At 40.8% G+C, this 256,657-nt stretch overlaps 2 protein-coding genes and 1 non-coding gene across 6 annotated transcripts; 1 reads left to right on the top strand and 2 right to left on the bottom strand.

Annotated features, from left to right (window-relative positions):
• Positions 1 to 17,291: 17,291 nt before the first annotated feature.
• Ncoa7 (nuclear receptor coactivator 7) lies at positions 17,292 to 158,205 on the bottom strand. 3 transcript variants are annotated; one of them, XM_075946459.1, is made up of 16 exons: positions 157,874 to 158,205; positions 132,754 to 132,873; positions 91,403 to 91,623; positions 72,544 to 72,623; positions 70,798 to 70,905; positions 67,776 to 67,889; positions 66,920 to 67,045; positions 65,116 to 65,300; positions 61,665 to 62,704; positions 60,337 to 60,505; positions 33,889 to 34,036; positions 27,358 to 27,489; positions 25,716 to 25,868; positions 20,355 to 20,450; positions 19,640 to 19,713; positions 17,292 to 19,329 (listed from the first exon to the last, which is right to left on the bottom strand). In XM_075946459.1, exons 2-16 carry the CDS (start codon positions 132,810 to 132,812, stop codon positions 19,194 to 19,196), a joined length of 2,841 nt encoding a protein of 946 aa, XP_075802574.1. In that variant the 5' UTR covers positions 132,813 to 132,873; positions 157,874 to 158,205; the 3' UTR covers positions 17,292 to 19,193. The 3 variants fall into 3 exon arrangements, with proteins under 3 accessions (XP_075802574.1, XP_075802585.1, XP_075802595.1); XM_075946470.1 differs by having other exon boundaries at positions 61,665 to 62,671; XM_075946480.1 differs by lacking the exons at positions 33,889 to 34,036; positions 60,337 to 60,505; positions 61,665 to 62,704; ... (6 more) ...; positions 132,754 to 132,873; positions 157,874 to 158,205 and adding an exon at positions 28,742 to 29,056.
• Positions 158,206 to 168,578: 10,373 nt separating this feature from the next.
• Positions 168,579 to 168,650, top strand: Trnae-cuc (transfer RNA glutamic acid (anticodon CUC)). The gene has a single exon. It is a non-coding gene; the product is annotated as a tRNA-Glu (tRNA).
• Positions 168,651 to 192,857: 24,207 nt separating this feature from the next.
• On the bottom strand, positions 192,858 to 203,101 carry Hey2 (hes related family bHLH transcription factor with YRPW motif 2). Of its 2 annotated transcripts, XM_075946495.1 has the most exons (6): positions 202,927 to 203,101; positions 200,880 to 200,958; positions 200,669 to 200,752; positions 198,070 to 198,151; positions 194,307 to 194,954; positions 192,858 to 194,214 (listed from the first exon to the last, which is right to left on the bottom strand). In XM_075946495.1, exons 1-6 carry the CDS (start codon positions 203,007 to 203,009, stop codon positions 194,126 to 194,128), a joined length of 1,065 nt encoding a protein of 354 aa, XP_075802610.1. In that variant the 5' UTR covers positions 203,010 to 203,101; the 3' UTR covers positions 192,858 to 194,125. The 2 variants fall into 2 exon arrangements, with proteins under 2 accessions (XP_075802610.1, XP_075802618.1); XM_075946503.1 differs by having other exon boundaries at positions 192,858 to 194,954; positions 202,927 to 203,100.
• Between the last annotated feature and the right edge of the window lie 53,556 nt (positions 203,102 to 256,657).

The following is a 256,657-nucleotide window of genomic DNA, read 5'->3' as shown; positions in this document are numbered from 1 at the left end:
CGTTCATATATATATATATATATATATATATATATATATATATATATATATATATACCTGCAGGAGACTGCTACACTACAGTGCAGTAGCACTACAGTAGAGTATTCAAAACTATAAGGAGGTTTGACCTCATAACTTGAAGGCTGAGGCTGTAATTCACCAAGATGGGTACTCTGTGTGACTAAGAGATGTTGGGCAGACAGAGAAGATCAGGCATTCTGTTCTGGGCATGTCACATTGATATGCTCTATCATCTGAACTTCTGTGTATAGGCTGTTTATTACAGTAAACAGTTCTAAAGCTTATAACAATGGTTTAGTGGCACACACATTTAATCCCAACACTTGGGAGACAGGGACTGGTTGGTCTCTGTGAGTTCAAGGCCAGCCTGGTCTACATAGTGAGTTCCAGGGCAACCACAGAGACCCTGAAATCCATCAATCAAACAAACAAAATGTCTTGCCACATTTATGTTCATAGCAGGCCAATTGTTTCTGATATTTATATAAAGCAATGATACTTGTTCTGGCTACTTTTATGTCACCTTGACAGAAGCAAAAGTCATCGGAGAGTAGGGAACCTCAACAGAGAAAATGACTCCATAAGATCTGGCTGTGGGAAGTCCTGAAAAACATTTTTTTAATTAGTGATTGATGGGGATAGCGCAGCTCACGGTGGGTGGTAGTCTGGCTTTTTGTTTGTTTTGTTTTTTGTTTTTTTTTTTAAGAAACCAGGTTTTAGCAAGCCATGTGGAACAAGCCAGTAAGCGGCACTTCTGACCTCATCCTGGGTATTGGGAATCTAGGCATACACCAACACACACCCAGCTCTTGTGCTTACAGATTTTTGAACTAAGCAATATCTCTGTTTATGAGAAACTCAGCCTTGATCTTATTGCAACCGAAAACGGACTAAGACATGTCTCAGAAATTCATCATGCCAGTTGCATCCACAAGTTGTGGACCAAAATAAATTGCATAACTGTCCCTGACTTCATCAAAATAGAATAAATATAATCACATCACTGGAAAGGCAACTGTAGATGGAGACCGGTCATTCGTTCCCGCCTGCCCAGACCCGAAATAATCACACAGAAACTGTATTAATTACAACACTGCTTGGCCAATTACTTAGGCATATTTCTACCTAGCTCTTACATATTAAATTAACTCATTTCTATTATTTTATATTTCACCATGAGATTGTGGCCTAGCAGCAAGATTCCAGCAGGCTCCCATAGGTGTCTTTCTCCTTGGTGGCTACATGGATTCTCTCCGACTCTGCCTACTTTCTCTCAGCAGTTTAGTTTTCCCACCTAACTCTATTCTGTGCTGCAATAGGCCCAAAGCAGCTTCTTTAATAACCAATGATATTCACAGCATACCGAGGGGAATTCCACATCAGGCAACCTTAAAATAGCAATACTAAAGCCTATCATGTCAATCTGACATTTAAGTGATACATCACTGGGTATCTGAGTTTCCAGATGGTAGTCTGTAGTGGCATTTCCTGTGTATGTGTGTCTGGTGTGTGTGTGTGTGTGTGTGTTTTGTTTTTTACAGTTTTTCCAGACAGGGTTTCTCTGTAATTTTGGAGCCTGTCCTATATCTGGCTCTTGTAGACAAGTTTGCCTGAATATCAAAAAGTAAAACAGCCCCACTGGTCAGCCTTACAGACCAAGCAGTGGTAACACACCTTTAATCCCAGTAGCCACGCTAGTTGCCATAGAAACTGGACGGTATATGCCTTTAATCCCAGCCCTAGAGAGCATTATAAAATGGGAGGAGACAGTTCTCAGTTATAGTCTCATTCTGAGATTCTTGGAGGCAGGGTTGTCATTTCAGATTCAGGCAGAGGTAAGAGCCAGTGGCTGGCTGATTTGTTTTTCAGATCTTCAGGTTGAACCCCAATTTCTCTCTCCGAGCTTTTATTAGTCGTGCATCAGTAGTCCAGGCTGGAGATATAAGGTTCAGAATCTTCAGTGTACAGGAAATTAGAAGAGATCCCCAAGAGAAAATGTATAGAACAAAACATTCCCAGGGACTAAGCTGGAGCCATTAAAGCCTCTTAAAGTCATAGAAATGAGAAATGGTTAAATGCAAAAGTAAATGAACAAAATGTATAAATATTGAGACACAGAAAGAGAATCAATAGTGCCATGGAGTCAAGACAGAGGGTTTCAAGTAGGAGGGTTTGATGGACGTTAAAGGCTGCGAAGAAGACAAGTTGAGGGCTGGGAATGGAGCAAAGGTCACTGGAAAAGATAATAGAAAGCAAGTTTAGAGTTGAGCTTTCTCAAAGCCAGATTCCAGTTGCATTGAGAAAGAATGGTAAAGAAATTGAAAGCAGCAAGTATGAATGGATCAAAAAAATTTAGGGAAAAAAAAAAGACGGTACACAAAGGATCTCAGAGACTGAGCTACAGCAATAAAGACAAGATGAGATGCGGATACCAGAGTGGTTGAGGAAAGTGACTATTGCCAAGAATACATGTTATCCATGCCTGTCTACCAGGTGCCTCCACTCCTCACAGCTAACAGGTTTTTTCCCCCTCCTGTTTCCTTATTCCAGCTTTGCCACATTTAAGTTCTGGCGTACTTGCTATAGTTATCAGTCCCTGTTTCAACGCTGTCGTCCATCTGCTCACACACTGTTCAATTATCCCATGATCCTATGCAGTTTGCATCCCTTGTCCGACAGATGCTTTCTGGGTGCTCCCTAAGATCCCTGCCATTAAAATGCAAACCCCCTGCATGTGGCATGCGGCCTTCTTTACTGTAACCCAGCCTAGCATCTGGCACACCGTAGGCAACAGCAAAACACTAACTGCTTGGATGAATTGATGGTTAGGTTTTAGAAAATGGACATTGTCTTGATATCATTCCTGGTTTTATAATTTTAAACTAAACTTGTCTTTCTGTAGGTTTGCCTCCCACAGGACTTCAAACGAATAATTCTTTTTTCTCTAATTATAACTTCAGATATCAGTTAATAATAGTCTTCTAAGTAGAGCTGCTCCCTGGCAAACTGCCAAGGATGCGGGGCTCACACAAACTGACATTCAAATCTTTTCTCAAGGGTGTCCTAGGGTATCTCATCTCAAAGAGAAGCTAAGTGTTTTCTAAGTGCATGAAATAGATTCTATAAATAAATTACCTACTGATTTGAAGTAATTTTTTTAAAGTATCTACAAATATCAAAAAAACGTCATTGAAAGATAAATGGCTCTTTGGGTAAATATATTTGCAACATACATGAGAAACAAAATTAATTGTAGCGTAGAAAGATGTTTTAAAAAAACAACTAGAACAAATTGAAATCTGCAGTAAAAAAAAAATTAAAGCAGCTAGGTGTGGTGTGAATGTGGATTTTCCTACTTTCTGGAGGCTAAACAAGGAGGGTTTGAAATTGGAGATTAGCCTAAACTAAAAATGAAGGAGGGGGTGGGGAGGAGATGGAGTTGGTAGAAGAGGCAGGCTAATTTGTGAATTTAAGACCAGCCTGGGATACATGATGACTTAAAGGCTAGCCTGTGTTAAACTAAATGATTTTGTCTCAAAATACCAAAAATAAATAAAATGTAAAATATACAAACAAAAAACTAAGCAACTAACATGAAAGTAATTAATAAAAAGTATATTCAACTAATCTATGAGAAATATATTCAGCCTTAGTAGAAATCAAGTCATTCATTTTTATAGCTGCATTCAGAATTGTGAGGGTATAGGTAAGTGTCTTATACAGAGATGCAGTGTACATTACATTCCCAATGACATCATGGAAGAATTCAGGAGTGAGGATGGGAGGTCAAAAGTTCTGGGGAGTATGGAACTTTATGAGGAGAAAGCTTAGGACTCTGACACTTCCTGTGTAACTGACAGGAACAAAGACACAGAGAACTGAAGCCATCCGAAGGGAACAAACTCCCGCCAAAACGATGACGCATGCACTTGGCTTCCTGACTGTTTCCAAACAGAGTCTGCCTTCACATCAAAGCTCATTTCCCATTTACATGCTAGATCTTGTCCTTTCCTGCCCACTCAAGATTGCCACTTCAGAAATTCCCCCATTGTGTTCTGCATCTTCAGTTTCTTCCCTCGACTGGGTCATTACCACTTGTAAACATACTATTACTTCTCTCAAAAAAAAAAACTTTCAAAAAATAAAAATAAAGAACATTTTTTTCTGAGTTTACTTTCACCACCAACCCTTATCCCAAGCACGTTCTGCATTTGCAGGAAATTTTTCTTTTCTTTTGTTTTTAAATAGGTATGTGGTGAGGTATGAGACAAGGTCTTCTCAGTTTATCTTTCCAGTGAACTTCTTGTATTCTCTTGTCAGTACCCACCACCGCTGAGTTATAGGTACCTAACACTGTGCACAGAATTTACGTAGGGTCTGGGAATCCAAACTCAAACAGCAAGTGTCTTACCAACTGAGTGTGTTGCCATCGCTCACAACAGGAAATCTGTAACCTGAGGTTTCTCTCCTGCCTGCCAGTTCCCAAATAAACACTCTGAGGCTTAATATTAATTGAAAATTGTTTGACCTGTTAGCTCAGGCATATTATTAACTGGCTTTTATAACTTAAATTAACCCATTTTTATTGTTCTATATTTTACCATGAGGCTTATGGCTTGTTACATCTTGCTTCCCCAGTGGCTGCTGGCCTCTCCCTGTTAATGTCTGTCCTTTTTCTCCCTGTATCTCTGGATTTTCTTTCTAGCTCCATCCTGCTTGGCTATTGGCCATTTCAGCTTCTTTATTAACCAAAGAGAATAAAACAAATTCATAGTAGACAGAGAGACATCCCAAGTTAGAAAACTTCTTGACAAAAGTAACCCCTACTACCACTCTCTAATTTCTCACTCCCCCTCCATCCCATTCTTTTTCCAAACTATTACATCATCTATATTTCTTGCAGCCAAATTCAATTATTAATTATTGGTTCTTTTCAGAGAAATGAGGAGAGCCTGAGACCTATTGGCAGCATTCATAATTTGTGGGTTTTTTTTTAAATTATTCCCTCTGTCCTTAATATGTCTACTAATCTCCTAATATGTTTTCATATTAACCTCATTTCATTTAATAATTCTCTACTTTAAAGAATAATCTCCAGTCCTGGGGCAGTTTGTATTGGGTGATGAGGAAAAAATTTCTCACCCCACAGCAGTCTTGAGGTGCCAGGCAGTCAGGCACTTTTGTGGTAAGCAAATGTATGGAGTGGAGAGAGAAAGAGAGAGAAAGAGTGCTTCTTGTCCTGTGGACAGAGGCATATCTGAAGAGGTGAAAGCAGTAAGGGTCAGACTGAGGTGGCTTGACTGACATTCGTGGCAATGGTGATGTCTGGACCTGACCTGCTGCCATGGTTCTGTTGCTGCCATGGTCCGTGTTGATGGCCCTCCATGACTTCTGTTGCCACTGAAGGCTGAGAGGATAGGGCTGTGCAGAGCGGACCCACGTTTCACTGGCTGCAATACTAGGGAGGACTGGTCCTGCCCATCACTGGCTGAAACACTCAGGAGAGCAGGCCCTGCACCTCACCTGGGCAGCATAGTAGTGCTGACTCTGTTAAGAGGTGGGGTGAACCACCTATGTGATCATGGGAGAGCACTGACCCCATCACTCATCTGACATGAAGCAGCATGGGCAAGGGAGCAATGTTCCCCACTTGCCCCTCACCCCTCACCATCTTCGGCAGACCCTCCCCCTTACCAGCTGCAATACCAAGGAGAGTGGGCCCTACTCCTCATCTGGGCAGTACAGTGGAGCTGCCCCTGGTGTAGGGGCATGAGTAAGCAGGCCCTGAAAGCTGACAGTGGGATAACTGATACCCCCACTCATCTACCATATGGTAATATGGGCAAGGGAGAGACGCCGTCCTCCCCCTCACCACCTGAAGCAGGTGGGAAAGAGGTCCTGAGGGAGTAAGAGTAGGAGAGCTGTAGCTGCCCCGCATCTTCTATAGCACCTGGGAGAGTGGCCCTTGAACTTCATCTGGGAACACAATTGAGCCGACCCTGATGGTACAGGCGAGGGTGAGCAGACCCTGAGAGCCTGAAAGCAGGAGAATCAGCCCTGCCCCTCGCTCATTGCTGTGTAGGGTGAACAAGCCAAAGCAATGTCGATGAGTTCACTCTTGTGGTGAGGACAGGGAGAGCTGGTAGACTGACCAATCCTACAACTATCCAGGCTCAGAACCAGGGTTATAGGTTGGCCCACCCCAACATCTGCTCCATCTATGACCTGCTGGACCATGTAAAGGGACCATTCCTGTAGACCCAAAGCTGTAGGATCTCTATGACACAGGACAACAATAGGATATCCAAGAGGAGCCCTAGTGAGAGCCCAGTATTGATGGTGTAACAGAAACCAGGGGCTCTAACCCAGACCAATGACTCTTGAAAGTAAAGATGTATGTACAAAAGTGCTCCCTGAGTGACTCACTGTGTCACACTGCAGAGTCCATGATGAGATTTTTCTTCTACTTTTCTCCCCCCCCCCCTTTTCTTTTCTTTTAAATTTTATTTTACCTTATTTTTTTCAGGTGGAGATTGCAAGGACAGAGGGCAGATACAAAGGAATGGGGAGATGAATGGGATCAAGATGATTGATGTGAAAGACACAAAGAGTAAATAGAAAGTTAAAAAAAAGTGTCACATACAGCATATAATGGAAATTAAAAAAAAATCTCATTTCATAAGTGTGGATGATGGTCTATCCTGATGTAGGAAGGTTTAAGCATTTTCAGGCCAATCTCTTGGCATTTGTGGTGGAGGTGAACTGTTGAGTTGCTACGACAGTTTTCTGTTTCCAGTTTCCAGTAGTATGTAGAAAGAGTTGGTGGATTTGTCTTAATCCTGAAACCTTTTACTTGCAAGTAGACATGGCTAGGTAGCTAGTTAGAAATTAGCCAGCTTGAAAATCACTGAAGATAGTCCCTTCTTCATAATCATGACTCTTCTATGTCCCCAAAACAATCTCTTAAGAAAGAGAGAAATATCAGAATTGTACCCCTATTATCCTTGCATATCTACAAACCCTAGGGGATTTCTAGATTGTTATGTCTTGAAACAAGAATTAGGCAGAGACGTAGATAGCAGAAGAAGCAGTAACAATTTGTTAAGGAGAAGGAACACATTTCTAAGAGAGGAAGCAGGCCAGAGCCAGGAGGAAGGCTAGAAGATCAATGGCTTCCTGCCCTAAGGGTTGCAGCCCGCTTTGGCATTTGCATATTGCCCGCATTTCCATGCATACTCTATCTTTGACGGGGCAGGTTTAATTGGGGAGTTCTTAGTCTTCCTCTTTGTCACTGGTTCCTTTCATGTGCTAATTTCACAGCCTAAACTTCCATGTAAGGTTTTTTCTGCCTCTCCTTCTCAGAATTTGAACTATGTCAAACTGGGGGAGAAAGCATCCCAATTTCTCTCCTTCGCATTTAAAATATATGAAAGAATAGCTGCCCATAGAGAGGAGGAAGGTGGAGGCAGTCTAAGGGTCAAGTTAACCTGTGAGCCTCACTTGCCCGGGGACAGATAACTTCCTAGAATGCTAGGAGCTGTGGTTCTTGTAGGATGACAAGTCATGGGCTTTCACTTCAATAAGCAAGGTTGGTTACCCTAATTGCACAGATGTGCTTGATCACAGGTAGGCTGGAGATACACAGGGAAGAAGTACATGGAAGTACATCAGAATGTATACTTGCCCCTGATTGGACGAAGGTGGACAGTACACAGATAGCTCTTTAGATTTGGCCTCATAGGCACCTGACTGACCTTATTCAGCATTGTTCCTTGGGAATCCCCGGTATGGACGTTGTCAGTGTCCATCTTCCTGGATAGTCTATAATACAGCTTGCTTCAATTGGACAATTGCGAGTGACAGAAAGGAAGTGTAGAATGCTTATATGTAAGAAAAGAGAAATTTCCAGCTTCTGGTTATTAGACCATTTATAATGCTCTTGAAGAAATACTGGCATGTGGCCCCAAATCCCAAGTTGTAGGTGTTTGGGCTGTGCGAAAAGGTTCAGGTGAGTCTTGGTCTGTTATTCTTAAGTAGAAGCTCTGTAAATCATTTTTGATAGAACAAGGAAAAACCTTCCTTCTAAGTTTCCCCATTCCTGCTACTTTACTGATAAGCTGTTTTTGTTTACTTCACTCTGGAATACAATGTAGAGAATTCTGGTTTTTTTTTTTCTTCATACAATAAAAAGAAAGAAAAAGGAAAGAAAAAAGAGGTAAATCATCAAACAACTACAACAAAAACCATTGAAATCAATTCCTTTTTTAAAAACCAGGAACAGAGTTGTACTTGTCCTCTGCTTCTTGAATACAGAACTCAGCATTATCTATGTGTAAGGTGACCTGCCTAACAAGTCACTTTGTGATTTTGTAGGCATGTTTGTATCAGAAGCTAATTTGATTTTGATAACCATTTGAGAAGAACAAATAAAATAAAGAAGGAGGAGGAGGAGAAGAGGAAGAGAAGGAGGAGAAGAAGGAGAAGGAGGAGGAGGAGGAGGAGGAGGAGGAGGAGGAGGAGGAGGAGGAGGAGGAGAAGGAGAAGGAGAAGGAGAAGGAGAAGGAGAAGGAGAAGGAGAAGAAGAAGAAGAAGAAGAAGAAGAAGAAGAAGAAGAAGAAGAAGAAGAAGAAGAAGAAGAAGAAGAAGAAATTGTTAGCTTTATTTTTTTATTTAGTAACAGAGCAAATGGGATGCAGGAAGATTAACCAGTCTGGCCAGGATGATTTATGTGATGGAAGATAGAGGGATCTGTCTGCAAGTCCATTCCATCACCCAGAGGCACTATCCACTATCCTCATCCCCAAAGTAAACAGATATTCATCAGTCAGTACTTCAACATGCTGGCTAAGGTCAGTCTTCTTGGCAATTTCATATTTGTAGATATTTCCTCTTAATCATAAGGCCAAAACAACTCCACTAAACCAGTCATCATGGTTTTGTCTGATTATTGTCAAAATAAACATGTAGCTGGATGCCTTAGATTTGTATCTTTTTTCTTTCTTTCTCGCTCTCTTTCTCTTTCTTTCTTTCTTTCTTTCTTTCTTTCTTTCTTTCTTTCTTTCTTTTTGAGACAGGGTCTCTCTGTATAGTCCTGATTTCCTGACTGTGTTGGAACTTAATATGTAGACCAGGCTGGCCTTGGACTCAGAAATCCAGCCGCCTCTATCTTCTCAGTGCTGGGATTAAAGTCATGCACCAACATGTCCCTAGAGTTTTTAATCTTTTGTTTGTTTCTTTTTGTTTTTTGAGACGTGGTTTCTCTGTGTAGCAGCCCTAGTTGTCCTGTAACTAGCTCTTGTAGATCAGGTTGGTCTTGAACTCATAGAGATACACCTACCTCTGCCTCGCGAGTGCTGGGATCAAAGGCGTGTGCCACCAGCACTTAAATCTTAATGAATCCAAATCCAAAACCAAGTATGGACAAGAAATAAAAGAATGAGGCAAGTTCATTGCCTGCAAGAGGTAAGGCAAGCATGAAAGGTATTTTCTTTGGTTATTTCAAGCTATTTATTTTTATGTATAAGAGTGTTGCCTGAATGCTTGTCTGTGGGCCACATGCATACTTGGTGTTCATGGAGAGTCTGAAAGTGGAGTTACAGAAGGTTGTGAACTGCCATTGTGAGTGATGGGAAATGACTTGGGCAAGAGCAACAACTCCTCTTAACTGCTGAGCCATCTCTCCACATCTGAGATGCACTTTTGGGGCAGTGACCTTCTTGAATAAAGGAAACTATGTCCAGGGAGCATAAAGGAAAGCCCTTTAAACAGGTGAAGCTCTCTGAGCATGCTCAGCTTAAGATCATAATTGAAGACAAAATGATGGTGGACACATGGAACATGTTCAACAGGTTAAAATCGTGGACCGAACTATCTCTGGGCTTGCTTAGCTCCCATCACAAAATTTTATCTGAGAACAAAAGAGAGGTCAGGTTAAGATGGATGGATAGAGAAGTCCGTGGGCCTGCCTTGCATAGTGACTGACTAGGTCTCACTGGCGATCACACTTTACTTCTCATTTCCAACCCTTTTTTTTAAAATCTAGGTTTCATTGCAAGTATTCTCACCAGAATCCTCAGCTTCCCCATAGAGGCTAACCATCTTCTTGCCTTGCCTGAAATCTCCCTTTCATTCAAGCCTTTGGTAACTCTTGAGGCTTGATAAGCAAAACCTGCTTATTTTCAATACTTCCCAGTGTGCACAGAGAATTTTAGAAGCAAGATTGGCATTCTCCTATCTTCTGTCAATCTGCTTTTGACTCTGTGCTGCACTCTGAAGCATGGCCACCACTTCTGCTGGCTTCTATGACATTCCCCTACTTTTATAAAACCAGTTCCTGATTTACAAATGCAACCAAATTCAGGCCATTTTCTTGGAAAACTTCCAACCCCCTGAGTCACAGCTTCTCTACCACGTGGGGCCCTGTGCCCTTTGACTGCATTCCTGGGTGGTACAACTCGCCCCTGGGCAAACTCCTCAGACTGTGTCCACTCAGACTTCATGAAATGTGAACTTTGTACCTTCAGAAGGGCCTTTCCCATTCTTTTAACTTCTTAGTGATTTCTGATCTTATTTTTTCTCTCAATTCTTTCAGTTGCTTTCCAGAGTTCTTCCTCCATAGCATATTCTAAAGGTCCATCAGTGCTTCCAGTTGTTCCTGGAACTTACCTGCGTTTCTTCTGTCTTGCTGTTTTATTTCTAAATGAGGCGCTACTTCCTGTGACTATGATGTGGGTTGACAATGTGGCAGGAGAGTTAGGCCCCCTCATTTTGACATCTGTTTCTGCCATTGTGTGTGATCCCAATTTCAACAAGTTGTTTCAGTTTTTTAGGGCTCTCATTTCCTCATTTAGAAAATGCAATAATATTGTATCGATCTCTCCCATTTATGTCAATTTCAAGACTGTGGTAGTATTTTCAAATTGCTTAGAATGACGCTCAGCACATCAGTGCTCAATAGGTGATTTTCCTGTTTGAAGCAAACTGGGTGATGCTTCTAAAAACAAACAAAATCAAACAAAGACCCCTAAATCCCTAAGCCAAACCAGTGCAATACATTTGCACAATGCAAAGCAAAGCAAGCCACACAGGGACAAAAATGCGCCTTTTAAATTCCTCTTCATGGTTATTGCTTGTTCAAGGAAGACTTAAGGAAATACCTTTGTAGGGTCCAAGACATTCTAATTCTGAGTTACCTATTGTTCTCCTCATCAGGCGCAGCTATGAGTCACAGAGTGACTAATGTCTTTTATTGTGTCAGGGACAGCAAGGATGTCATGTGACTTTTCCAAGGTTTTTTTTTTTGGGGGGGGGGTGTTGGTGACCTGAAGAGGTGACATAGAAAATCAAAAATAAGAATGGCTAAGAAGTCAGGGTGGGGTGGTGGTGGCACACACCTTTAATCCCAGCACTTGGGAGGCGGAGACAGGAGGATCTCTATGAATTTGAGGCCAGCCTGGTCTACAGAGCTAGTTCCAGAATTGGCTCCATAGCTACTGAGAAACCCTGTCTCGAAAAACAAAAAAACAAAAAACAAAAAAACAAAAACAAAAGAAGAAGAAGATGTTCTCTTTAATTGTAATTAGGGAAATTCATATTACACGAGATAATTTTACACCCTTGAGACTGAAGACTACCCATGTCAGAGGAAGAATGAGAGACTCTGATGGGTATGGAAATGATGCAGTCATTTTGCAAAAACACTTCACCTATTCATGGAGCCAAACACTCACAAATTCCAAAACGCACAAAACTGTCAGCAACTTGGTACACAGAGAGGAGCAAGAACAGCATGTCCATCCGGAGGAATGTTAAATCGACATATGGATATAAAGATGAAATATATCTACACTAACATGAATGAATATAAGAAACAATGTTGAAGGGCAAGGGAAAGAATATGACTCTAAGAAGTAAAATATATTGCACAGTTACGGGTCCTTTAAGACAAGCATGTGCTCTAAGACACATGTCGTTGTGGGAACACCACCACCACAGCATGTATGTATCCAAACTAGGATGGCCACAGTGTTACTGGACAACATAATCATCTGGAACCACAGTTGCATATGTAGTCTATTGCTCTTCAAAATAAGACATTTCATTTTAAGTTTTGCAGCAGCATTGTGCTATGCTGCATTGACTGATTTCAACTTCTTGAGCTTGCAGAATCTTTCTGCTTTCTTTCCCAGAGCAGTGGGGATTCCAGACGCAGAGACCCTCAACTGCACCTGGCTCTAGCCCACGTCCTTTCAGAATGCTTGCTTGTGGTTGGTACTATTAGTCTCATTTTATAGATGAAGGAACTAAAGCAGGAAGAGTGTAAGTGACTTTTACTAGTATTTGGAAATCTTAAGATCCAACATTCATCACTCACTTACCAGACAGCCTACGTCATCTGTGTCATGATAAAGTATCATTTGTAACGTACTTTTTAAATTGTTTTTGTCCGAAATTTTCCTTACTAAGTAATAGCAAGATAGAACAAGATAATCCCAAACTTTTCGTTTCCTCCCAATCGCAGCATGAAAATGCAAAATTAGACAGTCTGATCTTCACTTGAATGGCCCTCTTCTGACCCGTTCCCAGGTAGCACTTTTGGAAGTGTAGAATCGCTGCCACAATCCTGACTCTCTGAGGCCTTAGAACTGTCTTTTATGCATTTTACCTAACATGTATGCAAAATCATGCTGTACATATGTACACAGATATAAATTTATAACTTTAGCTTTTTTGCAATTTTTTGAGGATTTTACACAATGCCTTCTGATCATATTCACCCCTCCAAACTCTCCAGATCCAGTCCCCATTCACGTCCATCCAACTTGGTGCCTTTTTTTTTTAAACTCCTAAGAACATTTTTGCTGTCCAAATATTCTTGGATGCGTGCTCTTCCACTGGACCATGGCCAAGTTACCAGAAACTACGCCCTTAGAGAAAACAGACTCAGTTTCCCAGCAGCTAACAACAGCCAATAACTTCACACCTGGGAGTGGTACCTGTGCCCAGCTCCCCTGGGATTTGGTCTGGCATGGGCTTGTACAGGGTCTTGTGCATGCTGTCACAACTGCTCAGCTCATACGTAAAGTGACCCAGCTGTGTCTGGAAGACACTATTTCCTTGCAGTCACCCACTACCCCTGGCTCTTAGGCCTTTTCTGCCTCCACTCCCACAATGATCCTGAGCCTTGGAAGGTATGCGGTGTGTGCTTATTTAGTTCTGAACATTTGGCGGTCCCTTTTTTCTGTACCTTGTCCAGCTGTGGGTTTCTGAGTTAAAAAAACCATCTACTTCAAATAGAAGCTTCTCTGATGAGGGTTGAGAAATGCACAAATCTATGGACATAACAGTAAGTTATTAGACATTGGTTTAATACTGGTGTCCATTTAGAAGAGTAATAGCCATAGACTATGCACTTCATGGCCTCTCCTATAGTGCTTTATCGCCCTTCATTCTAATTCACGTAAGAGTTGATACTGAAAGCTATACATGTGACTGAGTATACAGTCTGCTAATTTTTAAGAATGACTGGACATTCAATAGCGCTATGTAAAGCCTTCTGCGTGCTTCATTATTCTTGATAGTTCTGAAACTGAACCTTTAATTCTGTGTAAGAACTAAGTTTTTTTTTTGTTCTGTTTTGTGTCCCCTCCAACTCTATCAGAAATTGTGGATATATGCTGGTCAAGATTACAGAATCCTACAAAGCTGGCATGAGCAGTGGCGTAAACAGAGACTGCTTACTTGTTCCTGGCAGCCCACACCCGAATAATCACACAGGAACTATATTAATTACAACAATGCTTGGCCTATTAGCTCAGGCTTCTTATTAACTAATTCTTACATCGTAAATTAACCCATTATATTAATTTGTGTCTTGCCATGAGGCTGTTGCCTACTGGTAAGGTTCCAGCATGTCCTTCTTTTCTCGGCAGCTACATGGCCTCTTCCTGACTCAGCCTTCTTTTTTCCTCTGTCTTCACTTGGAATTCCTGCCTTGCTCTATTCTGCCCTGTCATAGGCTCAAGAAGCTTCTTTTTTCATTAACCAATAAACGCAACACATATACAGAAGTACCTCCCACATCACAGTGGTGTGTCCAGTATACAATCAAAAGCGTGTGATGGTTAGACAAGGAAAACCGAGACAAGGGGCATGGAGGGAGGGGGTAATTGCCTTTGGCTTGAAATAGGGATCAATACTTCTACAAAGACCTATTTTTTTTCAGTACATAAAGACTCCCTGGAACTTGCTGTCTAGTTTTTAAATGAACTGAATATCTAGGTGGTGGGAGATAAACCTTGGAACTACAAGGATCCATAATGATAGAAACACATCAAAGTGTGAGGAACTAATCCATCACTTCTCATGGTGGATTCAAACATCATTAAATCTTAATGTTAACATCCTAGTCTAGAGCTGTGCAATTAACTATGGTGGCCACAGGTCACATGTGGCTACTCAACTTAAAATAAATTAAAATTATATAAATTATGAAAGTTAGCCCATCTGTCATTCAAGGCACATTTTAAGTGTTCCATGAAAGTATGTATTTGGGTCTTCTCATAGAGAACAAAGATCATATTTATATCTCATATATTATTTAAAAGAAATTTTAAAACTTTAAAGTCATGGGCTTTATTTGTCAGGAGACTTAGGACTGCTTCAGTGGTACTGTCCACTGTAGGTTTGCTTGTTTGTCTCATCTTCATTCATTTTTGGTAAATCATATGCTTCAAGAACAAACTTATACTCATTTTCTATATATCCTCTATTTCTTGAAATATGAATTGTCAAAAATATTCTCTAAAGATCCTCTGGATTTCCTTAGCAACTATGGTGACATGCATCTTTTTATGTTCATCAACTTGATACTTCTGTCTCTCTTGGTTAAGTTAGGCTAGGGATTTGTCAACCTTGTTTATCTTTTCAAAGAACCAAGTCCTTTGTTATATTGATTGTTTATTCATTATCTTTTCTTCTGTAATAAATGGATTTAAAAAAGTGGTCCATATACAGCATGTTATTTAGTCATAAAGAGGAACTGAGTTCTTGCAGGAAAAGATGAAAGTAGATAGCATTATGTTAGCAAAATAAGCAAGAAAAATAATGCATATTTTCCCCCATATGTGCTATCTAGATAAGCAAGTGTGTACACACACACACATGCATGTGTGCACACACGCAACATGAAAGAAGAAGGAGAACTATTTGGGAAATGAAGGGTACCAGTGGGAGGAAAAAGAGTGAGTGAGAGAAAATGGAAGGCACATATGAGCAAAATACATGTGTTTGTAAAGTGTCATAAGGAAACTCATCATTTTGTATAAATATAAACACATGAGTAAATAAACAAATGGTAAAGAAATTTGTGGTACATCCCCATCACTGTAGAATGGTCCACTGAACAGTGCTGACATAGAAGATGAAAGAACACATCAAGAAGCATGTTGATGTCCTCATTGGCCAAAGCAGTGAGGACCTGCTTGCTTTATTCTCAATCATCAGACACCTTAGAATGGAAGGTAAAAGATGGCCATAGAGTTTGCTGTGAATTGTGAAGGTTACTTTTCTCAGTAAGGAAACTATCTGTTAGGAGGTCATCATGGATCAAGTCACATGCAAGGGGGTAAGAGGATATGGGTAAGAGTTCCCCAAATGAAAGAGTTCTGATTGGCAGGAGATGGTTGGAGGTACTTCTGACAGTTATACAAAAGGTGGGTGTGCTGCCTTATTTTGAATCCTTTGTAAGTACCCTTGGCTTTCTCTTACCGACATTTTGTTGCTGAAGGTCTCACTATGCAGCCCTGGCTGGAACCTGCATTGTAGATCAGGCTTGTAAAAGGAGCTGCGGGCTGCATTCCCGACTGGCTCCTGCATGCCTGGCTAGCTTATGCCCCGAAATAACAACACACAAATTGTATTCTTTTAAACACTGCTTGGCCCATTATCTGTAGCCTCTTATTGGCTATTTCTCACATCTTGATTAACCCATTTCTAATAATCTGTATAACACCACGAGGTGGTAGCTTACTAGGAAGATTCTTAACCTGCCTCCATCTCGGAGAGGAGAGTTATGGCGTCTGTCTGAGGTGTCTGCCTCACTTCCCTTCTTCCCAGCATTCTGTTCTGTCTACTCCACCCACCTATATTCTGACCTATCAGGCCAAGCAGTTTCTTCATTAATTAACCAATGAAAGCAACACATAGAAAGAAGACCCACCTACATCACAGGCTGGCCTGTTTCTGTTTCCTGTGTACTTGGACTAAAGGCATGAACCATCACATCCAGTCCTCACCTAAGATTTTGCAAATACACCTATGACTTGAGAAATTATGAGGAAATAAAGACTGTTTGGAGTCTTCATCTGTAGAGCTATATGGCAGAATGTGGTAAAGGACCCCTAATAGATATCGGTAAGCAGGATGGAACAGGTATGAAAATAAAGAGGTGCCTACATATGGGGTGCTAGAGTATGAAAAATCACTAAATGCATTATTAGAAAGCCAAAAGAGCTGTCCCCACTAACTGTAAATAGAGTAGTTTCCACGAACTGATGAGAGAACTGGAGGGAGAGACAGGAAATGAAATACAGGTATTTTCCAGTGAAAATGTGCGTTGAGTGCAGTTTACTGATGTTATTTTCTCCCCCTCTGCCCAATATACAAACCCTAAACAGGCATGCGTCATACTTCAATGCACTGTACCTTGGACACACTGCAATTCTTCACAAATGGAAGGTTTGTGGCAAACGTGAGGCAAAAGGGCTACAGACACCATTTTCCCAACAGCCCAGATAATTATTAAAAATGTTAATAATGCAGCAGTTTTTAAGTTATTTTTATCACTATTTTTAAGTGCATGTTTGTGAGGATGAGACTGTGAGTGTACATGTGTACATTCACACATGAGTGCAGCTCCTCGTGGAGGAATACAATTGCCCTGGAACTGGACTTACAGGCAGTTGTGAACTGCCTGACGTGGATGCTGGGAATTGACTCAGGTCTTCAGCAAGAAGCTCTGTCAACCACAGAGCCATCTTTCCAGCTGCAGACCAAAGTATTTTCAAGTAAAGTATGTACACTGTTTTAATGCTTAAGTCATTGCATGCTCAATAGACTATGAGATAGTCTAGACACAATTCTTACAGGGCTGAATATAAAAAAAAAAAATCGGGTGACGTGTTTTGTTGCAATGTCTAGCAATGAATCCTGTCATGTCTCTCAGGTAGGGCTGTACCCAATAAATAATCAATGAATGAATCTTTAGAAAATAAGTTCACACTGAATGCATAAATTCCTTTATTTGAAAATATTGGAATAGCACTGCATTACATGTAGTTGATATCCATAAGGAAGGACCACACATTCCTGCTCAGACAATACTGTTTTAAATAGAGAATACAGCATCTGGATAGGATCTCACGAGTATAGCGTCATGGACTAAACTAGGTAAGAGTGACCTATAGGCAAAATGACCATCTTGTTCATTAACAGCATATGGTTACAAATGGCATAAATGGTGAATGTAATCACCACAAGCTATTCCTGGGATCTCACCAACTCATGTGCATGAGTAGACCACGTTCAAATTATGTGTTTTTAACCGAGAGTCCTCAGTGGGACAACCCGGGTGTAAAGTGTCTCTGGTCTACAGATTTAAAATTTTAGAGCATTCGTTTAAACTAGCATGGAATGGCAGTGAGTATAAGAACTGATGACCTGGCAGAGGCCACTGAACATTCTGTTTTCTTACAGGGAGTCTAAAATGGAAGAAAAATTTAAAGACCATATTTTGAACGTAAACAGATATGTAAACATGGGGAGCTAATTTTCCTTTCAGTGATCACTGGGGAAATAATTTGTGGTAGACTACTTTCCAGCTTTGGCTATCATTAATTTTTCCCATTAGTAGTCTTTGGCTTTCATAAAAGGGTGGCAATCAACAAGGTTAATGACTTTATCTCTTACTGCTTAAAATAAAAGATGGTTTACGATGTGAAAATGAGTTTCTACTTTAAAAAATAGATTTTCTTTTTTTCTTTCAGTTGTGATATAAACACAATTCTTTATTGTTTTTTTCTCCAATAGAATTCTAGAAACCAAAAAAATTGGTCCAACTTGATATTTTCATCCAACATAAAAAATGAAGAAATTAAACACTCCCCTTTAAAACAGAGGGCTCCTCATTCATGTAAACACCTGGGGGAAAAAAACTATATATATAAAAAACAAAGAGAAAACTAAGAAACTAAGTTATGTTATTAGAACACAATTTCGTAAGAAGCAACACATTCTCTTTTCAGGATTTGTTGCATGTCCACATTCATGAAGGTTCCTATTTTGATAGACACCAGCTTACAACTACGAGAGATGCCATACTCTATTTCACACAAATGCTTAGGGTGTCAAAGCGTACTTTAAAAACTAAACGAAAAGCTGGTCTATAATAGTCAGATGAATGAACATTGGTCATGAACTCTGGAAAGTTCATATATAGAGAGATACATAGTCTTAAGACATTAAGACTATCTCACCCTAAATAATCAGGGCAAAAAAAAAATGAGTATCAAACTATACAAATCAAAGGAGACTTGTTTCCCAAATATAAGCACAAAAGGTACATATTCCTTTATTTCAGTATTTGACACATTGAGAAGAAAAAAAAATGCCAACATATTTCAGACAATATACTAGAAATAATAAATAAAATAGTTAAAAAAATCAGATATTCCCTTTAAGTGCTGTGCCCTTTCAATTTTTCTAAATCAGATTCAGCTTTCCATAGCAAACAATAACTATACATTTGGTAAATTATGTTGATAAATACACAAGGCAGGTAAATATTTCCACAGTATCTTTTTTTTTCACAGTTACCAAAAATAAAAATTGCATTCAACTCATACGCCTCTGAACACTCTGATTTCTCATGGTGTGGATCTGAAAGCAGTGGATGTACGAAGTCTTTTCCCATCTGGACTTCAGGTTTCTGTCCTCGGCATCCGCCCTCCGCAGGTACCTGTCAGAATCTTTCTGCATTGTTATCATGCTCTGAGACGGTGGCAGAAAGAAAGCGTTGCTGTGGGATGAGGCAGCCAGGGCTGGGGCTCGTCTTCCAGTAATAGGGCTAATCTAGCCCAGTCTTTTTAATATTATATTTTAAGGCAGCCTACACTTCACTCAAATGTCCATACCTCTAGGTCCTGAACTATGAAGTCTTCTTTTTTGGAGAGAATATCATTATTAAAAGTGCTGCAAGAGTTGCTGCGTCCGTGGTATAAGTCGGCATCTAGCCACAGACCAAAGCGTCCCCTGTAACGAGGTGAAAGAAGAAAGTCACTACACTGACACCCTGTACCCGGCATCTTTCTGTCTTCCTTTGCCAGGTGTCCCTTCCTTTAGGCCATGACAGGCAGAACTCTAAACTTTTCACCAAACAAAAGCAAGCTGAATAGACAGGCCTCTCCAAAAGGACAAATAGTATAAGGCTCCCTGCCACATTAATAAATCATTGATCTTGATCCTCAGGGTCCTGTGTTAGTGCACTGTCCTAATTCATCTAAGCAAATAGACTGGCTGGGTCAAAACAGAGCCTCCCACAGCAAAATAACAAGAATCTTACCCTCCACCACCAAGCTCTAAAGAACTTATGTCTCCATTGATGAAATATGAATTTTCTCCACTCCACTTGAAGACCTAGGGGCAGAAACACAAAACAGCAACAGACATTTCAATATGGAGAATTAGCAGAGATGACATCTTGAATAGTCATACTGCATACAGGGAAACACATCTTCGACTACGGAAGCACTTGGCAGAATAGCCACAGTGAGATCACCAATGATTACGAAATACTAAAGACCAGTCCACAATATGTTTGGCTGTGACCTTCAGTCTCTTCCTGCATCTCAGACTGAGACACTCCAAACGCTGGGTCCCTGAGCAGTCTGCGAGCGACAGTCATGAAGAACAAGACCCAGAGTAAAGAGTGCAGGTGAGTTTGCAGGGCAGCTGCTATCCCAGTGTCTGAGCACTCCATCTGCGCTATCCCAGTGTCTGAGCACTCCACCTGCGCTATCCCAGTGTCTGAGCACTCCACCTGCGCTATCCCAGTGTCTGGGCACCCCACCCGCGCTATCCCAGTGTCTGGGCACCCCACCCGCGCTATCCCAGTGTCTGGGCACCCCACCCAAGCTATCCCAGTGTCTGGGCACTCCACCTGCGCTATCCCAGTGTCTGGGCACCCCACCCAAGCTATCCCAGTGTCTGGGCACCCCATCTGCCTTGACTGCTGACAACAAACACGGGCCATTCATCGATGCCACCCACCCAGCTACCTTGAAATTAGGACTGAAGGTGTAGAGAAACGTCTCGCCTGTGCCGTAATAGTGGTCACTGAACTTGAAGGGATGAGTTGCATATGCCCCAAATATCTATTGAAAGGAAACAGAAGAGTTAGTTATTTTCAAAACTAAATTCCCATAGAGAGACTTTCTGAAATATTTTTGACACACTATTGTTCTGAGATCTTATAACATGTTCAGCAAAGGTTATTACTAAATTAGAACTCTTAAGTGGGGAGGGAAAAGCATCAAACAAAGCAATTAGCACAATATCCCCAGCTCTAACTGGAACCCATGTGGTCAGGCTTCCTGGTACATGGAAAATCCATCAAAGAAGCTCAGAAAAGTTATTCGTTAAAGGCCAACAATTCAGTGGTTAAAAGGCCACAAAAGCCAAATATGAAGAACAACCAAAAGATGTGTGTTTTACGTGGAAATGAGTGCTTGACAGGACACAGTCACATCTCTAGAATGACTTAGCTTTGTATTGCTTTTGTTTCTTGAGACAGGGTCTTAATAGGATAGTAACTTAATTGGAACTCACTGCGGTAGCTCGGTTGGCCATTATCATTTTCTTGCTTTAGCATCTTGGATTTATAGGCATGATTCATCATGTCTGGCTTTCTTATGTGTTTTATGTGTGAGATCAAAACTGGACATTTCCCCAAAGAAAATTAACTTTCCTTCCATTCAGTTTTCAGTGATGAGTGATAAAAGTGCTTAAATATGACAGATTAATATGCTTAGTCTGAAGTGACTTCTAATAAAAAACAAAACGAAAACAAATCTTGACTTTAAATTTGATGTGTTTGCATCAATAATTCTATTTCTTATTTGAAGTCATGTTATAGAATATGGTCAGGCCCTCCCTCAGCTTTCTGTTCATCCGTTTCCATCCTAACCAGTGTATATGGTTGAGAGTTAGGATATATATATGTGTGTGTGTGTGTGTGTGTGTCTTAGTAATTCATGTATCTTCCGCTCCAGAGCCTACTTAAAAAAATATTGCTTTAAATAGAGATTTAAAAACAAACTCACATTTTTTTCAAAAACAATACTTTAATTGGGTCAAAATCACTGTGTGCCCTCTTCTTTGCCAGTTCTATTTAAAATGCTAAACATTAGCAATTTCTAATTCTAAACAACAATTGTCATACTTCCTACTCCTGAATTTTCTCGACTGCTACAAAAGAAAGAAAAATAAAAATGTATTTTGTAATAAAACATAACTATTTACTATTTTTTTACTAAAGGAGTTGGAATGCAACAGAGAAGCGCCCATTTTTTTCAAGCACGATCCTGAAATATGACAAGAAGGTAACAGGTAGGAAGTGGGCTCCTCTCAGTGCATCAATAGCAGATGCTGTCCACACTCTCCGGCCCTCTATAAAATTCTAAATGATATTTCTCAGCAAAAATTTTTTCAGTGATGATGGAAATCTACTTAATAACCAGGGGCCAAGTAATTCCAGGGCTATGCAATGGTTTTTTTCTCAGAAACTATTTAAACAAATATCTATGCTATTTGTTCTATTACTTTATTTAGTAGAAAAAGAACATAAGAATTTGTATATAATTATATTTGTACATAATGAAAATGCAATACATTTAGCAATAACAGAAAAAAGAATCTATACAACTAAAGAATTGGAAATGATAGGGTGAAGGTTAATATAATAAAGACAATAAAGATGTCTCATTGCTCTTTTCTCTTAGCTCTTTTTTTTCTTGTGGTGCTAAGGACTGAACTCAGGGTCTCACCATGCTAGGAAAGGACTCTGCCACGCAACTGCAGTCCCGGTCCCACCACCTGAACCACCTTTATTTTTCCTTTTTATTTTGAGATAGGATTTTTATCTGTCCTAAGAGTAGCTGCGATAGCAAACCTGTAATACAGGTCTGCCTCTCAACTCCATTAGCAGATATAAAATATAAAGCAGTTATCTTGACAGTTTGCTTTGGGTGTGTAATCTACATGGGTACAATACAGGTAACAACAGTATCATAAATAGTGGAACGGTGAAATACTGCAATATAGATGTGTCTTTTTTTTTTTTTTTTTGCCTTGCTAATGCTGTTAGCATAAGCCACACTCTATTAACTGCTGAAGATCTGCTCTTCTAACAATTCCATGTATCACAAATTCTCGGGTAGTTTGGTTTGACTGACGGTGCCCTCAGTGAGTCTGTGAAGTGATCACCAACTCTAAAAAAATTCCTCTTAGCTCTTTTCCAGATTCTTTCTGGTAAGCTAGAGAAACAACGCTGCAGCTTATTGTCTTGTGGAGAACACTCTCAACTGTTTAGAGCCAAATGTAACCACTGCTGGGAATACCCTCGACCTTGAACTTCCTTACTCATCTAAAGATGCAAGCCAGCTCTGTGGGGCGGGTGTAAGGGCTCTGTGTCCTACGGCTGCCCTTTCCTCCTGGAACAAGTCGCTAAGCCACTAAACCGGAGCTTCGGCTATACATCTGCCTGCTTTCCCAGAAAAACAATCTTGCTCTGTTAGCCAAGTGCAGGTCTGGCCTTGGCTCGTCTCAGACAATGTGCATTAAGTGTTGAGCCAAGAACAATGGAGCATCCGGTATTCACAACCTGCCCTCTCTCTGACAAAGCACCTACGCCGAGGAAAGGCTGGGTGGAGGAAAAGGCCTTCTACCTCTACGCCATACTTATCTGCATTTTCATCTCTGGAACACATTGGGAGGGGTGGATGACGCGCTGGGCACCTGCCCCTGGAAGGGACAGACGATTGGCAGCTAAGAGAAGAGGGAACCCCAACTCCTGTGCTACACAGGTCCAGAGTAGAACTTCAGGCTTGAGCTGGGGTTGCTGGAAGGATGGGAAGTGGGTTGTGTCTCAAGTGCCAAAGAATTTCGTTGTTATTACTGAGATTTATTAGATTTTCTTGAATAAACATTTCTTCATTTGCTGCATGCCTTTAGGAGAATTTCCAGAGACTTTAAAGGGTTGTTGTTTTTATGACTCCCACCAGTCAGGGTTCTTTCAAAGATTCTGTCCAGCTCCTCTCTCTCATTCTGCATGTGTAATATTGGCTTCTAATATCTCTGTCATATTTCTACAAACAGCAAAGCCATCTTATTTCCCAGGGTGGAGGAGCTGAAATAGGTGGAGCTAATGTCCAAGTATCCTCAAATGCTCAAGCATCTCCAGAACCCAAGATATGCATGACGCTACTCCAGTGATACTCAGCTTGTGGGTCATGACCCCTACAGGGGTTACATATCAGATACTTATGATTTACAACAGTACCAAAATCACAATTACGAGATAGCAATAAAATAATTTTACTGTTGGGGTCACCACAACATGAGGAACTGTATTAAAGGATCGCAGCATTAGGAAGGTTGGGAACCACTACTCTACTTCCTGACAAAGGCTAAGCTTCAGCCTCGGGCCTCTGGTAGATCACTGCTGGCGGAGAGCTTGGTGAAACTGTGCCTCACTGATACCTTCTCGATGTGACCCTCTTATTCTTCAAGTTTAAAATTACTGCTAAAAGACATGAAACGAATGCATATTTTTGTAGCCGATTTGTGTGTCTAGTCATACTTTATCTGAGACATCGCACCTAATTGTTCGATCATTTCATAACTTTCTATGTGACTTTCACTGTAAACACTTTGTGGTATTATTTCAACTTTCATAGTACTTTTACCCATTATTGAATAAGATGTTACCAACCATGATCTAATAATAGTAAAAATAAATATAGTAACAGTTCCTCTTCTTTCCATAATTCTTATTATTGCGATAAAGCCATAAAGTAACCTCACCAGGACCATAACCTATTGTTTTTTTTGGGGGGGGGCAGTATCTCTCTGTGTTGTCCTGAAATTCACTTTGCAAACCAGGCTGCCCTTGACTTGAACTCACAGTGATTTACTTGCCTCTGCCTCCCAAATTCTAGGATTTGAAGTAGGTCACATGGTTATATATATTTCTCTTAAAAGCATCTCAGTTACAGACCTCATTCAGGGAGGAAAGTTGACAGGATAGAGATGTGCTTTGCAGGTAAGATCCTTCATGAACAATACAGGTTGAGCTACACCAATCTGAAAACTTCCCAAACCCCAAATTTTCTGAGTGCCAACATGATACCATAAATAGAAAAATCTGTACTGAGAATCTGTTTCATGAACAAAATTATGAAAACTCTCTCTGTGTGTCTGTGTGTTATTATGAAGCAATCGTGATCCCATTTCCTTATACATATACAAATATTCTATGACTCCCCCAAATGCAAATTTCCAAACAATTTTATCCCAAGAAGCTTGAATGAAGAATATCCAACTTGAGTTACCCTGTATATAACAGGTGCTGATTAGCCATAACCTGACTAGACGGATTAATTAGTTCATGACTTTGCAATATAACAGCCTGACTGAGCAGTAAATGAAAGCAGTCTGCAATATTCCATGGGCAATGTAAGCTGATTAGAAGAAACAGGCAATGGTGTAGAACGGATGGGACACTACCTAGCTCGAACAGCTTATCAAAGGGTACCCACCACACAGGTGAGAGTACTATCAGGAAAGGATTTCCCACGGCTGCTGAATCACTGGACCCCAGAACTATTACACAGATGAATGACTATCCCCCATTCAGGAGGCAGCATCAATGGGCACTACTTAAGACCCATGGGAAAATCTCCGGTATGTCACTGGAATTGTCTTTGGAACTATATACTCGGCTGTCCCTAACTTCCATCTTTAAATTGCTGTAAGTTTCTGTTTTCTGCTCCATGGACAGTGCAGGGAGAAGATTCCTTAGAATATAATTACTCCATTTTCTTTATATTAGAATTTCAAACTACATCAACAAAGAAAAGCAAGAAGAGACGGACATAAAGCAAGAATGGCAAAACCCATTTAGCCTGAGCATGGGAGCTGCTGTACTAGTTTCTCTACTGTTTCTTTTCATTTTATCTTTCCCGAGACAGGGTTTCTCTATGGTTGTCCTGGAAGACTCTGTAGACCAGGCTAGTTTCAAACCAACAAAGATCCTCCTGCCTCTGCTTCCCGAGTTCTAGGATTAAAGGGATGCACGACCACCCAGCCTTCTGGATATTCTTAAAATTTATCACTGAAACACCTTTCCAAGTTGGGATATAGTTCAGTCAGCAGAGTCTGTCTGGCACAAATGTGGCTTTTCACTTGATCCCTAGCACCATATAGCCAGTTGTGGTAGCACACACTAAAAATCTTAGCACTCAGGAGGTGGAGGGAGAAGAACCACAAGTTCAAAAGCACTGCAGGTTATACAGTTGGAGCTACGTACAACCCCATTTCCAAACAACACCCACGGTCTGTGTGAGAGGAACAAGCTTCACCTGGTTATCCATGTCCTTGATGACCAGTAGAACAGGGCTGTCTAGGGATGCTGATTTCCTGTACAGAGTTTTCAAGCTTGTTCCATGCTCTAATGTGCTGTAGGCCAGTCTCCATGGATAGCCTTGTACCCTGGCTGGAAGGCGTCGGGCCAGCTGCCAATCCAAGGAAGGAAATACAAAGAGACAACCACTAATCAGCCACAAACCAGTGCACTAAATAAGGGCCTGTGGCTCCAACTAAAGAATCATGTATTTACATCTTGACCTATTTTTGCCCTGGCAAACATTTGCTACCACTGGCTAAGAAAGAGAAGGGAAATCTGGACAGTGTTTCTTTTGGCCAGGATGCTGCCCAGGAGATGCTGCACTCTCTGAGAGCCTGATTGTGGGCTTCCAATGTCATCAAGCAGGCCTGTGTTTCTCACTGATAAGATATATACGTGGAGAAACATCTTCTTAGGCAAATCTGTGGTCATTTGAATGTCACAGAAATTTCATACACAAACCAGCCAAGCTACGATGTCACCTGATGATTATGTAGTGGATCACAGAGCAAAGTGTCCCTATCAGTACATGACTAGACATTTGAAGACTCCCACCGATCAAGCTGGCCAGAAGAATATTCACTAGACATATACTTTCCTCTGTAATTCAACCTGGCCTTTATCATTTTCTATTTTTTCAGTTGTCCTAAGTTTGCATAGGTTTAAAGTTGCTACAGCGTCCCAAAGATTAAGGAAAAGCACGTGTTTTCCATGAGAGTTCAGAGGGACTCTGTCCACCTTGCTTCGGTATCTTTCATGTTTATCTTTAGCTTAAACTTTGCTGCCATAAATACTAGTAAAAGGTATCTCTCCAAGAAACGTTATCAAAGCAGTTATGAAACACAATGTATTCGAGCGTTGGAAGTCAGCTCCAGTGGCAGCATGAAGCCCACCTCTAGAGTTGCCTGACCAAGTCTCTGGGTTCCCCTGGTTTGAGTCTTTAAGCTTTCAAACATTCAAATTCCTAGCTAACTGGTGAAAAAAGTCAGAGATCCTCATATTCAGCTTAGTAGCACATAATATTTCACAAAATTCAAGCAGCAGACATTTTAAGCACACAGGTAATTCTAAAGAAAGGAAGATCTTTCCCGGAGGCAGGTGTTCTGTCCATCACAAAGCAAGTACATTCATGTGTTTTATTTTTTTTATTAATCCCAATAAATTAAAGCCACATATAGTAGCTAGGATAAAGTTGGATCCTTTTTAGGTGCATTAGGACTATATGGGAGATCTCTTCCCTTTTTTTTATGTTAAGAAATGGCCTTCTCCTTCTCTTTCCTTCCTTTCTTCCTTCATTCCTTTCTTTCTTTCAAGACATGGTTTCTCTTTATCTTTGGTGCCTATCATTGAGCCTTTGCCTCCTGAGTGCTGGGTTAAAAGCATGCGAGGAAGGGGGAACAGAAATGGCCATCTTTTCAGGTTTGGAAGTCGAGGTCATGTGAGCTCCCCACATTCTCAGGAAGGTCACAGGGGAGGCCACTGGGACTTTTCCTAAGTGGAAATGGGTTGTTACCTATGCTCTGTCCCTCCACTTGCTCACCTGGCTGACACTTTTTGAGACCAGGAAGACATCAGGGCTCAGCCTGTGGGAAACCCACCTGCTCGATGTGCATGTTCTCCAGGAGCGCACTATGGGGCTGCAGGATAGGCAGTCCCTCTTCTTCCTCCTCCTCCTCCTCGTAGTAGCTGCAAGTGCTCTTCCTCCGTTTTGCCTCTTCAACAGTGATGATCTAAGGTGAGGACAAAAAGGACCCAATGGAGAAGATGAGATGTGTTTTCTCCCTTACTAGCCTGGCACACAGTTGACTTAGACGAGATGGCTTTCCCCTAAAGTAGCCCAGCACACAGCTGACTGTAAAGGTGGAGTTTTGGGGAGCAGCAGACAAACAGAAGAGGGCTTTGGGGAAATGACTAATTTTCAAATGCAGAACAAATGCAGAATTTAAACCACGACAGCTGAGCATTTAGTATGCATGACTTAAAGTCACCAGCCCTTCACTTTTTCTCATGCTGTTGCCTGCTCAGATCCGCCTAACTCCACACACAATTTACAGCCTTGAAAACACTTAGGTCAGGCTCTTTTAGTCTGCGTGTTCACATTTCAATTGCAAAGGAAATAATCAGAGATCCCTCACCAAGTCTATAAATAGGGAGTTTGGAGCAATAAAGATAAGTTTTTAATCAGGCTTCCTGGTTGTGTACATAGCAACCAAGTCTAATAGAAATAATGAATGACGGCAGCCACCAGAAGCAAATGGGAGACAGGGAGCAGGGTCAGAAGAGGCTTTACTCTAATTACAACTACCTTACGATTTATTCTACACAATTCACAATGATCCAACATTTCCCTTCTAAATTGAAAGACGCTGTATCACACACATCTCTTATTTAAATACAGTCGGGCTTATGAACTACCAAAGTCCTTACCTTAAAAACACCTGGTCCCTCTTAGCGTCTCAGTACATCACTGCGTGATTCTGAAACATTTAAGAGGTAACTAACTAGTTCTCTAAAATGCCCAGATACACTAACTAGTAGTGACAGCTGTTATTACAGAGAAAAGATATTTAATTTACATTCTAGTCAGTGTTGTCAAGTAATGCATTGTTTGGCTTTCAAAATGAAGAATGGCATGTACAAATTATTCATCTTTTAGCCAAATTTATCTTCTGATGGAGAGGATATAAAAACACTTTCAAAGAATCACACATCTGACATTTTAAACGTATTAGACAAAGCACTTTGTTTTGTTTCTATTTCCAAACTCTCCAAATTATTAACAGCACACAACAAGGCTATAGAATGAAGAGAGTCAAGGACGGATTTTGGATTTCAGAAAGAGGGGGCAAAAACCTCCACAGCAAATCAAACAACGTGCTCCGGGTGAGACGCTAGTGCAAGACTTTCTAACCAGAAGGATTTCGAGACACACGGCTGTGACAGAGCACCTAGCCGCCCGATGCGGGACACAGTCCCACCTACCTTCACAAAAGGCTCTTGGTCAGGTCTGGCACAATAGAAAATCTGAATGTCCAGGGGCAGTCTTCTGCCTCGCATTGTGCTGGGAGAGAAGACTGAAGCCACTCGAGAGAGGAACAGGTCTTTCGCTGGCTGCCCGCACACCAGCCACTGGCTGCCGGGCTGAGCTACACTGTTTTCTGTATCTAACTAGCTTCCTGCACGGCTGAGTTTCTGTTTCCCTCAGGAGGGGGTTCGACGTTTCTACAGGAACACACCCAAATTAGGATTTAGAGCAGGCATACTTCCTGTCAGGCAGAGCCGGGAGTATGTAAAATGACACTTTCACCTTTGAAACCCTTGTCCCAACAGTACAATAAAACCCCATTGTTCCAGGGCTTTTTTATCCCTTCCTCTCTTCCTAAACAAACTCTTCATCCTTACGCCCTCAGGGGAGGTAACTAAACTGTGCTCACCCCGTCTCTTCAGGGTTTTCTTTCAGCTCCTTCCTTAAGGCTAAACCTCCATTTTAAACGTAGTGTAGGTTCCCAGTACCAGTTTGAATCTTAAAAACAAAAGGAGGCTTTAAACGAGGTAGACAGGCTCACTCCAAGGCATTGGGTTTTTTTGTTTGTTTGTTTGTTTTGTTTTTTAAGTTACTTTTAGCTCTTAAAGTTTGTTGGCATGGGAACATGAAAGAGTGGGAAAACATCTGATTTACAGGAGGCTGTGAACGATGCCATCTTATGTACAGTTTGCAAAACAGGTAGCAATGCACAGTTTATCCTTTTACACTGTTGACTGCGTCTTAGTGACTGATAAACCTACAGGGCCCTCCTTTGTTCTTCAGTCAGAAGGCAGGCTTCGAAAGAAATGCGGATTTGCAACAGATCCCCTTTCTGCTATCTCCTCCACACTGTTGGGGACTTTCAGTCCCAGGGTTCTGAGGTAGGTTAGAAATTGCACTCTGGCAGATGAGTGGATGTGACCTATCAGCCGGGACCAACCCTCCATGCAGACACATAACAGCCTAGGGCAGAAGCACTTGGATTCTGTGCCCAGGAGAAGCAACTTTTTCGGTGCCTGGCATTTCATGATAGATCGCATTAATTGAGCGCTTCCTGGATGCGGCAGGAGTGCCAGCATTTATTAGTTGCTTCCTTGTTCTGGGAAGTGACAGGTGCTTTACCAGGCACAGGGACACAAAGCAGCCCATAGTGTCTATGGATGAGTGACAGAAGATGAAACTGTAAACAAACAAATGCCAGCACATGCAATAAAGAAGCTGAAAGCTCTTGAGGCTCAAAGGAGGTTGGGGACACCTGGTTTGTCCTGAGAAGGCTTATTCACAAGGGAGAGGGTGGGTCCATCTGTGAGAAGGGTGGGGTGTGGAGAGATATCCCAGGTGCAGGGTGCAGCAAGAGCACAGACATGGGCTCTAAGTTCATGATGGCTGAAGAACAAACACCAGCTGAAGAAGAGATGAGAGAGGGGGGTAAGATCAGGAAAAGTGAAGAACTGTAATGTCTTGAAGGGATCTTGCCATATAAGAGAGTAGTTCTAAAACCTAGCTGTTTTTCTGATTTATTTTGGTGCTCACATTCTTCCTATAGGCTTACTAAAACAAAGGACCCAGAGGTAAAGGTCTAGGAGTCAACCTTTTAAGAATCTAGAAGGCTGCAGATGTGGCTTTGTGTATAATGTGCTTCCTGTGCAAACACCGACACATGAATCCGGATCCCAACGCTTGGAAAGAAGGCCTGCTACTGCAGCACTCTGGAGGGTGTTAACAGGAGGGCTGCAGTGTTCAGTCAGCTTAACGTTCAGTGAGAGACCCTGTCGCCAAGGAATACAGTAGAGAGTGATAGAACATGGTACATGGTAGCCCCCTCTGACCTCCTCAAACATGCACAAAGACACGCACACAAGTGCATACTTGTGAGCCTATATCATCCATCGCCACCTGCCCCCCCCCCCACACACACACAGAGAGAGAGAGAGAGAGAGATAGTACCCGGTATCCCCAAGTGGTTATTCCAGTGATGGGCAACATGGTTAACAATTACTATAGGCCATGGGGGCGGAAGGATGGGGACATGGTACTGAGAGCTTTAAGCCTGTGAGTGTATGGATGCGTTGTGTATTTGAAATGTTAAGTAAGACAGACAATACATCCAAATACATACCTAAGACCTATTACTATGATGAAGGAAATCTCAGAAATCACTCAATAGTGATGAGAAAAACTATTACTAAAAGTACTACCTATCATATATACTTCCAAAATCAACTACAGGACTACCTCTATATTAAAAGGAAACCTAGGAAAACATAAAAGCCACAAACAAAATTAAAAGACAAATGGAACATGAAGGAATATCTGTGAAACAGAGAAAAAAATCTCTTTCATCACAAGAATTCAATGGTAGAGAGAACTGTTAAGGTCCCACTAGAGCAGTGGTTCTCAGCCTTAAGGGGCTGCATATCAGATATTTACAACTCATAACAGTACCAGAATTATAATTAAGAAGTATCAACAAAGTAATTTTATGGTTGGGGTCACCACAAATGAGGAACTGTATTAAAGGATTGCAGCATTCGGAAGGTTGAGAACCACTGCTCTAGGGAAACAGGATATAAAAATGAGAAAAGGTAAGAGACTCACAAGTAGCTAACTTGTGCATAAGTATGTTCATTTTTGGCTCAGCAATAGTCAATTAAATGAAAATTAAATTATAGGATAATATCACTCACTTTATAATTTAAGAAGCATGTTTAGGAAAAAGAAAAAGGAATAATATTCACAATCCTTTTTCCTGGGAGACACTCTCTGGGAAATCCCTCACACTGCTGGCGAGTTAAATTGGTGACACACGAAACTCAGGAGCATTAGAAATCTACTGTTCTTATAGCTCATAATTTCACATCCAGGAAATTATCTAACTAGTTAAGGTATATTTTCTCATTCTTGTGTAATTCTTGTGAAATGATAGAAACAACATAATGATTCAAGTGGGAAACTTAAATAAACTATAACAGATATCAAAATACTAGGAACAGTTGGAGGATGGTGATGCATGGATTGGATCTGTAATCACAGCACTGGAAAGCCTGAAGCAGAAGATCTTGAGTTTGAGGCCAGGCTGATCAGAGTGAGCTCCAGGCCTGCCGAGACCTATCTAAAACAAACAAACAAACCAACAAAGGCAACCATTAAAACTGAGGGTCTTAAAGACTTAAAACAAATCTTACATTATGCCAGGTAGGAAAAGCCATATACAAACTACATAGAACATAATACTTTTGCTGAATGAAAAGGAGGATCCATCCCCTCAACAGTTACAAAGCCCCCAAACAAAACAGAAAATAAAGTCCAAACAAATTTATGAAGGTAACAAGTACTATTAGTTTTTTTTTTTTTAAAAAACTTTCTGTACTCTACTTTTCAAGGTTTTTGTTTGTTTGTTTTGTTTTACAATAGGCACACATTGCTTTCATAAAATGACAACATAAAGTATGTCTGAAGATCTTGAATAAGGATGAGGAAAGGCAGGAGGTGGGTAGGGACTAGAGTCCAAACGAGTTACAGAAATTTTGACTGGATAAGAAGGAATTGGCTCAGCAGAGTGGTGGATGGCCCTGCAGCATTTAAAACCAGAGTTAACATGATTCCGATTGGAGATGAGCTGTCTAGTCAAGATGATGAAAAAGAAGGATCTAGTATTACTCGTGGGTTTGTGGCTTGGACACCACTAAGATATAAATATGGGAGCAGAAACAAAAATTTTGCAGAATTATGAGTTATTCTGGATATGCTTAAGGTTAAAAAACTTTTATCTTATGGGAGCCCACAGTTCCCCTTCACAACCATGAAGCTGAGGGACAGGGGTGTTTCTCACATACTCACACACACACACACACACACACATACACACATACACACACACACACACAGTGAGATTAAAAGAGATATTTCTTCCTTTATTTTTTTCCTTAAAAAAAAATACAAGGAAACATCTTATCCCGGTAAAAGATAAGGAACCAGGCAGGAAGGAGAAAGTTTTTAAAGACACATAAGAGACAGCTGTGACCGATAAAACAGAAGTCAGCCTTGGAGAGGAAAAGAGCCTGTTCCCCTCGAGTCAGAAACCGAGAATGTAACTGATAACTGAAAATGCAGGAGAGGGAGTATCAGAAAGTAAATTTGTCCAATTCCTTTCTCTTTATAATGTGAAAGGCAGGTCATACTATGGGATGCGTGGATACTAACGTGGGCAGGGAAGTTTAGGGAGAATGGCAAAAGGTCAGAAAAGGGAAAGAGTTCCAGTAATGAGTCGGGGAGGACACAGATGAACTCAGTATCATCCAGCTATCTTGGTACCATTCTCCTTGGTTTGAGGCTTTTTCTCTGTTTTGTCTTTTGAGATGAGCCCTAGATATTCTGCTTATCTAGGTTGAGCTTAAAGTCTTGAACTCAAGTGACCCTTCAGTCTTTGCCTGTGGAGAAGCAGGACACCAGGTATGTGGCACTCGGCCTTCATTTGTTTTTCTGTACCAATGCTTGACCAGCTAGGATTAGAGCAAGTGTGAGGATACACCTTCCAGGAATGGAGGAGTCTAGATGGGTATGACAGATGCAAGAACCACTAAGCAACACATGTGCTCCGATAACTGATAGTGGGAAAGTCATTCACCATCTCCCTAACATAGAAGGAAACGCTTTGAAGGGTCCCAGATGGTACAGAATAGGATGGAGTCAAAGGACCAGACCTCAGAGAGATCCATAACTCAAAAAACAGGCTTAAGGGAGGAAGGAGCGGCAGACATATTTCTCTTTATTCCCTCATCTGCCATCTCAGTTCTGAAAGCTTATTACAAAGAGAGACCTATCTTATCCATCTTTATACTACCATGCCCTGCCCCACAAGATATACTTGATATATGATGGTCTAATTGGATAAACGGAACTCAGGGTTGGGAAACTTATCATCCATTTTTTATGACACAGGAGACAAAGTTTCATAAATGTATTTTAAATGGTTAGAAAAAATAAATAAAGAATAAGAATAGTATCAACTATTCATAGTTTTTGGAATCTGAACACAAGACCATTTTCTCCGTGGTTGGCATTTTAGGGGTCATGACAGCCTATTTCCTACCCAGGTGTTTACCTCCCAGCTCTTGGTGGTCGGCTCACTGAAGAAATTGTCGATCATGTTCAGTTCTTCTTTCTCTACCACCACAAAGCCTTGCTCCTTGGCGTCTTTCCCATAGACATCGGGAGACCATTGAACAAAGAAGGTGTACAAGTGATCCACCCTGGAAAACACGTTCGTGATACATGTTAACACCAAGTCCACCTTCCTGGCAGGCATCAAGAGTGCCTTGAGTACCTGCAACAGCCTTTTTCCTGCTTGGCCAATTGTTTCACTAAGTAGGAAATTCCCCACTGTCAAGGCTATCTTTGTGAGTGGCTTCCAAAATCAGAAAACAAGAACCCACAAACAAAGCAAAAGCCCACAGGCACTAACCACTATTGAAACTGTCTCAATCTGAAAGAAAGATCAAGAGACGGGACAGAAAATGGAAAACCCCAATGCAATGTTACACCACATGTTTCTTCTTCCCCAGCTTTCACTTATGGGCTACACACTCAACGACAGAAAACAAAAACCCTGTTGACCCGAGGCTTTAGCTGGGAAAGAGACAAACTATAGTTCAAGGGGCCTTTCCTTAGTGCAAGGTATATTACATACAATTTTTATAAAACGCTTCTAACAACTAGAACAAGCAGTTATCAGGAACAACACTGGAAGGAGACCTATCATTTGTGGCACATGTCCCTTGCTTCCTCTTTCTATTTAGGACAGAAATTTCTGAAGCTTTTCTCTGGCTATGATCAACAAAGAAATGTCTAGTTGCTTAGCAGAGGATGGCGCGGTGCGGGGGGCGGGGGGCATTGCCAATGCCATAATCTGCAGTATCCACCCTGTATGGACCAGTCACAAGCACTAAGTTCTTTATTGATATTCACGATAGCAGGGCATGGGGCAACAGGGAGGATGACCACATGGTTCTTAAAATCTCTTATAATTATAAAACAATTCCAGTTTGAAGCGACCGGAAGAATGTCAATTAGTCATTACTTCTTAAAGAAGCTTTGATTGTATCAAAATACTTTCACAAGATGGTAAGAGAAAAACAAATAAAATCCCCACCTTTGTTCTGACCAAACTGCTTTAGGTTCCCACCTCCTTATCTGCTCTTGCCCACATGTTTATTTGGGTAACATAAAGTTTCATTTGTAATGGGAGCCAAGACATAACTGTGTTATATATAACATTACATAATAACATGTTTACCACATTGCTACTCTTTGTATACATCTTTAATGACTACACTGAATAAAAATTAATGAGTCACATCTAACCCGCATCTCTACATTGTCAGGATGTTAGCTTAGGGATTTCTTTCATTATATAAGTAATGCTGTGAGGAAAATTGCACAGTCTATATCTTGTACTATCTTTCAAGTTATTTTCTCAAGATTAGAGCCCAGGAAGGGATGACTAAGCCCAAGGGCATGCTTTTACAGCTCCAAATGGATCCTGCCAAACTGATTTCGAAAGGCCGACACTGACATCTTGGTTTCTAAGTTTCCCACCACTTTATCCTTTTTTAAAAATCAGTTTATGTGGGCTACATAGATGGCTCAGTGGGTAAGGAGCCTGCCACCAAACCTGATAAACTGAGTTCAATCCCCAGGACCCACATAATAGAAGGGAACCATTCTTCCTCAGGGCCCCTGCACACTGACCCCCATCTGTTCGCAAGGCGTATGTGCCTCCTGCTAATACACAGCATTAATAAATAACTTTTTAAATTTTAAATGAGATTGAAATATTTAAACTTAATCCTACTCAGTGGGCATTTCTTTGAGGTTGAACATGTTTGAGTGTTTTCTTTCTGGTGGGAGTCATTCTTTTCATGGGTTGGTTATTTGTGATTTGCGATATGAATTTTTTTCTTTTTAGCCTTTGGCAGCCTTTATGTCAGTGGTTCTCAACCTTCCTAATGCTGTGGCCCTTTAATACAGTTCCTCATGTTGTGGTGATCCCCAACCATAAAATTATTTTCATTGCTACTTCATAACTAATTTTGCTACTCTTATGAACCACAATGTAAATATGTATTTTTGCTAGGGATCTTAGGCGAGTCCTGTGAAAGGGTCATTTGACCCCCCCCCAAGTTAAGAACTACTGCTTTATGTAATGTAAGTACCAACCACCATCAACTGTGTTTGTGAGCTGCTATGTCCCTTCTCATAGCAACTGTGTTTTTCTCCTAAAACCAATATTGCCAGTGTATATGTATGTATGCACACATACATATAAAACACATTTACATTAATTTATTCTTATTTATATGTATGGGTATTTTGCCTGTACATTTATATGTCTATGTAGCAGATGTGTGTACAGTCCGTGGAAGCCAGAAAAGAGTGTTGGATCCTCTGATACTGTTGTTACAGACAGTTGTTAGTGGTCATGTAGAAGCTGACAACTAAACCTGGGTTTCCTTCAAGAGCATCCAAGTGCTCTTAATTACTGAGCCATCTCTCCAGCCCCGGTTTTTATATAGTTTAAAAATGTATTTCTTTCAGAATTCTCCTTCAAAAATACAATGTTATCACAAGACAAGGCTATGAAGTATATATGTGTGTGCCTGGGTATTCTGCAATGTTAATACTACAATTAAAAATAAATATGGATATTGATATATTCTCATGTTCAAGGGTGCAGTGGTTATGCTATTGTTTGACTTGGTCACAACATTCAGGTTTGGGTTAAACACTATCCTCCATTTGCTGTGATTTTCTAAAAGATATGGTTATTGTTTAAATCACTCAACTTTACAAAAGACGATCACTCTAGAATGTGAATGGGCCTTGCCCAATCAGTTGAGATTTTTAAGAAGACAAGGGTGAGATCCCCAAGGAAGAAGGAATTATGCTACTAGATTGCCTTAGACTTGTTTGTACATCAATTCTTTCCTGGGTCTATAGCCTTCTGGCCTGCCCCCAGTTTTCAGTCTTGCCAGTCAGAGTAAAACCTATGCCAATCTTTTAAGAAAAAAATTGCTGGGCAGTGGTGGCGTATGCCATTAATCCCAGCACTCTGGGTGGAGAGACAGACAGATCTCTGTGAGTTAGGGGCCAGCCTGGTCTACAGAGTGGGTTCACAGAGAAGCCCTGTCTTGAAAAAACAAACAAAAAATTCATGCATACATGATATAAATTCCATTTATTTTGTTCCTTTTAAAGAAATACAAAAGAGTTCTTTGAAAAACTACAAAGTCACTGCTTGAAATACTTACTGTCAAGGAAGTGAATGGGTAGAACAAAGATACTGCCTATCATATATTTTTATCTTAATTTTGGGATAAGTGATATTTGGTATTTAAATATAAAAATATATACTTAAACCTTGCTATGGTGGCACTGTTCTTAATCCCAGGCTTGAGAAGAAGAGGCAGGTGGCTCTCTGTGAGCTTTAGGCCAGCCTGTTCTACATAGCAAGTTTCAAATCAGTCAGAGTAACATGGTAAGAACTGGTCTAAAAATAAAAATAAAACTAAATAAACAAACAAAAAGAGCCACTTAAAATGATAAGAAATTTCCCAATCATTTGTTTTATTTAACTATTCTGATAAGTGTAAGATGAAATCTCTAAGTATTTTTAATTTGCATTTCCCTGATTACTAAAGTTGTTGAACTCTTTGAGACAGGGTTTCTCTGCATAGTCCTGGCTATCCTGGAAATCACCTTGAAACCACCTGCCTTTACCTCTTGAGTGCTGAAATTAAAGGTAGTGCCACCATACCAAGCTTTAAGTATATATTAAAAGTGTGTGCCGCCACCACCTGGATATTTTTTAAATGTTTCTCAGTCATTTAAGATTCTTCTGCTGAGAATTGCTTAGATCTATTCTCTAAATTGGGTTGTTTTCATGAAACCTAGTGCTTTGAGTTCTTTACATATTTTGAAGATTACTCCTCTATCGGATGTGTAAAAACAAAACACCCTTTTTGCTGCCACATTGCCCAACTGACAGTGTCCTTTGATGTACAGAAGAAGCCTTTTAGTTTCATGAGGTCCTATTTACTAATTGTCGATTAGTGCCTTGACTAACAGTGTTTTGTTCAGAAAGTCTTTTCATTTGTCAATAAGTCCAAGGCTATTCCCCACTTTCTTTTCTATCAGTTTCAGTGTATCTGGCTTTATGTTGAGGTCTTCAATCCATTTGTAGCTGTTTTGTGTGGGGTTATGGAAAAGGCCCTCTTTGCATTCTTGTCCATGCAGCCATCCAATCTGACAAGCAGCATTTACTGAAGGTGCAGTCTTACTTTCTCAAAATCAAGTATCCGTATGCATGTGGATTTATGTCCGGGTCTTCATTTTGATTCTGTTATCCTCTTCAATTTCTTTCTCCAATGCCAGAAAGTTTTTATAACACAGGTCTTTCCCTTGTTTGTTTAGAGTTGCCCCAATACATTTATTTTGTTTGAAGCAATTGTGAAGGGTGTTGTTTTCCAGATTTCTTTCTCAGTCCTTTAGTCATCTGATTACAGGAAGTCCCAGTAGTTGATCTTTGTGAGTTAATTTTGTAACTAGCTACTTTTCTGAAACTGTTTGTGAGCTCTAGGAGTTTGATGGTGGAATCTTTTGGTACACTTATGTATACTATCATATCCTCTACAAATAAAGATATGATGACTTTTTCCCTTCCATCCTCTTCATGTCTTCAGTTGTCTTACTGATCTAGCTAAGACTGCAAGTTCTATATTGAATAGATATGGAGAGAGTAAACAACCTTTTCTTGTTCCTGATTTTAGTGGAAATGTTTTGATATTGGCTATAAGCTTGCTTTTATTATGCTGAGGTACGTCCCTCAATCCCTAATCTCTTCAGGACATATTTTTTATAAGAGGGTGTTGGGTTTTATCAAAGGCTTTTTCTGCATCTAATGAGATGATCATGTGGTTTTTGACTTTTTGTTGGTAGACTACATTTATCCGTTTATGTATGTTGAACCATTGCATCTATGGGATGAAGTCTACTTGATTATGGTGATCTTCTTGAAATGTTCTAGGATTTGGTTTTGTAGTATTTTATTGAGAATTTTTGGTTCTATGTTCATAAGGGAAATTAGTATAAAATTCTCTTTGTTGTGGCTTAGGTATCAGGATAACTGTGGTGTCACAAAACAGAACAGAACAAATGTTTCTTCTGTTTCTATTGTATGGAAAAACTGGGATTGTCTCTTCTTTGAAAGTCTGGTAGAATTTGGCATTAAAACCATCTGGCCCTGAATTTTTTTGGTTGGCAGAATTTTAATGATTGTTTCTATTTCACTAGTGGTTATAAGTCTGTTTAAATTGATTATCTAATCTTGATTAAGTCAACTTTGATAGGTGGCACTGAGATAATTATCCATTTCTTTTCGATTTTCCAATTTGGTGGAGTACATTTTTTAAAAGTATGCTCTTATGATTATTTGGATTTCCTCAGTGTCTGTTGCTATGTTCCTCTTTTTACCTGGAATATTGTTGATTTGGATATTCTCCCTTCCACCTTTTCCTTAATTTGGCTAGAAGTTTTTCAATATTATCGATTTTCTCTAGGAACCAACTCTTTGTTTCATTCTTTGTTTCTTTTGAGTTTGGGTGAAATGTTCTATAAATACATTAGGTCTCTTTGGTTTATTACATCAGCTAGCTCTAGTACTTTTCTGCATAGTTTTGTTTAGATGCCCTGCCTATTGGCAAGACTGGAATATTTAAGTCTTACTGTCAGTGTAAGAGTCAGTACATGTTTTAAGCTATAGTAGTATTTTCTTTTACAAACTTGGGTGTAAAGCTTTGTGCATAGATGTTGTAATGTCCTTTTGTTGGGTTTTTCTTTTGATGAGTATGAGTGTCCTTCCCTAGTTCTTCTGATTAATTTTCATTTGAAGTCTATTTTGTCAGATATTAAAATGTCTACATCGATTTGTTTCTTGGGTCCATTTGTTTGGAAAATCTTTTTCCAAAAACAAACAAACAAAAAAAAAAAAGAAAATATTTTTCCATCCTTTTACCTGGAGGTGATGTCTATCCTTGATGTTAAGGTGTGTTTCTTTGATTTAGTAGAAGGATGGATCTTGTTTTCACATCTATTTTCTTAGCCTGTGCCTTTTTAAAAAATTCTTTTTAACTTTTATTGATTATTTTTATTTTTTTTCTTTTTGATTCTTTGTGGATGTCACAGCATGCATCTCAATCCCACTTACCTCCCATTCTCTCACACTCATCCTCTGGCCTCGCAATTTCCCCCAAAACAAAATTTAAAAGAAAAACCAAAACCAAACCGAATCAAACAAAACAAAGCAAAACAAAAGAGGAAGAATCTCGTTGTGGATGCTGTAGTGTGTCCTGTTGACTCACACGGTTTACCCTTTAGTCCATCCATCTTTGCTTGTAAGTACTCACTGCTATGAGCCATTGGTCTGGCTCGAGGTCTTCAGCTTTTGTTATAGTGGGCTGTCACTGGGGCTCCTTTTGGACATCCTGTTGTCCTGTGTCATGGAGATCCTGCAGTATTGGATCTGTATGTTTGTACCCTTCACATTTCGGGGTGTACTAGCTTAACTCATAGACCTGGCCCTGGACCTAGATGATAGCTAAGGGTCAGTTTACCAGCTTTCCCTCATGGCCACTACCTGGGTGACCTCTCCACCATGGCCTCAGCTAGCTCACCCAAAGCAGCCTATGGCAAGGAACAGGGCCAGTTTTGCTCTCGGGTCCTCAAATTTAGCTCACCCACACTCACACCACCAGGGTCCGCTACTCTTTTGCCCAGGTGAGGTGCAGAACCCCTCTCTCCCAACTACTGCATGGAGTCTATAGCTCTGCTGCTCTCATGCCTTCAGGCCTGGCTCACCTGCCTGCTTCCCCAACAGGCTCTAGTGTGATGCCCAGGACTATACAGTCAGCTCTCCTGTGTGCTGCAGCTGGTGAGGGGAAGGGCTAATTCTCTCACTCTCCTGACCATAGGCGGGAGAAGGGCGTAGTGTGTGGGAGGGCAGCAGCTATCTCAGCTACCACAAGTAGCAAGGTGGGGGGATCGTTCCTTCATCCATGAGCCTTTGACCTTTTTATTGGCAAATTGAAACCATCAATGTTGGGAGACATCAGCGTAGTATTTCTTGATTCCTGGTCTTTTGCTGCTGTGGTGTGTGTGTGTGTGTGTGTGTGTGTGTGTGAGAGAGAGAGAGAGAGAGAGAGAGAGAACGCATTTTCTTCTTTTGACCGTCTGGTCTGGGGTTATTTATTCCTTTTGTTTTCTTGGGTGTGTTTAACCTCTTTGGGTTGGATTTTTCATTGTAGTGCCTTTTGTTGGGCTGGATTTGTATGTGGATATTCCTTAAATTTGGCTTTATCATGGAATATCTTATTTTCTCCATCTATTGTAACTGAAAGTTTTGGTGAGTGTAGTAGCTTGGACTAGCATCTGCAGTCTCTTAGAGTCTGTAGAACATCTATCCAGGCCCTTCTGGTTTTCATTGGGAAGTCAGTCGTTATTCTAATAGGTCTGCCTTTCTATGTTACTTGGTTCTTTTTCCTTGCAGTTTTTAATAGTCTTTTTTTATTCTGTACATTGAATATGTTTTGATTATTATGTGCCAAGGGGAAATTCTTTTCTGGTCCAATCTATTTGGCATTCTGAATGTTTCTTGTATCTTGAGAGGTATCTTGTTCTTTAGGTTAGGGAAATTTTCTTTTATGATTTTGTTGAAATTATTTTCTGTGCTTTTGATCCAGGTTTCTTCTTCTATTACCAGCATTCCTCTATTTGGCCTTTTTGTAGTGTTTCAAGCTTCCTGGATGTTTATACCAGGAATATTTTTATATTTAATATTTTCCTTCTCTGAGGTAACCATGTCTTCTATTCTGTCTTCAACACCTGAGATTCTCTTCCTTTTCTTGTATTCTGTTGAGACTTGACTCTGAGGTTTCTGCTTGAGTTCTTAAATTTTTCATTTCTAGATTTCCCACAGTTTTGGTTTTCCTTATTGATTCTCTTTCCACATTTATGTCTTGAACTGATGCATTCATTTCCTTCCACTATTTGTGTTTTATTTCTATACATTCCTTTAAGGGATTTATTCATTTCCTCTTTGAGGACCTCCATTAAGTACAGGCTATTTTAAGGTCTTTGTCTTGTGCTGCCACTGGGGTAGGGCTGTTGGGCTCTAGTGGAAATAGATTGTCTTGGTCATTTGTGATTTTGTTTTTATGCAGGCATGTAGGCACTTGGGTTTAGGAAGATTGTAATTCTAGATGCCTATATTTGGTCTTGTCTTTGTTAGGGGGACATCCATTCCTTTGTTTCTATTGCCCTGTCTCGTTCCTGGGAGAGTGTGATGTTTGTGTGCTGCCTGGTAGAAAATTCTTCTGGGATGCTGTTAGGTGTGGTCATTGGTGGCTCTTAGTAAAACACATTTCTAGCTATTGGTGGCTAACACTTGAGAATATGGATGGGCTCAGAGAAGGTAGTGGAAAGGTCCATAGGAGGCAGGAAAGTAGGGTGTTCCACCAGGAACCACATAGTCCCTTGGGAATGGGGGCAGAGAGTGAGGACAGGCTCCAACAGGTAGTCTGCTCCAGAGTGGGATGAGACTGGGGAACTAGATGTGAAGAAAAGAAGGAACCGTAAAGATTTCATGCTTGCCTGCTTGCTTTGCAGGTCTGCTTGCTTCTCTGGTAGGTTTGGCTGGTGCTGAAGTTGGAAGTTTGGATAAAGTCCTGAGCTGGAGGAAGGGAGTGTGAAAGGGAAGATCTAGTGTGGCCCGCTAGAGATGGGAGAAGGGAGGAGGAGAGGCTGCAACAGATGACCTAGTACAAGGCTGGAGATGAGACTAGGGGAACAGATTTGAAGGAGAGGAGAAAGAGGGAAAGATCTGCAATTAGCCCAGCTGCTTCTCTGGCTGGAGTGGCCAGCTGGTTCCAAGGGAACATGTGCTAGAGTTGGTGACTGGGATGATGAGATAAGTGGGAGGAAATTTGGAGGGGAATATTTGTGTGATCCAATGGAGACGGGGCCAGAAAACAAAGGGAGGCAGAGTAGGTGATCTGGCAAAGATGTGGAGTAAGAGGAATACTCATCTATTTCTGGTAGGCCTGCATACGTGCAGCCATGATGGAAGTCAGTGTAGTGGTTCCTTAGGAAGATAGGAATTGATCTACCTCAATATCCAACTACATTACTCTTGGGCATATACCCAATGTTTGCTTCATACTACCAGAGGCAATTGCTTAAAGACAATCTTTGCTGTTTATTCACAATAATGAGAAACCAGAAACAACTTAGATGTCTCCCAAGAGATGAATGGAAGGTCGTGACGCACACCTTTAAACCCAGCACTTGGGAGGCAGAGACAGGTGGATCTCTGTGCGCTCAAGGCCAGTCTAGTCTACAGAGTGAGTTCCAGGACAGTCAGGGACATACAGAAAAACCCTGTCTCAAAAAACAAACAAAAGGAGAAGAAGGAGGAGGAGGAGGAGGAGGAGGAGGAGGAGGACGAGCAGGAGAAGAAGAAGAAGAAGAAGAAGAAGAAGAAGAAGAAGAAGAAGAAGAAGAAGAAGAAGAAGAAGAAGAAGAAGAAGAAGAAGAAGAAAAGAAGAAGAAGAAGAAGAAGAAGAAGAAGAAGAAGAAATGAGAAAGGGAGGAAGGAAGGGAAGGAGGGAGAAAATGAAGAAAGAAAGGAAAAATGAAAGAAAAAAGAAAATATGATATTTACACAATTGAATACTACTTGGGCATTAAAAATGACATCATGAAATTTACAGGTAAATGGATGGAACTAGAAAAAAAACATCCCAACTAAGGTAACCCAGATAGATAAAGACAATAAGTGGATATTAACTGCTAAGTTAATAATAACCAAGTTAACAATCTATAGAACCACAGAGGTTAGGTATGGAGTAAGGAATTAGGAAGAGGAGGACAGATAGATTTTTCCTTGGAAAGGGAAATAGAATAGATAGTTACAGATGGATGGTGGGAGACTGGAACAGGATAATCAAATGGAGATGAGGAGAGAGGAATACAATGAGGAAAGAATATAGGGAAAGACAACTAAAATTAAGGGCCATTTAAGGAGTAGTATGGAAACCTAATACAGAAGAAGCCTTATAAAACATATACAAATATGAAGGTGATCTAAATGAAATCATCACATAACACTACATCTCTTGTTACCAAATGAAGATTTGGTTACATCTAATTGGGTTATTGGTCAAAGGGGTCCCATGCAAACTCCCAAACAATCCAAGCTGTTGTCAAGAGTAAAGGACGTTTTCTACAAACTGACAGTAAAGCCCCATTGCTGCAGACACCACCTACACAACTCACTGAACATGGAGAAGTCAAGGTGCTACCTACACGGAGCCTTTACTCCTGTGTGCTAGTATCTTTGGTACAGGAAGGTACCCAAAAGCATGCTACCAAAGAAGAAAGGTGAAACACCATCCCTGCTACAAATCCTTAGATCTACAGTGGTGTCTTGCTTGCAAGATATGCCAGTGCAACGGTGGCAGAAAGCTTATGGGGCAACCAACCAACATCTGAGTGCCTGAAGTCACACTCCTCAAGGAGGAACCCATACCTGAAGTCACACTCCTCAAGGAGGAACCCATACCTGGCACTGCTTCGGTGACCAAGAACATGAGACTACATAGCCAGTGGCCTAGGGTAAAACCAAATACTACTGTTTTAAATAAAATAAAATAACAAAAACAGAATAAAATGACTCCTAATGACATTCTGCTATATTCAAAGATCAGTGCCTTACTTAGCCATCATCAGAGACAATTTCTCCTGCAGCCAAAAGAAAAAAATAGAGAGACATACAGACAGGACATTATCCAGAGAACAAGAGACCTTGGAACATGCAGCCATAAATAGGTTGTCTCCATTAAGTCCCTATCCTTAGGGCTTAGGAAACCCTGTAGAAGTGGAGGAAAAAAAGACAGACAGACAGACACATACATACATACATACATACATACATACATTCTCTTTCTTTACCCTGCAGGTATATATTATGTATATAATATGGCTTCCACTTTTGTGTTTTTATAGGATCCTTGAAATGAGTGGGTTTCTGAGTCTGTTTCCTGTACCTTTTTCTTCTGTTTGTTGTCCTATTCCGATATATTAGCTTTGTTTTTATCTTTTATATTATATTAATTATATTATATTATAATAACCTTTAGAAGCCTGTTTTTTTTTCTCATGAGAGACAGAAAGGGCAGAGAGGAGGTGGGGACGAACAGGGAGGAGTAGAAGGGGAAACTGTAATCAGAATATATTATGTGAGGGACAAAAGCTAATTTCAATAAAAGAAAAAAATTCCCCATCAATCTCACAAATAAAGGTAATTATTATGAGTATATATTTTTCTTTTTCTTTCCCTTATTCTTTGTCTTATCTTTCCTTGTCAGTATACCAACAGCTTCCTCATTCTTTCTTTTATAGCTGCCCGATAATTTACTTAGGTGGACCTCTATCTTTATACATAGTTATACATTATTATACATAGTTGGACATGTGAGGGGGTTTCCCAGCTACGCTGTCACAAATAATGCTATGAGCAATCCACTCTGTATGAGTGGTATTTCACACGTACAAACAAAACTGCTGTTTATATTCCCAGAACTGGGGTTGAATTGTCTGCCATGCGATTACTAAGCAAACTCAACTCTTTTGCCTCCAGGAAAAGACAAGTTCAGATGTGTCCAGGGAAATGTGGTTGCAGAAGTGGATTGCACTATCAAAGAAACAATCTCATGCCATTGTAATTATACAAATATAATTCTAGAAAACTATATTGTTCTGTATAGGGATTATATTACTTTTGCCCCCTACGTCTCTCTACTAGATGTTAATTGAGAAAACATGAAATTAATCACTACTCCAGAGAGGTATGATTAGTATACAATTCTCCAGGCTTTCTTTAAGAATGTAGTTCATCATAAATTTATGTGGAGCAGAGCCATAGTGGAAGACCAAATATACTTCCCTCTAACTTTTATAAAAGAGTCATATGTTATACAGTGCATGTTCATGTTATGGGAAAAAAAGTCTAATATGGGCAGCACAAAAGGCTTCCTGATTGCTCGTGGTTGGCTTCCGTGTAAATAGAGAAAAGCGACTTCAATACTTAGTATCTGGCAAACTTCAGTGTTACTGGCAGCAGCTGGCTTGTCACTCACAGCCAGGCCCTGATGTTTTCCTGTTGGCCACTAAAAAAATTAGAGAACACCAATCAGATGAGGGTACTCTGAACAAAGACCACTCTGCTGCTGTGATATAAGCAAGGTCTAGTCTAAGTGGCCATGCGCGCAGCTATGCTACCCTGAACACATACTGCTTCTCCTAATAACATCACTTGTGTCCAGTCTTTCCTTGCTTCTAGGTGACATTTCCTCAGGTGCCTAATCATGGAAGGGCTTTGTTTCCTGAGGGTGTCTCACCTAGAACAAGGTACAGCTTCATTTCCCCTGCCAGTTACCTCACTTAAAGCTCAACCCTGTAACTATTTGCTAACACTTCCCCAGCCTTCCAGAGACTTCTAGTGCTAGGAATCAAACTCTGGGGTCAGGGAAGCATGTGTAAAATTTCAATATCAAAATACATTGAAGAGAGCAAGTCATGAGGAGTTCCCCGATGCGTCTCACAAATAAAAGTGATGGTTTTATTCATTTCTTCTGCATTTATCGTGGTTTGTAAGCGGGCATGACATAAATGCTCTCTTGGCAGGTGCTCTTCTACAGAGTCACACCACACTCACAGCCCTTGACACTCCCTTATTGAGTTGCCAGTTCCCCCAGAGCATACTCCTCCATTATGAAATGCTGATAAGCTTTAATGTGCTCTAGTGGGTACTGTCTGGAAGGCACTGCATCTGTGACAGAGCTTCCTGAGCGCCCAGCGACTGTAACAGTGACCTCAGTTTTCTGGAGTAAAAGCTCTGGCTGGGATTGGGTACTGAATTCAGCCAGTTACCCTTATGTCAACGGGATGAGGACTCTGAAGTCAGCTATCAGTATCATACCCAGCACTGTGTTTCCGGAGGTGCCACCAGGGTTCTTTCTGTATCACTCAGACTGCAAATGTTCTGCTTAGTCCACCTCATTTCTGAACTACTTTCAAGTCTTTTTCCTGGCTGATGACATAGACATTTTGATTGGATTTTTTTTTTTGAACAACAAAGCACTTCACTCTCATAGGGAAGCCATCGTACAGGGTGAGACCTATCAAAGAAGCATCCATTCTGATGGAAGCTGAGACTGTGCTGGACCATATTCCTTCATGAAACTGCAAGGAAACCAAGATGAGTAACAGCTTCGGACTGAGTTCTGCATTCCTTCTGAGACGTCATAAGACGTGCAAGTTCTGAAAAGTGCAAGTCGGTACAGATTTAGGGAAAGAACCAATCTTACCAACTTCTAGCTACTTCCGTTTCTGATAACAAAGACATCAACACACCCAGGGTAACCATCTCAGTGGTTCTTTTCATGGTAAGTAAGATAAGGCTGACTTAGTGTTTCGCGGTGAGAACATAAACAGAACTTTCTATGCTTGATGGAAACAACATTCCCACAACTCACTGGGAAGTTGAATTTAGGTAGAAGACTAAGGAAAGGGTCAGAACACCTCTTAAGGGAATCCAGCTTCATTTGAAGTTCAGTGTTACTGGAGCTTCTCTGATACGTTCTGATGGTCATAACAGAGGTAAGCTCAAAGAAAATGACAGCATGCCTTTCTCTCCCTCATCTTCCTGAGGGGAGATATCCGCAGAGGCCTGGGGGACTGCTCCAGTCTTAGCCTGGTTATTTAAGAAGACAAATCTGATCACGTCATGATGCTGATGCTGAAATATAGACCATGCTTCCTGCCACTGACCATGCTGGGAAAGAAACCAGATGCATGTGTGCATGCATATCTCTTGGGAGCTGTGACAAATGGAGGTGGGGGAATGAAAATGAGGACATGACCTCTCCAGGACATTGTTGAGGAGAAGGACTTTATTGTCGATATGAAGCAGAGTACAGCCAAAGGCATTTAGAAGACTCCAGACTGAACCAGGCCATGAGAGGAGAGAGATGGGGTGTTAGGGCAAAGAGGCCAAGAATGAGCCAAGAGAGGAGCTGCATAGCTGAAATTTTAGGTTTAGATGGGGCTGAAACGCTGGATGAAGGTGAGCACAGCCACTGGGATGGATGGGTTTGGAGCAGGGGCAAGGTGAGACACGCTAGGAGGAGGCATCTGTACTGAGTGACTCTAGAGGTTAAGTATGTGCTTTGGTGTGCTAATAGACACCACAGTTAGCCTGACAGGTTTGACAGCAGGGTTCTCACTTTTGGAGTATTCTTGTCTACCGCTGCCATTCTTTCTAGAAGTACTCTCAGCCAGGGTAGCAATCTGGGATGCTCAGACAAAGAGGCTTTAAAAACAAAATCTATCTCAAGCCCTTTCTAGGACTGCCAAATTTTCAGTGAATGATCAGTACAAGTTCTGAGTTTGCCGGCGTTCAGAGTGGCATAGTGTGAAGCAGCCGGTGGTAGGTCAAGAGCAGCCAGGCCCAGCCTCATGCCCTGAGTGAGCTCTGGCTGTTAACCGATGCTTAGGAAAGGCAAGTCTTCCTATAAGGAAAAGCCGCACAGTGGCCCTGCAGGTCAAAGATTGACCAATATAAAGATAAGGAAACGGAAGACAGCAGCAATGGAATTATGTGCCCGAACACTCCTTTCCTAGACGTTCCAGCCAGCTCCAGCTTGGGCTGACTGCCTTTATAAGAATTCCGTAGATAGCTCTATTTTTGTTTCCATAGCCAAAGGTCATACATCACAATTACTTCCCTGGTTTGGGGTTTTGAGCAAAGCTTATGTAAATACCAGCAATATCCCTGTTGGCTCTCAGGGCCCCCACTTCCCAGTTTCTAGTTCTGTTTCTAAATTTGCCCCTGGTAGGCACACAGCACAATAATTCAGGACCAAGCCTCACCAATTGGTGTGTGTTCTGAACTCAGGGAAGTGGCATGGCAGGGACACTGTTTCAATAGCTATAAAAGTTGTCCCTTGCCAGGGAAGCCACCGGGAACATAAGATGACAAACAGCGAAGGTGCTTTGTGACAGGAAATGTTCAGGGCTTTTCTTTCAGACATCCAGGCTGTGAGCACACCCTTACTTCTTTCAACATTAGCTTCCCACATAATACTAATACACCCTCATTTTCTCATGTAGTCAGAGACCTCATTCGAGCCAAGTGAGGGAAAGTATAGGAATGAAGATTTTAAACGATCTACTCCACAAGAGAAAAATGTAAAATTGACTTCGAATCAATTTACTTACTTAAGTTCAAAGGTCCTTGCAGACCAAATAGAAGGATTAAGTGTCCTATTCCATGCCTCTTCCCAATCTTTGTGTTTAATTCCTTTCCCTTTGTTTATAGTATGTGACCTGTTTGGGGGCCAGGGAGAGGATATGATTGAATTACAGTTACCTTCAGTTTACTTAGTGGAAGCCTCGGACTGGTTCTTTTTAGCTAATGGGGTTTTCCTAGCTGTTAGCTTCCAGAACTCAACAGACTTAAAGAAATAAAGGTCCCCCAGATCCCCCACCTGTTCCTTTGGATCCTACCTTTTCCATTGCTTCCTTCTGACTAGACTCATCTTCTGCCTTCAGGACCCCTCTCTGCCTCAGTTTCCCCCAGTTATTGGTCTCTCCTGGACTCACACAATCCTAAGCCAATCTGGTCAACTCTTGCCTGTGTTTTGACCCTGTGTGCCTGTCTCAGTCTTCCAGACAGGCCACCTTTGCTGATTTCTCTCCTAGGGAAGCTGCTATTTGGGCTTGCTGCTTACTCGTGCATCCCATGATCACACATAGGTCCTTTCCTGATCCTCGCAGAGCTGTTAGACCTCTCTCCACATCTCAAGCTCTCAGCCTCTCCTACTGACATCCTCTTTAAATGGAAGACGCTCCATTTCAGGAATAAGAGTCTTCCTGCAACTTCCCATAGTGATCTCGCTCTCCACAATTCCTCTCTTACCGATTGTCAGCCTCCTCTCTGCCCCTTACCACTCTCACTGCATGCCACATTTCCCCATTCTGTCCCCTGTTCTCCCACCTTCTCTGTCCTTCTGTGTCCCTCATGCTGATCCTTAAAACTGCATGCATTTCTAGAAGAAGGAGGGCGAGGAGGAGGAGGATGAAGAGGAGGAGGAAGAGGAAGAGGAGGAGGAAGAAGAGGAGGGGGAGGAAGAAGAAGAGGAAGAAGAAGAGTAAAAGAAGAGTTCTAGGTTTTTTCCCCTGAAAGTTTCTTCTCATTCATTTTTTTCCAAGGGTGTATCATTTAGACTAGCACACTCCTCTTCATCCCTGAAATCACCTGTTCTGGCCTTTCTGCTTCTTAGTAGGATATGGTGTTGGTAAAGCAAGTCTGCCTTACACATTTTCTGAAAGGAGGCAGAGGGTTAAAGATGTTGCTCCTTTTCTCACTATTTTCATGAAACCAACGGTGCAAAATGACAACAGTATCTGAAGCCTCATAGTGTTGACCTTAGAAAGCCTTTTGAGGCTTGAGACTTTCATAGTGATTCACCTTATGGTCTGGTCCCTGATGAATCAGCAGCCCTGGGTCACTATCCAGGGCTTTGCTCAGAGCCAGCACCATTACCGGTAATTATAGCCACTGTAGCTGCCAACTGTTCCTGAAGTGGGGTATTGTAACTCGTGTAACAAGTGAGCAGAAAAACTAGGTCATGGGCTGTGAGATATCTTTCTCTATACTGTGAATATGTTTTATTACAATTGTAATAAAAAAGTTGATTTGGACAATAGCCAGACAGAATAGAGCCAGGCAGAAAATCAAAGCAGAGATACAGAGAGAAGAAGGCGGAGTCAGGGAGATGCCAGCAGCAGCTGCCAAGGAAGCAAGATGTGAGGTAGCAAGCCACAAGCCTCATGGTAAAATATAGACTAATAGAAATGGGTTTAGTTGTAAGAGATGGTTAATAATAAGCCCGAGCTTATTATCATAGGCCAAACAATTTGTAATTAGTAGTAAGCCTTTGAGTGATTATTTTAAAAGGGCCTCAGGACTGGGTGGGAAAAAAGCCTCCATTTACAATCATGTATTGGGTCCTGGGAAAAGCCCATCTTTAAGGGAAAGCAGATCTGGTGCTGGAATGAAGCCAAGAAGAAAGGGCAGAGAAAGGGAGCAACTATAAAATACAAAGCCAATCACTTCACCTGGTTCTGTAAAACTCTTCTAGCATCTTCCTGGAGATTTTAGGATTAATTCAAGCTCTGTGTAGCTGCTTAAGCTCCTTGTTTGGTGTCACACTCTCAAATATGCTACTGGTTCACATGCAGGTCCTGCATTCATTTCCCAAACAGGCTGATTTTTATACAGGTGTCCATCCATCCATCCATCCATCCATCCATCCATCCATCCATCCATCCATCACTCCATCTATCTGTCTGTCTGTCTATCCATTCATCCATCTATCCATTCACCCATCTTTATTAAGAGCAATAACAGAGGTAAGCAAGCCTTCTGGAGAAATATCTAGGGCTGGGGCCCGGGAAGGCTTCCCAGGTGCCACAGTTGAGCTGGGTATTGAGGGAGGCAGAGGAGTTCATTACAGGAGGAAAGAGCAAAGGTTTCCTACTGCAGGGAGGATGTGCAGAGACGAGGCAGAAGGGTATGCTGCTGCTGTAATAAGGTCAAACTGCATATGACAGAGAGAAAAAAGAACACTGTGGTCAGGCTTTGGGTGACTTATGACAGAGGTGTCCCTAGTGGGGACAGGACTGCAATAATAAAAGGTCAGGTCTTTATTTAGAGTGTCAGATAGTGGGACATCAAAAAAAGAAAAAAGTGGGAGACACAATATAAATTGTCCACCGACTATGGAAGACACTATAGGGTTTCCTAAACAAACAACAAAAAACAACAGCAACTAATAATAGATCTGCCATATGACCCAACTGGGCCAGTGCTGCTTATTTACCTTGGATTGCAAGCCACCAGATCACAGAGACTCTTGCATATCAGCATTAATAGCAGCACTATTTACAATAGCTACATTATGGAGTCACCTAGGTGTCCTACAGGAGAGCAATGCGTAAGGAAAAGGTGGTATAGACACACAATAGTAATTTTTAGTTATAAAGAAGGCCAAAGCTCTATCATTTGGAGGAAAAGAGATGCAACTGGAGATAAAAATATGAACTGAATTAAGCCAATCACAGAAACACATATATCCTATTTTTCTCTCTTTTATGAGTCCTAGATTTTATATCAGTAGATAAAATCACATGCTGTATGACATAGATAGAAGCAAAACTGCCTAGGGACACAGGCACAGGATTTGGAAGGATAAGGGTTGGAAATAGGGGGATGTGTTCAACATATAACATATACATGTACAGAAAGTTGGAAAACATGCCTACAGCATCTTCCTCATCAATCAAGATAGAGTAAAGGACTAGGGTGTAGTGAAGGATCTACCTAGGAGGGGGAAACAGAATAGTTATTGATGAATTAGGGGGTCCTGGATCAGGAGGAATAAACAGGGATAGGGAAGAAAGAGGGGGGTAAGTGAGGATCTACAGGGAGGGACAGCTAAAACTATGGGCCATTTGAAAACCTAATACAGTAGAAGCTTCTTAAAATATATACACATAAAATATAAATATATATATACATATATTAAAGAAATCTAATTTGGAGTCATTAAATAATGGGGGAGACAAAGACCCAACTAGACATGAAACTTCCAGTACTGGGAATGGGTTACATTTAATTGAGTTGTTAGTCAAAGAGGTGTCATGAAACCCCCAATCCCCCAAAAAAAATCAAAACAATTTCAAAGTGTTGGTGGCTCTCCACAACTGCTGGTGAGCTCCTATTACTAAGGAAAATACTGAACCTGAAGAAGTTAAGCTGGTGCCTACGTAGAGCCTTCACTCCCCGCAATTAACTAATGTTCATGGTAATTGGAAGGTACTCTGCATTCTACCAGAGGACAAAAGTAAACACAAAACCAGCTACAAACCCTGTGATCTACATTGGTGGTCTGTCTGAAAGATTTGCTGGTGCAATAATGTCACAGAACTTGTTGGCGTAACCAACCAACATCTGATTGGATTTAAGGCCCACTCCATGAACACAAAATGAACTCACTGATATTTTTGGAGGCTTTTTTTTTGTGTCATAATGCTTTGCCTGGGCATATTTTATTTTTACCTCACAGATCTTTTGCTTATATATGATGATTATGGTTTCCGATTTTGTATTTTCTGTGTGTACAAATGTATGTGTTTTTTCTGCTTCTTCTTTGGCTCTTTTTCTGTTTGTTTTGACCTATTCTGGTTTGTTTGTTTTATGTTTACCTTATCCTATTTATTATCATCATTATTTTTTTAGATGCCTGCTTGTATTTTAATGAGAGGGAAAAAGAAAGGGTGTAGATTTGGATGGGTGGGAAAGTGGGGAGGGTCTGGGAGGAGTTGGGGAATGGGAAATGGCTATCAGAATGCATTGCATAAAAAAAAAAATCTATTTTCAATTAAAAAAACAAAAAAAATCTATCTTCCTCTCAGAAATGCAAACTTCTTGTGATGATGTGGGGTGATTCAATGTTTACGTCAGGAGATGAACTGAGGTGTGTGACAGGCAATGTGTTGTAGCATTGGACTACAGTGCACACAAGCATTAGGATGATCCAACAGTTCACTTTATCATCGGATGACTAGTAAAGATTGGAGGTGCTGGTAGCAGATACAGTATCCAGAGGGTAGCTGACATGAAATTCAATTCCCAGCTGGGGTGGACTATGACGGTACCAGCTTTCATCACTGCTCTAAGTTCCATGTGATTTAAAACTCAAGAATACTTCCTTCTAGAGATTTCCATCTAGCATTTCAGGGCTGTAGTTGAACACAGGAAACAAATATTAAAAAATGAGATCTCCACAAACTGTTCCTGTCACATACAAAATGAAGGCAGAAATGAAAGGAGGGAGGGATGGACAGAGGGAGGGGAAATGGTTACTATGAAAGATGATAGAGATGTTCACTGGCTTGGTTGTGGTGCATATTTCACAATGCATACAAATATGAAATGTTTTATATCCTGAAGATTGAAAATTTTTAATTGTTAACACTGTTTAAATCTAGTTGAAAAACTACATTTCATTATAGTGGCTCACCAAAAACATTAAGAATGCTCTTTTGAGAATCATTATGAAACACAATAGTTATAGTTATCAAATGGATCACTTAAAACTAAATAAAAATCAAAGTTCATACCAATATCAATCTTCCAGGCCTGGCACTAGCATCCCATAGGCTGGATTCAGTAGCAGACATGTTCTTTTTGGTGGGTGTGCTTTTTACATGAACAGTAGTCAATATTTAAAAGTCCTTCAGTCTGTGTGGAGAAAACAGCAGTTCCACAGCCCACATAGCTATAGGCTTCAGAAACAGCTCTAAGAGGGCCCAGTCCCTTGCCGTGCCTGAGTCCCACAGCCCAATCCCTTAGACCTTTAGATAGAAAATTCCCTTATCTGTAAGACCCCAGAGGTTGTCTGAATCCTGAAATATTTATATATATATATATATACATACATACATACATATATATATATGTAAAGTTTACTATATATGTAAAGTTTAAATTCAACGATAAAGTAGGTATAGCAAGACACAACAGCAATAGATAAAAACTGTATGAATGCTGTCTCTCTTTAAATGTGTCCCTCACTGTCTCTGTCTCTCTCCGTCTGTATGTGTGTGTGTTGTGTGCATATATGTATCTTAATAACATGCTGTACCATAGAGTATTTTCAGACTACAATTGACCACAAGTAACTAAAATCCCAAGAGGTGAAGCTATGGATAAGATCTAGGGACCTCTGTGACTCCTTCATACCTCCAAACCCTGTGTGCAGCACCCATTGGTGGAGATAAATTGGTGTGCTTGGCTTGTCTCAGAAGTGCTGGCACTTGCTCCTCTACAGGACAGCACGACTTGTCTTAGGAAGAGGGTCATTTCTCAAGAGCACTGGGTGGTGGGAGCGTCAATGGTTAGTGAGCTCAAGACATTGACTCATACAAGACATAGCTCAAACAAAGCTGTTTACTGAAGGTCCTGGAAGGCAGTTCTGGAAGGAGATGAATTTCTGGACATTTAAGTGAATGGAGCAGAAGGTGCAGGAAAAGAATGAAGAGTAAGCAAGACCACCTCAGGGCTTTGTTACAGTAACTTTTTGGGAACAGCGGAAGTATTTACATGAATGACTAATAGTATTAAATGGGAAGGCGCTTGCCTTAACTACGGAATCTTAAGATTTTCTTTCCTTCCCTTTCTTTCTTAGCCACCTTCCCACCTTGAAACATCTTAATAAGGCCACGGCACAGGCATGAATGTCCTGGTGATAGAGGGCAGCAGGCTGGCTCAATCCCTAATCCTGAAATAAATAATAATATGAAGAAAAAAGAAAAGAAAAAGAAAGGATTACATAGTGATATTCGGTACTTTAAAAAACCAGGTGATTTTTTTTTATTCTAAAATACACCTGGTCATTCTGAGGCGAGCCAAAGTTGTTCCAGAGAGAATACTGCAATGAATGTTCCAAACAAGGGCTTTGTTGGCACTCGTTAAAGATTCCAACTCAGCCCTGATCCCATTAGCAGCAAGGTGACTCTTAATCAGAAACGTTTTTCTTAACCGTGGTTAAAGATTGCATGCTAGAAAACTAGGTCAGCTTGCATTGCTTTAATTTGCTCGTTGCTCTTCTGAGAAATGCGCCATGAGGAACCTTTTGCTCAGTCTCCAAAAGGGTCTTCAGGAGTGGGGCATCTTCCTACTGCAACGTGAGTTGAATAGGAGAATTGATTTTCTTTATTATTATAAAACTAATAAAAAGCTCACTAAATGCAGGCAGGCAGAATTTTAGTGGAAGAGACACTCTATCAAATAACGGAAGTTCATGTAACAATATACATGTGTGGCCTATATACTGTTAAGACGGTATGCAAAGAAAAGACTCATAGAATACATTAGAATTAGCTCTGTGAAATTGCTATGTAAAAGAACTTCCTTTTTCTTTTTCTTTCCTATATTTTGTAAGTCTAAGTATTTTAGTTACAAGGACAACTAAATACAATTAATGTTTATCTATTAGATCATAAGCTTTAGATATTCACACACTGATGTAACTGATTCTGTGGAGCACGGATCACATACCAGACACTATGGCTGTTTCTTGCACGCAAAGTAACAAAAAGCAAAAGAATCCAAGACACATGGGTGACAGGTAATGGTGTTAAAGGTTGTGGATGTCTGTCATGGTTTGAATGAGAATGGCCCCCAACACAAATGCCACACGTTCTCTCTCATCTGTGGTACCAGCCTCAAATATTTTTTTCTTGTATGTTTAACTTGGAAGTATATGAGGAAATTAGAAGAGTCCACTGGTAGTGGGTAGACACATTTAGGGAGGAGGGATAATAGAACACAAGTTCTGTTGAGGAAGAGAATGGGAATACTTGGGGCAGAAGAATTTATGCAGAGAGTGGAATGATGCAGACAGGGAAACAAGGGGTCAGGGAAGGATGAACAGAAATGAAGTGAGTATGAAAGAGCTACTCAGGAACCTACAAACTCACCACCCAAATAAATAGTGTAAGAGGGATAGTAAAACACATGAGACATGAAAGTCATAGGTGGGGCAGACACAGGGAGCCAGAGATTTAAGCAGGGATGAGGATGGGGGTAGGGAATAGGGAACAGGGATATGTTAACAAAAACAGAGAGGCTTTATGAAACCCCAGGAGTTTGTTTTTATCTATCTATCTATCTATCTATCTATCTATCTATCTATCTATCTATCTATCTATATCTATCTATCTATCATTATCTATCTATCTATCTATCACTATTTATCTATCATTATCTATTTATATATATCATTATCTATCTGTCATTATCTATTTATCTATCATTATCTATTTATTTATATATATCATTATCTATCTATCTATCTATCATTATCTATCTGTCTATCATCTCTCTATATCTATCTATCTATCTATCACTATCTATCTATCTATCTATCTATCTATCACTATTTATCTATCATTATCTATTTATATATACATCATTATCTATCTGTCATTATCTATTTATCTATCATCTATTTATTTATATATATCATTATATCTATCTATCTATCTATCTATCTATCTATCTATCTATCTATCTATCTAATATCAATCTATCTAAGGAGATATGCACACATGTGTACATCTGAGTGTTCCCACATGCTCTCCTTTATCCTCTCTAATCCAGATCTGAGAAAATGGATAGTTGAGTTTTGGGCCTAAGAGTAGGTATCCTATTTTGAATGTTCACAGGAACATTTTGTAAAAGACATGTATCAGTCATAATTATGTACTGCAATTCAGATACTAGCATTCTATCAATATATTGATAGAATTCCCAATTTAAATTACATTATTGATAGAGTCAATCATTGTCTTCACAGTTACTCAGAAACCATTCATTGCTGGAGTTAAGGAACTCACAAGACACTGAATAGGAACAAGAAGTAGATGTAGTAGTGTTCATTTCTTAGTAATAATACCAAAGAAGGGAAAAATCAAACATCTACTTAATGAGTACTAGGAACAAGAGGGAGAGATGGTGATGCATATATTTCATAAGTTCTGTCAACCTCAAGCTACTTCCCTTTGGCTAGGAGCATTGGGGGTAGTGGATGAGTCAAAGAGGCAACTCTTAGAAGAGTGAATGTCTCTATGTGAAAGGACAGTATGACACAGAAAGGAAGCAACTAATCTATATGACTCAACAGGACCACTGCCACCCCAATAGATGCAAAGATTCATCTAGCAGAAGGTGTGTGGAAATGTTCTTTCTGAGGTAGCGAAAGCATCCAGAAACTTCCATCAGAATGAGAAGGCATTGCAGGGCACTCCTTAGCTTCTTATTAAGATCTTCTAATGAGTTTAAGTTGAATAACTCCATAAATTAACATTACCATAAACTTCCTTTGCATATTGTGTACTCGGAAGTCTTGGTGAGACGTAGCTATGGGACCACTCCATCATATGTCCCCTCATAACCTGAAATGTGAATTTGTTTAGGGCCAGTGATACGTGGAAAGATGAGATGGGACAATTGTGAGGAAATTCCCTAATATTTATCACAAAAGCTATCATAATTAAAGAATGCAACATGTCTTTAAGAAAATATTTGATTAATTAAAAATGAGTTCAAGAAAGGAAATTTATTTGCTACTCAAAGACAAGTAAGCCATGGCACCATAAAATACAGTGTGATGGGATTCAACAAATGTCCTACAGTAAGAGGTTTGCAAAACCACTTGTATAAAAGGTCCAAGAAAAGCATTGTTTCAGCATTAGAACTGTATTCTTCATTAAGAAATGACTGGAAAAATAATTATATATGTGGGATTGCTAAATTATTCTGCAGTAATTCTTGGTACACACAGTTCCATTCTGAAAGAAACTCAATTTCCAAATATTATAAATAATACATTTTCTCAGAGAAAAAATATATTTAATCAACCTGTCCTCTCTCTCCCTCTCTCCCTCTCCAAATGAGTCTATACAACCCACAACATGACTGAAATTTTCAGTACTGTTTCTCCCCTGCCTATAAACATGAAGCAGCCAAATCTTTACAGAGAAGGATTCATTTACACCATTCTACTCCTAGGACTCCAATTTATTATAGAGCTTCAGAAATTTACATTTTTTCTATTGAACCACTTTACAGTAACTGCGGGTGACGCATATACCCTTTCCCCACAGTCCTACTTCAAAACTTCCAGGAAATCCTGGGGGTTGCATGCATGGTGACCGGGTATATTACATAAATACAAAACAAACCATGTTTATTGCTCATGTTAATGTAGGTTTGTACCTCGGAGAAGGGGGAGTTATTAGCAAATTCATTCATTAAAATCCCATTATTTTCACATTAAGCTATAATTTATTAAAACGAAGCAATTTTCCTGATGAGAATTACTACCCTGGGCAATAATCATCTAGAAAGCATGGCCTTCCTTGGGATTTCATTTGGCTTCGAGAGTGTTCGTGTTACAGACGGCCGATGAAGGAGTTCTCTCTACTCAGCAAACACCTGTCTAGATGATGCCTGGTGGCTAGTCCGGAAAAGGAAGGTTGGTGGGTTTCAGAGTCAAAAATAGTAAAGTTTTTTTTTGTGTGTGTGTTTATTCTCTATACGTCTTCTTATTCTACCACACACACAAAAATACATCATTTTTTAAAAAATAATATTTTCTAATTTTGTTTCAAAACTCCTATTTTTACATTCTACAAACATATCATTAGTAATACACTGCTGAAGAATTTCTATGCCACTATTGCCTGTCCCCAAACGAATAAAATCTCCCCTTTGGGGACAATGCGGAATACGATGCTCTGTTTGCACTCTCAGGCTCACTGTAGAATTGACTTGCTAACACTCAAGACGTGGCATAAGTGTCCAACAACAGACGAACATACGAACGTGAGGTGGCACAGACACAGAAGAATATTACTCAGTCACCAAGTCAATGTAGGCCTGTGATTGGCAGCGACATGGACAAACCTAGGTAGTCAGGCTAGGAAAGACAGCACCCCCACTCACCTGTCTGGGCAGGTGTGGACAGCAGGGAGAACTTAGCTCATGAGTACAAAAGCAATTAGATAAAAGGAGTAAGTTCCAGAGTCCTCTAGCCCAGTAGGGATGACGAGGGGGTACAGTAATATATTCTGCACCTAAAAACTGTTACAAGAGAGGATTTGCAAATGCTCCCTCCGAAAAGAAATGATGGGTGTTTGAGGTGATGGATATGCTAGTTACCCTGGTTTGATCATAGAAGGTACATACACGTGTGTATAAATGCCATACTAATAAATAGACACAATTGCTACCAGTTTAAACAAACAAAAACACAAATCTCCTTCAAGGCCTGTAACCCCACTGTCTACCCTGGGGATCTCGTGCCATCTTTCTCCCACCCCCGAGCCATAGGCACTCCGCTCAGAGGGCCCTAGTCTCAGCTCTCACGCTGAAGCACTCTGGAGACGACCATCCATCCTGTCTCTTTACTGCACTTCAAGAGACTGGAGCAGCTCCACCCAGCTCCATTGACCCCCACCAGAAGAGCACTTCTGATTTCAGATATTTGAGAGTTATCAACATCTTCCTTCATCCGAAAATCAACTCGGCAGGAGCCATGAGAGTGGATCGGCATACTGCACCGACAGTGACCTCACATATGTTATGGGAAAATGGCCATTGAGAAGAAAATCAGTATGTAGCCTTCTAGAAGCTAAAACAATTGTAATTAAGAATAAGTTCTTTTGCAAGAATAAAATCGATATTTGGAGTAAACGGCCCACAGACAACTGGAACCTTGAGAGTGGACACGGTCTCAGCTCTGCTCACCTCTCGCGGGGAACAGCAAACCAGTACTCGGGCTGCTTCCTTCTCTTGCCATACTGCTGGACCATGGCGGTGGTGTGACTGGCAAAGGATTTTCTCATTGGTTTTCCCACCTTGATACACAGAAACATCGGTGGGGTCTTGCTCTTTTCTTCTTTCGAGGGAAGTATATCTGAATCACATATAAAAATGCATTGCTCAATCACAAGAATAGTGGCCACAGTAAAATTTGTCAACAGGTAGAAACCTGATTCAGCAGTACCCTATTAGATCTAACGAACCATCGAACTTCCTTTGGTACAAAAAGAAGACATTTTTACATGTTTCAAGTTGGTGTGTGTTATACAGCATGCTACACACTAAAAGTGAGTATAAAAATGAGAACAGAAACAAATAGTGCAGAACTGTAACACCTCATGAGCACACACGCTAGTGAGCAGTAGTAAGACCTCATCCCACTACAAGGCTACTGGGTGTAGAACCGAAACCCCTCAAAAGCATTTTTAGCTACAGACCTTTAATACCAGCACTCAAAAGGCTGAGACAGGTGGATCTCTGTGAGTTCCAGGTTAGCCCTGGGGTACACAGTGCAACCAACTCTCTCTCTCTCTCCTCTCTCAAAAACAGTTTCACCTCCTTTAGATTCAGGAATTCAAGGTTAAAAATTTATTTGAACGAGGCAAATACTTCTGAAATAGAAATCTATATTCAGTTCAAGTTCTAAATAAATACATTTTACAAAATTTTACCCCAATCATTATTGCTATCAGCAAAGATAGATTCTATTGAGAATATGTTACTCTTAAATAAATATTCTACTGTTACTACAGGTGCATATTTTACAAAGGCAAACATACAATAGAATACAGAGGCACTAAACAACCACAAGAACAATAACCATAAAAGCCCCAAAACAAAACAGGAGGCTGGGGATATCACAGTGTATAAAGTACCTACAGTACCAGACGAGGACTCAAGTTCGGGTTCCCAGCACCAGCAGAAAAGCCAGGGGATCACAAGGCCTGCCTATGACGCTAGTACTAGGGAGGCATGGACAGGAGATCCTTAGGCAAGATGGCTAATTAGACTAGTTCTGGGCTCAGTAGCCACTCAGTCTCAGTAAATAAAATGAGCCATGATCAAAGACAACGCAGGGCTTCCATGTTCATATGTATATGCCACAGATATACATGTATCCACAAACATGGGAACATGCATACACACATTCATACATACTACACACACACACACACGAATATCCCCTACCCCCCCCCAAAAAAAACCAAGCCACACAATCCAAACTCAACCAACTAACCAACCAAACAGCTTACCTTCAATGGGTACCTGAATTCTCTTTAGCAGCCATAACTGAATCTCAGATTTATTATCCATTTGTGCACCTTGACAGCTCTTGTCCAGAGATGATTCCAAAGACTCCAAAGCCTCTTTGTTGTTAATTACATTTTCTTCTGCATGAGGGTCCAGTTTCAGGGGAAGGTTCTCTCTGTCTTTTACCCAGATTGCATCTGGCTCTTTGCGGCCCTCAGGTGGAGAGTCACCTGCCTGGGGAAGAGAGCGACTAAGCGTGATGTCTATTCCTTCTGGCTCGATCCTTTTGTTCTCACCGAGTTCTGACTTTTGTACATTTTCAGAAAGCTGTGATCCTTCTTTGCTTTTGTTTAGGTAAAATTCAATGAGTTTAACTTTATCGAGGTCTTCGTGGATCTTGAGCGTGCTTTCCCCCTGGTTTTCTGGGGATCCAGACTGTTTATCTACTTCTGGCACTTTGTCTTGCTTCTCACAGGTTTCTAAATCAAGGGCCCCCTTCAATTCAGCATCACTCTCTAACCCGGTGAGGTCCAGGGATGACAGCACCTGCATTTGCTTTGCAGACCCCATAGTTTGGGGCTCCCTCTTCTTTTGTTCACGAGAAAGAGATTCCTTCGTGGCATCTCCTTTGTCCATCCCACTCCTAGGTTGAGAAGAGAGTTCCTCTAAGTCAACAAAGTCATCATCTTCCCCCAAAAGACAGTTTTCTTTGGCTATAGATTCCGAGACAGCATGGGGGTCAGAAGGTCCCTTGCTGAGCTGAGTCACGGAGGGAGACTCACTGGCTGTCCCCCTAGAAGCTTCCAGTTTCTTTAATTTCCATGACTCAGAGCTGTCCAAGGGTTTCACCCGTGTGCATTCTGTTGACTCCTCAGGAGAGCCCATGGATTTGGGATTTAAAGGGAGGGTTCTCTCCCCATGCTGCTGCCGTTTCTCCTTGTTGATGGACTTGAACTTACTGAATGGATTGATATCTTTTTCTGAAGCCAGGTCCTCCCATTCTCCAGGCCTGTACAGAGGACAAAGATCCTGAGGTAGGTCACTGTTGGGGCAAAAATGGTGGATGCACATGGAATGTTAAAAATAAAACCAAAAACAAAGCGGAGGAAAAGAAAAACACAAAACAAAACTCAAACCAAAAAATACACTACAACTTAAATTTATGCTAAAATAATTTCAAAGTAAGAAAATGAAAGCAAGAGACTGATTACAAAATAAAATGTAAAATCAACTAAAAGTAATGACGAATGGATGGATGACCATGTGGGTTATACCTCTTGCTAGAAACACACGGATGCATTCAAAGCATGGAGATGTTACTTGCAAGACTTTTCTATATGAAATAAAGTTTTTGTTATTTATGAAGGAAAGAACAAAGGAGAGGGAAGATTTTAGAATTAATGACTAAAATTCCTTAAGAGATCAATTTTTCCATTTTTATAAAACAATGGAAGTCAGATGCAGAATTCTGAAAGGCTTCTTGAACCTCAGCTCCTTTAACTGTTCTTAGAAGCTGACTTTGAACTATAATTTTTTGTTTCTTGCTTTAAAACCAGATATTTCTAATTAAACTTACTCATTTTCTAATTAAAAGGCCCCATTACTTGTAAATGAGATACAGAAGTTAACTTTCATTAATACTGGAAGTAACAGCGCCTTACAGTTTAAAGACCTACAGAAAAAGAAATTTTACAGAGGAGCTTTTAAAATATTGCAGAAGTTTCTAAAGCATTTCAAGTTTTGTACCAATAACAATGAAACAACTGTTTTATCTCTCGAAACATATTGTTCTGAGATATTTTTAATTACTTCCCCTTAATAAGAGATGCTTAGAAACCAGATTTGAATTATATAAAAGATCTGCTAAGAGTGTTCTTTCAAGTTCAAAATAAATGGCTAAGACATTATCCACTTTAGTTAGGTTGGTAATTTGATACAGCTATTATTGTTGTTGTTTTGTTTGTTTACTTTGTAATGAAGACTGGCGGTGAGTTTACAGCCCTTCTTCCTGAAACTCCCAAGGGCTAGGATTACAGTATGCACCACTATACTTGGCTAAGAAAAATATATATTTTAGTATGACTGGCACTATATTGTGAGCCCCTGCATCTGCACCTACAATAGTTGAAGCATCTCTGCTGGGTTCACAGAGATGCAAAACTCCTTTATAAGGTGAGCACTTGCAATTTCAGAATTAAGGATGCTTTCTCAAAGGCCAGATGATTTGCAAGTAGTATTTTATCCACTGTAGCTTTAAAATAAATGATGGTGCCAATAAAGTAACTAAGTCGCAAGCAGCAGACCTTCTCCCTGGACTTATTTTATAAGCCATTTGCAAGAAAAGGCCAGGCTTTTCCCAATAGGAAATGAAAGCCCATATAAGTGTTAGGCTCTGCTAAATGACTTAAAAAGCTTTAACTCATTCTTCAATTTAATAAGCATTCACTGAGCCAATAGGAGCCTATGCTAAAATATGGTTGTGACTGACTGAATTGTAGGAATGAGAATATACTAAGTGAATTACCTAAGAACAACATCCCAGAACATACTGAAGATTTCAGGGTCAAATAACTTAGTGGATTAGAGAATCCTCTCATGTTGGATCTTAAAATTTCATTTGGCAGATTGAAGACTGAGATGTCCTGCAGATTAAAGAACTCAGCTCTTCCATCCTTAATTAACAAGCAAAAGTTTCTCCCATAAACATCCAAAGATCCTTTATTTCTCCCCTCTCCTGAATAATGATGGGAAATACATTCAACCGCATTCCAATTAACCTCGCGGCTAACCTTGCCCACCTCTCATTCTTGTTCCTCTCCCCAGTCCGAGCTGCCCGTTTCCCCAACTGAGACTAATCTAACCATCTGCTTTCGGGCTCACAGCTGCCAAGCCCTGCTGGGGCAAAGCATACAATGGTGTCAACTGGTTCAGCTGTTAATTAATGTTTTTCTAGACTTAGCCAGGCAAGTAATGAGGATTGATACCCCTCACAGTTGTTCCCTTCCTATTTTCTGAGGCAGCTGGACCCACTAAATATCCCCCCCCCACAAGACACAAAACCTGAAAGTGAGGATGATTTTAATCATTAGTCACTCCCCACCCCCTTATCACCCTCAGCTCCTCTTTTCTCTCCTCTGTCTGTCTATCTATCTATCCATCCATCCATCCATCCATCCATCCATCCATCCATCCATCTATCCATCCATCTACCTCTAGAAAGATTTCAGGCAAGCATTTTTTCTTTTACTATTTGAATGCACAAGTTTCCTTAATCATCTCTACTTCCCATTTTTCTTTTTTTTAACTTCACAACACAACATCTCTCTACATTTTGGCTTTCTTCTACACAGTCCCTCGCTTTTACAATGCCCTGGCCCTGTAAATACCCTCACTTTGAAATTCCATCTATAGCTCTCAACAACTCCTGGTCTAAAAAGAAGAAATGGCTCTTACGATGGCAGAGCATCTTTGATCTTCATGTGAGAAATGTCGTTGTACAGGGCAATAGAGACCACCTCTTCCATGGGGCAGATGAGGCCATACTCTTCACACCCATTCTCAATAACCAAGGGATCGGACTTATGAGGGTCAAACATGATATTGTTGGGAGTGACGATCATTACACCTCCAACCACACCCTGCAGAAAGAATTAACAGAAGACCTTACTTGAGATAGAAAAACATTCCCTGCCCACCATAGAACCTTTAATTACTCTGTCCTCCCACTGGCTTTGTGAGCCACCATCTCCTATGTGACAATCACATCTATGCTAGGAAAGCTAGAAAACACGCTGGAGAGTCACAGTGCTGGTGGCTGGGGAGGCAGCAGAGCAGTGACAGCTCCCTGTTGTGCAATCAGATGCCCGTGTTGTGTTCCTGGCTCACACACTCATGTCTCATGGGCTCCCAGTTCTCTATTAGAAAAATAACAGACTGTCCCAAGCCCATTCATGATCAAGAACACAGTATTCGATAATTCTTCAGCACGTCTCTAGCATGTCATTCTCCTTTGTGGTACTGAAAGAGAATCAGGTGCCAAAGACGTCCTAATATTTTTGTCTAACACAGTCACAAATCTCATTCCAGCAGAATTCAATAGAAACAGCAACAGGGAAAATTTGCAGCTCCAGTTTGTACAGCTGCGCCGTGGACATTAGACAGTAGCCTGCAGATCTCCAAATCTGAAGCTTTATCAGATTATATGAGAGACCCTGCTGATCAGCAAGGTAATATCTGCCAGGGACAGTAGGAGAGGTTTCCGGCAGCAAAGTCAGTTGATAGCTTTGATGAGCCTTATAATTATCTTTGTGAATTACTTATTTTGTCTTCAAAAGTTTCTCTACTGTCTGTAGCCTGATGTAAATTCTCCACTCTATGCACAGAATATTAACATAGGCCTTTCTTCCGAAGTTCACTAAAAGTCGGATTTCTTTTGTAGACAACGATGAGAAAACTAAAAGCGTGGTGCTGCTGACGTCATTTTCAGTGCTCAAAGCATCAGCATCAACACAAGCCGAAAACGAAAAGCCTGGTGCTGCTGACGTCATTTTCAATGCTAACAGCATCAGCATCAACACAAGCTGAAAACGAAAAGCCTGGTGCTGCTGACGTCATTTTCAATGCTAACAGCATCAGCATCAACACAAGCTGAAAACTTTTTTTCCCTAGATTAGCGCTTAAGATCTTCACACAAATCATCTCTTGTAAAGTGTCATGCCCCACTCATTAAACGTTAGTATCATTCTTATTTTATAGATGGAAAAGGCAGACAATAAGGATATTCAGATACCTTCCTTGTGTCTCATATCTAGCAAGTAGTAGAGCTGAGATTTAAATTTAAAGTTGAGAGTATCTGCTGTTCAACTCAAACTGTCTCCCTAACAACCTACAGGTCAAGAGCAAAAAGAGAAATGGCAAATCCAAGATCACAAGGAAACCTATTTCTTTTTTAAAAAAAATTCTTTTTAACTTTTATTGATTCTTTGTGCAACTTACCCCCCAAGACAAAACAAAACTTAAGAGAAAAACAACCCCCTCCAAAACCAAACAAAATAAAAAATATTTCTATTTAATTAATATATTTCCTTCAATGAGAAAAGACCAAATATCCAACAAGAAAATCAATTATGAAAGTTTTTCAAATCTTGCATATCAACTGTGGGTAAAATATTTTAATGGAGCCTTCCTTCCAGCAATGTGCGATCTTGTTTAGTTTCTGCAGATTCTCTTGACTGGTAACCTGTCACAGAACAGATACCTTTCCATCCGTGAAGTAGCGACAGTTCATCTTGAGAAATTTCACAACACCTGGCTCATCTTCTTCAGAAGTCGATGATAAGACTCTCTCAATGGGTTTTAAGGCCTTTCTTGCTAAGTCAGCATCCTTAGAAAGCAAAATGTCCAAAATTAAAGGAAAAAAAAATCACCCTTTTCAAAACACATTATACCATAAGTATATTATACCTGCTTTTCTTTGAACATTAAAAAGGACAATGACACATGTCCTTCAAAAATACCAAAATTATTTTTTGGTTTTCAAAGTTTCTCTTCTATTAGGAACAGAATATTCATACTTTTTTCAGAAATTCTCTAAAAGTTGGATTTTTGTATCAATCACCAACAATCAGAAAACAAAAATCATGATACAGCTTAAGTGATTTTTAACACTAACGTTACCAGCATCGATACAAGTTGAAAACTTCTACTTCCTAGATTAGAGGTAAGTTTGATAAGGGTCCAAATCAAACTGAGATTAAAAAATGTATGTGAGCCCACAAAACTTTTTCCCTAAATGCCTTAGACCATATCCAAGATGAAAAAATTCATACTAGATCACGAACTCCAATTCCCTGGAAAAGCACAATCTACTCACTTAATTGGGAATTAGCATCGTACCTTTGCATAAGGCATTCACCTTTCTCTTTGAGACCTTCTGTAAACAGCTGTGCCAGGAGAGGATGCATTCTCTCAACTGACGGCAACATCCCTGTCCTCACTCCTTTAGGGGAATTTTCAGATGCAATCATTAAGAACACAGTGTACTGATTTCCACCACTAATAGAAAGTACTGTAATAGAAATGAACCTCAGTGTGTAAGGAGCTAGGTTACATACAGGCAGCTTATCATATTCTGCATCTGATGATGATGGAGAGGCAGTAGCACCAGGAGTGGACGATGAAAGCCGTAAGGTACTAGAAGGGAAGCTGGCATCTGGCACAAACAGGACCTGGGCATAAGAAAGCAAGGCTGAGTGAAGGCCAAAGTCGGGCAACTCCATAGCTCCTACTCTGCCCATCATACTCAGTGTCTCAAAAAGACCCAATAGCTTCCATTATACATATAAACAACATGGGGTCTTCTAAACGACCCATGAACCATACTAAGTGATATAAATGGGCACAGTTCAGTGGATATGGAACACTGACATTGTAGGACAGGTAAGGCCTGAACAATAGGAACTGGGAAAGAGGGAGGGAACACAGCTTGAGTATCTTACCTGAAATACTTGGGGTCAGTATTTCAGCTTCAGCATATATATATATATATATATATATATATATATATATATATATATATATATATTGTTTATGTATATGTTTGCATAGACTTTTCTTGCTTTGTAAAATCTGAAAACTCCAAATCTAAAATGGACTCAGTTTCAGAATTTGGAGCATTCTGAATTTTAGATTTCTGTATTAGGAATACTAATCCTATATGAGGAGAGAAAAAGAAAAGAAGCATAGCAGACTACAACATATAATACCCCTTTAGGTAGAAAAGGGACAAATCTACGCCGGTGACTTTCAATCAGGCCTTGAGTGTCAAAGTAGCAGGGGCTTTGCAGAACGAACTGTACATGACAATACCAATACAGTAATCCCTACATTTTCTCTCCTGTTTGTATTTCATCTATATAAAAATAAGACTATCCTAACAAGTGTATCATAACTTCTACTGCAAAATTATCTGCCTTCTGAATTGGTGTTATGGTACCATCATTCAAGATCTTGGCACAGAATCAAATATAATCTTAAAATGATGACTGTTAGCTGTTATAGACAGAATTTGAAGCCAATCATTTCACAACTGAGCTCAGCTCAACTGTATTAGCATTTCTATGTAGACCTCACTTCAGAGGGCTGGCAAGATGGCTCAGTGTTTGCTGTGCAAGCCTGATGACCTGAGTTCAATCCCTGGGACCCATAAAAGAAGCCAGATGCAATGTCACATCTACAGTCCCTGCACTCCTAACAAGGTGGGAGGCAGCAGCAGGAGAGCCACGAGGAAGCTGACAGGCCAGCTGGTTTTGAGTACACAGCAGTGCCCCAGAGGCAAGAACAATGCTGCCTCAATCGCCAAAGTGGAAGGAGAGAGCTGCCTCCAAAAACCTTCTCTCATACTGACAAAATGTGTTCATCTGTATTTACACCCCCCCCATACACAGAAAGGAAACACACACACACACACACACACACACACACACACACACACACACACAGAGAGAGAACTACACAATGATGAAACACCCACTAAAGGTTGATCAAAACCAGCTCTGAGTTTCCATAAATCAACACAAAGAGGCCTACCAGCAGCTAGCAGAAACTATAGCAGAAAGATACAAACAAATCAGCTTCTCAGAAATGTAACTATTCTCAGACAGTGTCTCCGGCAAGCCTCCATGATGTGCTGGCAGTGAATGCACAGACTGGAAAGAGACAGCTGCTCTTTCCACAACTTCAGTACAGGCTAAAAGCAACTGTCAAGGCTGTGAGTTCTACGAAAGCCATTTACAAATTACTCTAGCTGTGTCGTCTTAGTACGTAATGCTCTTATTTATCTTATGCTGTTAAGCTGGAGGACTGAGTGTACCCAAACTCTGGGAAAGCCTGAGGTAACACAGTTGGAGGCAGCATGTGAATGGTGGAAGCTCAGCGTCTTCAGTGTCAAATTGGGCCTTGATCCTGGACAGCGGGAGCAGGCTTTCCTACTGAGTTCATTCCAGTATAAGATAGATGGAGATTTGAGGCCCTAAAGTTCTTTATCATAAAACAAATTGTCTCTTTAAAGTAGAGAAAAAAGTTAAGTTTGTCAGCCAAGGAGTCTTATAAGTAGGAAACCATCTTAAGTCCACAGATGGATACTTAAAAGAGTGTAAAAGCACATTCTTTGTACATGCCATCAAAACTGGAACAAGTAACAAAACTGCCCAACTCAGGGCTCCGGCCAAGCACTGTATGCCTCAACTACTTTTTTAAAGCTAATTTGATCCTGCTGTTTGTCTTTTGAAGCAACCAATCTAGAAGGTGGTTTTGGTTCACTCAGCTCCCAAGAAAAATGAAATTCCTCCCGACACCTGTCACCAAAGCCAGGCTACCTCTTCTCTGGCTTAAGGGGATCTTCAAATCAGCTCCATAAGGGTAACAATGGAACCTACATACGTGTGCTCACAGGATCCAGTGTTTCTGTGGATAAGGCTGCATTTGCCTCAATGACTGAATAATTTAAATACATTGGTTGAATGTACTTTTGGAGTTGAAAAAAAAGAGCAGAAAATAGAATCATAGAGAGTTCCAAAGACTTACCGTAATAAGCTAAAGCAGCAGGATTATACATTTGTCGGTTTATTTATGTTGAAAAATAAGATATTAAAATCCCGAAAGACAACGTATACTGGTTTTCTTGCCACTCTCTTTCTCAATGTCTTTTTCTTTGGTGGGTGGATAATTATGGAACAAATTAAGATAACACACACACAATTCTTTCAAATTAAAATAAAATGGGGGTCGTGTTACAGAGTAGAGTAAACTGAACTTGTAAATCAAAATTAAAGATTCTAAGATATCTGTGTTATATTTTACAGAAAAAAAATGTTATATTGACTTAAAACTCCTCTTGATGCCTCATGAAATACTTCCTCCTTAAGTTAAAGACTGTGATCATAAATGTGCTAATCATTTCCCAAGTACAAATCCCTGAACCATTTGTAAGAACTAAATCGCCTTCAGAATTCTTGGATCTTGGCAGAGGAAACAGTTCAGAAGACAGTTCTATGACATCAGTACTAAGTCATTTGATACGGCAAAGAAAAATGAAGGCAAAATTTCTAAAGTAATATTCAACACAAAAATAATTACCTGGCCTGGGACGATAGTGTGTGTGAAGAGTTTATTCAATTCCACTAATTTATTGGGAGTGATGTTAAACTTCAGGGCGATAGAGTTGAGGGTGTCCTGGCTTCCGGCCTGGAGTAGTCAAATGAACAAGCGTCAGTATATAAGGTAAAACCAAAACAAAATGAAACAACCAATTCAGAAAAGCAAAACTACTTTCAGTAAAGAGCACCAATTTATTCATGAGAGCAGTGGACAGTGAATGAAAAAGTAATAGTTTCATCCAGATGGACCATGAGGAAGAGGGGTGATTCTTTGTTGAGGTGCAGTCATTTTGTGTTGCTCTTGTGTTTTTGGTTTTGTGCTGAGACAAAGTTGCACTCCAGCCTGAAGACCACTAGGTAGCCCAAGTTTGCCTCAAACATGCAACCACCCTCCCAAGTGCTGAGATTTTAGATGTGACCCCATGTCTGTTTCATGTGCAAAACTCAATGAACCTGTACACAAAGAACCTTAACTTCAGTTCATTTCTGGACTCCCTCATCTTCAACTTTTACTCTACACTAATAGAGTTCTAACTTCCCTTTGGCAAAACTTAGGTGTATTATTTTGCTATTATAAAACATATCCAACCCAGAGACCTTCAGGATTTGGGGGTCAACTAAAGACGTATAATGAGAATTCAGACCCTAGGACCAAAATAACGGCTTTGAGTTTCAGGACTGCTCTTCACTGGCTCTATGGCTTTACACAGCTAATCTAAAATAAGAATTTACCAGAAAAACAGTCAGGCGAGGGCAACAATATTTAATTTCTTCTAAGAAACCAAAGCATCTCAGCAGTGCTATTTTACAGTGAAATTAAATAGAACTACAACTTTGTGCTCACATAGTATGAAGTCTATGATAAACAGAGCAAAGCTTCTGGGTTCCAAGAGCTCAGAGTGCAATGAGAGAGGTAAGTACATGGCGCACACAGCGAAGTCACAGCAAATGACACTTGGAAACATTGTTCATCTATAGATTCCAAGTATATGGAAGCATATATTCTGTCATGTGCCAAGAATACAACATAAAAGGTGCCTAGTATCTCCTCATGAATCAAGAGTTAAGGCACGAGGTAGACATTCAAAACATCATATCAGTGAGCAATGTTAAAATGACTTATTGATAAATGAAAGAATGAAACCTGCTCTAGAATTTCTGGATGGTGAGAAGAGGACATGACATGGAGAACAAGGAAAGTAAATCTAACAGTGTGCACCTGGTTTGTATAAATACTTGATCACAGAGCTATTGCTTCCTGGAGAAGGAACAAACATAGAGATCTAAAAGGATATGTTAAGCAGCTATAGATTGATGTTTTTGTATCTTAAAGATATCTGGGATAGAGACTGGAGACAACCCATTTGTTTGTTTGGAGCAACAAAACTACTAGGGCATCCTTAACTAAAAATATTGCTTCTCTATTTAAAAAAATAATCTCATTAAACCAGGTTCTAGCAGGGTGAACAAGGAGTGGTGAGAAAAGTGGATGCCTGCATGGTCTTCCAGATGATCCTAAGCAAGGCACATAACAACGGAATGACAGGCATTGTAGCCAGGGAGACACATGGAGGGAAAAGAAATGACTTAAAATGGGTCTTAAGGAAGCACACTGTTTGATGGTTATACAATCAGAATATACATAAGGAGCAAGGTGAGTCAAGGAGAAACAGTACACTTGCCCAGCACAGGGATAACAGCCATCCAGGCTATCCATCACACTTACAGTGTATTCCATGGTGCCGTGCGGCTTCTGTACCACCATCTTCTTCTCTTTTTTATCATGAGTTTTGCTTTGATTGTCATCTGAAGAATTAAATCATATACTGGTGAATAATTTCATTTTCAGGAATTGAAGACAGACTACATCTACATTATATGAAAATCCACTATCAAATTGATATAAAATGATACCAGTAGGAAAATAGGCTATGGCAGAAATGGACCATACTCATAAAGCACAGGGCATCTGTGATCACAAAATAAATGATTAATGCTCATCATAATCAAATAATACGAGCAAAAACATGGTAAGGTTTCCAGTTATTAAAATATGAGTTTAAATTGGACTATTTAATGACAATGAGGATGCAGCTAAAGCAGAATAATCATTATATAAACACATAAATGGTAAGTAATGCAAATGACTTTAGCCTTTTAGAAAATGGATTGCTTTGTGTAGCAATAGCTGTAAGATGATCACTCTCTGATTTAGTTATCTTTCTTTTAAGAATTTATGAACACAAACTAAAAGAAAAGATAGTAAACATACATTTCTTAAAATATTTGCATTTTAAAAAAAATGAAAAGAGCCATAATTCTAAGAAGAGTTTAGGGTTGACTATAGATTTTGCTATTCTTTTAAGTTTGTTTTATTACTTTGAGACTGGTTCTCAAGTATTTTTGGCTAGAACTGAACTCTCTATGTAGCCAAGGATGAGTCTGAACTCCTGATCTTCCTGCCTCCATCTCCCACACACAGGTGTGTACCACCACACTCGGTTCAGGCAATGCTGAGGAGCAAACCAGGGCTTTCTGCATACTAGGCAGGCACACTAACAACTAAGACACCTTCACAGATAATCTTCCGGTTATTATAGATCAAAATGGTCTAAAACAACATAGTCAGTCACATATGATCCAACTTAATTGTTATAGTTAAATACACTGTAATATATTAATCTATATGTCAAAAACCACGGAGTCATATTCCAACAGGTTGAAAAAAATCAGCATAACAAGAGAATGTAAAATAGAATTAACCAAGAAGAGATACTTCAAGTTTTATCTGGGCAGAAAAAAAAATGCACATGAAAACTAGATATCACTTTACACACACCTGACATGTCAAAGGAGCTGGACAGATACTCTGAGATCAGAAGGTCTCAAAGAAAAATGAACTGTTGCCAGAAACGTAAGCTGATTCAATCATTGCAGCTCCTAGCACCTACAGGTTGTGCATCTAAATTGCAATTTAGCTCACAGATGCATAGGGGCTCCCAGGAGGGAAACACTTTAAATAAACCCAAAATAGCCTGCGTAGGATATTCATCACTGTGTCCTCTGAGGCAGGGGGAAGGGGAGAGCTAGAAGGTAAGTAAAACGTGGCAGTGCTCTGGGATTCCAAGGTAGTAATTAAAAATAACAAACCAGAGGTACATGGCCATAGGTTCAAGTCAAGAGAGATAGAATGGGATAAATAGATAGATAGATAGATAGATAGATAGATAGATAGATAGATAGATAGATAGATAGATAGACAGACCAGTATCATTCATGCCCATCTAAAACAGCCACACACATTTTTTAAGAGCACATAAAAAAAATTGAATACTACAACTCTGAATACATTAGGATGATGTGGCACAGAGATAGAAAAGGCAGAGGAGCAACCGGACATCAATCAATTAATCAATCAATAAGTATGAAGGAGCCTGTCTCTAACCGTTCATAATTTGTTGCAATATACGAAATGGGAATAACTCAGCCACCTACATCTGAGGTTCTGGCAAGACACACACTCCACAGAAATGATCAGCATGTGGATTATCTATGCAAAGATACAGGGATGCTGGGCGAGACCAGGAAGGTAGCAGAACCTGGAAATAGTTACATCATATAGGAGTTTTCTGGTTTTTCAATATTTCCTGTAAACAATATTTAAAATAAAAAAAAAATCAAGAGGAGAGAATCAAGACGGTGCCGTGAAAGTTCATCCCAATCACCTTCAGGTGGTCACATCTGGGTAACTTCAGAGAACAGTGCAATTGACCTCAGACAAGAACATTTCATACAGCCACTGTGCAAACAATTTAACCACGGGATTTCTGAGAGTCTCATAACACACATAAAAACCGGGTCACCTAGATCCGCGAAGATAAGCAGTGAAATATTAATAACTTTCTTCTTTTTTTTTTTTTTGGTTTTTCGAGACAAGGTTTCTCTGTGGTTTTTGGAGCCTGTTCCTTTTTCTTAAGATCATCTTTAAGAGTCAGAGAAACCGAAATTTAGGGCCTTTGCTTGTTTACATGGGAGATGGGCCCCAGGCTACCATTCCCAGAAACATTTTTCCAAAAGTTCTTTTTGACCCAAGGCTATACATTGCTAAATTTCTTTAAGAGAGAGAGAGAGAGAGAGAGAGAGAGAGAGAGAGAGAGAGAGAGAGAGAGGGAATGTGTGGTGGTAGTACAAGGGGTGGGGTACCACAGTGGTCATGTAGTCCGAGGACGACTTCCAGAGAGCCAGTTCTCCTTTTTCATCAAGGCAAGCAATTATTTGTTAATGTATTCACTCATCCTTTCGAGACAAGAGCATCTCTAGCTCAGGCTGGCCTCAAAGGCACTATGAACCTGAGGAGAATTCTGAACTCCTGATTGTCTTGCCTTTGCCTCCCAAGTGCTCTAACATCATGACCACACCCATGGTCTTTCTGTGGTGCTAGGGATCAAAGGCAGGGCTCCAGCATGCTTGGAAAGCGTTCTCCTAACATCTGCAGCCACATCAGCAGCATTGTGCAGCCCCTTCACTGTCTCTCATCTAATTTCTCACTCACTCTGTACAGCCCTGTTACCGTCTGTCCTTTGCTAGATCCCAAGCAATGCGGAATACCGTCACAGGCCCGCTGACTGGTGGAGAGTTAATAGGTTACATAGCTATAAAAGAAAATGTGTATAGTTAAACCTTTCAGCGGAAGTTTAATTTGTACACTTGAATTTATGAAAAAAATAAAGTTTATCTTCCACTGGTACCAATAGAAATGTCAAACATGTATTACTACTAAAACAATTACAGTGTCGCAACATGGTCCATGAATGGAGTCATGTGAGGGGAGTCCTGGCTGTTTGTGAGAAAACTCCAAGAAAGCAACACCAAAAGAGTCTTGTGACCATAGTTTCTTCAAAACACAGATTTGTTCTTGGAATGTGTTTTTGTGCTCCTCCCAAGAGTATCAGATAGGACTAGCTTACTTCAGCTGTTGCTATTCATCTGCCTCCATGGAAAACAGTTTTGATGCATTCAGCTTGTCCTTGTGATTGTACACTTCACTCAGGTGGCTCAACCCTCAGTATAAAATGTCTGATGCTCTGAATAAAGTTGGTCATTGCGTGAGACTTCAGTCTGCCTCATTTTTTGACTCTATTCTCCAAGCTCCATTCTCAAGAATAGTAAACAAGAGGGGGAAATGATTGAGTCAGTAAAGTGCGTCTCTGCATGCATAAAGTCTACAATCACATCTCCAGTGAAGAAAATTGGATTGTGGCATCTGTAGTACCAACACTGGGGTAGAAGAAACGGGTAGATCTCTGGAGCTCACTGACCAAATAGTCTGTTGAAAGGATGATCTCCAAGTTTAGTGGGATCCTTTCTCAAAAAGAAGTGGAGCCCATGTGGTGTGCGCACACCCTCAGGCTATGCTGAAGAGGTGGAAGCAGAGTTATGAAAACTTTCAATAAATAAGGAAACACTTGATATAAACTCTGGTCTCTACACACATACATGAGCACAGCCCTTCCTGAGAGAGTCTAAGAATGTGAAATATTTGAGGTGGAGCTTAAAATGACCTGATCGTCGAATGTCTTTGAGATGTCACAATGACATCTGGCACTTAAGGTAGAATAAATTTCCTAATAGAGATCAACTACCTGGACATGTCTGATCGTGAGGAAAACATTTCACTACAATAACATCACACTTGGAAAACTGCATGCACGTGTCAAAGTCACACACCAGACAAGATGCTCTGTCACTAGTCAAATAAAGAGAGCAGGAAGTAACTGGCCCATTTTAAGAATCATAACCATCTTTGTGCCATGGTTTCAGAATGTGAAGTTTCACTTTACTTCTTACAGTTAGCTAGAAAGATGGCCAACTCTGTGCCCCAGTGAATGAAATCAAGACAGGCTCTGCAAAACACAGCCAACAGGCAATAGAGACTTCTGATCCTGAAGAGAGGTAGGAAGGAGCAGGGACAGTCGCAGGAAGAGACAGAGATCCAACTCCAGCACTGAAGGTGAGGGTCTATGATTATCCTCATACATGATTATGATGTACCGGTGTCCCAATGACCTTACTCCTCCAATTCCAGTCTCAGGCCTCCTCATGCCTACCCTTTATACTTACCAAATCCTAATCTCTCCTTTACTTCAAGGATTTGGAGGAAAAAAGTAAATGTATCTAAAGAGAGAAGAGAAAGCTAGCTCTGTATTTCTCAGAAAATATTATGAACAAAGTTATTAAACATTTTTACCAGCCCTATATACAAGATAAAATGAAAATGGGCAATATGAGACCATGTTTCAAAATAACATTTGATATGGGAATGTAGTCCACTTGGTAGAGTTCTTGCCTAGCTTGTAAGACACTCTGGGTTTAATCACTAGAGAGGCATAAATGGGCTGTGGTGATGGGATTACATTAGTAATCCCAGAAAGTTGGAAGTTGAGGAAAGAGGATCAAACAGACAAAGCCATCAATGGCTACACAGAAAATGAGGCCTAAAATGTTCTAAAGAGTTTAAATAAATAAATATTAGATTATCTTGGGCTGGAGAGATGGCTCAGAGGTTAAAAGCACTGACTGCTCTTCCAGAGGTCCTAAATTCAATTCATGCAGCCACATGATGGCTCACAGTCATCTATGAAGAGATCCAATGCCTTCTTGTTTTTTTTTAATTTATTTATTTATTTATTAAGGATTTCTGCCTCCTCCCCGCAACCGCCTCCCATTTCCCTCCCCCTCCCCCGATCACGTCCCCCTCCCACATCTGCTCCAAGAGCAATCAGGGTTCCCTGACCTGTGGGAAGCCCAAGGACCGCCCACCTCTATCCAGGTCTCCTAAGGTGAGCATCCAAACTGCCTAGGCTTCCACAAAGCTGGAGAGGTTGTGGAGAAAGGGGTACACTCACCCATTGCTGGTGGGAATGCAAACTTGTGCAACCACTCTGGAAAGCAGTGTTTCGGTTTCTCAGGAAATTCGGGATCAACCTACCCCTGGATCCAGCAATACCACTCTTGGGAATATACCCAAGAGAGGCCCTATCATACAACAAAAGTATATGCTCAACTATGTTCATGGCAGCATTGTTTGTAATAGCCAGAACCTGGAAACAACCTAGATGCCCTTCAACGGAAGAATGGATGGAGAAAGTATGGAATATATACATATTAGAGTATTACTCAGCAGTAAAAAACAAGGACTTCTTGAATTTTGCATACAAATGGATGGAAATAGAAAACACTATCCTGAGTGAGGTAAGCCAGACCCAAAAAGAGGAACATGGGATGTACTCACTCATATTTGGTTTCTAGCCATAAATAAAGGACATTGAGCTTATAAGTCATGTTCCTAGAGAAGCTAAATAAGAAGGTGAATCCAAAGACAAACACATAGGCATCCTCATGAATATTAACCTTCATCAGGTGATGAAAGGAGACAGAGACAGAGACCCACATTGGAGCACCGGACAGAAATCTCAAGGTCCAAATCAGGAGCAGAAGGAGACGGAGCACGAGCAAGGAACTCAGGACCGCGAGGAGTGCACCCACACACTGAGACAATGGGGATGTTCTATCGGGAACTCACCAAGGCCAGCTGGCCTGGGTCTGAAAAAGCATGCCTTCTTCTTGTACGCAGGCAAAATGTACACAGAACACTGCATACACAATAAATAAATAAATAAATAAATAAATAAATAAATAAATAAATAAATAAATAAATGATGAGATTATCTGGATACAAATCCAGATGATAAAATAATCCCCTCAGAACCCATTATACAAAGGAAAGATGGTTTCACCGGCATTCAAATAAGAGGAAATCTGAGACACAAAGGAAACACCGTCCATGTCTCTAGATCTTTCAAAGAACCCCAGCTTCATGTCCCAATTCTAGAAACTGATGCATTCGGCAATAACAGCATGATGTGCTTGACGTTATTAACCAGAGATGGCATATCACATGCCATCTCATGTCACCTTATGCCATCTTATGCCACCAAACATCTGACAACAATTTCACTTTGGAATCAAAAATGAGTGTGTTCCACTGGCTTTATGATAGAAAGCAAGTTACTTGAAAGTGTTCCACATCAAGTCTGTCATTTACAACATAAAGAACTGTCTGATAATGTCACTGAGAAAACAGTAAGATGCGTGTGACGTTGTATGAATCTTGGACCCGGGCATAGAGTAAGCACAGTTGCCATTATCATTAGTCATAGTGCAAATGACATATGTATGCAGCCATTTAAATAGATGAGTGATAAAAATTCTAAGGCATCATCAAAAGGTTTCATTCCAGAAAGGAAGTCATGCGGTATTGAGAGAACAGATTAATAAAAAACACTTAAAAGAAAAAAAAACCTTGTTGATCACCAGGTGAGGGACATAGGCCCCCTCACCTCTAAAAACCATCAGATACATTCTGTTGCATTTTTTAAAATAATACAATAATAACAACACACATTACAACTGTTAGAAAACTAAAGATAGAATGAACAGCCTTAACCTCGCCCAAGATTATATAAGCAACAATGACCACTAAGATGGAAACTCTCTGATCTATTGAACAGAGAGCTTTCTTGAGTTCTCAGGCACAGTGGTGTGGTCTTTAGATGACATAGGTACCTCTGAGGCATCCCCGATCCTTTAAGTACTCTCTCATACATATTCGTATAAGTAACTCCAATCAACACATTGGTTCATCAAGTTGGACTTCCGTGGCATTGTTACTCAGGGCTGTCACTAGTTCCCTACCAAGAATGAGCATCTGGGTCTGCTTATGTCTACCCAAGAGGAGTGTCACACAACACTTACAGGTCTACAGTGTCTGGCTAATTACTTACGATCACCCAAACCTTAGTTCACAGGTGTGGCTTAGCCCTTTGCTTTCCGAAGGAAGAGTCCATGGGAGTATCAGAAGATCCCACAGGTACTATGCCAGTTCGTTACCTCTTTCCATCATCCAGCATGCTTTGAGGACAAGTCTCTAACTGCAACTCCAGCAAAGGCTTGTAGACATGGTCCCTCCCAGTACTCTAAGTAACAACTCAGTACCACAGAAAGCCAAATCCAGTTATTCATAAAGAAAAAATAACTACCTTTGGAATGAAGAGAAACTCAGAAACAGTAGGGGTCTTGGAGACAGTTTGGAAACCTCGGAGATAAAGAAGGAATTGTGCATCACAGCAGACTTCACTTTCAAGGAGCTGGAGAGACGGCTTAGTGGTTAAGAGCACTACCTGCTCTTCCAAAGGTCCTGAGTTCAATTCCCAGCAACCACATAGCCATCTATAATGAGATCTGATAACCTCGTGAGGAAGAAACCTGGTCAGTTGTCCTCATCAACTTAGACCATGAAACCCAATATGGGCAAGTTCAACAGAACCGCCATATACAGGCTGCCCATGCATGTTTTGGCAAATACTAAAGTGCAGAAACACTGGAATGTGCTCCAGGTACCCTTGTTGCTTATCCAGGGTATCCTGGGAAATTAAACTCTCCTCAAGTACACCCCTGTAAACTGAGACAAGACTTTATATTATACACAAAAGCAATTATGCAAGACAAATCAGTGGTAATTACAATAATGTAATTCAGTGGTAATAAACTTTCCTAGCATATATAAGGCCATGGGTTTGATCCCCAGCACCACAGTAAGACAAAGAAAGGAAAGAGGGAAAGAAGGAAAGAAAAAACACTAGCCAATATCAATTTAAGAATCCCTACATCAGTGTTCATATGCAGTTGTCTTGAAGTCCCTAATCCAAGTGAAAGATAAGGGTTTTAAGTATGAAAAAAGAAAAACTGACTATTACCTAGTTAATTTTCTTCCTAAAGAACCAATATTATCATAAAGTGTCAAAAATTTATAAAATTGCTTTAAAAACTATCCAGACAATTTTTTTTTTTAAGATAGGCTTTCTCTCTGTAGCGTTGGTTGTCCCAGAACTTGTTTTGTAGACCAGGCTGGCCTCAAACTCAATAGCTGTAATAGAAAAGGAATTGAGAAAATTCCAAACATGTTGTCTACCAATAAGATGTCTAGCAATAAATATATCATGACAATAGCAAGACACACATTAAGAAAAGTTTAAAACTTCAGTGATGAATATAAATGGAAGTTTAGATAAAGGAAGAGGCATGCAAAGCTCTCACAAAAAGAATCTCATCTTTATAACTACATCATCTTCTTTTCTAATTAAAAATTTAGATTAAATGCTAAGTGAAAAATAAAGTTATTTTAGAGGAGAAACACTGAATTTATAATCAGTTTTATCTAAAAGCATAAATGTATAAAATAATCAAATCATATTTCAATGTATGTCTTTATATTTTAAATATATATATTAGAGAAATAATCGCAAAATCATACAGTCTGCTCTTTTATGAAGTTACAGCAATTAAAACACTGCAGCATATAATTAAAAACTGGGCATTTAGTGTAGAGAAAATCACCGTTAAAAACTAGTGAGAAAAGCTGGATTTCCTAGCAAATACCATACAACTTCCTCTTGGTGGGCAGGTTCAGTTTTGGCATTAAATAGACCACCAATGAGTCCAGTTCTATATTGAATCCCCATGTAATTTTGAGTAAATACATAAAATAGGGATGTCAATAAAGATTAGACAAGGCGATTCTGGAAAAGCAAATCAGGAGTGAGAGAAACAAGAGGTTAAAGATAACTAAGCGAGGCAGTGAGAACAGAAAAAGATCACTGAAAGTCATACAGATAGATTCAAGATTTTATAACAAAGCCAGATGTGGTGACACATGCCTTCAGCCTCAACGACTCAGAAGGCTGAGGCAGGAGGATCAGCTGAGCTCAGGAGTTTGATGTCAGTCTAAGAAACACAAGACTCTCTTTCAAAGGAAAAAAAAACAATGAAAACTAAAATCAGAAGTGACTTTGAATAAAATATAGGACATGGATTTCTTCATAAAGAAATAACATATTCTCCATTGAAGAGATACTCACATTTCTTCACTTAATAGGTCAATGTTGCTAATTAGAGTTATTGAGAGATGAGTAACCCTGGAAAAAACTAAATTATTACAACTTTAAAAAGAAATGAAAAATAAGTGTCAAGAAGGACTATACTCTGTATTTTACCCCCTGACACAAAGGAAATCATGAAGTACATGCTACTTCCTCTCTCTCAAGTATGGCACACCCAGTATCTTGTTATGACTGATCAGTAGTGATATTCCTTACTGATGTTAGAGTTTAATGCACGTTGAACCATACTGAATGGAAATCTGGAGGTGTTCCAAGGGCAGGGAAACGCTCTTTCTAGAGGACTATTCTACCACAGCAGTCCTGCCTGACAGTCCTGGATGAGTAATGAATGCAATAAGCCCTGTGGCAGTCCCCAAACTCAGTGACTACATAAGGACAGTTATTTTGGTCAGCATCTGATTTATATTAGCCATCAACACAATGGATGTTTTGGGCATGTCTACACATATGACTAGTAACCCTAGTGTCCCAGTACTTGTGAATTCACTTAAGTAGGTGAGTGTCAACATTACCATCACTAAAATTACAGCCTAAGGAAAGAAAGTTCACCTGCAGTCTCTTTTTTCTCTATACTAAGAAACAAGAGCATTCTGGGGAAATGTCAAACCCACTGGAGCTCTGTTTTGCATTGGCTTGGTTTTCCTCCAGAGTTGACTTGCAGGGATGAGAGCTATGTCTCATGACACCAAAGCTATGACTTTGCTGTCAGAGGGCAGAACGTTAGTTTCTGTCACATGCTAGCCCGCATGTGCTTTGGTGAATTCCTCAGCATCTCATTCTTTACTCTTGTAAAACAGGCTGCTGCTTCCCGTTATACATCATGAGGAGTCATGAAGTCAGTGAGGAAAGCAAGCATCCAGTCCACGGCAATCATTCATCCAAAAGACAATCTCTCCTTCCTAAATCTTGTTCCTTCTCTCCTTCCTACCCTTTCCCACCTTTAAACGTTCTTTTTTAAAAAAAAAAAAATCTGTTTTTCCCATGGCATCATGGGTATAATTGGACAAATCAAATTTTAAAAGGAAATAAAGGAAATATAAAATAGTCCCCACTAGGCTTCGAATGTACCAGTGCCTTGATCTTGAAGGGTTTTCCAGCCTAGAGACCATGATAGTTCTGCTGTTGCCAAGGCACCCAGCCTCTGACTGAGCCTGAATGTTTTCCTATGGACTTTTCTGCCTCACTTGGTTATGACTGACTTTTCAACCTGATAACTACCACTCATCGGCGGTTGTCCAACACATGTGTGCAGTTCTCAGGTGGTGAGATTTTCCACTGTACATAACACACCCAGGGAAACAGACTTGTGTGGCATTGATGGCAATGGTTGTGACAGGTCTAACCTCTGAACTCAAGAGCAGACGTAGGAGAACGTAGCTTCCCAGTCATCATCAGCACTTTTGTTTGCTTGTTTCAGCAATGACAAGAACAGGCTACAGGAGGCTGTGCTGGAAGAGGCATAGAGGCTTCCACAGAACAGGGATGCTCTTCCTGAGGCAAAGCCAATACAGTCACAGCAGTTTTACAAGAGGCATTTGCTTTGCTGCTACTAACTTACTGAGAGACACTCACATTCAAATCTCTTAACTCTGTTTCAAACTTCGGAATGATTTCCCTTTAGAACCAGACTTACCAGTGCTGATATTCTGAATTTTTTTTAAAGTTTTACAAAACAGGCCAGCTAGAAATTTCATAGCCATATGGATGCTGAAAGTCGAGCATGGAACAGAAACCAAGAACACCATGACACTGAAGCCCAAGGTGGAGGCTCGAGAAGCACTGAAGCCGTGGTCAACACAACCCTCTCTCTGCATGTCTCTGGGAACTTCTTGGAATGTGGAAACAAGGGGGTTTTCAGACTGTGAAGTACATATTAATGCCTGCCATAAGGCCAGAGAGCAAAAGACACACGAGATGGACAGTCTTCCCATTGGAGAGTCTTGGTCTCTGTCTTCTTTTGGTTCTTGTTGCTCAAATATTTGTTAATCTGAGATATGCATAATCGGTTTTATAATTTATAAACTTTATAATTTACAATTATACAGTTGATTAATTACAGCATCAAAGTGAGGCACTAGACCAGCGTTTTGGGGAAACCAGAATGCATTTTTATATTCATGTTCATTATTTTGTGTTTTTAGGTTTAATTCTTGTGATGTTCACCACCAATCAACTTCTTTTCTTAATCTTAAAGTCAAAATTTTAATGTATTTAAGATTAAGAAGCTCTGTACTCCATTTTTTATTGGATTATGTGTTCTTTTGCTCACCATTTCTTGAGTTTTGGAGATCAGACATCTGTCTGATGTAGGGTTAGTGAAGATCTTTTCCCATTCCCGTTTTGTCTAAACAGAGAACTCTCAACAGAGGAAACTAAAATGGCTGAAAGACACTTAAGGAAATGTTCAACATCCTTAATCATCAGAGAAATGCAAATCAAAACACTCTGAGATTCCATCTTATACCTGTAAGAATGGCCAAGATCAAAAACACTGATGACAACTTATGCTGGAGAGGTTGTGGGGAAAAGGGAACACTTCTGCATTGCTGATGTGTGGAAACAACCTTCCTCAAGACCCAGTAATACCACTTTTGGATGCTCAATTGTGCCACAAGGACATGCGCCCAACTATTTTCATAGCAGCATTGTTTGTCATAACCAGAACCTGGAAACAACCTAAATGGCCCTCGACCAAAGAATAAATAAGGAAAATGTGGTACATTTACACAATGGAGTATTACACAGCAGAAAAAAATGACATCTTGAATTTTGCAGGAAAATGGATGGAGCTAGAAAATATTATTTTGAGTGAGGTAACCCATACACAGAAAGAAGGGGAGAGTCAGGGAGGGGAGCAGAGAAAAATGTAGAGCTCAATAAAAATCAATTTAAAAATAACAAAACAAAACAAAAAAGATTAAGAAGCTCTCTCCCTCTCAGTAATTTATTTCAGGAAATATATGAAAAACATTCAAGCGCATGTTTGTCCAGAAACATGTTTCTGGACATTTCTAACATCTGAGACTGTTTTGTCTTTGAACTTAAAAAATAACTTTCACCTCTCAATTGAAGACTTTCATTGTTCTAGCACAGACTACTAAATCTGTGCCTTGCTCTCATCTTTGCTCCCTCACAACAATGACTTTTTTTATTTTTTAGACAAGGCCTCTCTGTGTAGTTCTGGATGTCCTGAAATATGCTATTTGGATCAAATTTTGCCTTAAATTCACAGAGACTTGCCTGCCTCTGTCTTTCAAGTGCTTGGATTAAAGGCATGCACCATTATGTCCGGTCTTGCAACAAAATTTTATACTTTTATTTAAAAATATTTTCAAGTCACTTATCCATGACCCACAAAACCCCCCTACAGTTAACCTACATTTTCTTCTTCATCTTTTCCTACATATGGTGAGCTTTTTTTTATTTCTATGCTCAACTAAGTGTTTCTACTCCTGAGTGCACACTTCCTGCCTCACGGGGCTTTGATTATTGCTTCTGTTCCCAAGGTTTTTGTCTTTTCACCAAGAATGTGTTTTATTCTCAGATCAATGTCTCCCCAGCATCTGACATCTTCTGGCTTTTTGCTTTCCTCCTTAGCTACATCCTTGTGTATTTTAGAAAAATATTAATTAGGTCGTTTCTTTGTAGCGGAAATTGAACTAAGCCTTGGGTATTCAAGCAAGTTCTTTATTATGAAGAGCCATCTCCAGCCCCTTATCCAGTCTTTCTAATCTAAAGTATAAGAAAACGTTCTGCCTTTGAGCAGAAGATTATGTATTATATTTAAGACCTGGCTTATTTATGTTCGGATTAAGACTTATCAAAATAATATTAAAACCTTGGCATTCTAAGCCTATGAGCTGAAGCAAAATCAAATGACAGATATGAAACTCACCCGTGTGGTTTTAAAGGGGAAAAACAAAGCCCCGAGCAAAAGTGGCAGCGTGTGAAAAGTTGTTGAGGTTGCCACTGTGGGAAAGAACCCAGTTGTGGGTTACTTTGATGTTTTCATGAGAAACTAATATCTACAGCAAGCGAAAAGCAGAGGATTTCCGTTTTTGAACTTTCTCCCATTAATTTTCTTCTGAATGCAGGATGGGAAACTGTGATCTAAGTGTTGAATAAAGATGCATCGGAGGTTAAGGGGTACATGCTCAACCCCGCACCAGGAGGCTCAACAGAACCATCACGCATCTGAGGCTAGCCTGGGCTACACAGTAAGACTGCCACCTCAGGAACAAAGAAAAAACAAACCAAAGAAAGGAAGGGTAGAAGGGAGGGAGGGGAGAGGGAAGGAGAACAGAAAGAGGGAAAGAGTGTGGGAAAGCAGAGAGCCACATTCATAGCGAGTAACCTCCCTAAGTAAATCTGTGCCTTCAGCCATCTCAAAATGCCATGCTCTTACTTACATAAGTACTTTATGTTCATTATAATGGCTTCCCAAATAGAATTCCATTAAAGTTTCTACATTGCTATCCAGGATCCTGGGCATTAACACCTTAAAATAAGACATTATGATATTTTAATAATGCACCTAACTCTAAATTGCCTTCTTTTCCTGACTTCTAAGATCTACCCATCTCGCCTCGCCCTTGCAGCTGCATAGGTGTGTTTCAATTGAAGAATGGTCCTACATCAAAATCTCTGCATTTCTAATATTCCCATTCTAACTGCAAGCTTTAGGAGGGGATATGTGCACTATTCTAACAACAAAAGTTAATTATATTGCTAATTTAGTAGAGTTTCGTTCTTTGGTAAATTAATTATCTTCTGGAAGATTTTTTAAATGCTCCAGTGGATTGTATAAAACTTGTTTAGGCATGGTTGCACATACTTTTAATTCAATCATGGCAAAGGCAGTGGCAGAAGGGCAGAAAAGCATGGGGCAAAGGGGCAGAGGGGCAGAGAAGCACGGGGCAAAGGGGCAGAGGGGCAGAGGGGTAGGGGGGCAGGAGGGCAGAGACAACGGTAGGAAGATCTCTGTAAGTTTAAGGTCAGTCAGCCTGGACAACACAGTGAAACTCGGTCTTTAAACATTTTTTTTTTCTCAAAACTCAGTGATAGCTACTGTTTAAAAGTGTAGTATGACACAGAACCACTAAGTAGATTCTTTTAAAAATACTTGTTTATTTTACATATATATATGGGTGTTGTGCCTGCATACATGTCTGTGCACCACATGCATGCACTGACTAAAAGAGGGCATTGGATCCTCTGAAAATGGAGTTATAGTCAGTTGTCAGCTGCCATAGAGGTCCCGGGAAGTGGACCTTGGTTTCCTGTAAAAACAATGAGTGTTCTTAAGCTCAGAGACATCTCTCCATGCCCCCTACACAACTTAAGCAATATAAGTAGAAGTTTTTTTTTTAAAAAGAAAGTAACTATATGTGCAAGCACAGAAATGCTGAATCCACTTGTTCTAGAAGGATTCTGATAATATTTACTGCCTCTCAATGTTGTGCTAGAGACTGGACCATGAATTATCTGATGCAATCTGTCTTGATGTGACTACTTCCTTTCCTTCTCTTTTCTCAAAAACAAATTAGAACATTTACAGAATCAGGGCCATGTTGTTGCAATTGTAGTGATTCAATCGCTCCAAAACATTCTTCATTGGCATCTTATCGTGGTGTCAGGAGACAGCAATGACTGATTGCCAAAGCTGCAGTGAGTCACAGATAAGTCTATCTGAAAAAGCAAAAAGCATTATTTTGTCAAAGTATCCTTCTGCAATACATAATGTTCAATAAATAAAGGAGGAAAATTCCTGCAGGGTGTAGTGGCACAAGGAAACAGAGGCAGGTGGATCTGTGAGTTCGATGCCAGCCTGGTCTATACAGTGTGTTCCACGGCAGCCAGAGCTACATAGTGAGATCCTTTCTAGAGATAGAAAGAAAACAAACTCCCTTATAATTTCTGTACCCAGATAAGACACCTCTCTTTTACACCTTTTCTGTCTTCATTTCTGAGCCCACGCTGTCACTTTGCTGCTTCTTTTGCAGCTCTGTTTGTGCCTTGGGTCATTTCTTTTAGACACAGACTCACCTCACATCTGTAAGGAGCAATTAACTAAGCCCCTTGAGAGAAATGCCTTAGCTCTTCAAAAAACACCACCAAACAAAACTCCATCACCTTCCTTCCTCATTGTCGAGTTCCCAAATTTGCCATGTACTTACTTTGCTCTTTTTCTTCCTCAGACACTATACAAATTAGCATATGCTGCTTTGTCTATAAGCAAAATTTCTCCTCAGAACTTAATTTCGCTAAAATCCTGTCTCTGACCACCACAGCCTGCCTCATCCACTCATATTCATCCATGTAATAACGGAGCTCCTCCAACTCTGAGTTTCACAAGTCTAAGACAAGATCCTTGCATTCTGAAATCTCCTCACTCTCCTTTCACAGCCAGAGTAGCACCACAGAAAGCAGCAGAGACCTGGAACAGGAATGAATCTTGACTCAAGGTCTAATGCTCCCCCTAGTGGGAAAGACCCACATCCTGCGATGCCACTCTAGAAGGTAACAGATTGGGTGAGGCCAATCAAATCTGAACTGGTGTTTGTCCAAGATGGTCAAATGTGGTCAGAGTCAACGAAGCCTGAAATTTAGCGGTCGACCCGGAGGCTCGATCCCTGCACTGGATTTTTCTGATGAAATGCCTCAGATCTCCAAGTTAGTGGTCATCACTGCTATTTTTAAGAAATGACATGATGACATCTCTTTACTCATTGCTACCAAGGAAAACCACATGGCAATTTCAACCCAGTGACTGTACTGTTACCAATATCCTCCAGAATTCTCAGGAAATGGAAACAAAACCAAAGTACATTCATCTGTGCACTCGTTCTTCCACTAAAAGCACATGGAAAGAGCCTCTGTCAGGACAGGGAAGAAACCAAGTCAGTGAAGTGCTTGCCTTGTATCCTGAGCTTGATCTCCAGTACCTATATTAAAGAGTCTGGTAGGGCGGCCCATCTTGTAACCTCAGCACTGGGAAGCAGAGACAGGTAGAACTTTAGGGCCTCCTAGCTAGCCAGGCTGGTCTACTAGATGATTTCCAGGCCGTTTAGAGAACCCTTGCAAAATACAAAGCAGATGGTGACTGTGGAATGACACTTGAAGCCTCCAGATGTAAACACAGGTGTGTCCACCACACACACACACACACACAACCTGTGGTGGTAGAGACACTACAGCGTCTAGATCACTTCAGCCTGCAAATGGAGATGGGATAAATGCATAAAAGTGCAGGTGGCAACCTGGCCTGGCCTTTCTGGCCAGAGCCAGGAAGAGAATCCCAGGAGACAAGGTCATTGAACTGATTTTGTGAGATCAAGAAAAGTTAGAAAGGTGAAGACAAAGAGTCGTTTTCAACTCAACAATAGACTTTCAACAGATCCCACTACATTAGAGAGCCATTTTAGCAAAGCAAGAAGTCACTAAAAACAAGACAAAATGCAACTTTCCTTTATTCACTTCTTTTTAGAAGGGAATACACTGATACTTTAACTTGTAAGGGCAAGCTTATTAGTTACTCAGGCACTTGAAGCAGCTGGGCATGCTGCATCCTTAGTCAGCAAAAAGGGAACAATGGATACTGTGGTCAGGGAACGGTGCTGCCCACTTTTAAGATGGATTCTCCTGGTGCTGAACAATTGTCTATACTCTGTCAATTATGTTTTAAATAAATGCAGATTGGCCAATAGCCAGGCAGGAAGTATAGGTGAGACAACCAGACAGGAAGCAGAGGCAGGTCAATGAGAACAGGAGAATTCTGGGAAGAGGGAAGCTCCCTCTGCAGTCCTGTCCAGACACAGAAGAAGCAAGATGTAACTATGCCGCTGAAAAAGGAACTGAGCCATGTGGTTAACACAGATAAGAATAATGGGCTAATGTAAATTATAAGAGTTAATAAGAAGCCTGAGCTAATGGGCCAATCAGCTTATAATTAATGTAGACCTCTGTGTAATTTCTTTGGGACTTAACGACTGTGGGAACTGGGCAGGGCAGAAACCCTAAGTCAACATTCTCCCCCTCAACTAACTTAATCAAAAGAACCCCCTTGAAGGTATGCCCATAGGCTAAGTAATGCCTCTCTGATGTGCCTGGAACCTGTTAAGATGACCATTACATACACCATTAGGCCCATTGGGAAGTTATGTTAAACACAGACAGAAGACATGCCTCTCTGTAACTGTTCTAATGTGGACCAAGTTCAGGGCCTGCAGAGCAAGTTTGCAAGACCTCATCTCATTGCTTTAACTGCAGGATGCAGGATGCTCTCTGGGTACCACCATTTCATCTTTTCTCTTTCTGTCGAGCAATATTAAACAAGTCATGGCCCATACACCAAATTTCTGACTCTTGACACCATCTCTTCACATCCACTGAAATAGACTCCAGCCATGCATGTGATAGAACAGTAGGTACGAGGTGGGTGAGCCTAGTAGAGCTAGATATGCCATCCTTCCCAGTTTATTTCCATCAATGGCTATTCTAAGAAACTCCATAACATTGTGGATTTATTCTAAAGGAGCGGGCTTTGTGTTTGGTGGTTGTTTTTAGCTGATACATGCTAGTCTCTGCCTCCTGCAAAAATTGTAGTCACTACTATCAATACTTCCATCAACCTATTTATTCCATCTATAGTTTATTTATAGTCCATATATTCTATTTATGACCACTCAGGAATGAAACGAGCCTTGGAAATGTCTCAGTGGGCAAAGTGCCTGCTCACATAAACCTAGGGATCTGAATTTTGATCCCCAGCACTCAGGATATAGTGATGATCTCCTATAACCCTCATGCTACGAGGCAGAGAGGAACTCTTGGAGATAGTTGGCCAGCCAGTCCAGCTGAAACTGAGCTCCATGCTCAGTGAGACCCTGTCTCAACAAATAAGGTTGAGAGCAACAGACACACTTCCAGAGGTCAACCTCTGACCCTTGTTTGCATGCACAAGAAAGCATATCTACACACACGCGCGCGCGCGCACACACACACACAACAAGAAAAAAAAAGCATATTTCTCCTAGAGGGAAAATGTTTATCAGCATACAATATGTGATGGACACACTGCTAATGACCAAAGTGCAGAGCTAAATGGAGCCAACGATTTCATAGCTATCCTGTTATATTATATAACATATAAAACAAGAGCCAGGGACACAGAGTACTTGCTCTATAAGCTGGTGCTATTATGATGATGAGAACCCATAATCATAGTTTTCAGCAAATTCTCACAGACTTTGATTTTTGAGGATGGAAGTCTGTTTGTTTGTTTGTTTTATTTTGAGATGGAGTGGGGCTTATCTACCCAGGCTGACCTGAGCTCTCCAATGTAGAGCAGGCTGGCCTCAAATTTGTGATGCCCATACCTAACTGTAAAGTTATTATAATTCATTGTTGCTATTGTTCTGAGACAAGGTCTCATATAACCCAGCTGGCTTTGAATTCCCTTTCCCCTGGCTTCTACCTCCTGAGTGCTGGGGTTTTGTTGTATACCACTGTGCTCAGCCTATGACAGATTTTCAAACAATATATTCCAACACTGTCACGGATACTCACCAATACTGTAGTATCTCTTCAGTTCTGTGCGCCTGATTTCCTTTAACTGATTGTTTTTTCTCTTCTTTTTCTCATCAGTGTTATATTCCCCCTCCACTGCAATGTTGAATTTGTCTTGTTCCAAAATGACTGAGTTAGCATCTTCTTTCCCGGAATTACTCCTTGTGGCTGTAGCTGAGATGATGTCTGCATTTTGTTTGGCTTGTTTCTTCTTTTTTAGTCTATGAATGAAAAAAGGAAAACAGTGAAGATGTGATTTGCTTCATGCAATCCGAATTCTATGCTGTGGGAATTGAATATGGAATTATCTGATAAATAAAACACTATGCTCCCCTCCTCATCCACTCTTGCTACACGGCACAAATATTGGCTTCATGCTTATAACCATCCTGTCCCCAGAGTTCTAATTGCTGGGCTTACAAACATGTATCACCAAGTTTAGGTCTTCCTCCATCCCTTTTTTGACAGAATTGGGGAATAAAGCCAGGGTTTGTACATGCTAAACAATCACTCTACCACTGAGTGTTATCTTCAGTTCTGTTTTCACTTAAAAGAAAAGGAGGAGGAGGAAGAAGAGGAAGAAAAAGAAGTTGTTTGAAGTCATAAAACTATTGTTTATAACATAAAACATAAAACTTGAATAGTCTCATAAAACTATTCAAGAGTTATTTTTCTTTTCTAACTACTTAAATTTTCTAACATAGAGATCAAGGATCTTTCCTCGGTTTTGCATCCACAATACTAAATCTGAGAGAAGTATGAGATAAAACTTTCTAGATCTGAGAAAAATGGCATTTTTCTGTTGGCTATGAAATGATGAGTATTGTTTTTAAGTCAAGATACAGTAACTCAACTATACGGTCCCATTTGGGCATTGTAAATTTTTAAAACGTGTTTTGAGGTTTTCAGCCGTACCTATGAACATAACAGCAAGTATGAAACGTCTTTTATATTGGCTTACATGCAGTATCAAGATTTTTCACACCTCTCTGGTTTGGGTAACTCTTTTTATTTATACACACAACATGAGTCCTAAAGCTCTACATCTCTTGAGAGCTAAAATCCCCTAGTAATAGTACAAGATAGCCATTATGAATAATCATTGTGATTGCTAATGTAAGCTCTGGCTGATAACTTAGTGGACAAATTTGATGCTTCCAGCTCTTTACCCACAAGGTCTTGGGAGCTGAAGTTTATCATCATTCACTGAATCCGGTCCCTGAAAATGTTTTCCGAGAGACGCATGCTGTGCAGTGAGCTGATGTGCACTTTGTAGTCAACTAGTCCTTGGGAAACTCTCTGTTCTACAGAAAATAAGCTCTTTCAGAAAAAGGTCCTTAGCCTTATGTACCTGGGGACTCTATTTCCATATAAATCTATTTGGCATTAGCATTCTTCTGCCTAGGTAGAGAACACCAGTTTTGCAGGTTGCATTGTTACATAGTTCTCTTTCCTCTGGTTCCACTGCTGCAAACAACACCTATGCAGATCATTGAACATGGAGAAGTTAAGCTGGTATCTACATCGAGCCTTCACCCCTTCGTGCTAGTGCCTTTGGTCTAGATAGGAAGGTACTCTGCAACTACCAAACAAGAAAGGTAAAACATGAACCCGGCCACAGACCCTTGGATCTACAATGGTGTCCTACCTGCAAAATAGGCAAGAGTGGCACAAAGCTAACGGGAGTAACCAACTGTCTTAGTTAGGGTTTTATTGCTATGAAGAGACACCATGACCATGGCAACTCTTATAAAGGAAAACATTTAATTAGGGGAGAGGGGCTGGCTTAGAGTTCAGGAGTTTAGTCCATTATTGTCATTGCAGGAAGCATGGCAATGTGCAGGCAGACATGGTGCTGGAAAGAGGCTGGGAGTTCTACATCTACATCTTCAGGCAGCAGGAAGAGACAGTGAGCCACTAGGCCTGGCTTGAGCTTCTGAAACCTTAAAGGCTGCCTCCACTGACTTACTTCTTCCATGGGACCACATTTACTCCATAAGGTCACACCTCCAATAATGCCATTCCCTATGAGCCTATGGGAGCCATTTCCATTCAAACCACCACACCAACAAATGTCTGATTTGACTTAAGGCCTACTCCACAATATGGAACCCATACCAAACTGCTATGAAAGTCCTTCTGTATATGTGTTGCTTTTATTGGTTAATAAATAAATCTGTTTTAGCCAATGGCTTAGCAGAATAGTGCAAGGTAGGAGTTGTATGCAGATAGAGAAAGAGAGAGTAGGTGGAGCCAGTGAGAAGCCATGCAGCCACCAGCAGGGACAGATACCTCCACTTCAGCCCACTGAAACTTTGCCAGTAGGCCATTACCTCATGGTGATGTACAGATTAATGAAGATGGGTTAGTTTAGGATATAAGAGCTAGCTAGAAATATGCTTAAGCTATTGGCCAAACAGTACTGCAAATAATATAGTTTCTGAGTGATAGGTCTGGGCAGCTGGGAATGAACAAGTGGCCTCTACCTATACCCAACCATGCTTGGATGACCAATAACCTGAAACTATAAGAACCAAATGGGATGAAGGACACCATGAAAACAAGGCCTTCTACATCAACAGGATTGATGTACATATGAACTCTTAAAGACTGAGACAGCATGCACTAGACCTACATGGCTCCTAACAAGATGGGGTCTAGAGCTAAAAGAAGTGGACACATACCTCCATCCCTAACCCCACTATTTCTAATTGATAACTACTTGCAAATGAAAATTTAGTTTCTTCCAAGGGGGTCTCATTGGGGAAACAAACTATTCTTAAGGGTAGGTTGTATGCCCAGCAGTAGATGGCCAACAGAAAATGAACCCAATGGCATCCTTAGAAGTCCTTTTTCTCATAATGTCTTGTCAGATATTCCCCCATTCTAAATTTATACATATATATATATATGTGTGTGTGTGTGTGTGTGTATATATGTATTAAATTTTTAATCTTTTACACTGTAGGTTCTTTGCATATGAATATGACTTCCAGGTTAGTGTTTTTGTCATATTTCTGAGTGTGAAAAACCAGAGGGTTTCTGAGTCTATATCTGCTTCTTGCATTTTTTTTCCTTGTTTGTCCTATTGTTTAGGCTTTTTCTCTGTCATATTATACTATACTATATTATATCGTATTATAATCCCTTAGAAGCCTGTTTCTAATGAGAGACAGAAAGGGGTGAATCCAGACGGGAGGGGAGATGGAAAGGAACCAGAAGGATTAAAGGGAGGAGAAACCATAATCAGGATATATTAAGTGAGAAAAAATTCTGTTTTCCATAAAAGAAAGAAGAAAAATCAGATCTCTTGCCTCTGCTTTCTTGGGTATCTGGACATAGTTGAGCTGTAGACATGGAAGTATGTAGGTAGAAAAATGATATGACCATTAGAAAACACAGAGAACAATGTTGAGTTCATGCTTCTTTCTTCTGTCAAATGTAATAGTCCAGAAAGGTCTCTCCTTAAACATGGCCCCTGATCAACAAAGCAGGGCTCATATGGCCTCACAGAGATTGAAGCAGCAAGCATGGGGCCTGCATGGGCCTGCATTAGGTGTTCTACCTATGTTATGGTTGTTTAGGTTGGTGTTTTTGTAGGACTTCTAACAGTAAGACCAGGTGTGTCTCTGACTCTCTTGCTTGATTTTGGGACTCTTTTCCTCCTGTTGGGTTGCCCTGTCCAGCCTCATCATAAGGGCTTCTGCCTTGTCTCATTGTATCCTGTTTTGTCTTGTTTGGTTGTAGTCTTTTGGAGGTCTGCTCTGTTCTGAAGGGAAATGGAGGGGGAGTAGCACTGGAGTGAAGGCAAGGTCAGAGTGTGTGGTAGTTTGAATGTAATTGGCCCCCATAATCTCATAGGGAGTGGCACTATTAGAAGTTGTGACCTTAAGCAGTTGTGGTCTTGATGGAAGAAGTATGTCACTGTGAGGACAGGCTTTGAGGTCTCCTATGCTCAAGATACCACCTAGTATCTCAGTCTACTTCCTGTTGTCTGCATAGCAACATATAGCAGCTACTTCTCCAACATCATGTCTGCCTGCACACTATGTCCCGCCATGGTAATAACGGACTGAATCTCTGAATTGTAAGCAAGCTACCCCAATTAAATTATTTATTTTGTAAGTTGTGATACTGTAATGGTATCTCTTCACAACAATGGAAGCCTTAACTAAGATGGAGGGAAACTAAGAGAAGAGAGGGGAAACTGTGGCTTGGATGTATATAATGCGAGAGAAGACTCTCTTTTCAATTACAAAAAACAATTTTCAATTTAAATAGAATTTAAAATTCTAGTTTTCAATAAAAAAAAGGTGCCTCCTTGGTTTTGACAACTATGGAGTCCACCGCTCAGAAAACTAAAGTATGTATTCTCGAACATTAAATGTGATAACTGTACTTCCTTAGCTACCAGCAGGGTCTTTTAGCAGGATTAGCTGAAATAATATATGTCAACACCTAACAAAAAGAAGCAGAGACAGAACTGCTAAGATATCTTGTTATACTATCTAATGACATCAGAACTAAGCGCTAAGATCTACAACACATTCCACTTTTAAGCATGCCATCCGCTATTGTTCTCTGAGCCACAAAGGGGTCTGGTTCTACGACTTTCATTTTCTCCTTCAGATGGGCTACAGACAGCTGGGAAAAAGTGCCGTGAGTTCACATTTCATCTCTTTGTATGCTTGGTTAAGCATGCACGCATGCACGCGTGCACACACACACAATGCACACACAATTGCAAATAATTGTTAGTCACAATAAAGGGATTATTTTCAACAAGAACATGATGATTTTCTGTCAGATTTTAAGCATTTTACTGGGAGAAAAATAGGTGGTTCTTTGTGAAGGTAGGTCTGATAATGCCTCTAATAAAATAAAAATGTTCTGATCAAATTACTGTATGTGGCTTAATGCGCAGTGCCTTGTCTCTACAGGGAGCAAGCGTCTCTTTACAAGGAAAGATTTCTGCAAAGGCCTGACCACTTTCTCAAAGCACTGGCTATGGATGGATGGCTGGCCCTGCTCTATGTATAAGCTCATCAAAACTTGCTTGAAATGTACCTTTCACATATTTCAAAACTGACTTTTTTTTTCTAGAAGAAAGCAGGTGCATAAAATTAGCCCCGTATCTTATCTCCTGAGATATGTTATTTCTTCATGTTCTGGATTTTTCCACTTGATGTCCCCATTTCACCCTCTCCTTGTGATAATTAAATCTGCTTTGATCTGGGGCACGTGTTTGGATGAGCAGCAGCAGCAGTGTTTGGGAACATCTCATTAGACACTAATTTTCACTCATGGAAATAACAAAATGGGATATGTTGGCTTACTCATTTTCTCTCCTTGTTTGGCAGATTATTATTGTCAGTGGTATAGCCAAACAGCTGTCATTTCAGAAGGAAAAGAGAATAGTCTAGAAAATAGCAATACCAAACTAATTTAGAGTAAAACAGAGTAAAATGTAGTGTTTTAGAATTTCTAAAATCGGTTTTTGTTTTGGTGAGAGTAAATTGGTTTTTTAGACATTATCATTATAACTGGAACATCCTGGTCTTGCAGCTAAAAATCTGAACAATTTCTGGAGCCCTGATAGGAAGCACTTCCTTCCAAATACAGAAATAGACACTTGCCACCTTTTCCAGGGTTAGGAACTGGCAGCTAGACACATATGGCAGAGCTAATATTCCTCAGAGTCTGCTTTCTAGAGCTTTTCAAATTTTCTCCTTTGTTTTTGTATCATTTCCTTTATTTCACCTAAGGTCTGTGTGTGTGTTAGATATATGTGTCTGTGTGTTTGCATATGTGTGTGTACTGTGTGTGTTTGTGTACGGAGGCCAGAGATCAACATTAAGTATATTCCTTGATAACTGGCTACCTTATTTTTCAAGACAGGGTTTCTCCCTGAGCCTAGAATTCATCTAAAAAGTCCATTTTGCACTTGATTGCTATAAGTGCAAATGAAGAAAACAAATCTTCTTTTGGTTAGCTTATACTTACTTTCTTTAAAATAAATCCCAAGTGTTATGGTGTTGGTCCCTGGTTCCTTTAAGAGGCAAGCCACGCCTACTCCCTCCCCCATTTGCTGAGGTAGGCTGATCTTCAGCCTGAGCTCGCTCTCTTTTCCATCTTCCTCTCAGAGAGGCAGCTTCGCTTCTGCCTCTCTCCCACTTCTCCACTTCCCCTTCTGTCTCTCTCTCCTCTTCTCTCTCTCTCTCTCTCTCTCTCTCTCTCTCTCTCTCCCTCTCTCTCTTTCTCTCTCTTTCTCTCCCTTCCCTCTTCCCCCTTCCCCCTCCATAACCTCCTGAATAAATATTCAACCTCACTCTGCAAGTCATGTCTATCCATGTTTCTGTCTTCTGCTGGCCAGCCATGTGTCTCCCTGCCTGGGACCAGCCATTGCTAAGGGACCAGTAGCCATCTCTGCCTGGGACTGGCTGCTCTCAGGGCCCGCTGCCTGCCGCCACATGGCCCACCACCACTGCTGGGGCTACCGCTCTGGGACCTGCAGCCATCTCTGCCTGGGACTGCCTGCTCCCAGGGCCTGTTATCTACCTTCACATGGCCCGCTACCACCATATGGGACCAACAGCATTTCTGCTGCCTACTGCCGCTGGGGATCTTGCAACATTTTTTAAAAAATTATAAAACCAAGTACAAGAACAACTGTTCTTCATCCTCCCTGAGTCCCACTGCTTGATTTAAACTCTGTCCCTTCTAGCTCCAAAACGTCCTCAGCAAATCTACTTCTCGTTCTGCTTACAATGACCACAGCAGACTCTGCCTGTCTATCACTCTGTCCAGGACTGTCATTGTTTCATTATGAGAGTGGCCAACACTGTACTACAACATCCACACTGTGGAAAAGTCAGGATAATACTAGAGTTCTGTCTCTGAAGCAGCTCATAGCAAAGCCAGAAAAAAAAAAGGGAGATGACAGCCATAGACCTTCCCCAAGAGCAAAGGAGGTCACAAGCTGAACTTCCCATCTTTCCACAGTGGTCTTCTGAAAAGCTTGCTTATTTAGAATCTGTAGCCTTTTTATATTAAAATAAAAGGCCAATGACATGATACAAACACATCTCATTCTCTCCCTATTACTGTCTTTGCCATAATTAACAAAACAACCAGGAGATACTGTTAAATAATTTGTGAGTGAAAGAGCTTCCTTACTATAAGTTAATGAGTTTGGGACCCTGGCATTCATCAGTCTGGACTCTGAATAAGTTGATTTTTGACTTTGCAGTCCCTTCCCTGTATGTGGAGTTTCTCTGTGTCTAGAAAGCAGCTCCCAAATAAGCAGTCAGAGACTTATTATTAATTGTAAATGCTCGGTTGACAGGGCAGGCTTGTTACTAGCTAACTCTTACGTAGTGCAACATAGAGCGCTGCCAAACTATGTTGCACTGGTGTTTGCAGCGAGAGCTTCATGAGGGCAAGGACTTCTGTTAAAGGATGCTCAGGGCTGTGGAAAGACACACGGTTAGTACTTTATTACTGCTTTGTGAATGAGTGAATTCACAATGAAGCTCATGTTCTCATTGGGCTTCAAGTCAGTCCTCTGCAGGAATGCCCCTTCACACACCATTCCCCGATTAGTAGTGTGCTCTCAAGAACAGATGCTCATCTCCTGATGCAGACATTTAAGGAGAAAATACACTGGCTATGTCTGACTGAAAATGTATTAAATAGATTTGGTGGCGATGTAGCTCTGTGGTACAATGCTTCCTTAGCATTAATGAAGCCCTGGATTTAATTCCCGGCACTGTAAAAAGCATAAATAAAACCGTAACCTTCTTTAATTAACATTTGACTCTTCATAATTTTAAATTTGAATTCCATGTAATTCTGAAAATTGTACTATAGAAATAACTTAGCCAGCCAACCACAGCTACTGGAATTAATGTTTATTTTGCACGTTAGTAATGTATGGGGAGAGGTTGCACAGTCATGATGTACAACGAATGTGTGTGCTGAGGCACTTGTGTGGATGTCAGAACCAATTCTGTGGAGCAGGTGCTCTTCTTCTATCTTTATGTGGGATCTGGGGACCAGCCTCATTTTTCGGGCCTTTGTGGCAAGCACTTTTACCAAAAAGCCACCTCACTAGCTCTGGTTATCAAAATTAATTAAGATCTCTCAAAAGCTACATTTCAAGTTTTAATTACTGTGTCTAAGAGATCCACCAAACACAACAACGAAAATGCCCCTGGTCCACAGCCCCTAGCCCAAGGATAGACAGTTTCTGAAATGCTGGAGGCTATTGTTCATGGGATTCCCAGCACCCACATGACAACCACAAGAGTCTATAACTCTGGTTCCAAAGGATACAGCACCCATTCTTCCCTCGTTTGGTACTTCATGCATGTGGCACAGAGACATACGTGTAGGCAAAATACTCATACACATAAACAAAAAGAAAGAAATCTTCAACAAAAAGAAAATAAAACCTTGCAAGATATTTCTTTTAAAAAAAAGTTTAGGGGTTAAGTAACAAAGCTGGCCTCCTTAGGTGTGTTTCACAAAGGCAGGAGGCAGGCAGTTTTATCCATGCTTCATAGATAAGGAAGGAAAGGCTGAGCAGAGCTGGAGCTTAAGCAAGGTCACAGGACAGACACTGTCCCCAAGGACAGAGTTTAGCTGTGGAGCAGCTGTTCTGAGTCAAGGCTAGCTCCCACTACCACAGGACTGGCAGGCTGTTCCTGCTAAGTGTGCTTACACAGCACTGTGTCTCTTCTGATTTTCCTTAATATGCACTAGGCTGGGGGATGCCATGAACTCTTTGGAGAAGGGATAGCCTCAGAGTCTTGGCAAGGTTGATGTCAAGCTTGCTCAGAATTTGATTTGAATTCAGATTTTGGGCTCTGGCCTTGGCTTTCTTGGTAATCAGCCCAGTGACTTCCTTTGGAATTGTGGTAAAGTAAATAGAGACGTGGGACTGGGAAGGTTTTTAATATCTTGCCTGGCTTTAATGGTTTTACTTGGCTGAGAAAAATTAGGAAATGTGCTAAAGCTATTTTGATGTACAAAAAAAAATTTAAATCTACACTAACCCTACCCAAAAGTCTAAGGCTTCCTCGTGTCTTCCTTATGACTCACAGTTGGTATATTTTCTTTCCACTGTAGACTCCCAAGAGTTGGAAAAGTCCAGAGTTCAATATGCTATACCATCCATTTATAAAGTCTCTCAAAAAAATAGTAACAAAATAAGGCAACAAAACCCACCCATGCTCTACAATCTGAGACTAATAGCTACAGAAAGAAAAACATAAACTGCCAAAGTTGAACAACCAGGGGACTGTGTTTTTAGGCCTTTTAACACTAAATTTCTCCCTCTTCTAGGGAAATAAAGTCTAACATAAAAGATGAAGTGTAGACAGAACACGAGCTCATAAAAAAAATGCGACGTAATAGTATTCTAATGTCGCTTTATTTTGTCAAAATAATGGGAAAACACAACAAAATCTTCCCAAACAAACTGCACACAGGAAAATACATATAGGTAGGTTTACTGGATTCAGGATTACGGTTGGCCGCTGAGTACAGTAGAATTTCCATAATTATATAATCTGATGCTGAATTCTTTCAGATTAGGCGGGGGAGTATTTCATAATCACAAAAGCAAAAACCAATAGAAACGTAGTAAATATCAGCAGCTATGGCAACAATATGCCAAATCTTGTTTATTATTCTTCTGACTTTTACTACCCACAGTGAATTCATGGCCAGCAGCCCATCTATGTCCCTCAAGAGACTTTGCTCCCTTTTTTGCTCCTATGGCTGCACCCTGTCACTAGACCTTCTGACCTACAGAATGTAGGTTGTTTTTTGGTTTCCTCTGTTTTTATTTTTCTTTTTTCCCTGGTTGTCGAAGCCTGACTCTTGTCACATCTAAGCTGGGGACAGGAATGGAATGAGCCTAGCAACTGTTATAAAATCATCTGTGCTTGAATAGTCTTTTGTTCCTCAGGTATGGACATCTTTGGCAAGTTACTAAATATAGACCTTGGTTTCCTTGTCTTTGACATAAATATTAATTTTGGATGTGTTTTTGTGATGGTTAAATGTAGAGAAAAGGTTTGTTAATTGACCACAACCTGTACTTGCTTCTCAGGAGCTGTAAAACGTAAGCTACGTCGATGCTGCTGCTGTTATTCTTACTGGGAGAGTTCTAAGGAAACAAGTAAATGAAAGAACATAAAAACAGCCTACATAACACAGAGAAGCCCTCAGCATATCGCAGACACTAATACACGCTCATGTTCTTTTCTCACTATGTATAAATTCTTGGCTTTGTTGTGAATACAGTCACTGGCACAGAATACTCATGATCTCTAAGAAAGAACTACTTTTTACATTGTAGTTCATTTTATGGTTTCATAAGTAGAGAGGTTCAGTTTCCCTGAATCCAAAATTGTGATATTTGCCAACTAAAATCAAACTTAAAAGGCAGGGGTCAAGGGAACAGTGGCCTTTTTAAAACCACTTAAGGGGCTGGAGAGTTCAGCAGTTAAGAACATGTACCACTTATGCAGAACCAAGACCCAAGTTTGGCAACTATATTGGGCAGCCCATGACTAACAACTATAACTCCAGCTCCAGGAACTCCTATGCTCTCTTCTGTCCTCTGAGAGCATTACACACACACACACACACACAGAGAGAGAGAGAGAGAGAGAGAGAGAGAGAGAGAGAGAGAGAGAGAGAGAGAGAGAAAGAAAATGTTTAAAAATTATTTATGAAAATTGTTTTGGAATTATGGCCAAATAAAAATAATGCCTAATCACTGAGAAAAATCTGTGTAGATATATCCAACTCTAATATCACAAATTTTAGATATGTTTCTTTTCCTTCACTAGGTCTAATCATAAAAATAACTCTTCCCATTCATGAGTAAAAATTAAAACAGTCTGGACTCCAAAGATCACAAGAGTCAGAAAGAGATCCTTTGGTTTCAAGTTTTGTCATCATGATATTTCTGTATTAGGTTCACATACACATAAACTTCCCTTGGCCTCAGTGAAAACCTGCATTTTAATAAAGATCAATAAAGGTGATGCCAAGGCAAGCCACAGAAGCACAATGCCTGTTTTCTAGGATTTTCTTCCATTACTAAGACAACGAAAGACCAGCAAATCTTAGGAGCTTCTGGTAATCAAAACAGAAGCGTGAGAGATGGTTCCAAACTCCCCAGGGAGGAGTCTTGGAGTGGGTTCACCTGGGACATTTCTGAGACCCTTTCTGCTACCCCCATTTCCAGAATTAGAATGAAAAGTCTGCAAAGTAGATGCATATTGGGTAAAAGGTTTGCCTCCTATTCAAAAACAACATTGGCTTTCACTGTGTGTGCTGATTGCTCCTCCGAGCAGCGTGATTCCATTTTCTGAAGGTCTAGTGCTAAGTCACAGCCTGGAAAAGTTCTGGGGGATCTTTAACATTAGGAGAGTGGTAACACAATCGTTTCTCAGAAAAGAGTAGGGTTAGGTTCAGATTCAGATAAACCCATCGTAAGTTAAAGATACACTCATCACAAAACTGAAAAAAAAAATAATTAAGGCATCATTTCAAATGCTGTATCTCTAAGCTCTAAGCTGAAGCCGGGAACCTCATTTGGGGGCTTGCTCGGTGAGAGAGGAAGGTGGAGAAGGAGGTCAGAGAGAATGAATATGAATTGAGTCATTATGCTAAGGATGATTAACCAGTCTGTAAATGTAAATATAGTGATTGCATATGGATTGCTTATCAGGCAAGAATAAACTGATAAGCACAGCAAAACAGAAATTAGTAACAGTCCTAAAGAGAAATGTTAAGAATTAGAAGTTGCTTACTTCTAATTTGCTTTATAGTGATGGATACTATTATCCATGGGGCTTAGTTACTTATGGCTCACTGACTAGCAGTATTAATTCACTATGACCACTGTGACAAGTTAAAACAAACCCCATGGCTTAAAACCACACAGGAAAGCGGCGAGAGATAGCTTAGCAGGTAAAGGTGCTTGTCACCAAACCGAATGGCCCGAGTTCAATCCTGGGACCCACATGAAAGAAGGAGAGAACTGACTCCTGCAAGTTGTCATCTGACCTCCGCAGACACACACACACACACACACACACACACACACACACCCCACAAATGTAATACATATGTATTACATACACAAATTACACACAAATGTAATAACAAAAGAAAGCAAAAACAAAAACATAAAGGACACATACTCTCTTACAGTTCTGGAAACTACAAGCCTGAAATCAGTGTTACTTGTTTGAAATCAAGAGGCAAGCATAGTTATCCCTGCCCCCCCCCCCCCCCCCCCCCGTCCCTTTGCTAGCCTTTCTCAGCTGGTAGACCAGCATTTCACAGAACCTTTTCCACCTCCTTAAGAGACAGAAAATGAAGACTCTGACTTCCCTGTCCTGCTTCCTTCCTTGGGGAGTCTAGTTTTCCTAGGCCTCCTTGTTTGCACATTTGTGACTGCCAATAGGACCCACCCAGATATCCTCCCTATCTAGAGATCCTCAACTTAGTCCTATCTTCAAGATCTCCTTTGCCTAGAAAGGGATCAGTCCTGGTCTGAGAGATTAGGACCTGTATCTCTGAGGGTCAAGATAGGTCACAATACTCCTTAGATTTGCTTTGTTTTGTTTTTATTGTTGTTCTTTTAAAGACAATCTCTCTCTGTAGCTCAGGCTGGCTTAAAACTCAAGGTTATGTTCCTGCCTCTAGTCCCTTAAGAGATTAAGGTGTGAATCACCTTGTCTGATTTTCTTAGGACCTGTGGTGTGTTCTTTGTGTTGGCTTGTCTTTTCAGAGGCGAGTACACCAGGCAAATTACCACCAGCAGGTACCATCTCTAGCCCTAAGTTAGCTTTGAGTCCTGATAGTGCACCCCATCACTGCCTTAATTCCATGGCTTGAGTCATGGCTATGCCTACAGGGTACACTGTCTAGGCCACATGAAAACGCTCTCTATTGGCAATGACTAGCAGATAGAAAGTGCATAAGGAAAACCAGTGTTTGTGAATGGCAACTGCTCTAATACCTCAGGCCACAGAGAGAATATTACAGATGTAAACTTCTGTTTGTGGTACCTCTAAAACTGCCTTTTGGAAGTGGGGATACTGAAAGAAAATTTTAATATGAAAAATTTCTAGGGGTTATATCTCACCTTCATACCAAATTACTTCAATGCTAGGTATTTGATGTTTTGATTATAGCAAAGTCAAGGAAGTCTTTCTCTTTAACAATCAAAAACTCCCATCTTTATTAAATCTGTTCTCTGACAATTCTGTATATGAATGTAACTTGTTCTGATTACTCTCCCCTCTCATTCAGCACCCTTCCACCCTTGCTAGCATCTGTCCCCCCAACAAGTCTCTTTCACACATTCATAGCTCTTTCTTCTGTTTTGTGACTCATTGATTTTAACCAGGTCTATGTGGTCATGGGTTTGGAACTACCTGTTAAATCCTGGTAAGTTTATCAGTGGGTAGCAACCAAAGACAATGACTGCCCCTCTCCCTGAAACTATCAGTAGCCAATATCATCATGGAGAAGTAGGGCCACCGTGAGCCCCTCCCAGATCCATGATTGACTGTTGATTGGGCCAGTCTCGTACAGTCCAAGTTCAAGTACCCATAGTTACTGTTGGATCATGTCTGTGATCTAACAGCATTTTACAGATTGCTTCTCAATTGGTCTTATAGCTCCTACATTCTTTTCACTCCCTAATAGAGTTCCTTGGTACAAATGGAAATCATATTTTGATGAGGATATCATGTTTGGAAATTTTTTTATTCATAATGATTGATCTACTCTGACTATATTTAATGAATTTATATAGAAAACAACACGAGAATATAGTTTAATGACACAATTATTTTACTCGTAACAAAATTCTTTTGAGAAAACTATTTTCTTGTGTACATTTCTGTAAAAACCAAACAACACAAAACTACCTTGGAAAAGCCCAAATAGAAACATGATAATATAAAGGGTTTTATTTCTAGCCTTTAACTCAGTGGTTCTCAACCTGTGGGTCATGACCCTAACAATCCTTCTACAGGGGACACCTCAGACCATCAGAAAACACAGATATTTACATGGTGATTCATAACAATAGCAAAATTACACCTATGAAGTAGCAGCAAACATAGACTCCAGAAAGAGTCACCTAACATTAAGTTTAAAATCTTTAGAAATTAGTTTAGGCAGATGGCCTAACTTTATAGCCAATGTCTTAGATGGCTTTTTCCCCAACTGTTAAGTCTATCAGTCATTCCTTTGGGAAGTACTATTGATCACAAATTGGATTGCCATAAAGAATCTTGTAAAACCTGTTCTCTCTTTTCTTCTTAAAACTCATATAGAACTATAAGGATAATTTATTTATATATAAGGATGAACACAAAACAGATTTGAAAAGGAAAATATGATCCTTGCTTTATACTTCTGAGGGCCTATCTCCAGGATCAATATCATCCCATCAGATTTTGGTGTTGTTCAGGCCATCTGTGGTCATCCCCCAAGCACACTGAACTTCTCTTCTCTAGCCACAAAGAACACCTGTGGAATAATAGGAATAAATATATGGTCTTTTCTCAGTTCCCAGTCCCAAGATCCTAAAACACTTGAAATGCTCAGAGTAAGGAGCAGGAATGACTCGGTGCTGGGGAGGGGCAGATGCCCACAGAGATTCAAGATTCAAGATGAAGTGGATATCACAAGACCAGAGTCATCGGAGTGTTGGAGTTTCCAGCCCTGTGCTTTCAAGGCTGATCTCAGAAGAGACCAAAGAAACTGAAATAGAAATTTAGTCACTGGTGACCAATGCTTTATTCAACCAGATCAACATAAAGAAACCTACATTAAGTAACCTCATTGGGTTTCTGGGGTGCTGAGCCCATTAGGGATGGAAGAGTAGTGAACCTGGGTAGGGCATGGCAGCTTAGTGCTCCCTAAAATTCCATGTCTTGCCCTATTCATCTCTTCCCTTGTGCTGTTCTGGAGTTGTGCCCTTTGTAACAAATGAGTGTTAAGTGATATCTTATCTTGAGCTAACACAAGGGCAGCCTGAGGACAGGATCATGGAAGGCCTCGAAATTCTAGCTAAGTCAGACAGACGCCTACTGACCCAGAGACCTGGAACTTCTGACTAGCATGTAAAATGAAATCCTTATAGAGCTGAATACTTAAATCTGTAAAACCTGACTAGCTCTGTGTACGAATCAGGGACTAACACCAGAACTGAATTGAATCAGTGACACCCAGAAGGAATCAGTACCAATAGTTCAAAATGAAGTTGCCCTACATAATATAATAAGAGAAATTAAATGCTACCCAACTACAATTGAAGAAAAGAGACAAAGATATTTTAGGTTTTGTTGTGTTTTGAGGGGGGCACACAATGACTGTCCTGAGACAGGCCAGTTTCCCACCACCTGGACACGCACTTCCCAAGATGAGGAGAACAAGGATCTCCTATTATGAACTCTTTGTTTGTAATTGCCACACTGCACACAAAGATGATACCAGACTTACCACTCAAGTGATTAATCCAAGTAATCAAACATCATCTCTAAGAATATATTTAGCAAGAGACCTCTATTTTTACTTTATTTGGTTTTGTAAATTAAGCCCAGACCTCATGAGTGTTAGGCAAGGCAATACCATTGAGTTATACTTCCAGCTCTTCCAGATACCTTTCTTTGGATAGCTGTTTTCAATGTAGTTCCTAGTTCAGTGCTTCGCACACTACAGAAAACTGTATTAGATTCTTGATGCCCCTATCTCTACTCTATCTATTTCTCTTTTGGGGGAGGGGGTCGGAGTTCAAATACCAATAAACATGTCCTTCACTTAGCGGTAAATATGGGTACGGCTCTTCCCCAACTCCAGAAATGAAAGAAACACTTGGCATAACTGAGCCCAATCCAAGGCACCTAGTCTAGTTTCTCTGGCTGCGGGATTGCCAGGCTAATTCCAAGATAACCAATGTTTAAACTCACCCAATCCCAGGCCACCTTGGACCTAAGTGACCTGCACATAAACACACTAACAGTGCCTGCTATATTGCACAGTGGGGATTCTGAGTCAGCAGCATTTACCAAATCAAGAGTAGAAAAGCCCAAAGAATGAGAGCGCTTGCATACAGACATACTGAGTCACATGTTTTGAACCTCTGACCCAAGAATATCTAGAGACAAATTTTTAACTTTCTACAAACTGGCAAATCCGTAAAGACACTTTGATCTGTTTTCTGTTACTTGCTACTGAAATTTGCATATGCGGTAAGGGTTGTTTTTTCCATGTGAATGACTCCAAAATGTAAGCTGGTGAGTCGTGCTTGGCTGGCAGAGGGAAGCTGGTGGTTTTTATCATATGACAATACAATTGGTGCCTGATCATGGGGCATGATCATGACCAACGAATGCCAGGGACTGGGTACGAGACTGGCTTCTCGAGTGAGTTGCCTACTTCATTTCAGCCTTTGGTTAGGTCTTGCAGGAAGAGAAAGGCTTGGGCTGAAATGAGTCTCTTGAGATGAAAGCGGAACTCTGCCAGGAGCAAACCTTTGTGGCAGCCGAGAGTCCGGTGACCCTGGTTAAACAGCAATCCCTATGACTCAGTAACTCACCTCCACCAAGAAGTTAGCTTGGGTAAACGGTAACATATTTATAGCCCTAAACATCTACAATAATGGACAACTAAATAAATCTAAATCACATACCACAGATTCACTCTTTAAAGAATGAAAATCGACTTGGTTTTTATGAAACCTAATAGATATTTTTTCAGGGCTGAGTATCAAACCCAGAACCTCACATGTTGGTCCAGTGTCCTGCCACTAAGCTGCACCCTTAACCCTTCACATTTCCTTATAGCACGAAGAGAATAAACTATATTATGACTATATATATGTAATAAGTATTATCCACATTTTCAATCATTTTGTTTACTATATCCGGGGCTTCGGACACACAGCTAAGTGATTCTAAAAGAATGCTCTGGTAAAAACCAAGTAACTATGTTTATTTTTCTAAAAAAGGCAGCCACATTTCTTTTAATGCACTTCCACAGTAAATCAAAGTTCAACTTAATTTTAAAGGTCTTTTCTCAGTATAGTTTTGATGCATGGTGCCTTTTAAGTACTAGTTTACAGCATGGTGGTTCTTTCAAAAGTACATTATTTCTCCCACAGTAAACAATGTCTCAGGACCTACAAGCATAAGAGGGATAAGGGGGCAAGATGTGCCTCAAGCTGGGAGCCACAGCCTTCTGTCTGCAGACAGGGCATCAGGGCAGAGTTCAGAAGGGAGCTCAAAAGAAGCATTGGCAGAACAAGCAGGCTCCTTTTATTAGGGATGTATGCTTCCTTGGGATGTTAAACGAAAACTGCTGATAGCCAGTGCTTCGGTGGGCCATAGTCCTAAGTCCCCAGAGAATCTTATGTCTCCACTTCTACTGAAATACTTAAAGACTAGCCCCAACATTTTGTGCTTCTGAGAGTCTAGTTGTCTGTTTACTTAACTAAACAATGTGTGTTCATTATAATTTTTCTTAACTTTTCATTTTATCTTTAATGATGTTAATAAACTCTGCATTAACTTTATGACTGCAAATCAACAAATCATGAAATTGCCAGAACCAAAAACTTTAACGAATTAGAGCCAAAATTTTATTTTGAGAAATACAGCCTCTTCTCCCATCAAAACTTCTCAAGACTGGAAGCAATGTTTATAAGATGGAAGAAGAAAAACAAAATCATTCAGAAGTTCTACAGAAAATCTGAAACCAGTAAGAGAATTTTGGGAGGTAGAACAGATGGCAGAAGAGAAAGGTGGCCTAGAGCCACACTCCACTGTGTGATGATGGTGTAATGACGTCCCACACGCCTGACATTTAGAGCATTAGCCAAATTAAAACAGAAGCACTGGGATTTCCACTACCCTTTGGAATCCTAGTGAAGAACCTCCTACATGGAGCAGTAATTCTCCAAAGGGTAAACGTGGCACACTACTTCTCTCCAATTAGTTGTGAATTCTACGTAGTTCATCAGTCAAAACGCTTAGCATCCATAATACTAGACTTTCATAAACCTTAACTCAGGGCTTTGTATTAGCCAACAGCCAACAGTCTAGCTAAAACCAATTGTTGTGGCCCCGTATACTCATTTCCCCACCCTGCAGAGAAATCTCAAATGTAGGAGAACTACCTAACATAACTAAGGAATGTTAAATGCATGTGTGGCTTTATGCTGAAAAGTTGCAACAAGATCCCAAGATTGTTTCATGAATCATTGATGGGTTTTGTTTGTTTATTTTTAATGAGTAATATATTGCAGAGATTGAAAGCAATCAAGATTTGATCAAGGAAGGATACTTTTGTATACAAAGTGACAAGGTAGGGGGCCTTTTGAAGAATTACCAAAACAATTACTCCAGAGGCACTTCACAAGAACATGGTGAGGAAACTGATGGAAGAGACTAGAAGGGATTACCCAGCACCTTTGAAAGTCTCAGGACTAATCGTGAAGATTTGGGTTGTCAATGATGTTCATCTTACCTTCCTTGTATATTTTGGCTACAAATTAAATGGAATTCATAGAATTATTTAGTAGACAGTGTGAAAGGACTGACCCAAAAGACACACTTGTTTTAGGGAAACAAAGCATCTCTTAGAGTTAGTGTCACATGCAAAACCTGTGTACCTCTGCAAGTATGCACCTTCTCAAGTGTGCACCTTCTCAAGTATGTGTCTCCACAAGTATGCACCCCCTCAAGTGTGCATCTCCACAAGTGTGCACTTTCTCAAGTGTGCATCTCTACAAGTGTGCACCTTCAAATGGTCTTCTTTTACTCATATTTAAAGACAACACAATGCCACTTCTTTAGACTTGGTCTTGTTGGCTTGAAACTACCTACGTACCCAGTGCTGGACTGGAACTCAAGCCCTGCTGGCCTCTGCCTCCACACTGGTGGGATTAAAAACCTGAGCTGCCACACTTTGACTTTTTTGAAGTTCTTTCTACTGCCGTACACCTTTGATATTTGCCAATTACCCTATTTCCAATATTCATTCCATTGCATCAACTCTATAAACAACATATTACCACACTAGACCATGCATTCTTTCCTAGGAAGTCCTTTATATATTTCTTATGTTAAAAGACAGATGAAACAATTTAATGTCTAGAGAATGTAAGGAATATGGCTCAATTAGGATGATACATTCTTCAAAAACAAATTTTGTCAACTCCATCACAAAGGAAGGCATGTCAGGAAGCAAACGTGGCCTGATGAAGTCAGGTTTCACTGGGCAAAAAGATGCACAGTTGCGCACACAGGAAAGTAAAAAGCAGGCAACAGAAACAACAATGAAAAGCTACAGCACCGAATGAGTAGATGTTTGTGAACATGCAAACAAGAGTTACCCCAAAGCGTCAGGTATTCTGAAAGGATGGAGACAAGGAACAGAAGACACACAGCCTGGGGCATACTGGATAAGTTAGTTATCCATGAGAGAGGCTGCAGAATCATATCAGTCACCTCTGGAGAGTCCCCCAAAAATGTATAGAAGAAAAAATACAAAACTCACCTAGTGGTGAAAACATTAAAAAAAAAATCAGCTTCTAGCAATGGTACACAGCAGCCTGATAATAACTCCCACAAAAATCAGCCGACAGGGATTAGACAATTATCTTCTGAGAGGAATGATGACTGGGTGCTAAAAGTCAGACACCATGGATACTAGAACAAGTGGAGACAAACACAGTGATGATTCTGACAGTGCTGCTGGGTTGGGTGTATCGAGACAGAGCCCAATGATTAGCATGCCAAGGTCTCAACAAGACCATGAAAATGTCTGCCCTTGACTTTTAAGAAAAAGATAGCAATGGCTGGGCCATAGAATTTAGTTAAGGGAACTTACAGACACTGCACTGACTTTTATGAAATTGAAATGTGTGGTTATTTACGGTGTTGATGGTACTAACGTGCCCCAGCATGCAAACTTTTCCAGCTTAGTCTAAAGGATGCAAAAGGTAGCGTTCAGGTAGTGTATTTCAGTCAAGCTGGGGAGAACAAAATATACTTTCAGAATTAAAAGTCAGCTTCAAAATTTTTCGAAGAATAGAAAAATGGATGAAAAAATAGTTAAAATGAGTTTTCTCTCCGTATATTTCTAGTTTAACTGTTGCCATTAGAATACAATATATTTTATCAAAAAAAAAGTGCTATTCCTATAAGTGCATCAATCAGACCACACGAAGATGGTGAAAATTCTGCCTCGGGTGGTAAGATTTCAAAACTTAGGATACTGAGGCTAGAGAAGAGAAAGCCCATGGAAAACACGGCACTGTCTTCAAATACATGGCAATGACAGCATATAAGAGAGAGTTAACTAGTTAAGTGTGGAGTCTAAGTAAAAAGAAAACTGGGAATATGTAGGACAGAAGAATTTAATGAAAATATGATAAATCTTCCTACTGGTTAGAATTTTTCAGATAAGGAACTAGAAACCTGGGGAATTCCTGGGGACATTCCCAAAACCAGAAAAGGTCAAGTCCAAGCTGGAAAAGACCTATTGTGATATCATGAGAACTCCAGTCCTTACAAGGGAGGATAGACGAACAGTTTTTAAACTTTAGACTTTGGGACTCGGAATTCAGGCATGGCATTTGTATTAGAAAAGGAAGGGAAATACCAATCAAGTAAGAAGTTGATCTGAACCTGACTCTTTCAGAAAATGTCACCTCTTCTCACCCCTCAGTGTCCACAGAACGTCATTAATTATCACATATCACCTGATACTCTTAAGGACAGGTGGATTCCTCATACGGTACTCCCATAAGTTGAGTCACTGAAATATCATGTTCATGAAGAGCTCCAGAGATACTCAGAATTTTGAACACAAGAAAAGAAATGAGCTACTGTGATCAAAGCTACGTAGACTCAGCGACACCATATGTCGGTTACGTGAACATGTAACACAGGTCTGCTGCGGGCAGCTTGCTTCCAGTTCAGAGAAGAGAACAGTGCGACAGGAGCACAATGTCCTCAAGAGATCACATTCCCATACCAGCACAGCCACGGGTACCATCAAGATCAGCTGTTTTCACTCAAGGTAGACATGAATGACTGGTACTCATCTACAGCAGGTTACACTAACTCATTGAAATATTAAAATCACTTTATAAAATCACCTATTTATCTTAAAAATTAATGTCCATAAGGAAAAATGTTAAATACCTCCAGGGGTCTCTAATTCCTAGCATTAGCTATACATCGATTTCTTTAAAGGACACATGAAAGTTCTAGTCAGTAAACTGAAACACAGAAATTCTTCAACTACCTTTAGTCAGATAATATGAGGCATATTATAATAGTATCTCATTAATAGTTATAAAAATTTCTGGAAACTAACAATTTAATTTTCAGAATTAAAATTCTGAATTTAGAATTGCAAATTTAACTACTGAAAAAAATTAAATGAATTTCACAAAAGATACTACAAATGAAGTTTTCTAAGTATGGAAGAGAGTTACTCTAATTATTTTGACACTGTATTTCGAGGATACAGTGAAGGCAGTAGTTAGGAATAAAAGCTTTGGTATTGGGTGTAGCAGGAAGAAGACTTGGCTATATTTCTTGCTTGACAGCTATGTGATTGTGGTAGTTACGGTACATTCAAATCTGATTCATTGCATGTGAAAATGAGACAGGTAATATCAGCTTCCTCATGGGGTTGTTATGAGGATTCAGAATGGACATATTTTCAAAGCTCCTGGCACAGTGAACAGGTAGCTACAGAGAACTGATGATATCACCAATCTATACAAATAAAACTATCTAGCACGTTACAGGCCCAACATGGCCAGGCTATAAATGGCCTAGTATGTCACGTGCCCTGCTTAACCAATCTTGCTCTCCTTCTGACATGACAGAGACGTCAGTCTTCTGAGCTCCCTGGGGGATGTCTGATGGATTGTCCCAATTAGTCAACAAGCATAATCTCATATCACCTCCTCAATCTTTAAAAATATCCTTTCTTGGTTCCATCATTTCCCCTCATGGCACGGCAGGAGTTTCTGCCTTTCAGTCAGGGCTCCAGAAGAATTGGACTCCAATTCTAGAATCTTGGACTCCATTCTTATAAAATACACTTCTTTCACTTGTGCGTTTATTCAGTCATTCCTCAAAGTGGTCACTCGTGTGTGTGTGTGTGTGTGTGTGTGTGTGTGTGTGTGAGAGAGAGAGAGAGAGAGAGAGAGAGAGAGAGAGAGAGAGAGAAAGAACCTCACGATTTCAATGATCTGGTAAAGAAAATATAAATAGGAGCTGGAGAGATGGCCCACGGGTCAATAGTACCGTTGTTCCCCAGCGCTCACACGGCACCTAACAACCATCTCTAGCTCAGCTCCAGAGAATCTGATGCCCTATTTTGACCTCTACATGCACATTCACACATGCAGAAAAATACCCACATAAACTAAAATAAAAATCATTTTAAAAAGATATCAATCTCTATATCTTAAGATTATAAAATATATTATTATAAAAATAATATATTCGCATATATTTATGTGTTTGTATCTCATTTTATACCTCGAATATATTCACTTTTATATCTATTTGTTTTATAGGTATGAATGTTTTGCCTGCATGTATGAATGTACACCACACACAAGTCTGATGCCCAGGGAGAGAGTGTCATGTCAGAAGGGGACATTACGTACCCTGGAACTGGACTTACAGACAGTTGTGAGACATCAGGTAGTTCCTGGGAACTGAATTGGGACTTCTGTAAGAGCAGCAAGTACTTAACCTCTGAGCCATCTCTCCAGCACTCCCAATATACCAACTTTTATAACAGAAAAATATCCACATTGTGTATGTCTGGTGCTGTGGCTCAAAAAATTCAATCCTCAGCCAGGTGTGGTGGCACGCACCTTTAATCCTGCATCAGGAGATATAGGCAGGTGAATATTTGTGAGTTCAAAGCCAGTCTGGTCTACACAGCGAGTTCCCAAGAACATCCAGGGCTAAGTAGGAAGACCTTGTCTCAAAACGAACAGAAAAAGTTAAATTCTCTGGTTATCTATCTACTTTACATGGATGAGCTAACAAAAGCTGAAGGCAATGCTCTGCCCTTAAGAAAATGGAACCGCTGAAAAGGAGATTGCTTCCTCCAGGGAGCTCAGCAGCCTGTTTAATCACCTTCTGGGAACACAGGCACTACATTAGCAGTCTGCTTTCTTCTGCTGGCGAAATTACCCCAAAACATCGCAGTGCATCTGCCTTGGAACACTCTATATAACCTCGAAAACACCCCCCCCCCCCCGGAGCTAGACACTGTAAAGTAAATGTGCTGCACTTGCCAATCAACCCCGCCAGTCTCCCATGGAGAAAGTAAGAGGAATGACAACTGACTTCAATCATCCACAGCCACCGCTAGATGCAGATGACTTCATCTCTCCCAAGGGGGATCTATTTTGGCTTGCTTCATACTACAGACGTATTTTGTCTGATTAAATGTATTCAAATATGCGGACAAATTATATCTACAAAGGCCAGACAAGCGATTCGGCAATGTATTTTTCTTTAGTTTACAAAAGGATATTTTGTTCTGGTTTGTTTTTCGAGACAGGGTTTCTCTGTAGCTTCAGTGCTTTAGAACTGCATCCAGGCTGGCCTCAAACTAACAGAGATCCGCCTGCCTCTGCTTCCTGGGTGCTGGGATGAAAGGCCTGCAGCACTGCCACCCGGCAACAGATGAATATTTGAAAACACAAACCAATGGCCTGTAGGTGCTTCATAAATTCAAATGGTTACAATTTGGCCATCTACCCTATCAAGTATTCTAATAACTAAAAATAATAAAAACTTTTGAAAATTTTACTTATATACTCTATATTCACCTGAGGGTTTTCCATATCTAAAGGACAGGGTCACCATGCTCTATACCTTAAACACTTCCTGTCTCATTTCAGAGCCCAGTAGCCACACTTCTCATCTCCCTAACATCATCCAGTCATCTATGACTTCTTCCGATAACAAAGTCAGCTGCATGTGCAAATAACAGGATTGATTGAGCCAAACAAAACCTTTTCCTTCCCCTCCACCTCCTCCTGTCTCAGCAGCACTAGATGTCGTCTTGCTTCAGAGGAAACTTAGACGGTTCTCCACCCAACTCACTCAATTTCCCTTCTCCCCAGGTCACTAAGATGAATGCTCTCTGTTGCTTGCGTCTTCACTGCTTGGCTTGATACCGAATCAAGTTTGCAAACCACAGGTCAACCTGGACCTTGTCAGGTCTCCTTAAACCTGGCCTGCTACCCATTCTGGTTCTAATTTGATTTATGTATAAGGAAGAAAAAGTGAACACAAGCAGGCCAGAGCACCGCATGCTCACTAGAGACACGCTGCCGAAGCAAGTGCAAAGACCCGAGAACACGGAAAGAATTCCATCAGTCTCAGAAAGAAAAAGATCAGACATTTCTCTCATTTGTGGCTCCCAGTCTTTATATAGCCATGAGATCACGTATAAGCAAATGACATAACGGGAGAAGTGAAAATGTCTAAAGAGGAAAAGCAACTATTGAGGGGGAGGGGCAAAGAAAAGGGGGGGTCGTGGGGTGTTTGAGAGGAACAAAATCAAAGTGTATCATATACCTGCATTAAAATGAGAATGTCTGACGTGACATTGTATAATAAAAAAATAAAGTAAAGCGAAGTGCAAACAAAAAGTGAGCCCTAACCATCCATGCAACCTCTGTACTAAGCTGTAAACTAGGAAAGGAGAAGTGTAAAAATGTGCCCGAGCCCTGTCATCACTTTCATGAGAGAGATGACTAAGATGAAATATCCTACACTGACTAGAGACAGAATAAAAAAACAAAAAGGGAACTCCTGTCATACCACAAAAAGACAAGTCAGGAGACTGTTGTTGCTGTTGCCAGGCAGTCACTTTCAAGTCACCTTGGCAGACCATCGGGTCTCTAGTTTGCCCCAAAGTTCTTAAGAAAACCTTTATATGAAAAATCAGAATAGACAAATCTAGTACTTAAATATATTCAATCACTTTATCATTTAACTGGTGGTTCCCACTTACCCTTGTACCGAGAACTCAAAAGTTTCTATAAAATACAAATCAACATGGTTTCAAGAAGAATTCAACATGGTGTAGCTAAATTAACAGTCAGATGAGACTTGCATCCACCACCACTTAGTTATGTGACCCTGTGTTAGTGGCCTAAGACAACTAAAGTGTGACCTTTGTCAATAGGGACGATAACAGCAACTACTTCGTGGGGTTATTATGAGGTTACCTGAGAATGCAAACTAGTCTCTGACAAACAGTAATGATCTACAAGGCATGACTGATGAATACAGAACATGGGGCTAGACTTTTGTAAGGCACCGAGAAACCAGAAATGGACTAAAAGTAAATAATATATAAATAAGGCAGAGAAAAGGACAGCGTTACTTGATATACTCCAAGGCTGACTGTCAAGCATCCCAAGAGGTTTAGAATGGTCCTCAAGGCTCTTAACACCCTCTGTATCCACTGTGGGGGAGAGGGAGAGGATAGATGAAACTGGGAAGGCCTCAATAGGTCAGTGCCACAACTGATGACGGGTTTCCAGAGAGATTTATACGTTATAGGATATGAGGAGAACATGTTGAAGTCTATAGAAAGTAAGGATTTGAGGGAGCAAAATGTAAGTAACAGAGAAATCAAAGGAAGAGATGAAGACATAAGAGGTGGGAGTAAGCCAAATGATGCTAAAACAAATGCCAGAAAAACGTTGGGACACAGATGTTACTTGTCTAAACCTGGCCCAGGAGCACACATTTGCGAAGACGTTTGGGAGGGCACATGATAAGGATTTGGTACACAAAAATGCTGGGAGCAGCTGGTATATGAGGATGTCAGGAGCACTTGATATACAAGGATGTTGAGAGGACTTGGTACATGAGAATGCTGGAGGTCTTGATATACAAGGACACTGGGCAAACTTGATACATGAGATTGCTGGGAGTACTTGGTACAATAGGATGCTAGAAGGAACTGGTACACTAGGATGCTGGAAGGAACTGGTACACTAGGATGCTAGAAGGAACTGGTACACTAGGATGCAGGAAGGAACTGGTACACTAGGATGCTGGAGGGAACTGATACACTAGGATGCAGGAAGGAACTGGTACACTAGGATGCTGGAGGAACTGGTACACTAGGATGCTGGGAGGAACTGGTACACTAGGATGCTAGAAGGAACTGGTACACTAGGATGCTGGGAGGAACTGGTACACTAGGATGCAGGAAGGAACTGGTACACTAGGATGCTGGGAGGAACTGGTACACTAGGATGCTGGAGGGAACTGGTACACTAGGATGCTGGAGGGAACTGGTACACTAGGATGCTGGAAGGAACTGGTACACTAGGATGCTGGAAGGAACTGGTACACTAGGATGCTGGAGGGAACTGGTACACTAGGATGCTGGAGGGAACTGGTACACTAGGATGCTGGAGGGAACTGGTACACTAGGATGCTGGAAGGAACTGGTACACTAGGATGCTGGGAGGGATTAGTACACTAGGATGCTGGGAGGGATTAGTACACTAGGATGCTGGGAGGAACTGGTACACTAGGATGCTGGGAGGAACTGGTACACTAGGATGCTGGAGGAACTGGTACACTAGGATGCTGGGAGGAACTGGTACACTAGGATGCTGGGAGGAACTGGTACACTAGGATGCTGGGAGGGATTAGTACACTAGGATGCTGGGAGGAACTGGTACACTAGGATGATGGGAGGAACTGGTACACTAGGATGCTGGGAGGAACTGGTACACTAGGATGCTGGGAGGAACTGGTACACTAGGATGCTGGGAGGGATTAGTACACTAGGATGCTGGGAGGGATTAGTACACTAGGATGCTGGGAGGAACTGGTACACTAGGATGCTGGGAGGAACTGGTACACTAGGATGCTGGAGGAACTGGTACACTAGGATGCTGGGAGGAACTGGTACACTAGGATGCTGGGAGGAACTGGTACACTAGGATGCTGGGAGGAACTGGTACACTAGGATGCTGGAGGAACTGGTACACTAGGATGCTAGAAGGAACTGGTACACTAGGATGCTAGAAGGAACTGGTACACTAGGATGATGGGAGGAACTGGTACACTAGGATGCTGGAAGGAACTGGTACACTAGGATGCAGGAAGGAACTGGTACACTAGGATGCTGGGAGGAACTGGTACACTAGGATGCTGGGAGGAACTGGTACACTAGGATGCTGGAAGGAACTGGTACACTAGGATGCTGGGAGGAACTGGTACACTAGGATGCAGGAAGGAACTGGTACACTAGGATGCTGGGAGGAATTAGTACACTAGGATCCTGGGGGACAGCTGTTTATTGGAATTCAAGATGCAAGGTTTTGGGAGAAAGAAAAAAAATTTTTCTAAAGTTGGGTGTGGCAGTGTATACTCCCAATTTCAGCACTCCAAAAGCCAAGAGAGGAGAATGGTAATTTGGAAGCCAATGTGAACTGCATGGAGAACTCTGAAGGAAAAGCAGGGGTGATGAGATTTCTGCTAAAATCACCAACAGCTGAGGTACAAGTGGGAGCCATGAAGTTCTACATCTGGAGTACAAAGCATTTTCTGGTCCACAGCTTAGCTTTATATTTATACTAAATTATTTTTACATTATATATTTTATATCATTTGCATATTATTTTATTTTAAATTACATTTATATGTTAAATATATTATATAAATTCTATGAGGAGTAGCACAAATACCCAGCACACCGCCATGAGACAAATTGATCTCAGGGCCATAGGCAAAACATTTACATACATAATAAATGTAAATCTTAAAAAAAGGCATAAACAAAGTATACACATATGGGTATGTGTATATACACACACAAACACACACACACACAGAAAAATAGCCCAGTTATCATAGAATGGGACTAGCCTACTACACTTATCTTCCTTGCCAGTCTGTTATTTCATCTTAGTCTTCACTGAAGACAATGACTAGAACATGTTTCTGGACAAATTTCAAGAATTATACAAGCCCCCTGAATTTACACGTGTGTTTCTTAAAAGAGACATGCCTTGCTATGTTGCCCAGACTGGCCATGAATTCACAATCCTCCTGCACCTCAGCCTCAAGTATAGGATCATGGGCAAATGATATAACACAAGGTTCATTAGCACTTATTTTTTTTTATTTTTTTTTAATTTATTTATTTATTAAGGATTTCTGCCTCCTCCCCGCAACCGCCTCCCATTTCCCTGCCCCTCCCCCGATCAAGTCACCCTCCCTCATCTGCTCGAAGAGCAATCAGGGTTCCCTGACCTGTGGGAAGCACAAGGACCGCCCACCTCTATCCAGGTCTCCTAAGGTGAGCATCCAAACTGCCTAGGCTCCCCCAAAGCCAGTACGTGCAGTAGGATCAAAAACCCACTGCTATTGTTCTTGAGTTCTCATTATTCCTCATTGTCCTCTATGTTCAGCTAGTCCGGATTTATCCCATGCTTTTTCAGACCCAGGCCAGCTGGCCTTGGTGAGTTCCCGATAGAACATCCCCATTGTCTCAGTGTGTGGGTGCACCCCTCGCGGTCCTGAGTTCCTTGCTCGTGCTCCGTCTCCTTCTGCTCCTGATTTGGACCTTGAGATTTCTGTCCCGTGCTCCTCTGTCTCTGTCTCCTTTCATCGCCTGATGAAGGTTAATATTCATGAGGATGCCTATGTGTTTGTCTTTGGGTTCACCTTCTTACTTAGCTTCTCTAGGAACATGACTTATAAGCCCAATGTCCTTTATTTATGGCTAGAAACCAAATATGAGTGAGTACATCCCATGTTCCTCTTTTTGGGTCTGGCTTACCTCACTCAGGATAGTGTTTTCTATTTCCATCCATTTGTATGCAAAATTCAAGAAGTCCTTGTTTTTTTACTGCTGAGTAATATTCTAATATGTATATATTCCATACTTTCTTCATCCATTCTTCCGTTGAAGGGCATCTAGGTTGTTTCCAGGTTCTGGCTATTACAAACAATGCTGCCATGAACATAGTTGAGCATATACTTTTGTTGTATGATAGGGCCTCTCTTGGGTATATTCCCAAGAGTGGTATTGCTGGATCCAGGGGTAGGTTGATCCCGAATTTCCTGAGAAACCGAAACACTGCTTTCCAGAGTGGTTGCACAAGTTTGCATTCCCACCAGCAATGGGTGAGTGTCCCCCTTTCTCCACAACCTCTCCAGCAAAGGCTATCATTGGTGTTTTTTATTTTAGCCATTCTGACAGGTGTAAGATGGTATCTTAAAGTTGTCTTGATTTGCATTTCCCTGATCGCTAGGGAAGTTGAGCATGACCTTAAGTGTCTTTTGGCCATTTGAAGTTCTTCTGTTGAGAATTCTCTGTTCAGCTCAGTGCCCCATTTTATAATTGGATTGATTAGCCTTTTACGGTCTAGTTTCTTGATTTCTTTATATATTTTGGAGATCAGACCTTTGTCAGTTGCGGGGTTGGTGAAAATCTTCTCCCAGTAAGTGGGTTGCCTTTTTGTCTTAGTGACAGTGTCCTTTGCTTTACAGAAGCTTCTCAGCCTCAGGAGGTCCCATTTATTCAATGATGCCCTTAGTGTCTGTGCTGCTGGGGTTATACGTAGGAAGTGGTCTCCTGTGCCCATGTGCTGTAGAGTACTTCCCACTTCCTCTTCTATCAGGTTCAGTGTGTTCGGACTGATATTGAGGTCTTTAATCCATTTGGACTTGAGTTTTTAGCACTTATTTTTATAGCAAAAATACTATGAGTATTTTATACTAAAGAGTATGTATTTTAAAATCTTTTAGAATTAAAAAAATATGAACATGAGTGCTTTTCTTGCATGTATGTATGTGTACCATGTGTATGACTAGTACCTGCTGAGTTCAGAAGGTGTGGGATCCACTGGAACTGGAGTGATGGATGGTTGTGAGCCATCATGCAGGGCCTGCAAACCGAATCAAGGCCTCTGCACGAGCAATAAGTGCCCATAACTGCTGAGCCATCTCGCCAGCCCACATCCTATATTTTAATTTCCTCAGTCCTCTTAACACCCTTATTAAGGAGGTAGTATTATTACACCCATCATAGAGGAAAGTATACCATGGCTAGTAATTAGCTCTACAGAGCAGAAATCCTTAAGAGGCCCCAAAGCCAAAGCAGCCTGAGGTTCATGACAACAATTTGGTATACATTGTTAGGTAAATTTACTCGTCTTCTAGGATGTGGGCATCCTGACTCACCTGGGATTTCAAGTTAGACATACCTGTTGTTAGCCTTTAGCTAAAGTTAATATGGATCTCTGATAGGAAACACTTTTTAGAAGGTACTTTTTTTTTTGCATGGCTACCTTTGAACAAGTGTTAATGTCTATTAGATAAATAATCTCAAAGATACTGAACAGTGTAAAACAACTTCATTCCCAGGATACTGACCAAAGGGCTTATAAATCAATGAAGATTTTTTAAAAAAAATTGTATCCAATAAAATTATATATACATATATATACTTATAAATATGCAAAAAAATTTCACAAGTCATTTATTTTGACAATATATAACAAACTCTACTATTTTCTACTTCATCCAGGTTGTCCACTATCAACCATTCTGTCTAGTAATCTGGTGTAAAAATGGAGAAATAATCTGATAGACATTTCCCTATAGGAGATACATAAGTGGTCAACAAAAAAATAAAAGTGGGTTTGTTTAGATGACTCAACATATAAAGGCACCTGCTGACACAGCTGATGAAAAGGGGTGAATTCCTGGGACGCACATGGTAGAAGCTGTCCTGCAACCTCCACATGCAACCAACCTTCTTTACACACAAGCCCAGATGTATGCACACAGACAAAAGTCAATAAAAATAAAACAAACAACACATAAATACAAATGTTCAGCATCACTAAGCATCAGGAAAATGAAATTTAAGAAAAAAACATGTGATGTTATTCGATCACACTTTGGAAGACAGAAAACTCACACACATCACTGATAGGAATAAAGATTTGTACAGTCACTATGGAAACCAGTACAGAAGTCTGTGAAAAGCCTAGGTACAGTCAAGCAAGTTAGTACACTCCTGCAATTCTAATGCTTGAGAAGTTGAGATGAAACAATAAAAAAATTCAAGGCCATCCTTGGCTATCCAGGAATTTCAGGACAGCATGGGCTACAAGGGAACCTGTCAAATAACTAACAGAGAAGACTCTGAACAAAAAGAAATAAACACAATAAGTGCTTATGGTTATAGATCAGTCAGTTACTCTGATCTGACCATTCCATATTACATACATGTATTTAAATGTCACCCTGTATCTCATAAACATATACGACTATGTCCCAATTAAAGATTGTAAATGCTGCTTCATCTACTAAATTGATTTCATGACCGACTTCCCCAGTGGGCTGTAACCTACAGCTTTGAGAAGCAAAACAGTACTTGGAATTCAGTCAAATTGCTCAGCCTGCTCCTTAAAGAAAAGCAAAGCACATGATTCTAACTGCTAATGGCTGAGTATCTGCAAGCTCGTCTGTAATCACTAGAAAAAAGTTAATGACTTCCTGGAAACATTAGCAAGTCAAACTTGACTGTAGATGTTTTTCCCGGTAATGAACAGTAGTACTATGTCAATATCCCCTTAAGAGTTGCCTGGTCTGAACTCCATCAATAGGAAAGAAAAGATTTAAACAACAGCACAGTGCAAGCAAAAGTTTAATTGGAAATTAGTAAAATGGTCAAAGAAAGCAGTGCTTTAGGAATATTCTTAATAGTTTTAAGTTTAATAAAATCACTGAAGCCTAAAAACCTTATGGTGATAAAAATTAAGACTCACTAACCATTATATTCTACACTAAAGATGATGTTTGACATCTTCTGTCTTTCACGTGGTCACCAAATATTTAACACTGGTTCTATGCCAGTCACTGCACTGGCTCATGGAAGGAGCCCTGAACCTTTACAGAGCCCTCTCCTGCCAGGTCGCATTCTGAGAGGAGGCCGAGTACAAACCATAAACAAACCAGATCTGTGCAGAATGCGTTCCCGACCCCTTAGGCAGAGCTGTGGGTCACTCCAGGCATGCTACCCAACAGGCAACCCAGACCGAGCTCTGAATTGATCAAATAAGATTCTAGTAAAGACAACTAAAATATTTTACCTTCAAAACCAGGTACGGCTTTTACTACTTAGCACAATGCAACACTAACATGCTGTCCTAACCCACCTGTTAGACAAGGCAAAAAATACATACTATGTGCAAGACAAACCCCAAGACAGCCTGAAAGGGAATAAAACAGCTGGAGATGAAGACAGCTGGAGGAGGGTATGGAATCCAGATTTGCCACTTGAAAGTGAAGTGACTGATTGCAAGGAAAGGTATATTTAATTTCCTGGACAATAGATGCCTCACTGCATTTAAGTTACGGATAAGGTCAATGTGTACATGAAGTAAATATTTGCAAAGGCGCTTTGTGAAGGGCCAGCAAATGTTCCCGTTCACCATTATCATGTGTGAACCATAACCACAGCCAAACTGACAGAGTAAAATGAACAAGTATAAAGAAGGTACAGAGTTAACACTGACCAAATTCTTAGGAACCTTCTGCTTTTTTTTTTTCGTGTATTAATGCAGTCAAAATCTGTGGCCTAATGGAATATCTGAGTAAAGCTGGGAACTAGTTTCTACTTAAATTTCAGATATATTGTAGTCAATCAAATCTCTAATGAGCCACGGCCAGGAGGATAAAACAATCTACAGACTTAAGTTTAACTTTAAAGGGACAACGGATAGCATGGCCCCACGCTCCCTACAAGGTGGGCTCCTTTCTAGGATCATGTACTGCTCTGAGGGGCTGGAGAGGATGTCCTTCTGTCCTCACCCAGTGTAGCAGCACAGCCAGTCAGAACCATCCAGGTGATGTCTTCCACTCATGCTAAGGGTCTGGATTCACCCTCAAGGGTAAGTGAGGTCTTGTGGCAGGTCTATTTCTCTATTCCTGTCTATTATGAAAAACCACTCATTTGAGAAATGATGCAATCTCTCTGAACTTAATTTAGAAAATCACTTAAACTCAAAACCCTGTCATGGAGATGAAATTCACAGATTGTGTTTCGTATCACCTTGGTAGGTTAATATTTTAGTATCAACAATATTGTAGATGGATAAACTTGATTAAACATAGCACAAGATACCTTCATAGTACAAACCAGGTACATTGAAAAGGTCTTTTATAAGCAACTTGAAATTCTAGAAGCTAGGATAAACTTTTCCAATTTAATTTACAATGGGTTAAATTAGTTTGAAGCTGCCAGTATTGCCCATAGACGTCTGCTCCACCCACATTGTGAAGATTAGCACAACCTGAGTTAACCTACAGCAGAATTCTTCAAACTATTTCCACACATAACTCCTTTTTACCTGAGGAACTTGTACGTGACCCTAAATGTGCAGGTATTATAAAACACGAATATACATTAAACGTTTACTGAAAATAAATCATAAATTCACTTTAAAATAACTGTTGGCATAAGTATAATTTATCATTTATTAAAGATAAAGGCAATTTTGCATACTAACAAGATAAATATGTTTGTTTTTACATGAATGATTAACTCTTGGCTGATTACTGCACATTCAGAGTTTTCAATATTCTTCAGAAAAGATCTACATTTCTACTTTATAATTGTCAAGGCCGAGAATGTCACTCCACAAATACACAGCTCAAAGTATAGAGTTAAGTTTAAGATACCTCAGAAACCATTCTATTACATACTCTGTCCTAATCCCAAGCTCAAATTCATTCAATGATTTTTTTTAAACTCACACCAACTATTCAAACTCCAGTTTTAAAAAAAAAAATAATAAGAATTAAGGGGTTAAAATGATGGCTCAGATATTAAGAACACAAACCATGCTTGCAAAAGACCCGAGTTCAGTTCCCAGTACCCACATCTGGCAGCTCACAACTGCCTGTAACTCCATCTCCAGAGGATCTGACATCCCTCTGTCCTCCACACTCAGATGGAGACATATACATGGATACATAATAATAGTAAAAATAATTTTCAAAAACCAACCATGATAACATAGTTCAATCCAAAGACATACCAACTTGATACTTAGACACTAAGGAATAAGAGTATGAAAATACAAGTCTTAGCTTTCTATAATTAAACCGTGTTTCTGCCAAAGCAGAGAACTTGTATACATGATAAATACAGCAGTTCACAGCAGACAACCGTCCTAAATCGGAGCTGAGGCGTTTCAGACAGCATTCCGCAGCATTGAGCGGCACAGCGGCACACACCCACATGCTGTGTGTTTAGATCCAAGGCTGCAGGGAAGCTCTGTGGTGCAGCTGTATGATGCCAAACTGCCCCAAACACTCTGGAATTCAATATACGTTTGATTTTGGGTTATGCTTTGGGTCACTCTAAGAAACCTTTTACTGGCGCCAACTGTTTCAAGACCCCCCACATTCAGTCATACTCCATCAGGGGCGTGGCCACAATTTAAGAAGCTGTGCTCTACAAGGTGCTTTTAGCCACAATGGTGCCACGTGGCTCTGAGCAGGGTCACAGAGCACAAACTCTCAATGGGAAGACAAAGGTGGGCTTGGATGCTGCTTTACTACAGACCTGATATCAACATCTTTAGGTCTAGACTAATATAAGAGTCAAATCTTCTTTGGGGATGAAGAGTTTTACATAACAGACGTTTGGTATGAAGATTGTATGGATCCATTTTCAAAGCTTTTTTCCCATCAAAGCCATGGAAGAAGAGGGTAATAATTACACTGACCCCTGGAAAAAGATGCTGATCACAGATAGAGTCCCAGGCCTCTGGCTACCTCAACATCTTCCTTGTAGGGCAGGGAGTCTACAGCTCTGGCATGCCTCCCTGCCATATGACGGTGACTTTGATTACCAGTCACTAAGCGTAAGGTGCCTTGGGACTAAGGCAGCAGGCACATTATTGATACTTTGCCTTATAGGCTTAAGGCCCAATTTGGATTTCTCAAGACCCTCTGGACTATATAATTCGCTTCATAATTTTCTGGTACTAAACTGTACTACCTAACAGTGTCTCTGGCTTCTTATATAACAGTTCCTTCTCCCTGATCTCAACAACAGGAGCAGCTCACAGGATGAGACAAGTCTGTGGAGATGGGAAACGAATGAGGATCAAAGTGTAGGCCACCACCAGGCAGTGATGGCCTTTAATCCCAGCACTCGGGAGGCAGAGGCAGGCAGATCTCTGGGAGTTCGAGGCCAGCCTGGTCTACAAGAGCTAGTTCCAGGACAGGCACCAAAGCTACAGAGAAACCCTGTCTCAAAAAACAAAAAAACAAAACAAACAAACAAACAAAAAAAGTGTAGGCCACCATGGGAGGAAGGCCCGGAACAAACTGAACATTCACTGTACCCCCGGTCTTCCGGTCTACGTAGCCATTTTGGTTTCTCTCTGTCAGCTCCTCCTCCCTGCAGAAGGGACTTGAGGACCATCTGTCCAGGTCTGACTCTCCTTGTTATGGCCTCTCTCCCAACTAGGATGCTTGCCTTTTCCAAATCATCTTAATATTAGTCTCAACGGGGCTGGCAATATCGCTCAGTGGGTAAAAGCACCTGTCGTGAAGCCTGGAAGTACCAGGACCAACATGGTGGAAGGAGAGAACTGACTCTTGCAAGCTACCTTCTGAATTCCACGTGTGCTCTGTGACATGCCTGTTCTCACATACACACACATATATGCATACATACATACACTCAATAAGTGCTATAATAAAAACTTTAAAATACATTATTCGTATTTAACAACTGGAGACAATGGAAAGGACATTTCAAGGATGTGTCCAAGGCAACTTAGTGAAGTAACTTTCACACTTGGGTGCTGTGCTGGCAGCCGGGAAGTTCAGGATTCCAATGGCCAGGTCAGAGGCCAACAGTGGGAATGCAGAGTTATCTGAGGAGTGGGGGTGGGCCTTCAAGTGTGCTCTGTACTCTGCAGTCTTTATCATAGCGGCTGCTGACAGAGGTGGTTGAGAGGATACTGCTGGCCCTGACAGGGGAGGGTAGGAGAAGAGAGTGGGAGCAAGCGGCAGTTCTGCTTTCGGTGATAAGGAAGGGAGGAGGCGGGAGCCAGCGAGTCTGGGGAAGGCAAACCTCTGTGCACAGCCTAGTCTGATGAGTCAGTCACTCGGGGTCTACTTGCCTGCCCCACCAGACCCTGCAGAGGTAAAAAGTAACCTCCTGGAACCTTCCAGTAGTCCTCCCACAAGCCTCCTACAGACCTTCTGGAACTTACCAGAACCTACCGTTCGGTTTAATGTCACCAAGTAACCCTTGATCCTAAACCATTATATTTTCAAAGAACTTCAAAAAGATTTTTACCCTTACTTATTTTCCTTAGTATGTGTGTGGGCAGGTGCACACTTCGGCACTGGACATGGAGGGAAGGAAACACACTGGGGGAGCTGTGCATTCTCTCCTTCCGCCACGTGGATCTCAGGGATGGGACTCAGGTCATCAGTCCTGGTGCCTCACACCGTTATAGCAGCACTCCAAAAATTTAAAGATAGGCCTGAGGTACAGTTTAGTTCTGTGTGTGTTGAGAACATTGGAGGCCCTGAGAGCAATCGTTAACACCACACCCACGCACACACACACACACACACACACACACAGAGAGACACACTCAGTATAGAGGAACCCACATGAAGATTAGAGTGAAAGCAATGTCAAATGAGAGTGGAAGAGCAGGAGCCCTATTTGGCACTAATTGAGAAATATCTGTATTTTAACAACAATGAAAAGACAAGCAAGCAGGGCCACGTTACCTAAAGATCACCCCCAAACACAGAAGCAGAAAGAATAAATTTATTTACTAATTTAGTTCTCCATTTGGTGAGGAGTTTTGTTCATTTCTGTTATTGGTGATGTTTTGAGGTGTTTTTATTTTCTTCCTCTTTCTTTCCTTTTTATTTTGAGTCTGGGTATTAGCCCTGGTATATTCCTGGTCTGGAAAATGCTATGTAGACTAACTGTCCTCAAACTTGTGGGTATCCCTCTGCCTCTGTCTCTGCCTCTGGGTGTTGGAATGACAGGCATGCACAGCCATGCCTAGAGTTGCATTTGGGTTTTTAAGACTTGTTAATGATCAAGGGATTCATAAATACATCGATAATCTATTTTGGGTCTACATAGTCTCTGCAAAGACTCAGGAAAGGTCCCAAGAATCATCCAATCCAACTAAAGAACTGCTTCAAAACAATAACTCTATGGAAACTCCTGATGGCCAGCTGGCCACGGTCAGGACATCCTAAAATTTCACCAGGACTTAAGCAGAGTAAACCCACCCAATGGGAAAGAGTTACACAGCTATGTTCCGAATCATTAATTCAAGCCAGGATTATTAACCTATGACTTTCTTTTAACTTTACTTCTTAGAGGCAGGGCCTTACTATGTAGGCAAAGCTAGTCTGGGATTCACTACTGGGTCCAACTTCATGCTAAACTTGAGGCCCTCCTGCCTCAGTCTCCTTCGCTCTCCCTTAGACTCTCAGGCACTAGGCATGCAAGTGTGTGGCACTATGCCCATCTAACGTAGACTCTTAGATTTAACCTTGCTGTAATCGAAAGGCAAACCAAAGGAGGAGGTTTGGTAAAAGAGTATTTATCAAACACAGTCATACAATGTTTATGAAACCACATGATAAAACTGTTGACCATTTACTAACTAGGAAAAGGGGCAGGGAGGCAGAGGCAAACAGTCTGAAAGTACCTTGGGGCCATCAGATACATACAGTAGTAGCAAGCAGAGCCGAGCAAATCTTGCCTTTGCTTTTCTCTGGACACAAGAGGCGATTCGGGTAAAGTATGTAATTTGGTTTAGAGGAAAACTGTGATTGCATCAGTCTCGCCTTGCCCTTGGCCTGACTTTGCGTTCCTCCAGAGATTGCTTGGACTTGCTTGGACTGCCCTTAAGTACAATGCCCCAGAAAAATCTGCCCTGTGTTGTCAGAAACTGGCTCTCAAGTAAGTTCCATTGGGCAATTCCTCCTTATGACAACCCAAGTTTCATCAGGAAGCATTTGGAAAGATTTACACTCTGGGTGGCTCCTTTTTTTGCTTTCTTTTTATTTTTTGTAAGGGTCTTTTTGTTTTGTTTTGTTTTGCTTTTTAATAATTTCACCATTTCTGGCTTTCATTGTTTAGGGTAAGCTCTGTCTCATGCTCTCTCTCTCTCTCTCTCTCCTGCTCTCTTCCTTCCCTGTCTCTTCTCTTTCTCTTCCCCCTTCCTTTCTTACCTTCTCTCCCCTCCCCCTCTTCTCCCTCCCTCTTTTCTCTCTCTCCCTCTCCTTTCTCTCTCTCTCCCTCCCTTCTGCTTCTCCCCCTCCTCCTTTCCTTCTTTGCCTCTCCCCCTCTCCCCATTTGCTCTCTGCACTTTCTAGTGACAAATCTGTTAACTGTTTGTAAAGTCCCACTAACTTGATCTGAACCCCAGAAACTGCATTGCTAGCTGTGCTTTTTCCTTTGACCATTTTTTCAGAAGAGGACAAGGTGCACATCACAAATAAGTGAATGTTTATGGGCTGAAAGGAAAACGTTTTTCCAGTGTGGGTCTGCATGCTGGCCTAAGGGGCTCCCTTTACATTCTAAGTATAAGGAGTTAGCCTGGAGCAGGTTGTTCATCATCAACAGGTTAGTACTGAAATTTGGAAATCACTTTACAGCCAGACAAAAGAGCATTCTCACTTTTATAGCTTTGTTCATAGGGCACCTGTAGAAAAAGAAAAAAAAGGAAGGGGGAGGGGAAGCCAAAAACCCTGATTGAATTCTATATCACACTCAAAATTTAACTCAAAATGGAGCAAAGTCTTAATACAAAACAAAATATTATATAAAACTTAGAATATAAAACAGGAAAGAATTACTTTACAATCTAGGGTAGGGACTAAATGTCACACTTGACACCTAAAACACAACTCACAAAAGCAAAAACTGATGAACTGAACCAGAACAAAATTTAAAGCTTTTGTTCTACTAAAAGAAAAAGCAAAGCAACACACACAAAAAAATTGGCTGCACCAGAATGTTTGCAAACCACACATGTCATAAAAGACCATACATAAAATATGTAACAAGTCCCCCAAATTCAACAGGAAAATCTAGAAGATTCCATTTTAAAACAGGTAAAAGACGGGAAAATAAATTTCACTGATGATCTAGAGATGGTAGTATACGTATGAACAGACACTGGGTTCATTAGGCATTCATTAAAACTGAGATGAACTATTACTGCACACTCTTGGAATGGATAAAATAAACGCTGACACCATCAATGCTGGTGACAATGGGAACGGGGTCACTCACACATGGCTGATGGGAATGCCAAGTGTACAACCATTCATTCTGGAAAAGACCGGCAGTTTCTTATAAAGGAAAACATTAATTTATTATTTGACTCAGCAATTGAGTATTTAACCTAGACAAACCGACATTTAAACATTCACACAAAAATTTATAGAACAACAGAATAAGCAGCTTTGCGTACAACAGCCCAAACCAAATGTACTTCAACAGAACAATGGCTAAAAAGCTAACATTCTCCTTCCATGGAAGAGACCATTTAACACACAAGAGTAAATTATCGATAACTAATACACACAACAGCTTGGATGGATCACAAGTAAATTCAGAGGGGACAAAAACCCTAATATGTTATGTTACTATAACATATATGGTGCATGAATTGACTTATATAATGGTCTTGAACGGGGGACTGAAGTCTAGGGATTCACTAGTAGTTAAGATTATCAAGTAGAGTGGAGGGCAGGAGGATGGTTACAGAAGGGCAGCACAGTTAAGTTGACTGTGATCCTGGCCAGACAAATCTACTCACAAGGTAGAACCACATACAACTAAATATGTGTGCACAAGCACGCGCATGAGTGTGCATAGATGGGTGGGCGTGCGCGCACACACACATGCTTGTAATTTAGTAAACTAAACAGAGGTGGCATCCCATAAGGATGTCTGTTTCCTAGTGCAACATATTACTACTAAGGGGGAAGAGAATGAAGAATACAGGGTTTTTCTAACATTACATACATCCACAAAGAAATAGATAATTATGTCAAAACAGAGTCATATAGTTCGTACCCTAAATGTACTATTTTTCTAATGGCTCATCCATTACAAGGCTGATCTCTTCCTTCCCCTATGCTCCTACATTCTCTAGTCCCAAGAGCAGGAAACACTCTGCTACAATAAATACTTCAGCTCCTGTTTTCCCAAGTACCTGATTTGTGGTCTATTATTCTGACTGGGGCACATCCTTTGGAGATAGTCCTATGTTTGGATACTAACTCTGGTGCTGCATAAAATGGACAGAACATTTTCTGAGTCTCATTCACCTTGTTTGTTAAGTGGAAATAAAATAACCTATGTCTATGGCTTATTTTGATGATATACACTAAAGCACTCACTCACAGTACGTCACCAATCTAGCATCCATTTTCCTTCAGAAGTCTAAAACATAACTTAATTTCTTGGTAAATACATTGACAACAAATCCTTTGGTTTTAGTTCTAAGGCTTATATTTAGAATATGGGAAATGCATCTTTACAAGCATAGATTGTAGAGTGGGGATACAGTGAGGCTAAATTCAGTTCTTGAGCATACCAACTTAGGAGCCCATAATGATCACTTGAAACCTAGGCTCTCTCTGAGGCCAACAGCATTATCAATCATTTAATTATGATTAGTGAGTGACAGTCAAACAGTGGCTTGAACCTGTAACAAGCCGGTACCAGATACTCTATCATAAAGCACACACACATTAGAGGAGCTGAAGCCTTAAGACTCAGACTCTAATGACGTCATCTCACCCTTCCACCTACAAAATACATGTTTCTTAGTCAGGATTCCCCACAAAGCTTTAATTGTGTCGGATTTTTAAACTAGTGCCCAGTCAATTAAGTTCCTGACCAGCAGGAAGAGAATTTCAAACAACCTACAGGCTGGCACAGGACTGCTATACCCTCTGAAGGGGCTGGAGCCTCAGAGAACCATCCACGTAGAAAGATGGGTCATTCCTTGGATACTCACTTTTACAAAGTGGAGGATATTTAACTTTTGTTGGTCACCCACTCTCCTGCTGAACAATCACAGGGAACACAAATTGTCAAGTAATTCCCAAGGTCAAAGTCCTCCCAAAGGTTATTGTCTTAAAGCACTGATATAATTTTGCAAAATAAACGCTTACCGAGCAAAATAACTCTGTTTCCGTTCCTTCTGTTCCTTCTTCTCCTCCTTAGTATCCATAATACACAGTCGGAAGTGCAAACTACTTGGAAATGTCCTTTTTAATCAGTGAATCATATTCCTGCAATTAAAGTAAATACACAAATGAAGCAACTAGAAGCCGAGACGTTTGTAATGGCTAATAATAGGCAGAATAAAGCAGAGTAGAGTTACATGGTCCAAAACAAATGAAGGATAAACTTTAACCAGGAAATAGTCACATGAGTCAAGTGCAAAATGCAAATGGGCTGGGAGTGAGGCAAACCACAACACCACCATGAGAATGTTAAACCACAAAGCAGACTAGCAATGGGAACCAAACTGAAAAGCTTTCTTCATAATTAACAATGATTTCAAAACGAACACTTCCACTGACCAGGAGACCGAGGGGTAGTGATGCGTGGTCTGCTCACTCATTTATTTTCTTAAATACTGAACACACAATCTCTCTCTCCTAGTAATTCATCATAAATAGTTCTCATGGGTAAGGATGCAGATGGCTCACTCGAGCGTGTTATAGAAACGCTCTTTGCCCCCAAAAAAGTAATGTGAGCATTCTCTCTGATCTTCTCATCTTCTGGACATACCCGCAAGAACATCCCGTTTGAGCCAATGCGGAAATGAAAGCACATAGGTTCAGGAAGCGACTTGGAAAGCCGTGGCTCTCTGCGCTCCTCAGCCTCTCTCCAGCCAGACACCCTCCACTACGCTTGCTGCCGTGGTGTGCACCAGTATAATAAAAGCTTGTTTCTAGAACAACCTTCCTGAATACCACTTTCACCGTACTATTCCTCGGCTCACAGTTCCATGTCCACTCACTACCAGCTTCAGCAGGAGAATTTCCTATAGTGCTTTCAATCATCCAACTAAACATATGTTCATCAATTAATTTCAATTTAAAGAAGGCAAAGTACATTTATAAAACAAAATTGTTTATGTATTTATTTCAATTCAGTTTCATGCACAATATACATTATGGGAAAGACACTATAATACATATTGAAACTCAAGCTCAATGAGGCATTAGATTTGCTCTAATGGAATCCACTCCCTTTTGTAAGGCAGACACAGTATTGCAATATCATGAGACATCTATTGTTTCAGAGGGGACACAGGTGCCATAAAAAAAAAATTACAGGATTAAAAAAAAACAGTCAAAATCAGCATCCCAAAATGTATGTATCTCAAAATGTCATGTTGGTCACGATAAACATGCATTTTTTTTGTCAATTAAAAGCCTGAATGTCTTAAAGTTATTTTTTAATTATGTGTATGAGTATGTGAAAGTAAATACAGGAACATGCCGGGGTCAGAGGCCTCAGGTCCCTGTGGAGTTGGAATTACTGTCTTATGTGGGTACTGGAAACCAAAGGCAAGCATTTTACAATAGTATAAGGTCTTAATTGCTGACTCATCTCTTGAAACCCTAAAACCCTCAACACTAAAAAAAGAAAAAGCAAAACCCACTCGGCCTTCGATAACCCACCTGATCCCCCCATCTCACAGAGAAAGGATGTGGGTATGAGTGTGGGCTTCTTGTCACAAGTATAAGAAAGTGCTTCAGTCTGAACCACAGCAAGAGAGCAGAAGAGCTCCCTGTTGTTCCGCTGTTCCGGGGTAAAGTATGCAGCACAGAAGTGTGGAACTGAAAAGGCATGGGAAGGACAGGGCTCAGGGAAGAAGGAGCTTGTTTGTCATGCTAAAGAGCCATGCACCATCCCAACTAGGCATCCCCTGAGCCCACTCTGAGGCACTTGCTAGCCATCTCTAAGTAAGGACACCAAAGCCACGGACTCTATTTGCAGCAGGAACCCCATGAGGAAGTAGTTCAGTGACTGTTCGTAAGAACACCAACTTTTTCATCCCTGATGCATACATAGGAAAGGAAGTCACCCAAGGATTCGTCTGTGAGTCAGTGTGGCATAATCATGAGCAGACAATGACTTGAAAGAACAAAGACAGAAGATTTTTAGGAAAGAACTTATGCTTAAAATTGGTTACAAGAGAAGGCTCAGAACCAGTCAACAGCAATTGGGAGAGAAAGGGGGGATGGCTCTGAGGAACCCTTCAGAAGTAGATGAGATCTGGCAATCTGCTCAATTTAGGCAGCGCAGGTGAAGGAATGAAGAAGATCCAGGTTTCTGCTTCAGGGACCAGGTGAACTGTGACAGCAGAAAGAGGGTGTCACAGTGTGGGGGAGCTGGGGTACACATAGACTGAGATCAATTTCCGATACGTATGGCTTCCAAGAGCCTGTGGGTGGCCAACTGGAGACACTCTCTAGTCTTTGGTTAATTTGGTTACAATGAAAGCACAGGAGGATAATAAACACAAGGGGAAAAAGAATAAGAAATTTGCATCATATGGTTATCATTAGGAGAAAAAAATGAAAAGAAATAAAGAGAAATATACCAAGTGGAGATCACTCTAGAAGCTTGATGTGGGCTGTGCCCTTGATAAACAAACAAATAAACAAATAAATAAAACTTCACCCAGTGAGGAAAACAAACATGAGCAAATAGCCAATGTGTGGTAGCAACTTTGAGCTTCCAAAAAATAACCTTCAGGATTTAGAACATAAAAGGTTCTACTTTGATAAAGACAGAACATAGCATTGCAATAAAGAGAGATGAGGGACCCCAAGAGGGGGGAACACCTAATCAGAAGAGTAGGAGTGGGAAAAGGGAATCCACCTTCCGAATGTCAAATGCCACATCATCCACGTCAGCCCGCTAGCTACTTTATTAATCCTTAGAACCGCTTCACACAGAAATCCTCCCTGTCTAAAGGTGCGCGATAGGGGGTGGGGGCGAGATGTCAACTAATTTCCCCTACTCAACACCACTGGAACAGAGATTTAGATTCAGTTCCGTACGTTCTGGAGTCAAAAGCAATCAGAGATGAACCAGATAATAGAGTGTGGAATTTACAGTGGTCATTGTTTCAGCAAAAACCATGCAGGGCAAGACAAACGTAGCCGGCCTTATCAACCAGAACTGAGTCCAAAGAGCAGTGCGCATGGAAGCCAAACTACAATGAGTTGGGGTAATCTATGTCTACCCATAATAAAAGACAGAAGCTGAACTTCCAACTCTAGTTAGCTCTGTCCCACCCTATGGCTTGAACTCTTTCTCAACTCTAACTTTTTTTTTTAACTCCTTTCCCAAGCTTGAAGTTGCTTCCTTCTCCTGAGCAGATCAAGCAAAAGCCTTTCTTAGTGTGCTCTTTCCTCTCCTCTGCAGGAACGTAGTTCACATGTTATCTGTTATCTCGGGCCATTGCATCACAGACTGTGTGACAAGCCTCTTCACTTAGCTTCCTCCACAGAGTCCAAACCATAAGCTGCTGCCTTCAGGTCAAATGGCACCTTGGTTGACGCCCCCTTTGACTTTCCCCAAGGATAGGATAGGTACTACAATCGATAGAAATTTGGGAAAATGTTATTTAAGAAGTCAAATTAATCCAGAGTTGGTGATAAGAACTCAACACAGGGTAAGTTTTAAATGTGTTATATACATATATATATATACATGTGTGTGCGTGTGTATGTATAAAATATGTATATATCCGAGTAAAGAATTTTGATGGGTAATGTAGCTTCCTTCAGAGTCTTGAGTGGACTCAAATCCTAGGCTCTCCACCCTCCCTGGGCTACGTGGCTTATTTCATAGTTCTCTTCCACACAGCACAAATATGTAGGCAATGGTGTCTACTTACTAGATTTTGCCTCATGAATAAAAATGAAGTCCTAACAACCTAATTGTAAAATTTTTATATTGAAAGTTGGGCCATAAGCTAGTATTTGATTCCAGAATTAAAATACTGATGGAAACAGGCAAAAGAAGGAAACCGTAAACAATCGGAGAACTGACATCTGGCGCTACTGTTCTGTTTGGTGCCACCCCCGGCCCCAATATTCTATTAGATACATTAAATATGCTAATTTCTGCTTGTTTTTAGGTCTGTGGGTTTTAAGACCACTCCCTAAACAAGACTGATGCTCTCACTTCAACAGCAGATGAGCTAGGAAGAGGTGGGCAGTGGGCGCTCTGAAAATGATTCGCAGAGAACACCACACAGCAGCCTTCACGCTTCAGCGAGGCTGCAAAGCTCCTAACTCAGTCTCTAATGGGAACTACATTTGCCCGGGTAAGTGGTTATAATGGGCTTCTGAAAAGCCCTTCATTCATTTCATGTTGACATTTTCTCACATCAATACACTCTAGGCCAGAGCCGTCTGCATTTATGGTGGACCTCAAAGTGTTTTCCGAGGGAAGGCAAGACAAACCTTTCATCTAAATGTTTCTTTTTGGTGATTTTAAACCAGAATGGCCAGTGTGAGCCTGAATTCGGTTCATTTTTAAAAACATAGAAAACCCTCCCCTCATTAAAGCTATGATACAGACATGATATTTTTTCCACATTACTAGTACACTGTCCTTCCTGTGTGAGGCTGTGCTACCGCTGGCAGAATTCGAGAGCAGAACTAGGGAGACTTGCTATGACAGTATTGTCCGTGCGGCCTACACAGTATGGCAAGGCTTCTGGCCTCACATCTGACACACTGTGGAGCCTTGAGCAGGCAGGTGTAACCCGTCAGGACCAATCTCCATAGCCCAGCAACTGTTTCCCCAACAGCACGTTCCCTAATGTACAAAGGAAATAATGACAGGAACAAGCATTGGGGGGGGCCTTGTTACACCGAGTCTGGCCACTTCAGAACAGACCAAAATATAGCTGTTTTTATACAGACACTTCCTTCTAGGAAATTAAACCTAGCAAAATATGACAGGTGTTCCTTCTCTCTCAGAGCCACATTTAAACAAAAGAAGGATATTCAAAATTCACTATTAACCCTTGTCAGAAATTTGAATATTTTTATTAACAACAACAACAACAAAAAAAAAAACTAGAGGAAAAAGACATAGAACTAAATACAAATATGTACCACAAACCTTTGAGAAAGACAGGAGGCAATGTCCAAATAAACAAATATAAAATCATACACAAAAAAACCCGGCAACAACAAAACAGAGATATAATGGCCCTCAAGACCCAAGGGGTGACTGAAGCAAGTTAATAAAGAAGGAAAGGTTGAGACTCTGTCGAGGGCATTGTCCCTAAGGAAATACACCTTAGCTCTTGGATGGCAAAATAAGTGGGGGACTCAATTCTAGTTCAGTTTCCCTTCCTTGGAAACCTGAATTAAACAAGTAAGTGTCAGTATGCTCTTCATGAATAGTGAGAAAATTCCACCAAAAGTACTACATACTACACAGATCCAGATCCATCTCTAGTCTAAACTGGTTATTTTATAAGCTCTTTTCATTTATTTATTTATTCATTTATGTATTTTTGGTTTTTCGAGACAGGATTTCTCTGTATAGCTTTGGAGCCTGTCCTGGAACTCACTCTGTAGACCAGGCTGGCCTCACAGAGATCCACCTGCCTCTGCCTCCCAGTCCTGGAATGAAAGGTATGTTGCCACTATCACCCGACTTATTTTACAAGTTCTAAAAAGAGGAAATTAATATGAGGTCTCTGCAAGTCAAAAATCAGGAGGAATGTGGGAGTGATCAAATATGTAAGAAATGCTATAAAACTGAAAATGGGAAAGGGTTTCATTTCAACAAAAGCTAGGAAGAAGATTGTGTAAACCATGCATGAGAGGACCTCGCAAAGACCTGAAGCACAGTGTATGAGATGATTCAGAATCGGAGTCAGTGACCACTGGGATTCAGCATGTCCTCCGAAAGCCACTCACTCAGCAGAACACAGAGTGGATTCCAGTTGCAACATCTCCTGTGGACAAGATAGATATCCTGTAGCAGATGTGCACAGGACGGGTGGCCTTCAGCAGCCTGGAGAGCCTGGAGCTCAGGAAGAGCTGGAGGCTGTGGGTCATCAAACGTTAAAGATGAACATTGCGTGCTCTGCTGTTGGCAGATGCAAAGCTGTGCAGCACACTGAGGGAGCAGCTGCCTGCCTGGAAGAGGAAAGGTGACAGAGCCAGTCCTAGGTGATGTCAGTGCTGGACGATGAAGGAGAAGCGCGAGTCAGGAGGTGAAATGCAGACGAAGCTGGGTAGAATGCAGAAGTACACGTGGATGTCAGGGGACACGCGGTGATGGGAGAGTCCTGTGCAGACCGGTTTGGCTGGAGTGCAATGGTAGATGATGATGTTTTTAAGGGATACGGGCATAGCCAACGGCACTGACCTAATTTTCCTCTTTGATTTATGAAAACCCTATACCAAGGATTTAGAAAGGTGAAGCAAACACCAAAAAGACATTTGGCCAGTTTCTCTCTGTCTGCTGATGGACAGGAGGGGGAAATGCAAACCAGATGTGTGGGTGGGTATCGACACATCAGGGAATTACTGGATTCACCACTGCTCCGGGAATGGACTAACTCAGTGGCTAACCTATCTTGACGTTAGAAGTCACAGTCCTCTTCCTGCAGGGAGGGTGTCACTGGGAACTTGAACGTTCTTGTTTAGGTCCCATCCTTTTCAGGAAACTTATCACAGACTTAAATAAAAAGGCACAGACTTTTTTATTTTTTTATTTTTTACCAGCCCATTAGAGAGATGAAGGAAAACTACAGCTGTATGTAAAAGGAGGCCAATTATTAGAAAGTGGAGTTAACCCCCAAAGCTGGAGAGGTGCCAAGGAAAGAGAGAGGTGAACTTACGGTTAGCACAAACAAGTTGGATTCAAAGTTTGAGTTCCATATACTGAGTGTCATGACTCAATTGTGCACCCTTCTCCCATAAAAAACTCAAACTATCTGCCCAGAAGGTTATGATAGTCTTTCTAACTGTCCTTTTAAAATATATCACGATTAGCATTTAGCTCCAGATCTCACATTACAATAGAAATACGGAGTAAATATGTAACATGAAAGGGCTTGCTTGTTGTTGTTTCTGTCCTGCCCGGTACCCCACAACTGTTTAGCCCCAAAGAAAATCAGACATAGGCCTCCATAAATTGTAAGCTGATTGGCCCATTAGCTCTAGCCTCTCACTGGCTAACTCTCACATCTTGATTAACCCATTTTTCCGATCTATGTTAGCCATGTGGCTCAGTACCTTTTTCAGTGGAGCAGATCACATCCTGCTGCTTTGGTGGTCTGGGCAGGGGTGGGAGGAATCAGCTTCCTCCTTCCCAGAATTCTCCTGTTCTCCTTGCATCATTTCTATTTCCTGTCTGGTTTTCCCACCTATACTTCCTGCCTGGCCAATCAGTGTTTGTTTGAAACATGACTGACAGAATACAGACAATTCTCCCGCACCATGAATACAGTAAATAGGATGGTTGAGTACAATGAAACTAAAATTTAAAAATATTAGTCAAAGGAGGTGATCAGCTTCAGCCCTACACAGTACTGGGAATTAAATACTCTGAGAACTCTATCTGAAAGCTCTTTCTCCAGTAGAGGATTTAGACTTAATGGGTCTTCAAAGCAAGGACATGGGAGGCAAGAGATAATGGGAAGAGCAGTTTCCCAATAGATGTCCACAGATGAATCAGCTTCCTAATCTCTAACTGTGATCTAGCAAGACGGCCAGTGACTGCACATGACTGTTGCAGAAGATTTCTCAACGTTATCAAAACCAACAACACCATCTAAAGGGACATCTTACATGCCCTGTATCAGATGGACACAAACCCTGTAGATAATACAAACAACCAATACAATTTCACAGTTAATACAATATTGAAAAGAAAAGCAGTCAATAACAGATGTTTCAACAGTAAGATCTCGGGCACATGTTCATTTGAAAACATAATGCTTATACTTCTACAGGGCAGATTTAGCTATAAGATGAAGGACATAAGAAACTATTTCACTACTTTGAAAAGTAGAGAACAAAAGGGACATGTAACAATAGACACCGAGAAAATCCAGAAAAACCAATACCACCATGTGGGGAACTCTAAAAGAAATAAGTAGTTTTCTCAATATATATAAAACCTACCCAAGTGAAATCAAGAGGAGATAAGTAATTTAAACAAACCTATAGCCCCTCGTGAAATAAAAGCAATGATTAAAACTCTACCATCCCCCAAAGTCCCAGGGCCAGATGGTTTTAATGCAAGATTCCATCAGACTTTCCAAAAGATTTAATGCCAATACTTCTCAAATTATTCCATAAAATAGAAACAGAAGGAGCATTGTCTAATTCTTTTTGTAAGGTCACATTTACTCTGGTAACTAAAACACATAAAGTCTCAACAGAGAAGAATTACAGACGGATTTTCCTAATGAACATAAATACAAAAATTCTGAATAAAATACTTGCAAAATAAATCCAAGAACACATAAAAAAAGATCATATACCACTACCCAGAGATGCAGGGATGGTTAAATATACATAAATCAATAAATGTAATCCACCATATAAATAGACTGAAAGACAAAACCACATGATCATCTCGTTATATGCAAAAGGCCTTTGACAAAAGTCAACACCCATTCATGATAAAAGCCCTGGAGAGATTAAGGATGCAGGGATATACTGCAATATAATAAAGGCAGTTTTCAGCAAAAAAAAAAAAAAAGTTTCAGCAAAGTTTTTCCATATCCAAGCCAGCATTAAGTTAAACATAGAGAAACTCAAAGCAATTCCACTAAAATCAGGAACTGACAAGGTTGTCCCCTCTTTCCTTATCTATTCAACACAGTACTTTAAGTCTTAGCTAGAAAAATAAGACAGCTAAGGGATATCAAGGAGATATAAATAGGAAGTGGAAAAGTAAAAGTATATTTATTTGTAGATGATATGATAGTATACATGAGTAACCCTAAAAATACCACTAGAAAATTCCTATAGCTAATAAATACTTACAGAAAAGTAGCAAGATACAAGATTAACACACAAAATTCACTACACTTTCTATATACAAAAGACAAACTGAGAAAGAGATCAGGGAAACACCATCTTTCACAATAGCCTCAAATAATATAGAATATCTTGAGTTAACTCTAGTCAAGCAAGAGAAAGACTTATGTGGTAAAAATATCAAGTCATTGAAGAAAGAAATTGAAGAAGATATCAGAAGATGGAAAGATCTCCCATATTCATGGATAAGTAGGATTAATATAGTAAAAATGGGCATTCTACCAAAAGCAGTCTACAGATTCAATGCAATCCCCATCAAAATTCCAACACTATTCTTCACAGAACTTGAAAAGACAATATTCAAATTCATATGAAAACACACACTGACACACATACATGTATACACACACACATACACACAAACTTCGGGATAACTAAAAGACTCCCAAATGACAAAAGAACTTCTGGAGAAATCACCATCCCTGACCTCAAATTGTATTACATAGCTAGAGTAATAAAACAGCATGATATTGTCACAAAAACAGACATACAGATTAACGGAATTGAACTGAATACCCAAACATATGTCCATACATCTATGGATACCTGATTTTTGATAATGAAGCCCAGAAATGCACACTGGAAAAAAAAAAGACAACATCTTCAACAAATGATGTTGATCAAACAGGATAATGGCACATAGAAGAATGCAAATAGATCCACACTTACCATCCTGCACAAAAATCAACTGTAAATTCATCAAAGGCATCAGCATAAGGCCATACACACTGAACTGGACTGAAGAGAAAGTGGGAAATAATTTTGAACCAGTTCTCACAGGAAAAGACGTGGTAACAGAACTCCGATAGCATAGGCACTAAAAAAAGACAATAACCGGGACTTCATGAAACTGAAAAACTTCTGTAAGGCAAAGGACTTCATCATTTGGATAAAGTAGCCTACAGAATAGAAAAAGATTTTTACCAACTACACATCTGACAGAGGGCTAATATCTAAAATATATAAAGAGCTCAAAAAACTGGACATCAAGAAAAAAATAACCCAATTAAAAATGGGGTACCTACATAAACAGAATTCTCAAAAGTGGAATCTAAAATGGCTGAGAAGCACTTATAGAAATGTTCAAAAATCCTTAGTCATTAGGGAAATGCAAATCAAAAGTTCTTTGAGATTTCATATTACGCAAACCAGAATGACCATTATCAATAGAACAAATGACAGCTCATACTGCAAAGATGTGGATTAAGGGGAACACTCACACATTGCTGGCGGTAGTGCAAATTTGCACAGCCATTATGGAAATCAGTGTGGCAGTTCCTCAAAAAGATAAGAATGAAGTTAACTCAAGATTCATTACACCACTCTTGACCACACACTTCAAAGACACTTCATCCTACTACAGGGACACTTACTCTACAGTGTTCATTGTTTCCAGAAATTGTAATCAGTCTAGGTGTTAAGAGAAAAATGGATAAAGAAAATATGGTACATTTATACAATGGAGTGTTACACAGTCATTAAAAAAAAAGAAATTTGCAGGCAAATGGAACTAGAAAAAAAATCATCCTGAGTGACGTAACTCAGAAAGAGAAAAATGGGGTGTATCCTCTTAATTGTGGATATGAGCTGTTAAGTCCTTGATAAGTAGGCTATAATACATAGAATGACAGAGATTAGGTAAGGGACTAGGAGGGAAGAATAGATTTTCCCAGGAAGGGAAAATAGAATAGTTATGGATGTGTGTGTAAGGGTGGTAAGCATATTGGAATAGGGGGGAAGAGGAGGGAAAGGAGGTAATACAGAAAAGACAACTAAAACTAAGGGCTATCTGAGGATCATATGGAAACCTAAAACAGTAGAAATTACACACACACACACACACACACACACACACACACACACATAATTTCATATATAGGGGCCTAAATAAAACTGCCAAGTAACAGGGTAGAGAGAGCCCAAACTGGACATATCTCTTCATTTAATGAAGCTTCCAGTACCGGGAATAGGTTACACCTAATCAAGTTCTTGTCCAAGGAGTCCCAGGAAAACCCCCAAACAACCCAAGTGGCTCTCCACAGTAAGGCTCTATTGCTGAAGACAACAACTACACAATTCATGGAACAAAAAGAAGTCAAGTTGGTACCAGTTTACCAAAGGAGAAAAGTAAACCCAGCAACAAACCCTTCTATCTAAAAGAAAGAGTAACCTATGAGACAGGTTGGTGCAATAGTGGCACAAAGCTTGTGGGAGTAACCAACTGATATCTGATCTGAGTTAAGGCCCACTCCATGAGATGGAACCCAGACCCAGCACTGCTTGGGTCGCCAAGAACCTGTGACTCTATAGACCATGGTCCCAGGGAGAAACCACTACTACTATTCTGCTAAACAAATGCAGTGATATAAAGTGATTCCTAAAGACATTATGCTATACTCACAGATCAGTGTCTTCATCAGTCATCAGAGAAGCTTCCTCCTATAGCAGATGGGGATACAGAGACCCACACTCAGACAAAACCAGAGTGAGAGACCTTGGAACACTAGGTCTTAAAGGGGGATGCCTTCATCAAATCCCTCCCCTCAGGGTTCAGCAAACCCTGTGCAACAGGAAGCAGAAAGAGCATAAGAGCCTGGGATTGGGGGGTGGAGGGTTGGGGGAGGTGGAGAACAACAAAAGGATCCAATAGGGTTGGACCACACTTGAATTCACAGCAATAGTGACAGCATGCTCAGGGCCTGCCTGGGTCTGCTCCAGATGGGGCCCTGGAGCTAAAAGGAAATGTGATTGCTTGCACCCCTCCCTAATCCGGAAGCTATTTCCAATTGATAACCACTTGAAAAAGTATTTTCCAAAACAGGCTCACAGGAGAAGCTCACCACTCTTAAGGGTAGGGCCCCCTGCCCAGCAGTAGATGGCCAATGAACAAATTGAACCCAAAGGTATTTTTGGAGGATTTTTGTTTCATAATGTTAAATCCGGGTGGGTTTTGTTTGCTTGCTTTTTTAGTATTTTTTTCCTACTTTACAGGCCCTTTGCATATATAATATGGTTACAAGTTTTGGGTTTTTTTTAGATTCTTGAGTATGTGAATGTGTGTGTCTCTGCATCCGTAGGCATTTTTTGGTGCTTTTCCTTTGCTTCTTTTTCTTGTTCAGTTGTTCTGCCATTACAATTTGTTTGGCTTTGATTTGCCTTTTAATATTGCATAGATGCTTGCTTGCTTTCTAAAGAGAGATAGAGCATAGATCAGAATAGGAGGGGATGTGGGGAAAACTGAGAGGAATAGAGGAAGGCGAAACCATAATATATGAAAAAATTTATTTTCAATAAAAGAAAAAAGTTTCATATACTCAGTATAAAAAAGAGGAGGAGGAGACAGGGCCACCATAGTTCCAGAAAAGGTGGGATGTTTTCTTAAGCAATCATTCAAGTAAGCTTGTCAGAGTGTTATGCACCCTGAAGACAGCTTCTTCCTGTATGAAAATCTGTCTCCTTAGTGCACTCCCCAGGGAGCAGAAGAGCTCACCCAGCCTGCTTTGTCTACCTAATGAGCAGATGTGCACTTTGCTTTGGATGACAAAGTGTAAGCAGGGGTGAGCTCAGCACCTGGGGTCCAGGAAGCAAAGCATGACAAAGGACCTCTGTAGCACTCAAGGATGCAATCACAGCATCTGGAAGCCGAGGCAGGAACATGGCCTCTTACTGAAGCTTAGGGTAGGATACAGAGTGTGGTCTATGTCGGCCTAGATTGAAACAGGCACGATCCTGTCACAGGCAAACAAGTACAAAATAACTCAACAAGCAATTATCCGTAGGAGGAGAAATGAGTACAGTCTGAAATTGTACCAGCGTTGTGAAGTGCTCTGACCTTTCGGGGGGACTTTTTTTTTTCTATAATTTTCCAAGTATCTGGGTCAAGAAACAATCCTTAGGGGAATACTTTTTCTTTTGAAAGGTTTCCTAAGTTGCTCCATACAAAAGATCTCTGTAAAATTCTGTGGTAGACTGGATTGATGTTATGTACTCATTTCCCTCCCCCATCACATGCTTGCTATGCAGTGCCTGCTGTATACACTAGTACAGGTGTGGACACACAATGCCTGCTGTATACACTAGTACAGGTGTGGGCACACGGTGCCTGCTGTCTACACTAGTACAGGTGTGGACACACAGTGCCTGCTGTCTACACTAGTACAGGTGTGGACACACAGTGCCTGCTGTCTACACTAGTACAGGGTATTTGTTTCTGTGGCTGTGATAAAATATTCTAACACAAAACTGAAGGGAGAAGAAGTTTGCTTTGGCTCACAGTTCTAGGTGACAGTCCATTTCCAGGAAGTCACAGTGGCAGGAGGCAGATGTCCATCTTGCATCCATAGTCCCGGAGCAGAAAGTACCGGATGGATGCGTTCTTCTTTTTCATTCAGTCCAGGGCCCACCCCTTAAAATCGGGCTGCCCACATACAGAGTGTGTCTTCCCAGAAACTTAATTAAATGGGGCACAGGTCAACCTAATCCCACACTGGGACTTTCTTCCCAGACAATTGCGGATTTTGCTAAATTGACAACCAACATTAACCAGCACACAAAAGGGTACTTCCTCATCCCCACCTGATCGGTCGTGTGATGTCTGACCTGCAGCCTAGACTGGGACACAGAACCCTATGATATCTGGTGAGACTCAGGATGGCTGCTGTTCCTTCTTCAGTTTGAGGACAAAGAGAAAGGACACGGGGAACAGACCTGGACCTCAGCCCTGCCAAACTCAGCAGACAGCAGCCAAACCGCAGTCGACCTGCAGGCTGGTCAGCGTGACATAAATACCTGTGAGTCTAAAGCCACTGAGGTTTGGAAGCTGTGGTAAACCATCTGTAGAGCCCAAACTCAAATATGACTTCAGGAACACCCTGAAAGATCAAAATTCACGGAGCACATAACTGTGTTTCTAGGGAGGTCTAGCCAGTCCTGGGATATCAGAACGCATGGCATCAGCAGTCAAGGACCGTCCTTTTCTTCCAGTTGTTTTTTATCCCATATCCAATTTGCATGGATATAGAATATTCACTAAGAAGACATCTGCTGATACCTTGTATAGCTTGAAATATTCATTTGAAGACTTTTATATTCCTTGAGGAGCTGAATAGAATCACCCCCAAAAACCACAGATTGAACTCAAAATCTCCAGTTCCTCATCCTGGGGCTTTTTTTGGAAAGTGGGCCACTGAAGATGCAATTTGTTAAGATGAGGTCATACATCAGTGTGTGGAGCCCTAATCAATACAGTGGCTTCTTTATAAATGACCATGCATTAATACATATGGAGAGAATGCTAGGTCAAGAAAGAGGCAGAGCTTAGAGTATGTGGCTATGAGCCAAGGATTGGCAAGGACCACCAGCAAGTTACCCGAAGTAGAAGAGGCAAAGAGGGATCCCTCTGCAGAAGAAATGTATCTTTGCTGATAAGCAGATTGTGAGACATCTGCCTTAGGAACTGTGAGAAAACATGTTTCTATGTTTTTTAGATACTTTATTTTATGTGTACTGAGTGTTTTGCCTGCATGTGTACAACATTCCTTCCCGGTGTCCTCAGAGGCCAGAAGAGGGTGTCAAATCTTCTAAAACTGGAATTATAGTTTTGAGCCTCCATAGTGTTGGGACTTGAACCCGGGTTCTCTGAAGAATAACAAGTGGTTAACTGAGTCCCGATTTCTGTTTTAAGCCACCGTATTTATGGTACATTGCCATGACAAGCCTAACATGAAAATATACTGTTCTTAAATCACTTTCTATATTACACTGTTCCTATTGGAAAAACTTTACTTTCCATCAAGACTATTGTGCCACAGCCTCTCATCATTTAAAGGACATATATGAGAATTTCAGTCAGGGAACTGCCAAAGACTATGTAGAATAACAGTATTCATCCAGTCAATACCAGCTACTAGGAGATAACTGCATAAGAACTGCCCTGATAATCAATAAAATATTTTAACATAAAACAGAATTGACAGTATTCTTAGAAGACATGTGTATTATGTATACACACGCAGCATACTTCAGCAGTTCTCAAGGAAGAAAGATCACACTGCTTAGGTCTCTCAGTGCACTCTTGCTCGACCTGTGTCCTTTTCTACTTCACTCTTCTATATTCTTTACAACCCAACTTTGAATCCTGAAAAGGCATGGGCTGTGCCCATGCTGTACAGGATAAGATAGGTCTGCACAGTCGGGTGCTTTGAATGAGAATGGTCCTCCTAGGTTCAAATATTTGAGGGCTTGGTCCCACTTGGTGGAACTGTTTGGGAAGGAAAAGGGGTTGGGTCTCTTTGAAGGAGCTGTGTCACTGGAGGTCGCTGGAGGAGCAGTTCCCAGTTAGCTCTCTCTGCCTCCTGCCTGTGGACCACGCTGCAAGCTCTCAGCAACTGCTACCATGCCTGCTGCCATGCTGCCCACCACCATGGCAGTGAACTCTAACCCTCTGGAACAATAAGCCTCAAGAAACTCTTTGATAAGCTGCCTTGGTCATCGTATCTCTTCAAAACAATACGAAAGTGAAACATACAAAAACATGCATCACAGCTCCTAGCTGAACTTGGACACAGGATTTAAAAAAAATACTTTAATAACTGAAATGTGAGTGGGGTATGTTTGCACACATGAGGTAGTTATCTGAGGAGGCCATAAAAGATTGTTGGATAACCTGGAACTGGAATTACAGTTAGGGGTGAGCAGCCTGACATGGCTGCTGGGAACCCAACCTAGGTCCCTGAGTCATCTCTCCAGGCCCAAATTGATTCTGACTTACTGTTAAATAACGAAAGCAACCTTAGGTAATAGAACAGTAGTTCTTGTCTTTATTCAGATCTCTACTTAAAAAAATCATATCCCATATCACTAGAAGGATCTGAACTTAAAATCCTATTTTTAACAACAACAACAAAAACCATGTCTTGGGCACTAAGATATACCTTATAGGACATATAAAATAGAAATCATAAAGATAAAGACATTCTAAATTTTATTCTCAAAGCTGACAGGGTGTGTGAATCCCATTTTAGAACCACTGGTCTAGACTTTAAGAGCAGTTATAGAAACCTTTTCCTGGGACTTTTGTCCTTTCCAGGAAATATAAGGTCTAACAACTTCTAATAAATCTGCAAACTGTAAATACATCCTCTGACAGGTTCATGAAAATAGCTACACTAAACAAGCACTGTTTTATGGATGATAACAAGCAGAGTTAGTCAGAACATTACTGAACTCCTACTCCAAGTGTACTACCAACCGTGGCATCCTCTGAAACAGAACACTTTGGGTTTTAGATTTTTGGAAGGAAAATATAGAATTAGATTTTCAAGCTAATACTCTATGATTAAGAGAATCAAAATATATAATAATCTATTCTTAAAATATAGGAATACAAGAAGCATATAAAAGGAGATGAATGAACCCAAAACTTATCAATCATTCTTTTTTTTAATCAATCATTCTTTTTTTATATATTTATTTATTTATTAAAGATTCCGCCTCCTCCCCGCTACCGCCTCCCATTTCCCTCCCCTTCCCCTAATCAAGTCCCCCTCCCTCGTCAGCCCGAAGAGCAATCAGGATTCCCTGCCCTATGGGAAGTCCAAGGACCACCCACCTCCATCCAGGTTTAGTAAGGTGAGCATCCAAACTGCCTAGGCTCCCACAAAGCCAGTACGTGCAGTAGGATCAAAAACCCATTGCCATTGCTCTTGAGTTCTCAGTAGTCCTCATTGTCCACTATGTTCAGAGAGTCCGGTTTTATCCCATGCTTTTTCAGACCCAGGCCAGCTGGCCTGAGCCTATAATTTATCAATCATTCTTAAGGACGTCAGTCACACAGCAATATCCTATGTTCTTGTGCACCATAAACATGTGGGCAATGCTGTGTTGAAAAGGCCACAGAGCAATAAAAGACGCAGTCCCTGTGATTTTACAGTAGGGACAACTAGGCAATAAGGCACGCCAGCATTTAGTTCCCTTAGAAAGGGTGGCTTCGGCATTGCTTGTGAAATATTAGCCAGACACGGATGGCTGGAAAAGTGTGGAAGAAAGTTTCAGCTAGGGAAGGGAAGAGAAGGCTTGCAGGCAGGAATCCCTCTCCTATATGAGGGATTGCAGACGAATGTGGGTGGGAGCGGCCAGCAGCTCTGAAGCTGTGAAACTCCAAACCCGGGGCAAGGGTGGCACATCATCACCTCTTCAGTAGTCACCGAGCTAAGTTCTGAAGAAGTCACCCCCCCACACACTAACACCACATACATCTTTTCACTTGTTGTATTTTTCAAGAGAGGTCAGGGACGAGCTCACTGGTCTAGTAGAATTGGCTTTGGGGTCCATCTCCAGAACAACAACACACACACACACCACAAACTTGAAACAGATCTATATACAAACCAAGAAAGTTAAATGCAAGAAAATAGCAGCAGATGATGTGTGGGTGAAGTCACTGAGGAAGTGAAATTACAGTAGGTTGGAAAGGAAGGAAAGTAAAATACGCCAAAGTGAATATACAATCTGTACAGACAAGGCAGGAACACAGCAATTCTAAGGTATACGATTTGTAATATTAGATAATCACTGTAAAATATGAACAAGCAAAATGTGGAGAAAAGAAAACAGAAGTCATCCACGCTCTCATCAAATGGAAAAAAGCTTTAACATTTTATCATGTCTTTGGCCTTTCTTCTATATAAACATACCTTAACATCAAGTTAGGATCCCTTCTCTTGACAACTCTCCATCCCTACACACGCCTCCCAGAAAAACTGGATTCACCACTGAACACACACTCTGATACTTAGTTCAATTATTATGAATACCTTTAAAGTGGCTAAATATCATTCAAAACCATTGTTTTAATGACTACGTATACATGCACTGTCATTTTAAAAATGGTTTCACTGTTGGAATTGACTCAAATTTTCATAATAATGCTCATGACGACAGCTAAGAGAATTGCTTACTTTGCATCAGGCGAGTTTCCAAGTACTTTATATAAATTATCTAATGTTCGGGATGATGTAGGAGGGTTAGATTCTATTATTATCCTCATTTGAAAGATCATGACTGAGAAATCAACCTGCTTGAGTTCGCTCGGGTGACAGATAGCAGGGTGACCTGTAAGTCACTTGCAGCAGCATCGCGTTCTTGCCCTGTCTACCCTGTCACCTGCCTCATTATTTCCTTGGTGTATACTCAGAATCACTGGGTCCGAGGAATTGTAGGGCTAGACTGTCTTCCCCCTAATGGAGAGCAACATGCCCTATGACTCTATGTGACATGAAACAGTTTCTCCTTTGTCAGCATTGTTCCTGACTTTCATAATCTGGCTACAACAAACTCCATCTCTTTGATGCTCTTGAGCCAATGTTTGTTCACGTCTTAGCTGTTTTAAGTTCCTAGTTTGTGAATTTTCCATTTCTCTTCCTAACTAGAATTTTTTTTTAAGTTAAGGACTATTGAATCGAACATACTTTGGAATGCGACTCAAACCATCAAAGAATACTGCTAGGTCACTATTTCAGTGGGGCTTAATAGATGGGGAAATCATCCCAGCTCAGCTGTAAATATCCAAGAACACAGAGCTGAGCAGGTCCCTCCCAACTGATAGAGCAATGGTCTAAATTTTGATTTCCACCATGCAGTAGAGGCTACATAATACTCTATAAGAGTGGTCCCTGGAGCCCTCTCAGTTCCTTCTATCAACACATTTGGGAAAAGAAATCTATAATCCTGATGTTTGCAAGGTGGCGTCAGAATGACAAAGGGAAAGGGACCTGGAGGGGACAGAGCTTGGAGAAGTCTCCTGAGTTTGTCCTGAACAGCAAGACATGGGAATTTGTCTGCGATAATAATCGACCAGCCAGAAATTTCACACAAATAGGGCTAACCTCTGTGAAAGACTGTTGTTAACAGGTCATGAAAGCCAACACTCCATACAAGGTACTTTGTAATAAACTGAGTGCCTGGCACATCCTCCGGGTTAGAATTTAAAATGTCTTACTCACACAGTAAGTAATTTTTCAAAATGGGCTTTTTTCTTGATAGCTCATGTCATCTACTGAGGGCAGAGTTGAATGCTTTCAACTTCTAACGGGTGCTTTTCTTCTTGTGAAGCCCCCAATTCACCCTCTTTAAGTACCAATCACAGAGAAAAGTCTAGTATTGGAGACACACAAGAGACTCTCCCAAATAAGGATCCTAATGAATACAAAGATTACTTTAATAGAGCATTGACACAATATCCGGTGAAGTTATTACATTAATCCAGGATTGCTAGAAATGATAATGGCATGTATTAGATGGAGTTCAGATGTGTTGGGAAGACAAAGGGATGGACGGTTAATACTTTAACTTTGATTTGTGTTGCTGACCAGTCCCACTTGTTAATCAAAACCAGTTCACTTTGAAAAGAAGGACAGTTTTCCTACTTAAGGGAAATGCCTAATCTGCTAATTCTCCAGACAGAGCCCTATGACGACCATTACAGCTCCACACGTTTAGATAATCTCAACTAAGAAAGGCCTCTGGAGTCTACACCTGAACTGTGTGGCTTGCTGACAAAAATGAAGAGTGGTTCTTTTTTGTTGATGGTGGTCATTTGTTTTGTTTTGTCACAGTTTTACTAGGTAGCTCTGGCTGTTCTGGAGCTCACTATACAGACCAGGCTGGCCTCCAACTCACAGAGATCCATCTACCTGCCTCTGACTCCTGAGTGCTGGGGTTAGAGGTGTGAACCACCAGAATCAGCTAAGAGACTGTGTTTTCTAAGGAAACGGGACAGCAAGCAGAAGCGTGCATGTACATGATGTGACAACCATTTTTATTTTACTAAAATAACATTCCTAACTTGGAGCCCATAAATCAAATAGCATTTGTGGTACACAATGACACTGGATTTTTGTCTTACTTTTTAAAAGGTTCAGTCACCAAAGGAAGGGTGCTTGTCTAAGAATACCTCTGGGTCAAATAGCATCAAGGAGGGAGGAGCAGGAGATGAAGTTTTCAGAGCCCGAGAGAGCAAGCTAAAGGATACATGCATTGCAGGGACCGTGTACAAAGTCTGGGGAGGGAACGTTAGCAGTAAGGCTAGTGGAGACACAAATGGAAGTAGAATGCCAGATCAGGTGGTGGGAACAGGATGAGTTAGAGAAATAGTAGAGAGAAAATGAGTAGGCTTTCTGTTCACACGTCTACATGATAAAAAAAAAACAAAAAACAAAAAAACTCTCCCTGCAGAATTTTCAACCACAATCTCCCTGGCTACCTATGGACAGGAAAGCAGAGTCTGGGAATGAGAGGAAACGTTCAGTGTACACCTTGCAAGCCATAGGAAACTATTATTTAGTCTAAAAAAAAAAAACTGCTTCTAAAAAGAATTGAAGGTAATTAAAGGAGATGTGTCTATTTGAAAAGCTTCCTCTAACTTCCTGCCACATGACAAGTTGCACTTGAATTAAGATTGTTTTTAAGCCAGAGTCCAGGTTTCCAGCTATGACAGAGGAGGGACCATTCCTATGTGAGCCTGAGATACCCAACACGTCAATCCTCGTATCACACAGTGGTAAATAACGACTGACCTGGTTTAACCTAGCTGTCATGACTCCACAATGGGAAGAGTCTGGCCAGTTCACTCGGGGAACTCACTCATTGAAACACGATGGCAAATGGAAGGCACGGAGAAGAATGACCGCGGTGACCGCGGTGACGTATTAGAACAAGGCTAAGTCACACAGCCTGGGGACACAGAGGTGAGATTGGCCAGCGCAATGACTGGTCAGCGAGTTTGGATTCACCCTTTGGCTAAAAACAACTTTGGAAAAAAAACTACAGAGAACATTTTCTCTGACCTAAAGCAAGCTAGGAGGCCGATGTCCCAGAAAGAATTGAGCTAGGTAGAAAGGTGTCACCAACTCCCAACAGCCACGAATGCGCAACAGTTCAAAAAGAAGTAGAACTTAACTTTACAAAAGTGGGATTTAGTTTGATAAAGCTGCATGAGACTGTTTCCCATTTGTCTGTAAACACAAGCACCAATGTATCAAAACTCATCTAATGCAGCCCATCTGAAATGGGTTCATCAGAAACACCCTGTGTCCAGAGGTCAACTATGCAATTCCTTCATTTATTTGGCTTCATGTTTTGTATTTATTTCTTGCTCCATTAAGGATGAGTCATCTAAAATAAAGCAATTCAACAAAATAGGAGAACTATAATTAAATAAGGATCAAATTCAAGAGAAACAGGGTAAAACAGAAGCTGCACAAGGGGGACTTAGAACACTAATACTAATAACACGGTTTTTTTCACACCATTATTAGAATTTGAGTTGCACATCTGACTTGGATTCCTAGTCACCAAGACGGAAAGGGAGACATCTATCTGGTTCTCTCTTTGAGTAATGGAAATAGAGTCACACATAGTGGCTGTTCAGGGGAGGGATGGCTTGGCTTTGGCACCTAGGGACCAACAGAATTTCTTGCAAGGACTTTAAAGAGGAGTGGTAGTAGGGACGCTTCCTCTAATCCCACCTATGAAGTGATCTAACAGCAGCTTCTTTCCCACTGTCTGCTCAGAGAATCTTTCACAGTGTACACAACGGAGGGATGTCAAGCATGCTGAACAAGGAAATCAAGGCACACAGTTTAGAAAGCTCCAGCTAGACTCCTGGTCTAGACAAGAGGAAGACTGTAGACGGCAAGGCATTTGTTCAATTGAAAGAGCTTTTAATCCATCAGTCTTATCACTTTTTTGTTATTTTTTTTTTTTTGAGACAGAGTTTCTCTCTGTAGGCCTGGCTGTTCTAAAACTTGCTCTGTAAACCAGGTTGGCCTTGAATCTCTGCCTCCTGAGAGCTGGGATTAGAGGCATGTACCACCACCTGGCCAATCTTATTAAAATTAAATACAATATATATTCTCTTGTGTGTGCAGAATACACAAATTCATTTCATGTACCTAGTGAGAGGACAAACACAATTTTTTTCTTCAACCATACATTTCACAAATTTACTTCTGTATATTTTCCCACCATCCTAACAATTTTGATTCTAGTATATGTGAATTGAGAGGATTCTGTCTAATGTAAAAGAAAATTATGGGGGAGATTACAAAATACACATTTAACAAAGAACAAACGGGTTTCATAAAGGCTGGCAGGAGCCTGGTATAATAGCTCACACCTTTAATCCCAGCTCTCGGGAGGCAGAGGCAGAAGGATCTCTGTGAGCTTGACACCAGCCTGGTTTACAAAGAGAGTTCCAGGACAGCCAAAGCTTTTATACAAAGAAACCCCGTCTTGAAAAAACTCAAAAACAAACAAGTAAATAAAATGACAGCGGGAGAAAAATACAGAAAGATAAAATGCAGAAACCCAAGCTTAGTATTGCATTACTGTGGTGCTGCACATGGAGACAGGGTTGCAGTTGGCTCTTGACATCATGTCGTGGAGATACAACATAAGGAAAAGTTTCTTATTTGGTTGACTAATTCCAGAGCACATTGTGAAAGTGTTCAAATTCTACTTGTTAAACAAACAAAATAACTGTTCCATTTAAAAGTAAGATGTTGGAGGCGGGGCAGGGGCAGCTAGAGAAATAGCTCAGTGGTTAAGAGCACAGGCAGAGGACCAGAGTTTTTTTTTTTAATATTTATTTATTTATTGTGTATACAATATTCTGTCTGTGTCTATGTCTACAGGCCAGAAGAGGGCACTAGACCCCTTTACAGATGGTTGTGAGCCACCATGTGGTTGCTGGGAATTGAACTCAGGACCTTTGGAAGAGCAGGCAATGCTCTTAACCTCTGAGCCATCTCTCCAGCCCCAGAGTTTGATTCCAAACATCTACATAGTGGCTCACCCTGCTAATGCCAGTCTCGGGAGATCTGATGCCCCCTTCTGCCCTCTGCAGGTACTGCACGCACATGGTGCATAGACACATCTGCAGGTGCACAGACACCCCACACTTATAAAAATATAACAATTTTAAAAGAAGCAAAAGGTGCAGTGCAACCACCGGTTCTTTTAAAAAGTATCAGGTTGGCAAGAAAGAAAAATGCAAATGAATTGTGAAATACCCTTTGATTATAAGTAAGACTCTAAAAATGCTTTTATCTTTATTGGGAATGAGAACCTGCTTTGCTTTCATTAACCATTGGTTTGTTCACAGCTCTCTTTCCACGATTTCCCCAGTTTTCCTGCTTTTCATCTAAAAGACTTCCTTTACCCATATTTGAAACAATCCAACTAGATTAGAGAAGAAACAGTAATATACTATGCTTCACCTTATTTACCAGCTAAGGATTCTGGGTAATATTACGATTAGTGAGGAAGGGAGAGACACACAAAAATCAGAAGGTATTCTCTGCCAGACAAATGCACAAAAGAGAGAACTAAACAAGTTAATAACAGCTCACTAAATTTCTGTGACAGGAAAGAAAGACAAATCAAAACTTTAATCGTGTAAAAGTAAAGGAAACAGAAGGTGATAGAGCTGTCCTTGCATCCAGTTTGATCCTTTCTGCGATTTTTTTTCTCTTTTTCCCCTAAAATAATATTTTGAAACAGAAAAGGCACTGGATCTTCCAAATATCTCATTTTTAAGAGGAAAATAGCTAAAATGTCGTTTCTAGGGCTGAGGATGTAGCTCAAACAAGAACACAGTGGAAGCCTTGGGCTTTAGCCTCACAAGAAAAACAAATTGAATCTGTATCTATATAATACATGCGAGGTCACTTTGCAACCATAGACTCTTTAGCGTTTTGTTTTCACTTTAGTTTAATGAAAACATATTAAAAATAAACCACAGTTTAACTCTAAAACAAGTCGTTACTTATTAACCAGATCACTGCTCCTTCTGGAATAACTTAAGAATATTTTTAAACATGAATTCTGCTTTCTAAATTGTTTTTGAAAGTATCATTGAAAGGGAATCGATTGCTATAATACTGGAAAATGGGCACAGAATGAATCTAAATGGAGAACAATTGCCTTCCTTGCTGCTGAGGCCAGAAATATCAATGAAAAATACCAAGTTTGGCCATTTATAGAAAGAAGCGATTTTTAAAAAATACAGTTAATTGCACTAGCAACAAAACAAAACATACTATCATTTTAAATGGGTGGGATTTTATACATACATATAGTGAAATACAATTTTATTCATTCAACAAATAACATCAAACAGTTAAAAGGCGATCGAAGAAGAAGAATTACAGAATGGGAGAAATAAAAGAAGATTCTGTCCTCTTGGTATTAGTATTTATATTGTTCACCAAAATCTCTAGTCCAAAATCGTGCCTATAAAATTGGAGTTTACGATGATACATTTTTCGAAAATTCTAAACCTTTGTTGTCTAGTGTAAAATGAAAATCGGCAGCCTAAGAGAAAATAATATTGCTAATAGCCCTAATGTATGGATTTTACTTATAGAACAAAAGGGGGGAAAAGACTCAATCCGTTTCTCAGAAAGGCAAAGGTCAGCTCTGAGTTGGAAGTGAGGCGGCTGGAGACAAGACTGCCTCTGCTGGTTGACAAGCGCATCTTTCAGAGTCTCAACTCCGACACCTGTATCAAACTTGCGCCTCTCAAACCTCCTAGCTTCCCCTCTGGTTTATCCTCAGAGAAGACGCCAGCCTCTTCCATCACCTAAGTAATCTGACTCCTAGAAGAATTTTCCTTAAACTGGCACCTAAAATAAAGTGTTTGCACCACTGATTCCATATACCACTCGGCCAGTGGTAAAACACACAAACAGCCACAACCACTCCAAAATACCTCTAAAACAACACCGTTGCTCATCTACATTTTAGCTAAAGAGATAGCTGATCCTGCTGTTTTAAAATGCAATGACATAGCCTACTTGAGCTAGTGAACAAGGCAACGGTCTCCTCCCTGAAGAAGCCCCGCGCCAACCTGTCCTTCCAAGCACTCCCACCCCCACCCAGGGGTCCCCCGGAATGTTGGCGGGAAGGGTCCAGCGCCCCTACGCCCCAGCTGGGCCTCGAACGTTCCAGCAGAGGGTTTCAGGTCCCCTGGGGGCTGCGCCCAACGCCATTAGCACACCTCGGAGCGCTAGCAGCCCAGGAGGAAGGCAAGTTTGGCTGGCCGCGGCTCCCGGTTCTCCCGGGCCGCAGCATCAGCAGCGGGTGGCCTCCAAGGCCGGGCCCCGCCTTGGCCACCTACCTACTGGGCGGGGGCGCGGGCTCCGCGGGTCGGGGCGAAGTGATTCGGGCGCACGCATTTCTGGGAACGGTGGCCTCTGCCGCTGGGCGCGGGGGAGCGCATCCTCCGGGGTGGGAGGAGGGAGGGGACGGGGAGTGGGGGGAGGATCGTACGCCGAAGAGGAGAGAAGCGAGGCAACAGGAACGGCGGGGTGCGCTCCTGCGGGGTCCCCAAGTCCAGATCTGCCCCGAGCAGCCGCCGCCGGGATGCTCGAGGCCTCGCCCAGGTGCCTGCAGCGGCGCCCACGGTCAGGGCACCGGCCGCTCTCCGGGCGGAAGGCGGGGAGCTGCGGTGGCGCGACGCCCGCCCGGTGCCCGCCTCTAGCTCCGCCCGACCCCGGGCGCGCGCTGCGCTCGTCCGCTGCGGCGGGGGCCCGAGAGCTCGGCGGCCCGGCTTAGTGGTTCGGGAGGCAGCCGCGGCATCTTGCCTGCCCGGTGCGACCTCGGAGCCGCAGGCTGAAGAGCCCGGGGGTGGCGCGAGTCCCCCAACACCCGGCCCAGCGGCTCCGCCCCGGAGAGCTGCGCGCGCGGTCTCGGCAGGCCTCGGCCCTTTGTGACGCTGCCCCGGGCGACTGTCAGGCCATCTGTATACCGGGAACTGTCCGCTTACCTGGCCCTTAATGGCATGCCTTCTAACTGGCTACGGTTTGGATCTTGGAGGGAAATGAAGCTTAGGGGCATAGCTGGAGTTGGGGCGCCTGCTAAAATGTTACGGTCCCTTTACTTTCCCTTCCAGGTCCAGGACCACAGGCCACCATAAATTCAACCTTCTGTCTTTTCCGGCATTGACTTTGGCAACGGGGCCCACCATCTCCTTCCTCTCCCGTCCCCTGTTCAACATCCAGTAAGCTGCCAAATTGCAATCATTATAGCCAAAGCAATGAAGCAATTGGGCGGTCCAGTCGACTCTTGGCTGGAGACTGGAGAGAAGAAGATCGGTGGGAAGGTTTTTGCATCAACCCCGGGCCCTGTGCCTGAGAGCTCCCCCTGGTATTGGATGCTGCTCCCTTTACAGTCCCGTGACGACCACTGCAAGATGACTCGGAGGATCCGGCTGCGAAGATCACTCTTAAATACAGCAAGGAATATATATATAATCAGTAGCCTGCAGCTGGTCTGATAAGATTGGTGTGTCCGAAGCCACCCACACATACAGCACCCAGGGCCTCCTCCCCTGGTTGCCCCTGCTGTTTGGTGCTACCAGTCTGGAGGGCGGAGCAAAGTACCGAAGAGTAGTGACTTTGGGATTTCAGCTGCAGGTGATGTTTTTATAGTCCTGTAAATATGGAATCATCTCCTGGTTTGCACTGACAATCAGTAGATGTCGGGTTTACATCTTTATGACCTGAGGAGGAGAGACCGCTCCTTTTTCTTTAGACGTCTTTTTGGTAAATGACTTAGCATTTAGCAAGGGGGGAAAAATTGTTCCTAAAATATAAAAAGATGATTCTCTTTGGATCAAAAGAAAAACATGTCTTGGGGTCTCCACAAGTTTAGTGGTGGTCTCACAGTTCTTTGATAACATGCTTTTATAATTTTGAAGTCTAAGCTTAATTTTAAAAAGTTTGAGAACACACACACACACTGGCATAGTCCTGTAATCCCAGTTCTTGGAGTGGGGAGAGGGGAGAATGAGTTAGGAAGATAAAAAAAAATAAGGTCAACTTAAACTACTAGCCTAGGCTATATTTCTGTTCCAAAGAGTAAAATAAAAATTTAAAAAGAAAGGAAAAACAGCATGTCAAGTCCAAGTTGTGATAAGACAGCTGGAGGGGGAGTTAGCATCTTGGAGGTCAGGTGGAGCAGTGCAGTGGCTGAACTTGTTGTCCTGTGTAGGAACGGAGGCCCGTGACTCAGCCCTGTTCTCAGAATGGTTGATGATCTAAAACCCCATGCAAGTGAGAGATATAATAGTCCTTCTATTCTGGCCCAACTCAGAATGACCTGATTGCAGGATGCAGACATACAGGGGGATGCTATGAGAGATGATGTGGAATCACTTGGGACAACTGCTTTGCAGTTTGCTTAACAAAGTGTCTAAACCTTGAGTGCAGTTTCTGCAGAAAATGGTCACTGAGCCACAGTTACTGCCCCACTTTTTAAACCCCAACAACCCCTTCCCTTTATGTCTATGAACCCTAGGTACTGTTGAGGGATAAAATAAGCCTTAATTTTTTTTTCTCTTAGGCAAAAGTATAACTGAGAACGTGTTTGAAGTGGCGGCTATTGCTGAAGAAGTATTCCGTAGCCTTTCAAAGGCACGGCAAATAATGTCACTATCTTCTTTAGCTCCCTGGGATTACATGATGGATCGCATGATAATCATAGCTTGTCACTACAGTGAACGCCTGAATAGAATAAGGAGTTGAGCTTCCGTGGTTGGGGAGGAGGGTGTGCTTTGAATTTAAAGATCCTTCACTCACTCTATTTCATTACCAAGTATTAAGTGATTCATCTGAGTCTTGTCTTCACAGAGAAATCAAAATTAACATCCTCTTCATCCGTGTTAGCCAGTGTGGTACCCAGCAGCCCCTGTGGTCATTGAAATGTAATAGAATACAGTTAAGTTAGGATTATCCAGACTATTAATCATACTTTAAGCTCTAAGGAGCCAGCTAAAGCTCGTGGCTGCCTTTTGGACAACACAGGCCATAGCATTTCCTTATTATAGGAAATTCTTCCAGAATCCTTGTCAAATGCCAGTGGGTAGATAAAGAGTTTCACAAAAGAATTGGGGTAATCTGAGTACACCATTAGAATATACACTTAAGGATTTGATAATTCTGAAGAGTTCATTGTTTGCCTTTGGACTACAGCTCCAACTGGGCTGGCCTTGGATAAATGACTCTCTGATGCTTTTGTGTTCAAAAGGGGGATGGTTGCAGCACCAGCTTCATAAGGTATATATAGATATAGTTCATGAAGGGTAGGTAGAATGTGTAATCAATAGACGTCAGATATTTCTGTAGCAGCATTGTTAGTATCATAAAGGTTTTCTTTTCAAAAATTATATCTCTGAACTGGACACTATGACCCATTTCTATAATCCCAGAATTTAAAGAGGTAGAGATAGGGGGGGATTGTCAGCTCCAGGCCAGCCTGTACTACATAATAAAATTCTGTCTCCAATAAATAAAGTTAATTAATTAGTAAAATTTAATTTATGAATTAAAATAAAATGGTCTCCGTCGCACCTCTCATTTTACCTGACTAGTGGGAAGTACTTGGTAAGTGGGGAACAGGTTAGACAGTTTAGGGAATGAGGGCTTGGGATAAATATGAGGACAGCCTCTTCTTTCTCTAATAAATGGAAGCAGCAACAGTGAAGCAATTTAAATAAACTTGTCATGTCCTTTTCGTGTCAAATAATCTCTATATATCGATACGCTTATGTAAATAGTTGGGGAGCTCTTTGAGCCTAAAAGGAGAAGAGAGAAGTGAGTCACTTTGCTTGCTCTGCCTTACACACACACACACACACACACACATACACACGAATAAAGATTGAATTCTACTCGCTGAAATATTGACACAGATGTATATTTCTATGCAAAGCTGTTTGAGTTGAAATTTGTGCACTGGATGAAAAGTTGAGTCAACTGCAACCTAGAAAGTTCCCTCTTGGAGTGATAGCATTTAGAACTCCCCTCCTATATCTAGCTCAGAGGGAAATGAATGCTCACGGCATAGGTGGTAGGTGACACAGGTGACTTACTGTGGACATCTGTAGGTGGCCCTCCACATCTCAAGAGGTTAAAGAGATCACAAATAGCAGGGTTGAAGGCAGCGGCTCATTTTCACAAGCTGGGACCATTGGTCTAATCAACAGACGCTATTGGGTCATGAAGATACCATCTTGATTTTGAGAAAATATGAAGAGGTCAGATGTAGTACCGTACACCTGTAATCCCAGCATTGGGGAACCTGAGGCATTAAGGTGTCAAGGGTTTGTATGCTTGTTTTTATGCTTACAGCATGCTCAATTTTACAAGAAACCACCAAACTCTTCTCCAGAGTGCTGTATCATTTTATAGTCTTATCTATAAGTATACATTATGAAAGATAGATGTGAATCTATTGAATAAATGTATTAAAGTAAGTGATACATTTTTTTGCAATGTTGTAATTTCTTGGTTACTTCAACCGCCACCTCAAGTTATGTTGGGGAATATATCAGGTGTGTTACTTTTGTTTGTGCTGCATTTGTTTAACTCTGTGAGGCCGTGATTCTAAAACATGTGATGGTCTAATAAAGAGCTGAATGACCAATAGCAAGGCAAGGATAGGTGGGGCTGGCAGACAGAGTATAAATAGAAGGAGAAACAAGGAAGAGGAGCAAGGAGAACAAGGAGAGGAGAACACTAGGGACCAGTCACTCTGCCACACAGCCAGCCATGGAGTAAGAAGGAAAGTAAAATATACAAATATAAGAAAGATAAAAGCCCAGAGGGAAAAGGTAGGCAAGATAATTTAAGAAAAGCTGACTAGCAACAAGTCAAACTAAGGCTGGACATTCATAAGTAATAGTAAGCCTCAGTGTTTGTGATTTATTTGGGAGCTGGGTGGTGGGCCTCCAGTTAAGAGTACTTCCTGTTCTTCCAAAGGACCTGAGTTTGGTTCCCAGCATCCAAATCCTTGGCTCACAGCTGCCTGAAACTCCAACTCTAGGGAACCCAAAGTCTTCTGGCTTCCGTGGACACCATCACGTATGTGGCCTACATATGTAAGTGGGCAATTCCTACACAACTGCAGCTGGCTCCGGAGCGTTGTAGGTAGCCGGCATCTGTCTTTTGTCTTCAACACCTTCTGTTTAACATATGTGCATCCTGTATGAGAATTTCACAAGGGTGGCAAAGCCTATGCAAAACTTGGGTGGAAGAAAACCGGAAAACTGTGGTCTTTCTTAGTGAGAATTTGAATTTGGCATTGTCCCTTTGGAAGCTGAAGATGTTTGGGGGGATATGGAAATCAACTTCCCAAGGTGTAAATTGGAAGCCTAAGGCTAAGGGGAAACTGCTCAGTTCTCAGTCCCTGTCTGCAAAGTGGCTGAGTCCCCCTGCAGCCAGGAAAGGCTAGATTCATTCTTAAGGTGCCTGAGTCTTCTTTCCATGGCCCCGCGTGAATCTACACCCCCGCCACATACATAGACTCACATACATTTACAGCACACACACGTGCACAAATTCTTAAAGTTGGAGTCCTGTGTTGTTCACCTAGGTGCCCTCGGTGCCTTGACACAGTGAGCAAAATGAATGGACTGAGCAAAAAGCTGCCTCAGATTGAAATCAAACTGCTAAGTAAAACTGCCAATAAATCATACCTGCATTTTACTTAATGCCTTGATTTTTCTTCTGGTGTAATAGTTTTTTCCAACCTAAAATTGGCTTACTTGTGAGAAAACTAAGCACTTGGTTATGTTGGTTTAAGATTACTTGATGTTCTAAAAGAACATCAGATATTGAAACGAGTAAAATATTATAAACAGAAGATGTGTTCAATACCATACATTAAAATGATGCTAGGAAAACACTCATATGATGAATATCTTTAAAATATATATTGATAAAAACAGAAAGAAAGTAGGTACAGCATGATACTACTTGGTAAAAATACAAAAGAGATTGTTTAAAGAATAGAAGATATTTTAACCCTCCCTAAGTTACCTTTTAAAGTACATAACATACCTGACTTATGTTTGGCCAGAAAATATCAAAGTACTCTATGTATAGCAAACATGCTAGAGGCCATAAGAACCAGACACAGGGTAAAATACCTTGGATAAACACACAAAACATAGAACATGTGAGCCCAAAATGATGCATACAGATGAAATAAAGAATAATAAAAGGAAGGGACAGTCTTGACAAAATGATAGTAAAACTAAACGGTCACCATTTTACAAACACTATAGCAAATAATTGATTCAGAACAATTTTATCAACAGAAACTAAAAACACAGAAGCATCACACAGTCTCAAAGGATCAATTCCTCTCATTGTAGTTGCTTCTCCCAATATTTATTAATGACGTGTGTCATTACAATAGAGAATTATGTCAGAGACCTTCACCAAGTGATCAAACTTACCATTGTCTCTCCTCTTATTGCTTTAAAAATACCAAAAAAAACAACAAAAAAAAAACCTAGTGTCCTAAAACATCACATTTGTTAGGGTGCAGCACGACTTCTAATTGGTCTTAACAATAAAAACCCGGAGTCAGCTATGGGGGTGAAAGCTGAAGAATTAGAGAAGCAAAGTGGCCATCCACCAGAGAGTTGTTATCTCTACCAGTGTTCAGACCATAGGGGCGGTCTTGTGCTCAGACTGCTATGAGCTCCTGTATCCTCCTGCCTTATACTCCTCTCTCTGGCCAGCCACAGCACTCCTCTTGCTACCTCCCTCGTGCTGGGATTAAAGGCGTGGGATCCTAAGAGCTAAAATCACCTTTGTGTGAGCTCTGTTTCTCTTTTAGACAGATTCAATCTCCTGTAACCCAGGGTGGCCTTGAACTAACAGAGCAGCAGCAGTCGTGTCCATCCTCCCCAACCCCCCACTCCCCACCCTCCCACGCCCCCACTCCCGCCCCCACTACAGGGATTAAAAGCGTGTGCCACCGCTGCCTGACCTCTAGTAGCTTAGCTCTGCACTCTGGTCTTCAGGCAAGCTTTATTTGTTAAAACACAATCACTACATTATAGGGCTGTAGTTCAGGAGTCCAGTGCAGATCTCACTGGAGAGACTAAGGTGTTAGCAAGCCTGCTTTCTTTCCGAACAAAGGCTCGGGGAAGAATTTCTATCCTGTCTTCACCCAGTACTCAGGACAACCTGCCTTCCATGGCTCCTGGTGCCTTGGCACAGGGTTACTGAAGCCAGCAATCTCCAGCCTATCACACCGCTCTGGCACTCCCCTGCCTCCCTCCTTCACTCTTAGAGACATGAGATGATTTGCTCGCCCAGGTGATCCAGGATAATTTTCTTCACAACAAGATGTCAAGTTATTTTGCTTTGTAAGGTGGTGTCCTATTCAGAGTTACTGTTGCTACGATGAACACCATAACCAGAAGCAAGCTGGGAAGGAAAGGGTTTACGTGGCTTACACTTCTACACCATAGTCCACCACTGAAGGAAGTCAAGGCAGGAACCTGGAGGGAGGAGCTGATGCAGAATCCGTGGGAGGGGGGCACTGATTGTTCTTTCCTATAGAACTCAGGACCACACTCAGGGATATGCTATCAACAATGTGCTAGGCGTTCCCATATCAAACCCTAGTTGAAAACATTCTCTACAGGACTGCCTATAGCTTGATCTTATGGAAGCATTCTCTCAGTTGAGGTCTCCTCTTCTCTACCTACTATAGCCCGTGTCAAGTTGACATAAAATTAGTGGTACAGGTAGCATGCTCTGGGGACATGTATGAAATTGTGTTTGCATGCACAACATTGGCAGTAATGAGAAGAGCTGGCACTGTACACATTCTGAGAAAAAAGCACTAGAGAAAATGTATCATTTATGATAGTTTTCTTGCCAAAAGAAATATCTAGTTTGACAGATTTTTTTTTCCAAAATAATTGTCTTCCATTATTAAAAAAAATGTTAAAAAGTAATTGAAATTTGCAGATTTAAGAAATGAGATTTAGTTAGGTCCTGAATTTAAAAAAAACTATAAAAGATCTATTAGGACAGTTTGTAAGACTTTAAGACAATTCTGAAGCCATTTCTGACAATTCTGAATCCTCTCAGCCTCTGTGCCATAGTGCTTCCCCTCCTCCCCTGGGAAGGACCTAACAGCTACACTCGCACGTACTCAGTTCCTGAACAATTACCCATATATGTATGTTTTGATTGAGTCCCCTGGGAAATGGGGTCAAAATGACCTCTTACCTCATCTGATCTGGCAACAGCTCTCCAGTCAATTATTGGTAATAGCCCTTTCGAATAAGCCAATCAGAATAGTCAAAGAACAACCCCCCTTGCTTCTGTGGCCCCTTTAAAAGTAGACGATACCAGCTATTCGAGGTCTCTCAGCTTCCTGAATGCTGGGGGACTCTGTCATGACAGAATTAATAAAATTCTCATGCTTTTGCATTGGCTGTGGTGTGTGAGATGGTCTCTGGGGGCGACTCCTTCTCGGTGCTTGGACGCTAGAGTCCAACAAATTAAAACTTTTGATTATTGATCATATAAAAAGGATTATATTGAATTTCCTGAGTGTGATCATTTTATTGCTAGTACTTATGAGTTCCCAAATGATAAAGCATTTATTATGACATTGTAATAACCTCAAGTGACTCAGAAAAAAGTAAAGATGGCAATATTAATAGTAAGATGTCATTATGCTAGTTATAGATAGAACTTAAATATCCATATAGCTACATTAAAATAGTAAAAAAAAAAGCCCCAAAATATTATTTTGGGTACTCAATAGAACCAATATTATCATTTTTAAAAGGATCAATGTTTAAAAAGTATTGAGCCGGTGGTGGTGGTTCATGCCTTTAATCCCAGCACTGGAGAGGCAGAGACAGGATAAGTAAGTAAGTAAGTAAGTAAATAAATAAATAAATAAAATTACAATGTGAAAAACAGGGCCCAGAGAAACCCACACCCAAGTTTTACCTCTCAAATGGTACCACATTCATTTTTCTCAGTTGGACGGCATTAGCATACTCCTGCACAATTCCAGAAACTACCAGTCCAATGAACAAAGAGCTGGGTTTGGGGTTTTGTCTTCTTGTTTCTTGTTGTGCCTTTTTGGACAAGAGCTCACTAGGTAGACCAGGCAGCCCTAGAACTATCTATTTAAGCAAAGTGGCCTTGAACTCACAGAGATCCACCCACCTTTGCCTCTCAGTTGCAGAAGTTAATAGCCTGGGCCACCACACCTGATTTACATCCGTCTTTTCTCCAGAGATTTTATTTTTCGAAAACTACAAAACCGATGGAAGCAGATACTGGATTTGCACACATACACACCCGCTTCGTGTAAACCTGTGCTGTCTCTTCAGGGGCTTTCATAAGTGTCTCCGGGGCCTTGAAACATAGCATACTAGTGTTGAAGTGTTGAATTCACATTGGTTTTTCATTCCTTAAAAAAATAAAATCTCAATATATATATATATATTTTTGGTTTTGTTTCGCTTTTTGGGACAGTTTCTCTATAGCTTTGGAGCCTGTCCTGGAACTAGCTCTTGTAGACAGGTTGGCCTGTCTCCGCCTCCCAAGTGCTGGGATTAAAGGTGTGCACCACCACTGCCCAGTTTACACTTCGATTAAACCTATCAGAATTTAAAATAAAATTTTTAAATTGGCATCTGCTTTATCTTTTTGCTCAAACTAGATTCTCAGTTGCATTGGTCAGGTTACCCCCTAACACAGAGGTATAGCCATCTGTAAATCTTAGTCTACTGAAATTTCTTGGCCAAGAAAAGGGGTGATGTATTTTTTTTTTTTAATATAAAATACGGTAAAGGTTAGCACAAGTCTTTAATCTTAGCTGTCTGGAGCAGAGGCCAGGGGATCTCAGTAAATTTGAGGCCAGTCAGGGCTGCAGCAGTGAGACCCTGCCTTTTAAGAAAAGTCTAGAAATGTCTTCGGGTAATATTTTATTAATTAATCTTGGCAATTTCCTTTAATCTTCCTGTTTGTGTATTTAGATAAGCTTAGATAGTATCAATGATTTAGTCATTATCTGAAATACTTGCTTAAAAACAAAAACAAAAAACAAGCAAACAAACAAAAAAACAAGCGTCAACATTGAAGCCCGGCTAGGCTGACTCTGCTTGAGGGATGACAGCTGAACCTCAGCGGTGGTTCCTGATGTTGTGGGGAGCAAGTTCCTGGAGGACTCAAGCCTGTCTTGTCTCTTTCCACCTCACAACACAGTGGGGGCTTTTGGTTTACATTACTCTTGGCTCACATTTCGTGAGCGGTTGTGAGAATGAAGCTCTTCAGTTCTGTTGGCAATTAAAATTCCCTGGCTGTGTTTGGTGTACATTGAAGCGACTGTCCAGATAGGAATCTTTGGAGGAATCTGAGGGTAGCTCACAGCAGGCCTGCCACTCCAGTTCTTGCAGGTTCGTTAACCCGAATCACATATGCCAAATAAATCATGATCATGTGATACATACATATATATTAATTTACATGTGTGATACGCCCTTTGGTACAGGCATTTACACGCTTACAGGCTTTGTGCGACCTTCGAGAGTAAAGCCCTCTCTGCCACAGACATTAGATTTTCTTGGGTATGTAATGGCACTTAATATTCACGTGACAGGAAAAAGAGAAAGGACAGATACAAATCGAGACAGATATGATTTGAATAAAGTGTTGAAGATAGTTAAGAAAACAGTGAAGCAAATGACAAGATCCGGACAAAAGTTTGACAGTAGCTTAGGCGCAGCAATATTTCCGTGAAATGCAGGTAGGACGAGAATTTTGAGCAGCAGGCAGAGGGGGATCAGAGGTCTCGGGTTCTTAGCAGCTGTTTCCTTCCTAACAACTGTTGCGAGCTCTGCCTGAAAGCTGAAAAACTACCCTAGTTTTCGGTGCTCATTCTTACAGCAATTAAACTCGTTCGGCTAAGAACAAGTGTGCCCTCTACAGCCTGGAAGTAGATTCAACACCCTATATGAATCAACTAAAATAATAGAAAGGAACCTTTCAAGCTCCCTGGTGGTCTAGTGGTTAGGATTCGGCGCTCTCACCGCCGCGGCCCGGGTTCGATTCCCGGTCAGGGAAAGCTCCTTTTTTTCTTCGTGCAACTTCCTATGTATGTCAAGAAAAGTTACTGTAACTTTTATTGCTGCATTATTATCGGCAACAAAAATTCTGTTCACTTGACCAATATTTTTAAAGCTATATTTCAAAAAATGATGTGTCTACCTAGTTTTTATTGGCAATTAAAACGTATTAAAGGTCCCTAACTATAAAACACTTGAAATTTCCTTCTACTTAGTTTATAAATTTGTTCATCTGTCTTGGGTATATTCCCAAGAGTGGTATTGCTGGATCCAGGGGTAGGTTGATTCCGAATTTCCTGAGAAACCGAAACACTGCTTTCCAGAGTGGTTGCACAAGTTTGCATTCCCACCAGCAATGGGTGAGTGTCCCCCTTTCTCCACAACCTCTCCAGCAAAGGCTATCATTGGTGTTTTTTATTTTAGCCATTCTGACAGGTGTAAGATGGTATCTTAAAGTTGTCTTGATTTGCATTTCCCTGATCGCTAGGGAAGTTGAGCATGACCTTAAGAGAGGCCCTATCATACAACAAAAGTATATGTTCAACTATGTTCATGGCAGCATTGTTTGTAATAGCCAGAACCTGGAAACAACCTAGATGCCCTTCAACGGAAGAATGGATGGAGAAAGTATGGAATATATACATATTAGAGTATTACTCAGCAGTAAAAAACAAGGACTTCTTGAATTTTGCATACAAATGGATGGAAATAGAAAACACTATCCTGAGTGAGGTAAGCCAGACCCAAAAAGAGGAACATGGGATGTACTCACTCATATTTGGTTTCTAGCCATAAATAAAGGACAATGAGCTTATAATGCATGTTCCTAGAGAAGCTAAGTAAGAAGGTGAACCCAAAGACAAACACATAGTCATCCCCATGAATATTAACCTTCATCAGGTGATGAAAGGAGACAGAGACAGAGGAGCACCGGACAGAAATCTCAAGGTCCAAATCAGGAGCAGAAGGAGAGAGAGCACAGCAAGGAACTCAGGACCGCGAGGGGTGCACCCACACACTGAGACAATGGGGATGTTCTATCGGGAACTCACCAAGGCCAGCTGGCCTGGGTCTGAAAAAGCATGGGATAAATCCGGACTAGCTGAACATAGAGGACAATGAGGAGTACTGAGAACTCAGGAACAATCGCAGTGGGTTTTTGATCCTACTGCACGTACTGGCTTTGTGGGAGCCTAGGCAGTTTGGATGCTCACCTTTGGAGACCTGGATAGAGGTGGGCGGTCCTTGGGCTTCCCACAGGTCAGGGAACCCTGATTGCTGTTCGAGCAGATGAGGGAGGGTGACTTGATCTGGGGAGGGGGAGGGAAATGGGAGGCGGTGGAGGGGAGGAGGCAGAAATCCTTAATAAATAAATAATTTTAAAAAAAAGGAAAAAAAATAACATGAAAAAAAAATTGTTCATCTGTCTCTAAGATTGTAATTTTCACCCTTTGAAAATCATTTGGATGTATATACAAGCAGGGAATTTTAGGAAGCCTTTATTTACTCTTGAGTGTGTTTGATTGATAAAATAAGGGTATCATTTTAGGGAGATTTATGTTTATTTTGCATCATGTTTTGGGTCAGTTTCGATTTCCTATACACTGAGAGCACAAATTATTTATTTAAAGTGGAGTTGTTTCTATCTTGTTCTTCTTTATAAGTTCAAAAAGACCTTTTTGATTAAATTGATCAAACTGATTAAATTTGATGAATTATCTGCTTTTTTAGTTTAATTTTTATTTTTATATTTGCTTATTTGTTTGTTTGTTTGTTTTTGAGACTTGATCTCACCAAGTAACTTTAGCTGTTCTGAAGGTCATTATGTAAACTAGACCGGCGTTGAACTCACAGCAATCCACCTCTCTGCCTCCCAAGTGCTGGGATTAAAGACATGTACCACTGCCAGGCATTTAGTTTATATTACACATATAATATATACATTGTATATTATGTAATCCATTTAATTATTTTACTTAAGTTTTTTTTCTTTCTAAGAAAATCATACAAGTGTCATTTTGAATGTAAAAAATTTACCACATTTTCCAACCACATATGTTACCCTGCAAGTTGTACACCAGGATTTGGATGAGAATTTTTATAGCTCAGAGCAAACTGGAAACTTGATTTCACCTAAATTGACCAGTTTCGCCTTCCTTTTGGTGTCGCTGTGACAGGTTTGGGAGAGGAAAATGCTGGGTATTTGCTAACAGAAGGACATTTGCTGTTGGGGATCACAGAGAATATGGCATTATTTTTGTTGTTGTTGTTGTTTGTTTTGTTTTTAGAAAATTTCACCTTACCATGCAATTAAGACAGAAATATATTTGTTATCATTATCAACTTCAACAAAATAAAGGGTACCATGCATGCCCTGATTATTTGTGACATATCAAACTTACGAAGAACCCTCATCATGAGGTAAAGAAAATAAATGGGCACCGGCTGAAAAAAGAATTTGGGTGCTGGTTTCCACGGTGAACAGAAAGGCTGGTAGTCTACAGATTGCCTGTGAATGGGCATTTCATGTAAGGGGATCCGGCATTTGTCAGGATTTTCCAGAGAGAAAGAAACCCTAGAAGATGATAGATAGATAGATAGATAGATAGATAGATAGATAGATAGATAGATAGATAGATGATAGATAGATAGATAGATAGATAGACGATAGATAGATGATAGATAGATGATAGATAGATAGATGATAGATAGATGATAGATAGGTAGATGATAGATAGATGATAGACAGACAGATGGATGATAGATAGATAGATGAAAGATAAAAGGTAGCATGTTAATTAGCTTTCTCTTTACTGTGACCAAAACACCCAAGAGAACATAAAAGGGAGAATTCCTTATTTTGACTCATATTTTTTTATGCGTCAACTAGTCATGACTAGGAAGGTACAGTGGAGCAAGGTAGTTCACACCATGGCATCCAGGAAGCAGAGGAGAGGCTCACAGGGAGGCACAGCTCTCTAAGAACATGTCTGCACAGACTGATTCCCATATGTCACCATCTCTCTCTCAGTAATGTCATCCTTTTAGGAAACCAGGAAGGGATTATTCCACAGGTTTATTTAAAGCCCTATGATCTAATCATCTTAGCAAATACTTTAACAGACATACCCAGATATCTATTTTTGCTAATGTAGGCATTTCTTACTCCAATTATGCTTACTAATTAAATCATCACAGATAGATAGTTGGAGATGTAGACACATAGAAGAGACTTAATGTGGGAATTGACTTTGTGACTACAGATATTGAAAAATGCCACAACAGGCCCTCTAGAAAGCTAGAGAGCCTGGACAACCGCGGCCAGGATCACTTCAAATCTGGAAGCCTTGCAAGTAGGGAAGCCAGGAGTATAATTCTTAGCCCATGTCTGAAGACTTGAGAACCTGGTATAAATCTTAGAATGGCAGATTCAGGGGTCTTAATTCAGTTCTCCAGTAGCAGAAAATAAAAAAAGAGCATCTCAACTCTTGGACAGAGAAGAGATTGACTTTTTGTTCCATCTAGGACCTCAGGGTTGGCTATCACCACACTCTTTTTTAACCAGTTACACTACTCTGTAGGTTACCTCCTATAGAAGCCCTCCCTCCTTATGACCCTCCAACAGATCAGGGGCAAGAGTGCTTTATTATTACCCTTTATTGAATCTTTATTCCAATACAGTTGATACTTGCAATTAACTATTACAGTGACCACAGCTGGATCTGCCACGAAGACAGCTTCATCAGCTGGCCTGTGACGAGGGACGTGTACTGGGGCATAGTGTAGGATGAGGTCAGATAGGAACCTGCAGCCAGATTATAGAAGACTTGATGACCTGTTTAAGATTTGCAAATGGAATGCAAACAAACAAACAAACCAAACCAAAATCTCGGTGTTTGTTAGGCCCCAAAGCAACAGGGTCCAGGAAGTAGAAGAATCTTTGCTGACCCAATGCACAACCCATGTGTGTTCTGTCTGATGAGTAAATTCAAGGGGGTACCCAAATTGATAAGGAGGCTGAAATGCAGGACAGTGGGTAAAGGTGGCAAGTCTAGCTTCATCCCTCAGAGCCAATGTGGTGATATTTTGTTTGTACTGTAATGAATAAAGCTTGCTTGAAGATCAGAATGCAGAGCTAGCCATAGAGGTCAGGTAGTGGTGGCACACACCTTTAGTCCAAGCTCTCCAGAGACAGAGGTAGTTGGATCTCTTTGAGTTCAAGGCTACCCTGGGGTGCATGAGATTAAATCAATAAAAGAGAAACAGAGCTCACACCTTTGATCCTAGCACTTGAGTTCACACACATTTAATCCCAGCACTGGGGAGGTGGAGACAGGAGTGATATGCCTGGGAGGAGAGAGGAATATAAAGCAGAAGGAGACAGGAGCTCAGTGGCATTCAATCTGAGGATTAGCAGAGACAGCATCACCCTTTGGTCTGAGGTAGAGGTAAGAACTAGTGGCTGGCTGTTCTGCTTCTCTGATCTTCAGGCAAGCACAAACACAGTATCACCACAAGCCCACATCACCAAACATTGCTAGGAAATGTTAAATTAGACTTGAAGGTATGGAGGGGAGTCCTGTGCTTAGAAGCTTGAGTAGATTTGGAATCTCTTAAAAGGAGAACTCGCAAAGCGGACAGATGATCAAGGAATAACATGGGCGAGTACACTAAGAAAAGGATTAGGAAAGTTTAACTAGTAAAGGAAGTACCAACAGTGATGCCAGAGAGATGAAGTGGCAGGTGCTGGAGAGAGGGCTCATCAGTGAAGAGCGCAGGTTGCTCTTCCTAGAATCCATATGATGGCTCATAAGCATCTGTATCTCCAATTGCAGGAAATCCAACACCCTCTGTTGCTCCAGGGTACCAGGCATGCATGAAGTAATTAGACATATGAGAGGGCAAAACATCCATACACAAAAAAAATAAAAGTTAAAAAATTAAAAACAAAAAGAAGTACTAGGTGGGGGAGGTATCAGAGTCTTGTGAAGAGGCTGGAGAAAAGATGGGGCCATTAAGCAAAGCAGACAGTGAGGTGCTAGCTACCAGATGCAGAGTAGACTGTTGGGAGTTGCAGCGTTAGGTCTGCACGGGAGGTCATTGTTACCTGCCTGACCCTAAGAACTGAGGTCTAACGTGAGGAAGAGGTAAAAGATTTATCCATGAACTATTTATAAAGGATGGACAAACATGGAAAAGCAAAAGAGGTCTGAAAAATGGAAAAGCAAAGAAACAAACAACGACATCCTTGTTAAGAAGCCAGAGAATGAAGTCATCCTCAGTGTGCCAATGTTAGCTGTGTTATCTGAGGAAAGTGTTCAACTCTTCAGAGCTTCTAGGTCCTTTGTGTACAGTGGAGATGCTTATGGTCTTCACAAACACTTTGACATTTATATTAGTTCATTCATTCATTCATGCATGCATGTAGTAATAAGGGCGGCGGGGCTGCGTCCCCCAACACCCCAGCCGCCGGCTCTGCCCGGCTAGCTTATGCCCCGAAATAATTACACGGAAACTGTATTCTTTTAAACACTGCTTGGCCCTCTAGCTCTAGCCCTTACTGGCTAATTCTGATATACCGATCAACCCATCTCTAATAATCTGTGAGCACCGGTCTTACCGGGAAGATTCTAGCATAAGTCCATCCTGGGTCGGAGCTGGGACATGGCGTCTCTCTCTGAGGTGTCTGCTCCTGAGAGGAGAGCTGTCGAGTCTGACCTCACTTCCTCTTCCTCCTGGCATTCTGTTCTGTTTACTCCTCCCACCTATCTCCTAACCAATGAGAGCCAAGCAGCTTCTTTTATTTTAACCAATGACCTTCCTCCATCATTTCCCCTTTTTCGGTTTAAACAAAAAAAGGCTTTAACTTTAACATAGCAAAATTACATATAACAAAACAGTTATCAAGTAAAAGTTACATCAGAAACATTTATACATATAACAAAATTGACCTTAAAATCATACCAATGCAAATTATTCATACCTATATCATATCCCCCTTTAAATGTAAAAGAACATTTATAAACCATATTTGGGAACATGGGCGCAGTTTTTTCTCTCCAAACTGCTTCCTGCTGAATGGGGGCGTCGTTAATTAGGTCTTTCATGGTATAACCTGTGTGCCAGGGTCATCTCAGTTGGCAGTTGAGCGAAGCAATTTTCTGAAGATGTTCACAGCAACCCTTCAGGAGGACGTGGTCCATCATATCAAATCGGAATAGAAGAAATGAACAGGGTCTCATCCTCTGTGAAAACAAAATAAGAAACTCCTTTCCAAAGCATCGTATCCTTAGACCCAAATTCTGAAATCATACCCTCATGATATCCGTTCTGGTTCCACTTGGCAGCCCATATAATGAAATGTCTCTCTGTACTTAGCTCCTTCACAGTCAAAAATTTTAAAGAAAGCACAATGTACATAATCCAGACTCTCTGTGAATTTTTCATTTTTACGCGGCTTATTTTTCTTTATTTCTTTTAATCTCTTAACTATCTGTACTATGTCTCTTTAAAGACTTTACTTTTACTTTTTTCTTTTTAAACCATTAACTTTATTCTTTATATATTTTTTCTTCTCTCTCCCAAGCCAACGTACATTCATCCAACAGTGTGATTCATTTAGTGGTCTGAATCTGTCCTATTGTGAATCTGCAATTTTTTACTATCCAGGAGCACTTTTGATTTGCGCCTTTAAATCACTAGGCGCTTAAGAATCTAAGCTGTGACATTCCTAGGTTAACTTTTTGCTTTTTGAGCGTATATCTTTGACCTGGAATAACCCTGTAGACCAGGCTGTCTTTGAATTCTCAGAGATCTGCCTGTCTCTGCCTCTCAGGCATTGGGATTAAAGGTGTTTGCTACTACACCTTGAACTCAGAGATCTGTTCGTCTCTGCCTTCTAGGCACTGGGATTAAAGGCGTGTGCTACCACACCTTGAAGTCACAGAGGTTTATCTCCCTCTGCCTCCCAAGTGTTGGGATTAAAGGTGTGTACTAAGACACACAACAACTCTCTTCCTTTTTCTGTTTTTTGCTTTAAGAACTTCAACTTTCAGCTTGCATATATTTTTAACACACTTTAAACCATTCAGAAATTTTCTCTGTCTTTGAATCTCTCTTTACTGTATCTCTCTCTCTCTCTTTTTTTTTTTTTGACCACATGAGTCTTTAATTTACCAAGCAATCTCAGTAGGACTAAAGGCGTGGCTTTGCCATCTAGATCCAGTCCATTCCTTAGCTTCCCAGCCTCATGGCTGGTATACAGGCTGCAGCCATGATTATAGCCACAACTGGCATTTCAAGGTACCTGCCAGCCAGAGAGCTACAACAGACAACACTCAAGTCCTCTCTCGGTAGCCGGCCCTCCTGCCTCAAACAGTCAGAGTTTGCCCTGGCAGGATGGCCCAGAAAGCCGGCATTTTTAAACGGCACAGCTTTGTTCCTGCTGCTGAGTCAGGAAAATTTCAAAATGGAGGACGTACCATTTTGTGCTAGCTCCATCACCAGGTAGGAGTGGCACTCAGCACTTTAATTCTGAGACTGAGCGTGCAGCACAGAAATTCTTTTCATCCAAGTTACAACCAAATCTGACATGCAGAGCACTGCGCAGTCTGAAAACACGTCCCTGTATGGCGGCGGCAGGAATCCGCCATGCTCTTCCGCCTGCCTAAGCCTGATTCTGCCTTCTGCCCAGGAGCAGGCGGGAAGCTCTGAGTCATCATCACAGTCCCAGAGCACTCTCCTTCAGATCCCAAGCGGGAACACAAACATAAAGCCAGAGTTTGCACTGGCGGCACAGCCCCAGGAAGCCACGCTTTGAAATGACACAGCGTTTTTTCTGCTGCTGTTGACGAATCAGGAAATCTCTCTACAGCACGCCACCAACAAACAGCAAAAATCTGTGTTAAACTCTCTCTCCCTTATTTTTAAGCCTTCTCAGGTTTTTTGAGTGGGTTTAGTCCATCACGTGGGCACCATTTGTAGTAATAAGGGCGGCGGGGCTGCGTCCCCCAACACCCCAGCCGCCGGCTCTGCCCGGCTAGCTTATGCCCCGAAATAATTACACGGAAACTGTATTCTTTTATAAACTGCTTGGCCCTTAGCTCTAGCCCTTACTGGCTAATTCTGATATCCCAATCAACCCATCTCTAATAATCTGTGAGCACCGGTCTTACCGGGAAGATTCTAGCATAAGTCCATCCTGGGTCGGAGCTGGGACATGGCGTCTCTCTCTGAGGTGTCTGCTCCTGAGAGGAGAGCTGTCAAGTCTGACCTCACTTCCTCTTCCTCCTGGCATTCTGTTCTGTTTACTCCTCCCACCTATCTCCTAACCAATGAGAGCCAAGCAGCTTCTTTTATTTTAACCAATGACCTTCCTCCATCACATGCATGCATGCATTCATTCATTCATTCATAAAACAGGGATATCTCTGTCCATGGCAGTCACTGTTGTGGCACAAGTTCATAAAAATAAACAAGATTGTCTCTACTATAGTTGAATGAAAATCAGAGGAGAAAAATATTAAGGTTCTGATGGTGGCTTAAATATTTGAAAAGAACTCAAATAAGGAAGCCATATTGTATTCAGACTTAGGCCAAGGATGCTCATTCGAGTTACAATGCTTGCTACAGAGATGGACATTTTTGGCAAATGATGACAGATTCAGAAGTGAGAGCTAAAACTTGGAGAGAGAAAATGCTTGCTGAGAGATTGAATAAAGCCAGAAGAGGCGGGGCTTGCAGGCTTGGTTTGGCCTGGAGAGACAGTGTATCTCTGTTGACAGTCCTGGCTGTCCTGGAACTTGCTCTGTAAACCAGGCTGACCTTGAACTCATAGAAGTCCACCTGCCTCTGCTTCCTGAGTTCTGGTATTAAAGATTTGTGCCACCACCACCACCGTCAAGGTATTTTCGAAAGTAAGGCTTTGTTTGGATTAGTATTTTCCTTGTCTTTTTTTTCCTTCTTTTTTCTTTATAATCTTCTCTTTCTTTCTTTCTTTCTTTCTTTCTTTCTTTCTTTCTTTCTTTCTTTCTTTCTTGTCAAAGAATTACATTTTACCTAAGTCATATTGTCACTTCAAGACAGCACTGTGTCACATTGCCTACCCTCAGCTTGAAGGTTCTGCTTTGGAGACAGAATACTGTGTTCAACTCTGAGTTTAGAAAGAGTGTGGAAATACTGGAGAGTGTTTGCACAAATACTCCAGACATGAAGAGGCACTGCAAAGGGAAGGGATCAGGAAGTACTTAGTCTGCAGAAAAAAATTTGTGTAAACCTAAAAACACTCTTCTGTACTTGTCCACTTTACTTTAAATGCAAAATTGTCATCCATCCCAAGATGGGCTACTGTACTGAGTGGCAATTTGGGCTGAGTCATCTTGAGGTCATGATGATGCCTGAAAGTACTCCGTAGGGGCCAGTTAAAGGCAAGGACTTTCCTTAGCATCTAGAGCAGTGTTAAGTATGTGGATGGTGCTGAATGAATGAGATAAATAATTAAACCAATAAGTAGGTTGTTAAAACTGGTTTTGAAAGTAGTCGTGTCAGGTGAGTGACCTGCCTGCCAGTTGATTTGTCCCACTCCCTAGATTCTCATTCCAAAGATCCACTCCACAACCCATGCCCTCTTACCTCATCATCCACCCCTACTTCATTGCTGCTGGGCCCCAGCAGACTTCCATTCCAAATTAACAAAAATTAACAATTATTGGCTGTTAATATCTCTCAATATCAATGGGCTCAATTCCCTGATAAAAGGACATAGTCTATCAGAATGGATATAAAAACAGAATCCATCTTTATGCTGCATACAAGAAACATGCCTTAAGATCAAAGGCGGGCATTACCTCAGAGTAAAGGTTTAAAAAAAGATTTTCCAAGCAAATGGACCTAAGTATCAAGCTGGTGTAGCTATTCTATTATTTAACAAAAGAGACGTCAAACTAAAATTAATTTCAAACCAAAATAATGACTATACCTTCTTCTCAGCACCATGGAACATTTTCTAAAACTGACCACGTATTCGATTACAAAGCACACCTCAACAGAGACAATAAATTGAAATAACTTTCTATATCTTATCAGATTATCATGGATTAAAGATAGGTTTCACCAACAACAGGAACTACAGAGAGCCTACAAACACACAGAAACTGAACAACCCCCTACTGAATGACTTGTGTGTCAAGGCAGAAATAATGAAACCAGACTTCCTGGAATTCAGTAAAAATGAATGCATGACATACCCAAACTTATGGTATGGATGCTAAGGGGAAAGTTCAGAGCACTACGTGCCTTCATAAAGAAATTAAATACTCCTGAAAGCTCTAGAACAAAAAGAAGCAAATACACCCAAGAGGAGTAGACAAAAAGAAATAAACTAAGGGCTGAAATCAATAAACTAGAAACAAGGAAAACAATACAAATAATAAATGAAACAAAGAATTGCTCCTTTGAATCAACAAGATAGACAAATCCTTAGCTAAACTAACTAATAGAGAAAGAATACCTAAATTAACAAAATCAGAAACAGAAAGAACATAACAACAAATACTGATGAAATCACCTCACAATCTTGTACTCCACAAATTGAAAAATTTAAAGAAAATGGGCAACTTCCTTGATAAATACCTCTTACCAAAGCTGAATCAAGATCAGATAAACAATTTAAGTAGACCTATGACCCCTAAGCCCCTCCCAAATGCCCAGGGCCAGATGGTTTCAGCACAAAATTCTACCTACTTTTGAAGAAGAGCTAATACCAGTATTCCCCATATTCTTCCACAAAATAGAAACAGAAGGAACATTGCCTAATTTTATGAGGTCAGACTTGCCATGATACCCAAACCACACAAAGATTCAACAAAGAAAAAGAACTACAAACCAATTTCCTCATGAACATTGATGCAAAAATACTCAGTAAAATACTTGCAAACTGAATTCAAGATCACATCAAAAAGATCATTCACCATGGTCAAGTAGGCTTCATCCCAAGGATGCAGGGAAGGTTCAAAAAAAAAATCTCTCAATGTAATCCAACATATAAACAAACTGAAAGAAAATACCATATGAGCATCTCATTTGAAGCAGAAAAGGCCTTTGACAAAATCCAATACCCCTTCATGATACAAGTCTTGGAGAGATCAGGGATAAAAGGAACATATCCAACCATAACAAAGGCAATATAGAACAAGCTTATAGCCAACATCAAACTAAATGGAGAGAAACTCAAAGTAATTCCACTAAAATCAGGAACAAGACAAGGCTGTCCACTCTCCACCCCTATTCAATAGTACTCAAAGTTCTAGCTAGAGTGATGACAAATACAGAAGATAAAGGGGATACAAGTTGGAAAGGAAGAAGTCAAACTTTTGCTATTTGCAGGTGATATGGTAGTATACATAAAGTAACCCTAAAAATTATACCAGGGAACTCATACAATTGATAAACACCTTCAGCAAGGTGGTTGAATGCAAGATTAACTAAAGAAGAAAAAGGAAAATTATCAGTTCTCATACATACAAATGACAAACGGGCTGAGAAAGAAATTAGGGAAGCCACACCCTTAACAATAGCCAGAAATAATATAAAATATTTTTGGTTAACTCTAACCAAGCAAGTGAAAGACCTGTATGACAAGAACGTTAAGTCTTTGAAGAAATAAACTGGAGAAGATATCAGAAGATGTAAAGATCGCCCATGTTGATGGATGGGTAGGATTAACATAGTAAAAATGGCAATCCTACCAAAAGCAATTTCCAGATTCAATGCAGTCTCCATCAAAATTCCAATACAGTTCTTTGCAGATCTTGAAAGAACAATATTCAACTTTGTGTGGAAAAACAATTTCCAGGATAGCTAAAACAATTTTATACAATAAAAGAACTTCCAGAGTTATCATCATCCCTAATTTCAAACCATCCTACAGAAGTGTAACAGTAAAAACAGTATAATATTGACTTAAAAACAGACAAACTGGTCAATCAAACTGAAGACCTAGATATAAACCACACATCTATGGACACCTGATTTGTGATAAAGAAGCCAGAAATATACAATGAAAAAAGCATCTTCAACAAATGGGACTGTTCTAACTGGATGTCAGCTTATAGAAGAATGTAAGTAGATCCATATCTATCATCCTGAACAAAACTCACATTTAAGTGGATTAAAGACCTCAACATAAAACCAGATACACTGAACTTGATAGAAGAGAAAGTAGGGAATAGCCTTGACCACATTGGCATAGGAGACAACTTCCTGAATAGAACACCAGTAGCACAGACACTAAGATCCACAACAAACAAATGGAACCTCACGAAGCTGAAAAGCTTCTGTAAAGTAAAGGACACTGTCAATATGGCAAAAAAGGCAGCCCACAGAATGAGAAAAGATCTTCACCAACTCCACATCTGATAGAGGGTTAATATCCAAAGTATATAAAGAACTCAAGAAACTAGACATCAACCAAATAAATAATCCAATTAAAATATGAACTACAGAACTAAGCAGAAAATTCTCAAATGACTAAGAAACACTTAAAGAAATGTTCAGCATTCTTAACCATCAAAGAAATGCAAATCAAAATGACTTTAAGGTTCCATTTTACACTTAGACTGACTAAGGTAAAAAATACAAGCGACAGCTTAAGCTGGAGAGGATGTGGAGCAAGGGGAACACTTCTTCACTGCTGGTGGATTGAAGGCGTAAGTCACAAACAATGCCACACCAGTTTGGGATTATGATTAATAGGGTGGTATTTATTTAAAGGGGAAAAAAACTTACAGATCACTGTCCCAGGCAACAGCCCTCTACGCAACCAGGAAAGGAGTCTAGTCGCCGGCGGAGCAGGAAGTGAAGAGAGAGAGAAGAGGGAAGTGGCCGCTTTTTTAAAGGGAGAGAAACCATGCCCCAATGGGCTGGTATCTCAGCAGCTATAGGTTGGAGGAGCGGGAGGACCTCCCGCAACAGTGGATGTGCAAACTTGTACAGCAACTTTGAAAATCAGTACGGCAGTTTCTCAGAAAATTGGGAATCAATATAGCTCAAGAGTCCAACATATCACTCTTGGGTATGTACCCAAAAGGCATTCTATCATATCACAAGGACACTTGCTCAACTATGTTCATGCCAGCTTTATTCGTAATAGCCAGAACCTGGAAACAATGTAGATGCCCCACAACTGAAGAATGGATAAAGAAAAATGTGGTATATTTACACAATGGACTATTACTCAGATGTCAAAAAGAATGACATCATAGAATTTGCAGGCAAATGGTTGGAACATGAAGAAATCATTCTGAGTGAGGTAACCCAGACTCAGAATGACAACTATGATTTGTACTCACTAATAAGTGAATATTAGTTGTAAAAAGATAATCATGCTGCAGTCTACAGACCCAGAGAGGCTAAGTAAGAAGCTTTGAAGGCTTAAGGGAGGACACAGGGATCTTCCTGGAAAAGGGAATTAGAATAAATTTCACTGATGGTCTGGGGGCTGGTGAGGTTGGGAACTGGAGGGATCAATTGGGGGAGGGGGGGAGGAACAATTAGAATTGGGGGCGCATTTCAGGGGCAAGGTGGAAACCTAGTGCAATGGAAACTGCATGGAATTACCATAGTAACCCCAGCAAAGATGTCTAGTGATAGGGGACACCGAGTCTGAACCTTCCATCTTCTATAACCAGACAAGACCTCAAGCGGAGGGTTTGGGACACCAACCCAGCCACAAAACCTTCAACCTACAGTTTATCTTGCCTGCAGAGTGTTCTGGGAGCAGAACCTAGCAGAATCCTCATCAAAGAGGCCAGAGAGACTGATGAAGAGCCCACAGCAAAGCATTCAGCAGAGCTCAGGAAGTCCTGCAGAGGAGGGGGAGAAAAGATCTGAGGAACCAGAGGGGTCAGGGACATCAGGAGAACATGGTCCACAGAATCAATTGACTGGAACTCATGCAGGCTTGCAGAGATTGACTATTTTGTAGGGGACTGACCTAGGTCCTCTACATATATGTTATGTCTGAGTAGCTTGCGTTCTTGTGGAGCGGGGCCATCACTGACTATTTTGCCTACTAATGGGAACTCAGTCACCTTATCCAGTCTTGATGTGGTGATATATACTGGACCCATTGTGTGTACTGCTCTTATTGTCGTATATTATGCCATGCTTGGTTAATATCTCTGGGTGGCCTGCTCTTTTCTGAGGGAAGGTGGAGGGGCCATGAATCTGGCAGAAAAGGGGAGACTGGGGAGAGGGGAAACTGAAAGGAGAGGAGGAGGGGAAACTGTGGTCCTGTCGTAATATATAACAGAATAATAATAGTAAAGTAAAAAGAGAAAGTACTCATGTACAGAGTGCTTGAATATTATATATGTATATATGCTATATATGTGCATGTGTATACATGTATATATGCACATATCTGCATACATACCTGCATGTCAGAAGAGGGCATCGGATTCCCATTATAGGTAGCAGTGAGCCACCATGTAGGTGCAGGGAATTGAACTTAGGATTCCTTGAAGAGCAGCCAGTGCTCATAAACTCTGAGCCATCCCACCACTTGAATGAAGGAACGAATGGGTGGATGAAAAGTCTACATTTCTGCTGAGAGAGGAGTAAGTATAACCAGAGTTCAGCTGACTATCTGCCATCCACAGGGCTCCTTTAGATTCTGAGCACTGATACAAGTACTTTATCTACAGTAACCAAACCAATTCTTAAAAAAAAAAAAAGAAAAGAAAAGAAAAAAGGTCCCTGTTTGATGGCTTAGGAAAATAGAGCGGAGGGGCTGTGTGACGTCAAAGTTACGTCACTATGGCTGGGACTCAGGCTTCCAGCCTGCACTTTTCTGATCTGCGTCCCATACTCTTCAGTCATCTGATATTCCACTCGGTTGCACGGTGGCTTTACAGGAGCCCCGCTGAAGTCGTTGTTAGATACACAGTGCAGCACGGAAGCAAAGAGAGAATACATGACTTTGCGTGTTCTTCCTTCAAATTCTGCATTACCCTGCAACTTTGGGGATTGCTAGATATCACAAAAAATGTGGAAAACTTTTCAGAGGAATACGGAAAAGTGTTTTTATTTCTTTAGCATAGGGTTTGCTCATCTAAAATATCATTTCTGTATCTTTACTATTTTATAGACTTAAATAACTTTTTTATTTTCTTATTTTAAAGTAGGCAACAGAAGCATATATTCATGGTTTCCATAAAATGAAAGCAATTCAAATTTAAAGCATGGATTTACTTGACCAATTATCTTCTATGACATATTGTCTGTGACAAAATTCATAAATTACACCTCTATTTTGAGCTGATGGTCATATAAATATCATTTCTTTTTTTTTCTCGTTGGTCTCTATAATTAGTGATCACTGCAGACAAGAAAGAAACAGATGAGCCAGGAGCACATGTGTGCATGTGTGTGTGTGCACACGTGCGCGTGCATACAATACATAAATGTAAAAATTTAAAAATAAATGTGGCTTATGTAAAAAACATAATTTTATCAAGCAATAAAGAATGAAATTAGGTCATTTGCTGGAAAATAGGAAGTGGATGGAACTAAACATCATCACATTAAGTGAAACAAGCCAAAATAAGAAAAATAAATACTGTGTGATCTCTGGCATATTCAGATCCTGGACTTATTTACTTATCAAAGACATTAAAATAGGAAAGATATTATATGGGGAAAGTGGGGACTGGTGGGTAGGGGAGAGGGGCAAGAGTGGTGAACGGAGGACAGATGTCATCAATGAACACTATAGCTATGAAAATATCACAAAAGAACCTGTTATTTTGTTCAAACAATGTACACTAAGCACAGAATGGAATGGAAGTACATTGTGTGTAGCCATACAATAAAATACTATAGGGTAAGACTAACAGGTGGATTGAAGCATCTCCTGACTTAGAGGAAAACAATTAATATTAAATATTTGAAAAATAAAATACATTTTAATTTTATTAAAAATTAATATTAATATATTTTAAAATGATCAAACAGTATGATTACATTTTAAATTGGGTCTTCAAATGGTAAGTGTGATCTACTGATTTATCAATGGACTTAACTATTAATAAAATATTTTTTTAAATTATCAAATAGAGTGTGATTACATTTTTAGATTGGGTCTTTAAATGGTTAGTGTGATCTTCAGATTTATCAATGAACATAACTATTAATAAAGGAGGGCATTCTGTAAATGTGTGGCTATGGGAATGAGGAAGACGGGAAAATGGTTTGGGAAGAACAGGCGGCTTTGCAGATACGCATGTTCACGTTCATCTGTGTGTTATTCTTCTGGATCAGTTTGACATTTAAGTGAGATGAAAAATAAAAAAATAAAGAAATGGTAATGTTTCAGCTAATTCTTGGAGATCATTGCATGGAGTATTTAGCTAAGACAATTTCTGCTTTCCTTTTTAGTAATAGTTAATAATGCTTTTCGGAAAAAAGTTACAGGTAGGTTGACAACTGTCAATGTAAACATTAACCACAAGGGGGCATCCTAGCCTCATGTGATAAAATTCATTATCCAAGTAGCCCTGTTACCTAGGAAAGGTATGGTTAAAAATCTAGGATTTGTTTGCCTGCGTGGGAAATAGAGGACATTTGCCTTCCTTCTTTTCTCCCCCAACCTTTCTGTTTGTTTCTAGCTGTTTTTTTTTTCTCTTTTCATCTCATCAATTGTGCTTCATAGTATCAGAAAGATGGAGCAAGTCTTAAAAACAAATCAAATACCATTCTATCATTGCTCGTGCAGTCCAGCATTTAGAAGCTCATTCACTTAGTGGATCTGCACAATTACATGGTGAGGTGCTCGTTGGTGCCAGACAAAAGAACAGAGAGGCGCTAGAGACACAGTGGGGCACATACATCTCTCTATCATTTGCTTTCCATGTGGGAGCAGTGTAAGCCCACAATCACCGGCAGCAAACACCGAAGTCTGTGAGGAAGAATAATGTGGTCATGGGATGCCACAAGAGTTCTGCACGGGTTAGTGATATCAGAGGAATGATGCCTTTGATCAGAAACTTGAAGATGAGTTACCTAAGGTAACAGTCCGGGGAGATGGGGGAGAAGAGCATTCTGACCTAAAGGGATCTCCGCAAGGCTTTGCAGCAAGGCAAGAAGAAAACCAGGAGCTGGAAGAACCGGGAAAGCTGGCTGGCAAGGGAGAGAGGCGCCGTTGACAGAATGGAAGACGAACTGGAGATGGGTCCCTCATAGCTTTGCGAACTTAGCTTAAAGATTCTGTCTTCACAGCAAGGGCCCCAGGGGACGCTGCTGCCACATTGTGCAGAAGTCATATGCACACATGGCCACCCATTCTGCCTCAGTGGCTGGATGGTGGAGCACAACGCCATTCTTTTGGGTATTAATCAACTTGCTGGCAGTGTAGGACATCATTTAAAAACAGTAATGTAATTTCAAACAGTAATATTAATCGGATTTTCTTTGTAAAGATCCAGGGTGTCTCCAGTGTGTTTCTTTTGATTCGGACTAAAAACCCTTGTTCTTGAAAACAGGACACACATGATACGTTATCTTAACAAGCAAATGGTACTTGTTATCCACAGCAAAACAAAATCAAATAAAATATAAAAGTTGTGAAAGATAATGTTTACTCTAGGGTCACATGGTCTCCAAAAGCACCACATCCCAGAAATGGGGCCTGTGGAGAGCGTGCGACTGCACCGATGTTTATCTTATTCAGGCCTCAGCCGTTTTCATGTGTAAGTTGAAGCATCGGTCTAGTTTGCATTCTCCGAAGTCTGTGAATCTCTGAGTTTACTCATAGGAAGAAATGCGTGCATGTTAGTGATTTAATGTGAGTGGAACAGACGCCGCAGAATGCCTTGGGATGCATTAAATGCAGCTGTGTGAGTGGGAAGTCGAGCTTTTGCATATGAACTCATTTTAGATCTTAATAAACTACATTTGAATAGGCCACACTACTGTTTAGTGATAGTCCACCATCCACAAGGTGGATTACTATTATTTGATCTTCAGGAATTCCTTCTGAGGTAGACTTTAACACCTCTTACACAGATTCAAAAACCTGTGTAAAGTCCTGCCGTTCAGTCACTCTCCACCTTAGGTTTTTGAGACGGGGTCTCTTCACTGAATTTTTTTTAAATTTATTTATTTATTAAGGATTTCTGCCTCCTCCCAGCCACCGCCTCCCATTTCCCTTTCCCTCCCCCGATCAAGTCCCCCTCCCTCATCAGCTTGAAGAGCAATCAGGGTTCCCTGACCTGTGGGAAGTCCAAGGACCGCCCACCTCCATCCAGGTCTAGTAAGGTGAGCATCCAAACTGCCTAGGCTCCCATATAGCCAGTACGTGCAGTAGGATCAAAAACCCATTGCCATTGTTCTTGAGATCTCAGTAGTCCTCATTGTCCACTATGTTCAGCAAGTCCGGTTTTATCCCATGCTTTTTCAGACCCAGGCCAGCTGGCCTTGGTGAGTTCCCGATAGAACATCCCCATTGTCTCAGTGTGTGGGTGCACCCCTCACGGTCCTGAGTTCCTTGCTCGTGCTCCCTCTCCTTCTGCTCCTGATTTGGACCTTGAGATTTCTGTCCCTCTCACTGAATTTGTACCCCACTGATTGCCTACCCTCACTTCCAGTGAACCACCAGAATATACCTGTCCTAAACCCCCAGGGCTGGGTTTATAGAAGTACACTATACACCTAGGTATTTTTTTCCTTTGTATGTTTATGGGTGTTTTGCTTGCATGTATGTTCATGTACCATGTATGTGCAGTGCCTGTAAAGATCAGAAGAGTGTATCGGATCCCCTGGGACTAGGATTATAGCTACTTGTAAGCCACCACGTGACTGCTCGGAATTGAACCTGGGTCCTCTGGAAAAACAATCAATGCTGTAAACAGCTGCACCATACCTGAAGCCCCAACATATTTTTAAAAATATGTGTGCTGTGGGACGGTGGTGGTGCACACCTTTAATTCCAGCATTCGGGAGGCAGAGTCAGGCAGATCTCTGTGAGTTCGAGGCCAGCCTGTTCTACAAGAGCTAGTTCCAAGACAGGCCCCGAAGCTACATAGAAAGGCTGTCTTGAAAACAAACAAACAAATGAGAAAATGTGTGCTATGGATCTGAACTCAAATCCTTATGTTTGCGCAACAAGAGCTATATCAACCGAGTCATCGCCCCAGTGTCTAAATGTTGAGGCTATACAAATGATATACGCATTGAAGAAAGCAGAGATAAATTTGCTAGAATTATAAATATGGAACTCAAGTGATCTGTTGAGTGCTACCAAGAACTTTTGTTACGCTCTAATATTTTAAAAGCAATTAATGGACTTGACTGAAGTAATTAAGCATAAGTGTTCCTAGATGTGGCTATGAAAGGTGTGATTTCCGTGAGCACACAGCCTACGTGCGGTGGGGTCCTTCCTGTGGCAACACAGATACACCTCCAGGCTTTTACTCCAGCGCTATATATTTGAAAAGAATATTTAGCGCATGTTCATTCTCTCACTGCATCTTATCTTGAGGGCAATTTGTGAAGTTTGTTTCTTTTCTTGCATTCTACATACGTGGACAGCAGCTGTCTTCCGGACCTTGGTGTTCTGGTAAGTGGCTACGTACCTTTATACTGAGCCATTACATGTGTGTTGTCTGTGGCTCTCCTTTTTGGGTAGCCTTACGGTTTGAGATTCACATCAATGGTGAAGCTGTGTGGGGAGAAACGATGTGTGTGAAGCCCATAACTCATGGTGCCTGTTCTCATGAGTCATGCTCAGGAGATGCTTGGTGATTCAAGTCTATTCCTCGGCCCACTATACAGGACTTAAGCACACATTGACTCATCTGTAGCCACCTCGCAGCGACCTCTCTTTTGATGGATACAGTAGGCCTCAGCAGCAAAAGACGAGTGTACCCCATAGGTAATTCTTGTCTATGAACCTGGCCGTTTCCTCATCTGATGGTCCATAAACTGCCCTTGAGTTTTAATTCATTACCATACTGTTTGGATACGTTGCCATTTGTACTTTTCTATGCTCATCATTGTGCCAGGAGAAAGGTGTAATAATAGCAAAATAAAATAATGGTGGTCTGTGAGATAAAAATTAGCTAGCTTCGTTTTCCTTAGAAGTGGCTTGTAGCCTGGCAAATGTGTTAGGAAAGTAAAATACAGTCTGTTTTGTCCTTTTGACTGAAAACAAATTTCTGCCATCTTGCCAGATTACCCTCCCACCCTACAAAAGCCTGTTTATATCACCTGGGTGGAAAAGACCAGCCAGGATGAGGGTTGATGCCAGCATCCTGGCTCAGCCCAAACTCTACACAATAGCTACAAGAAGTCCCCATTTATCATATTGTTTTGGTTTTTATAAAGTGTTAAGGTGTTTTCTAACAGGACACAAAGGCTTACGGAGGCGCTGAAAGATCTAGGAAGCAGAGTTTTGCAATATGGTAAATAATATTCAGTTTAATAGCCTATCATGAGAGAGAAGGGGTGAATAGATGATACCCCCATTGCTAACGGAGTCTATGAACAATTTAAAGTTTATCACCATTCTTACACAGGTGAAACATGGTGAATGAGAGTCACTATTGGGGAACTTTTCCCATCTGATAAAATGTCACTTGTCTTTACTATAATGAAAACACAAAGTGGTTATAACTCGAAGCCTGTGAAAGGACATGGAGAAGCACCCCAATAAAGTTATTCAGCCTTTTCTGCCCTTAAAAACGTCTGTGATGCCTTTGGTTGAAGTCATCTTCATTTTTGTTATCGCACAGGCTGAAAAGACAGCTGCAGAGCCCAAGCAAACCAAACAGTTTATGGAAGAACTGAGAAACATGAAAATGTCTTCGGGCAGAAGGACATAAGGAGGCTTTTGGAACATCGTGTGTGCATACTAAGTGTAACTACTGCGGAAACCATCCCTACTCTAGGTTAAAGAAGCCAGGCCAGTTTAAGTCCTTCCTAGGAAAGAGAGTTGCTGCAATGGGTGAGTTACTGGGCAGGTCACCACAGGCCAAAGGGAGGCTTTCTTTATGAGATGATGAACCTAGAATGGCTAAACATTCTGAACACTTCAGTATTTCCCTCAAACACACACACACTCTTCTTACCTTTTATAAAAAATTCTGAATACTTCATTCCCCTCGATATATATAAACACACACCTCTTATCTTTTATAAAATTCTGAACAGTTCAGCATTCCCATCACCACACGGACAGACAGACACACATACCCTCTTATCTTTTATACTAATTTGTTTAGCATATTTTCTTAACTTTTCACCATTCTGTCTGATCTTTGTCAGTCACCTTACAAAGACTGCAAAATACTCTTTGGTATCCTGTACAAAGGTACATTTATTTGTCTGAAAGGGCACACTAGACACCTGCCAAAAGACTATATTTTTATATAGTGTGTTATGGAGTAAATGTCCTTGAACCCGCTAAGGAGAGATAGAAGTTCCATGCTAAACCTGTTGGCAGAGTTACTTTTATGTTAATTCGGCCCTCCCTGGTAGGTTGATATCATGGAGATGAGCACGAGTTCAAAAAAATAGTAATAAAAATAATGCCAAAGGTTAAGTCACCAAAAGTATGGGCTGGAAAAGTAAACAGGCTCACAGAGTCATCATCAACCTGGTAAATATGGTACTGAATGATTAATATTGTTTTCCAATTCCCAGGATGCCAGTATAGTTTTGTGACTTCTACAGCAAAGTAGAATGAGGAAACAGGTTCCAAACACTGCTTGGCCTTAGCACAGAACATGAGTGTATTTGTTATTAGGACTACATTTGAGTTTCTTTCTAGTCCCATACTTTAAAGTGGCCCTAGTTCCAATAGCTACATAGCAAAAGACCTGGTTCCCTAACTGACCCCATTCGTGTCCTTTCCTTTGAAGTCAGAATGAGGGCATGGGAGAAAGCACTACCTTGTGCCTAGAGAACCACTTCCCCTGTGAACTGCCCTTACACCAGGTCATCTATGTTAGTCCAGGCGCTTTTCTTCTTTACGATATCTTCCACTGACATTTGAAGATGTATCCTCTTCAGAATTATGAACTACAGTGCCAGTTTCAATGTCATGTTTGCTAGGTTGCTTTGCTGGCGCGGTGCAAATATTCACAACTTCAGGCCATGGTTTGAGCCTCAGAAGAATCATGAGAGCAAGCCGAATACAGTCCTTCAGGAAGCGAAGCTGAAGCAATGTCACTGGACAACTAGAACATGGTAACAAACAGCAAGCAAGCAAACAAAACCCTGTATCTTCAAATCACTAAGCTTACAAAGTCATTAAAGGAAGGCCAAAGTAGCCCCCTCTATGCACACTGTTAGCTGTGACTTCGAAAATTGCGGTCATCATTAGTAAAAGCATTACCATGGTGGTCGAAACCCAAGATGCATTTTTTCCGTGTTATATTTAATTAAGCTATTTTAAAACCAGTCTGTAAAGTGTATATTGTAGACGTCCTTACTCCTTAAAAAATTTATCTTAAACCAGGTGGTGGTGGCGCACCCCTTTAATCCCAGCACTTGGGAGGCAGAGGCAGGCGGATCTCTGTGAGTTCAAAGTCAGCCTGGTTTACAAGAGCTAGTTCCAGGACAGGCTCCAAAGCTACAGAGAAATTCTGTCTTGAAACGCGCCCTCCATCCCTACCCCCCACCCCAAAAAAATTGATCCTAAATCAAGAGCAACTGATGGAGACTTAGACTCATGGAAACATGTCGTTCTGAAATCATAATTCTTTGTAATGACACCTCTCAGATGAATACTCTTGCATTGGGATAACTCATCATGGGCAAAAAGAATAAGTCACATATATAAGAAAGATAACCCAGAGGCTTCCTTTAGGTTATAATGCCTTCATATACATGGATAGAGTAGACACTGTTCTGGGTAACATTTGGTATTTTATGGTTTTGGTATTACTTTAAAATTCTTCATATTTCTTCAAATAAGATAGGAGAGGTCTGATTTGTCAGTGATCCCAAGAAGAGAAGACCTCTTCCTCCAGTTTTTTTTTTTTTTTGTTTATTCTTAGCATCTTGGCATGCCTCTTCCTCTGAATGTCCATGTCATCAGCTAGGGCCTCAGGTCCCACATGCCACTCCAAATCTGAGGAGTGCAACTCAAGGCTGTGCACGCTCTTGCTGTTGTGAAACACAAAGCGATGGTCTGGCTGTGCACGTGCATGGCTTTTGGGTTTGGGGAAAACTCAAACTGCTCCTCCTCTGACCCCTTTTATTCTACCAAAATGCCTTTGAATTAATTTTGAAACTAACTTTTACATTAAACCCACTAATGAATCAATTACCTAAAAGTTCTTTCCTTTCCCCTAAAACAAACTTAAAAGGCCAAAATCCCTTTAACTTTTGTCATGAACAAGAAAACGATCACGTCAAAAGGCAGTACAGTATTTCACAAGACAGAACCCCACCTACAATACCATATACCTCATTTTTCAAAACCAAGATATGGTGAAAGTCCCTTCATTATTTTCATTTGAGCATTTTGATATGAATGATGAAGTTATTTATTTATTTATTATTTAAGGTGTATTTTGGCCCATGGCGTTAGGGGTTCCAAATGATTTTAGCCTTCTCTGAAAAACCACAACCACAGCATCTGCACCTCAACAAGGAAACTTGGACAGACATGGAGGACTCACCATCAGGATGCATGGACATGCCTGTTGTATATCCACTGATGCTCCACAAATAAGCCTTGTTCTTGAGCTACACAATATCACACACTCTAGCTCCTTCTCTGAATTTGATTGATATTCTTTTATTTGAGGTCTTATTATTTGTGCCTTTCCAAGAGCCATAGATGATCAAAAGATATCACTTGCTGGGAGTCTGAGGCAGCAGGATCTTGATTTTGAGGCCAAGCTAAGCTATATAGCAAGTTCCAGGCCAGGCTGGGCTACACAGCAAGACCCTGTCTATAATTAAATAGGGAAGAAGCAACACAGGGCAGAGGAAAATAATCACGCTTTGCCTTTGCAATGCTTACCTATGTTTTAACCTATAAGTTCCATAAAGTTCATTTTCAGGTAATGTGTGAATTCGAACTTTCAAATGATTTTGAAACACATGACCCAAAACTATGTCTCCAGGAGACCGTAAAAGGAAGCCCCACGTGAGAGGCATGTCAACTTGCCATTCTAAAAAGCAACTCATCCACATGAAGTAGTCAAAAAGAACTTCATTTAATTAGTGATATGTAGAGTTTTGCATAGAAAAAGGTTACAAAGTAATGCAGAAAAGACTAGGTACAGTAATTTTAAAACAAATATTTATGAGTATAACTTTGCATAATGTTTAACATTCTTTTATTGCTTTCTCCACACAGCAGAGAAACGAAGTGCATAAGAATACATGCTGTGTCTTTGTCTTTCAAATATAAAATCTCACGTGCTCAATTTCAATGTATTAAGAGATTATTTTGTCATTTAGACAAGATAAGAAAAATCAAAACAAAAAAATAACAACTCAAAACCAAAACACCATTATGTAGTCCTAGTCTAGGCATAGACAAAAATAATTTATGTACACTTCATTGCATACATTCATTGTGATTTGGGATCAAATGCAATTGCTAACTTGACCAAGGGCATTTAAACCATGTAGCTCTTTTCTTCCAAATCCTCTCTCCTTTATCCCATTACCTCCAGAGATGCATCACCTCCCCTCTCCCCAAAGGAAAAGAACAGACATTACATGTTGTCAGGAGAAAACTCAAGAAGTTAAACATATAAATATAGCCCAAATGAAACTGAATAAATTAATCCAAACTCGCAAACTGAAGAGTTTTTTTTTTGAGTTGGCATGAATGAGCAAGGCTCGGGTGGGCACACGGCAGGTAACTGCTTCAAGGTGTATTGTACAGCTGTAGGTTTACAGACTGAAGCGCAGTGTTCTAAATCACGTCTCTCTAGAATGTATGGGAGCTTGCGGGCAGAGCAGAAATGCCTGTTCATGTGGACACTGGTGGAATGGCTGTTTATATCAATGCATTGCTAACTATCCATGCTTGACAAGTCTGAGGACAGAAGACAAAGACAAAAACCTTGATTTTCATTAATCTTTATGGCCAATAAAACCTGCTGGTTTCGAAAGAGTACTGTGTGCAGTCTAACACATGCAGTCTGTTCTTCCCTTTCTCAACCTAACAGCCCCGCCCTTTGAATCTTTTGCTACATTATGTTCCTTAGCTCAGGCACTTAGAAAATGTGGTGTATTCTTTTTTCTCCCTTCCTGTTTCAGGAGAATTCAGTTATGACTTTTTTTTTATTTCCAAGTCAGAAGCACTGCTGGTTGGTGACATCCGTGTATTTTCCAGGAAAGTTCAAATGGAAATAGATGTGACGTTTTTAAGTCGCTGAAGTCAGTTGCCAAGCTGCCTTAACCAACGAGAAAAACAGATAATACTACATTTCCGTTTGTGAAGTTTGCTTCTCAAACTGCTTTATTGTTGTTGTGTGACTCTGTATGCTGTGTAGTTATCTGTATGGCTACCTTCAGGGTGCAGAGGTTTGAAGCTGATTCTGAAATGAAGGACATTCAGTTACTATTGCAAGGCATTCAAGAATAACTTAGAAGGCTCCCACTTCTGTCCCCCAGGGCCGGTAAGGTTTACTGTTTGTTCCGCTGTTTGTCTGCTGAGGGCTGGAGGCTGCTGACACTGACAAGGGTGGGCTGATGGCGGTTGCAGCAGCAACTGCGGCTGCGGCGGCTGCATTGGAGGGGAGCATGGGAAAGGCCCCTGCGAAGGACAGAGGGAAGCTGTGTGCAGCTGCGGTGGCCGCTGCGGCTGCGGCATGCACAGTGGCCGAAAGAGACAGGAGAGAGGTGGAGAGAGGTGGCACACACGGTGCGACAGTGCCAGCTGATGGCATCCGAAGAGCGGAATCTGCATGGGCAAACGTCGCTGTGAGGAGGGCAGAGCCATGGGAGGGAGGCACTTCTGAAGATGTGGATAGGCGACACGGGGTGGACTCCGATGTGTGGAGTCCGTTGGGTTGGAGGAGGGCTGTGGGGAGATGGTGGAAGGCTGCTGCCCAGTGGTGTGGGTGCAAGGGGTGGTGGTGGTGGGCCATGGAGGACGTCATCACGGCTGCCTCCCGCTGGGAGGCGCAGGTGCTGAGATGAGAAACGAGGCGCACGCGCAGTGGATCTGAGGAGTCAAGGCCTTCCACTGAGCTCAGGTACCTAGCCACTTCGGTCAAGCACTCTCGGAATCCAATGCTCATGAAGTCCATGGCGAGAGCATGGGCGTCAAAGTATCCTGAAGAAGAGTTGAGTCAGAGGTGAGGGGGCAAAAGAAGGAAAAACGATCTGGCTCTGAAGAATACCACCCACTTAGGTTCCACTCTGATCTTGTGAAGAGATAGGGTGGTTCTTTCTCAAAACACAATGGCTGCTATGTTCATGTTTTTTTTTTTGCAGGAGTAAAGAAAGGAGACTCGGCAAATAGCATGCCTGACAACTTTAGCAATGCTATAGTTAATCTAGGATCTAAATGTCACAAGAGGAAAAATAAATCAGTGACATTCAGGTTTCAGATACTCCCCTGGAGCAGGAGGGGAAATATTAGCTTTAGTATCATAGGATAATAAGTCTTCCTCAACAATACTTTTTATGAGATAGAAAAAGACTCAGAGTTGGTAATTTACAGGTCTTTTTCAGGACTGGACCAAGGACCTGTGCATCCTAAGCAAACCCTCTGCCTTTGAGCTACCTCACTAACCCAAATTAGGTTCTTTTCATCGAAAGCATTTACAGTTTATGCTTTTACCGAGCAAAATTTGTCTATTTCCTTTAGGCCACGTTATAATTGGAGCATTATGGAAAACTGTCGATATATATTTATTGGGTAATCTGGAAGGTATTTGGAGCAAACACAACCACCAGGGAAACAGAGACAGCACCAAGGTGAACAAGAGACTGCCATGAAGGGTGGGATACCAGCCCTAAACTGGTTTTCATTCCTAGACCCTCGGAGCAGTCATTAAGCAAAGTCCCCGGGAACAGGAGAAAAAGCTGTTTCTTATGAGGATGCTCCACAGAGAGAGCCCATGCCTGTCTTTAAGGTCCCTGGAGAGACTGTACATGCTCGTCTTTAGGGTCCCCAGAGAGATTGTACATGCTCGTCTTTAGGGTCCCCAGAGAGAATGCACATGCCTGTCTTTAGGGTCCCCATCAGGTCTGAGATTCCGAGTTTTACAAAGAAAGAAGGGAAGTAGCAACCAGAGTTCAGAGATATCAAAAAAATCCGAGAATTTGGGTTTCTCTAGAAACAATTACAATTCTATGGTAAACTGAAAGGAACATCCTCGCTTCTTTGAATTTCACTGTGGTGGTAAAGTAAGGGGCATTTGCAGTTTGCTAGCTATGTGGCTGTGTATGGCTGGGCCCTGTTGCATTCTAAGGAACATGTATCATGTAACTCCTATTCTATTGCTGGAAGCACAGGGAGATTAGCAGCTGCCTGCTGGAAGTGGGTCTTGAGCTGACAATAACCCGTGCCCATAACCACTTCGTCTCTACCAGTGCAGTTCTATAGGCGTCAAGTCCACTAACTCATTTCCAACCTCCTGGGCGGAGCCCTTCATCATTGTCTCTATGTGACAAATGGTGCTCGCTCAGATGTTACTTTTCTTGACTCCAGTGACAGAGCTAACGAGCTGCAGAACCAGAAGTCACAATCTGGCAACTGCTCTAGAGGGCATGTCCTTCGCCACTACACTAGAGGCTCGTGAGCAAACACTGGCAGCGCCTCTTGTTCAAGGCCTACACATTCTTCTGTGTGCTGGCTCTCCAGTGATCCGGAGGTCAGGTGACATAGACGGCAACTGGTTGGAAATGTCTGGTCTCTAACTCATCTGGGATGAATTCTAGGACTGCTCAAGGGGTCACGGATGAGAACTAAGGTAACCTGTGTTGTGAAGCCAAAGGACAGTTTTACTCTAGAAGTACAACTCATGCCAATTGTTCGAGGCTCTGGTGGCAGCTCCTCACCTCATGGATGCCAATTCAAGGGAAGGTAAGAGGAATCACGTAGCTTTCCTTGCACGGCATCTAACTTCACTGTTCTCCTGAAATCCCGAGGTGGCAGGTGTTGAGGAAGTCACACTACATAGGGCCTGTGGAGCAGGTGCTGCTAGTTTAACCCTCAAAGACCTAAGATTCTGACTCAGGTCAAAGGTTGTAGCCACCTTGGGTAGGACAACTTACTTTGAAGATTTCACCATTAGCTTCTACGGTACAAGAATATATGCATCCTATGTTATTCCTCATTCATTCAAGACAGTTTCTTGGGACATTGTGACCTGAGGGAGATATACCATATAGGCATGATGTATAGTAATCTCCTCTATTGACATGAGTAGAAGACGGTTCGGGTCAAGGCTGATGTTCTATCAGTTTTCAGATTAGTAAAAGTGACTTGCCTGTACTTCCTGTCCTGCCCTGCCCCACGGTGCCCTGCCATGCCCAGATCTAACACGTAAAGACTGTTGAGGAAGCCTATGGTGCATCCAGTTGCAGCACTTAACTGCTTGAAGCTTTCTCTCTTTATTGGGTTGTGAGACAGACGTGGCTGAGATGAAAACAAAGGCATCGTTAAAGAGGAAAACGTCTCTAAAAGGGCAACAGGAAGTCTGAGTGAGGTGGGAGGAAGTGGGATGATGAAATGTGAGTATTACAGCCTTCTGGGTTTGGACCATTTTTAGAATGCGGGTCCTATCCTGACCTGACAGTTCTTCCACAATGTACTGTCAAGGGCATTCTACCAAGGCACAGGACCAGGCCTGGATATCTACTGCTCTGAGTTCTCCCCAGGAACTGCCTGTTTTGTTGCTCCTCCCAGCAGGGATTCAGTACCTGGACTTCAAGTGTTGTGGTTGGTGTACAGTCAAGACAGGCCAAAATGGTCTCGGAAGCAATGGCAAAAATAATTCTAGATTCATTTCCTTTAAATAGCGGAATTATTTGAGTCCTAGCCTGATTTAATGAAAGTGAGGGAAAGAGAGAGAGGAGAGTGGGTCCCAGTCTTGTTTCTATTTGGCTGTTTGTGTGTTTGTTTTGGTTTTCTGTGTAGATTCCAGCATGCGCTTCTCAAATCCCAAGCACAACTCTGACCAGGCTGCCCTGAAGGAAGCTTTACTCCCACAGTCTTAGGAAAGCAAACACAAGTCCAGGGTCAAGTGCTTCCTTTGTTCAAGACGTCCTTTCCCACGAGTTCAATCCTGCCATTAGCACTGATTGCCGCAGCTTTACTCTGGGGCTGCCTATCTCAGCTTGTTAGAGGCCTGTTCAACTGTAACTTTCTTAGACCCTGAGCGGAAAAGGATGAAAAGAGAAAGGTAGAAAGGAGTTGAAACAATGGTACCAGCGCTTACCTTTACCCCCTGTTGCCTGAAGCATCTTCAAATGATCCACTGTCATTTGCAATATTTCAGCCTTTTCCAACTTAGCAGATCCCTTCAGAATCAAATAATAAAGTATCACGAGTCCTGCAGAAACTAGCTTAGTACTTTATATACCGAACTTAGTACCACAGTTGGAATTTTGCCTCTCATTATAAAACTCTGTTTAATTTCACCACAGGGGAAAAACCTGAATTCTTTTTACTTTAAATTTTAATTGTGTGTGTACATACATGTGTAGACATGTTTGTGTGTGTGCTGCATGTGCATGCATGGAGCCAACTATGCAGGTCAGGGTTTCAGAACCTGCCGAAGCTGTTGTCAGTCACCCATTGGCTCACAAGTTTGGTCCCTTCTCTTAACTTCGGGGTGATCTTGCCAGCCTTTCTAAACTTTATATAAAAGCACCAGTCACTATTGCATGGCCGATGACATCAGCTTGTAACTCTAGAGACCAGAACAAGGCACTGAAGAAATGATTTGTTAAATAATAAGAACAATTATATTCCCAAGTTCACCGCACAAACACTATGCCAACTGCAAAACTCTCAGACTTTGGGCTTGATCTCTATCTTGATTAATGGTATATTTCATTAGGGCACATTCATTTGTCATTACTACTGAAGTCTAAAGCAGCTCAATACTTGAATGTTAATTCCAGAGGATAAAGACACAGCATTTTAACGAAACATCAACAGTGGAACATTTAAAGTAGAAAATTCCAGTGAAGTTAAGATAACTTATAGATACCACGAGTAAAGAAAACAAACTAGAAAGGGACCTTCAAGGTTACCAGCAGGTGTCACTGTGAATTCTAAGATCACAAAGAAAAAGGACTAGTTTGCAGTTTTCTTAAAGAGCATCATACATGACTTAGGATCTTCCAATCATTCAAAGCTGTTCTTAGTAAAATAGTCTTGCCAATACATGTTCACTGTTCCCCTTCTTAAAATAAAGCCGCCTTTGAGAACCATGTGAAGCAAACGTGCCACCGAGAGTGTCTTGGGGACATGCTGGTTTCTCACTAACTTCCTAGAGAAGCTGGATAATTAAATCAATACGTGGGGTTGTTGTTGTTTTGGTGTGTGTGTGTGTGTGTGTGTGTGTGTGTGTGTAAAGAATCCTGACATTTATTCCCAGTTCCAAGATTCTTACACTCAGTGGTTCTTAAATTTATTTCTTAATTTGATTAAATAGCAGGAGTTTCAGTTCTTTCGATTTTCTAAAGAATATTCTTCTCCTCTAATTGTGACAGGGCCAGCTCACTAGGGTTGGCAGCCAGACTCTGTTAATGGGACGGCTTGTGTTTACGATAACTAACTGCCAACAACTGAGGCTTGCTCTTAAGGTTTAAGTCAATATTTATGAAAAAGAAACCTAACAAACTAAGACCAAGAAAAAAAAACCAACCCAAGTGACTGCTTTTCAATGTCACAATGGAGAAATTTCAGTACTCAAAAAAGTAAAAAATTCATAGGTTATTGCCATTTTCATTTGCAGCCTACCAATGAGAATTATAATTATACTTAGTTTTATAGTATAAGTAAGCCATCAAAGACAACCTCGGCATATGAATTGCACAGTGTAGTTTTGTCTTAAATATACAGAATCAACAGCAGAACATGTCCTGTCCTTCCCATTGTTTGCTATGTCTGTGAAGATGTATGAGCAGTTGCAGCGAAAGTGCCAAACTGCCGCCCTGGACGGCCTCCAAAGGCTCTGTGGGGCTTGCTTTAGTGTTTGCAGAATCACGAAGCAAACAAACCAGCAAAAAGAAGCATAAACAACCAACTGATGTTTTGCACCCAATTCGGAACTCAATAGAAAACATTTTCAGCACAGAAACTGCTACGGACTTGGAGAGATGCTCTTAGAAGCCCGTGCATTAGCCACAGAGGCAGAAGGAAAAAAACGAGACTTCCAAAAACCACGAAGGAGAGCGTAAGCACTTGGCTTGCTGCTTTCCCAAATGTGAAATGGTTTCTTCTTATTTTTATGTAAAAGAATACTTGAACTTTGAAAAGTAGCATTTATGACTAATCTGAGTTTTACTAAACTTCCAAACTATGTCCCAAATCAAACCATGTTCTATTAACCCAAGAATTAAAAACGAAAGTGGATGGCTAAATAAACTGTAATAGTACAATTTAGGAAACCAAAATAGAATCTTACTTTCTTGACTTTGATTTATTTTTTAAAAGAGTACTTTCAAAGTTTGAGGGGAAAAATGATATTTTCACATATGATACTTTTTTCAAGAATACTACATACAGAACAATTTTAAACAAAATCCCTGCTGGATTCAAAGACCAGAGAAAACATGAGTCCTGTTTCCCTTAAGGGGAAAATAAGCTAAAGAATGGAAATGTTTTCAACTCCATGATGGATTATGTTTTTAATAGTTTTGCCACAACAAAGCATTTTATTGAAATGGCTGGTCTATGCCGGATCAGGGCACACACACCATTATTTTAATGAGCTTCAGCAAGAGTCCACATTCCCAGATGAGAAATCAGATGCTCTGAGCCTTTTCTTTGAGGGGGGCGGTTGGGGGAGGAAGGGAGTAACTTACTTGTTTTTCAAAAGCCGTTGGCACTAGTCGTCTCAACTCAGATAAACTGTTATTTATTCGATCCCGACGCCTTTTTTCTATTATCTAACCCAAAGAAACCAAAAACAGAAGTTTAAGGATACATATACAGTAACAGTCCTCAGGACAGGAAAACAGCGCAGAGGTTCCCATGCTAGATGGCACAAGATAAAAGGGGGGGGGGATCGCTTACCCCTCGCCTTTTCTTTCTTGCCATAATCTGAGAGGTGGTTGTTGGTGAATTTGACCTCATCACTGAGCCAGTACTTTGCCTGTGGAGAAGGAAGCCTGCATCAGGTACTGCAATCAGAGTAGCAATTGTCCCCCACCCCACCCCCGTGCTTCATGGTGCCTGTTAATATTCAGATTGAGTGCACAGTTCATGTCTATGTTATTATTTTTTCCCCTTAGTTTTGGCTTTTCTTTTAGTTCCCAAGTAGTGATTAAATCTTTCAAAAAAAAAAAAATGTTAGTGAGGTCTTGAGATGGCTTAGCAAGTTAAGGCAATGGCCACAAAGTTTGACCATCTGACCGGAGTGCCATTCCTTGGGCCTACATGATGAAAGGGGAGAACCACTCGGACCTCCGCAAACAGAGGTGACGACGACATACCATGCCACACACATACACGAAATAATAAGTAAATGTAATTAAAAATGCTACTGGATAATTTAGCTGCCAATTCAAATGGCAAAAAATGAACCTGAACTTTTGAGTTCTCCGGTGAAATAATGATGGTCAATTAGGGTGGGGGGGGTCAGAGATTAATATGTTCTATTTCTTCTCATATATTTCAGAAAGGTCAACAAGCCTAGCTGATAGTATGTGCCCTATTAGCTCCTGCCAGACAGACTGAACATCACATGAGTCCCACGATAAAAGTTACCACACATCAAACTTGTCTCTGGATGCAACTTTTAAAACAAATTAAATACCTATACCATTCCAAAATTCAACAACTGATATTCAGTACCATAAAAGGATGGCTTTTTAAAAATTTGCATATTAACCTTTTAAAAGAATACCCTAACCGTATCCTTGGTAGGGAAGTTAAATCTTGCTTTGCTCTGAAAATGAAACTGTTACCAGCATTCAAACTATGCTTAAATCCGAAGAAGCTGCAATCCACTTAGAGTTTACTGGTTGGTATTTCTGTACTTAATCAAACATTTATTTGGTCACAGAGTTGGTCACCTAACATACACTCTCTTATGAGTATACATTCACATATATCGCTTTGAGATTTACAGATAGTATAGTTCTTTAAGGTGTTAAATTCTCCAGGCCATGTCGTTTGTTCTCTTTTGTTTTAGAAGTTCTCCCATTACCTCATCTTCTCACTTCGGTATCTTAATTCCAAATCAACCGCCCCTTCAGTTCTCACCCCTTCTCTACAGGGTTCACCTTTTCACGTGACAGCCTCCGTTTTTTCATTTTCTAAGACGCAACACTTCAGTAATAAGATAGTTGGTAAACAGCGCCTCATGCATCTTTTTAAATCGTGATGTCTTAATTTCTAAGTCTTAAAGTAAGTCTGTGAAATAAAACCAGTTTTCTAGATGCAGAAAGGATTTCGCTCTTTGAGTGACAGCTGCAGATAAATAATTAAGGTGCTTCTGGGCATGCCAATTAGAAGCAATTATCATTTGACCTGCCTTGGCTCTGAAATGCCTGGGTAATCTCGCTGTCAAAGGAAACTAGAAGTCTGTATTCTGTGATCACAACGCCCATCTCCTGGAGACTAAAGCAGTCAAAGCGATGCTGCCTCCTCTGCTCCTTAGGTCTGTCACTCATGGCTGGGTCAGCCCGATCACCCTCTGTCAACCTGTGCCACTCTGTCTGTTTAGCCTAACAACGCAAAGGCTTTAATTTCTCAAAAACTCAAGTCGCGAACCAAGCTTCTTTCAAAACAGAAATCCAGTTGTTTTTCTTTTCTTCAGACCTATTTTGGAACTGTCCCTAAATACAGTTCCAGTGGCGGGGGCGTCGCCCGGACGTGCCTGTACGCGCGCTGGCGCTGACAGCCCGGGACCCTGCCTCGCCATCTCCTGCACGCTCCCTACCAGTTCCCTTCCAGTCGCTTCCCACACCTAGCGCGAATCCTACCTCTCGCCCCACCCCGACTCTAGCTCCGCGAGCACCCACTTTCCGGGGACAACTTTTCTCCTCTCCACCCGGAGCCTCTGGATTTCGTAGGACCCCGAAGCTCCCCGACACTCTCCCCGCTTCTCGGCGCTCACCCGGAGTAATTGTTCTCGCTCCCCACGTCGATGGTCTCATCCAGGTCGCTTTCGGAGGTCGTCTCCTCGCAAGGGCGCTTCATCGTGGCGTAGAAGGAGCAGCCACCGACGCCGAGCCGGACGCAGCGCGCTCCCCGCGGGCTTCCTCCCTCCCTCCCACCCCGGCTCCGGCAAGCGCGGCTCCCCGGGCGGCGCGGTCTGCTCCTCGAAGCTCTTTCCCACGCCGCAGCCCAGCCTGGGCGCAAGAGCCGGCGACGGCCACGCCTCCCGTGCGGGCGGGGCCCTTTTTCGTCTCCGCCGACCCTCCCGGGCTGCTCTCCAGGCCCTGCCTCCCTGGGACGGCGTGGCTTTCTATTGGCTGAAATGGAGGGGTGGACCCGCCCTGGCCAATGCCCGCCGCGAGGCGCCGGCAAAGGCGTGGGAACGTGTCCGCGCACCTGGGAGCCTGGAACTGCGCGCGGCGACCTAGGGTGGCGGGCGCGGGCGCGCTCCGGGCGGGCGGGCGGGCGGGCAGGCTCCGGGATTGAGGCCCTTGTCTGCACGCCGCGTTCTCTCCCGCCTCGTTTCTATCCTGGGTTTAAAGAATAACCGCTAGCGCGTGGCTGAGATGCGTGTGACGTCGGGGGTGGGTAGGCGAGGGGAGGAGGGCAGCGAGGCTCCGCGACCCACCCCACTCAGCTGTCCCTTCTCGGGACCCAAGCTGCTGACTGGCTGACCGGAGCGGTCACGTTGACCCTCAGGGGATTTTGAAAGCTTTAAATCAAAGCTGCTTTTCACGCTGCCAATTCCGCAGCCTCTGGGTTGTGGGCAGATAAGGACGCGCGCTTACCGGTTCAGGTGCCTAACTTCAGGAGGTTGGCTCGGTGCAATATCGGATTTGCCATCCCTCGGTCACTTTCTTTGTGTTTCCGGCCTCGGGGACTGGGGGAATAGACCTTCGGAGTAGATGGTGGGCTCGATTGGTAAGAATTAGCAAAGAAGCGGCGATTTCAGGACACAATCTGAGTAGGTTTTTGAGTTCGAATTTCTCTGACTTGGACTATCCAAATTAAATGCCCCAGTCCTCCCTCCAATCCCTCAGCTGTGTGCAGCCGCGGAGTTCTGCATCCAGGGCGAGAAGATTCGTTGGACATTGAATTTGTTTTGTAAAGCGCCCGTGCTTAGTAGTTCTTAGTGCATGGACGGACTGTGTTGTCTAAACTCCAGGTGTGCTTTCAGACTTTGTTTCCAAGCTGCTGCCTCTCTCTGAAAACGGCGGGACTTTTGAACCGATTCCACCGACATGTCTCCCCGCGCTCAGGAAGTGAGCAAGACAATCTTGGGGGAGCAGGGTCGCGCTCAGCTGTCTGACGCTGCAGCGCGCGGGGTGGGCTGATGAGGGGCCAGGGAGAGACTCCTCATGGTGCTTCGGGCCAGCTTTGCGCATGGTGGGGGAAAAAAAAACCCTTTGAGAAAGAGACATCCATCCATCAATCACCAAGACCCTCCACCTTGCACAGATGCTTATCTTTCTGGAAATCTAAGGCACCCATTTGACATTCCATTCCTTGGCCACACTAGACCGGTGGGGCGGGAGAGGACAAGAGAAAAAGAGACAGCAAAAGACTGACGCAGATTGGGTGGATGGAGAGCTGGAAGGAGCCAGGGCAATGCCAAGGACCTGCAGCCAGCCAGCGCTGTCATTAAAACACAAACCCCTTTCCTACAGGCCTTGGTCTCTTTTGTGCGGTCCCCACCGTGGTGCTTTCATTAACCGTGTGAACAGAAATCTGAAACTTTCCGTACTGACTTTTGAAACTTAACTCCAGGCAAATCACAAGGTCATCGGGGACCGGGCGGGGCCTGGCAAGGCAGGATGGGGTCAGTGCTGCTGGACCGCAGAACCGTGGGTGGCTGACTCCCCAGTTCTGCAGTCAGTCTCCGGGCGGGCGCCTTGGTGCTCCGTGACTGTGACCACAGGGCCTTAGCCCGGCCTCAGAGAAGATGGCCCGAGATTGCTGGTCCTATGAAATGCAGGTCAGCATCCTGGGCCACTCTGGCTTCTGCAGGGGTTGTCCAGATAAGAGCAAGCCCTAAACCCAGCGGGTTCCAAACCTCCGCTTTTCCAACCAGAGTCAGTGTTTCCAGAGCTCAGTAGGTTCCCTCTACCCACCCGCCCTGAAATTTAGGTGAATTTAAGGTTTGCCACTCGAGCACATGAGCAAATTAGTGGGAGCCTCCAAATGCTGGAGGCAAAACCTGAAATCACCACGGAGTGGGTGAGGGCATTCCAAAAAGATTTCTTTTCTCACTATACTAGTGTATTTAATTATGATGATTGTGAAAAATTTCAGCGGGAAACGGTTTGCTTGTAATAAAGTAGCAACTGGTTAAATTTTTTCCATTTTGTCTTTGAAGACTTAACCGCTGTGCCATGTCATAAAAGAATATTTCAGGGACGTTGGAAAGCACGCACGAATTTAATGTTTTTTTTTCAACAAGGGTCTCATATGTTAAAAAAAACCGTTTAGGATAGTGCCTGGGATACCGAAAATGAATGAGTTTAGTGTAAGTGTAAGAAGAATAAATGAGGCAAAAGATAGCACTTCAAAATGTCCAAAGAACATGCTCGTTAATCTTTAAAATACTTAATGCCCATTACTGTGATTTTCCATTATATCTGTTATTCTCAAGGATCCCTTTTGCCTGTCGCCTCCCTAGGCGTTTTTTTCTGTGTTGGGTCCTGCGTCTGGGTCGGAGGTAGAAACAGAGGAGACTTTCAAGAGCTTCAGTTTACTTAAAACAAAACAAGAGGAGCTTGGGGTGGAGAGGGGAGGAACTCGGGTGGCTTCAGCAGGGAGAAAGAAAGAGAGCATTGGTACTTTAAGCCCCATCTTGCCTCTGCGACATTTCCCCCCCCAGAGAGTGGCTGGGAAGCTTACTAGGAACCAGGGCAGAAGAAAAGAAGTCCGTGCACACAGCAATCTGCCTTTCTTTCCTTTTGAAAGATTTGAACAATGGGATAATTAGACCGATAGATACGGGAGGAGGGACTGTCCTAGAAACGAAATGCCATTAAGAAAGAAAGACCAGGCTGACAAATCTAAAGGGAAAAGGAGATGTAGACCCGGGAGGGCGGCCTTCCTTCCATTGGTCATCTGCTCCCTGGTGCTTAAGTGATTTAGCTAACTGAATAGAGAGAGGAACAGATGAGGGAGCGCAGAGATCTGGGGGGTGAGGGGACACCAGACTTGGTGGTTTCGCTATTCCTCCCGACCCACCCTTTTATAATATTGTGACTTTTCCTACTTAAATTAAGTGTGGAGATCTTGACCAAAGGCTTACCTTGTCCCTTAAATTTGAAATTTTAGCACACAAACTCATACAGTGATTTTTTTTTTTGCTGCTATTTTAAAAATTCCCTTGAAGAATTTTGGGAATGAGTCTGATATACATGTATTTATTTTGCTTTCATTAGAGTCCTCTGGTGTTTTCAACATGAGTTGTGACACTTCTGTATTTGTGTTGAGATATCACTTACAATTTCCTTCTTTCTTTCTTTTTTTTAAAGGCAACAAAACAACTACTGGAGAATTTGCTTGTCTCGGAGTCTGCAAGGCATGATACCATTAAAAAATATATTTAACTTACTTTCTCAGTGAAGTAAGGTCAATTCTGTTATTTACAGACCTTGTGTTAGTCTGAGAAGTATAAGTAGATACAGTTCACACTGGGAAGTCCAGTGTTTCTCTTCATTTGAAATAAAAGCATGGAGAAGCTTCTTTTTTATTTTTTTTCCTCCCAGAGGGCAGGCGAACACTGCTATTTTATTTGCAATTGCCAAGCAGGTGATAAGCACGTGCTGATCTGTAGGCAGCCTTGTTGAGCTGTCTTGCTGGACTACAAGGCTATTGTGAGCAGGCACCACCTTAAAATGTGTGAGAATGCTGTGCCCCGGGAGTAGGGGCCAAGGGCAAGATCCTTGTAAATTTCAATACCTTTTCAACATCAGGCAGGCAGCAAGCAGGCCAGTCTAGGGTCACTGTGTGACACAAATATGTGAGCCAGTAAAAGAACATGACGCTGAAAGCAAGGGAAAGTCTAGGCCCACCAACCTTGAAATCATGCCTGCAACAATGATCCCTTTTAGCAAGGATTCTTGCCAGGTTAGCCTCACCACAGTGTGCAGGGTGTTCATGTCTAGCTCTTTTAGATAATGTTGTTTGTTACCCCAGAGACAGTAAGGGAGGAAATCTAAGATCCCAAACTCCCTTTCCTGGAGGTTGTGTTGTTTAGACTGATTGGTGTCACAAAGGGGCAATCTATTTAAGAGCTTTCCCTTTATGGGGACTTAGTGGTATGAGTACTCCTCACAGGCCCAGGAATAAGGCTTGGTTTTGTTGTAGGACCCTTGAGAAGAGGGTTGTAATATAGCAAGGAACCAGTTTTCCATACCCAAGTAAACAATATCAGAAGATGTCAGCACTCCCTGTATTAACTGCATTCTTCTTCCAGAGCGCCAAATGGATGTTGACATATTTTTCTGAAAAGGAATATCTTTCAGTTTCTATGTCCTTGATGCTGGTTTGACTGGCAGGTCTTCTCCTCCCCTCTTTTATAGACACAGGGAAATATGTTCAGTGCTCTCATGAAAATGATTTTTAGCTACGTCCCCACCCTCTAAAATGACTCCAGGCATACCGTGGGTGCATAATAGGTGGTTTGGAATGAATTTCTTGTTAAAAGTAATGAACTCTGCTTTGTCCCATAAATACAGAGTTTAGATACAGTGGAATAATAAAATGAACAATGTGGATTAAGACTATGAAAATCTGAAGTGATTACTTAAAGCTGAGCAGGAAAGAGCTAACTGTGAATGTCCTTTTAATTTAGTCTGGAGCATCCCAGTGGCCAAGGCAGAAGAGGACCATAAAGAACTTTCTAATTTTTATATCAGAAAAAAAAGGGAACACAACAACCAAATTTTATTCAGAAACCATTTTCTAACCAAATCGCTGGCTACCTAGGTTACAGACTCGAAACGTTCAATTATTTGAAACAATTATTTTCCTTGTCTAAAATTCTTTCCTAAGGATCTCTATTAGTTATAGCAGGAAAAGTACCATTGAAAGGATGTACCCATGAAAACAATAGCTCTAAATGGCTAAGCAAACCATCCAGTAAGCTGTCAGGATTAATTAATTGACATGAACAGAACCAGCGTCTCACAGGGCTTCAAAAAGTGAGGGTTCTCCATCCCCCAAAGGGCTTGCTTTCACTTTAAGGAAGCAGGTCATGGAAGTCGAGGATTTCTGAATCTGTTAGGTTGCCATTACAAGATGAAAGTAAAATAGTCGGAAATAATAAATGCCATGGGAATATTAAAAGTGTTTGCCCACAAAAAACAAAGGAATATCTGCATTTTCTTACTGTATCCATCAGAGCATTTCCATCAGATATGTCCACATATATGACCTCACCATACTATTAGCTTGGGTGGTGTCTCTGAAAAGAAAACCTTTATATATGAAGACTGAAAATAAGTTACTAATTTTAGATTTACTGTGGGGATAAAGAAAAGGACCGTTTTTTTCAGACCTCAGTGTTTTGTAAACTTATCGAAATATGGACTGTTCAAGAAATATTAAAAAGAAGAAAACTTTTTTCCCACCCTAGGCAGGGCTAAATTTGTTCTACCAGATCAGACTTCGACCGGTTCTTGGTATCTGTCGGCTAAAAACAAAGCATGGCAGTTTGTGTCGTCTGGTATGAGGCATCCAAATCATTTAGGAGCTTGATGGTATATTGGGAATAATAGACTAAACATTTTAAAGAGATAGATCTGATGTTCGGTGATAGACCATTGTAGTTTTAGAAAATAAATAATTTAAAGAAAATAGCAGTTTGTTGAGGGATAGCCGTATTCAACAGGACAATGACACCTGGACAACAGAACGCCATGTTCCTTCACAGACAGCTCCACGCTCAGCTGCAGCATGGGAAACGGCAGAGCCTCATGCCTCCAGTATGCAAGGGAGGTACACTGTGTGTTTCCATGGCACCTTAATGGAGAACTTTTTTAAGTTATGAATCAAAACTCCCAGCACTCCCAAACTACCAAAACTCCCAGGGTGGTTGATAGACGAACAAGAAAATTTGAAAGCCTGGCAACTGAAGACAAATTGTTATTAAAAATATACACATGATATATATATATATATATATATATATATATATATATATATATATGTATGTATAAGTCTGTCTACAAATACAAAGTCTGTCTACACATACACATGGCACAAAACTAAAGTTTATAATTGTTTGCATTTGAAAGGCTATGGTAACCCTAATACAAACCAGTAGCTCAAACCTGAGGGGGGTGCTTTAGAGATGAACACCAACTGCGCAATGGGATTTATTGGGCTTATATATTTGGTAGGATGTTCATTTTTTTTCAAATCTTATTTGTTATTTTAGACTCTACAATTTCTTATCTTTTGTCTACTCTTTTTACCTACATTCTAAGGCAGTCTTTTCATGCAGGTTTTAAAATGCAGAACCTTAGGATAACAGAGCTTAGGAGTTTGTACCTCTCAATGTAACGGTGATAAAATGTTATGTTAAAAGGCTAGGAGAGGAGCATGGATGTCTCTGCTATTAAAGTGGTGCTCCTGGAAAAACACGGGACTAATGATATGCTGCTAAATTATGTTTATGCGCATTGACTCTGGTAGGGACAATGAAGTTTTGACCAAAATTGAAAAGTTCTAACCATAAGCCAGTTGGTGGTGGTGCTCGCCTTTAATCCCAGCACTCGGGAGGCAGAGGTAAATGGATCTCTGAGTGCAAGGCCAGCCTGGTCTACAGAGCAGATTCTGGGCCAGTCAGAGTTATAAAGAGAAACCCCTTCTCGAAAAGACTTTTTTTTAAAAAAAGTTCTAACCATAAATTTATTTTGGGAGGCAACAGTTCAGGATAAAATATTTGAATTTTAGTTTTTTTTATGCTCAATGTCCTTTATTTATGGCTAGAATTTTAGTTTTAACCGTGAAATGCTTCTCTCTTATTTTCACAGTGTGGAATGAGAACAGCACAGTAAGGACTAGGTAGATGGAGCTGCATGTGTGCGTAGCTGGTGCTGGTAGGCTACAGTCTAAAGCTGAAACTAAACAGCTATGGGTCAGAGTACTAGCAGAGAGGTAGGTTATGCGCGGAGAGTGGACTAATTAACCTTTACTACTTATTGTAGGGTTTTGTAGGCAGCGCCTCGCCTCTCTTCATTTATTCATTTCCATTTGCTGGCCCCCAAAAGCCTGGATAGCTTCTCTGAGCAATGTTCCACTGAGCAATGTGGGTGAGGTATGGTGAGCTAGACTCAATTCTTCCTCTGTGGAAATAGTAGGAAAAATAATAGGGAACCCTGCACAAACAACTGCTAACGTGCCACAAAGTCAAGGCCAAAGTCAGCAGAATACTGCATGCTGCGCGCACGCAAAGGCAGAAAAAATTCATTTGAAAAGGGCATTTTAGTAGCAGCAGCTCCAGTCCAGAGGAAAGGAGACTATTAAGGGTAGAGGTGACCTAAGAACCTTTGCTTTAAGATTCTTTGATTTTAGGAGTACATTGCTTTTACTTAGCTTATTGGGATGTCCTTACATTGCCCTTAAACTTCCTGCATGAGTTTTGTGGGGGTCTAAAAAAAAGCATGATATCTGTGCAGGGACTTGAAAGATGTACATAAAGCTACAAATTATTTTATTTATTTATTTTCTCTTTTTGGAAATTGAAATATAAATGCATCATTTCTCTCCTTCCCTTTTAGCTCTCCAACCCCTCACTACCCCCACCTAACCCCTCCCAAATTCATAACCTTTCCTTTAACTGTTACTGTTACATATATACAAAACTTTCTCATTCTGTTTAGTGTTACTTTCACACATAGAAGTTATGAGTTTAGGGCTGATTGCTTGATATTAGATAACCAATTAGGAGGTCATACACAGAGAAGACAATTTCTACTGTTAGTATTTCTTAGTTACTTGTAGGTCTCAGTCCCGTAAAACTCACTCTTCTCCATGCTAACATTTCTATTGGCACTGTACTTCTTCATGTCTTATTTAAGCAGCCATGTTGCTGAGGGATTATGGGCAAAGCTTCCATGTCATTTCTAGGAGATCTAATCTCACATCAGATTTCCGGGTCCTTTGGATCTTATAGCCTTCCCACTTTCTCTTCTGAGATGCTCCCTGAGCCCTAGGTGCGGGAGTTGTGTTATAGATATATTTAGTGAGCCTGGGTTCTCTACAATAAGTTGTTCTTGGCATTTTGATCAGTTGTGGTTTTCTATAACCGTCTCTCTATGTTGCAAAGTGATGAGAAGTGAGACCTACACTTATCTGTGGGTATAAGGATAAATGTTTAAAATGCAGTTCAGAATTATGCTGCTTTGGTAAAGTGTGGGTGCTTCTATGTGATCTGTGACCTCATTGGACCAGGGAATTTGGGTAGGTTTCCAGTACCACACATTACTCCCTCTCCTGTTAAATAGGCCTTAAGTCCAATTAGACAGTTGTTGGTTACTGACAAGATATGAATACCACTATTGTGCCCTTAGGATATCTCAGTTTACTTATCTTTATTGGGATCTATAAATGTCATAAGTGGGTAGGACTATTGTTTTCTTGCCTCCCTTTGAAGCTTGCATAAAAATCTTTCGTACCATGAAATCTAGTGCTTACAAAGGAGGTAAAAAGCTACAAATTAAATAGATGCTCTGGAAGAGGTAGCAGAATTTTCCAAGTCCCATGATGGTGTGTTGTGGGACAATGGTCTGTATCCTGTCAATTATATTTTAATAAAACACTGATAGGCCAAGAGCCAGCAGGAAGAGTAGGCAGGTGACCAGGCAGGAAGTAGAGGTGGGGCAATGAGATCAGGAGAATTCTGGGAAGAGAAAATACTCAGTTTGCAGTCGTCACCCAGTTGCAGAGGACACAAGATGTGACTGCCTTGCCAAAAAAGATACCAAGCCATGTGGCTAACACAGACAGGAATAATGGGTTAATGGAAGATGTAAGAATTAATTAATAAGAAGCCTGAGTTAATAAGCCAATCAGTTTATAATTAATGTAGGCCTCTGTATGTTTATTTGGGACTAAATGGATGTGGGACTTGGTGGGACAGAAAACTCTGTCAACAAGGGTGAGGAAGAACACAAGTGATTCCTAGGGCAAGGTGGAGTGAGGGAAATGGAAAGAAAGTGTCTGGAGAGGAGATGCTTGTCTTGGGAAATGAGTTAGGCTATAGGCAAATCAGCAGAACTGGCCTAAAAAACTAGGTATCTTCCCAAAGTTCTAGAGAGCCAGTTGGGGTTTGTAGTGAAGCAGCACAATCAGCTATTCTTATTCAATCTTGCCAAGGAGCTTTCTTGTGATTGTTGCTAGTTGGTATTAAAAGCATTACAGTAGAAAAAGAATGTGTCTTGGGAAGTGGGATCTCCCCCTTCTCTCTCTCTCTCTCTCTCTCTCTCTCTCTCTCTCTCTCTCTCTCTCTCTCTCTCTCTCTCTCTCTCTCTCTGTGTGTGTGTGTGGTGCAAGCATGTGAGTATGTTTATGGGTGTTTGCAGCCAACTATGTTTACAGGAGGCCAGAGGAAACCAGAGAAGGATATCTGTATCTTCCTTTATCTCTATCCTATTACTGTGAATGAGAGTCTCTTACTGAACTGGAAGCTCGCTGTTTTAGCTGACTGACTGCCCAGTGAGCTCCTGTGATCTGTCTGTCTCTGCCCATGCACCAATCTCAATGTTGGGGTTAAAGACCAGTGAAGGCATGCTTGCCTTTTTATATGGGTGCTGGGGACAAAACTGAGGTCTTTATGCTTACACAAGCGAGTACTTTTACCCATCCTCTGAGCCATTTTCCTAGCCTCTGAAATGAGATTTAAAAGTAGGAGTTGTTTATTTTTATTTTGTTATGTGCGAGGGTTTTGTCTGCATGTTTTTTTGCACCACATGTGTGCAGTGTCCACTGAGGCCAGAAGAAGGCACCAGACCCCTGAAATTGTAGTTTCAGATGGTTATATGCGTTATGTGTCCTAAGTGGGTACAGGGAGCTGAACTCAGGGTCATCTGTCAGAGCACCAAACACTCTTAACCTCTGAACCATCACTCCATTTCTCGAAAATGGATTTTTTGGTGGTGATTGTTTCTCAGTGCATTTTACTATTGAAGCTGCTATAACATGGGTTTTAAATGTCTCTGAAGGCCCATGTGTTGAAATCTTGATGCTTATCCCATGGCACACTCGGGAAGTGTTGGGACAGGAAATGGGACCTTATGGAAGAAAGTTAGGACATTGGAGCTTATGCCCTTGAATGGGATATTGACACCCAAACTCTTCCTGTCTCTTTTTGATTCCTGGCTTCCATCAGGTAGATGGATTTCCTCTACCATGTGCTCCTACCATGCCACCATGGGTCCAAAACAAGAGACCAAGTGACCATGGGCTTAAACCAATGAATCTGTGAGCTATAGTATACCTCACTTAAACCAATGAATCTGTGAGGTATAGTATACCTCACTTAAACCAATGAATCTGTGAGCTATAGTATACCTCGCTTAAACCAACGAATCTGTGAGCTATAGTATACCTCACTTACTCATGAACTGTTCATGTCAGGTATTTGTTGCAGCAATGAAAGAAAACTAACATTGAAGAGTAATTTAGGTAAAACTCTGCACTTGGGAAACATTGCTGTGAATTGTGTTCTTTGGTTTTCTAATATAACCACACGTACACACACGAAGTTTCACTACTTGCTCTTCGAATGCTCATGTGACTATGTCAGGACTTGCATTTGAGTGTTTACAGATCTGTTTTGAAATCCGCCACGCCATAATTAAAACCAGAACACAGTTATACCCTCAATGATTAAGAGAACCCCCTAAAGTGAGATTTTAAGCTTCGTTGACTTCAAAGTAACACAAAGTACAGGGACACAGTTAGTTACCCTGGATTCGTCCAGCTTAAATACTCCAGTGAAAGGCTGTGCTATGAATCTTTCTTGCTACTTCTTGCTGAGAGAGAAATTACAGCAGTGATTCTCAGCAGTGATTCTCAACTTTTCTAATGTTGTGACTCTTAAATACAGTTCCTTATGTTGTGGTGACCCCAAACCATAAATTATTTTCATTGCTATTTCATAACTGTGATTTTCCTACTGTTATAAATTGTAATGTAAATATCTGTTATTTCTGATGGCCTTAGGCTACCCTTGTGAAAAGGGCTGTTTGACCCCCAAAGGGGTTGTTACAACCAGAATGATGAGAACCACTGGGTTACAGTCACCTTTCTACAGAATGTTTGTCACTAGCAAACATTCATGGATTTATAACGCAGTTGTTATTCAGATACTTTTAGACAAAACCCCCTTACATCCTTTTATACAAAGGCCTTGCTAAAATGGATGCTACTTGTATTTAAATATCGGCTAGCTGGAAAGCAGCTATGGTTCTCAAAAAGAAAATGCAAGACATACTGAAAGCTTTCACTGTGTCACCCGAGAGGCAGGTAAACAAGAAGAGGTTTCTATTCCCAGACAGAGGCAAGCAAGGGAGTGCTTGTCAAACCAGACAAGTGCATTTGCAGCAAAGAGACCTTTTCTTCACAGATTGCTTTATGCTAAGTTTTACTTTGCTAATGAGTCATCTAGAAAGCTCTTTAAGGCACTCGAAAGCAACACAACCTGTGATTCTTGTCCCGAGGAATTTACTGTTCTGAGATTATAGTAAGAAGGATTGTGACCGCTTTTGTTTACCCATCTCTAGGTTTTAATTTTTCCTATTTTAAACGCTTTATTCAACTTGGAATTTATTGTGCCATATTTTATGCATCAGAATGAACATTGGCTCATTCACTCATAAAACACAACCTAGATGCCCACAATGTCCCAAGTAAAACACTCGTAGGTAGGTGACTGATAAATGACACTGTCAGAATTTATCAAAAAGTCACCAAGCTTTCGAATGGCTCTGGACTGACCTTATTCTCACTGCTGATGAGCAAGTGTTCACGTGGGCTTGAGTGCTTGCTTCATTAGGTACTTTGTATTTGCTTGCTTATTTTTTTTTTAGATTACATTTATTTCTTCCTTTACATCTGTCAGCACCCAATCGTTTGTTATAATTTTAAAGCAATGCATTTTAATAATTATAAGGCAAAAATGAATTTCATTACTCATGCCCTAAGACGCCGTGTGTATCAACACATATGGCTCAGTACACTGGAATCCTATAGAATATCAAATCTTTACTATTTTAGTCTACACATTGGTGACAAATTTCTGGGATTAGGTTGCCTTTTGTATTGGCTCTCTATACACAGTTTCTAAAACCATGCTTGTTTTTTCCCATTTTCATGAATAAACAACTTCTTTTTATTTTTAGGATTCTTCCCATGGTAATGATGTTCATGGCACCTGTGATGCTGAAAGGATAGTTGATAAGTGTTGTGGATAAATTTACTATCTTAAAATGGATATTTCTCGTGAATGACCAAATGCTAATGCTGTATGCACAATTCAAATATGGAGAGTGGGAAGCGATAGCTGGTGTGTTGTGAGGGTATTACAGGGATGATTCGTTTGGAAAATCTCTATTTTCTTCTACTCTCTGTAGAAATAAGGATAAAGTCCTAGATGAAAGAAACCATTATTGGATTGGTGGTCTCTGTTTTTCCTGTCGGTGTGCGTACTGGAACAAATGTTAACCTTGGAACCATACAGACGTAGGTTAAATTCCTCCCTCTGTCACTAGGTAGCATTTGTTATTTAAGTCATATTAATTTTTCTTTTGGTTTCCTATCTGAGAAGTGTAGCCCACTGATTTGACTTAAAGATCAATTAAGTTAAATGTGAAGCTCCTAGAATTTCATGGTTCAGTATCAACTTTCTTTTCCTTTCACACCTAAGTGACAGCAAAAGTTGTCTGTTCAGGCAAAGAGGTTGTAACGCTGGGTGACTTTTGTTTCTGGGCTTATTAGAAAGCTAATCCCTTGATTTTTCACAATGCTTGAATTTTCTATGTATGGCTTCTATTTCATGCTTCACCAAATTACAGTGCTTTAAAGCACCTTGAACGTTCTGAGCACAAAGCACACAACAGGATGGACTTAACAATACCTTATTTTCTTGATGTCCTCCATTCCCTCTGGCTCTAATTCTCTTTCTGCTTCCTTGTCCGCAGAGTTCCCTGAACCCTGAGGCCAGGGATTTGATGGAGGTATTCATTTGGGATGAGCGTTCCAGAGTCTTTCACTCTCTGCATACTGATTATGGGTCTCTGTATTTGTTCCCAGCTGCTGCATGAGGAAGTTTCTCTGATGACTGCTGAAGATTTGGATCTATGAGTACAGCTGCATCCTGTTGGGAGTTATTTTATTGCTATGTTTTTTTTTTTTTTTTTTTTTTTTTTTTTTTTTTTTTTTTTTTTTTTTTTTTTTGCAGAACAGTAGTCTTTAATTTTCCCCTAGGTCTCTGGCCTATCTGGTTTTAGGATCTTGGTAACCCACCAGTTTCAGGGATAAGTTTCATCTCATGGACTGATCCTTAAATCCACTAAGATATTGGTTGGTTACCTCCACAAGTTTTGTGCCATTATTGCACAAGCATGTCTTGCAGGCAGGCCACCATTGTAGATGAAGGGTTTGTATCTTGGTTGGTTGGTATTTACCTCTTCCCTTTGGTAGCATGCAAGTACTTTTCAGTATCCTGAATACTAGTCAATAGGGACGAAAGCTCTAGGTAGACACCAACTTGCATTCTTATGTTCAGTGAGTTTTGTAGGGGTTGTCTTCAGCTTCAGGGGCCTTACTTTCAGTCTGTGGGAAACAAACAATAGCTTTGGCAATTGTTGGGGTTGGTTGGGTTTCCTATGAGACCCCTTTGGCTAAGAAATAGATTTAATGTAATCCATTCTTGGTAGAGGAGGCTTAATAAGGTAGTGAGAGATGTCCAGTTAGGGCTCAGTCTACATCATTATTTGGCAATTTTATTTATGCTGCCTTCATATGTTATATATGTCACAAAATTCCACTGTATTAGGTTTCTACACAACCCCTCAAATGTCCCTTAGTTTTAAATGTCCGTCTTTTACCTCCCTCTTCTCTCCTGATACCTGTTTTTCCCCCTTTTCCAGTCCACACTCCCTCTTCCATCCATAAATATCTGTTCTATGTTCCCTTCCTAAGGAGAACCAGCTCCCCCCCCCCCCCCGTACTGTTCCTCTATGGTTATACAGATTATAGCTTGTTTACCAATGGCCTTTCCTGCATCTAATGAGATAATCATGTAATTTTTGTCTTTTAATCTCCTTATTTGGTGGATCACGTCTATCAATTTTGGTATGTTGACCATTCCTGCATTAAAGCCACTTGATCATGGAAGGTAATCTTTTTGATGTATTCTTGGATTCAGTTTGCAAATATTTTATGGGGAATTTTTGCCTCTGTGTTAATAAGAAAATTGGCCTGTAATTCTCTTTCTTTGTTGTGTCTTTATGTTGTTTGGGTATCAGGGTAACTGTGGTTCCATACAAAGAATTGGGCAATGATCTTTGTGTTTCTATTGTTTGGAATAATCTGAAAAGTACTGTTATTCACTGTTCTTTGAAAACCTGGTAAAATTCTGAGCTAAAATGTTCTGAACCTGGGCTTTCTTTTTTTTTTCTTTCTTCCTTTCTTTTTATTTTTGGTAGGCTTTTCCCTCTGTGTAGCATTGATTGTGCTTCGTTAACCAGGGGTTGACTTTCAATGACTGCTTTTATTTCATTAGGGATTTAGGGATTATAATCTGTTTAAATTGTCCATTGTGATCTCTATTTAACTTTGGTAGGTGGTATATATCAAGAAAACTTTTTATTTCATTTTGATTTTCCAATTTGGGGGAGAACAGGTTTTTAAAGTATATACTTATGATTTTCTGGATTTCTTGGGTGTGTGTTGTTATGTTCCCTCTTTCATCTTTAGTTTTGTTAATTTGGATCTTCTTTCCCTGCTTTTTTTTAGTTAATTTTGCTTGGAGTTTGTTAATGTTATTGATTTTCCCAAAGAACCAAGTCTTGTTCATTGACTTTCTTTTTTTGTACTGTTGTTGTTATTCTTTCTGTTTTATTGATTTCAGCCCTGAGTTTGATGATTTCTTGCTGTCTGCTCCTTTTGGGTGTGGGTTTCTTCTCTTTCTCAGAGCTTTCAGGTGTGCTATTAAAGTTCCTAAGAAGAGATCACCCCAATGTTTTTGATGTCAGGCTCTAAACTTGATTCTTAGAAACATCTTCATTGTGACCAATAAATTGGGGTGTGTTGTGTTTTTAGTTTCTTTCAATTCTAAAAAGTTTTTAATTTCTCTCTTAATTTATGACATTATACATTTTTCATTCATCATTAAGTTATTTAGTCTCCATGAGTCTGTAAGCTTTCTGTTGTTTTTGTTGTTGATGTGCAGCTGTAGTCCGTGGTGATAAGGTTATTTCAATTTCTTGTATCTACTGAGGCTTGCTGTGTGTCCAAGTATGTGTTCAATTTTGGAGAAAGTTCCATGAGGTGCTATGAAAATGGTATGCTCTTTTGTTTGGGTGGAATGTTCTGTAAATACCTGTGAGGTTCCTTTGGTTTGTGTTGCTAGTTGGCTCCAGCATTTCTGTTTAGTTTTAGTCTGGTTGACCTTTCTGTTGGTGGGAGGGGTATTGAAGTCTCCCACTACGTAAGGGTCAATGTGTGATTTGATCTGTAGAAGTTTTTCTTTCATGAACTTAAGTGCCCTGCATTTGGTGCACAGTGTTATGAATTAGAAAATCTTTTTTGGTGGATTTTTCCTTTGATGAGTATGTAGTGTTCTTTTCTATCTCTTCTGCTTAGTTTTGGTTTGGTCTATTTTTTTTTATCAGATATTAAAACGGCTACCCCAGCTTGCATCTTAAGTCTATTTGTTTTGAATATCTTTCCTATCTTTTTATACTTAGATGATGTCTGTTCTTCATGTTAAGGTGTGTTGCTTGGACTCAATAGAAGGATAGAACTTGTTTTGGAACCTGCCATGTTAGTCTGTGTTTTGTTGGGAAGTTGACACCATTGATGTTGAGAAATATCAATAAGCATTGTTTTTTTCTGATTATTTTGTGTTGGAGGTGTGGATTTGTTTCTCTTCTTTTTTGATTTGCTGGTCTGATATTATTTATCCCATGTGTTTTCTTGGATGTGGTTAGCTTCTTCAGGCTGAAGGTTTTCTTCTAGCACCTTCTTTAGGGCTGAGTTTGGAGACAGATACTCCTTAAATTTGTTGGTATCATGGAATGTCTTTTGTTTTCTATGTATTGGGAGTAAAAGTCTGGGCTAGCATCTGTGGTCTCTTGGACTTTGGAAAACTGTCATTCAGGTCCTTCTGGCTTTTAAAGTCTCCATTGAAACATCAGGTGTTACTCTAATAGGTCTGTCATTAAATATCATTTGATCTTTTCCACTTTAAGAAAGAAAAGTATTTTCTTTTTTCTGTACATTTAGTGTTTTACTTATTATATGTCAGGGGAATTTCTTTTCTGGTCCTATCTACTTGGTATTCTGTATTCTTCTTGTAACATTGATAGATGTTTCCTTCTTTTGATTGGGAAAATTTCCTTCTATGATTTTGTTAAAAATACTTCCTGTGTCTTTGACATGGGTTTTTTCTACTTCTTCTATTCCTACTTATTTGTCTAGTTGGTCTTATTATATTGTCCCAGATTTCCTGGATGTTTTGTGCCTGGAATTTTTTCCTTCCTTCCTTCCTTCCTTCCTTCCTTCCTTCCTTCCTTCCTTCCTTCCTTCCTTCCTTCCTTCCTTCCTTCCTTTTTTAGGTTTAGCATTTTCTTTGACAGAGATATCAATTTCTTCTAATATTATCTATAATACCTGAGAGTCTCTCTTTCATCTCTTGTATTATGTTAGTGAGGCTTGCCTCTGAGGTTTCTGTTTAAATTTCTAAACTTTTTATTTTCAGTTTCCCTCCATTCAAATTTTCTGTATTGATTCTATTTCTGGTTGCAATTCTTGAATTCTTTTCTTCCTTTTCTCTATTGTTTGTTTTGGTTTCCATAGACTTCTTCCCATCCTCTTGAAGGACCTCTAATATACTCCTAAAGGATATTTGAAGTTCTTGTCTTGTGCTTCAGCTATACTGCATTTCTTAGGGCCTTCTGTAGGAGGGGTGCTGGGCTTTAGTGAGGATGCTTTGTCCTGGCTCTTATTGTGTTCTTACACTACTTTCTTGGCATCTAGGTAAGGGATGATTTTAATTATAGGTATTGATATCTATTCTTGTCATTGTTGGGTGGGTGACCATTCCTTTATTTCTGTTGCCCTCTCTGATTCTTTGGAGAGTGTTGGCTGTGGCTTGCCTGCTTGGTAATGGTTCTGTGATCCTGCCAGGTGTTGCCATCAGGGGTTTTTGGAATACAATGTGTGTCTTGGTGTGTGGAGCCAATGCTTAGGGATGGAGATGGGCTAGAAATGGCGGGCTGATGAGTGGGTCCACCTGAGGGAGGAATGTAGAATCCTACAGTAGTAGAATCAACTCTACTACAGAGTTGGGAATGAGGCTAGGGGTTGGATTTGTAGAAGTGGAAGGAGAGTGAAGGTCTGAAGTGAATGAAGCCTACCTGCTTCCCTAGCTTATCTGCTTCCTTGCCTGCTGCTTTCCCAGGGAGTTTGATGGATGAGATAATGAATGGGATGGTGAGAGAGGCTGTAGGAGAGGTCTCTGTGTGATCCTCTGCAAATAGGGGCAGAGAGGAAGGAGACCACAGCCATCACATGTGGTCTGCTGCAGAGCTGGAGATGAGACTGGATGAGGAGGAGAGGAGGGAGTGTGGCCAGTGGATTCCCGGAGAGGATCTCTTTACCGTAATTCTTAATCAGAGATCCTTGAGTCACTTGTAATTTTGAAAGGTAGTATTGAATTATTTTGGGGGAAAACCAAACCATTATTTCTAAAGAGTAAGAGAAATTAATTTACCTGAATATTATTCATTTATATTTAGTGAATTTAAAGACTATCATAACTAATATATGTATTTGTTCATGTCATAATAACCTTGACTACATTGATATAAATATCAGTATTATCTTAATGCTTGGGCACTTATTATGTTTTGCCTTTTAGAATTTCTTAGAATCTGTACAACTTTGATTAATTTACAACAGGAATGTAAGATATTCTGTTATTTGAGAGGCATTTTAAGATCTATCTCTCCTTCTCTCCTCCTTTCCTCCTCCTCCTTTCCTGTGTCTTGTGCATCGCTAAGTTGTATCCCCAGTAACTGTTGCGTTTCTAGTAAGTTCATGCTGTATTACTGTGCATAATGTTATTTTTTTATGTAAGGTAGACTGAAAGCATTCTTTTTGTATTTCAAAAATCTCAGATAAACATGAGAGTTGTGATAATAATTTAATTTCTTTCCAGAATGCATTATTCCTTTTTCCTCCTTCCCTGCTGTATTTGAATTTTCTGTTGTTTGTTTATGGTTTTGAAATACTGAAGATCCAACCTAGGGCCATGTACATGCAAGATAAGCGCTCTGCTGCAGAGCTACAGTCTCTATCCCATGTCTTTTCTCCAAGTGCCAGCCCTCTTCACTGTGTAATGACCATTGATTTTGGTTGAACTGAGCTGACTCCCCTCCAGGGGAGGATATCAACGGCTATGCCATAGGGTTATACTTTATGTACATAAAGGCAGCAGGTCCTGTCCCACTAATGATGGTTCAGGGGAGGTTCGATCAGTGAGCAGATGAAGAGCTGGGACCTAGAACACATCAACTCCCATCCCCCATCCCTAGTGACTAGTTTTGGAACCACGGAGTAGGGTAACATGGTGAAGGGCATAGCCAAGAAAGAGTTAAAAATCAGTGCTGAATTTCACTACTGTCTGAGGTCTTGAGTCCTTTTTCTTGCTTGAGACACTTTATATTTGGTTGCTTGGTTTTCAAAAAAAGGAACTACATTAGCTAACACATACCCGTGTGTTGCTTTTACTTTTACAGAAAGGCACAGTTAATTTCAAAGCCACTAAGCTCGGGCCAGAAGACCAAGATACACTTGTATATTAATTTAACTAATTAATTTATTTAATTTTATTTTGTGTATTTATTTATTTATTTTATTTTACATGTATGAGCAGTTTGCCTGTGTGTATGTATGTACACCATCTGTGTGCCTGGTGCCTGCAGCAGTCAGAAGAGGGCATTGGATTCCTCAGAATGGGAGTTATGGATGACTGTGTGACACTGTGTGGACATTGGGAGCCAAACCTGGGCCCCAGGACTAATAGAATTAATGTTGTGGGGTTTTGTGTGGCATACCCAATTTGCCTTTCTACACACATGCACACACACACACACACACACACACACACACACACACACACACACACACAATTAATCACCAAACCCTGGAGGCACTTTCCAGGAGAATAATAACAATTCCAATTCCAAAGGAGGTCTGAAAGGAGCCACCATATCAACAAAAGTCAATTGAGGCCATCCGCAAGAGTTGATGTTTTTCAGAGCAGAGAGTCTTTTGTTTAATATTCTGCCTTGGTTTCTTTCATTGTTCCTTTCAGCTCTGCCTGAAGTTACCCAAGGGTCCAGCAAGAGTCATCCCAAACTGAAAACACACTGGGAATTGTGCTTCTCATAACCTTTTTTGTATCAGAAGAGGGATCAAAGGGGTTTTGTTCTGTTTCTGTAATCAGCTATTTCTTTGAGAGAGCAGTGTTATGAGAATTTGAATTATGATTAAAAGTGCATGTGAGGCAAGTGGTGACATGGCATTTTAATTACCTCCCTCCTCTCTAGTGAGAAACAATGCTGGGGTAAGCAGATGTCTAGGGATAAATTCAGTTAGATTCTCTTTATCCCCCTCCCCCAAAAGGGCCATCTCCTTTTATAGGCCTTTTTTCTTTTTGGAGAAATTTGACTGTTTATCTCCCCTAGCCATTCCAGTTATTTTCAAAATATCTATCTTACTCAATTTAAGACAACTGCAATTTGACAAATTCTTCTCTCTGCTGGACTCTGAACTATGCACAAAGAAATACATACAATCCCCTTTGGAATTAACTGGTAATAGACTATTGCTTATTACTTTGCTTAGTCTGAGTGTCCTAATAATCATCAATTATTTGGTATCAATACGTTAGTATATGTTATTTTCTTAGTGTTCTCTTTCTATTGCTGTTATGAAACACCAGCCTACCTGTGGAGAAAAGGGATTGTTTTGGCTTACATCATCAAAGAAGACAATGAATTCAAGTCAGCAACCTGAAAACAGGAGTTGGAGCAGAGACTATGAAGGAATATTGCTTACTGGTTTGTTTTCCACCATTTGCTTAGCTTGCCTTTCTATGCAATCTGGGACTGTCTGGCTAGGGTGGTGTAGTGAGTCTTTCTCTGTCCCCCCTGCCAGCTCCCAAATAACCACACAGAGACTTCTTACTAATCATTAAAGCTTGGCCTTAGCTTAGGCTTGTTTCTAAATAGTTCTCATAACTTAATTTTTAACCTACCTTCCTTTACATGGCTCAGTTACCTTTACTCTGTACTATCTATACTGCTTTCTTCACGTCTGGTTGGTGACTCTGCCGTTCTTCTTCCTCAAGACCTCTCTGTCCCCAGAAGTCTCACCTAACTCTTCCTACCTAGTCATTGGCCATTCAGCTCTTTATTAAACTTGTCACAATGACACATCCTCACAGAGTGTAAAGGAATACTCCATAACAGGGTAGCTTTATCCACTTCTGGCCTCTCCCACATTAATAATTAATCAAGAAACTGCATCGTGGACATGCTGCCAGGTCAACATGAAGAAAGCAGTTCTTCAGCTGAGGTTTTGGTCTTCCCAGGTGACTTTAGTTGGTGTCCAATTGACAAAACCAACTAGCACATCTGGTTACTCCATAATTTTATGAATTTGCAATGAACTCGTCCTTTTTTTAAGGTGGTGGATGTAAAAGGCAGGAAACAGACTCATCTGTGGAAATTAGTAAAACTCTTGGAAGACTCAAACCCTAATATTGAGTGTCAGTGGATAATTAAACTAAGTTCCCATATTTTCAATATACATCCATAACTATAGTCTTCAATTATCAATGAAGTTTGGATTAGCTACTAATGCTTTGGGAATTTCTGTTGTCCCGTCTAATTTGATGAACACTGATTGACTTTCTAAAATATTCAAAATAGTATGCAGTCACTCCATGCCCAGGAGTAGCTGGCCAACACAAAATTGACTCTATGCTTTCTTGTGTGCTTTTTGCTTTGTTTTGATATTTTGTATTATTATTTATTTGATTCATTTATTTTGCTTTCCTTTTGAGAGAAAAGGAGAGTGGAAGATCATGAATTTGAACTGATGGAAAGGGGGGAAGATCTGTCCCAGTTTGTACCCTGTGTTTCTGTGGCAAATCCATGGGATAGATGACAGATATTTTACATTTTAAAAGATCCAAAGTGTCCTGTCAGACTTATAAATTAAGTCTATCAATTTGGTCACAATTCCTTATAAATAGAAGAACTAGATATCTCTTTCTCCTTGATTTTACCATGAGAAAAAATTGTAGATGTTAAAAATTGTTACCCAACAGTTTAGGAAACCCTGAGATAAAACCAAGGCATGGAAACCAAATCACACTTTTAGCAAGTTCATGACAAACATCTGTAAGGTTCAGTACCTGAATACAAATGGAGCCTCCAGCCTGTTCCTTTCTCATACCTTTGAGTAGACATGTTACATGTAGTTAGAGAGTTATGTGCTCTTACCTTTGTGTCTTCACGTTCACATGTTATAGTTACTTACACTTCAGATACCTAGAATGTGACCGAGGTAGACACTGGGACTCCAGGCTAATGCATCCTTTGGCCCTACAGACTCTCAGCCAATTTAGAAAGGCATGGTTAGAAAGGCCTTTTAAATATAGGACCTTCCTATGGATCTTGCCTTTCTAGATTTCAGCCACTCTTTTTCAGACAATTCTCTTTTTGCCGTGAGTGCTCAAATCACTTGACCATATAAGGTATGCTTCCTCGTATATTCCTAAGAATCAAGCTTCTCTGCCCTGTCTTCCCAACTTAGAGGAATTCAGTCATGGAGAGAGAGAAGACTCCAGAAAGTAGAGAGACTTTTTCTGCTTTTCCTGGTAAAACCTCAGGCTGGAGTGTTGGCAAGGTCCTAAACTAGCTAATGAAATGCCGGTGGTGTATATCTGGTCCCACAGAGCTAGAGTGTCTCATTTCCTCCAGACTGTCAAGAATGGAATGACTCTTGGAAGGTCAACAGAGAAGACCACATCTGGGTAGTGGATGACACCGTGAAGACTTGAGTGGTCCTCCATGAGTGACCAGACAGGGAGGGACAAGGATACTAGCACTGATGCATATCCCAGCCAGGGAAGGTCCCGTAGAGAATATTAACTGGAACTTAAATGCAGTATTAGAAGTTAGATTATGACTATGGTCTTACCATCTTGAATGATCTTGGAAGCAAAGAAGGTTTGAGTTTGGTTAGTATTCGAATGGGAGAGATTAAATTCCTATTGCTACATAAAACTGGAATTTAAACAGAAAATATGTTCATTATTCTTTAAATGTCTATTTTTTACCACTTTAAATTATGTGTGTGCGTGCATGTGTGTGTCTTGCAGTCTCCTTTGTCTTTCATTGTACATAGCCTATGGCTCAATTAGATCCCTTACCACATTGTTTTAAATCCATAGAACTGAACCATAGAACCCAACAGAGGCCAATGCGATGGCTCAGCAGATAAGGGTGCTTGCCTCCAATTCCCGCAGCCTGAGTTAGATCCCCGGAACCCACGTGTCAGAACGGCGGAACGCCCACCGTTTGTCCTCTGACCTCCATCCACACACTGTAGCATGATGTGGCATAGATACTTTTAAAACATCAAGTGTACCCTTTGGGGTCTCAATGAGCCTTTTGACTGATCATATGGGTTTCTGTTTCTGCTATAGAAGGGCCAGTTCACTTGATACAGGTGTGTTGAAAAGAGTTGGAATCGATCCAAATCTCTGTCCTGCTACACATGGCTGCAGCCACCCTAGGCAGACGACAAGTGAGAGCGGGATAAATCCCTTCACATCGGCTCCTGTGTGTAATGGATAGTTTAGTAAATGTCAACTAAAGATAGGGAAAATGACTGTTCTTTATATAGGAGAGTTAGAATTCAAAAATTCCCATTTTACCCAAACTCATTTGATTACTAGGCTAAGAGGATGAAGACCCCCAAAGAATGGAAAATACAAGCAAGTAAGTTCGCGATCGTGTGACAGCTACCTTAGAATGCAAGGTGGAGTCAGTCCATGAAGACAATGCATGTTTCTCTCTCTCTCTCTAAATTATTATTTATTTTTATTTCATGTATATTGGTGTTTCGCCTGTATATCTGGGTAAGGGTGTGAGAGCCTGGAACTGGAATTACAGACAGTTGGGAGCTGCCATGTGGTGCTCGGCATTGAACCTGGGACCTCTGGAAGAGCAGCCAGTGCTCTTAACCACTGAGCCATCTCTCCAGCCTCACTTGTTTGTCTTTGTAAAAATATATTTTGGAATAATTTCGGACTTAACGCTGCAAGAGTTTAAAGAGTTCGGATGACTTTCACTCACATTCCCAAAAAGATAAAACTTGAAAAGCTGTACTTAGAGCACCATTCGCACCCACATATTTCAAGATAACTCAAGGACTTTCTTTCACACAATAAATACAATCATCAAGGCCACACTGATAATACCTATTATCTAATATAAAGATATAGTCTTCAAATTTCTCCAACAATTTCTGGAATATAAGCAGACAAAATACCACCACCAACAGTGAGACTGCCTTGAGTTTTCAGTCCCCTTGAGTCAGGAACAGTTTTCGAAGCTGTGTTTGTTTGTACTGTCCCGATGACATGAACGTTCTGGCCAGCTGTACTGCAGTGTGCTCCTTGATGTGATTTAATCAGGGTCATTTCTGCATCCGGGGTGGGAATTCCATAGGCGTTGTGATGTGCCCTTCCTTCCCCATTAATAATGTCTGAAGACTCACAGTCTGGACAAGTATCATTACTGGTGATGCCCAAACATTTGACTGAGGTGGTGTGTGCTAGGTTTTATCACTGAAAAGTTACTACTATTGCTTTTATTGTTACTAACACTTTGCGGGAGGACCTTTGAGACTCTGCAGATAGCTTGTTTTAGTGTTGAGTTTCTGCCTGGATCTGTTATTTCAGTAGCCAAGCATTGGCTTTTCAAGTTTCTTATTCTTGGTTTGGTTTGTAGTTTAAGAGAATGGTTCATTTGTGTGTGTGTGTGTGTTTTCTGTCTATCTGTGCATATTTTATATAATATAAATGCCTGTGTACATATAGCACTGTGAACTCATGGGATCTTTTCCTCCTCATCACTTTCTCCTTCGTGGGTTCTTACCCAGTAGGTTACAGTCAGTTTCTATCACTTAATTTGGTCCTCAAATTTCTAAGATTTGACTAGTAGGAATCCATTCAAATTGGCTTCTTTGTGTTTCACTTCAACAACTCTGGTCTCTCCTTAAGCTCCACTAATTTTTCAGCTCCAGATGACCAGCATTGGGTATACCAATAAAGCAAAGATTTCACTTTTTTAGTTATGGTATGTTGTGAATCATAGTGCATTCTTCAGTTCCAGCTAACCAGAACCATAGAATTTTAATTCAAAATAACAAATGGCCTTTACATAGTCTTTAAATTTTTCCCTGAGGTGTTGCAAGCCCTGCCTACATCATCTTCATTGCTTTCAAAATTCTCATCTTCAGAGCTCCTGCAGAACAACCCACCGAACTCTCAACACTCAATGGCCTTTCTAGCCCAAAGTTCTAAAGTCCTTCCACAATCCTTTCAAAAACCATATCATCAGATTGATCACATAAATACCCCACTCCTGGTACCAAGTTGTCTTAATTATGCTTTACTATTGCTGTAATGAAACACTATGACCAAAGAAATTTGGGGAGGAGATGGCTTATTTGATTGAAACTTCTATATTGAGTTTCATTATTGAAGAAAGCCGGAACAGGAACTCAAACAGGACAGGAACCAGGAGCTGATGCAGAGGCTATGAAGTATTGCAGCTTACTGGTTTGCTCCTCATGGCTTTCTCAGCCTGTTTTCTTATAGAACTCAGTACTACTAGCCCAGGGATGGTACTACCCACTATGGGCTAGGCTCCTCTTCATCAATCACTAATTAAAAAAATGCTCTATAGCTAGATCTTAGAATGGTATTTTCTCAATTGAAGTTCCCCCCTTTCTAATGACTCTAGCTTGTGTCAAGTTGACAAAACTAACCAGGACAATGTATATATGAATAACATATGTTGCAAATGTTTTCTTATAATTCTTTGACTGTCTCTTGATCTTACTTTTGGATATGTTTTGGGTTTTGTTGCATGTTATTTTACTTAAAAAATAGAGCATAGTATTTATCAATCTTTTCTTTTACCGAGTCTGAGTTTTGAAACATAAGTAGAATGCCTTTGCCAACACTCAGGTTAGAAAGGAACTCAGTAATGCTTTATTCCAGTACTTTTGAATTTCATTTGCTATATTTAATTATGTGATGAATTTGGAATTTATTATGATGTTAGACATAGATTTATTTAATTTTCTTTTTCATTTTCTAAATGGCTGGACAGTTGTTACGTTTACTTTTAAGTTTGTTCAAGTTTTGAGATATACCTTAGTATATAGTGATTTTTTCCCCATATTTAAAAATTTTATGTGTATGGGTGTTTTGCCTACATATATTTGTGCATTGCATACGTGCAGTACCTAGGGAAGCCAAAAGAAAGCACTGGATCCTCTTGGGACTAAAGTGATGGATGGTTGTGAGCTGAGTGATGGATGTGGGTGCTGAGTATTTGAAAAAATGATGTCCATGCTTTTAACTGTAGACTCATCTCCTTAGTCCATGGATACATGGATGGGGTAAATTTTTTTATTTATTTTGTGCTTCCTCTTCTGATGATACCGCTTTAACAGAATAATTCTTCATTAATCATGGGATAAGTAGAGTAGATAGAATAAACATGTTTGTTTACTTTCAAACATGTTTTAAAATATTTTAAAACTATTTTTACTACATTCTGCATAGTGTGTGTGTGTGTGTGCGGGCGCACACACACACGCGCACATGGCATGTTTGTGGAGGAATGAGAACAACTTGCAAGTCACTTCTTATTTCTACTGTGTGGGTCCAGGATCAAACTCAGGTTGTCCGTCATGGTGGCAAATATTTTTTTCCACGGAGCCACCTCACCTCACCAAAGTTGGACACATTTGAAGTGGAGTGACCAACTCTCTATAGTGAGGATGATAATTTTAAGAACTATTTATTTTTCGTTTTGGAAGTTTCCTTATCTGTATAACGGTGTCTACTGTTGGAGGAATCCTACTTAGGCTTTCTTAGAGAGAAAGAGAGATCTACCTTAGTTAAATAGATATCCAAAGCAAGAAATCCCATGATAGTGAGGGACAACATTCCTGTCTGTGCTTGAGTTTGGGACAGCAAGGAAGGAAGAATGAAAATAGGAGCTGTTTTTTCCACTTAGTTGGGCTGTTGAATTAGCTGACCTTTAAGGTCTCCTCCACTGAATTTTATGGCTCCATGAATCATTCTTCTGACTCAGCCAAGTTAGTGAGGAAACTGCTGGAATGGTGTGGGGGTCAGAGGTGAGCTGGAGATGTGGTGAGTGTGAGGGAACAAGGGTGAGACAGGAGAGATTCTAAATGACCAAGTACAGTTAGCGACCAACCCTTTCACCCCTTTCGAAACTTGGTATCAGAGAATGGGAAGCAAAGACGTACACAGGTGGGAAAATATTGAACGGGCAGAGAATGGCCTAGCAGTGGTGCTAGTGGCCATGGGGAGGACCATTCCCCAGATGGTCAGAAGTTCAAGGATGAACAAAAGACACCAAATTTCACCTGTCAGTGAGCCAACATCACTAGACGTGTGAGAAGAAGCCTTAGAATCTGCGGGACTGTTTCCATAGTCCCCCTACCAGGCCATTTTGTCTATTACAGTTCTTATACAAGCAACAGTAATTATAAAAATCACAGTAAAGCCTCAACTTTACTGCTGCCAAGAGAGGGCCATTCTCTCACCACAAGGGCATAAAACATTTAGAGAGTGGGGATTTAGGCACGCACAGCATAATGGATGAGGAAATACTGTTTGCCTTCATGTGACCTGATAGATATGCATAAAAAGGAAATGTGACCTTGCACAAGTCACTGATACAAAACATGTAAATTTTATACCTAAAATTTCCTACATTTGAAATAATCATCACGAGATTTAAGGGAGGGAGATGCTAAAGGAAAGTCGGAGGAGGCTTTATCTATGACAAGATCTTTCTGATGACAGACTTAAAGTATCCTGAGTTTGATAATGGCCAAAATCTTTTCCTTGCCCAGTTTAGGTAATGAAGGAGAAATTGAGCTTGCCAATTCATGCATTTGGCAGCTGGTGTGCCAATATAATCTTGCCTTAAGGAAATAGTTGAAACTAACCACTTGGTAACAGCACAAGAAACTATCAGAGAATGATTGAATAGAAGGACAGGGAGGCCTAACTGTGAGACTGAGAAAAATGTGGTAACTTCCAGTGGAAAAGTCATTTTTGCCTCTTTTAGCAATGATAAAACTAATCTTGATTAGTGGGAAGGCTCACTGTAAAATTTCAGCTTTATTGCTGCCATCATGGATTTTTCTATTATCACAGGGATTAATGAAGTCAGAGGGAAAACTCATGTGCTAGTAGCCCTAAGACTAAGAAAATTATATTTACCTTCGAATGGCCTAATTCCCCTGGTCGTTTGGTGAACTTGACTTTGCTTTGCTATTTCTGAATAAATTAGCCTCAGAAGGCAAGAGAACTATTGCTGCGCCAACCTTCTATGTACCACATATCTCTTCCATTCCAGGTTGAGAAGGGAACAATAAAAAATTCCTGTTACTGGCTCTCTGGCCTCATTTCCCCTTTTCTTTGGGTATTCCATTATGACTTAATAAGATATGAGACAATAGTCTATTTTTTTTATTTGTTATGGCTTTCCATGTGGTCTGAAATGTGATCTCCTTTAGAGGGTTTCATGAACTACTGAAAAGAATGTGTATTCTCTAGCTGTTGGATTTCTGTAAATAATGGTTAGGTCAATTTTGTCTATGGTTCTCTTTAACCCTGTAGTTGCTTTGTTGATTTTTTTTATCTGAATGATCAATGTGTTGATGAGAGTGAACTCTTTAAGCTACCCACTATTATTGAAGTTATATTTCTCTGTCCCTTTCCACCCTGTTGTATTTGGTATGTATGTATTATCATTGTTATATATTCTTGGTAGATTATTCCCTTTATCAATATATAATTACCTTCTTCGTTTCTTTTACTAATTTTGGCTTGATGTCTGCTTCATCAGGTAGGACTGCAGCTGCTATTATTTTCTTTCAAATTCCATTTCCTTGAAGTAGTATTTTCTGTCTTTGGACTTTTAGTCTTATATTGTCACTGAGATATGTTTCTTGCAGTCAGCAAACAATTGGATCTCATTTCAAATACATTCAGCCAGTCTTCATCTTTTAGTTATAGTTAAGACCATTTAAATTTATGGTTATTATTGCAAGGTATGCACTCACTTCCCCTTCTTCATTCTTGAGGCCTTGCTGTTTTACTGAGTTCATAGTGTTTGATGCTTCCCTAGTTCTCTTATGTTCATCCATTTGTTAGTTGATATTATCTTTCCCTGAACTCTTATACTTGACCATACCATTTTTCCTCCTCTGCATGCAGTATTCCTTTAGTGATCTTCTGAAATCTTGGCTTAGTGTATTACTTGCTTTGATTTATACTTACCATGAAAGGTAATTCCGTGGCATTATTTCATCATCGGGTTCAGATGAGTCAGTTCATATTCTTCTGGCCTCTAGGGTTCCTGTTGAAGTGCCTGTCATTATTTTGATATATTTGCTCTTATAAGTAATACTTGTCTATTTTCTACTATTCTTTCTTAGTTCTATGCACTTGGAATGTATAGTACACTATGTTATGCAAAGGATCCCCCCTCGTATTCTGAATGTCTCTTTATAACACATTTAGAGATAAATTGTAGATCGTAAGTAGAATACCTGGCTATCATGCACAACATCCTGGATTTGGTCATAAACACTGCCAAAAAATAAAAATAAAGCAAAATAAAATGTAGTACCTTTTAATGAATGATATAGTGAATATTTAGATATGTTTTACTATCAACTGTAGTAATAGCCAGTGTTTTAGCTAACACATAGTGCAAATTTTGTTTCTTGTTTTATTCCAGGGGCAAAATAAAGCCTGACACACTTTCTTTTTAGTTAATGAAAGGACAAATGAATAACTGATGGATGGAAAAGGATACAAGGATGAATAAAAAAGAATATGCTACCCTTGAGGATCTCAGAGAGGTGGGGAAGGGTGGCAGTAGGCACAAAGACAGATAATTGCCAGTTCACGTGTTAGCTCAAACAATGCATGAGCTTTTGCATCCATTTTCCAGTGTGGTTGTGGTGAAAGTGATGGGGTTTTTATAAATTGGATTATGTCATTAATTTATGTATCATTTCATCTTGTTCACTTTTTCTTACCGCCTTCCATCTTTTCTGACTTACTTACTAAGCATCTGGTCATGCTTAGGCCCCCTTAATAGCAAATGGACAGACTTAGTAATGGGAATGTCATTCGAGAGCACACATGTTCATGGCCTGTGCTAATTTGAATATTTCCCTTTTGGAACTAATTTGGAACTCATAAAACTTTCTGAGGCAGTTATAGTTATCATTTTCATTTTGTATGTGCAGAAATGGAGACCTAGGGAAGTCAAGCAACTTGCCCAGTGTCACAAGTTAGAAACCAATGGGATCACAACTGACCCCAGGCATATTGTTCTTGGTGCTAGTTGATCAGTGCCCTAATGATCTCTTTCTCTTCCTTTCTTTCTCTTCCTACCAGAAAGTTTTTTTAGGGCTTTCTTTACAATGAATTGTGATTGTACAACAAATTTAACATACTGTTACCTATACAGTATATTATCCAGGAGTCTGTAGGTGAGCAGCCTCTCTCTGCCTAATTTTATAATGTATATTGTTATACATTATAATTGGAACTTAGTAGGTTAGTGTACGGGATAGGTCCTGGAGAGTCTAACAGAGGGAACCTACACACTGGAGATATAGAAAACCCAGTGGCTGCCCAGCCCATGAAGTTGGCTGTTCAGCACTGAAGGCCTGGAACCTCCCCAAGTACCAGAGTCACTGGAATTCATTCCCCATTAGAAGGCTGAAGAAGCCAGAGTCTGATGTTAGCAGGGATCATAACAGCAGTATTGGTCCATTCCTCAGCCCTCTTTATATCTGACCTCCCTATTGGGAGATGCCACCCACTTAGGGGAGGTCTTTACACTTTGAGTTAATATTCTTTGTGAGCATACATCCAGATACATCCAGAGGTGTGCTTCTAGGTGATTCCAAATCTAGTCAAAGTACAACCAACCTAACCATTATAGGACTATTTACAAACATAGAAGTACTAACAAGAAAACTACACCTTTAATAGTACACTTTTAGTCATCAGCCAATGGGCATGTTTATTGTTAGTTGGGGAACCGGTTTTTAATAATCTTTAACTCATAATACTTTATCTATCTGAAGTATTGTCAAGCAAATTCAATACTCCCAGGCTTGCCACAACTGTGTCCTCTGCAAGCAGTCTCTGTGTGTTACTATGGTGGGTGAGTGTTCATTAGGGTTCTTCTGTTGTAAAGAGGGCTGGAAGCAGAACTGAGCCAAGGGAGAAGTCTGCTAGCAAAGCAGGGCTCAAGAGGTCTGACCCACTTGGAAGGGAGCTTGGAGTCAGAGATGCCCGTCAACTTCAGGTCTTTATTGTCCTCCACCAGTATGATACCACCCTCGCTTAGTTCTTGCCAGTTACTGGATTCAGAAAAGATCTTAAGAGAAACGATGATCTGTCCATATCAGAGGTCAACCTTGATGATGATGGAAGCTGGGGGCTTACCACACTGCAAGCATCTTGGCAACAAAAATCCCTCCTTGAATGTATGTCTGTCTGACACATCACTGAGTTTGACATGGGGTGCCAGACTGATGTGGGAGTGATTTCTTATTAATAAAGAAACTGCCTAGACCCATTTGATAGGCCAACCCTTAGGTGGGTGGAGAAAACAGAACAGAATGCTGGGAGAAAGAAGCTGAGTCAAGGAGTCGCCATGATTCTCCCACTCCAGGCAGACGCAGGTTAAGATCATTCCTGGTAAGCCAGCTCATGGGCTACACAGATTAATAGAAATGGGTTAGATCGATATGTAAGAGCTAGCCAATAAGAAACTGAAAGCAGTGTTTAAATGAATACATTTGTGTGTTGTTATTTCGGGCATAAGCTAGTAGGCGGCCGGGGTGCTGGGGACGCAGCCCCGCCGCTCCTATTACTACACCAGACACTCTGAACTGAAGAAAGGAAAGAATGGGGGTGGATAATGAAGGTAATGATTTTGCCCAAGGAAATATTATTCCACCTGGTCTATAATGGACACCTAGAACAGAACTCTCTCCACGTTGCTTCACTGCTACACACGACCCCTGTTGATGAGCTGTCCTTTTCCTGGATAAACAGTAATGACCTGGGTTTGTCCTTGAAGAAGTCATTCTTCCTGAGCCTTAGTTTATTTATCTTAAGACGAATATAATGGTGTTCTGTCTTACGTATCATTTGGAGAGGGTTCTAAAAAGTAGAAAAGCTCTTAAATTTTCTTGCAGTGTACGAATATTTAGCCAAGGACCAGTGAGTGGCGGTAAATTAGGAACAGCACATTTTTGTAGCCCCATCATCTCTATTGGCCACCACCATTGGCCGCAGGTGGCTTGTGTCAGTTCTCAAATATGTCTCTGTCCTCACAATTCTTTGCAAAGCACTCTGGCCCCACCTGCTTCATATGAACTTTGTTTCTTTTTCTCACCTCTTTTTCCTCTGCATATTCCTTTCTAGTACACTTTTTAAAATTGCTTTATCTGTAGTTCATAAGCTGCAAACTCATGTCTAGGGAAACTGTACTCCTGCTTAACAAGCAAACTCTCACATTGAAACACCCTACTCTTTCATAGACTAGCGTATTCTCACTGACATTCATTTTATGGTCCCTTCCTTAGCATCACTGAACATCCTCTGACATAATTCTGCTTCACTCACCCACATCATTTGAATTATGCAGCAATCTTTAGAGGAACAGAGCTAATAGGATGCATGCACACAATTATCAAACTAGATTGCTGGTAAGTTGTTTAACTATTCCCTCTGTCCAGCCTTTATTTCCTATGTCAATATTGTCATTTCAGTATTCTGTTCTTAGAGAGTAAGTAAAAAAAAATCAATATAATCATCAGATTTTGTTTTTAAAAAAGTTAATGGATGTGTAAGAGCAGACAGTTCTCACTAATATTTTTTTTGGTGGATGAAGCAAAGTCCTCGATGCCCTCATCTTTTCCCAGAGTAAGGGGAGAAGAACCAATATGAAGCAAGAAGCGATCTTCTCCATCCTTCTTCCCATTGCCCTCCGCATTCTGTCAGAATGGCACACCTCTGGCAGATCGGCTCTGTAATGAAATGCCAAGGAGGTACTGATGCTCATGGCTCAGCTTCAATGCACACCATCTTGCAATCTTAGACATTACGTTTCTGTATTCTGGGCTTTAGTGTAAGATGTGGATGGGAACTTATAAATCTGAAACAGATGTGGGAGTGGAGCTTGAGGTCCAGCTAATACTACTGAAGCCAGGTTGCTCCAGAGAATGCATTCCATCCTGGGTGGAGAAAGACAAATAACTGAGCTCTCCACTTATAGAAAGTGAGTATAATTGTGTGGATGGACAGTTTAATCATGTGAAGACTTCTGATTGAGTACACTGTCCCTGCATCGGCTCACAGTACCAATGACTTCAGATGCCTGTGGGGGCTTCCTTGGCTGACAATTTAGCGTCTATCCAGAAGAATACAGTATGGCTTGGACTTGTTCCAAGCCACAGCTCTCCTCTGCATTCCTGACCATTCTGATGTGTCCTCTGTGAGGTTTGTAGAGGAGGACAAGACAGTGTGTTGGGGGTGGGGGTGGAGGCAGATCGCTTACTAGTTATAGTGATGAATCAGACAAGTTGAGAAGGTTATCTTTAAGACAAAAGCTCCATTCCACAGGCCACCTCAGTGGGAAGTCACAGATGCCTGCAGGTGCTTTTGAGCTATATTTTGGGCTGCCAAAACTTTCTTTGAATACTCAAGATGTTTCAATTTAGGTGTCCTTTTTTCAGAATACTTGCTGGAAAAGTTTTCATTTTCTTCAGGTTTTGGAGTCACAGGAACAGCAAGCATACAGTTTTCACTATTACATAAAGACCCTTTTCTACTCATTAACCACTGACAATGGCAACGTTAGCAAGAGATTGCCAGAGAGATTTTATATTATATATGCATATGTAATATACATTATATATAATATTTCAGTCTTATAATAATAATAGTAATAATGCAGTTTGTGTTTGGTACAAAGAATATTTGTGGGTGTTCCTGTTGTCATCAAGTTGACACCAACCTAGATGTACCTTGCAAGAAGGAATCTCAATGATGGGATTTTGTGCATCAAATTGGCCTGTGGGCATGTCTGTGGGGCACAGTTTTGTTTGCTAATTGATGCAGGAAGGTCCTGTCCACTGTAGGTGATGTCTTCTCTGGGCTGGTGAACCTGGGATATATAAGAAAGGGAGCTGAGCGAGCCAGTAAGCCGCCTTCTTCCATGGTCCTAGTCTCTGCCTCCAGGAGGCAACAGATCACCAATTGCAGCTCCCTTCTCCCCTGTCCACGTCTCCTGTGGGTCCCACAGACCATTTCCCCCTAAACTAACTCCCGCAACTCATCACTGTATCCCAGTCTCTGACAGCAGCATGCATGCCCTATGAACATACCAGCTGAGAAAGCCAGTAAAACAGACAGAACACTGATAATACACTATCCAAAAATTCAGAGAAGAATTAGAAACCAAGGAACAAAATAGCCCAGAATTCTACCAGACTTTCAAAAGAAAGTTAATGCCCATACTCATCAAATTATTCCACAAAATAGAAATGGAAAGAACATTTTCCAATTCTTTTTATATGAGGCCACAGTTACCATGCTACCAAAAACACATAAAGACTCAACATAAATATAAAACTACAGACCAATTTCCCTTAGATACTTGCAAACCAAATCCAACAACATATAAAATTTTATCCAGCATGATAAAGTAGACTTCATCCCAGAGATGCAGGGTTGATTCAATATAGAAAAAAAAGGGACATAAGAAATAAACATAATAAAGGCAATTTACAACAAGCTTATAGCCAACATTCATTTAAATGGAGAGAAACTCATAACAATTCCACTAAAATCAGGAAAATGAGTAGATTTACCATGCTCTTCATTGCTATTAAATATAGTACTTTTAGCTAGAGCAATGAGACGATTGAAGGAGAGCAAGGGGATACAAATTGGAAAGGAAGAAATCAAAGAGTTGTTATTTTTTTCAGATGATATTATAGTATATATAAGTGACCCTAATAATTCTACTAGAGAAATCCTATAGCTCATAAACATTTTCAGCAAAGTGACCAGATTAACTAGAAAAAAAATTAGTAGCCCTCTTACATACATATGAAAAATGGACTGAAAAAGAAACTACTATGGCCTCAAATAATAAAAAAAATATCATGGAGTAACTAACCAAGCAAGTGAAAAACTTGTATGATAAGAACTTTAGGACACTGATGAAAGAAACTGAAGAAGGTATCAGAATATGGAGAGCACCCATGCTCATGGATCAGCAAGATTAACATTAAAAATGCCCACCCTGCCAAAACCAACTTACAGATTCAATGCAATTCATTTCAAAATTCCAACACAACTCTTTACAAATATTGAAAGAACAATCCACAACTTCATATAAAAAAAACAAAAAAAACCTACAGGATAGCTAAAACAATTTTGAACTAAACTGCTGGCGGTATCACCATCTCTGATTTCAAATTGTACTAAAGAGCTAGAGTAAAAACAAACAGCAAACAAAGAAACTGTGTGGCATTGGCATAAAAACAGACATGTTGATCAATAGAATCCAGTTGAAGACCCCGACACAAATCCACATACCTGACTAAGATAACCCAGACCCAGAAAGACAAATATGGTATGTATTTATGTATAAGTGGATATTAGCTGCTATGTAAATGATAACCAACCTATAATTTACAATTTATAGGCTCAGGTTAGGTTGGGGGCAGGGAGATGATAGAGAGGACACACATAGATCTCCATGGGGATGGGAAATAAACTAGATTTTTATGGGCAGGCTGGGGGCAGGTGGAGACAGTAGCAGCAGGGATCAGGTGTAGGGAAGAGATGGGATGGAGGGAGAAATCTGGGGAGAGAAGGCTGGAATTAGGTGGTGTAGAAACCTAGTACAATAGAAACTTTCTGAAGGCGATCCTTATGAGGACTAGTAAATGGGGGTTGCAGAATCTTAACTGGACATTTCTTATGGCCAGGCAAAATTTCCAGTAATGGTTCTGGGTTGTACTTAGTTGAGTTGTTGGCCAAAGGGGTGGTGTGGGGGGGTGTCACACGGGAAATCCCCAAACAACCCAGCTCATGCTAAGATAAAAGATTGTTCTCTGAAAACTGATGTGGGGTTCCATTGCAGAGGACAACATCCACACAATGTATTGCACATGGAGAAGTTGAGCTGGTGCCTACATGGCCACTTCATCCCTACACTGTATTCTCTTTGGTTCAGGAAGGAACTTTGCAGGCTCCCAAAAAAGAAATGGTAACACCAACCCAGCCACAAAACTTTAGATCTACAATCTGTCCTACTCACAAAACATTGCATTGGAATTTTATTCTAATAAAGCAAAGATGTGTTACATTTATCTATGCTGGGTCCTTTAACTGTATAAAAGTGTGTTGCAAATAAAAAGGTGAACCCAAAGAAAAACATAGTTATCCTCCTGGATATTGGAAGTAGACAAGATTGCCTGGCAAAAATTGGGAAATTGGGGGTGGGGTGACATGGGGGTAAAGGGAAATGGGGAGAGAAAAGTGAGAAGGGGAAGATGGGGAGAGCTTGGGGGAATAGGATGGTTGGGATAAAGGAAGGGTGGATATGGGAGAGGGAAGTATATATCTTAATTAAGGGAGCCATTTTAGGGTTGGCAAGAGACTTGGCTCTAGAGGGGTTCCCAGGTGTCCAGGGAGATTTCCCCAGCTAGTTCCTTGGGCACCTGAGGAGAGGGTGCTTGAAATGTCCCTATCCTATTGCCATACTGATGAATATCTTGCATATCACCATAGAACCTTCATCCGGCTATGGATGGAGATAGAGAAAGAGACCCACATTGGAGCACTGGACTGAGCTCCCAAGGTCCCAATGAGGAGCAGAAGGAGGGAGAACATGAGCAAGGAAGTCAGGACCACGAGGGGTGCACCCACCCACTGAGACAGTGGGACTGATCTATTGGGAGCTCACCAAGGCCAGCTGGACTGTGACTGAAAAAGCATGGGATAAAACCAGACTCTCTGAACATGGTGGACAATGAGGGATGATGAGAAGCCAAGAACAATGGCACTGGGTTTTGATCCTACTGCATGATCTGGCTTTGTGGGAGCCTAGCCTGTTTGGATGCTCACCTTACTAGACCTGGATGGAGCGGGGAGGACCTTGGACTGCCCTCAGGGCAGGGAACCCTGACTGCTCTTTGGACTGGAGAGGGAGGGGAAGAGGAATAGGGGGAGAAGGAGGGAAATGGGATGCGGGGAAGAGGCAGAAATTTTTAATAAAAAAATAAATATACCCAAAAAAGTGTGTTGCATTTGTTTATGCTGTATTTGCATAATGATGTAAGGATGTGTGTTTAATTATGTAAAATGTGTTGCATTTGTTTCACCTTGCCTGCCTCAGACATCTGATTAATCTAATAAAGAGCTGAACAACTAATAGATGGGCAGAGGAAGGATAGGCAGGACTGACAGAATAAATAGAAGAAATCTAGGCTTGGAGAAAGAAAAAGAGGAGAAGAGAGGAGAGAACAAGGGAGATGCCTGGCGCCAGAAGCCAGCAGCTCTCAGCCAACCAGACTTGAGAAGCAGTGAAAGTAAGATATACAGAAAGAAGGAAAGAAAAGTAAACAGCATTGAGACAAACGGTAGATAAACAGAAACAGAAACTTAATTTAAGTTAAAAGATCCAGCCAGAAATGAGCCTAAGCTAGGCTGCGCATTCAAAACTAATATATCTCTGTGTCATGATTTGGGAGCTGGTTGGTGGCCCAGAAGAAAATCCCTGTTAAAATATATGCTAGGACAATGGTGTCACAGAACTTGTGGGTATAGCCAACACCAATGTCTGGTTTGGCTAAAGGTCTTCTCCACGAGAAGGAACTCATACCCAATACTGCTTGAATAATGAAGGACCAGATATTAGCTAGCTAGACCAGAGATAAAACCAAACAGGACTAGTCTCAAAACAAATAAAAAACCTGGAAAAATCAATAAAATGATTCCTAATGATATTCTGTTATACCCATATCTCAGTGTCTTACCAGTCATTGTCAAAGAGACTTCCTCCAGTAGCGTAAGGTAACAGACGCAGAGACCTACAGCCAGACATTATGCAGAGAGAGAGATACTAAATGGGAGGTCTCCATCAAATCCCTTCCCTAAGAGCTCAGGGAAGATGAGGCAGAAAGATGGTAAGAGTTAGAGGGAATGGAGGACACCAAGAGAACAAGGCCCTCTAAATCAGCATGAGCAAAGCACATATGAGCTCACAGAGAATGAAGCAGCAAGCACAGAGACCACTCAGGTCTGCACTAGGGCCTCTGTGCACATATTATAGCTGTTAGTTTAATGTTAAATGGGACTCCTGAGTGTAAGAATGAGTGTGTCTCTGGTTCCTTTTCCTGTTCTTGGGTCTCTTTTCCTCCTATTGGGTCACTGTGTCCAATTTCAAGATGAAAGTTTTGCTTCATCTTTTTGAAGAATATTCTTATCGATTATCACACGATTTAGTTCTTGTATTTTGGTTGTGATTAGCAAACATAGAATGCACATTTTCTCTCTCTCTCTCACACACACACACATACAAAAATAAAAAGCAAGGTAAGACAACATCATTTCCAACTGGAGTGATGAACTTCTTAGTCAAGCAGAAGAAGCCCTAGCTTGCACGAGTAAAAGAAAAGACAGAAACAGCTCATTAAGTTGTATTTCTACCCTTACTTCCATAGTTTTTATGCTTGACCATTCATAATAAGTATGATGACCTCTTAGCTTAATTGGGTTCCATTAGATATATGCTTATAGATTATAGACAAATGTTTAAAAGCATGAACTTTAAAAAATCATCTTGTGACAATAAAATTGTCAGAACTTACTCTTTACATATAGAAAAAAATTTTCCCAGCATAAAGGAGAACACTGGTTGAGTTTTCAGAATGTTTTAATTCTAGAAGTTGCTAGTGGTGGACTGTACTAGAACTTGTCTTTTGAACTTAGATAAAAGCTCTCTAAAGCAACCCCAGAACAGTGAATATATCATTGAAGCTGGACTCTTCCCGTGTCCCCTGCTTTCATTCACTGTTGGCATTTAATATCATTTGGAAAACTCAGGTCAGGAAGGGAATGCTGCAGATTAGACATTCTGTGTACTTTCAGAATGAATTGCTTTCAACTTCCAAATAAAATTCGATTCAGTTTGGGAAGATGGCTCCGTCTGACAAAATGCTCTCTCTGCGAGCACAAGGACCTGAGTTTGGATCACCTACCACCCACATAACAAACTGGTCATAACGGTGAACACTTGTGACTCCAGTGCTGGGAATGCAGAGAAAGGAGGCTCTCTGGAAGTTGCTGGCCATTGTAGATGAGCTCTAGGTTTACTGAGAGACTCTGTCTTAAAAGACAAGGTTGGGAGTGATTAAGAAATGAGAGAATCAATTCCCTCAAAAGTTGTTGCTCTGACCTCAGGCATGTGCGCTCCCATACACAATAAAATAAAACTTTTTCTTAGTTAATACAATAAAATAGAACTCTTTCAAGTAGCAAGAGGGACTTACTGTCAACACTAGCTTCCACATGCAAAAGAACATGCATGCATCATACACAAATATGTAGACACACACCCACAAATACATAATGCATTCATGCCAAAAAAACATTTGAATTCATCATATCTGTAAAAGTGAATGTAGCAAAAACATTTGCTTATATAGAGTGTATGGTCAGTGAAAATAAACTTTCTCTTGTTCTTAGAATTCTTTACTGGAAGGAAAGGAGACGAACACAAAACATTGTTGATAGCGAGTCTGCAATACAATGTTAACAGCAAGAGAAAATGTCATCATTGAAGCAAGTATGGAAGGATCCAGTCTCTAGTAAATCAAGAGATGTCTTTGAAGCATTCTGATCATGGTGTAGAATACCAGGCACTTGGTCAAGTTCAAGAGAGGGTGGTAGGGCTCTCTCCTCTGACTTTTAGACAGGAATCTTGGAGGAAGAAAACAGCTGGGTACCTAAGCAGCAACACAGAATCAAGTCTTTACAATAGAGAGGCAGACCCACCTTCTGGGAGGCCAGTGGATCAAGAGACATCCAAGGTGAGCTTTGAAAAGAAGACAAAAAGTGATTTGTTCTCAAACTCCTTTTAAACTTCTGCTCTGTGGGTGGGCCAGGGTTCGCAGGTGTCTGTAGCCATGAGAGACAGGGCCTCACTCAGATCAGCTTTCGGTTTTCTGTTATCCTCATCCCTTGTCTCCGTGTTATTCAGCCAATATTGCATCTTTAGTGGTTAAGCTCTGGGGCAGGTGGCTATTTGTAAGGCTACTAATTAGATAAAGGGACTGATTTGCGCCAGGATGTAGATAATGCATGGCATTATGCCAAGACCCACAGCTCAGGAGTTTATGACCCCCAGCTGCCATGGCGACCATGCCTATTCAGTTGGAGAAGCTTTTTGTTGTGGGATCGGAGGTAGCACATAGACAGGGCACCGACTTCTGTGCGGCTTGAAACCGAAAACTGAAATGGAAGTGAGGGGGCGAGAAGGCAGTGGGGCACTGGACTTCCCATTCATGCCTAAATGAGCAGATTGTTTCGGGAGTTCTTTCTTGTTGTGTGTCTGGTGTTGCTGGGAGGGAGGGGTCTTTTTTGTTTGCAGGAATCTGACTTTTGGAAGGAGATGTGTGTGCCTGAATCTTATTGCACTGGTCTCTCACTACATAGCTTTGACCTTGGGACCTTGGATTTCTTATCCATTTAAAAAAATATTTCTGAATATTTAGCGTGTTTTTTGTTTTCTAAAGAAGAATCTGTTGTAAGCTTCAAGGAAATAAGCAGAAATAACCTGAGATTCGCGTTCTTAGATTCTTATGTATGTGACAGTGATAACATTCTAGAACAGGACAACACCATGTAACATTCACATGTGTGTTACAACAATAACATTGTAAATCTGGAAGACACCATGTATTATTCTCATGTGTGTTACAACGATAACATTCTAAAGCTGGAAGACATCATGGGGACAGTTACTCATAACTTTCCATGTCCCCAGGACTGTCTTACTGTCCTGGTATAATAACTAATAGCCCCCTCTTTTCCCTTTCACAAGTGACCCTGTTGAGCAATAGCCACCTACTGGACACAGCATGTTTTATAATGTTGATCAGCAAGCTATGAAGACAGAAACAGAAATGGAGAAAAACATTTGAGAGGGATTGATATGAGAGGGGGTAACACCAGTGACTAATTGAGTCTCGACTGGATTAGGATTGAAAAGAAAGCCTGGAGGCTGTTGAAGGATTGGAAAAAGTGAGTCAGGGAGAAAAAACCAAAATATTAGAGAAGGACCGGGCAGATTAAGAGAGGGTCATGAAAACAGAGACCCTAAAAGGTATGACATTGTGGAAGAGACTTGAATGTAAAGGAAATGTCAATGGGTAGAGTTTGAGAATTCAGTGGAGGATTAATAATGTGACCTGGGGTTGCAGAATTCTCCACAGAAAAAGAATGACACATTTGAGTATTAATTGCAAAAAGCTTAATAAAGGGATTGCTTATAAAGGTAGGGGTAGAACAAAAAACAAACAAAACAAAACAAAACAAAATCAGGGATAGTGATACACTCAGGAAACAGTTCTGATGGAAAGTTAAACCATTTACATTCCTTGATCTAAGTACAAAGGGGAGGGAGACGTGTTATTAGAAGCTGCCAAATTAAAGCCCCAGGAGAGGAAGGCTATTGTAGGTGCGTGGGCCATAAGTAGATGGACACTGTGATGGCCAGGTCCTTGGCTAGGACAGAATGTGTGGGGAACGGAACATTATCTTTTTGTCTCATCAAGTTGCCTGTCAACATCTTCTACTGATCAAATCTAATTAGAAGTCAGAAATAGGATCACAATTACAGGACTGGAGAATGGCACAGTGGGTTAGAGTGCTTTCTGTGCAAGCCTGTGGCCTTCATTTTGGATTCCAGCCCCCGTGTGAAAATCCAGGCATGGTCACAACCACCTGTCATGCCAGCATAGAGGAGGCTGGAGATACGAGGGTTGCTGGGGCTTTAGGATTGTTGATCCAGCTCCAAATAAGCAAACAAACACATCCCCCAAAGTTAAGTCCCAGCTTCAGGGAGAGACACTTTCAAAAGAATAGGGTGAGAAGCAATAGAGGACACTCAGTGCCTGCACAGAATATGTACACACATGCATACCACACACACACACACACACACACACACACACACACACACACACACACACACACACAGAGAGAGAGAGAGAGAGAGAGAGAGAGAGAGAGAGAGAGAGAGAGAGAGAGAATAGGGTGGCAAAGGATTTTGGCACCAGGACTGACAGCATGTTCTCCTCCCACACAGTCCACATGGTAGGAGGGAACTGACTCTACCATGACTTCCACAAGCTCACCAAGGCAATGTGCACATGATACATATAATAAAGACATATAAAATCTTTTAAATATGATTATTGAGTGTCCATCCCAAGCACTTTGATGAATTGTGAAAACAGAGACTTGTGTTAGTTTTCTGTAGATGTTAACTCTTTTCTAGATGATAGCGAGATATGTGGTGAAGAAAATATTTAATTTCTACTAATTTATGTGTTAGTTGTCATTATGGAGAATTATAACAGATATACTGTTACAAAAAGATTTTGAAGTTCATAAAATGTAGTTTTGATGTTATCCAATTTTTTGTGTCTCTTACTTAAATTTACAAATCTTTTCACATGAAATTATGGAGGGACAGGAACTGTATACAATGCAAACTTAAGCAACTAGAAAGCCAAAGAAAATATATGAAGCAGTGGATTTTTAGAGATGGTCAACAGGAAGCCCCCAAGAGTGATCCCCAAGAGATGGGAACAACAAAGGGCATCTTTTGACTGCCAGTTTTCAGGTTGGAAGTTTCCAGGCTAAAGTCCTGGGAGAAGAACTAAAACAGGGACTGGGTTCTTTGTTGAGGTAGGAAGATAGTTTATAGTTCAGTGAAGTCAGAGTAAAATACAAGAAAGAAAGAGGTTAAAGAATGTGAAAGAGATTCACAGAGAAGGTTACTCAAGTGCTTGACTGAATACTTTTTGGGCATTCACATAAGAAAACTATTCCAAGCTCAAGAGCCACAGAAACATGTGTGCAGAACAAGTCAACAGTCTTTAGAGCTTGTGTTGGCTCGTTTTATGTCAGCTTAACACAGACTATAGACATCTGAGAGGAGAAAGAGAAAATGTGCCCAGAAGACCAGGCTGTAGGCATTTTCTCAATTACTGATCAAAGTGGGAAGGCCCAGCCCATTGTATGGGGGGACACCCCACCCTTGGACTGATGGTCCTGGGTTCTATGAGAAAAAAGGCTGAGCAAGCCATGAAGAGCAAGTCTAAAGCAGCACTTCTGTACGGATGCTTCAACAGCTCATGCCTCCCGGTTCCTTCCCACTTTGAGTTTCTGCCTTGATTTCCCTAAATGAACTGTGACTTGGGATATATAAGCCAAATAAACCCTTTCCTTCACAAGTTGCTTTGGTCATAGTGTTTCATCAAAGTAAAATGAACTCCTCCTAAGAGCTTTTACAGGATGGGAAGAGTTCCTGTTCCCATCAATCACAGTTGAAAGACCTCCTAACTCACGTGTCTCTAGACAAAGCCCTTAGAAAGGCTCATATTGGCTGTAGAATAAAGGCTGCTCTGGACTTAGTCTAGCCAAATATAGAAACAAGCATTCCTAGACCCAAAAAGATTATAATAGTATGCGGTACCAGAAAATTACAATATGAGAACATAATGAAATCCAACAGTCAAAAATGATTATACAAATGACTATCAGACAGTCAAACAAGCTGAAGAACAAGACGCTCTACAGTGTCTGATCAAATAGTCATTTAAAATTCACTGAAGTAATAAAAAGTGAGACTCAACTTTGTGCTACCTACAAGAAGCCCACTTCAACTGTAATGGCCTAACTAAAATACCTGTAAAATGACAGCAGAAAAAGTTATGCATTGCATAATTTAATTAACAGAAAATTGAAGGTACACTATTAATATCCAAATAGATTTCAGAATAAGGAATATACTAGGGAAATTTCATAATTATTTAGAGGCAATTCTTTAAGAGAACTTAAGTCCACATGTTAATATTTCCACTACCAAAAATGGGCACAATCAACAGATGCGACTGGAATTTTAACAGCTGCATGTTGACAGCATAAAAGAATATGAGCAAGAAACATGGTCAGACAAAGAAGACTGAACAACCCTACCAACCTAGTTCTCCTAAGTGACAATCAAGAATAATAATATCCAATAACAGTCCAGTAAGTGTTGCTTTCAATATTCTTGAGGCCTTTTCTGAGATAAATCACATTCTGGACCATAAATAAAATCTCCATATAAGATTATAATCATACACTATTTATTTTTAATTAATTACAATGACTTTGAGTTGGAAACCAGTATTAGGAAGATATATTTTAGAAGAAAATCTTAAATATTTGGAAATTATCAGGTGCATGGCAGGTGGTGGGACATCATGAGAACACTGAAAAAATGGGTTCAAACAAAAATTGCAAAAAAAATAATAGAAATTGTTTTGAACTGCGGTTGTAGAGGGTCAGTCAATAAGGTGACTGTGTACAAGTAGGAAGACATGAGGTTGGAATTTTAGTAACCATATTAAAAGCAATGCAGGCTGCCATCATACATGTCTGTAACTTGGGAGGTGAAAGGGAATGGAGGCAGCAGAGACAGGCAGATCCCAGGGATTTGCTGGGTAGTCAGACTACATAGATCATGAATGGCAGGTTTAGTGAGAGAGTGCCTCAGGAGATACGGTGGAAAGTGATTAAGGAAGACACCTAATGTCAGCTTCTCACTCTCACAGGCAGCTGTACCTGTGCACACACTATCCCTCCCGCCGAATCTCTCTCTCTCTCTCTCTCTCTCTCTCTCTCTCTCTCTCTCTCTCTCTCTCTCTCAGACAGAGGCAGAAAACAGAGACAGATTATTATTTTGGAACGGGCCAATAGAAACATGGAACACTGAAATGTAGGATGTACAGAAAGAGTGCTCAGATGAAAATATAAAGCATTAGATTTACTAAATTTTCAATTAACAAAAACAATTTATTACTCACTTTTAATTAAATTGACTAAAATAATTAAAGAATTATTTTGTATTTTTGCCTTATCAAACAAATTAAATGCAAAGTAGGCATAGGAAAAAAATGCTAAAGGTTAGAACAGTAGTCAATGAAAGAGAAAAATGAATGAAATAAAACATTTTCCACAATGCTACACCTAAGTAACCACATGGAAATGGAAATATATTTATATAGAACGTCAACCGCAGTATCCAAACTCGGAGTAGTTTTATTGATCTAATTGGGTCACTGGAATGAATGTAGATACATATCAGCTGCAGAACAGAATAACTAACAGTGGCTTGTCTACACAGTGGGCAACTTCATTGTAACCAAAAGAAGAAACTGCTGGCACATAAAAGGACCTAGGTGAGTCTTAAAATATTATGTGAGTGTAAAAATACCCAGAATTCCACTTTCTGTGATTGTGACTTAGTAACACTAGCAACAGACCAGCAGATTCATGGACCCAGAGGAAAGGAAGATGATTGGATACAAAGGGTAGGAACAAACTCAGTGATGATGGAAATATTAAAAATCATGATTGAGATAGTGGTCACATGACTATAAGCACTTTTCAAAATGTACAGAATCAGCCACTAAAGGAGGTAGGTTTTATTCTGCCTAAAGTGTTCTTCAATGAACATTTATGCGAAGAAAGAGAAAACTGAGAGTTCATGGCATTTCAGAAGCTTTTTAAAATTATAAAAATTCATGTGCTTATTTTAAGAAGTAGTTAAATAGAACAGAGGATATGAAATGAAAAATAAACTTCTTTTGGTTTTCAAATTCTACCTTGTGGGAATGGAACTGAAACAAATTCATTATGTAAAAGTTTAAGAGGCTTTTATCATAAACGTGCTAATTTTTACATTGTTATTATTAATATTATTATTACTATTTTACACAAGTGGACTCATTTTCTATGATTTAAAAAACTGGGATAATGAAATGTGTAGATTTTCCTTATTCTTTCTTCTTACTTGATATTTATTTTTATGCAATAGATTCTTCTCATTCATTTAGCCTGAAAAAATTTTTGATTTCACCCAATTTTTACTGGAATGAAAGCTGCTGTATTGAATTCTCTCAGTTTTTTTTATGTCTTTTGTTTGTTTTAGTGTGAGAAATTTGTTATCATGGACTTGTGGGGATACTTTTTATACAAATGATTTTCTTTGACAAATATAGTTAAACTTTATTTCCAAAGACATTGGCTTTGACAGTATTTATCTTCATCACCTATAAGATTCCACAAATGTCATGATTTTTATCAAGCTGGAAGGTAAGAAAATGCCATCTCACTTTTCAGTTAGTTGTGACATTTTCCTTATAACTGAACAGAAAGAAAGTAGGTGCTGGAGTTGCCTGTGATAACTGGTAGACTTCACAGTGGCTGTCTTTGCATCTTACTGTCCCTAACTTTTGAGGACACCTGAGTGACTTCTCTGTATGGAGCTGCTGAGAGAGATCACCTATGGCTGATTTTAAAGGAATTTCTCTTTTCTTTCATGGCCAGCCTTCAGTATGTTTTCTGTATAGCTCCATCACTTTAGATCTTACAGAAGTTGACTATATCCACGTGTCTCTTGGAGTTCATGCATTTAGCATCTTCTTTTAAACACGTTTGCTCTCCCCAGTATTTCCCTTCCCCCTGGGTATTTAATCATGTATACGACAAGCCAGCATTACATGCGATTCTCCTAGCAATGCCATATGGTTTCTCTGAATGGGGATAGATGGAGGAATTTATTGACTTTGATCATTGCACTATAACAAATACAATTATGGCATGGGAAATTTCCTACTAGAGTTCAAGAGAAAATGGGGGAGCCCCCTCCTTTGGATGATTTGTGTGTCTGAATGAATCAGGAGGCTTTCCCCAGATCCCATCCTCTTTCATATGTAATCATGGAGATGATGTGCCCATGTGCATTGCCGGTGAAGGATTTCTCTCCTCCCCCATCTCCACTCAAATAATCCCTACTTTAAAACAGAGGGAACGATTTAGCAGTTGAAGTGTTGGCTTTGAAACACTTAGACTTGGTGGCATCTTTCAAAGTTTCATCAGGATTGACTTAGTCCTTCATTCTGGAAATATCATAACCACATGGAACCCTAAGCCATTACAGAAGAGCTTCTTTTATAAGAAATCCCAAACACAGGGGCCCTATTTTCTCTGAGACTATTGAGCATGCCACACCATATAAACTAAGAAGTGAAAATTCTGACTTTAGTTATGCCTTGTAGATTTTAGAATTTTAAATAGGCAATGGTCACTGAATATGGAGCTTAATTCTTAACTATAATACTATTGCTTTCATACAGTTACTGCTTTTTTCTTTTATAATTCAAAAGAAGTCTATATGAATAAATAATTCTATTAGTTTAACTTGTGTGTTATTTTCTGAAACCATAGCGAAATCAACCTTCTGCTTACTTTGAATTAAGGGGTGAAGGGGAGGGGAGGAGAAGCCAACACTGGCTCAAAAAAGGCACCCCTGAAGTTCCTTTTGAGGTACTGTTTCTCAATGAAGGAAGGGACTGCCGGGGAGATGAATGCTCTTTGAGGAAAATCACTATCAAATAGTAAAGAGCAGACGGTCCCTGAGCCCGCTACACAGCTTTATTTGAAATATTGTGTTTAAAAAAGATGCTTAAAGGTAGAAGTAAAGGAAACCCAGCAAGGATTTCTGGAATACAAAAAAGTACCTTGAGAAGGGCACAACCTGCTGCGTGATTGCCATGCTTTCTCTGAAGAAGACTGACAAATTTGTTCTGACACTTGGCTGTGAAGTTCACACTTGGTGAGAAGGGTCCTGTGGTCATACCATCATACATCAGGTACCAGGGTCACTGAGAAACACTGGCACTAACTTGGCTCAGACCTGAACTGAAAACCACTAAAACAATACAAGTACAGCAGCAAGGCTCCTTCATTCCAGTGGCGCTTCAGCTGCAACACTTTTGTGTCTCTTGGCAGCTCTGAGGCTCGGGTTCTTCTTGTCTCAGAAGCCTGGCATCTTACGCAGTTGGATAGCCAAGTGGATATTCACTCTTTTGCATTCCTCCATGGAGGTGCTGTTTTCCTGGCCATTTGGGCTCAGAGTTGTTTGTTCTCATGTGTTTTTCATCTGTGGGAACCTGGTTGAGCTCTTGTTGCCTGGTCTCTGGCCACTCCTTCTAGACTTGGAAACAAAGCAGGTTCTGATAAGTGTCTCCCTAGAAGCGGATCGCTACTAAACAATACTCGCCTTTTTATTTTTTTTTCTAACATGCTGCTGGTTGCCAATAGCACTGTAAGCCTCTCATCCAAACACTGCTAAGGAATAGGATCCTTGTGAGCTTTCTTTATAATGGAGCCAATAGGTCTCCAAAAGGGCTTATTCTGGACATCAACCATCACCCCCTTGAGAATCTTGGGCAGATCATTGTAATTAACCAGAAGCAACTCCAGTTGTTCCATCATGGAAAATGGAGGTTGTTAGGTTGGTCTTCGTTTTTTTATGCTTTGCGGAATTAAAGATTAAACTTGCAAGCAGGCTTTTTGCTATAAAAATTTAACAAACCAGGAGATTTCAAGAACTTTAGCAATGTTAAAATTGTGACGGAAGCTCAGGCATCATGACAGCATGTCGGCTGTGTGCTCGGAGGGTTCTGTGGATTTTTCCGTCGCTGCCCTTACATTTCTGACACTGGCAAACATGGGGCTGATGGCTAAGGCTCTGTTGTTGGACTAGATATGCAAACTTAGGCAAAGTTTCAAACCACTCAGAAGGTTCAATCTTGTTGTCTGTGAAATGGGACTAACATGGCCTGTCTCTTAGATACCGTGAAAAGATGCAGTGAAAGAATCTGTGTACACTGACCATGATGTAGTAAAAGAAAAAAAAGTATCAGCCAAACCTCCTTAGCACAAGGCATGCAGAAAGTTCAGAGTTGGTTCAATTGAAGATTAACTTGATTGATTCAGAACTCAGGGTATAACCCTCAGTAGAGCTCCTGGCTCTGAGCTCAATTCCCACTACTTCAAACACCCCTGCCCCCCAACACTCCTGCCCCCCACCCCCACCATGCCATAGAAAATGAAAGCTTTGAAAAATTCCACTATAGTGTCATGAATTACTTCTGGTGAATTGCGTCACTCTGAAAGATAAGATAAACATTCTTTTGTTTTCTCCTTTTCTCTCAACCTGGGCTTGATGGAAGGTGTCCTATGTTAAAGTCATTGGAAGAATCACAGCAAACATTGGAAGAATCACAGCGAGGTCTTGCTCGCTCCTTCTCTCTTGGAGTCTGTATCTCCCATAACACTTGCTAAATCGCGTTGTAATTTTTCCATTTACCTGTCTGATTTATACACTATGACTGGAACATTTTGAGGGCAGAGAAACAAAAAAAAATACTTTTGTTTGTCCTGGGAACACTTTCCGTCACACTTGACACAAGGTGCTGGGCTGGGCCTGAGGAAACGCTACATGTCTCACTGGAAGACTTTTAAGGACATTCTGCTAGGTTTCTACAGTGTCCAGGCACCACTAACTAAAACAGGAGCAGTTGTATTCTCAAAAAGAGAAGCAGAGAAATGCGTTTATGTTGATGAAAGATACAGTAACAAATACATTTTTTAAAATGAAATAATTTAAACCAGTTTTTAAAACACATTTGAAATAGTTAAAACATCTTGAAAAGCTCAGAAAATAATAGATATCCATAAAGGTATCCGTAAAATTAAACAACCATGCCCCATTTTAGATATCTGCCTTGATAAAAACACAATGTGAAAGAGAAATACATTTTCTCTCACTCCCTTCCCCCTTCCCCCTTCTCCCTTCCCTTTTCCCCCTTTCCCCTTCCCCTCTGTTTCTCTTGCAGCTTCTCCTCTATGGAGGTAACATACATACATACATGGAGGTAACTACATTGTTCTGTTTCTTTGTGGTAAGAGTGCAAAACTATCAGAAGTTTCATTTAACAGAATCTGAGAAGAGACTAACAGGTACAAAGTCTTTCCCTACTGTTTTTTTTTTTCTCAACATGCTTTTATACCCTCAAGTCAAAGATCCAGCTAAGTGGGCCTAATGTCATACCCTTTTGTGGAACTGGAGGGTCTGGTTGGGGAGGGTCACCTCTGAAATATAAGTATGCCATGACTTTGGGAAGGCAGCTATGTTCACAACTCTACCATCAACACAGATGCAATGCCATGGCTTTTGTTTGCCGAAGAAAAAAGTGTGTTTGGCGAACTGAGATAGCTTGTATTCTTGGCCTTAAAACCACAAAGGGAGCATCTATGCAAGAACACTTAAGTCTACCCAGCTCTAATCACTAACTTCCTTGTTATAGGTGAATAGCAGTGGTTCTGCTTGGGGAAAACTATGCTGACTTTGCTTGTTTTCTTACCAGTGTACTTCTGCTTGTCTTCTTCACTTTATCTGCATTTTCTGTATATAATGTATCCGACAGCAGCACCCCAGATGCAGTTCAGAAGCTCAGATTCTATTGTGTACTGGAAAACTCATCTCTTTGAAGTAAGTGCTCAGGTGAATTGCAGGATGCTTATATGACTTCACAGCCATCACCACTGTCTAATCACAGAACATTTTCATCACCTCGGAAGGAAACTGCATGCCACTAGCATTCTTTCCCGTTTCCCACCGTTAGTCCTATGCAACTATTAATCTCCATTTGTCTGTAGAATTGCATGTTGTGAACATTTCATAGACTAGGAATCATACATTATGTGGTCTTTGACGTTTGCCTTCTTTCACTTAGTACAGTGTTTTCCCAAGTGTTCATCAATATTGCAGCAAATATCAAAAATTCACTCAGTTTTGTAGCTGAATAATATTTAATTGTATGAACATCAAATAATTTGTTTACTAGCCCAGTTGTCATCAGAAGGACTTCATCCAGCAACTGATGGAAACAGATGTAGGGACTCACAGCTAAACATTAGGTGGAGCTCAGGATCCCTGCAGATGAGGAAGAGGAAAGATTATAGAAGCCAGCTGGGTTAAGGGCACAATGCTCCCCCCCCCCCCGACCATAGAACCAACTAACTGGGACTTTTTTTTGGGACCCATCCTTTCTACTGGGTTGCCTCATTCAATCTTAATAAGAGAGGAGGTGCCTAGTCTCACTGCAACTTGATATACTGGAAGAGAAACAGAGGAGGAGTGGATGGGAGGGGAGAAAGTATGGAGGGGATTGTGAGGAGAAGATGGTTATCTTTTTTGTTGTTGTTAGAAATAGTCTTGCTCTGCAGCCAGTTTGGCCTCAAACTTGAGATTCTCCTCTCTCAGTCTCCTGGGGACTAGGATTGTAGATGTTGGTTACCACCACTGGCTTGTTTCTACATGCACACGTCTTCAGATTTCTTTTATGATGTTTACTGAAGTTAATTGAAATGTTTTTAAAACAATACTTTTTACTTATTGTGTTTGCTAGTTTATGCCAACCTCAACACAAACTAGAGTCATCATAGAGGAGGGAGTCTCAATTGAAATATGTCTCTGTAAGAGCTGACTGTAAAGCATTTTCTTAAATAGTGATCACCCGGTGAAGGGCCCTCACATTGTGAGTGGTACTATCCCTGGACTGGTGGTCCTGGGTTCTATAAGAAAACAGACTGAGAAGCGTTTGGAGAGCAATCTGGTGAGCAGCCTGTGCATCAGCTTCTGCTTTCAGGTTCCTGCCCTGTCTGAGTTCCTGCCCTCACTGCTTTTAGTGATGAAATGTTAGATGAGACTGTGAGCAAAATAAAGTTTTTACTCCCCAAGTCATGGTGTTTGGTCATGGTGTTTCATCATAGCAATAGTAGCCCTAACTAAGACACTTACGTTTTCAGAAGATTTTTTAGCAAGTTGAGAAAATAACTTTATCGCTGTAATTTGCTAGGTGTTTTATTTTTTTAACAAAAATATTTTAGTATAATTCTGTGATATTTAATATCATGGAAAAATCATATTAAATAAATCAATATAATCACCACCTTACCAACTCATTGGTCATTTTTGTGATGAGATGATGACAATCTACTGTTGCAATTTTGAAATGCACGAAATATTATTATTAATTATGGCTGCCATGCAGTGAAATAGACCTCCAAACTTTCTCTTGTCTGATAAATAAACATCAAATGTCTAACACTTTTCATTTCCATTCTACTCTCCCCAGTCCTAAGCTTCTGGTGAACAATGGCCTACTCTCTGCTTATGTGTAGGCCAACTTAGATTCCAAATGTAAGTGAGGTCCTGCAATGCTTGTTTTTCTGTACCTGGTTTACATCACTCAACGCAATGATCTCCAAGTTCAACTATGCTTCTGAAGATGATAGAGTGTCCTTCATTTTAAATATGTACCAAGTGTACATATTTGTGTTTGTACGTGGTACTTTTTAATCCGAGGTGGAGGCTAATTTCCAGAATATATATAAAAAACCCAAACTACCAAATAATAATAAAACTGATAACCTAAATAAAAACTATAGAAATGACTAAGGTTAGTATTTTTCAAAAGAGGAAACATGAATGACTAATAGATAGTATTAAAAAAGGCCTCAAATTTTGACCAGCAGAGAAATACAATTAGAATCACTATGTGATAGCAACACAAAATAGTATTTTTGGAGGTTCTTTGTATCATAATGCTTTGGCAGGATTCCCTGCACACCCGCGCCTTCTAGGTCCTTTCTGTAAGTATTACGGCTTCCAGTTTGGTTTTTTCGTGGTTTTCTATGTGAAAGAATGTTTGTGTGTCTGTGTATTTCTTGTGCCGTCTATGGCTGGGCATGTAGACTACCCTTAAGGGTGTTTTATACCCAGTGAGACTCCATTGGAAAAATTATTTTTTTTTATTTGTGAGTGGTTATCAATTGGAGGCAGCTTCCAGGTTAGAGGTGGGGGCTTGTGTCCACTTCTCCTTTAGGCACTATGATCCCATCTTGTTTAGAACCATGAATGTTCTGTGCATGCTACTTCCATCTCAGTGAGTTCATATGTGCATCTGTCATGCTATGTTTAGTAGGCCTTTTCCCCTTGGTGTCTTCCATCTTTCTCTGGCTCTTATAATCTTTCCGCCTCCTCTTTCCAAGACTTCCCTGAGCACTGCCTGAGAGAAGGGAAGTGATGAAGACATTCTTATATAGGACTAAGAGTTCCAAGGTCTCTCATTCTCTGCATATTATCTATCTGTGGGTTTATGTGGTGGTTTGTATTTTTCAATTTCTGTATGTTGAGCCATCCCTGCTTCTCTGGGATGAAGCCTACTTGGTCAGGGTGGGTGATGTTTTTGATGTGTCCTTTAATTAGATTTGCAAGTACTTTATTTAGGAAATGTGCATCTATACTCCTAAAGGAAAGTGATCTGTAGTTCTCTTTCTTGGTTGGGTTTTATGTGGCTTGGGTATCAGGGTAATTGTGGCCTCATAAAAAGAATCGAGCAATGTTCCTTCTACTTCTATTTTGTGGAATAACTTGAGGAGTATTAGGGTTAACTCTTCTTTAAAGGTCTGGTTGAAGTCTGCACTAAAACCATCTGGCCCTGGTCTTTTGACTAGGTGGTATATGTCTGTTTAAATTGATTGTTAGATTTTTAACTTTGGTAGGTGGCATATATCAAGAAAATTATCCTTTTCTTTTAGTTTTTCCAGTTTGGTGGAGAACAATTTTTTAAAGGATGTCTTTATCATTCTCTGGGTTTCTGTGGCATCTGTTATTGTACCCTGCCTTTCATCTTCAGATTTGTTAATTTGGATCTTCAATCTGAGAATTTACTAATTTGGCTAAGGGTTTGTCAATCTTATTGATTCTCTCAAAGAATGAAGTCTTTGCTTTCTGACTCTCAGTATTATTATTTTT

This window comes from Microtus pennsylvanicus, chromosome 1 (assembly GCF_037038515.1).
Source record: "Microtus pennsylvanicus isolate mMicPen1 chromosome 1, mMicPen1.hap1, whole genome shotgun sequence".
In the NCBI taxonomy this organism is placed as follows: Eukaryota; Metazoa; Chordata; class Mammalia; order Rodentia; family Cricetidae; genus Microtus; species Microtus pennsylvanicus.
The sequence above is the reverse complement of the archived record's forward strand: the minus strand, read 5'-3'. Positions and strand labels throughout refer to the sequence as shown.

Bases quoted from the DNA above. Each gene is read 5' to 3' on its own strand.
- Ncoa7 (XM_075946459.1), bottom strand. From the start codon at position 132,812: ATGGATACTAAGGAGGAGAAGAAGGAACAGAAGGAACGGAAACAGAGT. The intron at 70,906-72,543 runs GTAAGTGTGATG...TGACTACTCCAG, and splicing joins ACGGCACCATGGAATACACT to GCCGGAAGCCAGGACACCCT. The intron at 27,490-33,888 runs GTAAACACCTGG...TCCTCACCTTAG, and splicing joins CGACCACCAAGAGCTGGGAG to ATCATCACTGTTGAAGAGGC.
- Hey2 (XM_075946495.1), bottom strand. From the start codon at position 203,009: ATGAAGCGCCCTTGCGAGGAGACGACCTCCGAAAGCGACCTGGATGAG. The intron at 194,955-198,069 runs GTAAGCGCTGGT...ACTCTTCTTCAG, and splicing joins TCAGGCAACAGGGGGTAAAG to GATACTTTGACGCCCATGCT. The intron at 194,215-194,306 runs GTAAACCTTACC...CCTTCATTTCAG, and splicing joins GACAAACAGCGGAACAAACA to AATCAGCTTCAAACCTCTGC.